At 50.0% G+C, this 285,324-nt stretch overlaps 4 protein-coding genes across 9 annotated transcripts; 3 read left to right on the top strand and 1 right to left on the bottom strand.

The window, feature by feature from the left end:
* The first annotated feature begins 14,705 nt into the window (after positions 1–14,705).
* On the top strand, positions 14,706–59,555 carry PRAG1 (PEAK1 related, kinase-activating pseudokinase 1). Of its 3 annotated transcripts, none has more exons than XM_073340337.2 (6): positions 14,706–14,793; positions 18,766–19,183; positions 21,934–23,792; positions 44,115–44,272; positions 51,600–52,255; positions 58,080–59,555. In XM_073340337.2, exons 2-6 carry the CDS (start codon positions 18,818–18,820, stop codon positions 59,118–59,120), a joined length of 4,080 nt encoding a protein of 1,359 aa, XP_073196438.1. In that variant the 5' UTR covers positions 14,706–14,793; positions 18,766–18,817; the 3' UTR covers positions 59,121–59,555. The 3 variants fall into 3 exon arrangements, with proteins under 3 accessions (XP_073196438.1, XP_073196437.1, XP_078708548.1); XM_073340336.2 differs by having other exon boundaries at positions 14,706–15,155; XM_078852422.1 differs by lacking the exon at positions 14,706–14,793 and adding an exon at positions 15,611–16,281.
* Positions 59,556–73,640: 14,085 nt separating this feature from the next.
* MBOAT4 (membrane bound ghrelin O-acyltransferase MBOAT4) lies at positions 73,641–78,203 on the bottom strand. The gene is made up of 3 exons (XM_078852405.1): positions 78,085–78,203; positions 75,833–76,057; positions 73,641–74,598 (listed from the first exon to the last, which is right to left on the bottom strand). Exons 1-3 carry the CDS (start codon positions 78,201–78,203, stop codon positions 73,641–73,643), a joined length of 1,302 nt encoding a protein of 433 aa, XP_078708531.1.
* Positions 78,204–82,130: 3,927 nt separating this feature from the next.
* On the top strand, positions 82,131–93,084 carry DCTN6 (dynactin subunit 6). Of its 2 annotated transcripts, none has more exons than XM_073340332.2 (7): positions 82,131–82,239; positions 84,041–84,105; positions 86,577–86,682; positions 89,214–89,302; positions 90,104–90,151; positions 91,636–91,778; positions 92,627–93,084. In XM_073340332.2, the coding sequence occupies exons 1-7, from the start codon at positions 82,217–82,219 to the stop codon at positions 92,723–92,725; spliced, it is 573 nt and encodes a 190-aa protein (XP_073196433.2). In that variant the 5' UTR covers positions 82,131–82,216; the 3' UTR covers positions 92,726–93,084. The 2 variants fall into 2 exon arrangements, with proteins under 2 accessions (XP_073196433.2, XP_073196435.2); XM_073340334.2 differs by lacking the exon at positions 82,131–82,239 and adding an exon at positions 82,574–82,791.
* A 40,906-nt stretch (positions 93,085–133,990) lies between these two features.
* Positions 133,991–273,623, top strand: RBPMS (RNA binding protein, mRNA processing factor). Of its 3 annotated transcripts, none has more exons than XR_012158424.2 (9): positions 133,991–134,467; positions 167,251–167,359; positions 168,193–168,270; positions 178,413–178,451; positions 180,067–180,129; positions 210,088–210,238; positions 254,615–254,684; positions 268,025–268,130; positions 271,888–273,623. XR_012158424.2 is itself a non-coding variant. In XM_073340330.2 (9 exons), the coding sequence occupies exons 2-8, from the start codon at positions 167,285–167,287 to the stop codon at positions 254,675–254,677; spliced, it is 600 nt and encodes a 199-aa protein (XP_073196431.1). In that variant the 5' UTR covers positions 134,148–134,467; positions 167,251–167,284; the 3' UTR covers positions 254,678–254,684; positions 268,025–268,118. The 3 variants fall into 3 exon arrangements, 2 of the variants coding, with proteins under 2 accessions (XP_073196431.1, XP_073196432.1); XM_073340330.2 differs by lacking the exon at positions 271,888–273,623 and adding an exon at positions 237,241–237,371 and having other exon boundaries at positions 134,148–134,467; positions 268,025–268,118; XM_073340331.2 differs by lacking the exons at positions 167,251–167,359; positions 168,193–168,270; positions 271,888–273,623 and adding an exon at positions 237,241–237,371 and having other exon boundaries at positions 134,151–134,467; positions 268,025–268,118.
* The last annotated feature ends 11,701 nt before the right edge of the window (positions 273,624–285,324 follow it).

Below are 285,324 nucleotides of genomic sequence, written 5' to 3'. Positions count from 1 at the left end.
ATGAAGGAGGGCAGCTCCACACCTATTCATAATACATTGATTGTGGTGCATAAGGCAGAACCCAAATAGGTCTGAAAATCAATGAGCTGACTTGAACCTTCACCAGAATCAGATTTGACAGGAGTAGAAGATGCCAAGACACCAAAAGAAAGCCTGTTCTTTGGTGTTTGTAGCCAGCCAGAGCCAGAAAGTGCTGTGACAAAATCCCAGTTCAGGAGATTCCTAGGCTGGGGTCCAGGTTAAATAGAGAGCATTTGAGTTCTGACCCAACGCTCTTCCCATCATTAGAGCTGGACAAACTCACCCATTCCCGTCAGTGTGGGACTAGGCTCACCTTGACTTTCCTTCTGGTTCTCATGAGTTTCAGTATTTTTAAATGAAAGCTGAGAGTCTTACGTAATCACATGGCTTCAGGAGAAAACCCCCAAAACTGTGAGTCTTGCAATACAATTATTAGTGTTGGCGACATTGTAGAATATGTGTGCTTGGGGTTCCAGTTCTTGTCGTTTTAAAAAACAGTCACCTTCATCCTCCCCAGAGAAACTCTGCCTTTGCTATGCGCCCTGGAACTCAGCCCATACTCTCATTTGCAAGAGAAAGTCTTTTGCATGTTTTAAAATGCAACAGTAAATCTCTTCAGTGTAAGGCTGGATTGCCTGGAGAACCGCCATTAACCCCAAGCTTGTAGCTGTGCAGGGAAGAGACTCATCATTGGTATGTCAAAATAGTATCAAGTTTACATGGAAACGCCCAAGAGGTACCAGAGATTTAACTTGTAAATCAGCTGCACGTATGCAAGGGAATTGAAACGTTGACATCAGGAGGTGGGGCACTTTTTCTTTAATCTTTCTTTTTTTCAATCCCTTTATACATGACTGGGACCTTCTGAAACACTCTGAGAATACATGATCTTCTACTGGTGCATGTAACACCGAACATTAACTGAGAGATTGGAGAGCAACAATATTTCACACTATTTTGTTAGTTTGTTTTGTGCATTCATGTACCCTACAGTCACTCTGACTGTTCCCTCTCACTAGTTCCCCTGTTCTTCGTGTGGTCTTTCACATAGCAACGGAGAAGGAATGTGTGACTGTCAATAACAAAGATTGGCAAGTGGGACGCAGCGGGAGGCGGGGCCTGGAGCTACTTGTATCCTATTTTGGAATGAGTTTGATTTCGGCTGGGTGGGGCCGCAGAACTTTGGCATTTCCTGCCTTTTGAGTGCTTCTCTTTGAGACATCAACTTGGGTCACTGTGTTAATGACAGGGCCCAAGTCATCCTCTCTGCTGGAACAATCCATGCTGGGGACTCTGAATTTCCCCTCCTCCCCACCGCAGCTAGCAGAGGCCTGGCCTCAGGAAGCTGTTGGAGAGATGGAGGAAGTGCTGTTTGCTTTCTGAGCACTCATCACAAACCAGTGGAGCTGGGCAACAGGGAATCAGAGGAAGGATTCACACACACCCCAGACTTTCCGTTAGGAGCTGGGCTATCAGGAACTCTGCCTTCAGGTATGTCCATACCCACCTGGGGGCTTCCATTGCATCAGTGCCATTCCTATCTTACAGGACATGTGAACTATTGGACTGGAGTGGAGTTCCTCAAGGGTCGGTCTTGGGACCAATCCTATTTGATGTTTTCATTCATTGACCTTGATGCAAAAAGTAGGAGTGTGTTAAAGAAATTTGCTGATATAAAGTACCATCAATACAGACGAGGATCAGAACATTATACAGGAAGATCTGGATGGCCTTGAAGACTGGAGTGATAGAAATAGGATGAAATTCAATAGTACAGAGTATAAGGTTATGCACATAGGGTCCAATAACAAGAATTTCTGCTACAAGCTGGGGGCTTATCAGTCGGAAGTGACAGAGGAGGAGAGAGATCTGGGCGTGTGGGTCAGTCACAGGACAACTATGAGCCACCTTTGTGATGCAGCTGTGAAAAAGGCGAATATGTTCCTAAGATGTATCAGGTGAGGTATGTCCAGTAGAGAGAGCAAAGTATTGATGAAATTGTACAAGGCCCTGGTAAGACCTCATTTGGAATACTGAGTACAAGGCTGATCTCCCATGTTTAAGAAAGATGAATTCAAACTGGAACAGGTACAGAGGAGAGCTACTAGGATGACTGGGGGAAGGGAGGCCTGTCTTACAGAGGAGACTCAAAGAGGTTGGCCTAGCAAAACAAAGGCTGAGGGCGGGTAGGATTTCTCTCTATAAATGCATTAGGGTAAACACTAGGGAGGTGAAGAGCTATTTAAAAAGAAGGACAGTGTTGGCACAAGAACAAATGGATATCAACTGGCCATGAACAAACCCAGGCTGGTAATTAGAAGAAAGTTTCTAACCATCAGAGGGGTGAGGCTCCCAGCAGAAGTTGTAGAGGGAAAACAACTTGATTAGTTTTCAGAATCAGTTGGACAAATTTCTGAGGGCGTTGTCTTATGGGATTGCTTGTAATGGTGGGGGATGGGGCTCGGCAGCCCTGAGGATCCTCTCCAGTTTGTCTTATCTTCCTAAATCTCATGCGTCAGTACTTCAGCCAGTCACCTGCAGGGGTCAGGGAGGGATTTCCTCTCTCCCCTCCCCAAATGTATTCTGGTGTCTTTTTGGATTTTTGGCCTCCTTTCTCTGAAGCATCAGGGATGGCCACGTCTGGAAACAGGACACTGGAGGGGTGTATGGGGCGGGAAGCTCTGAGGTGGCACCAAGCATCCTCTCTCTCTCAAGTGCTTGGCTGGCACTTCTAGTTCACATGCTCATGATCGCCATGTATGGGGTGGGGAAGGAATTTCCCCCTAGGTCAGATTGGCAGTGACCTTGGCGGTTTTCACTTTCCTCTGTAGCGTGTGGGTGACTGGCCAGGATTATCCCCGTATCTCTCACTTGAATCCTTTCTCTGCCCTTGCGGGGGCCTCAGGCACTGTTCTCTGCCTGTGGCACGCCACAGTCTAATGTCTGTGGGCTGTAATGTTTTGGTCTCATTTCCGTTGTTGGGTTTGGTGTGCAGGTTGCTGGTGGTGTTCATGGCCTGTGGTGTACAGGAGCTGGATGGCTGGTGATTCCGTCTGGTGTTAAACTGTATGACTCTGGCAAATGTCCTTTGTGGACGGTGCCATGGAGGACGGCCATTCCCCTGCCCAACAAACCTCCCTGAGTCGGCAGAGCCACAACCCCCCAGAAGAGACTGAGTCAGGCTGCGGGATGCTGCTGTCTCTGTGCCTCTCCCCCGCAAAGCTGCACACAGCAGCCAATTCCGTCAGATATTTGTGTGTTTCCTGGCTCCCATGTCTGGACAGGGAGCCGGTCGTTCCCCAAGGGATGTCACCACAGGAGGGAAGCGGTCTGGAGTCTGTTCCCTGGGCATGTGGTGAGGGGGGAAAGTGCCTCAAGCAAATTCCAATTAGCTTTGTCTGTTGCCAGCAGGAAGGTCAGCAATTCTCATTACAAGACTTTTCCAACTAAATCTGTGGGGGGGGGAGGGGTGTCACATGAGGGGGTAGTTGTGTGTTGCTAGTTGAAAATCAAAAGGTAGCTGTAAAATCATACTGCGTTAGAGCTTGTCTCCCCACACACTTAGGAAAAGAAAACCACCATTGTGCTGAGGTGAGGAAGTGCCAGAACTTGTCCCAAATATCTCGGGCATCCTGTTACTCAGCCATTTCTCCTGATCGTTACTGTTTTATCCCACTTAATATGAATGCAATTTGTATTTCTGTACACAAGAGGGCATTATGTAAAGAGGGGAAAGGGCACCATCAAATCTCCATGCTGACACATGGTCACTATAAGTCGAGGGACTGAAAGGCCTTTTTTATTATTCCTTTTGAACTCTGGGAAATAGAGTCGCCGCTGTTCTGTGCGGGAGATTTCCCCCCCCCCCCCCCCCAATTCCTGTAAATCGCAGTTATACTGGTGGGGGGGGTGCGTTGTTCGCCTCCACAACGTCCCTGTTATTCATTGACTGGGTAAGTAATTCAGGGTAATGAACGCTTTTCACATTAGAATTTTATAAGTGCGACCGTTCAAATGGTTGTACCATTACCATATAGAAACACAACCATGGTGTCTAGTAATATGGAAAGATAGGTAGATAAGGAAACTGCTGACCACAGAGAGGTTTTCTTCTTCTTTTTTTTTTAATGGAGAAGGACTGCTGACAGAGTAGTTCTAATCTGGCTCAGATAAAGGGGTCATTGTTGCTTGCAGTCAGCACCACCCAGGTAATCAGACGTACTGTGCGAAAAATCCTTCAACAAGACCATTTCGTGTGCAAGGTTTCTTCAGCATGGCTCCACATTTATTCTTTGTTCCTAACAAACAATATGATTGTCTAACATTCATACAATATCTTCCCTAGAGGATTGCAAAGCACTTTCCAAACTATAACTCATACACAACTGTGGGACCGGTTCTGCCCTCGCCTCGTGGCATAAATCTGCAGTAACTCCATGGAGCTACCCTTCGAGATCACAGTCAGGGCCTGTCACTTCACTTCCTCCATCGCTGAAATGCAACCACCTTTCATGTGTAAAGCAGCAATGCTCTGCATCACTGCACAGAGCTTTAAGCAGGAAGTAAAGGAGTATTTTTGCCCAGGGGGATTTTAGAACCAGCCAGGATGCCCAGGTTCAGAGCCATCTCTTGCAGAAAGTACCACAGGTGGTCAGGATGATAGTTGAAAGACGATTACCCCAGCAATACGGTGTCCCTTAATGCCAAACTGGGGCACTGGTTCCATACACTTCTGCGTCACCAGTATGATGAAGCTGTCCTACGTCAGGGGTGACCAAAAAGAGATTGCCATATGATGGTTTTTTGTGGGCATTAGATGGGTGGGCTCCATCCAGTTCCTGCTGGTGACCACCCATCCTATGCCCATGAAAAGCTATCATATGAGGGCTCACAAACTATTTAAATCAGTGGTTTTCAAGCTGTGGGTCAAGGCCCCCTGGGGGTCCGCTGACCACACCTAAAATTTCCAAAGGGGTCTGCACCACCTTTCAAAATTTTTTTAGGAGTCCACAAATGAAAAAAAGGTTGAAAACAATGCGCTTTCAATAGTTTGTGAGCCCTTTGGTGGTGCTCCCTGTGTTGCATTGGTATGCAATCACTGCTTCTGGAAGTGTGATTGCAGCATGTGTTGACATACCCAAGGTAGCTTTAATCTCGCTAGCTCAGGTATCAATAGCAGTGAGGCTGCAGCAGCATGGACGGCAGCATGGGCTAGCTGCTCAAGTATGTACTAGGGTCCCAGGGAAAGCTTGCGTTGACGTCCGTGCTGGAGTGGCTTCACTGCTTTTCGTGCTGGTTACATTAAAGCTACTGCTGCAATCACACACGGTGATAGTCTGTCCCCCTATGTTCATCCCTTTTTCTAAGTCTGTGATAAATTTCGTGCAAAGTATTCCTTGTGGGGTATTATTTGAAAATTCATAATTCGCTGATCATTATTGTCCTGGTAAAATATATTTGGCAACGTTGTCTGTAAAGTTATAAGATTCTACTGCATAACATTATTGAGACATGTTCCAAGTTTAGAACAGCAGCCACAAACCGATTCCTCAGAGACAAAAGGCAAACTGACGCCTCAGCCAGGTGTCAGTAAAATCAAATGGTCTATCACCTGGTTAAGTGGCCATTCTTTGACAGGAAAAAGGGTGTGAGTGAGAAATCTACATTTTGGCAAAGAAACAGCTGGAGGTTCCCATCCCCACAGACTTGCTGTCTCCTGAACCTCAGTTGGAGATGATTTTCAAAGAAAAAGAGAACTATAAGAACGGGCAACAGATGCCCCAAAATATTTCTCCCTTCATCTCTACTTAGGACACTTGAAGGACAAAGGAAACGTCTTTGGACTGGGGAGGCAGAAGGAATTCAGCCAGTAAGACTGCTAGAACATGTAGTGAGAGAGACTTTTGCTTTGAAATCACTTAGCTTGTTAAGGTAGGCATTAGTTGCGTTTTACCTTTTTATTTCTTTGTAACCAATTCCAACTTTTATGCCTCATTACTTGTAATCACTTAAAATCTATCTTTCTGTAGTTAATAAACTTGTTTTATTGTTTTATTTAAACCAGTTTGCTTGGATTGAAATATTTGGGGAACTCCATTTGAGATAACAAGATTTGTGCATATCATTTTCTATTAATAAAATGACAGACTTTCTATGAGCTTGCATTGTCCCAGAGGGTGCTGGGCAGTACAAGATGCACATTTCTGAGGGGAAGTCTGGGACTGGGAGTTTTCTGGTGTTGCTCTGCAGTGTAATTCATGGCTGGCTGGTTCTCATGCTCATACAGTATAGCTGGGGGTGATTTACATGCTGGAGGCTGTGTGTGGGCAGACCAGGAGTGGTAGTTCTCACAACAAAGCAGTGTAAAGGGCACCTCAGGTTGGAGGATTGAGGGGACACAGCCGTCCATCTGCCTAGATCGTATCCTGGGGAATGTCACACACCCTAATTGCATTGTGGACATACCCTCTGTTTTAGAAGCCAGGCAGAGCAGCAGTGGGTGTATGTAACTAGGCCTTCACGTTGTGTATATTTAGTAAACATGGTTATTCCCCCCCCCCCCACTGTGCCCATGTGGTTCTTCATGTTATGTTGGTATTATACAGAGCAAAAGACACAACAATGGGCTGGTCAGCTCTCAGAAGGTGCTAGGTATCTGTGGCTGACCATACCCTGGGGCAGGCTGATGAAGGTGATTTGGTGGCTTGCCTAGCTGAATCTAATCTGTCTGTCTCCAGTGTGCGGCTCACCAAAGTACAGTATATCTAGATGCCGATAACCATAACACTATGTCTACAGAACGTGGCCAACATTTCCCAAAGCAGGTGCCTCACAGTGGCATACAAATAATCATTTACTGATAAATCTAAATATGGATCAGAAGTGCTGAGCACACAACACCTCCCTTTGATTTTCAGCGGGAGCCGTGGGTGCCTCACACCTCTGAACATCTGTCCATGCAAGTGATGACATTTTGAGTACAGTGTCTGTAAAGCCTTGTGTGTGTCACTTGGCTGAGTGCATGGTCATTCAGTACACTGCTGAGTGACTCAGTCTCCAGTGCCATCCTCCTGGTGGTTTTCAAGGGCATTATAACCACTTTAAATCCACATGGCAACAAGAGAACAATAAATGCTGAGCTGATGCTTCTGAGGACAGTGGCTGGCTGTTTCTGTGTTACAATAGCATGGTCACTTTTGTCATCGACCAGCAGACAAGAGCAGCGTTGTACAGTGATTTAAAAAGCCAAGTTTCATTCTGGGCACCTGTTCCTTGGTAGCATTCAGTCAAGGGTGGCTGCCTGTCATGGCGAGTAACTATTTGCCAGTTATGTGCTAGAAGAGAATGCCGGTTAAAAATAAACAAAAATGATCAGGGTTTAAAAACAGCAAATTCCTTTCCAAGAGGATATCTACCCGTGACAGCTGATCTAGGATGACCTGGCTGGCCTCTCAGGAGTTTTAGGAGTTACCACATGGCCCGAGGGAGCATATTAGACGGCACAGCTTTATTTTAAGGAGATCCAGTCACTTAATAAGTAAAAGCTTTTCTTTTATGCTCAATTTGCTCGATCTTTTGTAGACTATTCTCCAACAAAACCACCCCTACTGGGAGAGGCATGTCGAAACAGCTGCAGGTGTCCCACAGCTGACAAAGACCCCTTGTTAGTCCACGCTGTCGTATGTCATTTAGTGCCCTCCCCCGCAGCCACCACCTCAAGCAAAAACTGGACACCCAGTCAAAAGAGCTATTATCCTAGACTTTCTTAAGCAAGCAGAGCAGAGGTCCCCCTTGGATACTGTCCCTCCCGAGCCAAGAAATTGCTGCATTGGTCACTGATCGACTTGTTGATTCTCAACACTCTGTGCAGAGATGGGAATTCATAGGATTGTCATCTGGACAAAGGATTAAGCAGTGGCTTTGTTACTGGTAAGGTGTCCCACTATGCCATCAGCGCTGTTACTTCTTCTCTTCAGTTAATCTCAACTAACAGCATTCCTAGTGTTGCTGCATCAGGCCAGCTCCCCATTTTAACTGAAGTCTCACAACTCTTTGAACAATTGCACTCAAGGTGAAGCCAAAAGTTGGACATCACTTCGGTAATGCTGCCCAGATCCTGTGAAGGACAGGTTGCAGCAGTGCATGAAGCAAACTAAAGCAATGCCAGAGATAGAGAGGAATTTGGATTTTCAGGGACAAATTTGTTAACACTGTTTGAGAAGCAGCATGGTCTGATGGACTGGATGTGGGTCTGGCAGTCAGGAGCTTTGGTTTCTAATCCCAGCTCTCCTGATGACTTGCTACATACATACGAAGCATCGATAACAACAGTGCGGATGCTTTGACCCAGCAGATGTTAATAGGGAGTTAACTTTGTTGGGGGATGATTCAGAGACCCGTTGAAGATTTCCCTTTTTTATGTCTTATGTTAGTAATCTCAGCCCAGAAATGTGGAGTTTGTTAGCAGGGTTCTAATCCAGGGAAGGGCAAACTTTTTGGCCTGAGGGCCGCATCGGGTGTCTGAAATTATATGGAGGGCTCGTTAGGAGAGACTGTACCGCCGCAAACAGCCAGGCATGGCCTGGCCCCCGCCCCCTATCTGACCCCCCACACTTCTCGCCCCCTAACGGCCCCCCCAGGACTCCTGTCCCATCCAACCTCCCCTGTTCCTTGACGGCCCCCCAGGGACCCCTGCCCATACACACACCTGACCACCCATGGACCCTCCCGCCCCTAACTGACCCTCTCCGCCCCATCCAACCCCCCCTCTCCTTCTTGACTGCCCCCCCGGGACCCTTGCCCCATCCAACCACCCCTTCTCCCTGACTGCCCCCGGACCCCTCGCTCCTAACTCCAACCCCCCTCCCCTTCCTGACTGCCTCCCCTGGGACCCCTGCCCCATCCACCCCCCCCGCTCCCTGTCCCCTGACCACCCCCCGCAGCCCTATCCAACCCCTCCTCTCCTTCCTGACTGCCCCCCAGAACCCCTGCCCCCATTCAACCCCCGTTCCCTGCCCTCTGACCGCCCCGACCCCTATACACGCCCCTGCCCCCTGCCCCACCCCCGAAACTCCCCTGCCCTCTATCCAACCCCCCGCTCCCTGCCTCCTTACCGTGTTGCCTGGAGCACTGGTGGCTGGTAGCGTGGCTGCACCAGGACAGGCAGCCATGCCACGCAGCACAGAGCCCCCGGTCAGGCTGGGCTCTGCAGCCCCCCCGCCCAGAGTATGGCACCACGTGGTGGCATGGCTGCGGGGGAGGGGGGACAGCCTCCTGGGCCAGGAGCTCAGGGGCTGGGCAGGATGGTCCCGCGGGCCAGATGTGGCCCGCGGGCTGTAGTTTGCCAACCTATGTTCTAATCCCTTGGGAATCAGGAAGAAGGGAAGTATGTGAGATTTGGGCGGGTCTGGCCTGTCTGCTTTGGAGAGAAGTCATGAGGGCTGCTTATTGGTTCTTGGCCATGAAGGGGTGCAGCTCCTGCAGCCAGGGGAGGGGGAAGGAGATAGCATGGTTAGGATCCTCTTGCATGTAATAGGAATGAACTGAGAACTGGGGTGACTGCCCACATGATGATCTTAGGTGAAAGGGGCCTTAATTGTCACTCAGCGTACAGCACTCCAGGGATCTGATCCAAAGCCCATTGATGTCAAAGGAACTTGTCCCATATGATAAAGTGCCTGAAATGTTTTTAGATTCTTAATTATTCTGCTACTGTTATTACTCACTTATTATAATAAGGCTGGTGGGTGGAGGTTTTTCCACTGCTTTGTTACCTCTGACTTAATCGCAATAACATTTTTATGACTGGGATGTGGCTCAGGCAAGCTGCCTCTTAGACAAGCCCCACCAGTGAGCTTTCACCCCAAAGCTCTCAGCTGACCCGGGGAGACACCGCACAGATGCATGGACCAGTGCCACGGCGTAGGGTCAGTCAGAGCTTTTCTCCCCTGACGAGCTGTACTGGTGTGCAGCACCCTCCACTGACCATTGACAGGTAAATAAATCCTGGATTTGCTAAATAAGAATGTACAGAGAGCATTTAAATATCTGCCACGCTCCCTGTATCTCCATTCAGAGGCTGAGACTCTCGGGATGGAGACAGCCATTTTAATGCTAATTTCTGTCAGGGGCTCAGTTTTGTAATGCAAAAGATGGACTGTAAAAGCACTGGAAATCAAGGAGTTCCAGCCTGCACATTCGGGGGCTAATAGGACAGTTGGTTTAACTAGTAATAAATTTATACTTCTGAGAGCGGGAGGGGAGTTCGAATACCCGATAACAAACATCCATGAAACTGATCTTCAGTGCTTTCTAATTCTCCACCCTGGCCAGCTGGGAACTCCTTGGTTTGCTCATACATTTTTCAGCGTTGTTATATCTGACACTCTAAAAAGAGTTTGTGATCGACTCTCCTTTTGTAACAAGGTGAAATGCTCGGCATATTGGAGTTTTCATACACAAATGTGCCTCTGGGATTGCTTTAGGTCCTATGATACACAGTTCATTCAGCACTCAGGGAAACTAGGCAACAGATGAGCACCTGTTGGAGGTTATCGGAGGTGCTATAATCTCATTTTATCATTATTATATGTTTATATTTTACGGGGTGTGTGTGTGTGGGGGGGGTGTGTTTAGAAGCAGCTTTCATAGAATCACAGAACAGAGCTCATAGGGACCTTGAGAACTCATTTAGTCCAGCCTCCTGCACCGAGGCAGGGCCAAGTAAATCTAGATCATCCCTGACAGGTCTTTGTCCAACCTGTTCTTAAAAACTTCCAGTGATGGGATTCCACAAACTCCCTTTGAAGCCTGTTCCAGAGCATAACTACCCTGATCATTATATGTTTTTCCTAAAATCTCATCTAAATCTCTCTGGCTACAGATTAAAGCCCATAGTTTCTTGTCCTGCCTTCATTGGACATGCAGAATAATTGATAACAGTCCTCTGTATAATAGCCCCTAACATATTGGAAGATTATTATCAGGTCCCCCTTCAGTCTTATGTTCTCAAGACAAAACATGCCCGTTTGTTTAACCTTTCCTCAGAGGTCAGGTTTTCTAAACCTTTGTTCATTTTTGCTGCTCTCCTCTGCAGTCTCCCCGATTTGTCCACATCTGGCCCAAAAGGTGGTAGCTAAAATGGGACACTGTTCTCCAGTGGAGGCCTCACCAGTTTAGACAATTACTGCCCGGATCTTATGTACAACACTCCTATCGATACACCCCAGAATGACATTAGCCCTTTTTTCCCCACATTGTTGACTCATATTCAATCTGTGATCCACTATAACCCAGGGATCCTTTTCGGCATACGGTACTACTGCCTTGCTAATTATTCCCCAGTTTGGAGTTGTGGGGTTGATTTTTAACTTCCTAAGTGTAGTACTTTGCACTTGCCTTTTACATTTTATTTTTATTTAATTATGTATTTAATAAATAATGTACTCAATTGCTGTGAGAGGCTCTAGGGGAGGGCTGTGGGGGTGCTGAGGGAGGCAGTTGCGGGGTGCTGCTAGGGAAGGGCCATGGAGGGGCTGGGGGAAGATTGGGGGGGCTGCTGGGGAGGGGTTGGGGGGGGAGTGCTAAGGGAGGCTGTTGGGGATGGGGGTGCTGCTGGGGGAGGCTCTGAGTGAGGGCTGTGGGGGTGCTGCTGTGAGAGGATTTGGGTATGGAGCTGTGGGGGGTGCTGCTAAGGGAGGCCCCTGGGGGAGGGTTATGGGGGGCTGGGGAGGCTCTAGGGCAGGGCCATGGGGCGGGTCGCTGGGGGAGGATTTGGGGATGGGGCTGCGGGGGGGCTGCTGGGGGAGGATTTGGGGATGGGGGTGCAGGGGGAGGCTCCAGGGCAGGGCCGGTAGGGGGCTGCTGGGGGAGGATTTGGGGAGGGTTATGGGGGGCTGCAGGGGGAGGCTCTAGGGCAGGGCCATGGGGCAGGCTGCTGGGGTAGGATTTCGGGATGGGGCTGCAGGGGGGGCTGCTGGTGGAGGCTCTAGGGCAGGGCCATGGGGGGGTCACTGGGGGAAGATTTGGGGATGGGGCTGCAGGGGGATGCTCCAGGGCAGGGCCATGGGGGTGCTCCTGGGGGGGATTTGGGGATGGGGCTGCAGGGGGAGGCCCCAGGGCAGGGCCATGGGGGTGCTCCTGGGGGGGATTTGGGGATGGGGCTGCAGGGGGAGGCCCCAGGGCAGGGCCATGGGGGTGCTCCTGGGGGGGATTTGGGGATGGGGCTGCAGGGGGAGGCCCCAGGGCAGGGCCGAGGGGGGGCTGCTGGGGGGGAGTTGGGGAGGGGGCTGCAGGGGGAGGCCCCAGGGCAGGGCCGAGGGGGGGCTGCTGGGGGGGAGTTGGGGAGGGGGCTGCAGGGGGAGGCCCCAGGGCAGGGCCGAGGGGGGGCTGCTGGGGGGGATTTGGGGAGGGAGCTGCAGGGGGAGGCCCCAGGGCAGGGCCGAGGGGGGGCTGCTGGGGGGGAGTTGGGGAGGGGGCTGCAGGGGGAGGCCCCAGGGCAGGGCCGAGAGGGGGCTGCTGGGGGGGAGTTGGGGAGGGGGCTGCAGGGGGAGGCCCCAGGGCAGGGCCGAGGGGGGGCTGCTGGGGGGGAGTTGGGGAGGGGGCTGCAGGGGGAGGCCCCAGGGCAGGGCCGAGAGGGGGCTGCTGGGGGGGAGTTGGGGAGGGGGCTGCAGGGGGAGGCCCCAGGGCAGGGCCGAGGGGGGGCTGCTGGGGGGGAGTTGGGGAGGGGGCTGCAGGGGGAGGCCCCAGGGCAGGGCCGAGAGGGGGCTGCTGGGGGGGAGTTGGGGAGGGGGCTGCAGGGGGAGGCCCCAGGGCAGGGCCGGGGGGGGGCTGCTGGGGGGGAGTTGGGGAGGGGGCTGCAGGGGGAGGCCCCAGGGCAGGGCCGGGGGGGGGCTGCTGGGGGGGAGTTGGGGAGGGGGCTGCAGGGGGAGGCCCCAGGGCAGGGCCGGGGGGGGGCGGCTGGGGGGGAGTTGGGGAGGGGGCTGCAGGGGGAGGCCCCAGGGCAGGGCCGGGGGGGGGCGGCTGGGGGGGAGTTGGGGAGGGGGCTGCAGGGGGAGGCCCCAGGGCAGGGCCGGGGGGGGGCGGCTGGGGGGGAGTTGGGGAGGGGGCTGCAGGGGGAGGCCCCAGGGCAGGGCCGGGGGGGGGCGGCTGGGGGGGAGTTGGGGAGGGGGCTGCAGGGGGAGGCCCCAGGGCAGGGCCGGGGGGGGGCGGCTGGGGGGGAGTTGGGGAGGGGGCTGCAGGGGGAGGCCCCAGGGCAGGGCCGGGGGGGGGCTGCTGGGGGGGAGTTGGGGAGGGGGCTGCAGGGGGAGGCCCCAGGGCAGGGCCGGGGGGGGGCTGCTGGGGGGGAGTTGGGGAGGGGGCTGCAGGGGGAGGCCCCAGGGCAGGGCCGGGGGGGGGCTGCTGGGGGGGAGTTGGGGAGGGGGCTGCAGGGGGAGGCCCCAGGGCAGGGCCGGGGGGGGGCTGCTGGGGGGGAGTTGGGGAGGGGGCTGCAGGGGGAGGCCCCAGGGCAGGGCCGGGGGGGGGCTGCTGGGGGGGAGTTGGGGAGGGGGCTGCAGGGGGAGGCCCCAGGGCAGGGCCGGGGGGGGGCTGCTGGGGGGGAGTTGGGGAGGGGGCTGCAGGGGGAGGCCCCAGGGCAGGGCCGGGGGGGGGCTGCTGGGGGGGAGTTGGGGAGGGGGCTGCAGGGGGAGGCCCCAGGGCAGGGCCGGGGGGGGGCTGCTGGGGGGGAGTTGGGGAGGGGGCTGCAGGGGGAGGCCCCAGGGCAGGGCCGGGGGGGGGCTGCTGGGGGGGAGTTGGGGAGGGGGCTGCAGGGGGAGGCCCCAGGGCAGGGCCGGGGGGGGGCTGCTGGGGGGGAGTTGGGGAGGGGGCTGCAGGGGGAGGCCCCAGGGCAGGGCCGGGGGGGGGCTGCTGGGGGGGAGTTGGGGAGGGGGCTGCAGGGGGAGGCCCCAGGGCAGGGCCGGGGGGGGGCTGCTGGGGGGGAGTTGGGGAGGGGGCTGCAGGGGGAGGCCCCAGGGCAGGGCCGGGGGGGGGCTGCTGGGGGGGAGTTGGGGAGGGGGCTGCAGGGGGAGGCCCCAGGGCAGGGCCGAGGGGGGGCTGCTGGGGGGGAGTTGGGGAGGGGGCTGCAGGGGGAGGCCCCAGGGCAGGGCCGAGGGGGGGCTGCTGGGGGGGAGTTGGGGAGGGGGCTGCAGGGGGAGGCCCCAGGGCAGGGCCGAGGGGGGGCTGCTGGGGGGGAGTTGGGGAGGGGGCTGCAGGGGGAGGCCCCAGGGCAGGGCCGGGGGGGGGCTGCAGGGGGGGAGTTGGGGAGGGGGCTGCAGGGGGAGGCCCCAGGGCAGGGCGGGGCTCAGCGCCCGGCCGCCGGCAGCGCTGCCCCAGGAGGAGGAGCCGGCAGCCCGGCCCCCGCCCCGCCGCTGTCCCGGGCGGGCGGGCTCGCAGGGCGGCGCGGCGCGGAGCCGGCGGGCGAGGTCGGTGCGTCCCCGGGGGTAGGGGCCGGCGGGCCGGGCACGTCTCTCGCCCCGCGCCGGGGCGCTGGGTGGGGCGGTGCCTGAGCCCCCCGCGGCCGGGCTCTCCCGCGGGCGGGCACCGCAGGGGCCGTGCGGCTGGCGCGGGGGGGACCGGGGAGGCGGCCGGGCCGGGCCGGGCTGGGCTTCCACGGGGGTTTCGCTCGCTCCAGCCCGCGCTCCTGGTCTCTCCCCCCAGCTTCCTGGGGACCCGATCGCTTCGCGCCCGGCAAGCCAGCGGCCTGAGCTCTCCTCGCCGCGACTGCCTGGCTGGCAGCAGGTAAGTCCCGTGGAGCACATGGCTCCCACAAAGCCACCGGGAAGCGCCGCCCGGGGCTCTGGCCGGGATGAGCTGGCCAGCCCCGGCGTCCACAGCCAGCTCGGGAGGAAGAGCGAAGCGTTGGCAGAAGCTTTGCCAAGGGGGACCGGGAGTTTTGCATAAAGTTGTCGAAGGCCAGAGCGTTTGCCCGTGGACGGAAATTGGAAGCCGTGGGACAGATGTGCTCTGCCTTTGCGTTTGTTTGACTTGAGCTTGGTTTCACGCTGCATTCCTGCCGTCGATTGGGCTACAGTGCACCTAAAAAAAAAGAAGGTCTTAACATCGTGTTTCGACTCTTAACTCCCTGACTTTATTTAGCCAGTGTAAGGCTGCCATTTCTTCTTTGCCTGCCTGTGCTTCTTTCCTCAGGAATATCTAAACCTGGCTAGGTTGAGTTAAAATTGCCTTGGTTATGCCTGCAAGTCAGACCCTTATCACCTTGGCATTAGTTTAACAGACTTTACAACCAGCTAGCCTCTATTTTTCCATCACCCAAAAGCATGTGATATCTTTTAGTGGCTTTTTATTTCATTGAAAATTTGGATTCTTTGAACTTAGTGATTCCAGGAACATTTGGTTTAGCAAGTTTCTACCTGTTGCTTGTATTTAATTTCTTGTATTTTGCAGTATTGGGAATTTTTGTGCATTTTGCAGTAGACGTATACATTTAAAATTACATTGCAAATCTATATTTATGGAAATCCTCTAGCATTGTATTGACTTCACAGCTCCAAGTGACTTGATTTATCATTAGTGGAAGTGTTATGGACAAATTTTTATATATAGATTCCTGCTGAATAAGATTTTGCATGGGGAAAAAAAGGAGTACAGCTAAGTCTGTGACTGATGTCACCCTTTTGCAGAATTTGCATGACTGGGATACTTCTATTACTCCCATCATTGCTCTTCTGGACCTGTGATAGTATCAAAACTTACTGTGTAAATTTCCTTTGATTTAAAAATAGTCATTCTATACTACATAAGGTAGATACAGGGTAAAGTTTTGCTAACAATTTAATTACTGCAATGTGGCTGTATGTGGTGGTAGTTGTTCTCAATGTTGATGTTACAAACCTGCAGCGATTCAGGAAGCCTTTTTCAAACAAACAAAATCAGAATGTGATCTTCCGTTCTTGTCCTTTTGGCTCCACAGATAACTTTAGGGATGCAAATAGGTTTACCTTTTGAGCATTTAATGCTGCAGAATGTGTAGTTAATTAAATGTCTGAGAAGAATGTACACTTGTATTTTCAAATGTGAAATTATAAAAGGTGCATGCAGTGACTTAAATGACATCTTTGGCCATATGTGGCACAATGAGCTAAAAAATTAATGAATTATCATCATCTATTGCAGAATTTCTTTTTGCCTAATCCACTGCAAAGGATTTGGGGATATAGAGTCACAAGAACAAAGGTGAATGGGTTTGTGGGTCACAGGTGCAAAAAGGTAGAGATCCCCATCTTAGTATATTCTTTAGAGTGGTTATTAATGAATTTTAATTAAATAACATTAAAAATGAAAATTAGAAAAGAAGCAATTTCTAGCTTCTTTGATATGGATTTAAATGAACTTGGCTGTTACTGCCCTCCTCTCCAATTATTTTTATTTGTCTTTAAGTTGTGTCACATGACACAGTAGCTCTTCTTTCAGAGTAGCAGCCGTGTTAATCTGTATTCGCAAAAAGAAAAAGAGGACTTGTGGCACCTTAGAGACTAACCAATTTATTTGAGCATGAGCTTTCGTGAGCTACAGCTCACTTCATCGGATGCATTCTTGTGTGGCTAATTTAGCAATTTTTGTCATGGTATTAAACATGTTTCCCATTATAATCCTTTTGCCTACTTTTTGATCCCACTACTGGTATAAAAGGGAAATTCTGCTCTCCGTCTGTCCAGACATTCAGAGTTCTAAAACCGTTAACTACTGCGTTATAAATCAAAAGCAATTTGAAAAATCTGGAGGGAAAATAAAGCAGGAATATATTATTTTTAAAAATTTGTAGGCTACGGTAATGTGTTAATTATACTGAATTGTGGAGCTCTAGCATTCACCCCATAGTTAATGTTGCAATTGAGTTTCCATTAGTACCATATTTTCCTCCTTCTGGAATCTGCCAAAAAGTAACTTTTGACTCGCTTTCTCTCTCTCTCTCTCTCTCTCTCTCTCTCTCTGTCTCTCTCTGAGAACTAGTGCAGAGCACCAAAGTTTAGTTGATCAAAGTCTAATTTCAAAATGAACTTTTAAATTTGGACCATGGCTAAAAATTGTTGACTCTTGTGAGCTTAGTATAATGCATCAAATGACTGAGTTTTTTTTTAAATAAAAGCGCAGCAATCTTTAGCCCCTTTTCCTTGCAGAGAGAGACTTCAGAATGTAAACTAATTATTAGGGAGTCTTGTCAGCGTAAAAAGGATTGGTTTTCAACCAAACAACCCAGGAGCTGCCAAGTCTCCTAAGGCTTGCACGGGACTGATGATTCCTTCAGCACTCAGGAGGACCATGGTGATATGTGCCTACAACGTTAATTTCATTTTAATAATGTTTTTGTGCGGCTGAGACTTAGCATATGATGTCTTTGTAGTGTCACCAAAGGATACTGGAGCCTCAGTCTGCAGCCTCAGTCTGGTAAAGTTAGTGCTCTTTGCTTTAGGGGATTTTGTTGATAACACTCAGCTGTTGCGATGGGTTAATACACTATAACACAGAGGACCGTGTATACAAAAGCTCTTATTCAGAGTTCAGTACTGAGGCCTAGGGGTACTGCTATCCAAAGGATTTGGGAATGACTTTGCTTCAAACCCCAGAATTTGTCTCTCACTCCCTAAAGCCCTGATTCTTGGAGTGCCCCAAACTAGTGAGAGTTCCTAGGAAAGAGAGTTGCTTCACCTTCCTTTACATTAGCATCTGTTGACCAAAGGAAAGTTTTAGGAATAAAAGGCTAAGGGAGAACTCAGTATGGAAGGATTTTCATTGAGAGACATGTTTTATCTGCACATCTTCCCTTCTCAGCAACCCCATGGTTTTCCTGGGGACAGCTAAATTGTCCCTGATTTCTGGGACTCCAGTCCCTAAAGATTTCTCTTAGGGGTTAGTTTCAGGTAGCTGTTGCGAGAATTTGGTTAAACTTGGCAGTAAAGAAAGGAGAATGACCCAAAACAGAAAAACTGTTCCTGGGGAATTTTCTCTTTCCATTACTAGAGAGGAAAGAGGGACAGGATTCCTCGTCTGTAACTAATCCAGGAGCAGAGAGTGGTTAATCTGTGAGTGTTCAATTTCAACCTTGCAGACAGTTAACTGAAACTATTATTTGTAACTACAGGTAACACAGATAAAAGCTTTCTTTCTCTCAAATCAGATCCAACAGCAGATTAACAGCTTTTGTTTCTGTGTCACCCTTTTCTTGGAAATGGTTTCTATTACTTTCCCATATAATCCTGATTTAGGGTGTAACTACTGTTAAATTTCAGGGGGATATGGTGGCTGCCAGGGCACTGGGTTACAGGACTCTGAACTCTACCCTTTGCTTCACTAGTCCTGTTTCTTCCAGAAGTAATTTTATGTTTAAAGGGAATTCCTCCCCCACATCCCACTTTCACAACCATGAATGGATATTTACAAGACACACCCTCTGTATCAGTTGCCCTTACCCTTGGTCTAGACCCGGTACGAGTCTGGTTATATGTGCTTGTTAAACAATGAATTACTTCTTGAAGGAATGCTGCTTGTTTGTTGTACGCTCCGTCCTTGTAGAGTTATGCATAGAGGCTTTTTAGGTGATTGTATAGGCTTTACCTAGGCAATGAAAGAAGCCTTATAAACAGCGAGCCTTTGTAGTGAAAGTAGAGTAAGTGTAATTATAACCTCCCCCACACCCCCCTATTTAAATGAAAATCTTCCAATTGTCATGTATAAAACGTTCTGCCTTTCCAGGTAGCTCAGCTACAGGACAGTCTAAACCTTTAAGACCATCTTCAAAGGGTGAATGCAAAATGAACAGCAGAGCTCAGTACACAAGATGCAGAGGGCCATCTGTCTGAACCAGGAGGACTTGAAAATGTCTGTGTGCAGTAACTTTGTGGAGCACATTTGGAAGCCTGGCTCCTGCAAAAACTGTTTCTACTCCAAACGTTCTCACAGGCTGCAGGCATCCCTGGAGCTGGAAGCTAGTAGCTTGCCCTCACGCACCCTGAATGGAATTAGAGCAAAGGCTGAGGATACAGCTCTGGAGGATGTGTGTGTAACTGCCGCACCTTACTCGAAGCCAACGATTGCAGTGAAGCCAACAATGATCAACCCAGATGTTTCTGACATCTGGGCGGATGTGAATATGAATGCAGATATCTCGCAGGTAATGATTAATAAGGGGTGTGGTATCGTACAGTGCTGCGCCCGTTATAATATTTGCTTTTGGTGGGGAGCAATAAGGGTATTTGCTATGACAAGACTATTGCGTGTCGACCTCCATTACTTTTTATTTCTGGGTGCATGTAAGCCAAGATCTTTCTTTTCTGCCTCATCTGCTTTCCACTGGGTTTTAAACCCCTCGACACCAGAGGTTTGTGTTTCCGCTGCAAAATGCTTGGCTTCCTGCAACACCACTCGTTAAATCTAGTGGGACCTTTTGTAAATTAGATAATACTGACCAAGATCACAAACAATTCTTGAAGAATCATGTATAAATCAGATACTTTAAAATAATGTTAGTCGCTCAGTATCTTGTTACATTTTTAATTTTTAATTTTTTTTTTTCCTGGTGAAAATTTTCTGCTTGACAACCTAAGGACTGAAGTCCTCTGTTTATATGCTGTCTGGGGCAAACAGGGCCTGCTTCCCCTCACAGCCCCGCCATGTGTCCCTCCATCCTGACTGGCAGGGACCACCCGTAGGAGTGAGAGGATCTTCATGCCCAGGTAGTCCTTGGCCTCTCTGCTGAGACTGAGAGCAAGTTTGCCAAATGTAGCCGTTGCTGTGGTGTAGATACCTGCTCACTAATAACTGAACAATTTATTTCACACAGACCATCAAACCACCATCAGCTGTTAATGGTTCGCTGTCAGGGTGGGCTGATAACCTGGCAGCCTAGTGAGTGTTTCTCTGTTCCACTGTGAATCTCCTGAACCATTCAGTCCCCCTTAATATCTTCCTAAATCTGATGGCTGAGGGGAGAACTGCGTATTGAGCAATGGTTACATCCAGAGATGGGACTAAGCAGCAGAATTCAGCTCGGTGTTTCTCCCGAAGTCTGGGGGCATTCAGCTCTGGAGTTTTGATTCCCAGCCTTTCTCGCTATGCCAGATAAATGCTTGGTTAGGAGCTTGAATACTATGTGTTTTATCTTTGCCCGATCCTACTCGCTTCTCTCATATCCTTGAAATCTCTGCCTAAGCAAACTGATGACTAACTGTGCTAACCCCGCCCCCCCATACACCCCCCCACGACTAACCAGTGAGCAGAGGGGATATGTCAGTGATACAGCTGCAGGGCAAGGTCTTCCTCTGGTGGCTGATCATTATAGCTATGTTGAATTCATCCTGCACCAGCCAGCCCTTTCTTTGAAACAAAGACTGCTCCCACCCAGCCACAAAGCTGGAGGATTTCCTAATGTGTGCCCTTCTCCCCACCTACAGTGGGGGCTGCTGATAATATACTCTGCTATAGTGGACCATTTTATAGTGAAGTGGAATAAAAGTGCTCCAATGCATTTTATTAGAGTTTCAGTACTCTGCTTTGCTTCTTTTTAGGGCCAAATTCTCATTCAGGTAAACACAGCTTAACTTCATTGAAGCCAGTGGAGTTACACTGGTTTTCCTCCTGTTAGTGAGAGCAGAATTTGGACGATGGTGAAGCTTTAGTTCCTTATAAGTGGATTCTACCATGTCAAATCCCTAGGAATGCAACAATTTAGCATTTAACAGGCATGGGTTGCACTCTGCATTCCATGGGATTCTCACTTCTCTTCCCTTATTGAACAGAGGACAAGAAGATTTATCACAATCTCATGGGGGAGGGAGGTGGCAAAGAAGATTCCTTGATTCCTGGTCTTGCTACAGCTCCTCTCCAATGGGAGTAAAGATAAGGTCTTCCTGAATTCGATGGGCATGCCCCCAGATACAAACAGTAGAACCTCAGAGTTACGAACTCTGTTTGGGAATGGAGGTTGTTCGGAACTCTGAACAAAACGTTATGGTGGGTCTTTTAAAAGTTTACAACTGACCACTGACTTAATACAGCTTTGAAACTATTATACAGAAGAAAAATGCAGTTTTTAACCATCTTAAATTAAACAAACCCAGAAACAATTTCCTTACCTTGTAACATTTTTTTTAAACTTTCCCTTTATTTTTCTAGTAGTTTACATTTAACACAGCACTCTACTGTATTTGCTTTTGTTTGTTTGGTTCTGCTCTGCCTGATTGCGTTCTTCTGGTTCCAAATGAGATGTGTGGTTGACCGGTCGGTTTTTAACTGGTGTTCATAACTCTGAGGTACTACTGTAGGTACGAGTGCCTCTGGCAAGGGCAGGAAGGAAGAGGTACACTGCTACCACTTCCAGATGGAAGAAGAAGGGATCTTTTGCCAAGTAGGCCCTCTCCTGTTACAGTGGAAATTCCACATATAATGAAGTGTTTTTCATGAGGGGAATCCTTAGTTATAAGAGGGTTCCATTCTGTAAGATGTACAGCTACAAAGCTGGTTTATAAAATGGAAAGGAGACCTAATGACCCATGGAAGATATACTCTTTGTAATCTATGCCTCTTTAATTCTATGTCGATGGCTCTAAATAGAAAACACACATACCATGCGACAGGTTGAAAACGTTATTGCCTGTCCTGGATAAGAACCTGACTAGGAAGGAAAGGTGATGCCTTATTCACTGTATTGACATAATTAATAATGCAAGGACTGCAAAGGGTGCAGAAGGTAGGACAAGTGTAGCTTCAGCAGACAAGGCTGCAGTAATCACCTGTGTGGTGAGTACGCAGGTGAAGAGCAGAACTAACCACACACCTGAGGGGAGTCGGCAACAAAACACCATTTGCCATTTTTCTTTTTTAATGCCCATCCTGAATGTGTGTTTTTATCTTTGGCCCATGTAGGTCAGCTGGAGAATGGCGTCTGAAACCCACCTCATTGTGAAGCCAGGAGAAGCTCAGAGGACATGCGTCGACCACTTCAGCACCAGTGCTGTGAGAAAGCCCTTCGTTCATGATACACCGAATGACTGTCCTCCTCAGTTTCTCCCAGGCTGCTCCAGGGCGGGCCTGAAAAACAGAGGGGAAAGAAATATCCCCTTCAACAGTTTGGTGTTGGAGGGCGAGAAGGGTGGATGGGAGGGCAGAGCTATGCTTTGTAACAAGGAGAAGCTCGCCTGTCCACAGAAAGGGTTCTGCCACCAACCATCCATCTTTGCCGACCGAAGCACTGATTCCACCCTGGACTCTACTGGATGTCCAGCCTTTCGGCAAAGGGAAGGCACACCGCTGTCCTCAGAGAGCAGTGACAGCTGCTGCTCTCCTGGCTCTGAGAGCGAAAGTGGGGAGTACTGTTCGATCGCAGACTATTGTAGAGAGAGTCCTGTCCTACTGGACGCTCCCTGTCCACAGAGCAAGGTGGCGTGGCATGACAGTGAAAAGCCAGCCCCGAGGTTCTGGGGGCAGCAGGAGGCTGCGGGGAATCCACTGGCAAAGACAAGGGCAGTCAAGTTTTGTGAAGATGAATGCAGGCCATTGAACTTAGACTCGAGTTTGCAAAGGGGACACTGTTTACAGGACTCTCTACAAAATAATACATGTTCGGAGCGAAAAACATTAGCACTTCTCTCTGGCACTACAGTCCTGTCAGACAGTGTGGTGAGCAGCAACAGTAGCAGCAGTCCCCTGACTTTGCCCCAGGAGAACGATTGCTGTTCTCTCCTTGAGCAATCGAGTCTCGTGCGAGACAACCCCGGGGAAAGCTCGAGCGACCCTCTGAGCACCGTCCCAGCACCACAACATGCCCCTCACGCACAGCCTGCCCACAGCGAGCCCATTTATGCCGAGAGCACCAAGAGAAAGAAGGCGCAGGTAAATAATTCTGGCGTGCAAACAAAGAGAGAAGGGCCGGCACGCAGCCCTCTCAAAGAGCAGGCCCATGGCCCGTGGCGAGATGGGGTGCGGTACCTGAGCAGCGAAAGGGAGTACCAGGATTCAGCCACACAGGTAGCAGCAAAGATTACCATTATGGCAGCGCACACAGACGAGGATAACAGGACAATATTTCTGAGCAGCCCAGACTCCGCTGTTGGGGTCCAGTGGCCCTGCACTAGCCCCACCTCTCATCCAGACTTTGCGATCCCTTCGCCTTCCTTTGGGCACAGAGAAGGCTCTCAAGCCGGCAGTGAGATGGGTTCGGGTGAAAGCAGCCCGAGGTTTCACCAGCAAACGCAGAGCAAGGGCGTAGTTAATGAGAGTCCTGCTGTTCCCCCAAAGATGTCCACGAGCAGCCCGCCTGGCAGCGAGGGGACTACCATGCCTTCAGTCAAGTCTCCTGGGGCACAGCTCTGTGACAGTAATGGCCACGGTGACACCAGCACCCAGTTCTCATCAAGGAACTGTACAGATCCTAGTGCCTTGGGGACTCTGCCTTCTCTCTGCTCTCATAGTAACAGGGTCTCTGCAGAGGAGCTCAATCCTCCAGGCTCGTCCCATGAGAGGAGGCATAAATACTGCAGTGCAGGGTGGAGCAGGCAGTGCCGGATAGAGGAAGAAGAGGAGGAAGAACAGGGCTTTTTAACCTGCACGCAGGCCAGGGAAGTGGAGAATGGAACAGCTTGTCCCCATCACGGGGAAGACTGCTCTGGGCAGGACAAAAAGACTGGGATGAGCAAATCAGCATCTTTTGCTTTTGAGTTCCCTGAAGGCAGCCGTGAAACTGAGGAGTTTGCACCCCCTCCTCCACCTCCAAAGAAACAGCCCAGGTATAGACCGATGTGCGCGAGTGTACATGTGCTAATTTACATACTGTGGGTAGTCACAAATGATCTGTTCTAAGTCAGTGGTTCTCTACCTAGTTACCATTGTGGGCCGTGTATGAGGCCAACAATGTGTTGCGTGGGCCGCACCCAGCGCTACCTGTGTGGCCCCGTGGATGCCACACATGGGCCGGGACTTTGTTCTGATTGGGCCACAGGTTGAGAACCACTGTTCTAAATTCCCCCAGCCAAAATGTCTGCTGCAGGGAGAGATTAGAAGGAAGCTTCCTCCTTTTGTCCTTAGTTAAAATCTAAACAGCCCGATAAAAACTGACTCCCTGGAACATAGGGAACTGCTGTGTAGCTATATAATTGCTTTCTCAGCATACCAGATTGCCTGTAAGCCCCTCTGCAAATGCTTTGATTAGTTATGGCAAGGGGTCGGGGCTGATACGAAGAAATAACCTGTTTTGTTTCTCCTTTGATCATTGTATTCATATGCCAATCACATAAAGATCCAGGAAATTCAGCATTTCCCTGACATGGGCAGAGAAGCCCTCGCATGTGCAGGTATATTCTGGTACAAACTGATGAACGTGATACAAGATCCTACATTATTTATCAGCCTCTGTTATGAGGGAGCTTATAGCATTGCCTGTCGATAAGGTTGCTCAACACTTTCCATAGTAAGACCCTGTGTTCAGTTGCTTGTAACTTTGCCACACTTTAACCATCTGCGCTGACATTTTCCATGCTGGGCATCTGCCTCGGTTGAATTTGTTTGGAAATTTTCAGCTAAAATGGTTCAAGAACAAAGTCGGGGAAAATACCTTGTTTAGTGTGTGTTTAAAAAATAGGGCATTGCAGACATCTGGTTGAGAAGCTCTAGCACCTCCCTGCTGTGAAACAGGGACTTGAAATTTGGTGGTACAGGATGTGATCATGTAACTAAAGACTGTATCATGATGTGTATACACAAGAAGGGAGAATTAAGGTTGCACAAGCCACCTTAATTTTGGCGTATTCTAACTTTGTATATATATGAGTGAAAGCTGTCCATCTGGGAAGGACATTGTTGTGCTAGGTATTAAATCACACTAGGCTTCCGCTATATAATTGGCACTCTCAAAATGCGTTCAATTCTTTATCTGTAGCTGAGTGTCCCTCAAAATTGAAATCCAGTCAGGAGCTCGAGTAATGAGGGGTAGTGACTTTCCTCTTCCAGTCACTGGTTTGAATTCAGCCTAGGTCAGTAGTGACTGAAGTACTAACACCTGATTGCTGCCTGGTGAACCGGGAAAGGCATGTGGTGGGCTCTGTCCCATCTCAGTACCCCGGTGACCCCGTCACAAAACCCAGATCCATACCTGGACGTCCCCAGTGAGTGTTAATGGAGAAGCTAAGTATTTCAAGTGCATGGAGGCTGAGCTGCCCTCTCCCCCCTAGCTAGGGCCCTCTCAGGCCATGGTTAAGGTATATTTATTGGCCGAGGAGAGTGGGGAATTTTGCAGGCCTGCTGCCCGTGCCCTCCCTGTATTTGTTCTGGGCATAAATGTCAATGGAGGAGCTCAGCCTGCAGGGCTGTCAGCAGTTTCTGTCAGAGCAACTTGAAACAACTCAGCCCAATGCCAGATCTCTCAGTACGATTGCACAGACTGAAAGCTCTGCCAGCCAGGTGCACAGCCACTGCAGTGACGCGGGCCACGCAAGCCCTTAGATCAGTGGATGTGAGTGAGGGTCACCGCCACACCTGAGAACTGGGTTGGGGGTGGTAACGTTTGAGCTGCCTGGCTGCGTGTGAGATGATAGATTCACAGTGTAGCCGGAGTCAGGGGGTGACTTGCGGCACCACCCCGGGAGAGTGCTCGGAGAACAGACCCCGGTTCCCTCGCTCATGTGGGATATGAAGGTTTCTTACAGCGTAACTAAGAGAAGAAATGAGCTTTTTGAAATGGTTTAACAGTGAACAAATGACATTGGGGGGAGGGAAATGAAGCAAAGAACAAAAAGCTTTAAAACTCATCCCAGGCCGAGGGACAAGAGTGCGTTCCTAGCATGGCATCTTTTCTGAACAGACCTACCTTACGTGGCCCCTAAGCAAAGCCAACTTCAAACGCTCTTCCTGCTGAACTGGGGCACCTCCAGGTTGCAGGCACAGGCAAGAAAGGGGCTACAGAGAGAATGAGCTTTCATGCTTTATTTTGAGCCTTTAAAGATATCTGCCGAGACATTTTTAGCTGTGAACCCAGGAATTTCCTTTCAGGGCTGTTCCCCGCTCTGTATCTCGCATTAAACTGTGGTTTATGATTGAGATTTGGTCTAGTTCAGACCTAAGAAGCAGAGAAGGTTGTGGTGGCTGGTTGCTATTGGGAAAGGATAGTTTTAGGACCTCCCTGAGTCTCACTTGAGCATGCTGGAATTCATACAGGAAATGATTCATAGGAGAGAGAAACAGAAGTCCCAGGCAGGGCCGGATGAAGGCAATCTGCGTCCCTTGACACCATCAGTCCCCCTGGCCCTGCCCCTCCATTATGGTCTCAATTACCATTTAGCGTGGCAAGGAGCTCCCTCCCTCGCCCAGAGAGGCAGGAGCAGAAGTAGGGAGCCCCTTTTTCCCGGCAGAAGCAGCAGCAAGGATCGTTGTCCTCCTCCTGTGAGCAGCTGGGGTCTTCTTTCCATCTAGAATGGCAGCAGGACCCCTCAGTTCTAACACCCCAGTAGCTGGGGTATCTGCTTGAATGGGGGAGTCAAGCCTGCTGCATTCTTCCCCTTCTGCTGGGCTGGGGTTGGAGTTAGCACCCCTCTGGAGGCAGGGGGCAGCTCCCTGCTCTCAGAGGTATTGTCTCAGGCTCTCTGAACACTCAGGGTGAGGTTACTGCAGTTGTTCCTCTTGAGTCACCTTTAAAGCTTTTCTTCACATCTTTGACGGCCAGAAAGTACTTAAAAATACTGCGATTCTGACATCCCTGTTGCATGGCTCCCGTAGCTTGGGTCCTAGTTACGGGGGTGGTTCTATCCACTTGTACCTGGATGACAGACATTGGTCATTATGTCTCACTAGCAAATGCCTTGATCCAAGCTGCCAAATCTACCTGCTGTCACCCAAAGAGCACAGACTTGCCCAGCTGTCAAATCTCCTGCAGCCACCACAAGAAGCTACCTGATCAGGGGCACAGCTGCTCCAGTTGGATAAATTCACAAAGATTGGGGTCCTTTTGAGTGCCCTCATTTTCCTTTTAACCTCTACTTCTTTGAGCATGTTTCATGCACAGGATGCTGTGCTCTTATTTGTGTGTATGCGTGTTTGTGTGTGTGTACGGGGTGTGTGTATATATTATTACTCCTCTTGATCTTTGACAAATGCTGCAAGCAACAGTTATATAAACTATTTATTTGCTTAATATATGAAAGCTTAATAAATATTATTGATTGAAGTGGTCAGAACGCAGTCAAAACTTGGTCATGGAAGATGGGAAAATCCATTTCTTTGGCTTCCATGACATTGAGACTCACGTGGACGTGTGAGGCTAGATCCTTACCTGTGGCTGAGGAACACTCAGTGCAACTTGGAAGGGGAGAGGTGTGCGCAAAAGTGACTTTCCGCCAACTTTGCACTCCTCATCCGGGGCAGTCTGTGTGCAGGCCTGGCCCTAGGCATACGTTGGAATTGTCTAAAGGCTGCTCTCAATTATGCTAGCTGTCCGTGGCCTTATAGCAGCCATGCATTGCCCGTGTGCAGGGAGGCACAGAGCATGCCCGCTGTCCACCAGCCCGGCCCCCTATGCCAGCCTGAGGGAGGAAGGGTGGCATAGGAGTCACTGTGCCAGCTTTATGGCACTGAAGGATCTTTCCACATTGGCATGATCCTCCCATGGCCTGCTAAAATGGGTTAGGGCCATTTTGTGCTAGCAGAGCTATGTAAAGCAGACTCAGTATAGGCGAGAATCTGGGCCTTAATATTTCTTGCTCATTTAAATGTCTAGTTATAATAGTAAACAGATCTTTGCTATGCACTAGAAACCAAACAGAAGGTGGCATTAGTTTTCGGGAGACTGGTGAGCTTTCCCACTTGGTAGTCAGGCTAATATTGGACACTGGTGAGGCCTCATCTGGAGTACTGTGTCCAGTTTTGGGCCCCACACTAAAAGAAGGATGTGGAAAAATTGGAGAGAGTCCAGCGAAGGGCAATAAAAATGATTAGGGGTCTGGAACACATGACTTATGAGGAGAGGCTGAGGGAACTGGGATTGTTTAGTCTGCAGAAGAGAAGAATGAGGGGGGATTTGGTAGCTGCTTTCAACTACCTGAGAGGTGGTTCCAAAGAGGATGGTTCTAGACTGTTCTCAGTGGTAGAAGAGGACAGGACAAGGAGTAATGGTCTCAAGTTGCAGTGGGGAAGGTTTAGGTTGGATATTAGGAAAAACTTTTTCACTAGGAGGGTGGTGAAACGCTGGAATGCGTTACCTAGGGAGGTGGTGGAATCTCCTTCCTTAGAAGTGTTTAAGGTCAGGCTTGACAAAGCCCTGGCTGAGATGATTTAATCGGGGATTGGTCCTGCTTTGAGCAGGGGGTTGGACTAGATGACCTCCTGAGGTCCCTTCCAACCCTGATATTCTATGATTCTAATGGAAGACCGAGCATGTCATAGAACCAAGCGGGGAAATGGCTTTTCTTTGGGGCGTAGATAGGGAATGCTTGAAAATAGTTACCTTAAACTGTACCTTGGTGAAAGGAGCTTTCCGCATCTATCAATGTATGGGGAAAGTAATGGGGAGGGAAGAGAGAGAAATATGAAGGCAAGAATGGTCCTTTGAAGGTGTCTGACTTTTCAAGGTAAAAGGCATTTCCCATTAACTTCTGTGGTGCCTTCAAGCAGGAGTCGCCTTGAGACTCGACAAGTATAAACCATGTGTCCTGACAGTTCGACAGTGCAGGAAAAGAGAGTCACAGTAACACATTGTATATTGAAGTTAAGCCTCACGCACTCTTCCCAGCGTTAAATTTATTCGTTTTTCCTTTTACATCTTGTGCTTTACTGCATGCGTGTGGTTTTGTGCGGGGAAAATGAAACCTATTTGATTAGTTTTTTCTAATGACAGTTACTTATTTTAAAGCAATCTAGAATATATTTTCAAAGTTGAGAAACAAAGACCAAACATGTAATGTGTTAAGGTTGTTCGCCCTCAGCTATAACCGTTTTAAAAAAAACAAACCAACAAAAGCCACCTTTGCAGTATTTTCATGGTGCAAATAAGGCTGTGGTCTGGAATGAGAGTTCTCTCCAAGGTAGCTGCAAGCACATTTACAGACAGGTTTTAAATAATGGGGTTGTGCCCCTTTTTTTGTATTTTTGGATATATACAAAAAGTTCTGGACCTCTTCTGTATGTTTAAGGGGGAGGGGTACTGCGTGTTTTAAAATTAGACTGTTAGAGCTGGTCTCTCCTGGAACTCTGTGGAAAACCAAAGAACTAGTTGAATTATGACATCACAAGAAAAGAGATTAAAAGCTGATTAATTGAAAGGGGAAGGGATGTTTAGTCGGTTTCAAATTAATTAGCCATTGTAACAGTTTACAATGCGATGTGGTAGATTCTCCGTCACTTGGAGTCTTTAAATCAGGGGTGGGCAAACTATGGCCCAGGGGCTCCCACCGGGGAGCAGAGTCCGGGGCTTGCCACGCTCTGCGTGTACAGTGGCTCTGCGCGATTCCTGGAAGCAGCGGCATGTCCCTCCTCTGGCTCCTACACGTAGGGGCAGCCAAGGGGCTCTGCATGCTGCCCCCGCCCCAAGTGCCACCCCTGCAGCTTCCATTGGCCAGGAACATGCTAATGGGAGCTGCAGGGGTTGCGCCTACGGGTGGGATAGCATGCAGAGCTGCCTGGCTGCGCTTCCGTGTAGGAGCTGGAGGGGGGGGACATGCCATTGCTTCTGGGAGTTGCTTGAGGTAAGTGCCGCCCCAGCCAGAGCCGCCCCCCCGCACCTCAACCCCCTGCCCCAGCCCGGAAACCCTTCCTGCACACTAAACTCATTTCTGGACCCACCACAGAGCCCGCACCCCCAGCTGGAGCCCTCATCCCTTAACCCCCTCCCGCACCCCAACCCCCAATTTTGTGAGCATTCATGGCCCGCCATACAATTTCCATACCCAGATGTGGCCCTCGGGCCAAAAAGTTTGCCCACTCCTGCTTTTAAATCATCATTGGATGGCTCTTTCTAAAAGATAGGCTCTGTTTCATTCACAAGTTATTGGGACTGATGCAGGAATCCCTGGGTGAAATTCTCTGGCCTGTGTTACGCACCAGGGTCGGACTAGATGATCATAATGGTCCCTTCTGGCCTTAAGATGTATGACTCTAATCTTTTTTATAAGCCATTAAAAAATCTCTAGGTTAAAGTTATTTTTGGCATTAGTCTCTAATTGTTCCAACAAAATTAATACATCTTCATAATATATTCTAATAAATACATGACTCGTATTTTGAAAGCGAATAGACAAGTATGGCTTGACAAATTCTGTTGTTAGTCTGTGCTGTAAACCAGACGATAAATGAGATCAGGGCACACAAAGGCTGCCTGTTTGAGGCTTGTAGCTTTTGACAGAGGCTTTAGTGTCTTACCACGAAAAAAGGAAAGAGAGATACAAAGTGGTGATGGTAGAAACAGAATCACAAGGAAAAAGCTTAAAATGCAGAGAGATCAGATTCATTTCTAACTGGAAATGATTGCCAAATGGATGATCACGCTAGATCTGGCTTTGTGAATTAGTGTATGATTTTACATGATTGTAATGCTAGCTTTCAGAATTTTATCATCTATTTAAAACCCCCCACAGGGCCAGCTTCTGCTATTTGGATTTGTGAGAGTGGATCAAGTGGCTGAAATAAAGTAGTATTCTGGCCGCAATACACTTTTCTTTATAATTTCCTTTTTGTTGAATTTTTTTAGGCATACAAAGTCTATTCAAGTGAAAAGAAAGAATGATGGAAATCAACTTTATTTTTAACTTCCTATTTCTAGGACACTGTAAATGTATGAACAGTAACCAGGATCATTAAAGCAGTCTTAAGATAGCCCACTTTAGTTGCCATTAGGACAGCCTTAACTAAAGTACTGTAAATATTTAATAGTGAGGAAAGTAGAGAACAAAATACATCTCCAGGACATGCAGATGTTGACCTGGAAGCACTTCTCGTGCACTAGAGAGTGTTTCATGGGGCAAGGTGGCTTCAGAGGCCAGCTCAGCAAAGCATTTAGGACTGTGTCCAGCTCTGCTGAAGTCACTGGAAGATTTGCCACAGATGCAGAATCCGGCAGTTAGACGTGCATTTCAGCATGAGGTTAAGTGCTTTGCAGAATGAGCGACAAAACCAGGAACGCTTCTGGCACTGTGGATGCGTCATCCGATTCTCTTGTTGGGACGCTTTCTGACATGAAGGGACAAAGGGAGAATCCGTGTTCTAGTACAGAGAAATAACTGATTTGCAGTAGTCTCTGTGGATGTGGTGTCACTAGATAGATGGAGACACTACAAAAATACAGATAAGAATCCATATGTAATGATCATAAAGGTGAACATTAACACTCAGTCCCTTGATGGGGATTTGGGACACTGGAGAATTTTAGTTCCATAAAAAGAAGCTCTTGACTGCTTGGCATAGTCTGCCCCCGTGAGCGTGTTTATGGGTCGAGTTAGAGTGCAAACCAGTGTGTAGGGGTAGGGGATTGGATTGCGGGTAGGGGATTGGATGGGGGGAGAAATCCAACTAGTATCTTGGTTTTTGTTTAAAGGGAAACGATGATTGTTGGCAGGGGCTGGGATGGTGTCAAATGTAGATCAGAATAAATGGAAACAGGAAACGTGCTTACTTTTAAAAATAGTCCCATATTGAAATAGCGATTGAATGACTTTATGTCCGTTCATGTCTATGGTGGCCGGGCATGTGCAAGAAAAGAAAGCAAAACTCAGACAGACACAGGACAGAGCTGGCTTCTCAGGCTTAGCATCCCACCAAGTTTTGTGTGTGATAGAAAATCGTATGTTGCTATCTCTGTGTATGATTCTTCACATGATTATTGCTTGGTGTGCTGGACAAAGATGCATCCTTTATTGACTCGGGCGACTAGTCAGCAAAGAAGGGTTACGTGGGGCCACCCTGTTCTTGTCTCTTGTACCTAGTGTGAATAGTTGCTCTACTTCCGTGCCCTGGGGAGGAGCTGGGTAGTGAGGCATATCCTTTGCTAACAACTAGGGTGAGCGCTGGGTACTGCTGAATTGGGGCTCAGCATGGTAGTACTACGAAGGAAGCCGCGTTCAGAAAGGGGTTTCTGCAGACTTGTAATTCTCTGTTTTTAAAGCTTGTTTTCAGATGTTCATTCCAGTGCAAGTGGAGGGAGCTTGTTCACATACCCTTGTCCTGGCTGCTCCAGGACAATGATAACCTCATGCTTTTCCACCGTACGCCCCATAACGTATGATCCCTGGAGAGTGAACGGGAGGAGAGCAGGTCCCATCGGCAAAGATGGTGCCCACACAAGTGTGCCCTCTATCCCCCTCCACAAACACAGCCCGAAAATCATTATAGCTGTTCCAAGCCATTGAGATTTATAATGATTTTACCAGGTGTTGACTAAGGCTTCTGGAACATGCTGAACATGATTGGTCCCTGTATACCAGGAGTGGGCAAACTTTTTGGCCCGAGGGCCACATCTGGGTATGGAAATTGTATGGTGGGCCATGAATTCTCATGAAATTGGGGGTTGGGGTGCGGAAGGGGGTGAGGGCTTCTGCTGGGGGTGTGGGCTCTGTGGTGAGTCCAGAAATGAGTTCAGTGTGCGGGAAGGGGCTGGGGCAGAGGGTTGGTGGGGGGGGGAGGGGAGGGGGAGAGGAGGGCTCTGGCTGGGGGTGCAGGCTCTGGGGTGGGGATGGGGATGAGGGTTTGGGGTGCAGGAGGGTGCTCTGGGCTGGGACCAAGGGGTTAGGAGGGCAGGATGGGAAACAGGGCTGGGGCAGGTGGTTGGGGCATGGGAGGAGGTCAGGGGTGCAGGCTCCGAGCGGTGCTTTCCTCAAACAACTCCCAGAAGCAGCAGCATTTCCCTCCTCCGGCTCCTACGTGGAGGTGCAGACAGGCTGTTCGGCATGCTGCCCCATCCGTAGGCGCCGCCCCTGCAGCTCCCATTGGCCATGGTTCCCGGCTAATGGGAGCTGCGGGGACAGCACTTGGAGCGGGGGCAGCATGCAGAGCCCCTTGGCTGCCCCTTCGTGTAGGAGCTGGAGGGGGGACATGCCGCTGCTTCCAGGAGTCTCGCAGAGCAAGCCCCCGACCCTGCTCCCTGACCGGAACGCTGGAGCAGGGCAAACCCCGGACCCTGCTCCCCGGCGGGAGCTTGAGGGCTGGATTAAAATGGCTGAAGGGCCAGATGGGCCCCTGGGCTGTAGTTTGTCCACCCCTGCTGTATACGCTTGTAGCTAGGATCATTGTAGTTTGTGGTATGGACTAAGCGTCAGCAGTGCCTAAGATATAATTAATAATAGAACTCAGTAAAAAATGAACTGTTAAAGTTGATGGTGTTCCTTTGAAATCAAACCCCAGATACGAGACAACTTGTTTGTCTTTGAATGCTGGCCGTCTGTTTTAACAGTAGAGTTCCATTATTGTTATTCCTAGTTACAATAGGCTAGGTTAAGTATACATAACCAATGAGACCTCTGGATTTTATGGCGTTTTCTTGCCAGTTTAACCCAGTTTTAATGTGGTTGTCAGGTTTGTGCTTCAGTTTTATTTTGTAGTCGTCAAATTGGAGATGTTTCCTAAAATGTTGAGGCATCTTATAGTGACTCTCAGATTAAGTAACTGTCATAAAAAGTGTATTGACCAGTAGCAGTGTCTGCATGTAACTTGAATTCAGTTGTTTGCAAATGGAAAAATAAAATGATTCCCTGGCTTTATAGATTACACATGTATAGCTCTTGCGATTCTGAACTGTCAAGCAGTTAAGTGTATGAAACAGCACTATACAATGTAACCATCCAGCCCCTTCTTCCCAGCTTGGAGGCTTTGTATTATGCTGAACAGATGGGCCTTTGCAGTTCATTTCTGCTTTACACAGTAGAGCGCTGCAGACAGCACTAAAATATAGCCTTTCGGGGATGGTAGACGGTGTTTCTCATGTACAGCACCTAAAGCTATGACCCTTTTAAAAATTGAGCCCCAGGATCACAATGCAGTCTGTCAGAAGAAAAGAACGGCAGCAGAATGGTATGGCCCTATTTAGGCAAAATGAACAAACCAGAAGAGAGCATTGCACTCCATTATGGAGAGCTAACGGTCTTTCCAGAGTAGAGGCAGCGATTAGGTTTCTGTTTTAAACCACTGTTTGGATTCCTCTTTTGATTTCAGTCTGGGATTTCATGTGCTTGTTTCTGCCAGAGGATTATTTTTTAAATCTGTGATTTATCAGACAGGTCGTTTGGGGAAGATGACTTCTTTGGAAATGAAGGCTATACGCTTCTTTTTTTCCCTTCAAGTTTCCCGTCTTTTTTGCCACTTCAAAAAGTAGCGTGGCTTGAAATTGCTAATTGTTGGCCTTATTGGGGACTGGTGGTTTTTGCATCTTTTGGAAAGCATACTGGTTTAATTTGTGCAATATTTCTAGGTTTTGCAAGTGTCTTAGATCTTCATGCTCCGTATGCTTGGTGTGCCCCCTATCTTCTTCCACGCTACAGTAAATCCCTTCCAAACGGAAGGAAAGTGCAGTGCAAGTTGTTGTACCTTTTTTGCTGTGTGTGTGTGTGTATTTATGCAGAAGGAGAGCATTTAGGACGAAACTATAAATACTTTAGAACTCGCACCTCCCATTCCTGAGAGTTGCGATGGGCTCCCTTTGGTCTCCAAGGGTATGTCTGCACACCAGCCGGGGGGGGGCGTGCTTCCCGGCGCGGGTAGACCAAGGGGCAGTTGCTCTGCGCACGCTAGTGGCCTCAAGTAGCAGTGTTGCTGTGGCAGGACAAGCAACGACTCATAGAATCTCAGGGTGGGGAGGGACCTCAGGAGGCCATCTAGTCCCACCCCCTGCTCAAAGCAGGACCAATCCCCGATCTTTGCCCCAGGTCCCTAAATGGCCCCCTCAAGGATTGAACTCGCAACCCTGGGTTTAGCAAGCCAATGCTCAAACCACTGAGCTATCCCTCCCCACAACTCGATCTAGCTGTCTGACTACATGCTCACCCAACCCCCTTGGTATGTACGCAGGTGGTAGCCTGAGCCATCACCCATGCCGCAGTGGCCACGCTGCCATTTTCAGCGTGCTAACTCCCATAGAGCAGTGCATGTCTGTCTGCCTGCTCCGGGAAGCAGGCCCCCAGCTGCTGTGCAGGCATATCGCATAACTGCAGACAGCCCCGTGTTCAGGTGTGCTCACGTCTCTTGACGTTTGCACAGTGCTTGCATTCTGGGCTACATTTGCGACACTGCAATATTAGAAGAAAAGAGATTGCGAAATTCTTTGCCTTATCTCTTGTGGGTTGATGGATTTTTCGTGGGTTGCGCACCTTGACAGAAACGGAAGGCAGCTGCTGCAGCAGCGAAGGGGGTGGAGGTTAATAAGTATGAATGTTTCAAGGTGGACAAACGTGCACCAACACAATGCTCCCTTTCATGTAGTAATTGCACCACGGCTGCGCTGGAGGAATAGTGCTGGCTAATTTATTCGGGCTGTTTCTTCTCTTTTGTTGTGTACAGCTCATTTCCCCCTCTCCCCCCCTCCCCCTTTCAAGAGAATGCCTTGCAAAAATATCAACCAATTTTGTCCTGGGATTTTGTTTGTTTGTTTTTCTTACTTTCTCTTTCTTCCTGTGTTATTTATCAACATTGTCTTGATCACTCTAGGTCCAATCTTTAAAGCAGCTATTTAAGAAAAAGTCCTGCAAAATCCCCTTTGGGGTAAAGTAAATGTCCACAAGTTGAAGAAATAGAAACCAAAAAGGATTTCTCTCTTAGTATTATGAAATGTGTCCGTCTCTCATGTTAACATTGGAGGCCACTAACTGAGGCCTTCTCTATATTCAAAGCTGTACCTGTTTCAGTAAAGGTGGGCTCTGAAACCAAATTAATTAAACCAGTGAAAAACCCCTAGGGAATACCTATGTTGCAGCTGGGAAGTGTGATTCCCAGCGCTGGTAGACAGACTTGTGCTAGCTCAGCTCATGTGCTAAAAACAGCAGGGTGGACATGGCAGCTTAGGCAAAGCCCCAAGCTCAGACCAGGGGTTTGGAATTAGGCAGCTCATCTTACCCACCATTGGAGCCGCAATGTCCACACATGCTTCCAAAATACACAAAGCAAGGAACCCAGGCAGGCCCATTGTATCTGGCTGCGACACTCTTACGGAAGGACTATTGGGACTCAGAGAAACCATCCTCAAACCACTGACCACCCAAAGGGCCAGCTTCCTCCAGGGCACAACCGACTTCCTCCTCAAACTCCACAACATTAACAGCCAAGAACACCATCCTTGCCATCATGGATGTCACTTCTCTGTACATCCCTCACAGCGACAGCATTGTTGCCTGACTCTAGTATTTACAGGACAATGGACAATTATCTTTGAAAACTCATGGCGATCGGGGGAAGTCCCGGACGACTGGAAAAAGGCTAATGTAGTGCCCATCTTTAAAAAAGGGAAGAAGGAGGGTCTGGGGAACTACAGGCCAGTCAGCCTCACCTCAGTCCCTGGAAAAATCATGGAGCAGGTCCTCAAGGAATCAATTCTGAAGCACTTAGAGGAGAGGAAAGTGATCAGGAACAGTCAGCACGGATTCACCAAGGGCAAGTCATGCCTGACTAATCTAATTGCCTTCTATGACGAGATAACTGGCTCTGTGGATGAGGGGAAAGCGGTGGACGTGTTGTTCCTTGACTTTAGCAAAGCTTTTGACACGGTCTCCCACCGTATTCTTGCCAGCAAGTTAAAGAAGTATGGGCTGGATGAATGAACTATAAGGTGGATAGAAAGTTGGCTAGATTGTTGGGCTCAACGGGTAGTGATCAATGGCTCCATGTTTAGTTGGCAGCCGGTATCAAGTGGAGTGCCCCAAGGGTCGGTCCTCTGGCCGGTTTTGTTCAATATCTTCATAAATGATCTGGAGGATGGCATGGATTGCACCCTCAGCAAGTTTGCAGATGACACTAAACTGGGAGGAGAGGTAGATACGCTGGAGGGTAGGGATAAGATACAGAGGGCCCTAGACAAATTAGAGGATTGGGCCAAAAGAAATCTGATGAGGTTCAACAAGGACAAGTGCAGAGTCCTGCACTTAGGATGGAAGAATCCCATGTACTGCTACAGACTAGGGACTGAATAGCTCGGCAGCAGTTCTGCAGAAAAGGACCTAGGGGTTACAGTGGACGAGGAGCTGGATATGAGTCAACAGTGTGCCCTTGTTGCCAAGAAGGCCAATGGCATTTGGGGATGTATATGTAGGAGCATTGCCAGCAGATCGAGGGATGTGATCGTTCCCCTCTACTCGACATTGTAGTATAGGGCCCAAAACTGGACATCTGGAGTACTGTGTCCAGTTTTGGGCCCTACACTACAAGAAGGATGTGGAAAAATTTGGAAAGAGTCCAGCAGAGGGCAACAAAAATGATTAGGGGTCTGGAACACATGACTTATGAGGAGAGGCTGAGGGAACTGGGATTGTTTAGTCTGCGGAAGAGAAGAATGAGGGGGGATTTGGTAGCTGCTTTCAACTACCTGAAAGGGGGTTCCAAAGAGGATGGATCTAGACTGTTCTCAGTTGTAGCTGATGACAGAACAAGGAGTAATGGTCTCAAGTTGCAGTGCGGGAGGTTTAGGTTGGATATTAGGAAAAAGTTTTCACTAGGAGGGTGGTGAAACACTGGAATGCGTTACCTAGGGAGGTTGTGGAATCTCTTTCCTTAGATATTTTTAAGGTCAGGCTTGAGAAAGCCCTGGCTGGGATGATTTAGTTGGGGATTGGTCCTGCTTTGAGCAGGGGATTGGACTAGATGACCTCCTGAAGTCCCTTCCAACCCTGATATTCTATGATTATATTGAAACCCTCTGAGATGCACCCCAAACACACCAAGAAATCTGTTACCTACGGCCAGGCACGCAGATACCACAGAACATGCTCCAAGAAGAGAGTCCGGGATATACACCTTAACACACAGAAAACCACCTTCACCAAACAAGGACATTCCACCGGGGAAGTAATTCACATCATGGAATGGGCCTCTCAAATACCCCGAAAGAATCTGGTTCAATACGGAAATAAAACCTCATCGACCACACACCCCTAGTTGTCACCTACCACTCCACCCTGGAACGCATACAGGGTATCATCAAACAGCTACAGCCCATTTTCAGTGGGGGACCCCATCCTGAAAGAAATCTTTCCTGAACCCCCTTATCTGGCCTTCAAACAACCCTCCAGCCTTTCCAAGCTCATCATCAGAAGCAAGCTCCGCATCTAGGGGTGCTGGAAAAATGTGTACAGTGGGGGTGCTGAGAGCCACTGACCCAAACTGTAAACCCTGTACATTATGGAAACCCCTTCAAGCCGGGGGGGGGGGGTGCCACAGCTCCCAAGCACCCCTAGTTCCAGCAACTAAACCACAGACCAGTTTCCAATGCAAACTGGAAATGAGGTGGAAATTTTCAAGTGAAGGTAATTAGCCGTTGGAGCAGTTTGCCCAGGGAAATGGTGTTCTCCCTCCTTGGGAGTCTAAAATGAAGATGGGTATCTTTGTCCAAGTTCTGCTCATTGAGGGATAGACCCACAAAGGGAGCTGAGGTCTGTGTTGCAGAACATAGCATTTAGGCACCCTGCCATGGAATGGAATCCAGAAGCCCAAGTTGGGGGGCGGTCATGCTCCCGGCACAATGCACAGGGAGAGTTTGGCACCTGATAATGGGATCCCCAAAAGCCAGCAAGCTGAGCGGGGTGCCTAAGCCAGGCAATGGGAGATGCCCAGGAGAGGGGTGTGGCCTCAGCCCCGCCCCTCGAAAGGAGTTTGAGCCTCGGTTGGAGGCGGCGGCTTGGGGTTAGCTGCAGGGGTTTGATCCCTCGTTTCCCAGCTCCCAGGAGAGCGCCCTGACCCTGGGCTATGGCTCTCTTCGTCTGTCCCGTCGGAACTCTTCTACTGCAGGTAATGAAATAGCCCTTGGAGCGGGTCCTTGAACATGGGTCTCTCGCCTCCCCGGTGAGTGCCACAACCAATGGGCGACAGCCATGCTGTCCCTTCCCCCGGCTCGGTGAGTTGCCCTTTCTGCACTGTGGAACGATTTCGGTGAGAGAGACTGAAAGGCACCCGCCCTGGAATGCCTCGGGGCACACTCCTGAGAGGTGGGCGATTGGGGAGGGGGAGGGGGAATTGCTCAAGCGGGGGGCGAAAAGTTGTAAACGGGGGGGCGGGGGGGAGACAGCACCACTTCCTCCTCCATTTTGTACGAGGCCTGAACTGCTGGCTGCTGTCGGAGCACTCCTTCCAGAGCAGCCCCACCAGTAGGATAGATGGGGGGACACCTCGTTTGAGGATCCCGCTGGGGCTTAGGGTGAGAGAGGTGCGCGGGTATCAGGACCAAGACAGTTGTGCACGTGCCCAGTGGCAGATTTTTGGTACTGCAGGGATTTTATTGGCAGAAGCTTAGGCACCTGCAGGATTAGGGAGCAGCTGAGCTGGGGTTTTGAAGACCTGAGTTTTGGATTTAGGTGCTGAACGTTCAGTTACGTGCCTAAATCACTTTTTGTAAATCCGATCTAGCCCTGAGTGACGTTCTGTGGGCTGTGCTATGGTGAGACTCACTAGATGGTCGTAACTGTTCCTTCTGTGGAGACTAACCATTGTCGGCATCTTTTTCCTTCGATGGGAATAGCATCCAGGGAACAGCAACAGGCAGGTGATGAACATATCCTAAAAGAGCAGGGAGCGTTCAGACCAGTTCAATTAGGCAAAGCTTCATTAACTTCAATGGAAATTGTATCTGAGTGAAGGGATTTGGCCCTATGTTTTTCTGCAAATAGTCTGTATAATCCTTCATTATTTGGCTCTGACCCTATTGGCCTGGTGAGCTGTTCTTTGGACCCTGGTTACGGAAGAGGGGGATGTGGAGCAGAGACATCTAGATCATATTGGAGATCATTCACTGCCCTAGCAGTCACATCTGAGACTGAGAGCTGCATGCCATGTGGGAAGCAGCAATTTCTATTTCAGTTTTCTGCCTATTCAGGAAGTGCATTTTACATAAGTCACTGAGGTACTGGGAGGAAATAGAAAGCTCTCTGTACATCTGACTTCACCGCAATGCTGGGTTGTGCGAATGCAACTGCCTTTGCAACAGGATCACTCCGTTCCAAAATGGTGGCTCAGAACACTCTGTTGTGTCACTGTAGTGTGTTGAAGGAATAGGTGTGGCTGTCTGCAAGGACATTGGACCCTGCTGAACAAAGTTTGATCTCATAATCTCAGATTCTGTACCAGGATGGTAAGACACCTATGCATATTTTGGTTTTGTTGACTGAAAAAAAAAAAAAATCAAAGGAAGGATTTTAAATAGCTTTGTTTTCGAATTTATTTTTAAAAGCATGATTGTGTTACAATAAGACATTTATTTATTTTCTATACAAATTAAGAAATTAAGTCTAATTTTAAGTCTAATTTTAAGTCTAATCTTACACTTTAAACATTTTTTCCTTTGGATCTTTTCCAAAATATCACTTAGACTTCTGGTGCTTTTATTGATTAAAATAATGTCTTGATTCACGGGTGTGCGTGCCTGTGTGCATGAGTGTCTGAGTATCATGTTGTTGACAGAAATGCCCAGCTAAGTTTTAGTAGTTTTGGGGAGGGGGTATTTTACAATGAATGTAAAAATACACATATTGTGTGTGTGGATATTTTTACGTGTTTTATTGTAAATTAATTTAAATTCGTAAGTGTAATTTTTAATTGTGAATTATAAGGTACCCCTGAAGTTTCATTAATTGCCTAGAAGAAGCCTGCTGCAATGACAAACTGTATGTGCCACATTCATCCTGGACATGTGGCCATTGTCTTTAGAGGAATTATGCCCAGGGTGAACTCAGCCCTTAACTTCCCCTTAATATTTTTAGATCAGGCATGCTCCTACAAAACGAGAAGTCTGACAACGGTTTCTTCCTGTGCTTTTCTTCAATTTTCCTGTCAGCATAGCTAGAAGAAGACTGTATTAAGCATTCCCTCTCCTTCTCTAAAAAGCATGAAAAAATTAGACAGCTTACACCATTTGTTGTGCTCAGAGTTTTTCTAAAGAAAAAGTAACCATATAGAAAACAGTCCCTGCATTCCCTCCAAGTGCCTCATTGGTGCAATGCAGAAGAGAAATTCTGTGTGACTGGTCTGTTTCAGGATGGTAGGAAAACATCTGTTTGTTTTTTGTTGTGGGTTTCTTAATAGCTATTCAGCTTTCCCAGTAGGAAAGGTAAAGACTATTTAGGGGTTTTTAACTCGTCAGGCAGCAGGCACCATGGAAATCAATTCTCCTTTTGTAAATGACGTGTTATCCTATTTTGATTTTAAGAAATATTCTATTTTATCAAACAATTACATTTTAATTTCATTTGACAATTACTTCCAAATAATCTAACCTTCACCAGTCTGTCGGGATACAGTCAGAAATTATGAACGGTAACAGAGCCGGATGCATTTGCAGCATTGTAAAATGAGCAACTTCCAAGTCTGTTCTATTATTTGCCAGGGGAAAAAATGTAGAAAAGGCATGGGTGTTGCTTGCATTAAACGAAAGTTAATAGGTAAAAGTTTGTGCCTTACTACAAATTATTCATCTAAACTATAACGTTGGTATACTGTAAACAACGCTTCTATGTTTCTAGATAAAAATGTGCCTAGAAAATAATGGAACTCACTTGAAAATACTTTTTTTTAAGTCTTCATCTTTTTCATGCTTTTATTTTCTGTGCAGTATTTCCTTTGTCTCAAAATAGGTGAGAAGACTCTGCTTCCTGCTAAGCAGTATCAGTACAAAGGCGGCTTTCAGTGCCAGACCCAAGAGCCAGTCACAGTTATGGAGATATGGAATCAGTAACAGATAGTGTGTTAGGTCAGTGCCTCAGTTTCCCCGTTTGTAGAATGGGGTTAGTGATACTCGCCTTCTTTGTAAAGTACTTTGAGATCTGCCAGGTTTAAGATCCACACTCGTGCCATCTGCTCTGTCCATACAGGACTTGAACTCTGAGTGTGGACTGACACTGACCTTAGAGACACTGCCAGGGCTTAGTCAGCCGTGACGCAATGTGGTCGAGGAGCCCAGACTCAGTTTTAGCGGGTGAAAGGGGCAGCAGACTAGAGTGAGGGAGTTGTTTGTTGTTCAGCGCGTTGGTTTCTGAGTGCTGGAGCACAGCGTGTGTAGGCGTTGGTTCATGCCCGCGTTGACTCCCTGCACTGACCTGCTGGCACAGGGAGGTTCTTGTGCCAGAGCTGGGAAGCTGGAAGCTTTCCCTGTAGCGCTGTGTTGACAATGAAAGGTTTGCCATGTCAGAGTGTCGGCACTGAAAGGCTTTTTGACACCAGCTTCCAGGACTGGGGTGGAGATTTTACTGACAGTGAGTGGGTTTCGATACAACTCTTTTTTTTTTTTTTTTCATTTACAAAGTCCACTATGCCTTGATGTGTGTACCGCTACCCGTGGACTGTGAGTCTGTAAATCTTTCCATTTTGCCGCGCAAAGCTACAAGTTATTCATCTAAACTATAACGTTGGTATACTGTAAACAACGCTTCTATGACATTCCAGGGTGCAGACCAGTGAGGTGTTGTCAGCCCTGTCCTACAACTTGGGGTGCCCCACAATGCTTTGCTGCTGTAACTCCCACCTGGTTCATTCACAGACAGCCTGCAGGTCACACCCTGACCCCAGCAGCTTGTTAACAAACACCAACCACACTCCGGCTTCCAGCAGCCTTTGGTGACTACTTACAGGGAGACCCCGACACATTCCCAGTCCTGGGTTTTCTGCCCAAAACATATGTTCTGCACTGTCCAGCCCTCTCCTGGACAATCCAGATATATTGGGTCCCTTGCCCCTCTGTAGGGATCAATATAGGACAGCCTGCTACCTTAAATGGAATTACCCAAATAATTCCTGACACTAGGTTGGTTTTAATTAAAGAATAAAACAAGTTTACTTAACTAAAAGGAGACAGGTTTTAAGTGAGTACAAGTATAAGGTACAAGTATGGCAATCAGAAATGGTTACAAGAGAAGCAGCTTTCTAATCTTAAACTAGACTTGGTTCAAAGTGAAATTCTTGCAAATTCGCAGTAACACTGCTGACCAAGTTTGAGGTCACGATCCCCTCCCAAAGTCCAGCAGCTGTTTCTTTCCTTTTCTTAGGTGAAAAGGAGAGAGATGGATAGGGAGAGAGAACTGGGGGTGGTTTTGCCCCTCACTTTTGTAGTCCAATCACCCTTTGAGATGCTTTTTCCTGAGGGTTACCCCTAGATAAAGTTCATTCCCGCTGTGAGGTTGGAGTAAAGGAGTTTGATGGTGAAAGAGGTTTCATGCTGTTGTTTGCTAAAATGTAGATTTGCCTTGTCTCCCCCTTGCTGGCTCAAGGACCTTGTTTATTACATATATGTAAATGGAGGTAAACACACATTCCTTTTGTTTGAGACCTGCTTGACCAGTTCTGCCTAAACAGGGCTGCGTGGATTTGAACATGGGCTACCAACAACCATTCAGGGGAATTCATAACTTTACATATAATGTTGCTGCGTACATTTCATCATATTATTGACCAGTGAATTATTAGTTTTCAAATGATCCCTCACAAGACCAATTCTGCACAAAGATTATTACAATAGTGTGTAGGGTGTGAATACAGGGGTTGCATTTCGTCACACAAGGGCAATAACAAAATGAGGTTTTTTTCCAGTATGCACGAGGGCCCATGTTAGCCAGGTGTACCCCCTGGATCCAGGGCCTTCCACACCTGGGCCTTGTGCCTGCAGGCCAGGTCTGACCTCCTCCGCGACAGCGTGGTCGTGCTGGAGAGACCCTACCCGAAGAGAGATCCCGACTGCAGGAGAAGCGTGTCCGTTCTGTATTGGGCAGGTAATACATGTGGAGTGTGTGTGTGTAGGTGCCCAAGTATGGCTTCTACAGTAATGAACAGGCCAACCCTGCCTCCCTGGTTTTATTGCAGGAACAAGAGGTCAGACCAAATCGGGCTGATGTTTGTCTGCGAACGGTGCAGCGATGCGTCTTCCCCAGACAAGCAATGATTCCGTTTGTTGTTTAACTTTCTAGGCACGCTTTGAAAATGAACAAGAGTAGCTCTGAGCTGGAGAAGGTTAGCAATGGCTCTGAAGAGAGCCTCGGCCCACCTTTCCAAGGGATCCACGTCAGCTTCGTGGCTGGCTCCACAGAAAGCCTCAACTCTGACACAAGGACTGCCAGTGATGGAGGTAATTAAACTGTTTTTCTGTGTGTGTGTGTGTGTGTGTGTAAGGCTCATGGAAGGGGCTACCCACAGCCCAAAAGCTGAGATCCCTTGTTTGTGTAGTATATGGACCATAGAACAAGTACAACATCGGCAACACAAGCTTCCCCTGCACCGGTCTCTGACTGTATAGCTCAGCCCTGGCCTGGAGGAAACAGCTCTAGAGAGGAGTTGAGCTTCCATACCTATGTGGGACTCAATGCTGCTCCTACTGTAGTCAGCGGCAACGCTTCAGTTGATGTCAGTGTAAGCAGGCTCTGGCCTGTGCCCCCTCTGCTGAGCCTGCCGGCAAGGATGACCGAGCTGCTTGTGATGGTCGGAGAGGAAGGCCACCTGCTGTCTTCACAGTCCCGGACCACCAGGCAGCCATTACACTCTGTCACAAAAGACTAGTGCTGGGTTTGAAGCTGGTGATCTCAGGTGAAAGAGGATGTGTCCTGTTACCAGCCTCTGAGCTGTCCAATTCTCCTAACTCTTACTGATTCTCTCTGGACAACTTGGGCTGAGTCAGAGCAGCAGACTTTCTGTAATCTATTTGGCCAAGGCCAAAATCGTTCTTCCTGCTGTTTTTCTTAGACTCAAGACCAGCCAATCCCACACCTCCTCCCAGGACAATCTATAGACGTGCTGGACATGCTGCAGGATCAAAGATACAGAGGGTCGTTCATCTTTGACGTGATTTCCTCAGTGGGTTGCAGGGGTGACAGAGTTATAGCTCTACTAAAGGACACCAAATGTACCGAGAGGGAAAGGGGTTAGCACAACATGGCGCGCACAAGTATTTCTTGAAGGAGGGGGGAAGTGCCCTCTTTCATTAGTTTGGATTTTCTTTGAAAAGCAGATATTCTACCAAGTCGTTTTTCCCCTAAGTCTATTTAACTTCGACATGTACTGACACATTACACAGTCCAGCAACTATTTCCTTTGCAAATCGCCATCTTCATATAATGGAAGTTCTGCCTCTCCAGAAGCAACAATTCATAGCAATAAAATTCAGACCTAGTTGTCTGGAAATGACATTTTTCCAGTCCTAGCTCAGAATTTAAGAGGGAGAGTGTGCCAGGAAATTATAAAAGAGAAAAATCATGTTACATGTCAGACTTATGCTCTCTCAACCTATAGCTGTCAGATGTGAACAGAAGGGGAAAGTGGTTTCCTTGTTCTCTCCAGTGACACAAGGAATTTTAATTTTCTTAAGAAATTTAAAATAAATGTTTGAGATTTTTTTTTTTTTTTTTTTGGCTAATGTAAATGAGGAGCAGAACTCATTGGCCAGAGCAGGAATAATCAAGATCCAGTTGATTTCCAGGCACGCTTCACCAAAAATTCAGTGGCAAGATCCATGCATTCTGCAGTGGTCTGGTGCAATCTGTTGGAGGCTCTGCCCTAGCTTCAGATAAATTAAAAGAATGAGGCACTGATTAAAGAACATTTTGAAGTGGACAGTCCAGTCAGTGCAGTATACTCTGTGCCAGGCACTGGATAGTAAATTTGATTTATTTTACTCTGCCTATGCACGTTGAATTTTCAGTGCGTGGTTCAATTTTGCACTAGAGACTATTAGGGAAGTAGTCACGGGAAAGCTGGAGATGGTGGTGGTTAGGCAGTGCCCAGATGGACCCTTACAGCATGTGGGAAAGGTCTAAGGCAGTCTACGGTTTTGGACTCAGCATGTTGTTTGGATGTTAAAATACTTTACAGTGAAATAGAAAACCATGTGGACATTGAAATGTGCATCATTAGCTTTCAAAGTTGACAGCTGCCTTTATGGTGAATGGGGCAGGTCACATCTCTCAGAACTCTGATTTTCGGCTGTCTGCAGACTCAGGCAGACCTAACTGCACTGGTTTACTCTATTTGAAGGATTTCTTCACAATCAGAAGGGCAAGAAACCTAGGGCCAGATTCCTGGGTGCGGCCGAGCTTTGTCCAACACAGGACCCAACAGGGTGAGGCAAAGGTGGTTTTAAGCAGGTTCTGGCTCCCCGGATTATTGGGCTAGTTGGGTTCCCAGCCAGCCCCTGGCTCAGTTTAGAACAGCCTCAGGCCTGATCTACCTTACTTATATTGTAAGCTCTCCAGGGCAGGGACTATCTTTTCATTACTTGTTTGTCCAGAACCTAGCACTGGTCAAGGCTTCTAGGCAATACTGCCATATAACTAATAAGTGATTATAGTAATCTAAACTACATTCAGCTGCAACAGCACCCATGAGACCATCTAGCAGCCAAGATTAGCTGGAGGGTAGCATAGATACCAGGGCCAGAAAGGCCTGTTGTGATCATCTTGTCTGACATCCTGTATAACACAGGCCAGAGAACTTCCCCAGAATAATGCCTCCTACACTGGCCATGCCTCCATGCTGCGGGCTGCAAGAAAGGCTGTGTAGTCATTCTTGCAGCATACACCAGCTGGGGGTATTCCCCGGTGGCCAGGCGGAGCAATGAATCAGACCCTCTCTTCTGTTTTTTTTAATGCACGCTTGAATTCTGGAGCACAAATGTATTGGAAGGCGTGGGCTCCGCAGTGAATTCTTTAGCAATAGGACAGCCAAGTGTGCATAATGCAGGTAGGCCCTGTGCTTACCTTCCTAGATCTCCGCCAATAGTCCTTCAGCCTGATTCACAACGCCCAGACCACCAGTGAGAGGAGGATGCCAGCAGGGTGGTGATTCCTGCCCTAAAGAAGTGATCTGGGTGGCTGGTGACACAAACGCTCCCTGGTAGGGAAACCTTTTCCTGCATTTCACAAAGGAAGTGAATGGGAAGCCTTCTCTTTCTGAAGTTTGCTTTCCCATACACATATGAGCATGTAAGTCAACATGCCCCATGTTGGTTAGCCATTTTAAAATCATCAGTACAGAAATCGGAGTAGCAGCTGTCTTACAAATAAATTTTAGTCTCGAAGGTGCCACAAGTACTCCTTTTCTTTTTGACAATACAGAAATGGATTTTCCTCCAGAAAAGTGGTGGCCTATTTGTACTCCATCCGGAGAATCCAGAAAGCTGCTGGATTTACAGCCCTGGTGAATGAATGTTCACATTGCCCCATCAATGTGCCTTCATTGGGATCTAGCTGCACGATCTCTAGGGTTGCAATGATGGTTCACGCTCTGTGGCCATTCAACCTTCGGCTTCTTGGCTAAATTGGCCAATGGGATTACCAGTGAGTACTTATGGTGGGGGATGCACCTGTGAAGTAGACAACCGGGACTGCTAAATTTACTTCAAACAGGACACGGAAAGGCTATCAAAGATAACAGCACTGTTGCTAGCTGCACTTGAATCAGCAACTTACAGGTGAAAGGTGCTCTCTCTCATTACCAGTCTCCTGTGTCATCCAGTTGTATGAATTTCTGTTTCTAGAAAAAGGCCTTCATGAATATGTGGCCAGTGTTTCACTTTGATAATCTGCACATGATCTGTTAATGTCAGCATTGGAACCCAGGAACCAAGTTCAGAGAGGAAACAGGTTTTACTGCTGCCTTGCTCACAATGAGCAAAACTCTGCCATGAGGTTTCACAGATCTGGCTCTGTGTACACACATGGTAGAGGGCTATGCAGTTTAGGAAGTTTTTAACCTAGTATTAAATTATTTCAAAATATTTATATTGTCAGTACAGATATTTATTCTCCTAATTTCCCATGACACTTTAATATTCAGATATCCTGTGCCGTAATTTTTCATCTTTTCTAAACGATAATTATTACTCTTACATTTTTTGGCTGTGATCAAACACTTTTCCCTTTTTCCCCCATGACAAACGACCAGCCTTACTCCTGGCCAGTTTTAACGAGATAGGAAAACTTTCATAAAGTACAGCTGACTGAAACGAGCCATGTGCCAAGAGCCACAATCTGGTGCGCGCCCATGGCTCAGCTGAGGCATGTGGACAGAACTCCATTCGTAAAGCAAATAGGTTTGAGACTTTGCAGAGTGAATCAGTGGAGGACTTTGCAGCAGGGTGGAGTCAGCTGAATCCCTGTGCCTCCCCTCCAGGCTTGTCCTGTGTGGGGCAAGCTGTGGAGTTCAGTGTGTCACTTCTTTCGCGCCACTCTGACAATGCTTAATCTACAGTGCAGTGGGGAACATGAGTCAGGCTCTCCTTTCTTCTGCCTTGCCTAGCCTGTTTAATTGCTGAGTTACTGTGGCATAAAAACTAAACCGGCTTTGTTTGTATAGTTGTTGCCGAACAAGTATCCTTCAGTATTTCATTCTGAACTCCTCTCAAGTGACTTCACAGTTTAGCTATTTCCCATAGACCAGCTTTACTACTGTTTGGCAGCTTGCACAGTGTTTCTTCAAACTACCATCGAATGTCAGCCTCTTCCTTCCAAACACCCCTGACTAAATCCGATTCAGTCACTTACACTGTAGATATTCCATTATGCATGATTTGCAATAATTAATTAATTGGCAACGTGCATTGGATTTGGGTGTAATCATATTGTTCACATCTGCATTTCAAAGCCAGCTATCGTGTAGAACTTCCTGAGGTTTTAAAAACATCACGAGTCATTGTAACCACAGCGAGTTAAGAAATGCCTTAAGATACAGCTACAGTGCAAAAAAAAAAAAAAAAAAAAACCCCACGGCAGCGAGTCTCAGAGTGTGGGTCAGCTAACTCGGGCTCATGGGGCTTCTGCTATGGGAATAAACACAGGAGTGCAGACATTCCTGCTCAGGCTGGAGCCCGGGCTTTGAGTCTCACTGCTGTGAGGTTGTGTGGTTTGGGGTTTTTTTTTTTGCAGTGTCGATGTCCCATTAGTGCCCCAGGGAGAGTTCCAAGAGCACCTTTTCCCACCACAACAAAGTCCATGGGAGGGGTCTCAGGCGGAGATAATCACTACACTGTTCCCTACCTGCACCCCGCATGGTCCCACTGAAAGGGGCTATGTACACCTCCCACAGAAAGGCCCTAGGGTCCTGTGGGAAGCCAGGCTTGGAGGTTCTGTGTCTCTGCACCAGGCCCCCTGCCCACCCCAGGTTCCCGTAGCAGTGCAGCTCATGTGGTGCCAGGCTACCAGGGCCTCCCTGTGGTGCGGGGGAAGAGCCCTGTGGGAAAGATGATAAAGCTTCAGGCTGTATTATCCTCTGAGTAACTTCCCAGGGGCACGGCCGGGCTTGCATGGCTTCCAGCGAGCCCACTCCTCCTCCAACCCATCCTGTCTCCACCCTCTTCCCCCAGCTTAGACCCCTGACTAAGGGGCAAGAAATGCTGCTGCATAGACAGCCGAGCCCCTTTTGCAGACAAAGGGAAGGAGAGCTGCACATGGAAGGTTTCCTCCATGCAGAGGCAACGGGGTATAAGCTGGGGATCTCTTTGGGACGTCAGAGGGGACCAGATGCCTGTAACGCAAACACAGAGAGAAAATACTGTTTCAAATCAATTAAATTAACCCTTCCTGACAGCAATCTTTGGTTCCCATTTCTCAGGAGGGGGCAAAAGGCATGCAGATAAGGGAAAAAATACATCAACGGAGCCTGCTGTGCTTTGCACCCCTGTGCTTTTCTCTGGGGTTTCTAATGACAATATATAGTGACCCCTGCAAATGATGCTTAAGTGTTGTTGGGGCTGTTTTAACCTGACGTTCAAGAAACCTGAGAAACAGTCTCCACAAGGTACGTAATTACGATTTAACTCGCTGGCTTGCAACAAAGACTGGCACGTTTTTATTCCGTTCAATTAGAAGTCTAGATGTGAAGAGGAGTAGCCAGTCTAGGTACTTGAGAGGGCATTTTGCTCCAGCGATTGAGATTTCATGTGTAAAACTGGAGTTTTGAGCTGTGGCTCCTGGACTGCAGTGTATTAAATGTTTCTATAGGAACAGTATATTGCTGATGGGTACCATACACTATCCCCCCTGTAAAACGCAAATACTGCTGTAAAAGTCTGCTCTCTTTGGCGCTGCATCACACAGTAGATAGAGAAACACCGGCTAAATTATCTCTGCTACATCTCTGTACTCTCCATTACAATACCCTGTGCGCGATCAAGGTCTTTTGACAGTAATTGTCCAAACTTTGCCTCTTGTTTGTTCACAGCTGAGAGGCATGTGAGCCCCTGATGCTGGCATGAGCCAGCTCTGTTCTAGGCTGACCAGCCCTGAGTATGCTGGTTGGGGACAGAACACCATGGGGAATTGCTCCTTGCCTGGTGCCGGAGGAGGTGACCGCATGCTCTTGCGGATTGGCGGGAGGAACAGGTGGTTACAGCAGTACATTGCCTTTGGGAAGGCTGTGGGGAGATGGGGATGGCGTGTTTCCTTTCGGCTCTCTGTAAGCCACGTGGCCCGTGCGTATTTCCCAGCTGCCCATACAGTTATTCCCTCCTGCAAGGAAGGTATAATCAGTCCCAGAGCTTCCCACCACGGTCTGAGCTGGCTCCATGGACCATGCAAGATGGGTGAGAGCTGTGGACCCACCTCTGATCCCCTACTTGCCCCAGGCATGCATCAGCGTGCATATGTAGACCACAGCCCTGCTGTGTGCGGAAAGCCCCACCCCCCCCAATGTCTGTTCAGAGCTCCATTGAAGTGAGTGGTGCTGGGCGTGGGAGCCCGGGACTGCCGGTACCAACCGGAGCGAGGGCTGAGGCCGAAGCTTGTAACCCTGGTGACGTGCCGTGAGGAGCTGGCCACATCAGGCCTCGCGCAGGCTAGCCCTGCCACTGCCATTCATGGGAACAGTCTGAGTCCATGTGCTCCGCACTGAACTGATTATCACTCCATGAGGGTAGCCTGCACCTCCTGGCGATGGCTGTTGGCTGTGGTACAAAGCTCCCTGTACAGCCACCTTTCCTGTTCTCTTAGGAACCTCCCTATTTGGAGCTGCTAATGTGCTGAGCCTCCGCTCTGGCTACTTACTGTACAGCAGATCTCCTGCAGCAAACACAGACGAGCTTTCCACCTGCTGTGTTCCAAATGAGGGGGACACAACAACTCATAGGAGCTGGAGGAGGCTTATAATGGCGTGGATTGAGGACGTGATGATGCGTATCATAACGTCTATCGCTTTGGTTTCATTACTCGGCATTTGGGTGGCAAATTATATACTAAGACCCCTAACTCCCATTGATTGATTTGTAAGGGTGCCTGACTGTGACTTGTGCCTTTGAAGAGCTCATCTTGTGTTTTACAGCAGGAGCATCCAGGCTAATAAGGGACAAGCGGGGGGCACGGCTTCATAAAGCCAGTTATTGTCGTCGTGTCTTCTAGGACAATCATCTGACCAGAGCCACTCACCCTTTTGCACTGAAAAGCCGATCTTTTCTTCTGTTCCTTTCCCTGCAGGCTCCAATCAGGACAGGTCTCTGGGCACACCTCTACAGCCACCCCCTCTGCCACAGAAGAAAACCGTAAGCCGAGCGGTTTCATCACCTGATGGCTTTTTCTGGGGCCAAGCCCCTCTGGGTAGAACAGCGAATCCCACCAGCCCCAGACTGAACATCAGTCACTCCGAAAGCAACGTCTGCGTCCGAAGGGAATCCCCGTTCTGCTATGTGGGAAGCACCCACCACTCATTCTCCTCCTCTGAATCTCTAGAAAACGCCTGCAAAGGAAACGGCCATTGGGGTCCGACTTCAAACAAAAGCAGTAGCACCTGCGTCCAGAACAGAAACCTGCAGCCATTTTCCTCCTCTCCGCTCAGTGCGTCCAGCCAGGTTTCCTCAGTCTCCAGCCTTCAGCTCCGTAATCTGCTCCTCAACATTGACAGCAAGGAGGGGGTGTATGCCAAATTAGGGGGGCTTTATGCAGAATCCTTGCGCCGCCTCGTTGCAAAATGCGAAGACTGTTTTATGCGTGATCAGAAAAATGAACTGCATTTCAATGAGAACAACTGGTCTCTCTTTAAGCTGGCATGCAACAAGCCCTGCTGTGTTTCTGGGGATGCCATCTATTACTGTGCTACTTGCTTGAAGGACCCTTCCAGCACCTATGCGGTGAAGGTACGTTTACTTTATTTGTGTTGGCTTTTTTGCTGTCTCTCTGAGCACTTACCTGGTAGTGAACAGGAATATACCCTCTGGACTAAATTGGGTGTTGGTCCACTGAAGTCCATTCCTGGGAAATTATTCCAGGCCTTGATAGCATGTGAAGCACAGCTGTATAAGCCAATAGCTTTACCTTCCAGACAGTAATCCTTCAAATATGCAATTCCACGAGGGTTCACTGCTGTATTCGTTTCTGGACAGCTGTTGCATAACTGAGTGTTCCTCAGAGAGTGCCATTGGTGTTCACTAATAATACTTAGCACTTACAAGTTCTTTACAACCGTAGCACTCTTGTGAGGTAGGTGATAATATACCTGTTTTATATGTTGGGGAAACTGAGGCAATCCACAGCCACAGAGGAAGTCAGCAGCTGAGCTAGATTGGAAAGCAGGAGTGCCTGAATTCTCCTCTCTAGAGCATGCGGTCTGTTTAGAATGCTGCGACTATTTCTGGGTGTAAGCTAAGATTGGACATTAGAATATATGGTAAAACCTTGGTAAATTGCCATCAGAATATGGTGTCATCTTTTATGAATGGTTGGCTTTGTCTGTATCAAAGTTAACCAAGGTGATACTGCAGAAATGGGTGTCGTGTTTAAGTAATCCCTTCATAAGTCATCAACATTCTTTCCCTTGCTAAATTCATATCGGCGAAAGCATTCTTCGTGTGGTTGTAACGAAGGCCAGTCACACATTCGTTGGTAGGGACTTACAATGAAATAGTAGCCGTAGTTTGGTCTTCAGTTAGCACAATATTTTCTCTTTATTGCATAGTGATGAGGATCGCTTTTCACTCTGTGCTAGGCCTGTCTGCCTCCAACATACACAAGCTGATTGAAAGTCGCAAAAAAGGCTGTTTCCTTTCTGGCTGACAGCGTCTGTCCGAGACACCTTTGAGTCTACAGGTTATCTTGGCACCATGTGTATTAAGACCTTATGAACCACAGGAATTGACAGAGAGATCTTTACTTACCATCTAAATAAAAAGTTTACACGCTTAACATAAAAACTGGCCTGTCTCTTTTCACGTATCCTAGTGTGCCTGTTTGAAAGACAGATTTTAGACTAGAAAGTTCAGCTTTCTTAATCTGAGACAGATGCAGCCCCTCTTCCACACACATCCCAAAGCACTCAAGTGTTGGGGAGGAGGGCTGAATTTTCTCCTTGTATAGTTGTGATGTTTGTCCCCTTCTGTACAGTCCCTAAGGCCTGCAGAAAGGGAGCCCAGATCCTGAGGGCCTCTGCCTGTCGCAAGCCTGCAAGCTTGCTTAGCTCTGTGTAATAGAGTCCTTCTGCTAGGCTGGGATTTTCAAAGGAGCATAAGGTGTCTAACTCCCTTAGGCTTCTTTGGTACTCCCAGCCTACAGCCCTGCAGAGTTCAAGGCACAGTTAAGGTAACATAATATAAGGACTGGTCCAAAGCTTGTAGCAGCCAACGGGTGGCTTTCCAGTGGCTTCAGTGAGCTGTGGCTCAGATTCTCAGGAAGTATATAAAGTAATCCCCAGCTCGCGATGTGTGTAAAATCACTCCAGCGGCCTTAAAATTTGACCTGACAGGGTTACAGCATAACCATAGAGCCCTTAACGCCAGCCACATACTGTTCTGCTACCATTATTTTTTAAAGAGAAAATAATGCTCAGACCAAAAAAGAGTGTTACCCTAGAGAGTTGCACAGACTGAGAACAACTCCAAGGATGTTTTAGTTGAAAAGGGGCAAAGATACATTTGCAATTAACATTCCAAACAAATCAACCTTTCGTCATCCCATTTAACCGGAGGATTTTAAGTAGGCAGAATATAGTTATAGACTGAATGCTGGTCATAACACCCCTAGATCAATGCTTACAGTGGAAAGGTTTAAAGAGAACCTTTACTGTACCGTGCATAAGGTTTTACTGTACCGTGCATAAGTGCAAGTTCATTTGTACCTTTTCCGCCTCCAAAGAAAAGTCTGTACAGTGGACTGGAATAGCCCTTTTCGTTGCATAGCACAGAATGGGTTCACCCTGGGCTGATTTGCTAAGAAGAATTTAGACCTTTCCGTTGTTTGTACAACCTGACTTGATTCTTAGTCCCAGTGTGTGCTTACCATGGGGGGGAGTTGTTGTAAAAGAAGGAAACAACTCTGTTTTACATAGCAGGACTGTACTTGTGTCCCCATCTCGAATGTGCATTCATTCTGTGATCCTCGCAGACCGTACGGATCCAGAGTAGACAGAGGTAGCCTTGCTGTGCACTAGTGCAAAGTGTGCGTCAGCAATTTTCCCGAGTCCTTTCATTTTCATTATTAGAATGTGACTGATAGATGGTAATTGAGAGGCTTAGCAGCTGTCTGGTTCCTTTCCATGCCTGTTGTAGTATTGCACAGGGTTTCAAACAGGAAAGAGGCAACAGACCTGCAGTTAAAATTAGACGTGGACAAGCCAGACAGTTTGAAAGGTTTAGCTGAGCCAAGTGTCTTCCGAGCAGTCAGAGCCAAAACTTTGCGCTGAGGTCTTGGCATTGATTATGGCATTGATTATAGCACACACAGGCATGTGCGAGCACTTGTGTGCACACACTCGTCTGGGCTCACACTGACTGCTGGGAAATCAAGCCAAAATATGCTTACTGCCTTGGCTTATACCTTTGTTCAGGCACACAGTGCTCATCCAGAGACAGGATCTTATCTTGATCTTTCATTGTCATGCCCACCGTGTATTAAAACATACCAGGCGCGCACACAGTTCTGTGATCTGTCTACACACAACTGGCATGATTTACACAGGAGAAACCCGAACACATTCTCCAAATTGACACTTGATTTCGATGCCTCTGTTCACTCCAGGAATTCATACTCCAGTGAGCAGACCTATAACCCCTTCTACTGGGAGTGAAGGTAACGGGATTGGAGCCTAATCTTGGTGGTCTGTGCAAAATGTCCCTGGGATTGCAGTGCCATGTAGGGAAAGTTGTAGTAGAATTACTGAGCAGATGAGCAGGTGCTTGCAATAAAAAAAGAAATGCCCATATCGTTTTTCTGTATGCTGCTTATAACAGAATTATTAGACTGTACAGAATACATAACAAAGGAATAGCAAAAGGCATACATACACCTACAGTAGCAAACTGATTGAATATAAAAACTGAAAGCCCTGTCCTTCCTTTTATAGATCTTTGATGCTAAGGCTCTGTAGGGTCATGTGTTAATTTGTAATATATCCATGGGCTAGTTTCCTTGAAACCATCCTTTAACAGCATAAATGTGCAGGCACGTCAGACCCTTTTTACTTAGAAAAGAGAAATAAAACAATCGATTTTAAATAGCTCTTTCCCACAGTACTCTGTCACTAGAATTAATGCCCTGCAGAATCTTAGTTTTAAAGTATTTTGTCAGGAGCACAAAAGAATCTCCGCTCTCTAAGTCTTTCTTAGTTATTTTTGCCCTCGTTTTAACTTAGATGGCAAAACTGATGTCGTGTCCAGGTTTGCACACATTTTACAAGAGAGAAAAATTTGCTCCAGGGTTTGAAACCTCCTGTGCTAAGTTCCAGCCCAGAGCAAATTCACATGGCTGAAGTCTAAATAAATCCCTAAATAAAAGGGCTTACAATGGAAATGCTGAGAGGCCTGTAATTGTTGCAGAGCTAATGGATGTTGCTACGATAAACCTATTTTCCTGCAGTTATTCATGCTGTCACAATGGGAAAGTTTAAAATGTAAAAAAAAAAGTTTTTAGTGTAGGTTTATGTGAACTTTGACTGGGGTGGTGGGCCAGGAACCTACATAATGCTCTCCCTTTTCGTTTTGTGTCGGTGTTTTTGTTCTTCTCTCTGCCAGTCATTCCTAGTCCTCCATTGACGTTTGTTTTCTCTTTGTGGGCCTCATTTTTCTTTTTGTCACGAGTATTGTCGTGAGGCTGGGCCGTTGACTTGAGCTGCCTTTGTACTGCTAGCTGCTTAGATTGTCCATCGTGCCAAAACCAGAGCCTTTCGCCGGCTTTTCTGGCCACCATTCAGTGCTTCACTAGTACGTGCAAGGCAGACGTGAAACAAAGTGGTGGGAGAAGGAACAGTGAAAATAGTTTTAGGGCTTATGGGAGTGAGATGTATTCTGACTGTAACCCCGGAAGGCAGGAACTCCTGAGGTTAATCCCAGTTTGCACACCAATGGCCGGATAGTGGCACCTGTCTATATCTTTGGGACATAAGTACCTTTGAAAAAGTGGCCTCAAGTCCTCTGTGGTCTATAGGCAGGTCACTCTGATCCTGTCTTCACTACAAAATCAGTCATGTCTGAGGACCTGGGTTCAATATAGCTAAAATCGTGCCTCTGTTGCAAGACAGAATGGGGTTTTAACCATGTCCAAGGAGAAGAGTGCGTGTACCCAGGTCCCATGACATCACTGTATCATCAACTTTTTAGCCTTTGTTTCCCTGTCTGTGAAATGGGGATAATGCTACATATTTCCATACCTCTGGAGTGTTCTGAGGATTAGCTGCTGTCTGTAAAGCACTAGGTATTATGATCAGTTTAGTGGCCAATAGAACAAACAGTTCATAGACCTACATTTTAAGCTGGGTATTTTGTCTCTGACTTTCCTTACGATTACCCGGTGAAGCCATTGTGTTCCATCAGCTATGGAAACTCAGCGTGCTTTTCCCATCTCCTGTTTCTGCCCCTCTGGCCAGCGGGAGCCAACTGGAGGTGGATCAAGCTGCTGGCCAGAAGGATGGTGAGCACAAAAGGTGAGGCGGGGCAGGGAAAGATGGGTGAATCCTCTGAGCTGAAAACACGTTCTGAGCAGGGACAACAGGCTGTTGCCCATCTTCTTCTACATACAGCCCTGGACTCCTCAGCCCTAAATTAGCTGGCACCGCTCAAGAGAGAGCTCTTGGAGTCATCACGGCTAGTTCTCGGCAAAACATCTGCTCCACGTGCAGCAGCGGTCAAAAAAGGGAACAGCGTGTGAGGAACCATTCGGAAAGGAGGGGATGATAAGACAGTAAATATCCGAATGCCACTACACCCACACCTTGAGTACCGAGCGTAGTTCTGGGCACCATCTCCAAAAAGATATGTTAGAATTGGAAAAAGTACAGAGAAGGGGAACACAGATGATGAGGTGGGTGGAACAGCTTCCCTCTGAGGAGAGATTAGAAAGCTTGGAAAAGAGACGACTAAGGGGGGACATGATAGAGGTCTAGAAAATCATGACTGGTGTGGAGAAAGTGAATAGGAAAGTGTTGTTTACCCCTTCACATAACACAAGAACCAGGGGCCTCCTGATTTAAATTAATAGGCAGCAGGTTTAAAACAAAAGGAAGGACTGCTTCACATAATGGACGATCAATCTGTGGAACTCATTGCCAAGGGAAGTTGTGAAGGCCAGAAGTATAACCGAGTTCAAAAAAGAATTAGATGAGTTCATGGAGGATAGGTCCATCAATGGCTATTAGCCAAGAAGGTCAAGGATGCAACCACTCTGGGTGTCCGTAAACCTCTGACTGCCAGATGCTGGGACTTGGCCACAGGGGAAGGATCATGTGATGATTGCCCTGTTCTGGTCATCCCCTCTGGGACTCTGGCATTGGCCACTGTCGGAAGACGGGATGCTGGGCTGGATGGACCATGGGTCTGCCCCAGTATGGCCGTCCTAATGTCCATATGTTATGCCCTAAAGGAACAGTTTCCTGCTAAGCTGGAGGCACCGCTGTTGGAGCACATTTTGCCAAGCAGTTGGCGACTGGGTGAGCGACCATCCTAACCCACCCTGTTATCTCTTGTTTTCTCTTCACAGATTTGTAAAACTCAAGAATGCAAAGTGTCTGCTTCGTACCACAGCCCCTCGGTGCCAGTTCACTTCAACATCCAGCAGGACTGTGGACACTTCGTAGCCTCTGTGCCCTTCAGCATGTTGCTCTCCTCTGACGTCGCAAAAAGCACTTCTCCTCCAGATGGCCCCGGCCTCTCCCACTCTGCCAGCGAACGGGATTGTGTGGTCGTCATCACCCGCGAAGTGCCGCACCAAACCACAGCCGACTTCATGAGGGATGCGGCAACTTGCCATCAAACCAAGCCAGAGGCGTACGAACGGCGGGTGTGCTTCCTGCTCCTCCAGCTCTGCCATGGCCTGGAGCATCTAAAGGAGCATGGCATCGTACACAGAGATCTTTGTCTGGAAAACTTGCTACTAGTTCACTGCAAGCCTCTGACTGGCTGCAGTAAAACCAAAGACGAAAAGCACTTGCCCAGGCTCATTGTGAGCAACTTTTTGAAGGCCAAGCAAAAGCCGGGGGCCGGGGACTCCAAACTGAAAAAGAACCAGGCCCGGCTGGCCCCGGAGATTGTGTCGGCCTCTCAGTACAAAAAGTTCGATGAATTTCAAACGGGCATCCTCATCTATGAACTTCTCCACCAGCCCAACCCTTTTGAGGTGAGGGCCCATCTCAGGGAACAGGAGTACAGCCAAGATGACCTCCCCCAACTCCCCAACCTTTCCATTTACTCCCGTGGGCTCCAGCAGCTTGCTCACTTGTTGCTGGAAGCAGACCCGATCAAACGCGTCTGCATCACAGAGGCAAAATGGATCCTGCAGTGTTTGCTCTGGGGTCCCAGGAAAGATTTAACAGACCAGCCTCTTAACCACGAAGAAGCCCTCTTCGGTGCTCTCCAGAACTGGATCGACATGAAACGGGCTCTGCTGATGATGAAATTTGCAGAGAGGGCAGTGGACACTGAGCGGAGCATTGAACTGGAGGACTGGCTCTGCTGTCAATATTTAGCTTCTGCAGACCCAGTTTTCCTCTTTAACACATTGAAACTCCTTCAGCTTCTCTGATCTCAAAAAGCATTTCAAACCGAGCAGCAGCAGCAAGGAAAATGAAAGATGTTTCTAAGGTTGACATTCACTCACGGATAATGGTACAAATCACTTTCACACTGATGGCAGATCACTTACTAAGAACGGGATCCAATCTTTTTCTCCCCATTGAAAAAAAAAATCAATCTATGTACATTTCAGGTTAATTACATTGTTTTGAACAGTTTTCAGAGTAGCAGCCCTGTTAGTCTGTATTCGCAAAAAGAAAAGGAGTAGGTGTGGCACCTTAGAGACTAACCAATTTATTTGTTAGTCTCTAAGGTGCCACAAGTACTCCTTTTCTTATTGTTTTGAATACTGTAAACTACAAACAAACAAAAAACCGGATGCCTGCTATTTTGGTATGGTAACTCTTTGGGCAAATAAAAACTTGTGCGTGTGTATGTTTCCTAATGAGCAGAACGAGTTTGTGTTGAATTTCATGGCAGACATAGATCCCTGTTGGAACCAAACTTTATTCCCCATAAAAGAGGGAATATTTGAGGCAATTTGCTTATTAAATGATCTCCAGATTTGCAACACGGTTCTCTTGTCCATGCGACCAAAATTGCAGCAATGCAAAATGCCAACAGAAAAGAGCCAGACTCACTCTGTGGGTTTTCAGGCTTTGCTCAGGAACAGGTAGGATTAATGTAACAGGATGGGGACACCCCTCATCCCCAGCAGAGGCTGGGACTAGAGAAGCTGCAAAGTTTAAAAGGATTGTTTCCAGAGCAGCACCAGGTGTATGTACGCATAGGAACAGTTCTTTTTGCTAACCTTTTCAGGACCCCATTTCTGTAACCAGCTTACAGCAAGCACAGATTTGTCATACATAGGCTAATCTCTGCATACCCCAGGGAAGGAGGGGCGTACCCAGAATTTCCCAGTGTTACCACCACCAGGTCAGGTTCGTTGGGGGCCTTCGGCAAGTCACTGCTCTCTCTGCCTCCAGCTCTGCCTTGTACAGTGGGGAGAATGATACCTGCTTGCGGAGACCCTGTGGCTGAGATGCCCTTGGAAAGAGCTGAGTATTATTTCTGTTTTTGTTTTGTGGTTGCAACTAGAGGCCCCGATCTGGGAGCGGGGTCGCGTTGTGCTAGGCACCATACACCCGCATTGGACGCACACACGATTGAATGTATCAGAGGGAACAAGGGACAATTGACGTGTGCGTTGCAAAGGGAGGCGCCAGCAAACTCCTACAGAGCATTAACAGCAAAGCTCTGTCTGAGCTCCGTTTCCATGTGTAGACGTGGATAGGAACAAAGAGCTTCTCCTGTCTGTCAGCCGCTCCCTCTACCTTTTTCGCTTTGTCCTTTGGGTAGTGTCTTGCGCCCCCGTCTGCTCGTTCCCACACGCTTACACTCCGGACCAGCGCAGGGACCTTGGGGTTGGGCTGCGTGCGGTGCATTCAGACAGGATGGGCTGCAACTTAACCCTGCTGCACATGCCATGGGCTTGCTCTCCAGGAGGCTCGACACGTGGTATTTTGTTTTAATGAAGAATCGAGGCGGCTTGAAATCAGTGTGTTTCCATGCCAGGACTTGGGTGACTGATTTTCATAAAACCAGGGGGCTGTCCCCTAACCTCCTTTACGGCCTCCGTGGGATAGCAAAGTTGTAGGGCAGGGCAGGATTTGGCCTCCTTAGTCATTACTCCTTCAGCACAAGATTCTGCCATCTGTAAAATGGGTGACTAATGCGTGAGCAGCCTCACTGATTGCAGTGGGACTCTGCAGTGGGCAGCAGAATCCAGCACACAGAGATGCCGCAGTCCAGTGTCCGACTTTTTACTTCGGAGAGAGGGCTTGGATAGAAACCAGTTCAGCTTTTCACCCTTCCCCTGCTGCATGTGGGTGCAGCTTTCTTGCCAGATTGTCTGGAGCCCCTCACTGAATTACTCATTTCCCTGCCTTTGCATGGGCCTCCAGCACTGGGCGCCTCAGTCCTTCCTGTTCTCTGCCTGTCACCCATCCGAGTCCAGGCAGCTGTGGGCTGTGATACCTCGCTCTCCGTTGTTGGGTTTAGCGTGCGGGCGCTGGTTGGCATTGGTGTCCTATGCTATGCGGGAGGTCAGACAGGATGGCCAGATCATCTGTTCTGGCCTGGAACTCTTTGGCCACGTTGTGTCACTGGAAACAATTCTAAGGAAATTCCCATATGCTTCCCGCCTGCCCTCATTTGTATCCAAACCCAGCAACTTTTCGTCAGGGCTTTTAAACAGCAAGGGTTAGTGTGGGGATATTTGACACTTCTTTATAGCTGGGCAGCACCTCTTTACCCGCTCTGCATCAACTGCTAACATTTCTTTCTTTCTTTCTTTCTTTCTTTCTTTCTTTCTTTCTTTCTTTCTTTCTTTCTTTCTTTCTTTCTTTCTTTCTTTCTTTCTTTCTTTCTTTCTTTCTTTCTTTCTTTTTAAAGAGTTGCTTTTTCATCTGTGCATCAGGTTGCTCCCATCTTTCCCCACCGATCTGTAGCACCTCCTGTGTGATGAAAGAACAATGCAAAATAATCTTTTGGTTTCCTCCAAAATTTCTGCTGCTGTTGCGAAATCCCTTCCAATGAGCCTTGTGAAACCGCCCTGTTAAATCGGCGACGCTTTGAATGCAAACATAGCAGTTATTAAAGTTCTGTTTAACTGGGAGTCTGTCTGAAATGGTGAGCAGCAAGGAAATTCGGCAGGAAAGCTTCCGCTCTGTGTTGTGCTCTGCCTGAGTGCTGCAGGCGTTTCAGAGCCGAGGGCGATCTCGCATATGCTCCCCGATGAGCTGCAAGGTCAAGGCACAAGGTGGCAGTTAAGGATAACGGTTAATGGCCAGGCTTGCTGCACTCAAGCCTCGTGTGACAATGAAATATGCCCAGATTTCAGTGCTGAAAGCTCCGGGCAATCAAGCCGTGGGGATCACTGGGCACAAATGTGAATTTTAACAAAACTCTGAACTTTCCCGCCCACCTCTGGTACTTTCTGGTTCACTGCAGATGTTTATTACCATTGCCTAGGGAGCCAGCCGTGGGTCAGGGACACGTGATGCTAGGTGCTGTACAGACATGTAGCAAGCGAGATGGCGCTTTCCCCGGAGAACTCTCAATTGACATGCCGGGCTTCAGCAGGGGAAGGAAATTAGATGAACAGAGCTGGGGAGGTGTTGGGTAAGGGAATGCTAAAACGAACTCTCTTTAACACAAACGCAGCCAGGCCAGCTCCCTACCTCCCTTCTAAGGCTGTATGTAAAGGAGGAGAAGTGGCAGCTTTGTTCGGTTTGACGATTTATACCACATGATGCCTCGGTTTGTGACCGTGCACATGGCTACATGGCTCCATCCCTGGAGCATCGTCACCCAGGCAGCCCCCGGGGTCTCCTTGTGAGCCCTGGACGTAATGATTGATGTCCCAGAGCGGCGTGTTGTGGAGATCACTTGTTCTCTAGGAAGCAGCAGGGGAATTTCATTGAGAGGGAAGAATTGCTTTATAGTATAAATACAACAGCTAAAACCCGCAGCTGCGGCTGAGTGCGCTTTTGATCTTGCTGACGGTGCTTTAGATCAGGAGGAACTCCGGGCCAGGCAGAGGAACTGAACCACTGCCAGACTGCTGAGAGTGAGACCAGGATCAGGCCCTCGGGCCTCCCTGCAGCCCAGTGCCAGCTGGGGAAATGCCTGTGCAAAATGCCATCCCTGCTGCCCCAGGGCAATGGGTAGGCTTGTGGCTGCCGTCCTCGCTGGCAAAAGCTGCTTCCACTCCCAGGAAATCACACACATTCGCCCCCTCTCCAAAGCCAAACATCGTCTGGTTGCCCCTACTTGGCTTTCTCTGGCTGTGTGCTAAGGGGTCTGAATAAGAGCTTTCCACTCCATATGAGCATCTAACTCCCTGGGTGCTATGGAAGGGGAAGAGACGCTATTGTTCACTCAGCTCCCCCAAAGGCCCCCTCCAGGCCCTTCAGAGGAAGGTGAACAAAGCTATAAGGGGCCTGCCATTGGGGTCTAGGGGCTGGCCCTTCCTCCCTGGCTCCATGGAGTAATGGGCTTGTGCCCTGCAGCAGGAGCAGCCCAAGCGGGAGTGCCCAGAGTCTGAAGCCTGTTGTGCCAGCTGATTTCCTCGGAGGCTAGGCAGGGGTGTCTGTGATACTTAGAGAAATGGGGGTGCTTGGAGGAACGTTGCATTCAGTGCTTGCTTGGAGGAGACGGGAGAATCTAACCCCCGTGATTCCTGCATCAAGCCAATAACCTCTAGTGGAGCTAGAAAAGGTATTGATTTGAAAAGCATTTTATCTTTCAAATATCTTAACTCTACGCATAGACAAAGGGTGACCCCAAGCGAACAGAAATCCGCCCTCGCTGGCTGTGCTGGCTGCCTTTCAGCACGTGGTTCCCTGGCGGGCTCGTTCGGCACAGCAGTGAGTGGACTCCCAAGAGCCGTTCGCAGCAGCAAAAATAAACTTGCTGGGCCCGGCCAAGAGCATTACTCAGCAATGAGCGCACATCCCGTCAATTCAGAGAGGCCTTCGTAAACTAGCCGTGACCAGAAAGAAGGAAATGCTCCAACACCTATCAGTCCAATCTGCTCCAAGAGGAAGGTGTGGAACAATGGAATCCCTGCACAGCCGGCTCCTTGCTACGCGCGGGGCTGCAGCATCTGCTCCGTTCAGCGGGGCAGGCTTGGACGTCCTCCCTCTCTTCCATGCAGCTCGGGGAGGGGAGGCCGACGGGTGCTGATGGGTGCGCAGCACTATTGAAAATCAGGTCTTTTAGGCTCCTTTTTTAAAAAAAATCTTGGCCTTTATTTTTAGGAGTAGGCGTGTGGCTGGAGCCAAATTTACAATTCAAAAGAGCATTTGACTCCTTGTTACGAGACCCTAATGCATGAAAAGGGACAGTAATGCCAATGTTCCTGTTGTCATTTCTGGTCCTGTCCTAACTCAGGACGAATATTCCTGTAACTGAGCGAGGTCCCTGGGGCTCTGTGTGCTGGTAGCTCGGGGAGGTGACGCTGTCCCTGGTAAGGAGGCGAAGCCAAAGGCAGACTCTGCTCAGCGGCCAATAGGGAGTGAGATGCCCTTCCCTGGGTGCTCAGGATGAGGGGGAAAGTGATTCTGGAGCAGTCTGGAGCCAGGCCTGCATGCAGGGTCCTCCTGAGAACTGGCCTCTGGGGACATGAGAGCAAAATTCCTGAGCCTTTCCCGCTGGGAAAACTTTCCCCTGGCAGGCTGAATTAGCCCCCTGCCCCGCTCTCCAAGTGAGAGGAGTCCCCACATGGCCAGCTCCCCTCTCAGGGTTAGTCCAGGGCTGCTGAGAGTGTCTGGGCCCTGGGGGTGGAGACTAAAGTTGGGATTTTAGTCGAGTTCTGTAACCTGCACCTTGAGCCCTGAACCCCTTGGTGGTGATGGGAAATCCTGGCCCAGAAGCAGCCTGACTCCTGAATGAAGAGGACGCCTGCCAGCAGCAATAATCAGCCCTCTGCAGTGACTGAGGAGTTCAGAGCCATCTCTAAACCAGTGGATCCGTCACGGAGTTGTAAATGCGCCGTCTTTTAGTTAGCCAGTCAGGGAATTGTTTAGGAGACCCCTTACTCCCTGAACTGTGACTTCAAGCTAGGGGGTAAGGGTTTGGGGATTGTATTACCTGCTGCCTACTAAACCTGCAGAGGGACTGACCCCCTTATCCCACTTGTGAGTTTTTTGGGCTGTACTGAAAGAACCCAGTCAGCCAAGTTGCTAACTACTGCACAGAAGATATCGTGGTCACAGATCATCAAGGGCCCCTATAAACATACCAATGGGACGCTAATTCTAAGTTTGCTGTATCAGGTCGCGTGTATTATCTGCGTGGGCACCGGTCACCCTGAGAATAGTGTTTTACCCTATTATGTTATAGTTATCATAATTACTGTTTGTTTGGGTTATTTCTTGGGAGTCTCGCACTATCTGAAAAGTAAGTGGGGGTTATCCTGTGGTTAGAATTTTCCAAGCTGCCCTGGTGACCTTGCCAGGACGGAGCAAGGGGTGGAGGCACTGCCAAATAAACTCCTGTAGAAAGAATATAAAGAAGTTACACCCTGCTTAGTGGGTGGCAGGGTCCAGAAGAACCCAGGCCTGTCCATCAAACCCATAAGCAGATTGGCATTAAAGGAGGTAACCTAGTGGAGAGGGGGTGCTACATTCCAGAAGAGAGATTAAATCTTCTGCTTCGGGACCTAAGATGATCTTTGACTCTCAGTGATGCACTTTAGGGCTCTTACACCTTCCGCTGAAGCATCTGGGGCCAGTTGTCAGACTGACCCTATCATGTAATGTCCTGAACAAACCTTATGGAATTCAGATTAACTTTACTGAATTAAGTTAAACCTTATCGAATTAGGGTTAGCACCCTTGGCATTCATTATTTTACAAATGCAAATGTTTGAGTACATTGAGGGATTGTATGGAACTTCTTTAGCAGGAAAACAAGATTAAGGCAATATCTGGAAGGCATGAGGAAGTTCAAAGGTCTTTTTGGAACAATAGGTGTGAGATGGATTTCCTTAGGAAATACCTCGAGGTGAGGGGAATGCAAATTCTCTCTCTCTGAAGCCAATTCTTTGAAGATACACTCTGGAGGGAGAGAAAAAGAGACCCTCTGCCTACTAACTGCATGCACCTGGAAACTCCAGTTCAAAGACCCCTGAACTGTATAAAAAGGAATCTGAACACATTATGAATGGGCTTGTTCTGCGCTACATGTAGGGCTGTCTGACTGCACTCTTGGGCCCCATAGGGAAATGGGGGTGCTTGGGAGGAGTGCTTGCTTCTGGGGGGCTGAAAAAACCTCACCCCCAGTCAAAAAAGCTAACAATGTGAGGAGCCATTAGGAAAGGGATAGATAATAAGACAGAAAATATCATAATGCCACTATATAAATCCATGGCACTCCTGCTCCTGGAATATTGCATGCAGTTCTGGTTGCCCTATCTCACAAAAAACATATTAGGGTTGGAAAAGGTGCAGAGAAGGGTAATAAAATAATCTGGGGGATGGAACAGCTTCCATGTGAGGAGAGATTAATAAGACTGGGACTGTTCAGGTTGGAAAAGAGAGGCCTAAGGGGGGATCTGAGAGAGGTCTAGAAAATCATGACTGGGGTGGAGAACGTGAATAAGGACGTGTAATTTACCCCTTCACATAACACAAGAACCAGGGGTCAGCCAATGAAATGAATAGGCCGCAGGTTTAAAACAAACGTAAGGAAGTATAACGATGCATGGTCCACCTGTGGAACTCGTTGCCAGGGGATGTTGTGAAGGCCAAAACTATAACTGGGTTCAAAATAGACTTAGATAAGTTCATGGAGGACAGGTCAATCAATGGCTATTAGTCAAGATGGTCAGGGATGCAAACCCATGCTCTGGGTGTCCCTAAATCTCTGACTGCCAGAAGCAGGGACTGGACGATGGGATGGATCACCCAACAGTTGCCTTGTTCTGTCCATTCCCTCTGGAGCATCTGGTACTGACCACAGTCAAAGACTGGCTACTAGGCTAGACGGATCATTGGTCTGCCTCACTACGGCTGTTCTGATGAGTTGAAGCTCTGATGAACTTGTAACCAGATGGGTGCCCTAAGGCAGGGGATTAAAACTGCACTTGCCAGAGCCAATGTGAGAGATGGGATGAACTCTAGTGAGCTTTTTAGCATGTGGGTAGGCTCTTTTATTGTTTAATATGTTTTCTTTGTAATGCTTTGTACTTCGACTAAAGTAGGGTCGCTTAGAAAGAGCTGTGTTGTAACTTTATCTCTGTAGCAATTACATTGTGACCCATCTCTGAAGAGAAGCAGAGCAACCTGTCTGTGCTGGGAATGACACAGTGAAGGCGAGGGAAGTGTCCAGCCTGGAAATAGCCCGATCAGAAGGGAGACAGAGACGCACGTCTCCACTGAAGGGAGGCACCAGCTGGGGAGTGGAAAGCCAAGAGTGGGTGCCCTTACTGAACCGCTGCCAGGGAACACCAGGAGCAGTTGCCCTGAACTGACACGAGTCATTGCCAGAGGCAGGACGGTGGATTAGGTGGTCGGAGCGTCTGCTCCAGTCTGGCAAGTCCTATGTTCTTATGACACATGACTGCAGCTAAAAGGGCGGCTTTAAAGAGGCACTCGCCCTTCATCTGCTGGGCCTCAAAGGGTGTCCTGTCTCGTGGCCGGACTGAGTAACAGAAATGGGCAGGGTCTCTTCTTCCCACCACATCGTTCACGCTTGGCAGCCCAGGCCTTGCACTTTGTTTGTCGGATCGATGGAGTGAGCTGCCTGGCCAGAAGTGAGTCCGGGGAAGTGCCAAGGGGAAGGAAGTCACTGAACAATGCCCTCTGTCAGACCGCTGATGTGTGGCATAAATAGCACAGACAGCAAAGCTTCAAGTGCTTCTATACCATTACTATGGGCAACTTATTAGTGATGCGGCCCAGCAATAGGCAGGTTCTGTTGTGCCGTCTTGGTTTGGTCCTTTTGGTCACGTGGCACGTATACCTTTGTCTAGAAAGCCTTTCTGCTCGGGGGTCCCTCGGGGTTCACAGTTCCCTCCTCATTGCCATCTCTTTCTGCCCCGAGGCCTTGTCTGCGCTCGGAAAGGGGGCAGGGCGGGCAGGGGTTACCATGCGTTAGCTGGCACGTGGTCACTCACATGGTAAATAAGCACTTTTTGCCTAGGGCAGATGGACCCCTACGCTACCCCCTGTTTGAGCCCTGCCTTGGGATCTAACAAACACCTTCAGAAAGTCTGCTCAGACAAGCTTTGCTGCAGCACGTGCTAGGCCTTGTCTGGACTAGAATAAAGGGTGTGATGTTCGCTCAGACTGTAACCCGACCACTTACCACACGCTAAATTGTACGCAGAAATACAGTCTGCCTCAGCTGCCTAGACTTTAATCAGCAGGATCCCAAGGCCTCCCACCCCCCTCTCACTTGGTCGTGCCCCCCCCCCCCGCCCCGCTTTGCTCTCGCTTTGCAGTGGCCTGAGTGCCTAGTACCCAAGGGCACACTTTTGGGTGTGCACTGAAAGGCAAGTCCATCAGTCCCCATGCTCTGGCTGTGTGGGCGCTCGTCCCCCGGGCAAACATTGTGCAAGATTCCGTGTCTGGGGGGTGGGGGGGGGGTTATGATGCTCGCTGGGTGCTGAGAACTGGTCAGGTGGGGTAGGGTGAGAACTACATAGGTGTTTGCTCACCGAGCCAGACCACAAGGTAATGAAACATGGGTGGGTGATTGTTGGGAAAGGAGCTCTGTGGGGAATATTTGGCTGAGATACAAAAGCTAGAAATGTGATTCGTACGCTCCTGGCCAAAGTCCAAGCTGTTGCTGAGCACGGAGCAGAGGGAGCCTGGCTGGGCACGCCCTCCTGCCATGGCTAGGGGGAAGGCAGTCAGTGCTGTTCACACCAGTGCTTGGCAGAGTTCTGCCCAGGCCTGCGGACCACATGGCACCTTCCCAGGACCACTCCCAGGAAGCCAGGACATGCCCTGAGGCTCCCCTCGCACGTCTTCTGACAGATCATCACATTAGGCAGGGAGCTTTGCAGCTGTCCCCCTGGGGTGCCAGCCTCCACCAGAGACCCTCCCCATATGAAGTTTCTGATTCCCCAGGACAGCCAGTGCCCCGCAGCTCTCTGTGAGCTCTTGGGGGCAGGAACTGTCTCTGGCATAATACAGCACCTAGCACAATGGGGCCCAGGATTAATAAATAGTAACACTGCCCCTCCGGCAGAGCTGCCTGCCGACAGGAGGGTCCTGCTCTGAATCACTAACAGCATCAGCATCTTTCATGGGCACTTCAGTCAAATCAGGGCAGGAGTCTTAAAGTGCCTCCTGATGGGGCACAGGCTGTGTGCCAATTAGGACTGAGGTGGGAGAAAACTCCTTTCTGCCCAGGTCCGCCCCCCTTAGCCTGTATGGGCTGCCTCTTTCCAGAGCCCTTGGGATTCGCTTGGGACTGACAGAAATAGAGGGGACCGACACTCTAAAATTGGAGCACAATGGGACATAGCTACCTGCATCGGTTTGGGGGACGTGCACGTGTTGAGGGAGCAACATGCGCAGAGGGGGGGTTGCAGGGAGCCCCCTTTTAATTCTCTTCTTCCACACAGCCGGTTCTCTGCACAAACCGTGAGATCCACAAAGGCATTTAATCCTACGTGGGCCGGCTCATCTTTTATTTCTGCCCACGGACTCCACCAAAACTGATCCAGCTGCTCCGCCTCATTGAGTTCGGTGTCTGCTGTGAGATGGTGGAAGTGCACCACATAGGTGGTCGCCATATCCTGCCTCTGTTGGAGTTTCCTCAGAGCAGCCTCAGCCGTTTGAACCAGGCCAGGTTGGAGCGCCAGGAGATCAGAATCGAGACCCAGTCCGGAGGGCAGGAACCAGGTGGCAGTCACCCAGAGTCAGGAGGGAGGATCAGAAGGCAGGAACAGGTAAACACCAGACTGGCAGCCCGTGGCAGAATGGAGTGGTCCTGCCCAGCCCCACACAGGGATACTGCTCGCTCCTTGAACTGGTCCTGCCCAGCCCCATACAGGCTGGTGCAGGAAACCACTCTCGGCACTGGGCAGTCATGTTTATGTGGCCCCAGAGAGCCAGGGCAGAGGGGCTTTGGTCAACAATCCAGCCCCTAGACTGGCAGCCATTTGCGGGAGGAGCGGAGAGGTGTGCATTAGCCCTGACCCCTGGCCATGCGTTGAGGGGTGGCTTTCCTCTCTCCCTGGCTGCCCCACATGTCACATGCAATGGTCCTGACTGCTTGGGCTCTAACTTCCCCTGCACAGCGCCTGTGGCTTTCCGCAGCGCTGGGACGAGTCTGCACACAGGTACATGCTGCCATCTGCTGGGCTATCCGGGGCCAAAGCCCATCTGTGCCTTTAGCTAGCTGGCCCCTTTCCTAAGGGGCACACACAGCGCAGCATCTGGGCTGCCCAGAGGTAGGGGGGTTTGCCCCAGGGCCCGAACCAAGCGACGGTGATGTCACGTGCTTCTGTAGCAGCTATGGCCTGGTAACAGAGCTCGCTTATACACACCAGGTGTCTTCATCAGCAGACCCTTTTGTGCTCTGAGGGCTGAGGTTAGCTTTAAATAAGGTTGGCTACACACGGCGCCACCTCGTGGCTAAGCGGTGTGACACAGATTCACACCGGTACCGTTGAGGCCCGGCGTGTAGGGTCACTCCGGCCCGGCCACCCCTCCGTCGCAGAGTGGTAGACAAGCCAAACCAGAGGGGTGCCGTAGCCACTTGAATGTTGGGAGGGGCGCGGTGTGGGGAGAGCTGTCAGGAGCAGCAGTTGGGGTGGGGGGTGCGGGGCTTGCAGGTACTAGAGGGGGCCAGCAGCGGCCCCTGATGGGAGAAGCCAGGGAAACCTGCCAAAGGGCAGTAGGTTGCTGAGGCAGCTCGCTGTGGCTCCCTCTGGAGACGGAGCCAGGGCGGGCTCCTTGGGCGACTGCTGGGGAGAAGGCCCAAACACCACCCATGTGGTCCTGTGAGGCCGGGCAGTTGTGGGGTTAGAGTAGATTGCTCCCCGTTGGCTTAGGGTCCCAAGATCAGCAACCCCATAGCAGAGGGGTACCACCTAGGCACATGGGGCTAAAACCTTGTGAGGAAGGAGTGACAGTAGAACTGGCATGAGACTATTAGGCCAACAGCAGGACCAGCATGGGATGACTTGGCTGACGGCAGGACCAGCACGAGGCGATGGGGCTGATGGCAGGACCCATGCCTGGCAAACAGGCCAATGACAGGACCAGCACCAGGGATGAATGGGCTGCTGGCAGGACCAGCATGGGGAGACTGGGTTGACGTCAGGACCAACACTGGGCAAACAGGGCAACATCAGGACCAGCATGGGTCAACCGGGCCAACAGCAGGACTAGCCCCAGGCAAACAGGCCAAAGGCAGGACCAGCGTGAGGTAACCAGACAAACAGCAGGACTGTCACCAGGCAAACAGGCCAATGGCAGGACCAGCACTATGTGTTTTCTATGTCTAAGTGACCAAGTGACTGATGATTTGGGTACCTCAAGTTTTGGGGGTCTGGTTTTCAGAGGGTGGGGCTCAGCACTTCCTGAAACGCAGGCCCTTTAAATTGACTCAAGTTGGGGCCCCAAAATTGCTGCTTACGCTTGTTAATTTAGGCCTTAACTCTAGCATGACAAGCAGGGACTTGGAGCCATCTGTGCCAGACAGCTAAGGAGTCCTCTAGCTCCTGTCAAAAACACACATGCAGGTGGAGGGCTGGGGCTGGAATGCATACGAGCATATGTGTAATGGGGACTGAGGTGGGGTGAGTGAGTGTCAGGAATGGGGAGTTACTGAGGAACAGAAGGGCGGTGGCGGGGGGACAGATCTAGCTCGTCCCTGGCATCATGGCCAGAGGCGTCTGAAGATGGGATCTGATGGTTCATGAGTTTCTTATCAACAGCCTTCACTTGCCCCAGAGGGGCTTTATTGTACATCATGCAGTATATGTAACACCAGATACGTGGCAGTAGAAAGCTTTGGTTTATCTAAATGTAAGCGGGGGCTGAATGAGCTCTCCCCGGACATCTAGTAGTGAGCTGAGGGACAAGACTTCAGGAACAGCCTGTGCTTGCATAGATCAGTGGTTCTCAAACGTTTTTACTGGTGACCCCTTTCACATAGCAAGCCCCTTATAAATTAAAAGCACTTGTTTATATATTTAACACCATTATAAATGCTGGAGGCAAAGTGGGGTTTGGGGTGCAGGCTGACAACTCGCGACTCCCTGAGGGGTCCCGACCCCCAGTTTGAGAACCCCTGGCATAGTCACACACTACCTGGGTGCGCAGCATGATGGAGCTGCTTTGCCAAAGTGATCACTTTTGGCTGGGGTTGGGTTACGAGTCACTTGAGTGCAGGGGGAATGAAATGTTGTTGTCCTTATTGTATGAGTAAAGGGGGACAGAAGTGTACTTAGCCTGCCTTGATTGAAGGGATCACCCTGACTTGAATCTCACGCACTAAGCAGGATGCCAAATGCCAGTAAAGGAAAGAGAAGGTAGGAACAACAGATGTTCCTGCCTGGTGATGTGGGCTTTGCTTGAGGAATGCTGGACACCATTTGATTCTCTCCTCTCTGCTGTTTAAAGACAGCTGAGATTCCTTGTTTTGTTCAGTGATCACTAGCGCTGAAATCACTGATAACCAGGCACTGAGCCTTAGACCTGCTGTTGGATGGTGTTGCAGTGAAAGAGATGGTGCAGCCCTCAGCAGCAGGGCGGTTCCCCGCTGCCCTCTGAAATCTCTGAATGGGGTTAAGTGGTGGAACCTCAGACTCTAACCTTGCAGCAGACAGACCGGGGTGGCAGAGGGAGGGTGGCAGCAGAGAGGCCAGGGTGGCGGAGGGAGGGCGGCAGCAGACAGGCCAGGGTGGCGGCAGAGGGAGGGCGGCAGCAGACAGGCCGGGGGGGCGGAGGGAGGGCGGCAACAGAGAGGCCGGGGCGGCGGCAACGGGAGGGCAGCAGCAGAGAGGCCGGGGCGGCGGCGGCGGGAGGGCAGCAGCAGAGAGGCCGGGGCGGCGGCGGCGGGAGGGCGGCAGCAGAGAGGCCGGGGCGGCGGCGGCGGGAGGGCGGCAGCAGAGAGGCCGGGGCGGCGGCGGCGGGAGGGCGGCAGCAGAGAGGCCGGGGCGGCGGCGGCGGGAGGGCGGCAGCAGAGAGGCCGGGGCGGCGGCGGCGGGAGGGCGGCAGCAGAGAGGCCGGGGCGGCGGCGGCGGGAGGGCGGCAGCAGAGAGGCCGGGGCGGCGGCGGCGGGAGGGCGGCAGGAGATAGACCCATAGTGCCGTGGCTGACGGCGGCAGACTTTAGCAGTGGCAGCTCAGTGAACAGTGGCAGCTGTGAGCCACTTGCAGTGGTGACTCAACGCCTACCCGGCTGGGGGTGGGCAGTGAATCCATGTGAACGCACCTCTGAACTCTGGGTCTTCGCTGACCAAGGACAGCAACTGTGAGTGGGGTGCCTTGTGGGGGAGGGGAATGGCAGGTTAAAGGAGCGTTTGTACATCTGACTTTCACACTGCAAGGGGAGACCCTGCGGCAAAGGACACTGCCCAATCTACTCTGGGGTGGGTGTTAGTTCCTGGGCACATACTTTCGAATCATGGTTGTGGTGTTTTTCCAAATGAATGCTGGGTTCCTTTTCCCTTTTTATTAAAAGTTTTCTTTGCAGTCACAGATTCACTGCTTGTGAGAGGGAAAATATTGCCTCTTAGAGTCTCCCTGGGGTGGTGCTTAATTTTCCCAGATTATTGGGTTGGGGCTCGAGCAGGTTCTGTTTTGTATTAAGAGGAACCCCTAAAAGGGGTGCAGTTAGACACTCAGCCATCCTGCACCCTCAGTTACGTTGTGCAGCCCCAGTGAACTCATGGCTAGTGCCCAGGACAGAATATGGACTTCTCCACACTGGAATCTCTTGCTGAAAAGGGCGGGGTGAATAGCATGGAGGGGCAGGGGGGAGAAGAGTGTGGGTCAGACTCATTTTTCTCTGGATCTCACGACCAGCCACAGCAGTGAAACACCGTACAGGAGAGGGAAGAAGCTGTTGTAGGAGGCACCCAGCAGCCAGAGTGCAGAGAAGTTCCTCATCTCCACCGCAGCCGTGATGTACGCAATAATTAGCTGGGTCTGGACCCAAGTCAGGACCTTATACAGCAGTTTGGTGTGCCAGGACTTCGCAAGTGAACAGAGAAAAGGGTGAATCCGGTAATCAGCCTCCACCATCGCTGCCCAGCACAAGAAGCCAAACACTTGCCCTGGGTGGAGCCCGTGCCACCAGGCTGAGAAGGCAAAGGTGGCCAACAGGGGCTGGGCGGGGCTGCGCTGGAAGACGAGCCTCCTCAGCCACCGGGAAGTGCTCTTGTTCCAGGTCCTGGTGAAGAGGGCTATTCTGTTGGTGGTCTCCAAGGTCCATATGTCTGCATCAGAGAGGTCGCCGCAGGCAGCCTCTGCACCGGGGGCATGGCCAAGCTCCAGCCCAAAGCCCGCTGCGCTGAGGAGAGCCTCGTCGAGCACCCACTGGGAGTAATACGCCAGTTTGAAGAGTAGGGCAGAATGCCACACGACGTACACACAGCCAAAGCCGGTGCAGTCCATCAGGCAGGCCAGTGGGGCTCCGCAGCTCCTCACAGCCATTCTCAGCAGGTGCAGAGCCAGGGCACAAAGGCATTTCTGGCCTGCAGCCCTCAAGGGACGCGTGGGCTGTGACATGCATGAGCCCTGGATCTGGACCTGAAATCTCCTAAAGGAGCATAGCGGGCCTCCCAGCAGGGCAGGGAAAAAGAGCAGGTAACTGCACAGAGGCAGTGCCTGCAGCAATGGCTCCCTCCCATCCCCCCATTCAGATCCCATCGTCACCTTCCCTTCGTGGATATCCAGAGCCAGCGATGTGACCTTCTGGGTCTGCAGCATGAGAGACGAGAGGGCGATTGTCAACCTGCAAGGGGGGGAGAGAGCAAGCAGAGTGGCTGTGATAGGAGTCCCGCTGTGCTCGCCAGGGCTGGTGTTGCCCTGAATGGACACACAGCGCTGCTCCTGGAACACGCCCACGGTGCTGTGTGCAAGGTCGCGCTGTGTGGAGGGTGCCATTTTGAGAGCAACATGGCTTCCTCCACGTGGCATGGCCTTGTGAAAGTGCCGGAACACGGTTCTGGCGTGTCCCGGCTCTGCCACTGCAAGGGGGCAGCTTGCAGCATCGGCCCCTTCTGTGCTGGCTTGGATTGAGGAGCATTCTGGCTGCATGGGGCTGGACCCCTGCCTGTATAAACATCAGGTCATAGCGGGCGGAGCTCTGCCTTGGCCTCCCTCTCTGTGCTGCAAACACGACTTAATAAGCAGCCACTAACCACTGGCCTGCCTCTCCCATTTGCCTGCCTTAGGCAGCTGTACAGGTGCCTGAGCCAACCCTGCTGCATGTCTGCAAAAACCTGTGGACGCTGCGAGCTACAGTGGCACCAACCTCAATACCCACGCCACACACCCGGACCTTTAAGCCTCAACATGCTTAGCGACTGCCTGGTTATTTGCAGTGGGCCTGCTCTGCTTCCGTATGTTCCCCTGAACGTGCATGGCACCGTCCCTGCATCTTGCCAGGAGGAGCCGGCCGGACCCAGGGCGTAGTCAGAGCGTGGGGTGCCCAAGTGGGACAGCTGAGTCAGGACAGGGATGGGAGCAGACTGACATCCTGATGAACGAGAAGTGAGTCCATCACCGTCAGTGCTGCCCTGGGGGGATGCTGAGCGCCCGGCCTGGCAAGCAAATACTGGAAGGGTCATGAACATTTCACATCTGGAAAGGTATATGGAGAAGGGGCCACCTGATTTGAGCCCTTAATGACTTTGGGAGTTGCTGAGCATGAGACAGAAAAGGCAAAAACCAGGCCGTTAAACGGTGGGGGGAATCATCTCCTTTGAATGCTGAAGCATGCATAGGAACGACAAGCTTTGTGAAATACCGGGACAGCTTGCTGCAGCATTTCATGTGAGAAGAGAGTGCATGGTGTTAAGGCACATGGACTGTCCTCGGGAGTATGACTGCCCCTAGGGACCACACCAATTCTCCTCTGTTACACCCATACAGCCCAGAAAAATCTGGACAAGTCTTCATGCAAAATCTGGCCCAGGCTGTGTCATTTGAGGAAACAGGTGGGCTTGTGCATTGCTGTTTGGTACCTGACGCATGGGGCTCCTTGTAAATAATGTCCCCTGTAGTGCAGGCCCAGGTGGCAGAGAGTCTGCCAGGACATCTGGAGCACAAATGCCCACGTGTGGACCTGCAGTGGGCCGACTGAATGGAAAATGGCCACGGAGCAGAAGGTGGGGATGAAGAGCATCAGGGCATACCATCCCATGGCAGCACACGCTAGAAGGCAGCCTCCCACCAGGAGCAAGACGTACCTAGAAGAAATCAGAAATGTTTGCAAAGGCTTTCTGAAGCCGTGGCGGTTCAATGGGTTTGGCACTGCCCAGCACCAAGGGCCGACAGTCTGCAGGTGAGGTGGGTGAGATTCTCTCCTGGGCTGGCTTTGCCCTCTCCTGTAGCTTCTTGCCTTTGTATGGATTACCCCTCCCGCTGTCCTCCCCCCTTCCTCGTCAGTGCTCCTTCAGTGGTCTAACAGAGGGTGCCTGAGGACCAGACAGCTCGTGGCACTGCCTTCCTCTTGCTTCATTTCCAGACTCATTCCCCCACACCAACCCCAAAGCAGACCTGGCCAAGTGCTGCATTTTCTCCAGGCACTCTCCCCTGCCTCCAACCAAGCCCTGCTGGGTTCCCTCCTGGGAGGCTCTTCCATGCCAGCAATCGCCGGTGATTCTCAGGGTTAAGTACATTTTGTTTCTAAATCTTTACAAACTCACCAGCATAGCCCTGCTCTTTAGCCAGCCCTGCCACCACGTCGTCTCTGGGTCGACAGAGGCTAAGTTCCCCACGCCAGTGCGGCTGTGTTTGACACCACCCCCCTGGGCCTCACACTCTTCTCTAAACCCCTGCCAGTGTCTCCTGGGCAGCAGGCGGGACATTCCCCACACTGCTGTGCTCAGTTCTTCCTGGCAGAGCTTGGCACTCCCCCAGGGGCAGAGGGAAACCATGAGGGTCCATGAGGCTGTGCCCTCCCGGGGCCCCAAGGGGCATGGGAATTTGGTACAATATTTCCTGCTCCAGATTCGTTGCCTAACTCTAATGCAGCACCATGCTGCTGATCTTCACAAGCATGAAGGCGCTGAGCATTGCCAGCTCTCTGATCTCCAGGGACTCACCACCCACGAGCATCGTCTTATGCTTTTCTCTGCTTTAGTTGCCCGTTTTTTCCTGTCCCTCCACCCTTTAGAGGCCGGGTATCTCTGCAGCCTAGATATGCATCTAACCTGATTGCTGCTGTGACTGACAGGGTGGAGGATGCCATCATTCTGTGAGCTAACCTGTTGGGCCTGTGGGAACTCTCTCAACCTCCCAAACAGACAGGTGCCACTTGTGAGTTTGCCCTGCTAGTCAGCCAGGCAGCTTTCCAGAGGACTGTAGTCCATGGTGGATTCACAGTAAGGGCTCCAGTGAAGTCTTTTGATTTGAACTTTGTATGTGTTCTCCAGGCTGGCCTTTGGCCCAAACTGTCCAACCTGGGCATCCAACCCAAAGTGACTTGATTTCTAAAGGTGCTGATGACCTGCAGTGCCATCACATGCTGGTGGGAGAGGGGGCAGTTGGCATCTCTGAAAATGTAGGCCTTGTATCGTCATATAGTTGCATACAAATGCTGTTGTATCCAGCTGCTGGCTTTCCGTTTGGTTCATTGTATCACTTGACTGACCTGCAGGTCCCATTAACTCCAGAAGACCTGAGTGAACTTGGTACATTGAGCTCCTCTCCCCATTCTTTCCTCAGATTATAACCCGTGACTGCTGCCTACATGCCCAACTGTGGAGGTGGGGTTTTATAAATCACCTAACAGGAACACTAGACCCTCTGCCAGTCGGGGAGACTTGTGCTTCTGAGTCACTTAGGTGCCTTTGAAAATCCCACCTGAGGGTCACAAGTTCATCACTGATTCCTTGGAACATGACCTGTGATTTGGATTCATGTAATTGCTGCATCTTCAAGCCAGATCTACTGTAGCTTGCAGGTCTTTATGCAAATAATGATACGTAGATGACCAGCCCTAGAGAATCACGAAGTATCTCAACATACTTTACAAACATTAATTACATGGGGTGAAACCAAGGCACAGAGAAGTTTTGATAAGGTCACAATGTGAATCAGTGGCAGTCATGAGTAGATACAGAGAGTTTTGATTCCCAGACCCTTGCTGTACCCATCCTCCTTCCCTAGGAAAGAGGTTAGCAAAATTGCCTCACCTGTGAAACCTGCACTTCGACTAGAATTCACCACCAAAGCTCACAAGCATGGAATTAAAGCAAACATGAAAGCATACCTGGCATTTAACGAGAGAGACCCAGAGGTGCAGAGATAGTGAAAGGAAACGGCAAATGGAAACGCAACCAGCTGGTAGAAAGCTAGAGGGTGAAGAGCAAGTGGATTTGCCCAATCCATTGAGAGCCTGCTTTTCAAGAGAGTTAATTCTGCAATAGTCTTCAGTTCCTGGGGCACCTAGATGAAGAACTGAAATTTGTATCTTTTCCCCTTCTCTTTATATGGGGCAGGAAGGTGGGGTTAAAGCCAAACCCCAGATAAGCAGTGTAAATGTGTCTGTCAGAGAGCAAAGCCAGCGTGCTAAGGAAACGAGATTATCTGAACTGGGGGGCCTGGCACACCATGATACATACAAGGAGAAGAAAAGGAAAATATTCTCTTTGTTTTTGTAAACGCTATTTCTGCTAAGTGCCGACACCCCAGGACTTGTGTTCAGATGGAAAACATGCTGCTTCATATTTGGGCTGCTAAGCTCCTGAGCAACCTCCTGCTTTTCGATCACAGGAAGCGTTACACGCAGAGATAAGAGAGCGTTCTTTTCCAACATGTAGCTTAAATACCAGGCTATTGGAACACCTTGACGAGGGGCGAAATGACTTCAGCAATTATCCAACGACTAAAGCAGGGCAGTTGCATTTGCTTGGTCTCTGTGTTCTGCTACCCCCGCCCCTGCAGCTGGACGGTGTCACATTCAAGCTGTTGGAAGGGCATGGAGGAGCCAGTGGAAAGACAGCAAATGAGCTAGGCCTGCTGCCATGGCTGCAGGAGGAGTTCAGGAGCACTACAGAGACAGAACAGCTCCTTGCACACACCCTGAGATGTTTCACGCTCAGGTTTTCCCTTCTCATGATCTCAGGGTCATTGACAGCAGCCTTGGCTGTGTCCCTGGCCAGTTTACCTTCAATATGTAGGTGTGTAACATTAGGCTTTAAAATACTGGCCTAAATGTATAGCAGAGAGCTCCAAAATGTGCAGGCAAGAGCCACACACCCAGCAGCCATGGTGCAGACAGTTCTGCTCCCAATGAGTGCTGTCCTGAGAGTCCCTCGCTCCAGGGAACATCTGAGGCCTGGACACGCATTTAGCCAGCTGGCTTTGTTGCGTGTAACAGAAGGGTATTGGATGTCCTGCTTCATCAGAATCCCTCAGCTCCAAGTGGCAGCAATGACTATGCCTTCGAAGGGAGTGAGGGAACATGCCAGTGGAGCTGGCTGTTCCCAGCTTCCCTCGGTCAGGCCAGGCCTTTATTTCTATGGGGGATTCACAGCATGCGGGGATGGCAGGAAGCTGTTGGCAGCCACAGGTGAGAAATGAGAATATGGAGCAGGAGCCTTCCCATCTGCGTGGTCCCCAAGGGCCATTCCAGTGCAATAAATGTGCCGGTGCTCTCATCCCTGTCATGGTAACACAACTGCGGGACTGAGAATTTCGGGGCAACCGTCAGGCATTTCTGAAAGCTGGACCCTGCACCAACACTAACCCCAGGTGCACACACATATATGGGGGACCAGACGTCCCAGTATTAGGGGCTTTGTCTTATATAGGCAACTGTACCCCCTACCCTGAAAACAATGTCCCGCTTTTTCACACTTGCTCTCTGGTCCCCCCACGTATGCAGTAAGTTAAGGGTCAGTTTACCAGTGGTTACGCATTCACCTACAGATCACTTTGCCCCCATGAAGGGAAGATAACCATCACTCAGCACTGTCCTGTGCTCCTCCCACAGCAGGACAGTTTATTACCCCACTCAAAGGCTGGCAAACCAGGGCATGCAGAGGAAAGACCCCCCCCACACACACACAGATAGACGTGAGCGTACCAGGAGCAAACAAAACAGACCTCAGCAAACCAGGCAACGTAGAGTTAAGGTGTCATCGCCGTGTGCCCCTTTGAGCCCTACGCAGTTCCTCGGGCTGATCACAGTGCCTTTCCCCGGCTGCCAAGCCACAGCAACACGCACTCCCTGGATCCGCGGTGCTGCACAGGGCCCGGCAGTGGTCCATTGGAGGAGAGGAAGCAGAAGGGTGATTGGGAGTCATGCCGGGCATAGACAATGGCAGGTGGTGTCAGGGAAGGGTGATGTCACATTCCCAGGGTTAGCTCCACAACAGGATTTAGGCACCTAACGGCCTGATCTCTATTGGTTATGCCCAGTGGTGCGGGGATTAAGGCATTTGCTTGGGATGTGGTCAGGCATCTGATGTGCATAGGTTGGGAAGACACCTGAGGAACAGATTGTGGAAGTGGGACACCTGCAGACAGTGATCCAGGATGGTGGGATAGATCCATAAGCCTGGACCAAGAAAATAGACTTGGAAATGCCTTCAGCATCTGTGGAGAAGTAGTACAGTTGATTAAGAAACATGAAAAAGCTTTCTCACAACATCCTTTGGATTTCGGGTGTGCCACCCAGATACTGCACACCGTACCCACCGCAGTACATCCTCCAGTTAGGGAATGATTGTGAGCAATTGCGCTCGCTTTGGATCAGCTGCTGTAGGAAAGGATAAAAAGAGGTGTTGGAAGCTAATGTGACAAAAGAGGGTCACAGTCTATGGGCTGTGTCCACTGTGCTGGTTAAGACAAAAGACATGAAACTGCGCTTTTGTGTAGGTTCCTGAAAAGTGAACCAAGTCACCCATAAAATACCTATCCCTTACCTAAAACTGAAGATTCCTTAATGGTATTAATGTCACAAGTTTCTTTCCTACTGTCGATATAGCAAGTGAGTAGTGGCAAATTCCCGTGGCGCCAGAAGACCAAGAAAAAACTGCCTTTGTAACACCCATGGTACTTTATGAATTTACAAGAATGTTATTTGGGTTATGTAATGCTCTAGGGACATTTCAGAGATTGGTAAAGCATTGCCTGGACTCTGAGAACTTTGATACCGTTTTATTGTATCTAGACATTGTTGTATATTCAAAATCTCTTGAAGAACATTTGCAATACTTGCATGTGGTATTTGACCTATTTGGGACGTGTAGTGTCTTCTGCAGGGTGGCTACTGATCCAGAGAAACTGAAAGTGGTAGAGGAGTGGCCAGTACCTGCTACAGTAGAAGACGTTCTTGGGCTTTGTCAGTTATTGTTGATTTCTTAAGCACTTTGCTAAAGTTGCTCTGCCATTGAATGAATTGCTAAGAAACACTGGAGGTAGGAACATTTCTAAAGCTGCCCAGGTAAAATGGAGCGCGTAGTGTTAAGCAACATTTGAAGAACTGGTTTCAGAGTAGCAGCCGTGTTAGTCTGTATCCGCAAAAAGAAAAGGAGGACTTGTGGCACCTTAGAGACTAACCCATTTATTTGAGCATAAGCTTTCGTGAGCTACAGCTCACTTCATCGGCTGCAACGCTTATGCTCAAATAAATGGGTTAGTCTCTAAGGTGCCCCACGTCCTCCTTTTCTATTCGAAGAACTGAAATTTTTCCTAGTACAACCGCCTATCCAGATTCTGAACTACCTTTGAGAGCGTACATTGATGCCAGCAACAAAGGCCTGGGAGCTATTCTTGCTCAGGAGCAAGATGGCAGGGAGTGAGTTCCCTGTTTGTTTGTTTGTTTTTTTCCCCGTCCCTTAGCCTTGATTTTATTTAGGGTCATTTGTACTGTTTCAACCACATCTGAAAAATCTCCTTTAGGCGACAGGACAGACAGCTTCCCAGCCATCAGTCAAACCCTGCTTTGGAGTGTTTGCTCCACATAACTGACATATTAAAACACGGTATGCTTGTAGAGTTGTGGCACCGGCGGCCACCTCCACAGGAGGGGAACCCCAGCCCCGGGTCCTGTGGCCAGCCCCCCCAGGGACGGTTAGCCCGTGGCACCAGCGAGCTCGCGGGGAATTGCCCGGGCCTGAGAGAAAGTCAGTGGGGCCCCGTGGCAGGCAGGGCCTGGGAAGGATGGGGGGAGGGGCTGCAGCGCAGCACTCTGGGGCGGGGCCCGGCCCGGCCCGGCCGCGCGCTAGCTTGGCCCCGCCCCCGTGGCCCCGCCGCCGAGGGGCGGGACCGCGCCCACGAGGGGGGCGGGGCGAGTGCGCAACGCGACCACCGGCCCCGCCCCTCTCCCGGCCAGGGCGGCCGGTCGAGCGCTGACGCGGAGCGCAGGCCGAGCCGTCGCTGGCCGATCGGGGAAGATGGCGGAGAGGGCGCAGAGCGGGTGAGGCGGGGGCCGCTGACAGGCGCCTGAGCGGCTCGGTCGGGGGGGCGCTGCCGGCCCGGGCTTGGCCGCTGCCCGTGTAACGCACCCGCCCCTGCGCTTCCCCCTTCCCCCCGCCCCCCCCGCCGGCTGCAGCCCTGGGTCTCCCCCGGGCCCGCGCGGGTCTCCCGGGGGGGGCGGCCGCTGCTCCGCGGATTCGCCGCCTCCGTCAGCCGCGCCACCCCCCGGGGCGTCACGGGACGGACGGGTGGGGGAGGGGTCACGCGAGCAGGGCCGGCGTTAGCGCGGGGGGGGGGCGCGACGCCATTCCCCCCCCCCCGCGGCCCCCACGCTGCGACGTTCCCGGCCGGGCCGCTGGGCTCGGGCTCCGGGGAGTGTCCGTGCCGCGCCTATGTTGCCGCCGGCGTGTGTTATAACGATAGGAGGGACCGCAGCGTGTGAGCAGCTGCGTGCTGGTTTTGCGAGCGAGCCGTGGCTAAGTGAGGGGCAACTCGGGGTACGCCGGGCCAGTCAGGCTCCTGAAAGGGAGGTGCAGTCGCCTGTCTGGGAAGGGTGAGAGGACTGCCTGGCGCCCGGTCCTGGCGTCCCTCGTTCAGGGAAGATGGTCCTCCGCTCAGGAGGGCTCAGAGGAGACCCGTGAGGATGATTAAAGGACTGGGAAACATGCCTTGCCGAGAAAGAGGTTTCCAGTGTTCTTTGGAAAATTGCTCAGCCAAGGGGAGTGCAGGCCCTGTGAGCTGGGGTGTCTGAAATGCAAGCTGGTCAAAGAGAGGTGGTGTTTGAGTGAAGAAACTCTGGGGCTTCAAGGCCTTCCTACTGGTGGAGGAAGATGCGCCCTAGCCGGGGAGCACCCAATTTGCTTCTCTTTCTGTAAAGAAAGATCTGTCCCACCCCACAGTACCTTTCCCCTGCCAAGAAAAGGGGGAGGAAATAGACTCCTGCACCCCACTGTCTCTCCCATGAATAACCCAGCTATTGCATAAAAGCTCTCTATAAGTGTCCTTAGACATCCATCCTGTAGGAAATTCCATGGGGTTTTCTAAAATGTCACAGGTTAGACAGCACCTGAACCCCCCTGCATCCCCAACTGTATATACAGATTCTCCATCTTGGTAGAAATTGGGATGGGGAGCACCAGAGATATGCACTGCATGGCCTGACACACTGTGTACGTATAGTTTTGTTTGGCTGGCCACAGTCCTGCCAGCAGATGTGAACTTATTTCAGGTCCATTTCTTGTCTTGTTCACTTCCTTTCCAGTCCTAACCGATCTGTGTGTGCTGCAGTGCTGCATTATCACATAACCTCAAGACCTGACTCTGATCAATATTAAATACTTCTGCTGTCTCCCATGCCATCTCAATGCAGTCCAGTGTCTCCTTTCTTCGTGTGTGAACAAAATGTTCCCTGTAATCACGTGACTCAGATTTTTTGGCTCATCTCTGTTTAGTTAGCGCTGCAGAGATAAAAGGAAATGCAAAACAGAATGTTTATGAATTTAGAAAGAGTGGCTATTTTTTATCTTTCAGTTTCTTGGCAAAGTGGAAGATTTTAAAAATTCACATTTAGAGCCCAGAGGATTTTTCTCATTGGTTTATACAGTTGTAAATTGGGACGCTCATGTGTCCCTTTAAATGTGTGTATGGTCTTCTGAACTGTGGAACTCAGTGAAAATGTTGAGAGTAGAGGTGCAAGTTAGATGGAATCCGTTAGAACAAATCTACCCACTTTTCTTAGGTTTCTTTCTTGGCCTTAAAAAGCATTATGTTTATTTCTTCTAATATTGATTTTTTGGTTGCAGTGTGAAGATTGCTCCTGGAGCTGTCGTCTGCGTGGAAAGTGAAATCAGGGGAGATGTAACTATCGGTAAGAGAGAATACGGTGCTGCTGCTTTTGTCTTGTTCTTCCCCAGAAGCACTGTCCTATTGAATTTGAATCCGTGCTTCTGAAAACAGAAGGTAGTGAATGAAGCCCCCCATCTCTGGTAGTCAGTAACTACCCAGGATTTAGTGATAGAAGACCATGTGTTTTCCCAGTAAGTTGTCTCTGGAATGTTTGGGCTTCTGTGGTGGAAATCTAGCCAGAAGTGAAGACTAGTGCAGTAAATTCTGTCTTGGCGTCACTGCTATCAATATTTCCTTTGACACAGTGAAGACCTCGGGAGTGGCACATGCAATCTGACTCACTGTGAAATGCATTAGACATTCTGCCACAGAGCACCCCTTTGCAGTGCCCTCCCAGCCTGAGCTGCTCAGACCTTTACAAAAGTCATGAATATATATGTCAGTTTAGACCAGTGGTTCCCAAACTGGGATTCGTGAACCGTTACAGGGGGTTCTCGGGGAAAAAATTCCCTAATGGCGGACAGAGCTGTCCATAGCGACCCGAGGCAGCACGGGGCCAGCAGCACAGAGCCCCTGGCCTTCCAAGAGCTAAGCAGATCAAAGGAAGCATATCTATCCCAGTGAAGAGATTTAAACTTCAAGACTCCTTATAAGAAATGGAAAGGGAGGTGGATATTTTCTGATGTTTTTAAAATTAAATAGGCTGCTAGTATTGTTTTAAAAATTATTACGAAGAACAAGATTAAGCTTTGTTAAACGTGCATTGTTTGCCTGGACTGCTCAAGACCTGAGTGCTTGTGTAGGAGGAACTCTCTGAGTTGGCTTCTTAAATCCCTTCATGCTGTTTCACATCTGATACTCCTTGATGAAACCTAGGAGCCTTGTCTTCTTATAACACGCTTATTCAAAGTGATACAAGCTACGAAAGTGAGATCTTGGAAGAGTGTTGCCATTTTCATAATGTAATAAAAATACTGTAATGATAAATAATTAATAAATAGTGTGTAATAAGCATGTTATAAAAACAAATTTTATATTTCTAAGATCACTGTTTTTATAATTTATATTCAGGTAAAGGAGAAAATCCCTGGAAATACTCATTTTTAGGAGGGGGTTTGCGAGACTTGACATTTTAGTGAAATGGGTTTCACAGATTGTTAAAGTTTGGGAATCACTGATTTAGACTAGAGGGCAATTTAGAAGAAAAATGGTAGGTTTCAAACTGTGGCTCCACTTCCATACACACGTGCATAATTTACACTCAGCCCTATTGAAATCCATGGGACTATTCACATGAATAAAGTTACTCATGTAAGCATTTGCAGGAGTGAGAGTTAAATTTTCTTTTTTGTTCTTTGTGTTATGGTACCACAGTTTGCATAGTATAATTCCCCACAGAAAACCTTTGTTTACTGAAAGTTCAGGATGCATGCACGTATCTGCATGAAGTCTGCCTTTCAAGAATTAGTGGGGTTCTGTTGTGTTTTAAATTGGAAACCCAAGAAATGCTGAATTAAACTTGCACTGTCAAACAAGAACTCGAACCCTGAACTCTGGCACTGTCAAGATGTCAACCTAACACCTCTTCTTGCAGGGTATCAAAAATGTGCATCGCAGAACATTGCTTTTCTCATTTGATTCAGGTATATACATCTCTCGTCCTAAACCCCCAATCCACTCAGCTTTTCTGCAGGCAGGTTCCTGTGTGTGTGCAGAACAGCGAGCAGGATCAGGGCCTGGCCTTTGCTTTTCTCACATTCTCTAATTTCTGAACTGGGCACATGACTCCTGTATATGGAGACATGCCATCTCTGTGTGTAATGGGCACTGGAATTGTAGGGTTCAGTTCTTTATGTATGTTGCTTGGCGGGATTAGGCCTCTAATACAGAGTGAGCAGTTATTGCCTTCAGTATGCTTTTTGCCAATCAGAAACCTGGGCCGAGGGAGGAATCTGGTATTTGTCTGTCCATAAAGAGTTTCACGGAGCCCACCCAATACCCAGTTCAGGTTGTAGTAGTCTAGCTTTCCTGGGGTCACTGATAAAGTGAAACTGTTGTGGATGGAGATAGTGCTGTGAGCATATTTATTCAGGCCATAGGTATAGGAGCAGGGCTAAGATTGCGTGGCATTCTTATTTGAGAAGAACTGCCTGAACTGTTTCTAACATTGAGATTTTGTTTTGAATTCTGACATTCTTTAACGGTGATACTCATTCACTAAGTCCAAAGACATACAGGGAGATTGGCAGATCTGGTCCCAGGCTAGTGCCTTAGCCACAAGCCCATCCTGCCTCTCAGTTGAGTTAAAATGTATTTTTCCTGTGTTTCGGGTAGTCATTTCCATGTCCCTTTCCTTTGTTTCTGGAATTTTTGTGATGTTAAAGCACATATGACACCTCTTCAAATGATTTCCCCGCTTGGGGCCTTCTCTCTGATTTTAGTAATATCAGTTGTTTAGATTCTGCTAGTAATGAGCTTATCTTGTTTCTGCAGGACCTAGGACAGTGATTCACCCTAAAGCGCGAATCATTGCAGAAGCAGGACCAATCGTGATTGGTGAAGGCAATCTCATAGAAGAGCAGACATTGATCATAAATGGGTTAGTACAGGGCCATCCCTACCCATACGCAAAGTACACAGCTGTGCAGGGCACCAGGAAATTTGGGCTGGTGCCCTACGCAGCTGCGTGCTGCTCCAGCCCCTGCCCCGCCTCTTCCCACCCCTGCTCCGCCCCAAAGCCTCCGCCCCCACTCCGGCCCTTCCCCTGAAGACTGCAGCAGGGGTCAGGCGCCCCGCACTCACCAGGTGGCGGTAAGTGGAGGAGCGACCCGGCCCCAGCCTCTCCGCACCGCCAGCTCTCAGCTGTGCCTCTGGTGAGTGCGGGGGGGCGGCTTTCTCCCCTGCCCCCCCCAAGCCTGGGAGCCAGGGGAGCAGAATGGAGTGGGCTGGGGCCGGGTCACTCCACTACCTGCCGCCCCGTGAGTGCGGGGTTGGGCTGGGCCTGCCCTGCACTCACCAGGCGGCAGGGAGTGGAGCGACCCAGCCCCAACCCGCTCCACTCCACCAGCTTGTGCTGGGGGGTGGTTTCTCCCCTGCCCCCCAAGCCTGCTCTTGCCCCCCACCTGTGGAGGCCTGGAGCCAGGCCCCACATACACAGCCCCCCCATGGGGGCGCCGAGTAGAGCACCAAAATGGCTAGGGATGGCCCTGGGTTAGTAAGAATCTTTACAATGCTGTTGAAGGCACAAAAATCTATGTTTAATACCATCACTGGCAGTCTCAGCATGGGGCTTGGGACTGAAAGAACATAGATTATCTCTTAGTCCTAGAATTCGTCTCTCCAGATTGGGGCAGTGAGTGGGAAGCCTCAGCTGTGGCTCCCTGTATTGTACCTGTTCTGGGCTAAGCAGAGGACTGGAGTTTCCTGAGGTGTCACTCTAATTCATTTACCAAAAGCGGGGACGCTTGCCACAGCTGCACGGTATTAGCTGTCTGGAACCGGTTATAATCTTTCGGGACAGGAGAGAGCTGGCCCAGGTTTCAATGCAACATTTGGCCCTAAAACTCTCTCAACCCAGTACTGCTATCATTGCACACCCTGGTCTGCCCCCCTCCTCAGCCACAAGGTCATGTTTACACAGCCTGAGAGGGAGAGAGACCTTCATCACCATGTTAGAAACCCAAATTATTCCCATTTGTGCTTGTAAAACACATTTGTCGCTTTGTCTAGAAAAAAAAATCTGCCTGCAAAATTCTTCCCTCAGCTTCATGATAAAAATGGGAGAGATGCCGCAGAAACCAGACTGGCAACCCTTTTGAAATAGCTAGCTTAAAATGTTGCAGCATGTTCCTTGAGATTTGTCTAGAGCAGGGGTGGGCAAACTTTTTGACCTGAAGGACACATCGGGGTTCCAAAACTGTATGGAGGGCTGGGTAGGGAAGGCTGTGCCTCCCAAAACAGCCTGGCCCCCGCCCCCATCTTCCCCCTCCCACTTCCTGCCCCCTGATTGTCCCCCTGAGAACCTCCAACCCATCCAGCCCCCCCCCCGCTCCCTGTCCCCTGGCTGCCCCGACTCCTGTCCACACCTCTACCCCCTGACAGGCCCCCCAGGACTCCCATGCCTATCCAACCCCCCCGTCCCCCACAAACTCTGCCCCATCCAACCACTCCCTCTCCCCTAACTGTCCCCCGGGATCCCGTGGCCCTTATCCAACCTCCCCACCCCCTTACCATGCCACTCAGAGCAGCAGGTCTGGCAGCTGCACCACCCAGCCGGAGCCAGCCACACTGCCGTGCTGCTCGGCAGGAGCTTGCAGCCCCGCCACCCAGAGCGCTGGCCGCAGTGAGCTGACGCTCGGGGTGGAGATGGGATGTGGGGGGACCAGCAGGGGAGAGGCTGGGGGCTAGCCTCCCCAGCTGGGAGCTCAAGGGCCAGGCAGGAGGGTCCCGCGGGCTGGAGTTTGCCCACCTCTGGTCTAGAGTGTAGGTGGGGCCAGGGCATGAGCAGCTTTTGCCTTCATAGCAGTATGGTGGAGATGCAGTCACAAAGCAAAGCTGGGCTCAATGAGTTACTATTGTCTGCTTTCTGTTTCCCTCTGAAATGGCCTCTCTGAGAGGCAGTATGAGGATGTTATGAATTAGGAAACAGTGCTCTTCATCCTTCTCTGTTCTCAATATTTCATCATTACTGAGATTCAAAAACTGACTTTGAACTTGCTGTGTTGAATTTGAGGTTCATCTCAACCCTCACAGCAGGCTTGAGGTCAAGACAACATTTTACAAAACTTTGGAAGCTCGTTAGAAATGTTTCCATGGTTATTTAAAGTTCCAGTTTTTCCAACTCTCCTTCCTCTGCTCTGTTTGTATCTTAAGCACTGCAGGATTCAGTGACTGCATGAGAATCTAGAAACTGACTAGTCTCTCTTCATTGTCCAGGCTGGGAAAAATGCCCCCAGTAAACCAGCAACCTTATGTTTAAAATTAAATGAGATTATTAAATCCTACACATTTAAACAATCTAAAATGCTGTAGAGATTTTAGGGAAGGACACTTTTTCCTTTCACTTGATCTCTAAGGAGACACTACCCTTTGAAGGTCAAGTTCTAAATGTAATCTTCAATCCTCTTGCAGATATCCTGAAAATATTTCACCAGACACGGAAGAGGTGGAAGCAAAACCAATGGTCATTGGCACCTATAATGTTTTTGAAGTTGGCTGTTGTATCCTTGCTAAGCAGTGACGTAAAACGCAAACTTGAACATGTTAGTATTCTATATTTTCAAAGCACTGTACAAACGTTAACTAGCTGTCATTCCAGTCTTGTGAGGTAGTGAACTTTTATTCCCCTTTAACAGAGGGGGAGGGAAAAAGACACGGAAAAGTTAAGTGACTTGCCCAAGGTAACACAACAAGTCAATGGGAGAACAAGGATTAGAATTTGGGGCTTTGAAGTTCCTTCCTCAGTCCATTAGCTCACGTAGCATCTCATGATGATCTGCCTATTTTGGACTTGTGTCCGAGGGTTTTGTTTGTATTCCTTATCAGTCCTTACATATCTATTTTTACAGCAGTGTTGAAGGATCTGGAGACAATTTGTGTTCAGTCAGAAGAGGGCGACTCTTGTGGTCTGAATTTGAAACTCAAGTTAGTCATTTGAAAATACCCATCTTTATATGAAATAGCATGGGGGCTTTCTAGCTTTCAGGACACAGGAAGCACAAAATCTTTCTGGATTCAATGTGACTAAAAAGAAAAAGGTGAAATATTAAGCAGTAGTAATTTCCCACACGTTGTCAAACTATAGGCCTTTCTGCATGTCTTGTTGGAATACAATAGCCATAGCTTCAGTGTCCTGCCTAAGCAATGATAATCAGTGCAGGACACACACGCATAGGTCCATGAGCACCTTCCTTACTGGGTTGTGGGTTTGTTTTTTGAAGGAGGGGTTATGTGGGTATTTGTTGCTGGGAATATGAGACACGGCCTTAGAATTATATATTTTCTTTAACTATAACTTGTAGGTTCACAAGCAATGAAAATGGGAGATAACAACGTAATTGAATCAAAAGGTGAGTGTTATTAGTTGTGTCTTCATGCTGAAATCATCAGACACTTCTCTGGCAGGGTTGATGCCTGTTACATTATGTTGTGTTCTGTTAAAGCCAGGGGGTTTATGTACTTGCTTGTTGCGTAAGATCTAGTGCAGCATTGCTTCAGCAACTGTTCTGTCTTCTCTCAGGCCATGTGTACAGTAGGAGGGAAAGGGGAAAAGGGGTGGTTTTTAACATGGTAGCTGGTCAAGGTAAACCCTGGTGAGGAAGCTAACCAAGCAGCATGTGTTAAAACTACAACTGCCTTTGTCTGCACTAGAATTGTAACATCTTGGTGTTAACACCACACCTTTTTTCCCAGTGGACTATCCCCTACCCTTGGGGGGGGGGGGGTGGATTACATTATTGAATGGCTTATGCCATCTCTAACCCTTGTGATTCCAGTCAATTCACAGCATTCCCATTTGAAAGCACAGAGCCCAGCAATTTGAAAGCAACCTTTAATTGGCCTTAGAAGTGGTGAAGAGGGACTGAATGCAGGCAGTGGCTTCCGTTCCTGCTGCAGAGCTACTGAATTGGGATCAAAAGAGTTTCAAGTGCATTTTCTAATGACTTTTGACTTTTGGATGTTAGTCTATAAAAGCTAAACTTCTGTTGAATCATAGAATATCAGAGTTGGAAGGGCCCTCAGGAGGTCATCTAGTCCAACCCCCTGCTCAAAGCAGGACCAGTCCCCAATGTTTGCCCCAGATCCCTAAAAGGCCCCCTCAAGGATTGAACTCACAACCTTGGGTTTAGCAGGCCAATGCTCAAACCACTGAGCTATCCCTCCCCCCAGGTTGTTGCTTGAACAGCCTGCACGCACATCTGATAATTGCACCGCTATGAAACGGAGATTGGTAACTGAGGGAGAAGTGGGAGTGATATTAAGACTTAAGTTGTGCTGGGAGCCAGAACACACCCTGGCTGTGCCCAGGATTGGGGAGGGGCTCACAGGTAGCATGAAGCCAGCTGTGCGGCACTCCCCCTCTTGGGTGCTGCAGTGAGCGCACCTCACAGGATTATTGGCTCACTCCAGAGCAGCTGTGTGCACACTCAGTAACTGAATGCAGCTTCCTCCCTGTGAGACTGAAGTGATATACAATAGATTTGCTTTGCATGTTGTGTAGAGAATCTGTGACAGGGTCACAGCTCAGGGAAAGTTTTACTGCACAATCGGAAGAGGAAGTGGCTGAGTTGCCTCGAGAGACAGGGGCATGGAAGTGAGAGCAGTGTGCAGTTACGTGAAGGGAACGGAATGGGAGGCAGGTCTGTTGGAGCAGGCATGAAGGCTGGTAGAAGTCAGGATAGAGAGGCCTGGGCAAGCGAAAGGAGTGTTTGAGAGCAGGATGACAGTTTGAATGAGTGTGAATATTGCCCGTCCTGGATCGCAGCACTCTGGGTGCTTTGATTGTCTCTCTCCCCTTTCCAGCCACGGCAAGGTTTTTTTCTCTGTTTTGCAGCCGTTGTTGGTCGGAATGTGATTCTGACCAGTGGCTGTGTCATCGGGGCCTGCTGCAACATCAACACACATGAAGTGATCCCGGAGAACACTGTGATCTATGACGCAAAGTGCCTTCGCCGAGTGCAGACCGAGCGGCCACAGGTGAGTATGCTGTACTGCCAGGCCATGCAGTCTGCCGCTCCTCAGTGAGCTGTGCTCCAGAGCGATTCATTTCCATTCATCTGAAGCAGGCACACTACTCCAGGGGAGAGAAGAGCTGCAAAACATGTGATCCAGGAGGGGGAAGCAAAGGCTGGGAGCCAGATTTGCAGAGCTTTCTTCCAGCAGGAAAACAGTGCGTCACTCCAAAGAATGGCCATCCTTAGCAACCTTGCATAGTCCCTCTGGGGCAGCAGGCAGGGCAGCCAGTGGCCCCCTTTGAGGTTCACCATTCTGCTCTTCCGGAAGCACATTTAGTCTTGACGGCTTTTTAACCAACTATACTCTGGTCCTTCCCTGGGAGCTTCAATTTAATTTCCTTCCATACAGTTAGTTTGCAGTATGTCAGACTTTGAAGGCCTGTCACCTAGGAAATATCTGGAGTGTGTCTCCCCCTAGCTGCCCAATACAGCGTAAACATGTGCCCTCTGCACTCAGGTTAGGCTTCTGTGCATATGCCCCGTTACATGCCTGTGTTTAACCGTCCATCTTTTTGTCTCCATAACTTGCAGTGCGGTTACACTAATCCAAGTGCCTTGGCCCAGGACCGCTCTAAAGCATGAGTGTGTCCAGGTGCCTTGGCTTTACGCAGATTGGTGCCAGTCCTACAGTTGGCTCTGCACTGCGTCGGGGTGGAGTGCTGTGCCATCAGTAGAGTCTGCCCATACCGATCTTGGGGCAGGATTGGGGTCTAAATTAGGTGACTTACAGAGCCAACTCCACTGTGTTTAACATGCCGTTGTTTCTTACCCCTTGCCAGTGCTTGTCTAATTATATGTTGTTCCTTGTAGCCACAAACACTGCAGCTGGATTTCCTGATGAAAATCCTGCCAAATTATCACCATCTAAAGAAGACCATGAAGATGACATCTACTCCTGCAAAGAGCTGAGAGTTTCCCCCAAGGTACCATGCCCTCATCTGCAAAAGGAGTTGATCTGGGAATTTCCCCTCCATTTCTAGCACTCCATACACACATGTAGCTGATCTTTCCTCATGCATTCCATTTGGAGAAAACGGTTTGTTTGTTGTTTTTTACTATTTATATTTAGTAAAATATCTGGATCTGAAGTCTGATTGGTGGTTGCCTTGGTTATAATATTATACACAGTTCCTTCTGGATAATGATGTCACCAGTTACTCTTGTGATGTAGGACAGAAATTTCTTTCAAAGGGGCACAAAAGTGGCGGATGATTAGAACATATTTCACAGCTTATTTTATGCTATTAATAAAGATGTTACCTTCCCAACTTTGTGATTTTAATGGTCCTATTTCATCTTGAAGACTTTCAGCCAATATTAATGTCAAAATGACTAGAGGCATCCTGGCCTAGCAGGGAGAGCCAATAATGCCGGTTCTTATTTACTGGTGTTATGTTAGCACCTCCAGGGGCCCACGGTTCATAATCTAAGTAAAGTTTATAGTCTAAATAGATTAACTCCTGTGCTCTTATCTCAGCTCTTACATTGTCCCGTGGGGGTGGAAAAGGCACTTAGTTTGCCTAGTGTTTGTGGATGCATAGCACTATGTATGAGCGTTCGTGTTCTCTTCAGATAATGCAGTTAAGAGAAGTCAGTGGAGGCAGCTCCTCCATTTATTTACTGTGATGCTGCCCTGACTCTTATGGCCTGGCAGAGCCTCGAGACCTCTTTTATTCTAGAGGGGGAGCGGGGCAATGGTTGGCAAAGGGTAATTTTTGAAAGGTTTCTGCTGTCTGTTTTAGATTTCAGAACTTTCAGAAACATTGCTCATTCAGTTTTCAGTCTTTCTGAACCAAAACCCCATCACAGGTCCTTTCTGATAAACTGTGTGTTATCACCCTGGAAAGCAGTTAGTTCAGGAAATGGTGTATTCGATAATCAATGAGTTGTTCTGACCATGTTTCTAAAACGAAGAGAGTCCTGTCCTGTGTGTATACTGAACTGCGTCAGTACTCACAGGGGGTTGTAGAACAATGAAAGCAAAGAGTCTTCAGAGGAGGGACTTCAGGAGTGAATACTGAAAAGTATCCAAAGCCTGGAACAGAACCTTAGCCGAGACCTGCAGACATTTAACAATCCTTCAACCCAGAATTCATTTCCCTGGTGAAAAGTCCTCTTTATTAAAAATGTTAGAGAGCTGCCCAGGTGAGCTGGGCATTCATTCTAATGGGATTTGTGGGTCTGAGACCCTAAATCAGTTCTGAAATGATCAACCTGAATGCTTTAGGGAGTACCACCTTAATAATGACATTTTGGGGGTGGGTTAAGCAACCTCCCCTTCCTGCAAAATCCCAAGTTCCTTTTACAGGTTTACAGCAGGAGGTGGTGGTTTTGGCAAAAGGTCCTGGAGAAGAATGTGGTTAGGAAAATTGCCTGTTTTTTCTTATATGTGAGGGCAGCAGGTTTGCCAGTGTGTTCATGTCAGTAGAGTCAGGGGCTTCCTGGTGCTTGCCCCTGGGGCTTCCTGGAAACCCCCTTATAGAGAATGGGCCGAAGCTTCAATCTAATGCTGGGCTGCTGCTGCAATAGAGAGAAAATGTATTGTTTTTTATTGTTCCACCTCCCGGTTCCATTGTGGTCATTGGCTTTTTGTGCTAATAGAACAGTCCTCCCCCAAGCCCAGTGCTCAATCTCTTGGTATCAAGGTGCACCCTCAGCGCCCATCCCCTATCTGGGCCAGCCATTAGGGGAGACATGCTCACAGACATTTCAGTACTCTCTTCCCCCTAAGCTGCTGCTCCTGGAGCTGAAGGTGGGCCTAGCGCTGCAATGTAAAGCTGAAAGCTCTTGGGAGAGCTGTCCCCATCCTTCTGTTGTCTTTCTAGCTTATCAAGCGTCTGCAAGTGGCTGGTGGGAAGAGTGGGTGGGCTCCGAGCAGTTCTCGGTGGGTGGCTGATCTCTCAGCAATATTTCAGGATAAATGTTCTTTGCATTTAGTTACCGTGGCCCTGCAGGGTTCCAAGTGCAGATTTAGGGATGGACTTTTAGCAAAAGGAGGGGAGCCCTCAAGCTGCCTGCGGCAAATCCACAGGGTCAGCCCTAGGCCCCTCGGGACCTTGTTGGCCAGGATGAGCAGCTGATCGCTTTCATAACTCAAACAGAATTGTGAATGTACTGTGAGATTGTGTCAGATTAGGATATCTGAGTTAAGGGTAGACAAAGTGACTTAGGGGTGGGGGGCTCTGCTTGTTTCCAGGCTGGAAGAGTTTCCTGTGTGTGGAGCAGTGACAGACAGATTAGCTGCCCTTTCCCATTGTAACGTGGCACGCTTTGCTAAAACTCCATAGATTTATCAATGCTTCTGAGTGAGGGCTGTGTGCCAGCGAGTAGGAAGCACTTGGGTTGCCTCTGCTCTTTCTGAAAGTTACCTTTAGAGAACCTGGATGGGAAGGTTCCCTGGCCCAAGGAAGGGCGTGGCCTGGGCTGTATTTCCATCACTGCAGTGATTCAGGAATACATGCAGTAGAGTTCACTGACATGACTGGGTTTGGACAGCAGGCAAGGTGTGCTTTCCCGTGCTATTGACAGATGACTTCTCAGGCCCCAGAACTGGGACTATTCTGTTTCCTTCACTTTTTGTCTCTTTGCCCCATGTTACAGAGGTGGCCTCACCTGTCTCTTTCCCTTAGCTTGGAAGGCTGCTTTCTATCTACTCTAAAAAGTTTTGCTGCTTTAATTACACCTATAATTATACTGTAGTTAAGGTGGCAAAACTCTCCTGACCCAGACAATCATACTAGGATAAAGATGCTTATACCAGTGTAGCTATTCTCAGACAGGAAGGGGGATAACCTACGCTGAGAGAAGGCTCTTTTATATCAGTATAGGAGCATCCATACTAGGAGCTGTACTCCTATAACTCCATAGGTAAATAATCACACCCCTAACTGCCCTGTTATAACAGTACAGCATTCCAGTGTGGACCCCTCTCGGCAAACCCGCTCAGGATTCAGTGGGTCTTGCTAAGCTTCCCACGTGCCATTAAAGCACAGGGGGAGGAAGGCAGATGGTGGGCAGAGACCCAAAGTCAGTGTCAGGACACTTCAAATGGGCCAACTCATCAGCAGTTTGCCCCTCTGCTAATCAGCAGCAGAACAGCATTCACTCTTGGCCGCCATGGGGCGGAGGGCTGGGCTGACCTGGGGCCTTTGAGAAACCCCTTTCTCATATCCCAGCTGTGCCAGGCAAGTGGATCCCGGGGCAGTTCTTGAGGCTGACCCAGCAGCCAAGGGTTTTGTGGAATTGGCCTAACACAGAGACGGTCCCAGTGCCGCAGCCCTTCATGTTCCCTCAGCAGGACACCGCCTCCCCCCTCTGCTCCTCGCTAGTGCATCCCATTGTCATAGCATGAGGGTGCTGTTGGCTCCAGATGCGGGAGGTAGCAATGCCTTGTGCCCCTGACTTTCTTGCCCTGAGCTCACTTTATTACACAGACATATAGGATCTGTATTGTTCTCCCACGAGCTATTGCTCACATCTCACCTGCAGACTGTCTCAAGATCAATGAATCCAGGTCTCGTTACCCCAGTCAGTGGTCTCTTGAAGACAGTCATTGATTAGCCCTTTCATAGACAACATCCAGCCCAAAGTGCTTCCCCTTGCACAAGGCATGAGAATGAATGATCCCGGGAGCTGTGCTGAGGAGAGCAACAACAGGGGAGAGAGTCTGGAGTCCATGATGCATTACCCCTCACCAGGGCCTCGTTGGCTAACTGGGGCTCCTAAAAGGAGGCATTTCTCTTGAACTCTAGACCTGTGGCGGGTGGTTAAAAATCCCAGTCAGTAAAAAAAAACAGCCTCCTCCCCCCCTTCCCCCCCCCCCCCACAAGTGCTAGGCTCCCCACGGAACCTGCAGCATACATCACACACCCCGCCCTTTCCTGGGCATGGCTCCTCAGAGGGCAGTGGCTTTGTCCTTAAACGTCACAATCCGGGAGCCTGTCGAGCTGGTACAGAGCAGGGTGAGGGAATGACTGAGGTGTGGTACCTTCCTGGTGAGCACCTTCTCCTTTACGAAGTGGGGCCTAGCCATGACAGCCAGGCACGGGGAGAGGAGAGCCAGGTCCGAAGCCAGTTAGAGCTTCCAAGATCAGTACCTGCTCCAACTCCCACAGCCTCCCAAAAGGCACAGAGTGCTGGGCAACCCGCCCCAACGTGGCCTTTTGCTCACTGACCCACCACTGAATTCTGCAAAGGCTCTCAGGTCCTGAAGGGGCACCCACGTCCTACAGGCATCTCCTGCCTCCATGGTTCCTATGGAGAGCTCCGGCCTGGCCTTTCCTGTGCCTCTTGCAGCCAGTGTGCCTTCGTCCTGTCAGCTCCCAGCACCTGCCTGGCTGGCTCTTGTGGTACCAACTTCCTGCATTCTCCCAGAGAACTCATTCCCTGCAGAACACCCCACCCACTCTGACAGGGCTGGGCGCTTCTCAGTGCCCCCAAGCCACATACCCACCAGCTAGCTCTGGCCTTTGCTGAGTCCCATCCCTCCCCTCGCACTCTGGCCTTGGGTTCTGGGCAGAGTGGGATATACAGCTGGGCACCCCACTATGCTGCTGTCTCTGGGATGCCCCACCCCACATCTACAGGCCTCTGCAGGGGGCATCACTGCACTTCCTATGTTCCAAACAACAAAGCTGAGCTGCAAAAACCACTGAGTGAGCTGCTTGGTGGGGAGGTGCAGCAGAACCATGAGGGAGGGAGGAGAGCCACGATAGGACAGGGGATGGGCCACACACCAACCACTCTGTCACCCTAACAGCATCTCAGTGCATGGGTGTCTGGTAGTGAGTCCTAGCTGTTCACAAGGTCAGTGTACCCCAACTCACTAATGTCATAACCTGTACCTAGAAAGTGTTGTGCAAGCTATACATGGAAAGCTATTAACATACAGATCATTAGTATTATTGCACGGAGTGGGGACAGAGGACAAATTCAAAATTACAAACCTATTGGGAATTACATTCTTAAAGTGTGTCTGACAGGCAGGGCAGACGTTACCCCATCCTAGACAAAGGAGTATGGTTCTGCCACCTTGAAAGTACTTCCAAGATACATTCAGAGGCCATGGAAATGCAATTTACATAAAAGGTGAACAAAACCATCAAGCTAAGGTGAGGAGATAACGAATCAACATCACAGCAGGGGGAGGAAACTGCAGGAACAGATCAATTTGCATTTTAGCAAACACCAGTGGAAGAAGAAAACAGCAGGGAGCCTCCTTCACCACTAGACTCCACGGCTCCTTCCTCGCAGTTTGAATAAACTTTATGTTGGAGGGGGTATCCTTCAGCGGAATTCATTTCAAAGGGTCACTGGACTCTAAAGGAGAGGGGCAGAGAAACCCAGCGGGTCTAAGAAAACAAAGGAACCAAGCACTGTTGGACTTCATGGGGGATCCTGACCAAGGGAGTGGTCAGCCATCTCACTGGAAGGTAAGTGTGATAAAAGTCTTACCTTGAACCAAGACTGGTGTGGTGTTCAGTCTTAACCTTTAGAAAGCGTTTTTCGCTTTGAGTTGCTTGCAACCACTTCTAACTCTGTACTTGAGCTCACTTAAAATCCTATCTCCTCTTGTTAATAAACTTCTTTTACTTTTAATGTGAACCAGCCCACTGCTGTGCTGGAATGGAAGTGATCGTTAACGCCAGTTACAGTGATCAGTTGGGCAGTTTATCTTGGTAGAGGAGCAAACAAACATTATTGCTCTGAATGGCCCAGGAGAGGGCTGGACATTGCAGAGCACATGGCTTGGGGAAAATTCAGGACTGGGGGTGTTGGGGTGATCTTGCCAGGTATAACCAAGGATGGTGGAAGCCAGAGTGTGGCTGGAGTGTAACCAGCAAGCTGCTGGAGTCAGAGCCTATGGGGCAGGGCAGCTGATCTCACACACTCAGTGTAAGCTTGTCAGCATTTTAAGGCACACAGGGTTACAGGGCAGTTGATGACAGTGACAGAACACACCCCTGTGCTCACACCCTACACACTATTGTAATAAACTTTGTACAAGGTACGCCTTGTAAGGGTATCATTTGAAAACTCATCATTTGCTGATCAATATTGTCCTCATAAAATGTGTGTGACCACATATGTGAAGGTATAAGATTCCTCTGTATGATGTTGGGGGTGCACGTTCAAAACTCTCAGAGCTTCCAACTGGTCAAATAGGCCTGTCTTGAACAAAGGAGTGTATGTTTGCTTTAATGTGCATTTAAGCAGTAAACAGACAGCTTCCGGGAGCTCCCTCCTCCTTTAAATAGTGCTCCTGGGCTAATCAGAGGTTATAGGGATGCTGCCATTTAGGTCTTCTGTGGGCAGCACTTCCTGTGGTGTTTAGTCTCCCAGGGTTTATAGTGCATTGCTCACAGCTCTGCTATGGCGGCTGGATGGTGGTGTGGAAGTGGTGGTTGCTCGGACTCTACAGACCTGGGTTCTAGCCCCCATGATCCTCACTTCACCCCCCACTCCTCATGAGCATCACTGGGCCAGTCTTGGCTGGATGGTTCCTGTGAAAACTCTACCGGTTTGGGGCATGGACATTATTTGGGGTTCCAAGGCCTGCTCTTTGGGGTGTTAGCCTTCCCAATTCACGAGGTACCACAACCTCTCTCTTTCAATTTGGAATCCAATATCCACGGACTACATATTTTCTGTGGGGGTGGTACCTACATCCAGTCAGGGAACAGGTTTTCTGTGTAGGGCCTTAAGAGGGAAATGTGAAAGACAGGAAGCGTTCTGAGAGATCTACACAAGTGAGCTTGAAAGGAATGGGATTGATTTTCTTGCAGTTTCGGTAAGGTGCAAGGAACTGATGATCTAGGTTGTGAGATGGCCTGTTTGTGTGGAGATTTTGGCAGATATCCAAACCTTTTGGTCTACTGGGAAGGTCAGCCCCTTCTGTCTCCAGTGGTGTGCGTACCATTTATAGGCCGCCTTAGCATCCTTGGGGTGACCCCTCAACTCTTCCTGAATGTAAGGATCTGCTGAACCCACTCGGCTGCTGCTGGGTTTTGGGAAGCCATTGGTAGCATGGGGTGAAACTGAGGCTGGAACCTGTAGTTGACAAAAAAGGGGCTCTGCCCAATCGAGGCATGGTTGGTATTATTGTACACAAATTCAAAAGAGGGTGGGAGGGTGGACCAGTCCTCTTGGTGTTAGTTAATGAAACATCATAGATCATAGATAGTGCTCTGATACTTGATTCACCTTCTCTGGCCATCCATCTAGGGGTGATATGCCGAGGAGGCATAGGCATGGACATCTAGTAACCGGTGGGTCTTGCGCCAGAAGTGCAGGATGGTCCTCAATCTGAAGTGATGCTGCCAGGAAGTCCATGAAGGTAAATGACGTGCACCATTAGGAGCTGAGCAGTTATCTGAGCTGAAGGCGAGTGGTCACAAGGGAGGAAGTGTGGCAGCTCAGTCAATTAATACCCAACCTGGCACCCCTGGGGTGTGCTAGGCAGTATGAGGCCTGCCCCCTCCATTCTACTATTGGGCCATTGTCCAGAGAGGGGTTTGAGGTAGTCTGTGCAACAGGTCGCTCCTGGGATGTGGGTGGCCTGGCCTCGTGGATAGGACCAGGAGTTAGCTCTAGTTTTTGGAGCAGGAAGCCAGGAATCAGGCCCAGGGTCAGAGCCAGAGTCTGGAGTTGGGGGTTGAGCAAGGGGTCAGAGCCAGAGAAGGGTGCCAGAGTGGGGTGTGGTGTGGTGTAGCAGCAGGCCAGGTACTGCTGGGTTGCACAGACAGTGTCCTGGGACTGCTTCCGTGGCTAGCTAGTGCTCCTGGGCCAATTAGAAGTCATGGGGGGGATGCTGCCAATCTGGTCTTCAGTGGACAGCGCTTCTTGTGGGGTGTCATCTCCCAGGCTTGATCACAACTCTGCCGGGGCTGCCGGGTGGAGGCACCAGTCTCCCTGCAAACCTGGCCTCTAGTCTCCCAAACCCTCCCCGCTGGAGTGGTACCGGTGCCATGCCCGTGCAGCTGTCGCCCAGCACACTGTGCTGGAGAGTTAGAGCCGCCCGTGCCCGTGTTGGCCTGGTCAGACGGTCAGCTCTGGGCTGCCTCTCTGGGCTTGTCCAGGGCCCTGCTCTCTCTGAGTTCTACCCACAAAACCACCTCAGGAACATTCCCCCTTGAGAGAGGTGTCCAAATCTGTCCCCTCAAAACCGCCAACGCTCAGCCCCCCCGGGCGTGGGGTTAGTTTCTCTCTCCAACGCGGCACGTGTCGCCCGTCAGCCGCTGCTGAGACCTGCCCAGGTCCGCAGTGAAGATGGTCAGTGAATGGTCAGGGTGACCTCTGGCCCCGCATCCCAACAGCAAGGAGTACGCGGACGAATGGGGAGTAAGCAGAGACCACTCTGCTGTGGGAGCTGGCGTGCTCCGACATCAGACAGGCCCAGCGGGTTAACCCGACACTGTAAACCATGCCAGCTAGACTGCACTAGCCCCTTCACTGGCCAGGAGATGGGCTCGAGGGGGGAACCCAAGGCCTTTTCCATCGCCATGGCTCTGCGGAGGGGCACGCGCACGTGACGTTCTTGGAATGCACCCATATTCCTTGTACCCTTTTTGTAGAACCCGTGGGCCAGGTTCTCTGCTGACCTCGCAGGAGCCATGGCCAGAAGGCTCAGCCCAGGACAGGTGAGCTAAGGTGGCTTTAGGCCAGCTTTGCACTTCCCAAAGTCATGGCTGCTTCAGGGGTCGGCATGGAGCGTGCACCGTCCAGCTCTCCTTTACCGCAGCCCTCCATCGCTGCCTATCGGCTTCTGTGCAGCCGGAGCACAGAGTGCCGTGGCCGCACTCCCGGAACCCCAGATCCATCTGTCCTTATATCCCGGCACACACCCAGAGAGACCCCAAAACCGTGGTAACCGTGTAGGGTGCTGTGTGCTGATCCAACACTGCCCCAGTGCTGGGGAAATTCCCCAAGGAGTTGTTCTGGCCCCTTTACATTGCAGGAGAAGGATAGGGAAGCAGAATCTGGCCTCATGTTCTAGGGGATTAACTACCTCCCAGAAGGGGCAAATAACACTGGCCTGGGAATCATTTGGTTTTGCCTTTGTATCTCCGGTCAGCGCACAGCCCCTGGGCACGGTGAAGACGGGACCCTGGCCTGTTTCAGATTCACGCTGAAGCAGCGGGGCTTACACAGGACCATGGAAGCTCTTTTATCCCCGTCACCGGGGGGAGTTATGCTGTATTTGTGGTGTGGGTGAGCACCTCCTGCAAGACAGCAGGACCCATGTTCGCCGCCATGCACTTGTCCTAACCGTCCTGGACCTGCCCAATGGCTAGTGTGTAACCAGGAACTAACCACTAGCACAGCTGGAGGCAAAGTATTGTGGAGGTTTAACTGCCGATCCGCCCCAGCCCTTTGAAGAGCAAGTCAGTGTCTCCTTGGTCCTGCAATCCTTAGGCCCGGCAGCTGCAACGTAGCCCTGCGATTCCTCCTGAAAGGAGAGCTTCAGGCTCTTTCCAAGAAACGTCCTGGTTTTTCCCCCCTGAGGAGAAGCGAGAGGGCTGCGAAAACCTTGGGCTGTCTCCTCTCCCTGTAGCAGCACTGAGGCACAGGACACAGCCTGACTTATTTGGCCATAACTAATCAGAGTGCAGACGTAGATTACATTTTTTGGTTCCCCTCCGCTGGAATGTATCTAGAGTGTTCTCATGAGCCCGTCTTTCCTGCCAGCCAGCTATTTTTTGCTATTACTTTCTGTCCTACCATTAGTAATCTTGACTTTCCCCAGCCCCCTGCCAGAGCCCTGGTGTGTTTCAGATCACCCTGACAGTTGTCTGCAAGCCAGGCAGAGAAGATTTCCCCCCCCACCCCCGCCACCACCCATCCACCCCCGCCCAAATGTCTGAGGTGCTTTTTGTCTAAATTGGGTCTCTCTGGGACAAGTAGAAGTGTCATGGATCTGATGTGTTTTCCTCACCGGTTCCCCAAACCCCAGCTAGCGTAACCCTATACAAACATACACCCAAAGGGGCATTTCACCTCCCCTCTCCCTCCAGACACTGCTGGAGGGATAACGGGGAAGGGACAGGTCACTGTGGGGCTGGGGTTTGCTTGGACATCCCAGCGCGTGTCTTGCTGCTGGTGGGGTCTTCAAAGTTTGTGTGTCGCAACGGGGCTGTGAGATGAGTGGGGGGAACAAAGGGGTGGGGGGAGTGGGGCTGACACCGAAGAAGGAAAAAAGACAAGCGGGGGGTGCAGCTGGGAAATGGAGGAGGGAGGAAGTATGGTGGGCCAGGAAGGTGAAGCCTAACACCCCATCCTGGCAGTGAGCAGCCTCTGCCTGTTGGAAATAAATACCAGCTGGGGAGAGCAGGGACAGGCAGTGAGCAGTGAGGGTGGGGTCAGGAGGGGCTGGGGCGAGCCCGCTGGCTGCCGGGGGGCTGTGGGGTCAGGCGGTGGGGGAGGGGAGCAGCTGTGTAGCCAGGCTGCCCACGTGGTGCTATGGGGTCAGGCTGGGGAGAAGAGGAGGAGCTGCAGGCTCAGGCTGGCTTCAGGGATCTATGGGGTCAGGCTCTGGGGCGGAAGGGCTGTGGGGTCAATCTGACTGGGTGGGGGAAGGAGCTGTGAGCATCCAGAGCTCCCACTGGCCCGAGTTACAGCTGTGAGTGCTCAGCGGTTCTGTAAATCGTAGCCCTGGCACGTCTCACAATGAGGAACCGAAAATGAGGAACGCCCAGTGAGCAACCTCCTGTGACGTGTTTGGCGCAAGTGACTTGCCCAGCCTCACGCAGGCACTCTGTGGCAGAGGTAGGGACGGAAACCAGTTCTCCAGGGCAGCAGCCTTAGCCACGAGACTGTCTTTTCTCTTCCTGCAACCCCCTGCCTCCTTCACTACACACCTTCCAACCCTCCAGACCTTATTGTCAGGCCCCTGCCCCATGAGCATCGCCGGCCACCCTGTGAGCCATCTGTATGATATCCAGCCAGTTTGCCTATGGCTTGTGCCCAGGAAATGTGTTTACATGCTTGAGATTCACATCATCCACTTCCTCGCCCTTCTGTCCTGCCCCAATACCAGGGGGCGGGACCTGCTGCCATCTGAGGAGGGCAAAGAATCCAGTGGGCCAGTCTGTACCCCGCTCTGGTCCCACAGCCCACGGGGGATATTCATTGGCAGCTTCTTCCCAGAGCCCTGAGAATGGACACATAGCTGGCGTGGTTCACGAACTCCCAACACCTGCCTCTTTTGCAGCGAGAGGATGACCCCGGCGCCCAGGCTGCAGCCCCTCTTCCGGCTCCTCGAGAACCTCTTATGAGGTTCTGGCTGCACTTTCCCCCACTTTCCTCATGCACCCCATCCATAGCCCCACAAAGCTGCAGGACCGCCTTGTCAACTTCCTTCTGGCGTAGGGTGACCAGGTCGCAAGAGTAAAATATCAGGACACATGGTGGGGCAGCCACAGGCTCACAGCTCCCACCGGAGCCATGCGGGAGGGAGGCACACGGCCTGGGTTCCAGCCCCGGCCACCCATGCAAGCCGCAGGTCAGGGCCTCCAGCTCCTGCTGCAGGTCGGGCATGCATGGCCCTGGCTCCAGCCCCCTGCCACAGGTCAAGGGCACACAGCCCTGGCTCCCACTGCAAGGGGGGGGTCTCAGGGCTGGGGCAGGGGTTTGGGGCATGGGAGGGGGTTTAGGGTGCTGACTCCAGGAAAGAGTTTGAGTGCAGGAGGGGACTCAGGCTGGGGTGCAGGGTGTGGGCGGGAAGATTACCTCAGGCGGCTCCCCAGAAGTGATGACATCTCCCTCTGGGTCCTAGGCAGAGGCATGGCTAGGCAGCTGTACGTGCTGCCTCACCTGCAGGCACCACCCCCGCAGGTCCCATTGGCCACGGTTGCTGGCCAGTGGGAGCTGCGGAGCTGGCGCTCAAGGCAGGGGCAGCACGCAGAGCCACCTGGCCATCCCTGCGCCTAGGAGCCAGAGGGAGATGTCATCACTTCCGGGGAGCTGTGCGGAGCTGGGTAGGGAGCCTGCCAGCCCCACACCAACTGGCCGCCTGGCAACCCTAAAATATCAGGACAAATGGTGTCCCAATCATACATCGGTTGGGATGCGGGACAAAGAGTTAAATATCGGGACAGTCCTGATTTTATTGGGACATCTGGTCACCCTATCCTGGTGCTGGCCAAGACGGCCCTCCATCACTGCCGAAGGAGGAAGCTGGACCAGGGGGTGCTCTGCCACTGGGGGGGGCAGGGGCCTATTTCCAGTCCCTTGTACAGTCACTCTAGACAGCCTGCAGGGATGCCCTAGATGCCTTTGAGCAGCGGGCGCTGTCTGGGGCTCGCTGCTTGGTGCCACCTCTCCAGCTTCCTTGTTATTCAACTTTGACCCCACTCCTGAGCCTCTCTTTTGTTGCCCCCAGAAATCAGTGGTAGCCCCGGGCTCAGTGGTTCCGCCCCTTTAGCTGAGGGGACAGGCCTTCATTTTGAAGCCGGCCTCCACCCGCCCAATCTCAGTGCTAATAGTACACACGAGTACACACCAAGTTCTGCAACAAACAAGGCAGGTGCCCCCAGCCAACAGCCGCCTTCAGGACATAACACGATGCATCCCTAGCGCCAGGGCCATCCCGTGACTGACCGAGGCAGGGGTGTGTGCTCGTGATTAAAGACAGATTCCTAATGCGTATGCACCAGGGAGCTGAATTCAGGTTGCACAGGCAATTGTAAAGCTGGCGTTGCCTAACTTTGGAGTGCTTGACTTTGCAGCCTTACTAATGTCCTTCTAACATTGCTTAAGGAAAAAAAACAAATTCTGTTCCGTGCAACTGTGACGCCCCCCTTTTCTGTCAGCGGCAGGGTAACATTCCTGAACTTTCAGCCTCGCAGCACTGACCTCTACCACGTACACAAACCCGGTCACGTTACTGAGCCCCAGAGTAGGCGGTTATCGTCTGTGGATTAGCGATTGGAGGGGGGGATGATTAACACACTGCAACAGCAGGGTACAGAGCTTAGAAACATCTTACAGGCAGCATAGCCCAGCTCAGACATTTGACTGCTGCTTCTTTTTTTGAGGCAGTGTTGCTGAGTGGTTACACCAGTGTCAAGCACTGGGTTCTAGTCCCAGTTTGCGTAACCTCGATGTCTGCTATGGGACTTCGTTCAGCAATAAGGTTTATGGCAGGCCCAGAGAGTTTAACGTCAGTTAGCGGAAGATATGTGTTTAGAACTCATGGCGTCTTTGCTCCTAGCCCAGCGTGCCTTCCTCGAGGCCAAAGAGCGTTAAGAAGAAGCTGCACTGTTGGTTCTCTGTGTGTCATGCTGAAGCTAGAAGCTCGGGCACAGGTACAGTCCAGATAGAATGGTCAGGGATTTAACAGCCTGCCTCCAGCAAACTCTGCTGAGCAAAACACAGGTGGGAAATGGTCATTTTTGACATCTGAAAAGATTTTCCTGGACCAGCAAAAGGCACCTCCCTGACTCCAGGACCAGTCCCCTGCCAAATTTCAAAGTCCTGCTGCAAACCTGGGAGGTTCTTGAATTCTTTTAAAAAACTGCCAAGGAAATTTTTATAAAGGGTTCAGTGCCGCTCCCCTTCTTACTGTATTATTGTACAATACTATAGGAAAGGCTTATTTATAAGTGGAGTTACTTAATTAAAGTATAAATCATTTTCTGAGGACAGACGAGTTACCAGCTGTCACTGCCCTGCTTGTTACACAACAATGGTTTATAGCAGTTAGATAGTAACATGTCCCAGAGGGCTCTACAAGTTTAATAAATTACAGAAGTAAATAGAAATAAATAGTTAAAGAATGGTATGTTCTAGAAAATACATAACAGAGTTACAGAGGCTGCCAAGCAGAAGGGAGTAAGAAGCAGAGGTAAACCAGGCTTCTAGGTGAGATTTGCAAGGAGGCAGAGGGGGACAGGTAGACTGTTCCAGATCCTGGGGGTGGGGAGCACAGAGGGAAAAGTTCTCTGCAGGAAGTGATGCAGCTTCCGAGCATATTGGAGTTGAAATTCACTGAGGGACAATGAGCCTGGAACCACCATTTTAGTCCCTTTTTAGGCACAGCTGCCCTTTGTGACTATGACAGTGAAACTATCTGGGGCTAATAGGCCTCCTGTCAAAGCTGTCTCTTTGCTTGGGGAGCAGCTGCTTTCCTGCTTCCGCAGGGGACCCAGATTTTTAGAGTCAATCTTGCCCTTCCTGTGCTGTCTGCTTTGTCTTTGTTGGCTGAGTAACAAAGCAAGTACATGTACCTGGGGGCATTGCTCATCCTTTCATCCTGTGCAAGTGGGTACCCATCCCTGAGAGCACTGATGATGGGCACAGTCAATGGAGGAGTGCTTGGCTCTGACAGCTGCTATTGATGTAACTGGTATCTACAGCACTTCTGTGTCCATCTTTTCAACCACAGTGTGTTACAAAGGAATTGCTGTCTGACATGCTAAATGCAGTGAGTAACCAGATAGGATTGCGTGGGGGCGTACTGCACAAGGAAGCTGCACTGGGTCAGTTTCCTGCAAGCACTAAGGCTGGTCTAGGAACTGTACCAGGGTCCCATGGCAAATGTACTGCAGGGAGATTGCTTCTTCTGGGTGACCTCCAGTAAATGGAGCTATTTTGAACCTGTAAATAAAATGACCAGGTGAGGACTGATTAGCATGCACTTCTCGGAGTTGCATTTCTTTCCTTGCTCATTGGTTTATGTTCCTGCAGAGCTTCAAAAGAAGGCTAAATTGTAAGCATCAAACTCCAAAACCAAGGTCTCTGTGTCTATGCCTCAGAATAGCTTTGGTGAAGTGTTTAATTTCTCAGCTATTTATCTTACAAACATACACCCCGGCAGTGGCCCAGTTCACACTGGATTCATGGCTGATTACAACAATCTGCAACCCCCTCCTTTTGTCCGATAACTGCAGAGGTGTTAACGGGCCACTCTACCTTGAATGGTCCATTACAATATGCGCTAGCTGTTTATGCTGAACAATCTGTTCCACCTTGCATTTTGCTGTGACGCTGGGAGGATCTTTCCCAGACCTTAAGGAGAGCTCTGTGCAGCTTGTCTCTCTCACCAACAGAAGTTGGTCCAGAGTTTCCTCAATCTTTTTCTTTCTGAAGCTCCCCCCGCAACATGCTATAAAAACTCCACGGCCCACCAGTGCCATAACAACTGTTTATCTCCATATAAAAGCCAGGGCCAGGTTTAAGGGGTAGCAAGCATGGCAATTGCCTGGGGCCACAGGGGCCCCATGAAGCTAAGTTGTTTAAGCTTCTGTTTCAGCCCTGCATGGCAGGGCTTAGGCTTTCTGCCCTGGGCCCCGGCGAGTCTAACACTGGCCCTGCTTGGCGGACCCCCTGAAACCTGCTTGCAGCCCCCCCAGGGGGCCCCAGACCTCTGGTCGAGAGCCCCTGCAAGATGATATCTCCCCCACCTTGTCCCTCTACAGCTACAACTACAATGCATACATAGTCACGGTTCTCTCCGATCCAGGGCTGATGGTAGCAGCACTAGGCATGACCTAGTATAACTGGCATTCTGGGAGCAGCGTTCAAATGTCAGTATGGTAAGGGATTCCCCCCCCTAAACAATCATGCTAGCAAAACCCATGCTAGCCAGAGAGTGAGGGTGACGTAGTGTTTTAAGCAGAAGAGAAACCAGCACTACTGGATATGAATCTCACTCTGTGGTTTGGGGCAAGTCCCTTTTTAGGTTTGCCTCAGTTTCCCCAGGTGTACCATGACATTTGGCCATTGTTGGTTAGTGCTTTGATATACAGCTCTGGGTACAGGCTAGGCCTCCCTACTGAGCCTGTCACTCCCTAACTGAGCACCTGTGTAAGGGTGTTGTGGGGGTGTGAGCCCCAGTGTACTCAGGGCCATGGCATGAGTGACAAATAGAGGTGATGTCTAGAGACCCAGGAGGCCTGGCAATTTGCTGGGATTTCTAATGGCATCTAAGGACACCAGCTGGGCTTTGGGGACCCGCTTTCCAGATTTTTGTCTTCAGGGGGTTGGTTAATAACCAGGAGGAAGAATGAGAGAGACTGGGGTTTCTAGGCGGAGAAGCTTCTTTGAATCATGCTGCTACAGCAACTCGGGCATCTTCCCACCTTGTTTATTTAGTGGCAGATTCTGAGGCCCAGGGTAACCATAACAGTGTCACTTCGGAGCCACTGCTTTTTAAAAGCAGCCCTGCCTGGTTTCTGTCTGCGAGGCCTGTCATGGGGCGAGGGGAGGGGGGCAGAAACCAGCCTGCTGACCTGTGGCTGGTTACATGCCGGAGGGTGCACATGCACTGTCATGGCAAATGGGGTCAGTGACTTGGGAGCCAGGATGTGTGGATCTGGCTTCATGCTTGGTTTTAATCACTCACCTGGGGCCTGATCCTGAGAAGAGGAATCAGTGGAGGGTGCTCAGCTCCCCACATGATCAGGCATTTATTAGCATTAAATATACCAGGGGCCCAGCCCTGCCCAGGAACAAGGCCAAGTAAAGGTTTGCCCTGGCAGCATGGCTGTATCAGGCTGGGGCAGAGTCAATCCATCTCCCAGGGGCAGAGTGGGAACCCCGTTGCTGGGACTTTCGAAGGAGAAGCACTAGCAGATGTCTTGTAAGGGCAGATCCTGCCTGGACTGCATAAACCCTGGAATACAAGACCCGCAGGGTGGCCACAGCTGGCCTGGCTCAGCTGACTTTGGCTCATGGGACTCGTGCTGCAGGGCTGAAAATGCTGTGTAGACATTGGGACTGGAGCCTGGGCTAGACCCCTCTGGGCCCAGGCTGGAGCCCAAGCTCTGGGACCCCACAAGGGCAAACGGCTACACAGCTGAATTTCACAGCCCTGCAGCCCCAGCCCCAGCCAACCAGCCTGGGCCAGGCACGAGTGTTTAATCAAATGCCCTCCACCTCTACCTCCTGATTCTGCAGTTCTATTCCTATGTGATGGAAGCAGGGCTGAGAATGGGGAGTCACTCCAAAAGATCAGAGCAAGCACTTGCCTTGTGGCTATTCTATAGTATAGCCCCCTTTAGACCCTTGCTAGTCAATGAGTGGGGCCCTGAGGATGTTCCAGTTGGGAGTAGATATTGGTGACAGCCAGGTATTTCTTTGAAGCGGTTTGTTGACTTAAAGAATGCACAAATCCCTGTGTCTCTGAATGCAGAAGGAATGAAATAAAAGTAGCAGGAAACAGCTTCATTTGCTTCAGAGCACCAAGCGTGCTCTTTGCAGCCTGCACTCCTGGCCCAAGAACCTCTCCCCAGGGTCGGCCACCATGCTGTCAGCTGCTGTTGAGTCCTGCTGGCTGGCTGTGTCACGCTGAGTGATGATGTTCTTGCTCTCACTCACCCCCCGTACTCAGCAAAAGCCCAAATTCCTGGGCTGACTCTATTAGGCCTTCTCTTGGGTATGGCCCCTTAGCTGCCTCACAGTTCTCTTAAGTGAAGGGATCCCACATCAGTTTCAAGGAGCTTTTGACTCCACCCCTAACAAGGCTTAACACAGCTCCTGAGCACTCCCAATGCATCAGTGCTTCTAACTGCAGCCACCTCAGAGCCAGCAGCCTCCCTGCAAGCAACTGCTGGGGACCCTCCCATAGGAGGACCCACCTGCTCTGCCCCTCAGGGGCCTTACCCATCATAGGGGCTCTGGGTTGAAGACCTGAGCTGTGGGCATCCTAGCCTGAGCAGCTGAGGAGTAGAGTCAGGCTAACAGCTGCACAATTACAGGATTGCAGCCCAGAAAAGGGGACTTTAGCATGAGGGATAAAGGCCCCGTGCCAAGTAGGGCCAGCTCTTCCAATTTTCCATCCTTCCTATTGTTTTCTCTAAAGAATTGCCCCTAGATCTCTTAACTTGAGTGCACTTTCCTGTTACTCTTGGCAATCCCCCTGCCCGAGGAGCTAGGGCTTGCCATGTCAAGACATGCGGCAGAGACCTTGTTAGGGAATTGTTAAAGCAATGAAAGGCCCCTGATCACAGTGTGCAGATTAATATTGAACTGACCCGAAACAAGATTTCAACATTTCCAAATCAACTTTTTTCGGAACTTTTCATTCCCCCAAAAGATTTGATATTTTGACATTTCATCCCAATTTAGAATGACACATTGAGCTATCACAATTTCCTGTGGGACAGAAAGACAGACTATGGTAACACAAACCCAAGATTATGGCTGTCAAGGTTCCTTCCCCACTCTGAACTCTAGGGTACAGATGTGGGGACCTGCATGAAAGACCCCCTAAGCTTATTCTTACCAGCTTAGGTTAAAAACTTCCTCAAGGTACAAACTTTGCCTTGTCCTTGAACCCTATGCTGCCACCACCAAGCGTGTTAAACAAAGAACACGGAAAGAGCCCACTTGGAGAGGTCTTCCCCCCCCCAAAATTATCCTCCAAGCCCTACACCCTTTCCTGGGGAAGGCTTGATAAAAATCCTCACCAACTTGCATAGGTGAACACAGACCCAAACCCTTGGATCTTAAGAACAGTGAAAAAGCAATCAGGTTCTTAAAAGAAGAATTTTAATTAAGGAAAAAGTAAAAGAATCACCTCTGTAAAATCAGGATGGTAAATACGTTACAGGGTAATCAGATTCAAAACAGAGAATCCCTCCAGACAAAACCTTAAGTTACAAAAAGACACAAACAGGAATATACAGTCCATTCAGCACAGTTATTTTACCAGCCATTAAGCAAAAGGAAATCTAACGCATTTCTAGCTAGCTTACTTACTAACTTAATGACAGGTTTCAGAGTAGCAGCCGTGTTAGTCTGTATTTGCAAAAAGAAAAGGAGTACTTGTGGCACCTTAGAGACTAACCAATTTATTTGAGCATAAGCTTTTGTGATGAAGTGAGCTGTAGCTCACAAAAGCTTATGCTCAAATAAATTGGTTAGTCTCTAAAGGGCCACAAGTACTCCTTTTCTTTTTACTAACTTAAAAAGTTATGAAGAATTCCTGATCTGTTCCCAGCAAAACCATCACAGACAGACAGACCCTTTGTTTCCCTCCCAACCCCCGGCTTTGAAAGTATCTTGTCTCCTCATTGGTCATTTTAGTCAGGTGCCAGCAAGGTTACCTTACCTTCTTAACCCTTTACAGGTGAAAGGGTTTTGCCTCTGGCCAGGAGGGATTTTATAGTTCTGTATACAGAAAGATGGTTACCCTTCCCTTTATATTTATGGCAACGGCTATACAGAGTTTAGATGCAGATAAGGAATTTGTTTTGGTGTTGTCTATTTGGAGTATTAAATTAGAGGCATTATGGAACCAAAATGTTTAAAGTAGAACATATTGTTACACCCCAAAGCAGTGGCAGATGCAGTAAAAATAATCAGGCTGTTTCATCTCAAATGCAATTGCCTAGAAATCAGAAGTTGAACTTTGGCAGCAAAATTGCTAACCACAGCCCCTCTAGGTCAGCCTGAAGGCCCCCAAACCATATAGGTATTTCACTGAATAAAGTCAGTACATAGAACAAAAACACTGGATAGTGTTAAAGATACACTAGAACCATCATCTAACTGGACTATACCCAAACATGCCTTACGTTTAGACAGTCAGAAAGGCATTACAGTTGAAAATAAGGTAAAAACTATGAAAAGCTGAGTGAACAATGCAAATCCTCATAGATTCCACTCTCCTCAAATAATATCTCCTATATACTTAGCAGAGTGATTTCAAAAATGAAACTGATTAATAAATTACCTACATCAGGGGCCCCAGTCAGAAGTGATTTACACCTTCTGGCTGTGAGCTCATATTTCATATGAGTTACATGGAAAAACCTCCGCAACAAGCTTCTCTGCAGCAATTTGCTCAAATTAGTAATTCAACAGCTGAGGTTTCTCAGCACACAATGCTAGACTCATCTAGGGTAGAGAGTGTGGAGTGGAGGGCCAGCTCTAGGTTTTTTGCACCCCAAGCAAAACAAAAAACCCTCTGAGAGCGCAACTGCCGAAAAACAAAAACAAAACAAAAAAACCAAAACAAAAACCCAACAACCCAGAATGCTGCCCCTGGAATTGTGTCACCCCAAGCACGTGCTTGGTTTGCTGGTGCCTAGAGCCAGTCCTGGTGGAGGTCAATAGAGACGGACGCACCCCCTCCTTCACTAGAAGTATTATCCTTCAAAACTAGTTGTTCCAAGGCACCTTACAAAAATTGTTCACTGCTAATAACAACCTGGTGGTCTAAAGAGGGGCTCTCCAGTTCTAAGGGTAGGAAGAGCAACCCTCTTCAGAGCCTGAATGAAGGGAAGAGGAGAACTGCACTAGTAGCCACAAGGATATTGATAGTTAATTAGGAGAAAGAGATTCATGGCTCTCTGCCTTTCTAGGCATGACCACATGCAAGCATTCCTCATGACTGTAATCAGAGGACCATCTTTGATGTGGCCAGACACCATAGAATTGCTAGAAGACCTTACAGTCTCACTGTACATCCAAACCCCAGGAAAGAACAATGTTGTGGATTGTAATGACTACAGAAAGGAAAGACTGATAAATAAATAACACTATGGCTTCAAAGGTGGAAAGGACACAATGAACACCATTATGAATTTGAAGCTCATATTAGAAAGATCAATTGAAATGGGGAAAACAATGTACTTCGGTTTCATTGATTTCTAGAAAAGCATTTGACAGAATCAACCACTGCAATTTGCTCAGCGTATTGAGATCTGTAGGGACTGAAACACAAGTGCTGAGTAAGAAAATAATTATACTGGAATCACAAGGCACAGATTCACCCAGCAGCACCTCCTGCTGGTCATCTCAGGGAATTAGCATCCAGCCTCCAGAGCACCTCCTTCAGGCCAGTGTCTCACCACCCCTGGCCCCCCCCATGTCCCTCCCAGACCGCAGTGCTCTTGTCTTGCATTCTGCCCCCTGGCAGTACCCCCACCATTCTGGGTTTCCCCCTCCCAGGGGAACCCCCACCCACTATCTCCACCTCAGTCTTAGGCTACTGCCAGTCACTAACTAGCCCCCACTCCCTGGGGCAGACTGCAGTATAAACCACTCATCACAGGGGAGGGGTTTGGACCTGTTGCCTCTGCCTACCCGTGGCTGCCCCTGGAACCCCCATACCTAATAGGCCTTTCCAGACCAGAGCTCCCATCTCCTCTGGCCCTTCCCCAGCCCTGCTCCAATCTAGGTGTCCTGCTTAGCACCTGGCAGCCAAGCCTTTCTCCCTCTCTAGGCAGAGGGAGACTATCCTGGAACTTCTGGCTCAAAGCCTTTATAGAGCCAGCTGAGCCCTGATTGGGGCGTGGCCCCCAGCTGCCACCACTTCCCCCAGTCAGCCAGGGTTTCACTCCCTTCCCCAGCCCCAGCCCCCTGCAGGGCTTTTCCAACCCCTTCAGGACTGGAGCAGGTGCTCACCCCGCTACACAAGGTGATTATAACGGCAGATAAGAAAATGAAAATCTAAACAATATTTATAGTGAATGTTTGATGAAATGAGTTGAAGAAACAAAAGAAGATATGAAGATGAATGGAATATGGGTGAATAACATTCGCAATGCAGATGACACAGTGCTGGTCTGATGAAGGTCTGATGAAGTTAGTGGAGATTATATATGAATATAGCAAAGAATATGGGCTAGCGTGGAATTTGGACAAGAAAAAAATACGGTGGTATGCAAGAATTCTGGGAAAATATGGGAGATTCCAGTGAATGACACAGCTATACAGCGAGTGAGAAATTATCGCTACTTGGGAAGCATCATTACAGAAGATTGAAGACCGGATACTGAAGTCATCACCAGGATAGCATAAGTGAAAGAGACATTCCGGAAGAATAAACATCTGATGAGAAGGAACATAAATCTGAAGACTAAATTCTAACTCTTAGAAACTTACATTTGGTCTGTGTCAAATTACAGCTGTGACACATGGACATTCAAACAATCGATAATAAAGAAATTACAGTCCTTTGAATTATAGTGTTCTAGAAGAATTCTTCTATATCATGGATAGATTTGCTAACAACCAAAAAAGTGCTGGAGATGATTGGACTCGGCAAGCACTAGTCATCTCTCATAAAAAGTAAGATTCAATTCATAGGGCACATTTTAAGAGGATCAGCGGGCAATGCATATTTATGGGCACTGGAAGGGAAAGCTGATGACAGAAGAACACGAGGCAGAAAAAAAAAAGATCTTAGAGGGATGATGTGGTATTCTGGCTGGATCAAAAGGGCTATTCACGCACAAAGAGAGCAGGGAATCATGCAGAACGGGCTACCATGGTTGCAAACCTCCAGTGACGGAGATGCCACATAAGAAGAAGAAGAAGGGGATGTGGCCCATTGACTCCAGTGGACAGGGGGTGATTTACCACATTTGGAGACTTGGCCCCTTCCTGTTGCTATAATTTCTGTGAAGCACTGAGTCTCCTGTTGTTGTTTGCCTCTGTTCTGTTCAGGGAAAAAAGACTGCATGGACATTCTCCATAAATAAACAAGATTGCATCAGAGAAACCACTGACTTGTATCATCCATTTCTTCCCCAGTGAAAGCAACTCAGCAAGGCCCTGGATATTGGCTAACTGCTCGGACTTAAGAGAGACGACCGTACGACTACATGGGAACCTCTCCCACTGAGGAGTTTGGGTTTCAAATGTGGCACCCAGTCCAAGTTTGTCTGTGGGGTCTCTGGAATCATAAGGCTTGCGAGTTGATTTAGGACTTTTTTCATCTATGGGAAGCGCAGCAGTTTGGGTTTATTCTGGACCTAGGAGAGAGGTGCAGTTTGAGCTGAGTTGTGGACAGCACTTATTTCTAATAGGAGGCTTCTGGCATGGCCTTTCTGGCTCCTTGTTGTCCGGCATGTGCAGATAGTTGGACTGGGAGTTGGAGGCAACACTATGGTGGTGGTGGGGTGGGGGGTCTCTCTTTTCCTTGTCACGTTTTCACTGTTTCTTGGTTCTTTGCCTCTACCATCCGTGCCGTGTCAATCTGTGAGCATTTTCATTCTCTTTGGATTCAGCTCTCCTCTTCCCTATTAATTTTCATTTGTGTGTGTCCCCCCAGCCGCCTTCAAGCTCTAACCCTCTGGAAAGGGAGTGGCCAGCACTGAATACAGGATCCAGGTGAAGGTACACCATTGCATTATACAGGGGCATTATAGTTTTTACCCATCTCATTCCTGCATCTTACTGTTTTCTGTGGGTTTTTAGCTTTTACTGCATGCTGAGCAGAAACTCCTTTTTAACCTCGTTTCCAAGCTGATGCATAGGCGCCGACTCCGTGGGTGCTCCAGTGCTGGAGCACCCATGGGGGAAAATTAGTGGGTGCTCTGCACCCACTGGCAGCCAAGCTCCCCCCGCCCCACCTCCTCCTCCGCCCCCAAGCGCTCCATGTCCCCGCTCCTCCGCCTACCTCCCAGCGCTTCCCACCCAGCGATTTGGCGGAGTGCTGGGAGCGAGAGGGAGGAGCGGGAATGTGGCGCGCCCAGGGGAGGAGGCAAGGCCGGGGCGGGGATTTGGGGAAGGAGTTGGAATAGGGGCAGGGAGGGGGTTGAGTTGGGGTTGGGCAGAGGTGGGAGGGGGTGGGGCCTTGTGGAAGGGGTGGAGTGGGGGCAAGGCCAGGGGCAGAGGGGGGTCAAGCACCCACCAGTGGGAGCAGAAGTCAGAGCCTATGAGTTGATGGAGTCCCTTTGATTCCTATAAGAGATCTGTGCCACACTGCAGCAGTTACTTCAGGAGTTTGAGTATAAACAAAGCTCTTCTTTCCCTAACCGCTAGGTACCCCGGTTATGGGTCCATCATTAATTAATACCTAGACAGACAGTGAAAATCTAGGGAAGTACAATGTCAGGTCTATGTATTCAGGATATGTGATTTCAGCTCTTGGGGACTCTCTCGTGGCATTTCATCCCACACAAGATTCCTGTCACAGTTCAGGGCAATTGCACCTGTATTCCCCCTCTGTGGCCCACTCTGGGCTCCAGGCTCTCAGCTCTCGCCTCTTGGGGCAGATCATGTCTTTCTCCCTCCTGACTGGCACGGGGGGGGCAGGTGAACTGGCCATTGGGGGAGGCTAGTCCCAGGCCCCTCCCCTGCTGCCTGAAACCCTGCCCCTCCCTCTCCCCTTTCACCCCCTCCCCCTGCCAGAGCACCCCCACCGCAGCCCTGGCACCCCCAGCGTGGGTGGGGCCATGCCGGGCCGTTTGGGGAGGCACAGCCTCCCCTGGCCTGTGATACCCGCCGCCCAGGCTGACCGGGGTATCTCCAGGCTGCACAGCTCCCTGGCCATACCCGTGAACTCCACAGCCAAAGACAGACTGCCTAAGCCGGCCTGCTTGGCCGCTCTCCTCAGCGATGGCCCACAGCTAAGTCACCACACAGCTTTTTCGAAGCAAGCACATCCATTGTTAACATGACAGCATTACAGAGAAAACGTATGAACGCAACCCTGGAACGCAGACGCATGCTACTAAGCTCACCAGAGGCTACCCCAGCTCCAGCAAGGACTCTGGCCCGCGAACAGTCCTTCCAACACTTCCCTAAGGATGGGGCCCCCTCAGGGATCAGGGGTCCTGCCTGATGACAGGTTTCAGAGTAGCAGCCGTGTTAGTCTGTATTCGCAGAAAGAAAAGGAGTTCTTGTGGCACCTTAGAGACTAACCAATTTATTTGAGCATAAGCTTTCGTGAGCTACAGTTACATGCATCCGATGAAGTGAGCTGTAGCTCACGAAAGCTCATGCTCAAATAAATTGGTTAGTCTCTAAGGTGCCACAAGAACTCCTTTTCTTTTTGGGGTCCTGCCTGTTTGCTGGATCCGGAAGAAGGCCCAGAGTCAGTTTAAACCCAGGGGTGGCAGGTGTAATCGGCCACAGCTGCTGCGGACCCGCCGCCGGATACCTGGGCCATGGTGACCCCGCCTCTTCCCCTCCCTGCTCCGCTCCTTCCCCGAGGCCCCCACCGCCTGCTGCTGCTGCTTGGTGAATCTTTCTCCTCCCCTCCCCTCCACCACCCCCCGCCCCCCGAGGTCCCCACCTCTCCCCACGACCCTCCTCCTCACCCCGCCCAACCCACCGGAGGGGTAAAGGGGTGGGGAGGGATGTGGCGAGCAGTGGGTGCGGAGGCAAGCGGTGGGCAAGCGGGGGTGTGAGGAGGGGCGCAGTGAGCCGCGGGGGGGTGGGGTGGCGCAGCAGGTGGGGAGGGACACATTGAGTAGCTGCGGGAGGGGCCAAGAAGGGAGGGGGCAGGGCAGGTGCGGGGCCTGGGTGGAACAGGGGTGGAGTGTGGACAGGGCACGGGCCAGAAGAGGCAGGACAGGGAACTTGCCTCCCTCTGGGGAAGCTTCCGCTGCCGCCCATGAAACCAGGCTGTAGATCCGAAAATCCTTTCTTTGTCTGTCGGTCCCTGAAAAATCCAGTCTGAACCAGTCCAGGCCAACCTCTCCAGGGGGTGGGGCTTGTCTGCAGGTGTCCCAGCCTGGGTGAATTTACCTGAACACCATTCTCAGTTCCTGGAGGAAATGCAGTTGCCCTCCCCCTTGGAAATGCATACAATTCCTGGCCCATCAGAGTACATAGGCCAGTCACTGAATGCAATGGACTCCAAAGATATGCAATTTAATTCAATAGCGTTTTTTCAGGAGATTGCAGGGCATTGTCTTGTCCATCATTGTGCCATCCCAGCTTGTTGAGCCAAGGTGAGAATTAGAACTATTGCAGAAAAGTGTGCAAAAAGTTGCGAATCTGGGAGCGTTTTGCACTCGCTCTGCAAAGCAGGAGAAAAGTGTGGCCAATAGGATGGATGGAGGCGTGAAGTCATTTGGGCTCAGCTGCCCTAGCTCTACAAAGAATGTCTGTGCACTGCTTTAAACAAGAACTGGTCTGCGATGGTGCATCACTGCACCCCACACAGCCCCTGAAGGGGTTAATGTGGTTCTGGGAGGCCAATTAACATACCTGGCAGCACCTGTGAAGAAGACAGAGGTAGAGACAGCCAGGCTTAATTGAGGAGGAAGCCTGGCTGGGTGGTGATTATGCAGCGAGCCAGCAAGTTTGCAGTAGACAGGGGTTGAAAGGCAGGAATGGGGTCTGCGGCCTCTCTCTGGGGAATAGAGGAGGTAGGAAATGGTCTATGGCGGCAGTAAGGAGTCTGAGGGAGTGGACCTTTATTGCCAGCTACAGGGTGCCTGGACTGGAACCCAGAGTAGAGGGTGGCCCTGGGTTCCCCTACCCTCCACAGAGGGAGGGCTGAGGTGAGGGGTGTATGGACCACGGATCCCAGAGACAGATGGAAGACTTGCTATAAAGTCATTGGACTATTGCTGGGTTAGACTTTCTGTTACCACGAAAGAGGTGGTCTAAACTGTGACCTGGCCAGAGGGCCAGGTTGTGGGAAAAGAGACCACCGCAGTGAGGGAACGACCGCCACAGCGGGAGACAGCCCCTGTGCTGCACCTGGCCATGAGGAGGCGTTGCTGTGGTGAGTGAATGCTTTATGTGGTCAAAACAATTTTTTTGTTCATCATAAAGTTTTGATTTTTCAGCAGACATGTGAATATCCAAAAAGTGACTGGAAACTAAAATATTTCAGTCAAAACTGGAAAAATTTCAATTGTGAAATGCTTCTCTAGTGCCTCATGGGCATTGTAGTTCTGGCTTGTCATGCTTTCAGTCTCCTCCATAGGCCAGGAAACTACATCTCCCATAATGCACTACAGCCTCACCTCTTGGAGTTGGGATATGGTGCATTATGGGAGATGTCTGGCTGGGGAGCCTAGACTATAGGGGAATGGAGACATAACACACAAGAATTACTCACCTATGAGGCATTACAGCAGCATTTCCCAATTCATATTTTTAGGCCAGAAGGGACTTCTGAAACCCTCAAAATCAGGACCCTATAAATGAGGCCCTTAGGGCCAGATTTTGAAAAGTGTTTAGGTATCTAAAGATGCAGATAGGCACCTGGTGGGGTTTTCAAAAGCTCCCAAGGCACCTGGGCACTTTTAACTCCCACTTCCAGGTGCCTATCTGCATCTTTAGTTGCCTAAATCTTGTTAAAAATCTGGCCCTTCAATCTTTGTGAAGGAGTCCGTAATGGCTTAACTTTAACAGGCTGCCGACTCTCACAATCTTAAAGCAAGTCTCACAATGTTTGGTGCTTCATTTAAAGCCCCAGCTCCTGGAGTCCGTGTTTGAGGGAATCTTAGCTTTCATTGTTTGTTTGTTTGTTAAAAAAAAGTGCATGTTTCTAGCCCCTCTCCTGGTTGCAGAGAAAAGCTTGAAAACATTGTGACCTGAGTGCAATCTTCAGGCTCAGGAGCTAGATGGGGAAGTATAGGATCCCCAAATGTATTATTTTAAAAAACAAAACAACAAAAAAAACATGATTGATTTTTTTTTTTTAAGCCCATCTCCTGAGGTTTTGAGGGTCTGACTCCTGGCTTTACCACTCTGGTTGGCAATAGTGCTGAAAGCTCCTAGTTTTGATAATGTTGGTGCTAATGCCTATCCTGTCAGGCAGGGGCCGGAGTGCTGGAACAGGCTGTTAGAGCATTTGGTTTCTTAGGCTGTTGTTTCCAATGATATCAGCAGTGCAGTGGTCTCAGTGAGGCCTTTAGGTTATTGCCTCGTTTTGCTCAGAGGCTGGGGGGGGGGGGGGGGGCGGAGGGGAAGATCTCAGGTCACAGTTCCAGCTGCAGTGGTTGGCTTTGCTTGTAGGGGTCAGTTTATCAAGGGTGGGGGGAGGGCGGACTGGGAGTGGGCTCATTTCAGAGGCTGGATTTTTCCCTGCAGAAGGATGGCAAAGCCTGATGTTTGCTCCTCTTCTTTCCCGCCACCCTGGATCTGATCCACCCAAAACTGCTCCAAGTGAGGGCGGTGAAAGGCCAGGCCAGGGGTCCTGCCCAAAGCTACGCGCGGAGCCGCTTCTGCAGACAGTGGCCTCTGCGGAATGTGCCTATTCTGACCCTAACACATGCCCACAGTGCGCACACTGGGGAAAGCCCCTCCAGGGTGACAGCAACAGCTGCCTTTCATCTCCCTTATCTCCATCTGCCTGACACAATCAGCATTTCTCTGGCTCTGGGGCTGTCTTGAGGCTTGCGTCTTGGTGTGAGCAGCTCCCTGCCCCACTTCTGATCCTGCTGAGGATGGGCAACCACCTCTGAACTCCCCCCCGCCCCTCCGTTAAGGGAATTAGAGAGCCAGGATCCTCCCAGGGCTGGTGGTGGGGGGCGGGATGTGCTCACAGGACAGTCGCATTCATCTCCACCAGATCTGACCCGCCATTGCTGGGCTGCTGGTCTCCTAAGGCCCAGAATCCAGTGAGGGAGTTGATGTTTGGGGGTAGCGTAGCCAAGGTGTTGTCTCTCACCCCTCCACCCCCTTCCCCACATCTCTTGCCCCTTTTGCTGCTTGCGCTCTCCCATTAACCCACTCTGCTGTCTGCACAACCCCTGCATAGCTGTCTGCCATCCTCAAACCCAGTGGGATCTGGGCCAGAGACATCCTGGAACTCCCCACGTGGCTCTAAACCCAGTGAAGGCCCAGGCCATGCGAGTCCTAATGAGAGCCACCAGCCAAGCAAAGGCTTCTGGGAGAAGCCCAAGGCTGTGGAGGGCAGTGAGCAGAGAGAGGTCAAGGGCTGAACTCAGGCCAGCCCTTACCTGGACTAGCAGCAGCCTACCAAGGGGTTGGAGCAAGCTCTGTGACCAGGCTGAGGCTCCAGCCCCTGACTGGCGTGCACATGTCAGGACAACGGACATATGGCAGAAAAGATGTCATTTTTCTGAGCAGAGAAGAATGTTCTGCTTTGTTTACATGAGGTCACAAAGTCCCTGCTCTAGGGCAGATACATGCTGTTAATTCCATTATGAGCACTTGACTCCCCTGAACCGGTCTACAGGGTTCTGATCAGTTATATTTAAAGGACTTGGTTTTTACTCACTCTTTCAGGGAACCTGTTCATGGATCAGGCAGGGGACAGGCCAGAGTGCAGGGACTGAGCTGGCTGCTCAGCAGACTTGGAGCTCAGCACAGAGGCAGAGAGCCAGCTGCTCGCTGGGGTGCATTGAGGACTGTTGGAATTGGAAGCTATCACTGTAGGGAGAATAGGGGGTGTTTCCTGGGCCTGCTTGCAGGGTGGGATAGCAGCAATCAATCTGGAAAGAGCCCTTAAAACCAGGTGGGGTGAGTTGTGCCTTGCTGTCTTAGGAAGCAGCCTGTTTTCTCTGTGTGTGGGTTTTTTGGGTGCTAATGTTGTTCTGACTTGTAATTCAACCTTTCAGCAGGGTATTTATGTTTTTATCTAATTTCTCTGTGTTTGCCATGACCGTACCAGAGAAAAGCTGGCAACAAGGATGTGATTATAAAAATAAAGGAGAGAGTGAAGATAAAATGGCTGCCCCTGGCAATAAGGGCAGTTTCCAATTTAATGAAAAGAGGATTTTTTGCAACATATACACAGACTAGAGCAGTGTTTTTATGCGAATATTGATAGGAAAACAGCCCTTTGTTTAACGCTGGTGAGAAAAACCACATTTACCATGCTTAACCTTATGTCTTCCACAATAATCTGGTGAGCTGGAGTATCAAGACTGAACAGAGATTCTAAAGAAACATTAAATTTGTTAGTCTCTAAGGTGCCACAACTACTCCTGTTCTTTTTAAAGAAACATTATGTGCCCACCACCACTTTTTTCAACCAAATGTTCCATCTAAGAAACCAAATCGAAGCAGAGAAGTATCTCTGCATTTTTGGAAAGCCAGAAAAAAAACACAATTTGCTACTTGTTGTTTTGGGAACTTTCTGAAATAGGCTCTCGGAGATCACTTTCTTTTTGGACACTTCGAGTGCTGTGTATAAAAAGGGACTTCCACTGTGGAGACTGCTCCGTTTGGATCCATAAAGAAACCTGTGTTAACATTTACCAAGTGGAAATTTTCAGTAATATTTTTGTGATTCTTATGTGTGCCTCAATTTCTTCCTACGCTTTGCATTGTTATCCAGTGGGTGAAGAAGGGGTAAATCTGCTCCTGAGGCAGAGCAGGAGACATGAAGAGTTGTCCTGTAACTGTCTGGGGTGGTATGAATGGGTCATTAAAGGACTGGTTGAAACCAGACCATCTCAATGGAGGATCAAGACAACAGGAGCCCCAAGGACTGAACAATTAACATTGGATAGTGGGAACCTCCAGCAAGTGGAGCATGTGAACTCCGCATGACTCTGCAGACAATGGCCTGAGAAGTGTCAGGGGGCTTAGGGTAAGAACTGGCCTTTGGAGAGAGAGAGCTCTCACTTGGGCCTGAAAGAGAGAGACTGGGAGAGAGCCAAAAATGGAGACCACGGCAGCTTGGCTGGGGGGAGCGCTGGCTTAACCAGAATGGACTATGACTAACCCTTTATGTCTCTGTGCTAGCCTAAGGACTTCTGATGCTGTGTTCCTACTGGCTAATACACCCTGCTCTGTTTTGGAAAGGCTGCCTGGGGTCACTGAAATATGTGCTGAGGTCCCTGAAGAGTGTGAAAGTCTCAGATCAGGAGCCTGCCTCAGCTGGGGCCTTGCTGGGCAGATCTCTCGGTGTCAGGCAGGAGAGCTGGAGCCCAGAGGCTCAGACTTGAAGGCTGAGGCTGCATGGCCGACCCTTAAGGAAGAGATGGGACCCCTTGGGGCCCCGGCACAATGAAGGGTTCCTCCAAGGGCCTGTTTAAAAGCTGGGGTGTAGCACAGATCCTGTGGATCCCTGACACTTGGTCCCATTGTGCCAGGCCTGGGAAGAACCCCCACAGTGGGGGGAGGGAGGGGTGAAGAAGCTGATGGTCAGCCAAACAAAACGGAGGGACCCCTATTTATGCAGTTCAGGGACATCGCGGACATCACCCTGGCAGGAGCAGCATGTCGTTAATAAGCTGCAACGCATCAAGTGCGGTAAGAGGGGACACTCTGCCTGGGCTTGTCACAGGGACCCACAGCATAGCAAAGGAGTCACTAAGAGGAAGCCCTCAATGCCTATGAGCAGGAGCCACTGACCTAGTTCTGTGACTGGAGGAATCAGTCTCAGAGGCCGGTTGTCCCTGGATGAAAAGATGCTGGAGATGGCCCAGACCTGCAACGGGCCTCTCACCCCCCACCCCCCTTGTTATGTTAAGGTAACGGGCAATGCTGTGATCGTTACAATGGGAATGGACGGAGGAGTGGCCAGGTGATTTCTGAGAGGGTTACAAGAGAACTTTGCCTGCGGTGAGATTGAGACACTCATGTGCTTTTACAGAATTACCCTAGGGGCAGATAGGAGGGGTAGGCAGGCTCCCTGCCACTGTAACTTGCAAAGGTATTGGTTAGAGTTAATTGGAAGGGAAGGAAATGGACGCCCACTGATTGGCAGAAAATGGCTATACAAGCTGAACCTGGACTGGAGTGGGATGCACCATATGCCAGACAGAGTGGGGGAACTGAAATTAAAATACAAAGCTAGGTCTACTCCACAGTCTACAATGCAGACAAGTCCAACGAAGCTGTTTTCAAGATGTCCATTACGTACTAGAGCTGATTTACGTAGACCAGATTTATTTTGAGCACTCAATGAGAGCCAGCAGACAGGGGAAAATCCCCACACCATAAACCTCCCAGATTTTTCTTCCCAGGGCAGCTAGTGTTGCTATGAAATCACAGGGGAGGGATGAAGTGGTGAAAAGGTGTGGCAAAGCAGATACTGGAACTAGTGGCATATTTGGTAGAGGTAGAAGGAGAGTTAATGAAGAGGCCCCTTGATCAACTCTTACCAGATAAAAGCTCAGGGAACATAAGAATGGTCTGACCCAGTATGGCCAGTGGTCCATCTAGCCCAGTATCCTGTCTTCCTACAGTGGCCAATGCCAGGTGCTTCAGAAGGAATGAACAAAACAGAGCAATTATCACATGATCCATCCCCTGTTGTCCACTCCCAGCTTCTGGCAGTCTGAGGCTAGGGCCACCCAGAGAATGGGGGTTGCATCCCTGCCCATCCTGGCTAATAGACATTGAGGGACCTACCCTCCATGAACTTATCTAATTCTTTTTTGAAGCCTGTTATAGTCTTGGCTTTCACAACATCCCCTGGCAATGAGTTCCACAGGATGACTGCATTGTGTGAAGAAATACTTCCTTTTGTTTGTTTTAAACTTGCTGCCTTTTAATTTCACTGGATGATCCCTGGTTCTTGTGTTATGTGACAGGGTAAATAACACTTCCTTATTCACTTTCTCCACACCATTCATGATTTCATAGACCTCTATCATATCCCCCCTGTAGTCTCTTTGCTGAGCTGAGCAGTCCCAGTCTTGTTAAACGCTCCTCCTAGGAAAGCTGTTCTGTACTCTTAATCTTTTTTGTTGCCCTTCTCTGTATCTTTTCCAATTCTAATATATCTTTTTTGAGATGGGGTGTCCGGAACTGCACTCAGTATTCTAGGTGTGGGCGTACCTTCGATTTATAGAGTGGCATTAGTATATTTTTTTCTTATCTATCCCTTTCCTAATGGTTGCTAACATTCTGTTACTTTTTACAGTAAAGCTGGAAACTGGTAAAGCTGGGTGTAGGCTTTTTTGGTGACTGGAGGAGGTGGCAGAGAGAGGGAAAGCGAAAGCACTCCTGCAGGGGGTAAGCCAACCAGCCTCATGAAGGACAACACAGGCTAGGTGTCACTTTCTCTTCCTAGCTAGCCCTACCAGCTGTAGCAAACTCGCAGACTTGTGATCTTGTTTTTGTTGTCATTATTGTTAGGGCTGTCAAGCGATTAAAAAAAATTAATCGCATGACATTGTAAATAAGCAGGCAGCAGTATTTCCCATAAATGTAATCCAATTTGTTTGTCTTAGCGATTGGCTAAACAAGAAGTAGGACTAAGTGGACTTGTAGGCTCTAAAGTTTTTTACATTGTTTTGGTTTTGAGTGCAGTTATGTAACAAAAAAAAATCTACATGTGAAAGTGTAACTTACACAAAGATTGCACTACAGTACTTGTATGAGATGAATTGAAAAACACTATTTCTTTATATTTTTATTACAAATATTTGCACTGTAAAAATGAGAAGTGAGCACTGTACACTTTGTATTCTGTGTAGTAATAGAAATATATTTGAAAATGTAGAAAAAAATCCAAAAATATGTAATGTTTAACAGTGTGATTAATCACAATGAATTTTAGTTAATCATGTGAGTTAACGGTGATTAATCGACAGCCCCCCATTTTCCCACCAATTCTCCTCACGATCCCTCCAGTGTGGCCACCCACTGAAGGGAGCTGTTCTCTCATGCCATGCCACGGCTGCTAGGAAGCCACGTGGCATTTGATAAGAGTAAAGGAGCCTTTCCTCCCTCCCTCTCCTAACAGCAAGAAAGCCTTCAAGTAAGGGCAGCTCAGGGGATTTCTACTTTGCCCCCTTTGAGCACTGCCCTGCTGAGCCCCAGGGAGAGATCATGAGGTGGGTGGAGAGCTGGCAGGAAGTGCATGGGGTGTTGCGAGGGGACTCTTCGGCCTGGTATGGACTGCACAAGAAGCTGGGGTTTGGTTGGGCTCAGTGGACAGGAGCAAGCTGGGCAGGTGCTGCCTTCAGCCATGTTTCCTAGTTAAGGCAAACTGCCCAGGTATTTACACCTGTTCCTCCTTATCCTAGGATTCCTGGGAGTTGGGCATCTAACCTGCTCAGCAGCTCCTGGAAGTCCGCCCTCCCTGCCCCCCCCTACCTAGCTGCAGCTTTAGGCACCAAAACACCTTTGAAAATCCAGCCCTGGGTGACTCACCCAGCAGCCCTGAGCCTGGGGCAGAGATGGGAGCAGAACCCATGCCCCCTGCCTGTGTTAGTTCTTGAGCCATAAGCCCGTCCTGCACTGCCATGGGTGAGCCATTCGCCTCCCTGTTCACTCTGCATCGCTGCAGGGGGCGCCGAGGTGGCTTCAAGGTGGGCATGGTCTGTGCAGCCCCTTTCCCATCTGCATCACCCCTCAGCACTTTCCCCATAGATCTTCTACCACTCAGCGCCCCAGGGCACAGCAGGCAGGTTTCAGCCTTACAAACCAGGACAGGCCTCGATTTCTCACACATAGTCCAAAGTCAATGCAGAGAGAGTTCTCCCTTCCCCTTCCCCCTCCCTTGTCTGGCCAGCCCAGATTCCAGGCATTCTGGCCTTGATTGCTCATACAAAGCACCTATCATCACCTGCTCCCAGGGCTCAGAGACAGCAGCCGCCCACAGTTTATTGCGAGCATTGGACTGCTAGCTGCATTTAAACCAAGCCCATCTCAGCCGTCTGCTACAGGCCATGGTCTGGGTCACTGCAAATGGCAGAGGAGGAGGAGGTGGGGTGGGGTGGGGGAAGGGGGAGATTATCGGCCCATCTCGAGAAAACAGCATTAGCTGAACACACTGTTAAAACGCAGGATTGGCTAAAGCTGCTCCCACGTGCATGACACCCATATAAGGAGCCATCCACTCTCTCAGGGTATGTCTACACTGCAATTAAAAACCCACAGCTGGCCCCTGCCAGTGGCACAAAGGGCTGTTTAATTGCAGGGGTAGATGCTCGGCCTGGAGGCCGGGTTCTAGGACCTTGTAAGGTGGGAGAGTCCCAGAGCTTGGGTTGCAGCCTGAGCCAGTTAAACAGCCCCTTAGCTGGTACGCTTGAGTCAGCTGGCACAACAGGCTAGCTAAGGGGTTCTGATTGGGGGTGTAGACACGGCCCCATCACCACAGCATGGGTGCACCTCTGTGCTGGGGGGAGGTGATCTTAGCCCCATTCAGGCCACACACGTCTGCCCATGGCTGGGCGGGAAGCCTGTGACACAGCAGAGACTTGAACCCACATCTTGGAAGTCACAGGCCAGTGCCCTGCTCACCAGCTTGTCCTGGCTGTCTGCTGAGCGCTCGCCTGGGCCCCCTGCCAGGGGATGGACGCTATGCACCGGAAAGGGCTCAGCTGAGCTGTCAATGTGCTGTTTCCACACACTCAGAGATGGCACTAGACTGGAGGCTGAGTTCAAAGTGCAATTCAGGTCATCTCTGGGGGCTAGGACATCCAGCAGAACCTAGGGATGGGGGTGGGAAAGAGCAAGAGGGCTGCAGTGGAGAGTGACTGGGTTAGTATAGGCATGAGGCTGGAGAGATTTTAACAGGCAGGGAGGGATTCCATTAGGCACGGGGGGGGGGGAGAGGGGGGCTGTTCTAAGGGGTCCTGGGCAGCCCGAGTACAGGATTGGTTCCCTGCCAGGGAGAGGGCAGCCAGGGGAGGGCTGCACCATAGGAAGCTAAGGCTGGAAAGTTTGTGAAAGAGCCTGGAGACAGGGAGCGGTGTCTGACAAACAAGAGGCCCGGCCCTTTCACTGAATGTATACTGTTGATGCAGACAATGGTATAGATCACTGCCCCTGCTGGCTCTGGACCTTCACCTTTGTGATGCATACAGGGAGAGGCCTGGCTGACTGTAGTAGCCCCAGCCCAAGAGAAGGTGGTCCCTGCTGCTCCAGGAACACTGTACAGCCCTGCACTCGGTGTCTGTCACTGGGGCTGGCCCAGGTGGCTCTCGGGGAGTTGTCACTCACGGCCAGTCTGCAGACAAAGTTCCCGGGGAGAGGAGTTCTGCTCAGCCAGCGAACGATGCGGGAGACGCTTTCTAAATTCACTAGGAAGCCGTGTGGGACTGATCCAGCTGTGGGTTGTGTTAAGCCGTGTGAAGGCAGGACATGTTTAACATACAGAGCAGCTCACTGCAAAACAACCGCGGATATAGAATAGAATCATAGAATAGAATATCAGGGTTGGAAGGGACCCCTGAAGGTCATCTAGTCCAACCCCCTGCTCGAAGCAGGACCAATTCCCAGTTAAATCATCCCAGCCAGGGCTTTGTCAAGCCTGACCTTAAAAACCTCTAAGGAAGGAGATTCTACCACCTCCCTAGGTAACGCATTCCAGTGTTTCACCACCCTCTTAGTGAAAAAGTTTTTCCTAATATCCAATCTAAACCTCCCCCACTGCAACTTGAGACCATTACTCCTCGTTCTGTCATCTGCTACCATTGAGAACAGTCTAGAGCCATCCTTTTTGGAACCCCCTTTCAGGTAGTTGAAAGCAGCTATCAAATCCCCCCTCATTCTTCTCTTCTGCAGGCTAAACAATCCCAGCTCCCTCAGCCTCTCCTCATAACTCATGTGTTCTAGACCCCTAATCATTTTTGTTGCCCTTCGCTGGACTCTCTCCAATTTATCCACATCCTTCTTGTAGTGTGGGGCCCAAAACTGGACACAGTACTCCAGATGAGGCCTCACCAATGTCAAATAGAGGGGAACGATCACGTCCCTCGATTTGCTGGCTATGCCCCTACTTATACATCCCAAAATGCCATTGGCCTTCTTGGCAACAAGGGTACACTGCTGACTCATATCCAGCTTCTCGTCAACTGTCACCCCTAGGTCCTTTTCCGCAGAACTGCTGCCTAGCCATTCGGTCCCTAATCTGTAGCGGTGCATTGGATTCTTCCATCCTAAGTGCAGGACCCTGCACTTATCCTTATTGAACCTCATCAGATTTCTTTTGGCCCAATCCTCCAATTTGTCTAGGTCCTTCTGTATCCTATCCCTCCCCTCCAGCGTATCTACCACTCCTCCCAGTTTAGTATCATCCGCAAATTTGCTGAGCGTGCAATCCACACCATCCTCCAGATCTTTTATGAAGATATTGAACAAAACCGGCCCCAGGACCGACCCTTGGGGCACTCCACTTGATACTGGCTGCCAACTAGACATGGAGCCATTGATCACTACCCGTTGAGCCCGACAATCTAGCCAGCTTTCTACCCACCTTATAGTGCATTCATCCAGCCCATACTTCCTTAACTTGCTGACAAGAATACTGTGGGAGACTGTGTCAAAAGCTTTGCTAAAGTCAAGAAACAATACATCCACTGCTTTCCCTTCATCCACAGAACCAGTAATCTCATCATAAAAGGCGATTAGATTAGTCAGGCATGACCTTCCCTTGGTGAATCCATGCTGGCTGTTCCTGATCACTTTCCTCTCATGCAAGTGCATCAGGATTGATTCATTGAGGACCTGCTCCATGATTTTTCCAGGGACTGAGGTGAGGCTGACTGGCCTGTAGTTCCCAGGATCCTCCTTCTTCCCTTTTTTAAAGATTGGCACTACATTAGCCTTTTTCCGGTCATCCGGGACTTCCCCGGTTCGCCACGAGTTTTCAAAGATAATGGGCCAATGGCTCTGCAATCACAGCCGCCAATTCCTTCAGCACTCTCGGATGCAACTCGTCTGGCCCCATGGACTTGTGCACGTCCAGCTTTTCTAAATAGTCCCTAACCACCTCTATCTCCACAGAGGGCTGGCCATCTCTTCCCCATTTTGTGATGCCCAGCGCAGCCTTCCCTGTATCCTTAATGATGGCCCCACAGTGAGATTGTGCGTTAAGAGCATGAAGCATCCTACATCTTGCCATTGCCAGTACATGCGTTGTTTCATCAACCTGCATGTACCACACAATGCTGGGATCTTCACCGCAGCGTCACAAAGTTCCTCTGGAACATCTCGAGGTGAAAACAGCTGCTCTCACTCAGTGACCTGCTCCCAAGGGGTCCCTCGTGCTCACTTCAGTGCAGAAAATGAGTTTTTCTTGGTTTGAGCTCCTGTCCATATTGCAGAGCCAGCCCAGGGAGGGGAGCTGGATGCTGCCCTGACTCAGGCATCACCAGCTGCAAGGTCAACTGCTCTTGCTTTTTTCCTCTTGTGATGTGCAGAGAGCTACAAACGTGTGTGGTTTCGAGCAGGGTAAGGCATGGCCCAGGGCACCTATTTTGCAAGTGACTTGTGAGTTATCTTCTGTAACCAAGCCACCGTGCTATCAAGCTCACTCCTCTCTGCTTTTATTAGGTCACATCTGCTTCACCCGCTGCTTCTTGAAGGTGCTTTTCCCCATGTAAATTCCCAAATGTGGAATGTCAGAGAATGATGCAGGGCCACAGGACACTGCATTGGTTCTGACGAGCAAAATCCCCGACAAGCATGTTTGCAGCTGGTAGGTCCATAAAGTGGCAGGTTGCTTGTGTTGTGTTAAAGTTAAAATGGAAACATCCAAGTGGCTTAATTTGGGAACTGACCACTAGCTATTATCAAAAATGGCAAAAACCAAAAATCAAGCAGCAGCCTTCCTGGCCATGCACAGAGCGAGCAGATTATGACTGCTTCCTGGGGGCTGGCCTGTCAGTGACCCATACTTTAAGATAGGGAGATCCTTGGAGAGGAAGACCCTGATGACATCATTCATGGGCTTGTGTCTCACTCATGCAGCTGTCACAGAGCTACACTCCAGCTTTTAAACAGACAACAGCCCCTGGTTGTGCCAGACCCCCTAGCGGTCCAACACTTCCTTTAGGTTAGGCCACGTGGCCTCAGAACTTCTTAGACAGCTTCTGGGCTCCATCTTTCCTGTTGCTCACCATGAGATCTGCTCAGTGAGTCCAACTGAGAGAGACTCCTTTCGCCACTTCAGGGATCATTGCATCTCAGCAAGTACGGAAGGTCTCTGGCCTGATGTAGACAGGAGGTCAGACTAGATCAGTGGTTTTCAAACCGTGGGTCAAGACTCAGAACTGGGTCACGGAATAGAAGGGACTAGGTCGCGCTGGCTCTGGTCAGCACCACTAACTGGGCCATTAAAAGTCCTGTCGGGGTGCTGCCCGGCTAAGGCAGGCTAGTCCCTACCTGTTCCGACACCGCGTGCTGCCCCCACCCCAAGCACCGGCTCCACACTCCCATTGCTGGCTCCACCCCTCATCCCCAGCTCCGCTGGGTCGTGGTCATCAACAATTCTTCTTCAATTGGGTCACCAGAAAAAACGGTTGAAAATCTCTGGACTAAATGATCACAATGATCCCTTCTGGCCTTGGAATCTACGAAGCATTTGCAATAACCCCAGGCAGCCTTTTCAAAACAGAGCTGGGTGTATTAGCCACAGCATCGGGTTGTCCTTAGGTTAGCACAGGGAAGCAAAGGTACAGCATAGTCTGGACTGGCCAAGCCAGCACTCTTGAGCCATGCTGCTCCAGGAACCGTCTCGGTCCCTTTGTCTCTCGGTCCCAGGTGAGAGCTGCTGTGTCTGTCCAAAGGCCAGCTCTTAACCCAGCCAGTTGCCCCCTTTGTTCTCCAGCTCAGGGCCTTTGCTCTGCTTCCCTGCAGAGAGGTGGGGGGAAAACCTCCTTCATCTTGGCTGGTTGCTAGGTGCAAATGTCCCGGCCATGGTATTCCCATTGTCTTTGCAGACCCTTCATTGATAGGGGTCCTTTCAGCCAGTGCTCTAACAATCCACTCATTCATCCCATCTCTGACCATACAGTTAGGTGAGACGCACACCTCCTGTCTCCTGCTCTGCCCCACCGCAGCTGCTTAACCCTTCTGTACCCACTGGGTAGCAACTCCTGGTCAAGTAAATTATGGCCAAGAGTATCATTCATAACAATGTTACAAAAACTTCCCACTTCAGTACAGCAGCACCCTGCCCGGTGCTTTGGCCTGAAATTCAACTAGGCCTGGGAAAATATTTTGGATGGGATGCAAATTCTTCATTCATCCGTTTGTTCAGGGTAGCAAGAATAGAGGTGGTCCTAGAAGTGTGTACACACAATCCGAGGGATAACATGGAGCAGCGTGTTATTGGGGGCCCAGTGCAGGCCACACCCAACGGTTACCTCCAAGGGAATGAAGCAACTCCCACAGGTCAGGGAAGATGCTTCATTTTGGACCCTCCTCCAAGCATGTCCTGCAAGGGGCTCTGGCCCGTGGACATCGACAGCGTGCTTCCCTGTGTATGCTCTGTTCAGCACAATGGGGCTGTGGGGGCCTGGGGAGCTTTGCCAGTGTGCCAGGGAATCTGGGCCCTCGGGAAGGGGAGGGTCTGTCAGAGTGGGTAGGAACCCTCCAGGGAAGGGGGCACATGCTGCATGTAGGGGCGGAGCCTGTGGGTCTCTTTGTTATTCCTGTCCTTTCCCGCCCCAGTGACAGGGGATTGCGCAGTGTGAGATCTCTCTGTCTCACAGGGGCAGGCTGCGTTTCAATAAGGCGCCTCTTCTGGCCCCTGACCATTGAGGGGATCTCTCGCTTGCACTCGGTGTTGGGGATTTGGTGTGTGGAGGGACAGTCCAGTCTCTCCTCTGCCCTGCCCGCAGCATAGTCACTCTTCTCTGGGCTCAGACTGCGCTCAGTGGGGCGAGAGGGGGGCAGGGGGGCCTGCAGTAGGCAATGTGCAAGGTCCGGGGGGCGGGAGAAGAGTATGACTGCAGCTAGATCTTGCAACGGGTCCTGTGCAGGTGAAGCCAGTTGCCAGGGGAGTGCCCTGCTTCAGTGGGGCTCGGTGCGGATCTATCCGAGCCCAAGCCGGCACCATGAAATGCGAAAAGATATCAGTTTGAAAGCGCCCTTGGTGAGGGAGGCTGATTCCAGAGTATGCTCTCTTACTCCTCTTCCGCTCTCGGTGTATTTGGAGAAACCCAGAGCAAACACAAAGTTCGCTCAATGTAATGTTCCTCCTTCATGTAATCCACAAATCCCCCCAAGTTCTCTGGCTACCTGCTACTGAAGGGAGCGCTCCTGGGCTGTTGCCTTTTCCAGCTCTGATTTCAGAGATTCCCAGGGGGTAAGGCCAAAAGGAACCATTGTGATCATCAAGTCTGACCTGCATTTTGCAGGCCCCAGAATCTCACTCAGGGATTCCCGCATCCTGCCCAGCGACTGGTGCTCGACTAGACTGCGTCTGTTAGAGGGAGACCCCTTAAAAAATAAGTGGGTGGTGCCAGCCCCAGGGGTTTGCATTGCCAGTGCCCCAGGGGGGTGATGCCAGTTTGGCTGTTGATGCCAAAAGCGGAGCAGGATTAGGGTCTGAATTAGTGGCAAAAACAACAAAAACTTCCAGCCCCAGTGCTCTGTGCGCCCCCCAGTCCCATGTGAGGGGGAGCGGGAGAAGCAGGTGCTAACAAAAAGGAGGTACAAAGTGTCCCAGCAGAAGTACAACTGGTTGGCATGGCTGGTCTGTGACCCCCGCAAGCCCACAGCCAGGAGAACCCCTCCCTGCCAGAACCCAGTTTCAGGTAAAGGACAAGCTCAGCGTTCATGGTAAAAGCCAAGTCTCTAGCCCTTGGCTTTCTGGGAAGCCTGAAAACGGCGAACCCACAGCTAGGGCTGAGCCAGGGTCACTGATGGCTCCGGAACATCACAGGGTGCTCGTGGGAGGGAGCTAGGGCTGGGACCCTGTATTGGGGACAGGGAGTTTAGGGGGTTTCCCCTCTGTGCCCCACACACAGCCCAGCTCCCCCTCCCTCTCTGACCCTCCTGCCGCCCAACTTCCCCTGTCTGCTCTGCTCCCGCCCCGATCCCCCCACCCCCGGGGTGCCCGGGAGGGAGCTGCCCTCGCTGCCCGGAGCGCGTAGGGCGCACGGACCGGGCACCCCTGGGCCAGTGGCAGCAGTCCAGGCTCCCCCGCCCCCCGTCCCTCCCCCCGCGCCGCAGTTCCCTGCCGGGCCGGGCTGCTGGGGGCTCAGTGCAGCGCCGCCAGCTCCTGATGCTGCTGCCAGCGGCAGGGACCAGCCTCTCCGCAGCCGGCTCCGTGCGCCCCGGGACGGCACCATGAACAGCCTCCCCGCCGACAAGGAGAGCAGCCCGGCCGAGCCCAGCCTGCCCGAGGAGGAGGTACCTGTCTGGGTCCGAGTGCGGGGCGGGGAGCGGGACAGCGCGGTGCCGGGGACCCGGAGGGAAAGCGGGGCAAAGGGGGAAGTGGGACCTGGGGGCAGCAGGACAGGGCGGTTGGGGGGCGGAGGGGAAGCGGGGTAGGAGGAGCCGAAGGGGAGCGGGCAGGAGGGGTCAGGGGGAGCGGGGCAGAGGGGGTAGGGGAACCCGAAGAGGAGCCGGGTAGAGGGGCGCGGAGCAGGGGAGCGGAGCCCGGAATGGACCGGGGCGGCCTGGAGGGCAGCGGGGGAGCGGGGCGGGCCTGACTGAGCGGAGTGGAGCTTGGAGGGGAGCGGGGCGGAGGGGAGCGGGGCAGGTCAGCGGAGCCCGGAGGGGGAAGGGGAAACGGGGCGACCCGGAGGGGAGCGGCGTAGAGGGGCCGGGGGGAAGCAGGGCAAGGGGGAGCGGAGCCCGGAGGGGAGCGGGATCGAGGGGCGCGGGGAGGAGCGGGGCAGGGGGGAGCGGGCCGGCCCGGAGGGGAGCGGGGTAGAGGGGCCGGGAGGAGCCGGGCACGGGAGAGGGGCGGCCCAGAGAGGAAAGGGGCAGGGGGGAGCGGAGCCCGGAGGGGAGCGGAGCAGGGGCGCGGGGCCGGGGTTAGCGGGGCAGCCCGGAGGGGAGCGGGGCAGGGGCGCGGGGCCGGGGTGAGCGGGGCGGCCCGGAGGGGAGCGGGGCCGGGGTTAGCGGGGCGGCCCGGAGGGGAGCGGGGCAGGGGCGCGGGGCCGGGGTGAGCGGGGCGGCCCGGAGGGGAGCGGGGCAGGGGCGCGGGGCCGGGGTGAGCGGGGCGGCCCGGAGGGGAGCGGGGCAGGGGCGCGGGGCCGGGGTGAGCGGGGCGGCCCGGAGGGGAGCGGGGCAGGGGCGCGGGGCCGGGGTGAGCGGGGCGGCCCGGAGGGGAGCGGGGCAGGGGAGCGGGGCCGGGGTGAGCGGGGCGGCCCGGAGGGGAGCGGGGCCGGGGTGAGCGGGGCGGCCCGGAGGGGAGCGGGGCAGGGGGTTCCAGAAGGGAGCGGCCGCGTCCGAGGACCCCAGTGCCCGATCTCGCTCTCCCCCCGACCGGTCTGGCCCGGGCCCCATAGCCGCCCAGCCCGGGCACTGCAGCGGGCCGGCCGGGGTCGCTCAGGTGTTCGCTCCGCGCCGGCCGGGCACCGCCCCTCGCTCCTGCGGGGACAGAGCCCGGGCCCCAGAGTCTCCCCCGGAGGCCGCGCCGTGCTTTCACCGCACCCCCCGCCGCCCGGCCCGGGGCAGCTGCCGGGACTCGCCGGGCCATGGAGCGCTGCGCTGGGCTCCAGCCAGAGCCCCCGGCTCCAGGCCGGCCCGGCACCCGCGGAAGGCACCGCCAGGGGTTCGCCCTCCTGCCGCGTCACTGCGCCCTAGGCACGGCTGGGGGCTGCCTGCCCGGCTGGCGCTCCCCTGTCCCCGCAGGGCTGGGCGATCCCAGGGCAGCACACGGATAGCAGCGGGGGCGGGAGGAGAGTTAATATGCACATGCCGTAAAGTGCCATGTGGCAGGGCTGAGCCAGGGCAGTCCCTGGGCTGTTGAGCGTTGCCAGGACAGTGCGGTGGCACAGGGCTGCAGGCAAGGCTGGAGGACTGAGGCACCAGGCCAGGGTGGTTGGCTTGCACGCCCCAGAGGGGAGGCGTCTCACCAAGAACACCTGGCACCTAGTGCTTGGACACTTTTCCTGCCTTTTAGTAACACTCTGCTTCACTTGGTTTAGTCTGTATTCGAAGGGCCAGCCAGGTCAGACTCATGGGCCCTACCTCATTTTTAAGCCCAGCAAACCATCCCATCTGCTGGTACTGCTCAATTGTAATGCTTTCCTCCTGCTCTTTAAAAACTGTCCTTCTTGGCAGAAGGACTGCAAAAAAGATAACTGTCCCCCTGGGGATGCTACTGTTCTGCTGGTGTGAAAGACGCTTCTCCAGGGCAGGCTCTTGTGGCATCTACCTACCTTTCTGTCCAGTTAAGAAAGAAATGTTCATCTTTGCGGCTTGCCTACTGCAGACCCACAGAGGGAGTTGTGAGCCGGCCATCGGTAGCTCCCAGTCAACAGAACAAACTTCTGTGACTTCTTACCTTGGGGATGGTGTCGTGCAGTGACCGAGAGAGATCTGTGTCAGATGGGATTCCTGTTGGCCAGTCAAATCTCTCCGAGCTCTTTTCTCGCCACCATTTGGTACATATTCTGTCTACGTACAGTTCGTATACAGACACAGTAAAAGGAGTGGAATGGTGTGTTTATAGGAGTGTCAGATAATAAAAAAGAAAAGGAGTACTTGTGGCACCTTAGAGACTAACCAGTTTATTTGAGCATAAGCTTTCGTGAGCTACAGCTCACTTCATCGGATGCTCACGAAAGCTTATGCTCAAATAAATTGGTTAGTCTCTAAGGTGCCACAAGTCCTCCTTTTCTTTTTGGGAACACAGACTAACACGGCTGTTACTCTGAAACCTCAGATAATGAAGTAACTCTCCTGTCCCGTAAACTGCTAGGTTTTCCTGAACAAGTGCCCATCAATGTATTCCACACCTCCACCCACATGGCGAGTGATATTTTATAGCACATAGGAGTTAGGGTGACCAGATATCCTGATTTTATAGGGACAGGCCTGATTTTGGGGGCTTTGTCTTGTACAGGTGCCTATTACCCCTCCTCTGTCCCGATTTTTCACACTTGCTATCTGGTCACCTAATAGGAGTATAAATATTTGGAGTGGTTTAAATCTCAGCTCTGGGCTGCCTGCACTGAGTGGTACTTCCCCCAGCTCTGCAGGAGGGGGATCATAGAGAAGGTTTGCTAGTCTGGAGGGCTGCAGCTTTCTGCAAGGTATTGAAGTAGGTACTTTTTCATCATGCTTGGGAGGGGGCCTCCCGTCCCTGGGTTGGGCTCACCCACTTAAAGGAAAATACCTGGGTTTATTTTGGGACTGGCTCACTGAGTTAATGGCATAGATGTCTGTAAGCATGCGTGTGCAACCCTCCTCTTCCCCCCTCTGTTGCCCCCACATGCTATTTGTGTGTGTCTGGTTCAGATATAATTTTTGCTAAATACTTAAATATTAAACTTAATCATATAATGTGGAGAGTCACAAACTGCTCCTACACTGGTGGAAGGTGAAATTCAGACCATTTGCATGTCACTGGAAAGAATATTTTCTAGATGTCTAATAAGCTTGTGGGTTCTACCTGTGAGTGGAAGTTAGGATAATCTAGGTCAGGGGTTCTCAAACTTCATTGCACCGTGCCCCTCTTGTGACAACAAATATTACTACACAGGTCCAAAGCCTGAGCCTGCTTGAGCCTGGCTGCCCTAGAAGCCAGGGGGAGGGGGGAGAAAAATCAAGCCCAAGGGCTCAGTCCCAGGTGTGGAGGCCTGTAACTTGAGTCCTGCCACCCAGGGCTGAAGCCTGAGGGCTTGGGCTTTGGGCTTGGGCTTTGGCCCCGGGCCCCAGCAAGTCTAATGCCAGCCCTGGCGACCCCATTAAAATGGGATCACGACCCACAGTTTGAGAACCGCTGATCTAGGTATTCTGAGTGTGATAACAGCCAAACATGAGCTCCTCCAAGCCTGTTAGCAGAGGAATATCTTACTGGACAGATTCGTAGATTCCAAGTCCAGAAGGGACCACTGTGATCATCTAGTGTGACCTTCTGCATAGCAAAGGCCAGAGAACTGCCCCAAAATAATTCCTAGAGCAGATCTTTTAGAAAAACATCCCATCTTGATTTGAAAATTGTCCATGATGGAGAATCCACCATGGTAAATTGTTCCAAAGGCTAAAACCCTTACCCTTAAAAATGCATGCTTAGTTTTCAGTCTGAATTTGTCTAGGTTCAGCTTCCAGCCATTGGCTCATGTTGTACCTTTCTTTGCTAGACAGAGGAACCCATTATCAAACATATATCAGATACGTCCCCAGATTGGCATCAAGGGATCAGGTCGATCTCACACGATAATGGCAACATTCTTAAATGATTTGTTTTTCAATGGGTACCTGACTATCATAATTTATATTCAAATTCAATATATGCATCAAACTTGCCAAACCTTGGGAGGGTAATTTCAGACCTAACCCTTTTCTGTTTTCAGTTGGAACTCGCCACAGAATACAAACATCCGTTAAATGGGCAAATGCATTATTTCTGACATGGATTATAAAACTGGCTTGAAAACGTACCAGGTACTAAAACTACTGGCCCGCCCTTTGCATGGATAATAACGATAACAAATAATTATTTATTTTTGTCCATAAAACCAGTGCTCTTCCCAGCTCAGCAGGCAAGTGGAACTTGGTAAGGCGGTGACAAAGTACTTTTCTCTTGATTGCATCACTCCATTGTGTATCTTCTCGGCATAGACGGTCACTCGGCAGGTTGTCACTATACCTGGCTTTCATTGTATTCAAGTGGGATATAGATTGTTTTTTACTCACTGAGAGCTTAACCCTGCTTCCAGTAAAGTCAACAAACAAAACACTGAGTAGGAGGCAGAGCAGGCCCAAGACTTGGCTGGATAGAAAATGAAATGGAGTCATGTCCAGCAGAAGACTGAGGGGGAAGTCGTTGTGTTTGGAATGGTGCCAGTGTGCTATGGAGAGTGCAGACCATGTTGTATAAAAAGCCCATGACCGGGAGCGTTCGGTGCACAATACCAAGAGTGGAATGCTCCAGATAAATCTCTATAACTCTGATATTAACGTGGCTTGGGGCAGGGGGCGTTAATAGCGCTGGATTCTTTTCTGATATGGAGGCTCGAGGTTTTGCCGCTGACAATGAGAACAGCTAGCTGGCCCTTGCCATGGTTAGTACCGTAGGCTTCCTTCCTTTGGCCACGAAGCAGTTCTGTCAGGGAAATTCAGTTGTAGCTCCAGTATCACCAACTCCAAGCCTCCAACCTCAGGGTTCAACCCCCCCGGACTCACTGGATTGTCAAACATAATAAATGTTGGGGTCTTTTCCTTTGCTCTCTGGTCTGTGAGCCTTCAGGTTGCAGCCAAGTCACGTTTTCAAGCTGCTCTCTCTAACCAGGAGGGCGAGAAATGTCCTTTTACAATGAAAGGGAATCACCTGACTCCAGGAGCTGGGGCTTTAAAGAAAACACTAAATATCATGAGACACAATAAAATGGTGAAAGCCAGCAGCAGTGTCCCTCACAGATAAGATTTCAGTGAACATCCCCCCAGATCTTTCTCCATCTGCGGGATAGGTGTGACTGGAGCAGTGTTGGTGAGATGGTCACTCACTCCATCTGTGGGGCTGGCACATCAGATCTTGGCATAATGAAGGGGGAGACGTGGCAAATTTCCATAAAATCAAAGCTTTGTTTTACAGCATGGGTCACCCATGTTGTCTCCCTCCTGCCATCACCCTGCTTTGTGACACTCCCTCTATTCTGTGACTCTTCCTTCCCCTCCCCCCCAGTCTGTGACATCCCCTCTAATGTTAGCATGATCTGCAGGGACACAGCCTCCGTCCCATGGCATCTCTTCCCGGCACACCCAATGGGCTGCCGTGGGGATGATAAGCCATGTGACTTGGTTACCCAGCACCCTCCTAAAAGCCAGGCTCTGCCATGGGAGATGTGGCTGTGAGAGGCACTGGCTGGTAAGCGCTGGGGCTGGCTGGAAGGGGCATGCGGGGTCGGCCGCATCAGTTTAGCCATCAGTCAAGCAATCACAAGTTGGAAACGTGCTTCTGCCCATGGCCTTTGCCTGTCTCTTGACTTGTCTACACAGTGTTTTAATAAGCCCAGGATAGCTAATGTCATTCCACCGTCCTAGTGTGGATGTGGTTATACCACAATAAAAGTGCTTACACCAATACAGCTAGCCCCGTTTGGGAAGAGGAACGGGCTATAGTGGCATAGACACCTTTATACAATGACCTGTACAAACTCACCTCCTCCCCAGCACAGCTATCCTGGGATGAACACTGTGTCGAACAGCTTCGTATCTGCATGGGAGAGCCAGCCGGGGCTGGCTGCATGGAGGAGGGCGTCTTTCAGCTCACCCTTGCCTTGCCACTGTTTGTTTTTAAACACACAATTTGTGGCAGAATCTGCCTGCTGATATACATGTGTGGCCTTTGTAGGGTCAATGTGGGGAGACAGAGATGGGTCCCTCTGACACGCCAGGGCCCATTTTGGGACAATCAGCAGAAGGGCGGTTGTTCTGCTGGGTGTGTGGAGGATGGTGGTGAGCAGGCTGGGTTTCTCTAGTGTACTCTAGGCTCCAGGCTTGGAAATTGGTTGTCTGTCTTCCTTTGAGGGCCAGGGAGTGGCCTTTGCACCGTATTTCAGCTATGCTGGTATCACCCTGCAACATACACATCTCCCCTTTTGGGAGCCATCTGCATCTGTGTGCTGGCTTCCAGCACAGGCCTTGTCCTGCCCAGCATGGGGCTGGTTTGGCCAAACCCTTCCCTCAGCTGTTTTCATACCCTGCAAACCAGGCAGATGATGAGTGGGGGCCACCACAGCTAGACGAAGGAGTGCTTTTGGGTTTGTAGAAGCAAACCCCTTCACCTCGCTATACCCCCAAAGGCAGGGGTCTGAGCACCACACAGACAGGAACCCGGACCCTTTTCTTTGGCTTTGTATCCCCACGGAGCTAGCCTGTTCATACTGCACCTCGCGCTTGTTCCCGGGCTAGGAGGACTGGATTACTGGGTACGGCAAATTGCCCCCAGCTGTTAGCAAAAGGGCTGTGTTCGTCACTGTTACCCTCTGTGGGGTTCCATCCAGGCAGCGTGTCCCAGACAACACCTAAATCCCCATCTCCAGCGCCATGGGACCTGGCACACCGTCAGCCCTGTCCCTGCAATCGGATCTGCCCAGGCCTCAGCCCTCCCTCCAGTGCTCAGCTGCCTGGCCTCTGGCGTGAGTGAGGGCCAGGGTCGGCCCAAGTGATCAGCTGCAGGACTGGAACATGCAATCCTGTGCAATCCTCCAGGAGCCTTCCTGGGACGGTGGGGTCATTAGGGGCTCAGCAAGCCTCTCCCGGCACGTGCTGTAACACGGTAGATGAGTGGGGAGCGCTGCGAGAGGCCTTGCCTGACGAGTCTGTGCTAATAGCAAGGGGCTGCGTTCGCTGATGGGAGGAGCTAGCTCTGTTTCCTGCGCCTCAATAGCACTTAGTGCCACTGGCTCTTCGGGAGGTCCGGGTGTCCGAGGCTGAGACCGCCAGGCGGTTGGTAGGGAATGTGGCGCTCAGAAGATCTTTTGTAAATGAGACTGTCGAACTGTAGCCTGAGAATGGCATGTAACTTGGCAGATGCCTTATTTGGTAGTGGAGTGGAAACCCCAGCAACTGCCTCCCCCCAGCCAGATGCTCAGACCCAAATCCCTGATCCTTCGTGGGCAGGAGCTGGGCGGACTCCCGCTGGAATCTCTGCATTCTACGTTCAGGGTGCAGCGTGCAGAGCAGGCGGCCGAGAGCTCCACGGGACCCAGGGACCACACGGACAGAGGTTCTTGCTCTCCAGCCCCTGCTGCCCCACTAACTGGCTGGACTTGCTGGCTGCTTCCAGGGTACAGCACATTGACAGGACAGGTAGGAACTAGCCTGCCTTAGTCCCGCAGCACCACCGACCGGGGCCGCCAGGGTCCCTTTTCGACTGGGCCGTCTGGTCGAAAACCAGACACCTGCCAACTCTAAGGTGGCTGAGCTCTAGCTGGCTGTAGCTCACTTTCCCCAAGTCTGGCCGAGGGGGTTGTCAGGCCTGGCTGCTCCCCCGACAGCCACAGGCCTGCAGGGTTCCGGACAGGAGTGGGGGACCCCCACACTCACCCCAGGAGTAGAGAGCGTGTGTTGGCCCTTGAATGCACGTGGAGGTGTCATGTGCGAGGCCAGTGATCGCTGCTCAGGAATCCTAAGTCGGGAGGCAGCTGAAAATATTCCAGGATTTTAATAATGTACATCCACAGAGCCCATCCCTGTGCCAGCTGAGCCCCTCCCCAGCTCTCATGTATTTACCCTCACACCCTGGAAGGTAGGACAGGGCTGTTCCTGCCATTGTACACCTGGGAACTGAGGCTGAGTGACTTGGCCAAGGGCATGCAGGGCGTCTGTGGCAGAGCTGGAACTGAATGCAGGTCTATGAGTCCCCGGCTAGCACCCCATCCCCTGAGCCATCCTTCCCCTCTTAGAAACTGTCTGGCTTTTAGGCTGTTTCCCAGATACCCAGCGTCCTTTACTGCGTAAGTGCCCTAGAGAATACTCAGAGACATGAAATAACCTGGTAGTAAAGCTGCCTCCATTGTCTGCCTTTGTCCTTGCCCTGAGCTCCCACTTCACCTCCATAGTCATCTCCTGCCTGAGTGCTTGGCCTCTTGCTTTCTTGTGCCCATTTCCGCATTCCCGCTCTGGCATAGCTCCCCAGCCTTCGTCCTTGTCCCTCACTTTACCCGCCACTTCTCTCCCGTCTGCCTCTCCCCTGCTGCTGTTTGCCGGGGTCTCTGGGATTTCATGACAGGTCTTCTGTTGGCGTTATTCTGCAGTGCTGATAGGCTTCAAGCTGAGCTCTTGTAGGCAGGGCTGGATGAAGGCCCAGACAGTATAGACCCAAGCCGAGGGCTCAACCCCCTGGAGTCACAGGACTGCATGCGAATCTCAGCTTGCATTATAAAAGAAAAGTGGGTCTAGCTCTCAGCTGTGAAGAAAAGCTTTAAAATGTGCCTGACTCCTTAGAGAGCCTGAGCCCATCACTCTGGGGAGGAGTGGGGAGCTGCTCCATGTGTCCTGCTGGGGTGCTAATTCCAAGCCCCTCTGCTCTGGGGGACCTGCCAGCCAAGCAGGGGGCTCTGTGCTGTACATTATTAAATTAAATTAAACAGCGCAGTGGGCCCAAATGCCCCTCCCAAGCAGAGACACCCTGGTGGGGTAAGTGCTGGGGGCACACCAGCTGTCACCCCTGCATCTCTGAAGGGGAGGGGAAGCCCCTACTGTCCCTCCTGGCAGGGCCTGCGCTGCAGGGCCTGCCTCTCTTGGGGGGGGGGGGGGGGCCGTCACGCTCTCCCCAGCTGGGCCTGTATCATGGTGTGCCCTGAGTGGATGGCATCAGCAGAGCACTCAGCCCAGCCCAGGACAAAATGTCTCTTGCCCTCTGCTTGCCTTTTGCAGGACTCGGGTGGCTGCTGTTCACTGTGGCCATGTCCCTTCCCCCTGGCAGTGCCGCTAGAACAGTCAGCCCCTCCCGTCGCGGCAGTCAGCAAATGTCTCTCTCAAATGGCTGAATGACCGCCAGGGAGCTGGCAGGCAGGGGCCCTTGGGAGCAGGGCTGCATCCTGCGGCGGGTCACGCCGCTGTGCTTGGTGGGAACAGGGGGAGCAACGTGGCAAAGCCCCAAGCTGCCTACAGAAGCACTGCTCCCGCTCTCCTGCACTGCCTCATGCCGGGGCAGAAACGTTCCTCCCCCCTTTTTGCTGCCCCCCAGGGCCATGTGGCTTTGAACTTGGTTCTAAACACAGGTGAGCATCAGGCCCTGCGTGGCAGGGATGAGTCTTGAGGCCAGCAACAAGGCATGCTGCAAATCCCAGTTGGGCCCCAGCGAAGACGGTCTTGTTTATGTCAGTGAATCTGTGGGTTTGCAACATGCTTAAACAGACCCTGGTAATCTAAACCAAAAGGAGAGCAAGTCCGTTAATGGAGAGAGTATTTATGTAAGGACTAATCCCCGGGGATGGAATGTCCCCGGCCGGCGGAGAGCGCTGGGCGTACCTTCGTCCCACGCTGGGGATGTTAGACGCGTGTTGTGCAGTGTTTTGCTGTTGTGGTGAAATTCCACTTTCCTAAAGGACAGGCGTGTTTTACAAGTCAATTTCAGGAACACAGTTCTGTGCCAACAGGAGAGAAGCCTGCCAGCACATTTTGGATCCAGCAGCTTTTGAGGTCTTAAATGATGGTTTTCTGTCTCTTCTGTCACAGCTCCTCTCCCACTTTCCTTCCCGTCTCTGCCGCCACACACATTCACCCCTTTAAAATCCTTTCCTTGAGGAATACCATTCTTCTGCTAGCACCGTGGCTGGTAACGGCAACCAGCACTAAACAGTCTGATGCTTAGAGACACTTCAGACTTATCCAGTGCTCATTGAGACCGGCTGTCAGTTTCAGTTGCGTTGCGGGGCTACTAGCAAAGACAGAGAATCCCACAGGCAGGTGAACTGTGGGGGCAGGACGTAGGTCCCAGATCCCACTATCAGGAACTGCTTCTTGATTTTTACTTACATTTTCCTTTTCTTATATTTATCCCAGCCTCTTGTGAGCTATAGAAATCCACTGAGTGCAATGTGCCTGCCTCCCTATCGGACATGCAGGCCAGATTTTCCCTACCTTATGCTGCATCCATTTCCAAGGGACTACTCACTCATTGTGAGGAAGGGTGGCCAGTCAGGGCTAATAAATTAACCTGAGACGGGGCAGCTTCGGATCATCAGTCACTCAGAAATGGCCTTTCCATAGGGAGCTAGATGATGCAGGTGGGAGGCGACATAGAATCATAGAATGTCAGAGTTGGAAGGGACCTCAGGAGATCATCTAGTCCAACCCCCTGCTCAAAGCAGGACCAATCCCCAATTTTTGCCCCAGATCCCTAAATGGCCCCCTCAAGGATTGAACTCACAACCCTGGGTTTAGCAGGCCAATGCTCAAACCACTGACCTATCCCTCCCCATACATGCATTGTAAGTGTGATTATGCAGCCCTTAGAATTGCAGAAACTTTTAATGACGTGACCTCTGTTGTCACCCTTTGACTATATTCCCAAATCATTTCTCCAAGGAAGCTTCGGTTTAGTTCACCGTCAGCAGGAGCTGTAGAGTAACTGGAAGCAAAGTAATCCCGTTGCAAAATCGGTTTGGTGTTGACAAATACGAATGTCAGGCCATATGACTACAGAGCAATTCTGGTAAAATATTCCATTACCATCATTTTATTCTGTAACCAGGATTCCAGTCTTCTGACTTGTAAGTGATTATTCTTGGGCAGTGGGCAGTCAACCTGTTAAACCACTAGTAGAAAATTAAAGTTAGCTCTGCTGAAGTGTGGTAACTGGAAGGTTTGGTTTAAGTATTAGTTAGGAGTAGCTAATTAAGTGCCTTGCAAGTGACTCATATTCACTGTCTTGCCACTCACCTTTCACCTTTTTGAAGTTAAAGTTTGCTTGGGAGCGTGTTGTACCCAGCCAGGCAGCCTTGACTGTATTTTATCTGTAAATCCCTTGTGTTTGGAGTCCTCTTGAGGTGGCAGGCTTGCATAATGTGACCTGAGCCGGGCTAGGCAAACAAGTTTATTGCATCCCAATGTCTCTGGAGCTGTTTGCAGGTGACAGATTGTTCCCAGTGTCAGGAAATGCAGTGGAGATGGGAGGAGAGGCTTTCCAAGTGATGGGGTCAATCAGGTGTCAACGGCTATGGAAACCACTGATCACAAGGGCCTTCTGGCTGCATTTGCCATGGTCTGTTGTCACCACCATCTAGCTACATAGCATGTGCTGTGGGAACCCTGATGAGGGTGTGCATAGGGGGGCCTGATTTCCCCACTGTCTGTGTCTCTTGTGTCCCACAGGTGTCTGTGCACAGGGCTGGCAAATGCGTCCGTTCTGATGTGGTAGCATTTTTCACGGCCTTTGCACTCACATAAGGGTGTAAGTGACCAAACAAGGTGCAGAGCAGGAGAGAACCAGCCTCAGCATGTGAAAGAAATAGGGAGGAATCTCATGTCTGAGGTCTATGTGTGCAAACTGGTCTCTGGGGTCACCTGGGAGCAGCCAGCCTTCCCCACCGGGCTGAGATAAATACAGAGAAATGAGGCAAAGCTGGGGACAGAGATAGAAACAAAGACACGAACACGTCGAATGTCAGTAATGTCAGGTCCTGCAGTGTCAAACACCTGGAAACATACAGTGCAGCGTAATGACGGGAGTTAGCGACACGCAGAAACTCTGTTCCACGGGAAATTCCAACATTCGGAAATTGGCATTTTTTCCAAATTGGAATGAAAACAAAACATTGTGAAATTTCCCATGGAATGAAAATTCTGGGGGGGGGGGGGGGGGAATTGTTTTTGGTCAATGGAAACATGAAAAAATCAAAATGTTTTGAGTGTTTTTCTTATTTTATATTGCATTATAATTCATTACAATAAAACAAACTTCAAAACAGCAAGGCATTTCCAAACAGAACATTGACGATTCCCCCACTTTGCAGCCAAGGAATCTGTCCTGGAATCCATCCCTCGATACAGACTGAACTCCCTAGTTGAGCTTTCACTGTTAAATCGCTATCCCCCACGACTGTGACTCTGACCCAAGTGGAACCTTGGGCGAGTTGTTTCATGAGGACTCGCCTGTACTGAAGTTGCTCCAGTTTACCTGAAATTCATTAAAAACTTGAGTTGTATTTGTGCCAAACCCTGTGTGGTCAGTTATATGGGTTTGAACCTGTGTCAGTAAATGTCCAGCCCCTGGGTCTGAGCCAGTGCCTCTGCTCCCATCCTTCACTCCCGGCTGTCTCTCGTTCAGTTACTCCAGAGCCCACGTCAGGGCTGGAGAAGGGGTGCCCACGAAATCACTGAGAACAGCGATGAAGATGATATAAAGCTCCTAGAGGAGTATAATGTGACAGATAAACAGGAGAGTAAATCCGGCCCCTTGACCTCATTGAGAGCTGGTTGAAGGGGTTAATGGTCTGGTGGCTGCAACGGGTGACTTTCCGAAGGTGTTTAGCTGAGGTGTCCCTCTCAAGTGGCCCCCAACGTGCCGTTCTGTAAAGTGGCACTGTGGAATTTCAGCCTGTAGACTCTCAGTGACACTAGATCAAACACGCTCAGTTTACAAGGCAAAAGGTGCGTGTTCTACCTCCCAGTGAGGCAGTAACTGTGCTCGGCAAGCAGGCTGGGCTCTTTCTGGCTCTCACATCACCCCCAGCAGTCATGATCCTTTGGGTGCATTGCGTCCGCCCTCGGTTATTTCCCTGCACGCGCATAGGTGCAAACAGGGCAGGGTCTAGCCCAGCAGTGACATAGTCAGCAATCCTGGGGCGGTGTGAGAACATGAATCCGTCTCCCTCTCTCTGAGCTGTATTGACTCTGCAGGGGTTGCAGGAGTAAAAGAGCAATAAAACAGTGGCGCTGGTAACCAAGGTCAGGAGCCCTGTGTCCGAGCGCACAGAGAGCACGTCCGAGTGGGACGGTGGCATTTTTCATAGGTTCTCAGGTACGACGGGTAGAAGAGACGATCGAATGGACAGGAGAGTGGAGACGGCTGGCAGGGGTGATCCACTCGGTTATGGCCGCTGAAGTTAAGTGAGGCATAGGTGCTGGCACTAGGGGTCTGTGGGGTGCTGCGGCACCCCCTGGCTTGAAGGGGTTTCCATTATATACAGAGTTTACAGTTTGGTTCAATGACTCTCAGCACCCCCACTATACAAATGGTTCCAGCCCCCCTGCAGCGAGGCATCTGGGAGGAGACGTCAGAGAGACAGCTGAGGTCAGGGAATGGGTAGAGGGAGATGGGCCAGGTCTGGAAAGGCATCAGTGTTCAGAGAGTATTGGAAGGCCAAGAACACACAGAGAAATGGTGCGAAGGGGGAGACGTGTGGGACTTTCCCAGAGCAGTCAGAGCTAGGAGAAGAAGTAGTGGGATGGGTATGGTGGAGAGGGCCAGGAGGACCTAGCTGAATTCAGGAACTGGGTGACGCATCATAGATGAAATTCTGTGCAGAATACAAGGTCCATCCCGCGTATGGGAAGGAAACATTTTACACTGACAACTGCTGAATGAGCAGCAAAAGATCTCGGCCTCATGGAGAAGGGACCATGCACACAAGAGGCTTTCTGAAGAGCTAATAAGGTGCTAAGCTGTGCTAAGGAGGAAGTAGAGAATACGAATGCAAATATTTTGTTGCTGCTGTTTAACAGCCAGAACATCCCAGGTGTACTGTAGTCTGCAGTCGGGTCCAGGATCACTTTGTCTCAGCCAGAGATGCAGTGTGATGACCTGTCGGCACAACAGACTGGGGTAGCCAGGGTCGGAGTGAGGTGTAGGGAGAAGTCTGGAGGATCTGGGTCCGGGCTCCAGTCCTGCGCTGCAATCTACTGGCATGGGGGTGGCACTAGCCGATTGCATGGCACAACTGGGGCCTAATAGGTTAGCTCCTGCTTCCACGGTGCAAGCATAGCATGGGAGTGACCCAGCCAGGCATAGGCAGCGTTTGAAAGCAATATTCTATTGGAGAGACTATAGTTTGCAAACTCAGTTTAAAACATTTTGCCCTCCACCGTTCCGGCTGGCCAAGCTCGGGTTACAATGCGTTAGCCTGACCTGCTTTAAAGCATGGCTGGAGCCTCCTTGTGGGTTGGACGAGGACAGGGCAGCGCAGGAGTTGAGTTTGCCGTTCTCTTCTAGGCCCCATTTCAACCCACTGTCCCAAGTTTGCCCCCAGGCTCCATAAAATTTGACCTAAGGCCAGAGAAGAGGCTCTGGCTGATTCTGAATTGAATCAGTAAAATCAATTTTTAGGAAGTGTAAGAATTTTCCATATTTCAAAATCTCAAATTGCCTTTTTATGTCCCTAGAAGTGGGGCTGAAAGAAAAGTGTCACCTCTTAGCCACTGCACCAACTCCTGCTACTCGTCTGTAGCTCGAGGTGGATGCAGAGGCAGCTGTGCGTGTGTGTGAGGGCCTCACAGCGAGGCCTGGGATTCACAAATGGAAACCACACCGTGGGCCATACTTTGCTGGGGTGAATAATCCAAAGTCTTTGCTCACCACCTCCTCTCTCTGCCAGTTACAGTTCTAGCCAGACACACTCAGAGGTTGTTTCATTTTCAGTCATACAAGGAGTGAAGAATTTTTATTCAAGTTGGCAACTAGGCCTCCAGTATTAACTGCACCTTGACGCAAACCCCACTGCATGTAGTCTACATGCAAATGCTCACTGACCATGCAACCACAACACACACGGCTGCGGGATGCTTTCCCAGGGGCTCCAAGTCGTACATTTTACACACGGCAGATATAACAGCGGTCTGCTGATGCCTGCGGTGCAAGGCCGCCAGCTGCCATGGTATGTATAGTCAGCTACACGGCATCATCATAACCAAGCACACAAGCTCAGAGGCATCATCAGGCAGTTGGGTTTCTGTACTTTTCCTCCACCCTGTGATAAGCTTGAGACACCAGCGCCCTGTGCTTATACATTTGCAATGGGAGCTGATATGTATGGTCATCACTCCAACCCTGCTAAAGCGCTTATCTTGCCAAGGGGTCCATGCAGGTGACTCAAGCACAAGTTAGGAGCCGTGTGATACAGGAGGGCCAGGGAGCAGTGGGAGAGTGCTAGAGGGGAAATAGATAAGCTCAAGGCTAATTAAGGCGTGGGTCCCTGTAGAGGAGGAAAGGTGGCTGCAGGTTAATTAGAGCACCTGCAGTCAATTAAGGCCCTGTGAGGAACCTAATAACGCCCCCCCTGCGTCAAGCAGACAGAGGAGGAGGAAGGACTGGAGTGTGTTGAGAGATTTAGAAGACCTGAGAATTGAAGTAAGGGAGACCCTGCCCCAGCAGGACAGGGAGACTCCCTTCCCCCCAGCATCTAAGGACTGAGGGTAACCCCACCTAAGGGGGACGAGGGTAAGAAACCCACAGGGGTTGAGAGGGGCTGGGACTTAAACCCAGACCCCTCCCCTGCTTCCCTCCTCTGCCACCTTCCCGGGCTAGTAACGGGGCCCTCGGCACCCAAGAGCAGGGGCAAAGGGGGGCATCTTAGCTCCCCGCCAAGAAAAGCGCAGGACCCACCAGACTAACATCGGCCATCTTGCCACAGCTGGGTGCAGGAATCCCTGGGGAAGGTTGTTATGCAGGAGTCAGCCCAGATGGGCATAAAGGTCCCTTCTTGGAATCGATGAGTCTGTGAAAACCCAGCTTGGAGCAGATCTAGTGTTGCCCAGGTTTTGATTCTTACAGTTTTCGCTCCTCCGCTGTCACAGTAACAGCGCAACGTCGGCTGTCGGTTTGAAACGCTGCGACAGGACGATCCATCCCTCTGCTCTTCTTGCATTAGGCCCCCTCGCAATCCCTTCCTCACGGTCCGGAAAAGTACCATGAATTGCAGAATTTCCCCCCCCAGTTGATGCCATTACAAGCCTGTGCTCTGTCAGCTGTGGTTTCTGTGGTCCTGCTTTATTTCTGGGGCTCAGCCGCTGTCTGGGGAGGGAGCCATGATTGGTCACTCTCTTCTCTGGCCTGCGAGACGTTCCCAGGGTAAATTAACACCGCTCTGAGGACAGGGGCTGTCAGACTTGAGCCATTTATTTTATTAGGCTTTTAAAAAAGATTTATCTCTGGAGCTTTTTTCACTCCTTTCCTATGGACTGTGAGGCCCCTGGATGCTCTCTGCAGATAAGGCAAAACCATCCTAATTTCCATGTAAAATCTTTGTCTTTTTCAATGTTTAACAAAACCATTTGCACAGTGTGTCAAGAATTATTGCGGAGAAACTACTATTTGTGTATCGTCTCCACTTCATTTTTATAGGTGCCAACTCCCCACTCCTATTGGAACCTTAACATAGCAGGTTTACAGAGTATTTTTTATGTAGGACCTACACTAATTGCTGGTTTAATCCATGCAGGAGGGTGCTTTGTAATTTAACAATGGAATAAAGAACAAATTTCCTGTGGTCTGTATGTAAATCTTCCATACAATTTGTGGGCTAGATGATCTGAGTGTTTCCCTTTTAGATCAGAAGGGATGTTCTCCTGACTTCTCCACCAACGTCATGTATTGCTATGCTGCATTACACTGCTGATACACGTCCGGGCATCTACTGCCTTGACCATGTGTCTTTTTATTACTGAAATCAAAACCAGTCTACTCTCCACATTTCACTGTCACCACATAGGTCTGATTTCAGCTGAAGACACTTCAAACCAAATGCACAGACCCCCATTTGCCACGCCAGGCCCCAAGTGCTGTTGCTCACCCCCCGCAGTACAAAGCGGGGATAGGGCACTGCCATGCCAATCTGGTCACATTTCACAGCCACGCCATACAGCTTAAGCCTCTACTCCGGGGGAAGGAAGTGGAGAAGCAGGCCCATAAAGTTGCAGCCGTTTCTGAGAAAACGTTTGCACCCCGTCGAGATGTTGTTACTAAGCGTGACATTTCTTTAAGACTTTGTGGAAAGGTAGCTCATTTTAGTAGCAGAACAGGTGATTCCCTGCACATGGTCATGTACTTTACAGTTACCTCCTGCTGGATCTAGGGAGCACGAGCAAATTCCACAAGAGTTTCTCCGGCTTGCCCCAGAGTTTGAACGCCCCAGACGCATGCAGCGGGAACTGAGCGTGAGTGAAATACAGTGCACTGACAGCTGTTGTCTCACTTCCAGGGCTGCTCCTCTGGGGCTCTTGGGGTGACCAAATATCAAGTGTGAAAAATCGGGACGGGGGTGAGTGGTAATAGAAGCCCATATTAAAAAAAAAAAAAAACTCCAAATATCAGGACTGTCCCTATAAAATCGGGACATCTGGTCACCCTAGGGGCTCTTCCTCTTGTAGCTTCTTGATGGAGAGGATTAGATGTGAGTGGCCGTGTCTGCAGGGTCTGTTAAGATCTCCTAATCTTCTGCACCGTAGAAGCCTGAGCAAAACCAGACAAGCCCAAAATCTAACTTTCATGTCTGTGTGTGCAGGCTGTGGGGGCGTCTGCAGAAGGGAAATGTGGAGCTTTGATTAAATTAGGCCATAGAAATACCTGTCCCCTCCTGCCCCAAATGCTGATGATCTGATGGGCTCAGAAGAGAAGTTCTTTTTGGTATAGACACCAGATAAGAGATCCTTTAAAGATCACTCCTAACCGGCACTCCCCCATCTTCCCTCCTTGACTAACACTGCAGTATAATTTTGTAGTTTAAAACTTGGCTGACCTGAATTTGAACTCTCAAAGAAAACAAGGCATTATTAAAGAGATGCCATGGCTTTCTGAGGCCTAATTTTAGAGGACTTCTCAGAACTTTTCTCTCGAACAAGTTGTAGGTCAAAATTATAAAATCTATGTTGAGCTGCAGAGGATCTGAATTTCAGGATTTCTTTGGGTCTCTGGGATTCTTTCTTAGGATGATAGAGTCTTAATATTTGATCGTTTTTTGGGTGAAAACCCATTCTGTTTTTTCCAGTGCCACAACTGCAGGAGAGAACCAAGCGTCAGTTGGATTTTCTGGGGGAATTTTGGTTATTTTTGTGTGCCACTCCCTCGGATATGGGTCTGATTCTGCTACAGGTACTCCATGAATAACTGAGCGAGGTTCTACTCGCATGAGTAAGCCTGGTAGAGTCTGACCCTATAGCGCTACCCGTCCCTTGTGCTTTTAACTAGCAGGAGCACTGAGCTGAAGCGTGGACTGGAGAGGAGAAAGAGTGACCAGAATGTCTCTTTGGGGTGTCCGGTTCCAGCTGTATTTTTTCATACTGTTTTCAGCATTGCCCATTGGTACGTCTCATAATACGTGGTGATTTCCCTGAAGTCCTGGCTCCCGGAGTCCTGGGATTATGTGAAAATCTTGGCTTCCATTTAAAAAATATATGTTTCTAGCCCTTGTGGATACAGAGAAAAGCTTGAAAATCTGACCCGAGCCTGACCTAAACATCCAAGCACCAGAGAGAAAAGAAAAAAGAATCCAAATGAATTATTTTTTTTTAAAAACATCTTGCGATATTTTAGCCCATCCCTTAATTTTCTGAGGGCAGGCTCGTGATTTTTGAATGTCTGGGGCTGGCAATCCTCGCTTTACAGCAAGGGGCTCACTGGTAAATGTGATTTTAAAAGAAAACTCTGGTGTGATAGAAGACATTTTAGCCACTTTACATCATTGCAAAGGAGACAAAATCACTAAAACAAAGCACCCAGGATGAGTGAATAAGTGCTGGTTTGTATTATTAATTGATTTAAAAAAAGAGAGAGAGAAATAGTGATCTATCAAACAGGAAGCAGCTGGCCTATCTCCTGGGTAGATGAGGAATGAAAGAATTCAGGGCCAATTAGAAAGCCGGGGGGGGGAGGGCAGGGAGTCAAAGTTCTTGTACACGATACACTGTTTTTTCAATATTTTGGGTGAAAAAAATTTCTTCTGTAAATTTACCTTTTAACAACTTTCCAACTCCAATTTCTAATAGCAGCCAAAAGGAGCTGAATGTTCTCCACCCCCATCCACTTCCTGACACCAGGGCTCCTAGGATGGGCCGTGACTGGGGCACCAGTAATTCTAACAAGGGCAGCTCCCAGGCAGTCCGGCCTTGCCCAGGTCACTGGAATGCTACATGGCATTTGAAATGCCTGCTGGATTGTTTTATTCCATTCAGCTGGGGGGGGGGGGGTCCAAATGTTGCCCAGGTGCTGTGCCCCTTCACCCAGCGTGGGGAGCGGACCTGGAGAAAGAGGGCTGGGGTTCATGAGGTTGGGGCACTAGGGTCCAGACATGCAAAGTCCAGTCTGCTGGCTCGCTTGCCGTGCGGCCCTTGCATGTATCCCTGGCCTCGCAGCACACGAGATAAAGCTCTTTCTCCTCCAGCCCCTGACAACACACAGTGGGCAGGGCATGGAGCCAGATGTATATGCTCAGACACGGAAACAGCCCTCCCCTATGCCCCTTTGTGCAGATTATCCTTCCCCCTTCAGGAGTCACCGCAGGAGAGGGCTGCTGCCCTGTAGTCCTGTGTGAGCCGCCTCCAGGGGCAGCGTCTTTGGAGGGGGCATGGGCGCAGTGAGTCCGAAGTCCCTCCGCGACAGATACCAGTCTGCTATGGCTGGGACAGCTTTGCCCTGAACCAGGCCGTCCGCTTTTCAGCCCGAGAGCCTGCGTGCATCGTGCTCGTTCCGATGTATGTGCAGGTCATTACAGCTGCTGCTTTGGACACACGCATGAACCCCCGTTTAGCGCTGGGGATCGGACGTGTGTAAATGCAGATAAAGCTATGGCTCTCATGGCAAGTGAACGAGAATGACGTTAAACTGCGCTACAGGCATGTATATGACCCTTGCAGACTAACATCCCACGTAAATGCTGACAGAGACCCATTGGGATTGGCTCTTTCTCCTTTTATGGTGATTTTGACATCTCCCACAACATTTCTGGCCCCGGGCCAGGGAGATTATAGAGGAGATTACAGCACGCCAGCTTCTCCGCGAGCTAGCCATCTTTCCCGGGGCTTTGTCCAGATGTCCCCTGATGAACTTCTGTAAAGATCTCAGCAGCCACCGATGTCTTGCTTGTCTGGATTTGCTGCAGGCCGGCCAGGCCAGAGAGTTGACAGACCTTAGCAGCAACTAGGGCACTCAGTGCTATGGGAGGGGGGAATCCCCCTTTGTTCTCAACAAGAGACCCCGGGTGCCCACACTTCTGACAACCAGCCGCTCTAGGTAGGTGCCAGCTGAGCTTTTGGGGAAGTTGGTGGGAGAATGTGGGGGCCGGGCCCTTCTGAAAACCTGTTTAGCAGGCAGAAGCCAGGGCCACATTACCGTACCGACATCCTTCTGCGATAACAGAGGCAGTACTGTGCTACCCGAGGGCCTGCCGGCTTTGGCGTTGCCCTTTGCGTGTGTCAGAGAGCAGGATGTCGGCAGCCGTGCCTAGTGGTCGGAGCAGGAGTCCATGGCCAGGAATCGGGGCAGAGGCCAGCTGCCAGAGCCAAAGGTCAGAGCCGAAGTCAGAGGTGAGGAATCGGAGCTGAGGGTCAGAGTGAGGCAGGCTGGGTCCAAGGCCGGGGCAGGGTTGGGAACAAGCGGGGGCACAGGAGCAATCGCAGCCATGGGCAAATGCTTTGAGCAGCCACCGAGCTGCTGCTGGGCTTAAGAGCCAGTTTGCTGACTCTTCCCACCCGTCGGGCGGTGCCGCTAATCGGGGGAGGGGATCCTTTAGCAGCGGGCAGGCTTCCGTCCACCCACTTCCTGGATCCCAACAGGATCCCTCTGCTGACACAGTTGCCCTCTCTTCCCTTCTGCCACTCAGCTCCCAGGCAGGGCCCAGCAGCAGGGGAAAAAAAGCTCACATTGGCTCCTGGAGGGGGTGGGACAATTTGTTTAATTGGAGATGGCAACAGTTGCTTGAGAATTTTGTATCTATTTGCTTCCTTGGCGTGAATAGACTGGTGATGACAAGAAGGCTAATAGCCTTGCTGTGTGATTTTATTGCAAGTCTTGTGATTTTGGGTGCATCTCTCAAACCCCAGCTTCTGGAGCCTTGGGATTTGGTGAGAATCTCAACTTTCATTTCAGAGAAAAATTTCTGCCAGGCCTTGTGAGAAAAGCTTGAAAACATGACTCAAATGCTACTCCCTAAACACTCAGAACCCAGAAAGCAGCTACAAAGAATCAACATTTGTTATTTTTAAAAATCTCGTGACTGGGTTAACAACCCCATGATTCTGGGGCCTGACGCCTGATTTAAAATGTTTGGGGCTTGCTGTGCTGCATTCGGTGTTTTTACCTAGCCTCTGTGTGCACTTTATTTATGGCTACAGCCACATCAAGTTTCAAGTGTTAAAACCATTTGCAGATTAGCAGGGTAGAAAGGGGCATCTGACACAAGGTGTAACATTCCCCAAAGGAGTCATTTCAACTCCTTCAGACTCCTAAATACAGACTGCACTTGCTTGCAACTTCAAAGGGAGCAAAATCTGTACCCTGAGCCTAAGTGGTGCAAATTCACTTAATAAACATGTGAATAACAATAAAGGGTTTTAAACTCTGCTTTAACTGAAAATCTCAACTGCCCAATAATGATGGAGCTGTTTAATGAGGCCTCCCTAATTATTCTGGAACGACTGAACGGTTGTGTAAGTGATGGCAGGCTAGAGGGCCAGAAATGTTTTCTGTACCGGTTAGTTTTGTTTTTCTTGATTTCCTGGAACAAACTGAAAGTCTTGTTGCATTTTATTGAAGCCATTAATCTTCTGTCCCAATACGCTGGGTAGTTATCCAGAAAGGAAGGAATAAGAAATGAAAATAAGCTTGGAACAAAGATAAAATTCAAATTAATTTCATTGTCGACTCTCAACCCACACACTCTACTTTGGAACTCTTCCTTCTTCAAGGGGCTGCCAACACTCACTCGAACATTTCCCGTACTGCCGCCCAAAGCTGCTGCATTCCTTGCCCAAATCCTTTCTGTGTGGGAATGGGCCAGCCCAGCCCTGCCCCAGGAGGGCATCCCCGCTCTCCGGTTCCCACTGCAAAGAGGACACACAGCAGGGGTCTCTTTGGAAGGGAAGTAGCAGAGTGAGGTGATGAGGTTACTGGATGCTTGTATCAATAGCCAGCAGAGTTGGTAGCTGCAGTGAAAAAGCCAGCGGCGTGGTGTCTAGAACCACGCGTCTCCCCTCTTGGGCAGCGCTGCCAGTTATCAGACTAACATCCGCCTCTCAGGCTGCACCTGCCGCTGTCCTCCAGCCCTGGGCATGCTGGTTGGGCTGCTCTCAACCCCAGGGCGAGCACCCACAGAGTTGGGGCGGGGATCCAGAAGAGAGGCCCAGGAAGGGCCCAGTTCTGCCCCCTGTCTGAGAAAGGTGCTGCTCAGAGTGAGGGAGGGTGGCAGAATCTGGCCCTAACATCCGAGGCAGGAGCATAGCCCACATCCTCGATTCTCCAAGCCAGGATTCCATCGCCTTTGCTCCAGCACTGAGAATGGCCCAGCTCATGCTCACCATAAGGCCCCTTCATACTCGCAGAAAGGGGCCCTAAACCAGCTGAATCTGTCTGCCAAGGAATTTCCTCAGTATTAGGGACTTCCCTGGCAAAGGCTGCCCTAGCCTGCTTCAGGTGCGAAAGGCAAGAGATCGGGGAGGTGCCAAGTGGCTATACACCTCTGTGCTCGGCTCAACTCCAGCACTGGGGGCTGTCTGGCCCAGTGACGATTCCCTAAGGGGCTGGGTCTCCTGTGTTTGTGGCATCTATGAGGAAGATTAATAAGACTGGGACTGTTCCGCTTGGAAAAGAGACGACTAAGGGGGGACATCATAGAGGTCAATAAAATCATGACTGGTGTGGAGAAAGTAGATAAGGAAGTGTTATTTACTCCTTCTCATAACACAAGAACCAGGGGTCACCAAATGAAATTAATAGGCAGCAGGTTTAAAACAAAGAAAAGGAAGTATTTCTTCACACAACACACAGACAACCTGTGGAACTCTTTGGCAGAGGATGTTGTGAAGGCCAAGACTATAACAGGGTTCAAAAAGGAACTAGATACATTCTTGGAGGATAGGTCCATCAATGGCTATTAGCCAGGATGGGCAGGGATGGTGTCCCTAGCCTCTGTTTGCCAGAAGCTGGGAATGGGCGACAGGGGATGGATCACTTGATGATGACCTGTTCTGTTCATTCCCTCTGGGGCACCTGGCATTGGCCACTGTTGGAAGAGAGGAAACTGGGCTAGATGGACCTTTGGTCTGACCTAATACAGCTGTTCTTATCCTGTTGCTCGGCTCTGTATCAGTTATTCTGTAACCCGTGTAATGCACAGTGTGAGATAAATTGTAGCACCAGTACCTTGGGCTGGGGGGCGGTTAGGCCTAAATGACCTTGTTACAAAGCATCAGAACAAATCTCTGAGCGGAGCCTCCGAGTTAGGTTATTAATGACAGAGCTAGCTTACATATTACAGAGCTGGAGGACGGGGTGAAGTGCTGTGGGCTCTGGCTGGCAGTACAATTGTAATTACAAGGGGAAGGGATTGTCAGGGGTCAGTAACTCTGGCTGCTGATTGCGGGGAAGATCTGGGTCTAATATTAACTGGAGTCTCTCTTGTTTGTGCGCTGCAAGTTGAAACCATTCGACATCAAAGGACGGAGGAGCAGGCCGGGTCCAGCCGAGCCAATGAGGACTAATAGGGCGTGAGGTGAAGCCCAGCATTCCTGAGCAGCAGTAATGTCAGGGGACAAAGGACTCAGTCTTGCTCCTTTGACTTAGTTCCTGATGACTTCATTTGGTGGTCACTGAGGTAGGAGTGATTAAAAAAGGAATCCTGCGAGGCCTGTCTGTGGAAGGAATGAGTTTCCCTCAGCGATAGGTCCCAGGGTATGGATGGTTCCCCGCCGCACTGGAGATAATTTCACAAGACAACAAATATGCTCAAGGCCCTGCAGGAAGTGCTGCAGTGGGCAAGTGGGGACTGACTGGGTTTGGATCCTGGGTGTTCACCCTGGACCTGGTTGAGATCATAGGTGAAGTGCGGTAAGCGGCTCCACCTTGTCACCTGAAGACATCCCTCCAAAGTCCAACGTTGGCCCTGGGCATCCTGGATGGGATCTGGACCCCGGTGATAAAACTGGCAAAGTTCCCATCAGCTTCCGAGGGGGCAGGATTCCCCCAGTGGCTTGTCCACACTAGATGTGATGTTTCCATTCTGCACACAGCCAAGGCTTGAGAGCCTGTGGTTGCTCCGAGGGGCAGTTCAGGGTGATGGCTTGGACTCATAAACCTCTCAGTGCTTTGCTCTCTTTGTACATTAGTTGGCTACCGTAAAAGCCAAAATCAGCTTAACTCTGCCCTTCCCCCCCTTGCTTCTCCTCGCCCAGCTCATTTCCCATGCACTTTAATGCTCACTCCGTCATGCCCGCTAGTTTCTGTCATGAATGAGGTAGGGCATCCCCCTTCCTCGTGACTGCTGCTGGTCACCCGTGGCCATGCCCTGCTCTTTCCAGCTACTGGTGCCCTGTCTGGGAGAGTCTGCATGGAGACTTCGGGTGTGGAAAGCTGGGGTGTAACTCTGCAGCGCACTAAGCGTCTATGTGGACCCTGCTAGTGCGTGCCAACAGTGCGGTGGTGCACATGGCTGTACTTGCATTTCAAGCAGCTGTAGGTCCGTGCACGCCAGGGAACTGTGAGTACGTGGCAGCAGGCTCCATGCGGACAGGGAGTGTGTGGCAGGCTGGAGGTGCCGAAGATGCACACCTGGGCTTGCCATGTACCATGTCTCCCTGTGGACAAGCCCAAAGTCAGTGTCTCGGGCGTGAAGACGCATGGGCAACCTTAACTTGGGCATTTCCTGGCTCAAACTGCAACCGGAGGCCGAGAGGTTCCGAAATAAGAGCCCAACTCTGAAGTCAGTGGCCCGATTGTGAAAAGAACTGAGAAACCAGCAGTTCCCATTGGCTTCAGTTGGAGCTTGGCACATCTGGAAGGGAGATGACTGACGTAAAAGCAGAGGAAATGAGGTGGCATTACCATAGCATACAGCGGTTGGTTAGACCATTACTGGAGTCTGGGTCCAGTTCTGGTGTCTGCCCTCTGATGCAGACAGTGAAAACTTGGAGAGGGTTCTGACGAGAGCCTCAAAAACAATTTGTGGGCTAGAAACCTGCATTTTACCCCATTCGAGCCATTGGGAGCTCAGCGCTTTGAAAAGTGAGGCCGCATGATTTAGGTACCTAAACAGAAACCGAGGCACCTGGTTTTGAGAATCATCCCCCTGGTGTACAAAAGCAAAGACCTCAGTTTGCATCAGCCTGGTCTTGCTGTGGTGCCTTCTGTGTGCGCTTGTATGAAGCTTCCTGATTAAAGGCAGTTTTATGACTCTGATAAAAGCCTGTTAACGGACTAAAAAGTGGAGAATGCCGTAAAGCACAGGCAGAAAGATTCCCTGTGTCTGTCTGTCATGCTGGCACAGACGGCAGCAGCCCTGCGTGTCTGTCCTGTGCCTGGCTTGTCTCTTCCAGGTTTCACCACAGCCCATGGACTTGCTCTGGGTCTCTCAGGTCTTTCCTCGATGGGACAGATATCAAATGAGCTACCCCAAGCATTATCCCCACCGTTAACACAAGAGCTGTATGCACCAGGCCAGTGTTGTATAGCCAGACCAGGATACCCGTCACCGTTTAATAGCTGTCTGCCTGTAGGTCAGCCAAGGGTTATTTGTCATACAAACCAGGTCTGCTCACACTCCAGAACTAGCCAGAGATTTTGATAGATATCGGTTATCTGCATGGGAAGAAGCAAATGTAAAGAAGAGAAATTGTCCTGACTTGGCAATTTTATGGGCATGTGAGCACACGAGCTTGGATGGGGGCTGGGTTGGCTGAGCGTTTTGCTAAAAGCAGACATTCCTCTCCTCCACCCTAGGCAGCCTTCACGCCAGTGCAGCCCTCTGCTGACTCCCTGTGTCACCTTGGCCCGCTTCCGCTAAGGTCTGTAGGCTCCTGACTTCCACTGTAATCAGTGACAGTTAGGAGCCTTTGTGGATCTGGGCCTTCATCCCCCTGTGCCTCAGATCCCATCTATGCCATGGGGATAACAGGTCAGCCCTGCCTGACGGGTGTGTGAGGATAAACCAGGGGTGGGCAAACTTTTTGGCCCGAGGGCCACATCGGGGTTCTGAAACTGTATGGAGGGCCGGGTAGGGAAGGCTGTGCCTCCCCAAACAGTCTAGCCCCTGCCCCCTATCCGCCCCCTCCCACTTCCTGCCCCGTGACTGCCCCCCTCAGAACCCCCGACCCATCCAACTCCCCCTACTCCTTGTCCCCTGACCGCCCCCGCCCGGGACCCTCCATTCCTAACTGCCCCCCTGGGACCCCACCCCATATCCAACCCCCAGCTGCTCCTTGTCCCCTGACTGCCCCACCCCCTATCCACACCTCCAACCCCTGACAGACCCCCTGGGACTCCCACGCCTATCCAATCCCCCCTGTTCCCCATCCCCCGACCGCGCCCCCGCAGAACCTCTGCCCCATCCTACCGCCCCCTGTCCCCTGACTGCCCCCCGGAACCCCCTGCCCCTTATCCAACCCCCCCGCTCCCCACCCACTTACCATGCCGCTCAGAGCACCAGGACTGGCAGCCACGCGGCCCAGCCGGGGCCAGCCACGCCCCCGCACTGCCTGGCAGGAGCTCGCAGCCCCACTGCTCGGAGTTCTGGCAGCACGGTAAGCTGAGTCTGCAGGACAAGGGAGGGGCTGGGGGCTCGCCTTCCCGGTCGGGAGCTCAAGGGCCGGGCAGGACGGTCCCAGGTCCCAGATGTGGCCCGCGGGCTGTAGTTTGCCTATCTCTGGGATAAACACATTAAATATGGCAAGGTGCTCAGAGAGAAAAAGATCCCTCCCTAGCCTCTTTGCCTGTCCAGCTTTCCTGTTGTCTGTCAGGACACACTGATGTTTGTGCGCAGTCAGACAGACACACAGGCTTGACAGGTTGGGATGGTTTCAGTTCCTTACCCCTAAGTTTCAGTCGTCAAGGAAATACTAACTGGGATTTGGTGTTTACTGGGTGGACAGGCATGGGAGAGGCCAATCAATTCCACAGTGGTGTGGAGCTAAATTGCTGGAGAAGCCGATGAGGGGCGGGCATCACTGTGACCTTTCATATCTGGCAGTAGCAGAGAACAGAACATGCTCACCTATTCCCCTGGCTGGAAGTTGATTAAAAAGCCACATCTTTGTTAGATAACTTGTATGTTCCTTCATCATTCCCTGTTCCCTCCTCAATTTATAGATACCCTGCTACTGCTCAGATAGTCCACCTCAGATTCACAGGTGGGGTGGAGTAAGATTTTTACTGGGGGCTGAGTTTGCTGATATTTGGCTTGCACATGAATGGAGAAGCCTGAATCTTGTTTCCACACAGAATACATTTGCAGAGAGAGCAACGGTTTCCTTGTGTTGAGGTCAGCTTACCTCAGTGCTGACCCTCCCCTTCATCGAGCAATAACACAGGGATCTAAAAACTTTTGCGGTACTTTTCAGGCTGGATAGAACTTTCTTTGGCAAGCTGCCATGGGTCAAACAGCTGAGATGAACTCCGATCCTCCTGTTGTGCACAGCAGTCATGTGTCCCTGGAAACTGGAAATGTCCCTGTTCCAGGGCATGTCTGGGGGTCCTTGTTGGTTACGCGCATTTGGTCCCCTGTCTCTGTGACCCATGCAGAGTTGCTGCACCAAGGAGCCTCTGTCCAGGGGAGCCGGTGAAACTGACAACAGACTGGTGGGGTGCGTGTGCATTTCAAGGCCGGTCACCCTCTGACACTCTTTCCCAGTCCCAGCGGCAAGGCCTCTGAGTCAGTCTCCCCACCCAGTCTCACCGTCTCTCCCTTCAAGGTATTCTCGGTAAGGCTACCAGCCTCCCAGTGGAAATGTAAACATGGGGCTATTTTAAGTGCTGGCAAACAGCTGGGTGAGTTTGTCACATTCCTGTTCCAGCTTCCACCGCGACATGCCAGCGGCTGAGTGGTAAGGCAGATGTGTTTCTACAGGCAGACTCGTGGGCCGTGTCCTATGGGCAAGGAGGAGTAAGGGCTGAAAGATCTCTTGGGAGCAACATTGTAACAGCCCGCAGATCGGTATATGGACTTGTGACTCGTGGGCCATACCCTCGGGTGGAGTAAATCGGCCCAGGCGTCAGTGGAACTCCAGCTGATTGACATCATTTGTGGATTTGACCTATTGACTCCAGTGGACTGACTGGCGGGGAAGTGTGTTGTAGAATAGCCCTGTCCTGTTTGACCAGGAGAATGTAAAGACCAAAGGTTCCCCTTTAAGAGGTGGGCATCTCAAGTGCAATTCCCCCTCTTCTGACTGTCCCTATTGGCCTTTCCATCCTCTGAGTGTGTATTCGAGTGTGTCCCTGGCCTGAAGGAAAGGCACTGATAGCAAATCTCTTTGGAGTGCTGCAGAGGGAGTGAGCGAATTCAGGGTTGGGGAAGAGTGGGTGTTCTGAACAAGCGTTCATGTCTTTCAAACTAGCCTCAGAGAGGAGTGTTTCACACAGATTTGAGATATGACTTCAAGGAAGATGCAAGTTACTCCTCAGTAAGGAAGCAGATTATGAGGAGATTCCCCACCTAGAGAAGAAAGAAACGTATAGCTGAAAATGCATCTTTCCATGATTAAATGTCAGGATGTACCTTGAATTAAAGACAAGGACCTTACCACATTTGCCAAGGGCTGGTCTACACTGGGAACTTACACCTGCATAGTAATTACACCCCTGAGAGATGTAGCGATGCCAACCCAACTCCTGGTGTAGACAGCGCTAGGTCGATGGAGGAATTCTTCCATCCACCTACGTGCTACCTTTCGGCGAGGTGCATTACCTCCCACCTCTCATCAGTGTAGGCACTGTCTATACTGAAGTGCTTATAACATGCAGCTGCAGTGGTTTAAGTGTAGACATAGCCTGACTAACAGTCAGGCTAAGGAGAGGATCTGGCGACTATCACATCCCATTGTGAGAACAAAAAGTGGGCTTTCAGGGTTTATTTACCCAATTGCACTGCCAGGGAGACCACATGCACCTAATCTCTCCAGGATGGTAATGAGGTTATATATAACATGGTGTGATCCTGTCCACAGAAGTGATGATTTAGGCAGATCACTGTCAGGGCATTATTTTAGAGAAATATGATCTACTAACAGTCTGATTTGCTGTATTGATGGGAGCTGAAGACTTCCGAAGGGTTCATTGGTAGGTTCTAATTTCCTAATTAGCCGTGTATTCTGGAAGCAACATTCATTCGAACTGTCCTCATCTTTACGAGGGGGCACCCTGGCTAAGGCTGTGTCCCTGCTCTCAGGCCTTTCTAAGCATAAACAGAGGTGCAGAAAAACCCTGGGAACATTTTTAAAAGGGAATTGTAGTAAATCAGGATGTGCGATTTAAAGGGTGCTGCTCTATCAGAGAAGTGAGGTTTTTAAACCAATCGCATTCAAAACATTGAAACTGTCCGTGATCCCTTCCACATTCTTGGAGCACGAAGTGCTTTTGGTTTGCCTTTCGCAGGGCATGTCTACACTGCCCTGCAGTTCAGACTATGGAGATGTGAATAGCAGTGTGCACCAAAGTGCTGCTATGTGTCTCCCCTGTGTGGACACTGTGGACGTGAACTAAAATTAACTTGTTCCGGGGCTAAGTTTCAAAGAGCCAGCAGGCATTGTTTTCAGAACAGTGGTTCTCCTTGTAGATTCTCCGGCACATCTTGTTTTGCAGGCAGCGTGGGAAGAAGCTATCCTGAAATGGAAGGCTGCACTCTGTAGAGTAGCACCTCTTCAGAAGAGGATTTTTAGCAGTACGGCGTTTTCAATGAATGACTCACACGAATCACAGTAGCTACGCTGCAGCTAGCTTATGAATAGGACCCTACCAAATTCACGGCCATGAAAAACGCATCACAGACAGTGAAATCTAGTCTCCCCCTGTGCAATCTGGTCTTTTGAGTGCTTTTACCCTATACTATACAGATTTCACGGGGGAAACCAGTGTTTCTCAAATTGGGGGTCCTGACCCAAAAGGGAGTTGCAGGGGGGTCGCCGTATTGCCACTCTCACTTCTATGCTGCCTTCAGAGCTGGGCGGCCAGAGAGCGGCGGCTGCGGACTGAGGGCCTGGCTCTGCAGGCAGCCATGCGGAAGGAAGGGTGGCAATACTGTACCATGCAAACCTTACTCGGAGGCTCTGCCTTCAGAGCTGGGCTCCCGGCCAGCAGCCGCCTCTCTCCAGCTGCCCAGCTCTGAAGGCAGGGCCGCAGCCAGAAACAGCACAGAAGTAAGGGCAGCCATACCGCAACCCCCCCTACAATAACCTTGCAACCCCCCAACCCCGCACAACTGCTTTTTGGGTCAGGACCCTACAGTTACAACACCATGACATTTCAGATTTAAATAGCTGAAATCATGAAATCATAGAATCATAGAATCATAGAATATCAGGGTGTCAATGGTCAGAAATCAACCATTTTTAAAATCCTATAACCGTGAAATTGACCGAAATTGACCAAAATGGACCATGAATTTGGTAGGGCCCTACTTATGAATGACAGTGCTTCAGAAGGGGTATCTTGCTGTTGTCCGTGCGCTCCAGTTCATGTTCAGGAATTATTCTATAGCCCTCTTCTATGCCAAGAGTTGCTTGGTGCAGGATCCTGGGTCCGGGCATGAGTGATAGCAGCCTAAAGGCTGTTTTCACTTGTGACGGCCAGCTGTGGCCCCCAAGGGACTGTACTGGGTTACAAATTGGTGCAACACAGGAGCACGCCATTCCTATGCTGGGTGCCGGGAGGGGAAGTTGGCACAGGAACCAGCTATGCCAGCATTGCATCCACTGAGAATTCCCAGCTACTGGGGCATTCTTAGCTGGCCAGGTGGAGCCAGATCCCAGCCAGGGTGTACCCCTATTTTATGGATAAATTGGAGAGAGTCCAGCGAAGGGCAACAAAAATGATTAGGGGACTGGAACACATGAGTTATGAGGAGAGGCTGAGGAAGCTGGGATTGTTTAGTCTGCAGAAGAGAAGAATGAGGGGGGATTTGATAGCTGCTTTCAACTACCTGAAAGGGGGTTCCAAAGAGGATGGCTCTAGACTGTTCTCAATGGTAGCAGATGACAGAACGAGGAGTAATGGTCTCAAGTTGCAGTGGGGGAGGTTTAGATTGGATATTAGGAAAATCTTTTTCACTAAGAGGGTGGTGAAACACTGGAATGCGTTACCTAGGGAGGTGGTAGAATCTCCTTCCTTAGAGGTTTTTAAGGTCAGGCTTGACAAAGCCCTGGCTGGGATGATTTAACTGGGAATTGGTCCTGCTTTGAGCAGGGGGTTGGACTAGATGACCTTCTGGGGTCCCTTCCAACCCTGATATTCTATTCTATGATTCTATTCCATTCCATAGAGATTCTTATACCGCCCTCACCCCTGTAGTGGCTGAGCACCTTAGGGGAAAGCTGCTGGAGCAGAGGAAGAGAACCAAGCCCTTTGGAGACATCCTATGTGTAGCCTTAGGGCTTGGCAAGCACCCTTCCGTGTTCTCTGCGAGAGCACTTCCCACTCTTGCCGAGTGCAGTGTGGTTAACAGGCTGAGACTTGGATCTGCCATATGAGCGAGTGGGTTTCTAGTCCCAGCTTGGGGAGCCCAGGAGGCCTTGCCCAGCACTGCGGGTTGTGCAGGGAACAGGATCATCATCAGCAGCAGTAGGGTTTCCAAAAGCACGTGAGTTAGGTGCCTTAGTCTGCTTAGGTGCCATTGAAAGTCCTACTCTGCAGCTGTCTGCATTCTGAGGTGCCCGACTTCCTTTGGGAATACGGCCGTTGTCCCCAGCACAGTGCACTTCCCCATGGCCAGTGAGCGCTGTGATGGGGAAAGCAGCTGCTGTGGAAGAGGAGGATCCGGGTTTGTGTGCTGGCTGACCATTGCCCGCTGTGTGTGGAACACTGAACGGGGCAACGCATGGACTGAATACACAGGAAATGCCATCGTGAGCCGGTTAGAGAGATCACACACCCAGCAAACCTGCCTGAAATACACAAAAGTGAGGAAACGGAAATTTAAGCCATCCAACAGTACAGACTCTCTGCTGTAATTTGGATTATAAACATAATAGTACAAGCACGCATCTTACCATTCCCACAAATACCCTCCACCACAGACGCCCTGTCGCCATGATTCTGCCTCCCGTTGTCCATTCGTCATGCACACCCCGTTCCCAGATTTCGTTCCAGGGTTGTGGGTGGGTGGTGCAGTAGCTGATTCTGCTGGGAGATGGTAGCCTGGCAAAGGGGTGTTACAGAATGGCAGTGAAGAGGTCTGATCGAAAGCTGGTATCTCTACGGGCAGAGTTAAGGGTGCAGATTTTTTGTGTATTAACTTCCTAGGTTTTTTTAATGCTTGAATTGGAGAGGGGTTGGACAGGAGGGGGCTACACCTCTAGGGGAGTGGGAGAGAAGTGCCGCTGCTGGCGGAGAAGATTTTATCCCTCAGCAGCTGCAGGTGAAAACTTCTCCATTGTAGGATAAAGTCTGAAAGAAAAAGTCTCCAGCTCCTGATGGAGAAGGTTCTGCATGCACCTGGCTCCAGTCAGTCAATCAAGTTTCTGTGCGCCCAGCTGTGCTCAATCAAGGTTAGGTGCACAGTACATACATTTTCAGTTCTTGCATGAATCATAGTTAAAAGTGACCATCAGTCCAAATTCTGGTTTGTAAATAGCTGTTGCACAAGATCTGGGAATTGGTCCTGCTTCGAGCAGGGGGTTGGACTAGATGACCTTCTGGGGTCCCTTCCAACCCTGATATTCTATGATTCTATGATCTACTCAGGACCCACTTCTCGTCCACGTGCTGTGTGGCGAAACAATGTGTTTAAAGCAGTATCTGTGCTGCTATATAGAGGAACCAAACAAACTGTAGAGAAAATGAAAGGACCATAAAAATCTCATCCGGTCAGGCATTTAACACCAATTGGCCACCTACTTTTAGGGGAAACCAGGAATTCATGACCCATTCCAAGCCCAATTTAAAACTCCGCCTTAACTATGGAGTCACCAGCCAGGAGTCTTCATAATGCTGAGGGATTTTCATGTGCCGCCAAAAACAAGCTAGACCGTGTGAACCTCAGACAGGCAATGGCGATTGTCAACCACTCATAACAGCCGTATCTGGACAGAATTTCCCGAGGCCAGCAAAAGGCACCTTCATGACCCAAGGAACAGTCCCCTGCCAAATTTCAAAGAGCTCCTGCAAACCATGTGAGTGTTAAAACTCTTCAGAAAAAGGTCAAAAGAACCTTTAATAGTGCATTTCTGTCCTTTCCCACCAGGCTATAGGAGGCATCTGTGTTTACACCTGAAGTGAGCTTTAATTAGGTTCTTCGTACAGATTGTCTGGATTATGTCAAAGCCTGCAGTAGATTTTGGATGCATATCTCAATTGCATGTTTGTCTTTGTTGATTTCTAGGTCCGGACTCTCTTTGTGAGCGGGCTTCCCCTCGACATCAAGCCGCGGGAACTCTACCTGCTTTTCAGACCCTTCCAGGTACTGTTTGCCTGCCCTTCAGGGATCTGAAAACACATGTACTCCTCAGAGGAGCATATTGCTGTATCTGACACACTTCTCCACTCACGTGGCCACGTCATTATATAGCTAGTGTCAAAAGCGGGTGCAAGAGATGTGAGTAACACCAGCGAGTGGCTGAGTATAGAGTGGCGAGAGGTGTCTCAAGGTGTGAGCCAGGGGTCAGGAATAGATTTGGTCTTAGTTAACGTATTCATTAGACAACTACCAATTGGCCAAAGGTGGGCTTGTGGGATGGGGCTCAGGAAGTCTGGGTTCAGTTCCAGGTCTTGCCATGGAGACGCTGTGTGCCATTGGACCAGTGGTTGGGGCCTGATGTTCTGTGGAGCTGCAAATCCCATTGACTTGAGTTGGGGATGCTCAGCACATCTGACAATCAGCCCTTCATTAATGTGTGCCTCATTTCCCCACCTGTAAAATGGGGGTATCGTTCCCTCCTTATGTCACAGGGATGTTGAGAGCCTAAACCCATGAATGTCGATGATGCGCTCAGATACCGAGCTCTTTGGAGCCACAGAAATGCCTATTATGGGATAGTTAGTGGCAGTGATGCCTCGTTCAAACCAGACTCTACTTTACACTGAAAACAAGAGTTCATCCTCTGCTTTTCAGATGAAACAGAGCCTGGCCAAGAGTTTTCAAAGGCCGGGCTCCTAAATCGATGTTCAGACATCTAACCAAGGAACTTGATTTTCAGATGTGCTGAGCGTCCAGCACCCACTATTGACATCACTGGACACCGCTTAGAACTTTAGAAAGTCTGGCTACCTTTAGATTTCTGGGGTTTTTAAATCTCGGCCCGAGATCGAAGTGGGCAACATGTATTTGAACTTGTAATGCACGTGGTGTAGCACGATTGAGAGGTGTTCGGAGCTCATTGTACTGTACTAACATAAAGGCAAGCTATGGGTGTAAGATTTCTCTACTATATTTGGTGCTAGGTATCATGATACTAAATATGCCAGGAAGCAGGAATAATTCAGGCAGTAAATAAATGACTACAGGTCTAGAGAGACTGATTAAAATAAAAGATAAAAGCGAACTCTGTATAGTTTGTACTCATTCTTGTAAGGTGTAAACACCAGTGGGAGAGGAATTATTTAAGATGGTCCAGGGAGGTCAAACTCAAAATAGTTAGATAATATTAAGGAGACAAGGTGGGTGAGTGTGATGGGGTGCAGTAGGCCCAGAGGCTCCCTGCTGAAAGCCTCAGGATCCTGCCACACCAATCCCAGGAAAGAAGAAGTAGAGGAGTCCTCCAAGCAGCCTAGAGTGGCTGCAGAGGGCAGCCAATCAGAGCCCAGAAGGGCAATATAAAAAGGAGCTGCCATGCAGCACATACTCAGTTCCTTGCTGGAGCCAGAGGAAGGCAGATGGTGCTCCTGGCTGGCCAAAGGGAACTGCAGCACCACGGACAGCTCAGTGCTGGCACACAATGGTGCGTGACTGCTATACATAGGGTCCCTGGGCTGGGACCCAGAGTAGAGGGCAGGCCTGGGTCTCCCCATAGGTCACTGGGGAAGTGGCTCACAATTAGACAATGATATACCTCCCAGAAGGGGATCTGAGCTACTCAGTGGCCCAGCTGGGGTCCGAAGGTTCCAGAGAGGAAAAAAAACATTGCCTCCAGGGGGGAAGCCCTGGAGGTATGACCCGACCTAATTGCCAGAGCTGGGACTGTTTAAAGACTGCAAATACACCTGACCAGAAGGGGTGCTTGTGAGAGGTGGACGCCACGTTGTTACAGTTCATCTTTTATTGGATCAGCCTCTGTTGATGAAAGAGACAAGCTTTTGAGATAATATGGAGCACAGAAACATGTGGGCTACAAGTATCTAGGGCAGGAGTATCTAGTACCTGTGGCCCATCACCATGCCATCTGAGCACCTTCCCTGTAAAATCCATGATGATTTCTTTGTATTGTGGTAGCCCCTGTGGTCCCAGCCAAGGTGGTGGCTCCATTGTGCTGAGCTCTGGACAGAACAGAACAATCCCTGCCCCAAAAACCCTACAGTTTAAAAGACAAGACAGACAGAGAGCTATCAAGCAATTTGTCAAAGCCCCAGTATAATGTTGGATGTAATAACCAGAACTGGCCAGGAATTTTTTTGTCAGAACGTTTTTTAGTCAGAGATGCCGATTTGTTGAAACTAAAACTTTTAGCAGGAACGTACCGGGTTTACAAAACTTTGCTCATGAAGTTTCTCAGGTCCAGGATGGAATTTCTGGCCAGAGTGTGAAAGAGCCCCCAGAACAGCCAGTAACCCAGTGGGCATTCATCTGAGATGTAAGAGATACAGGGTAAGTCCCCGCTCTGCCATTCTCCCTTGTGCCAGGTGAGTGAGCTGGCCACCAGGCTGTTGGCCATTTTGGGGCAGGTCTCTCAATCTCTCCTGCTGGAGGCATAATTAAATTGTCATTGGGCCAGAGAAAGCAAGACCGTGATTGGCTCCATAGGCTGATGATTAGGGTGCTCATGTGGTAGATGGAGAGTCAATTCCCTGTGTTTCTCACATTCCAGGTGAGCAGCCTGACCATCAGCCTGTAGAGTCAGTGTGTGTCTCTCTCTCTGCCCAATGAATATGAAATATCCATACCATGCTGTATAACAGCTCCAGTAGGAGAGGTCAAGAAGCCCACCCTTGAATAGCCCGGTGGTCAGGCTACTCAGCTAGTATATGGGCGGCCCAGATTCAAGTCCCTGCTTCCAATCGGGCAGAGCAGGGAATTGAACCAGGGTTTGCCACATTTCAGGGTAGCACCCTGACCAGGGGCTATTGGCCACTCTGGGTTCAGGCTCTCTCTGTTTCATCCCCAGGCAAAAGGGGGGAATGTTTTGAAATCTTGCCAAGTTTCATGCAATGAGAAATCTATTTCCACACCAGGTCTATAACAACTCCTTTCCCCACCTACCCTCTGTCCAGCTGCCAGTCAACGTCCTTCACTACCCTTATTCACCCCAAGTCCCCTCCGTCTACCCACCCCGGCCCCATAGGGAAACACTCCATCTCACTCTAGTTGGAGGAGTTTAGAAACTAACCTGCCAAATTGTGAGAAGGTCCCATCCGCTGCCCATCCTTGCCTTCTATGCGTGGTTTGTATAAGAAGGAGCAGCTACTGACTACATCTGAGCTGTACCACAGGCCTGCACTGACCCCTGTGAAGGGGTATCAAACCCTGCACCAGCATGGGAGGGGTTAAGGAGCTGCTTTGGGCTGGAAAGTCCCAGCCCTCCACACCTGCCGCCAAGCCAGGGCTGGAGGAGGAGTTAAAAGGAGGGAACTCCACTGGGATGGGGGCAACTGGCTGTTGAGCGCCCCAGCACCCAGACAGAGGGCTGGCAGCCAGCAGCGCCTCTGCCCTTGTCAAAGTAGGACAAGAATCCCCTGGGCTAAGAAGGGGAAAGGGACTGACTTGCATTGGGGACACAGTGGACTCTGGGGTGGACTGCGATGGTACCAAGGCCCTCGGGATTAAGAGAAGCTAGTATCCTGATGGAAGCTGCCTTTAGGTTTTCTTTCTCTTCCTTTCCACCTTTATTAAACCTTCATCCAGTGTTGAGATAAAAGTAACATCAATGGTGTCATGGGGGAAATTTGTACCCCAAAGGCATTCAGAAACCAAGAACAATCCTTCAGTGTTTTAGGTGAAAACACTTTATTTAACGAGCAAATTGAAAGAACTAGCAGGAGTCCCCTTCAGCATAAGCCTATATGCAGTTTTCACACATCAGCATTGATGTGGAGTGGTCAGTGCATGCAAAGTCACTGTGTTCTCCACACTGTTCGCACTTCTTCTGGTCAGCAGTCCTTGGGCAAGTAAGGCAGCATCCACTGTCGAGTTTGCCAGATGCTCCAGTGGTGGCTGGTTTTCAATGGTAGCCAGAGGACAAGAGTGCTGCTTTGATGGGCATGGTGAGATGATGGGTATAGAAGATTCTTCTCTTTATACGTGCACCTACAAGTTATTCTCCTAGACTGGTAAGGAACAAGGCGTTTTCTTTGTCTTGGTCAAGTGTGGTGCCAAATAAGATTGTCACTGATCCAAACAATGAAATTTGCAATGCCAACAACATCAAGCATGTTGAAGAAAAGAACCATTGACCACTTATTTATCTTGCGCCTGTAGGAGTGCATTCTTGCAAGATGGTCCATGTTAGCAGCACCACTTTTAGTGTCCGTGTAGTGGAAGAACTATTTCTTTTTTGGTCTCCTTCTACAACCTAGTCATGATGCATCGTCGACAGCATTATTATCAACTTGCCCTTCTTTGGAACCTTCTTTGGAACCAGGCTGAGTGGCTCAGCAAACCCAAATCCTAATGACCGTTATTCTCTGCTGCCATGTGGATGCATCTTATTGGGTATAGTCTGGCTTGTTCCATCAGATTGTTCTAACGCAGATCACATTTTTGTTGAGTAGAGCTCCATCAGTATTCAGCTAGCTGAAGAAATTATCCCCATCTATATTTCTTCCAGGCTTATACCAGGGCTGACCCACAAGCTCCTCGTTGTCTGTTCATCAAATTTGTCTTCAATCAATGGAAACAAGGTCTTCCTTTTTTTAGAGCAATTCTCAACGTGATCTGGCACAAAGTCACTATCATATAATATGTTGTCATCACACGGTAACTTTCAGGGTTGCAAATCATTTTGATAAGGTCAGAAGCAGAATACTGTGCTGATGTGTTTGCAATCTTGAATCGTGCAACTCAAGAGTCTCCTGAGTCTGGATTGTTTGGAGCACAATACCTAGACAGAAAATCCCCTGAAGAGTATTATGAAAAGAGAGCCAGCATCAGTCTGCTCTGTGTGGAGGATACCTGACAAGCCTGGATCTGAAGGGACCAACCTCCCTGGTGTACCTTCTATATTAGGATACCTGTATACAGCAACCATTGTCACTGCCATTACAATATAAGATACTCTCACTAGAAGCAAATGTGAACTACTAAAAAGAGAGAATAACAGTGCAACACATTTCGGGGTACTTTTGTACCCCACATACCTTTTTTTTTTTTTGATATAGAAAAAAATCTTTTTCATGTTAATTTTCATTTTTCTGAATTGTGGGTCACTAGTTCATGAGTTATCGCAAAATGTATGTTTGCGGGGTACAACATAGCCCTCCTCCACATTCGTGGGGGTAACAACTCAGCTCCTAAAGGGGGCACTCTGCAAAGGACAGATTTGTGACAGACCCTCTATCTTTTTATGCACACTAATTGTGTGTGTGTGTGTTGTTTACAGCATTTCCTGTACTGATGGTATAACCAGTGAATCCCTGTTTAAATTAAAAAGAAAAGGAGTACTTGTGGCACCTTAGAGACTAACCAATTTATTTGAGCATAAGCTTTCGTGAGCATCCGATGAAGTGAGCTGTAGCTCATGAAAGCTCATGCTCAAATAAACTGGTTAGTCTCTAAGGTGCCACAAGTACTCCTTTTCTTTTTGCGAATACAGACTAACACGGCTGTTACTCTGAAACCTGTTTAAATTGCCCTTCATCCACTTTCCACTGCCTGAGGAAATTTTGTTAAGTGGGAGTAGGGTGACCAGACTGCAAGTGTGAAAAATCAGGACAGGGGGTGAGGGGTAATAAGTGCCTATGTAAGAAAAAGCTCCAAAAATTGGGACTGTCCCTATAAAATCAGGACATCTGGTCACCCTAAGTGGGAGACTCCTGGAGTCTTAAATTCCTCCAAGTAATGCGGAGGACACACATTGTATATTTCAGAGTAACAGCTGTGTTAGTCTGTATTCGCAAAAAGAAAAGGAGGACTTGTGGCACCTTAGAGACTAACCAAGTTATTTGAGCATGAGCTTTCGTGAGCTACAGCTCACTTCATCGGATGCATCCGATGAAGTGAGCTGTAGCTCACGAAAGCTTATGCTCAAATAAATTGGTTAGTCTCTAAGGTGCCACAAGTCCTCCTTTTCACATTGTATATTGGAGCCCATGGACACAGAGAGAGTTTCTCTTGAATACCAAATTCTGAGTTAGTGTTTCCTGTTTGTGATTTATTAAACTAGGAAATAGCCCATACAGTGTTAAAAACACCCCTCTCTCGTTGTTTACTGACATTTTAAACTCAATATTCAGATTTGCGTATGGTTTTAGACAAACCGGCTGAAGCTTCACTGTGAAGCTGAGGAAAGTCCATTCACATGTTTGTGCAGCACCTAGCACAATGGGGTCCTGGCCCAGGAATAGGGTTCCTAGGTGCTACTTTAATGTCCCCAATTAATAACAATGTTAATAATATTAAAATACTTTGCCAGACTTTGGAACCCAGTAGCCCCATCCGAACCCATATGCTTCGCTGAGCGGGGGGAATACCGCAAAACAATGTCTGCAAACACTGGACTGAATTTTTAAACAAACGAGCTTCAGCTGTGTTTGCCCTTCCTCTGTGCTCCCCTCTCACAGCTATGCCAGCAAACACGTTGATTGGCAGGAACGTGCACAGAAATAGCAAACTGTCCGTGAATATCGCACGCTATTTGCAGAAAGCCTCTTTTGGCTTTATAATCCTGAGTACTTTCACTGGGTCCCTGATTCTAACAGCTGCACTCCTCTGCTCAGGGACCAGACATACACTGTAGGGGAGGTGACAGGCGAAAACTTATTCACACAGAGTTGGATTTTCAAAAGCACCTCAGGGTGCTGGACCGTGCAAGACCCATTGACTTGCAGTGGAACTTGTGCTCCTAACTCATTCAGGGGCTCTTGAGAATCTCACCAGAATCTATTTGATGAACCATTGCATATAATGAGTGCGTACAATCAAATCCCTTGGGAATGTGGGAAAAGAAAGTGGTGAAATGTAAATAAATGAGGAAGTATGAGTCAGTCTTTAGCAGAGCTGGGGCGTATCCGAATGCTCCCCGAAGAGCTGAGCTCTGTTAGGAGGCACAATGAGAGCTGCTCTGTCGCTCCGCAGTGCTATGGAATTTATCAGGTCATGTTTTGCCTGTTGCATCATCCATTTCCCCAAGAAAGGCTGCTTCATTGATCATTTCATTCATTGCCCATAGACATGATGACAGACGATGTTGCAGTATTTTTTTCCTGGCAGAAGATTGAGAAGCTGTTTCAGTCTGCCTGATTACTTGGGCAGTTCAAATGCTGCACTGATTTACATTTAACTGCATGACCATGTCACCTTTAACCCTCTCCAGACCCACAGAGTCTCCTAACCCCTCAAGAACTGAATCTGGGATATTGTCTCTTTTAAAATACAGGGCCCTATTATCCACATGAGGATCACACTTCAAATATCCACTTAGCAATACTGTGGAATACTGTGGAATTCCAGACGCTGGGATAATCCTAACGCGCTTTCTGTCGTTTCTTATTTAACTTCGGTCTTAAATTAGAACCACACAAAATGCGTATTTCCAGGTATAAGGAATAATTGCGCACAGGAAGTTGGCTCCAGCTTTTGCAACTAGAAGAGTTGTAAGCACTTCTGTCTCATAGCGTAGGCTCTTTGGGCTTGGCGAAGCTGTGTTTGACACAGGTCCTGAGGTGGCGGACAAAGGTGGCTATACACCAATTCAGCCCCTGCGATAATTTAAAGCAACACCCCTGTGACGTATAAGGGGACAATCCAGACTAATGAGTAGCTGTGTCCAGAGGTGGATTTGATTCTGTGGGGCCCTGGGCCAGATCAAGCGGGGGGCCCCTCCCCTCTCATCTGCAGTCATCCATCCCCCCCTCCACCTCCTCCCTCCCACGCTCCTGAGGGGGAAATGGGGCCAGAGCGCGGGGGCTTTCCCTGTTCTGCCTGCCCAGTGTTCGTGCCGGGGAGCGGGGTTGGGACGTGGGGTCTTGCCCAGCTCCGCCCGCCTGGTGCTCCTGCCAAGGGAGGAGCTGGGCAAGCACCCGCACCCCGCCCCTGTTCCCCGGCAGGAGCACCAGGTGGAGCGGGGCAAGGCCCTGCGCCCCAACCCCGCTCCCTGGCAGGAGCACCAGGCAGAGTGGGGCAAGCCCCTGTGCCCCGACCCACTCCCCAGCAGGAGCACCAGGCGGGCAGAGTAGGACAAGCCCCTGTGCCCTGAACCCATACCCCGACAGGAAGGCCGGGTGGACGGAGCGGGTCAGGGCACTGAGGCGCCCATTTTTCTCGGGGCTCCCAATTGGCCTGGGATCCTGGGCACAGGCCCCATTGGCCCAGTGGCTAATCCGCCACTGTCTGTGTCACCTCTGCTCTGTGATCTGGGGTGTCCTTTACAATGCTTTGCTGCTGTAGCCTCCGGCCTGGCCTGCTCACAAACAGCCCCCAGTGTGTAAATCACTCCCAGCTCTGTCTGTGTGTGTGCTGGGGCCAGCCAGCCATGCCTTGGCTCTTACCAGCCTGGGTTATATTGCAGGGTGACCCCAACACACTCCCAGTCTTAGATTTCCCCCAGAAGTGTATGTCTTGTACTGCCCAGCCCTCTCCTGGACAATATAAGTTTATATCAAATCCGTTATCTCTTTGGTAGAAATAATTTGGATACAATTTGTCACCCTAAATGGAGTTTCCCAAACGCTTTAATTTAAACACACTGGATTAGATAAAACAGTAAAAGAAGTTTATTAATTACAAAGAGATTTTAACTGAGTGCAAGTAATGAGGCATAAAAGCCAGAAATGTTTATAAGAAAAATAAAGATACGCCCTTAGGCATTGTCTTCACGTACAGTGCTATAGCTGCACTGGTCCAGCTCGCCACTGTAGCACTTTAGTGAAGATGCTACTGCCTGGATGGGAGAACTTCTATTGTCTGCATAGTTAATCCCCCTCTCCGAGAGGTCTGTGGTGTAGACCTGGCCTAACTTAACAAACTGTGTTCAATTCAAAGCAACGTTTTCTCACTACATGCTTTCAGCAGTCTTGCTGACCAAACTTCTTAGGTCAGGATCCCCCTCTCCCCAGAATCCAGTGAATGCTTGCTTTGTCTTATTGCTTCAGGTGCCTTGAATACGATGGGCTGGGAGAGAGAAGGGATGTCGTGCGGGGCTTTGCCCCTCCTTTTTATAGTTTCAGTCCCCCTTTTTGAAAACATTTCCAGCTGGGTACCAGGAGACAAAAAGTCTATATGGAAGGATGTTCCCTGCTACTTTTTTCTCACCTGTTTAAGCTTCCTTTATCTTCCTTCCCTGCTTGATGACCCTGCTTAAATGCAAATTAAGAAGATCACTCATCCCTTTGTTTGAGACAGACCCTATTTGCCAGCCTCAGTTGGAACATGTGTTAACACAATACAGTGGAATCTTATAACTTCACATATAATGTTGCTACACATTTTACCAAGACAATATTGGCGACCAAATTATGAGTTCTCAGATGATATTTCACAAGGTGTACTTTGTACAAAGATGATTACAATCACGTGTAGGGTGTGAACACAGGGGTACATTCTGCCACAACCCCCTCCTCCGGGCAGCCCCCAACACACCCCCTAGGCCAGGGGAAGTGAAGCAGAGCCAGAGGAATCCTTGCTTTGGGGAGCTGTACAGCCCCTTTGCACTGCTTTGGAACACCAAGGGCTGTAGCATGGGCTAGTGCCTGACCCCTGCTGTATGCCCAGCAAAGAGGTGTTCTCTGTGCCATGTCCTATACAGCTGTTGGGGAGCTCACACCCTCCCCACCGTGGGAGCTCCAACAGGATTATTAGCTGTCTGATCCGTCCCCAAAGTATGCCCACTTCTCCGCCCCACTCCAAGGACCTTTCTTCAGGGTTCTGCAGGAACTGCACCGGAACTGGCCTCCTAGGCCTTATGGTGAGATCCAGAGCGCCTCTCCCAGCCTCTGGCCTTCTCTGCCCATTCCCCTGGCCTCTCTCTGGCTGAGGGTACAGAAAGCTGCCTCTGTATAACTTCCCTTCCCAGCAGGCCTTGCTGTGGCCTATGGTTCCATATGGCTCTGTTCTAGGCTGGCATCGCTAGTGGCGCTCTGCTAGGCCAGTAGCCTGCCTTAAAGGGCCAGCATGCCCTGTAAAATGGTGAAAAACAACTCAGAACCCTACACTTTTTCCCATTTTAGCTCCAAGTGCTGACTGTTTGCCATGACCCGGTGAGTGCCATGACTAAACAATGCTTTTCTCTTTTCTTGCAGGGTTATGAAGGCTCTCTTATAAAACTCACCTCTAAACAGGTAAAAGCCTGACCAGTGCTCAGAACCTCCAGTATCACAGTCATTAGCTGTAAACGGATTAGAAACACATCTAGTGGCCTCACCGCACACCCAGGTGCAGGATGTTCCCTTGCCCCCACCCTCCCTGCAGGCTAGCCGCTGGCTCTGCTCAATGCAAGGAGCAGAAGACTGTATTTCGTGGGGTGGGGGGGGGAGGTAATTTAGGAATGAGCAGCAAGGTAATGAAGTGCCCCCAATGGGGTGTGTACCACAAAGGTAGCACAGTGTTAGGGCCCCAGACCTGTGAGCTCTCTGTGAAGATGCGGCTGAGTCTGCGCTTTCTGTGGACAAGCGGAACTGTGAATCAAATCGAAAACACTCGGGAGTGGCATGACAAGCAGCCCCGTCCTGTTTCATTGCAGCATCTTTACCCTGTAATGGAAGGTGTGCAGGCCAGCTGGGGCGAGCAGCTCAGGGCAGTCAGAACCTGTACTTTTATTAGCATTCCTAGGTGGAATCAAGCCTTCTAGAAAAGAGCTCAAGTTGAGCCTCACGGTTAAGGGATTTTTTTCCTTGCATGCGGGGAAAACTGCCTGGCGTGGGGAGAGTTTTGCTCAGCCCAGCACCTAGCCCGGTGCAGGGAGAGCCACTTGGCGCTCAGCCTGGTATCTGGCCCAGCGTGGGGAGAGCTGCTCAGCCCGGCCTGGCACAGGGAAAGCCGCTTGGCGCGCAGCCTGGCATCCGGCCCGGCGTGGGGAGAGCCGCACGGCCCGGCCCGGCGTGGGGAGAGCCGCCCGGCCCGGCCCGGCGTGGGGAGAGCCGCCCGGTCCAGCCCGGCACAGGGAGAGCCGCTGGGCGCTCAGCCTGGCGTCTGGCCCGGTGTGGAGAGCCGCCTTGTGGCTCAGCCCGTTCTTCAGCTCTTTCCCGCTACATGTAGCACCAGCCCCAGCAGCAGCATCCTCTGGGCAGAGAACATAGTTCTGAGCCACAGCTCCTCTGGGATTACCCAGAGGGAAAACGGAGGGGAGAAAGGATGCAGGGGTAACCCGGAGACTCCAGACACATCTTCTCCCCCAAGCACCTGGAAGAGAGCAGGAGTCCTGTGGTCGCCCCCGAACACAGGTTTCCTGCTCAGTCACAGCACAGCCCTTCTAGGCCTTGCCTAAGGGCTCGGAGTCCCCATCCAGCGTGTGTCTGCCCACACTAGAGCTAGATGAAGGATGGAGGGAGGGTCCCTGAAGGCTCCACTTTAAGAACATAGTTGCAGCCAACTGGGGAAGCCAATGCGGTTTCAGGTACGCTGTACTAGGCCTATGGGTACCCAGTGCACCGCATGTCTCCCAACACTCATCCCAGCCCTTGCACACTTAGACCTTCCACTGGAAGGAGGGGAGGGCAGCAGAGCCAGTGAGTTTATAGCAGAGGTGGCCAAAGTGAAGCCCATTGAGCAGACATGGACCTTGGAGATCTGCAGGATGGCTCTCAGCTCTGAAACAGGGAGATGGCTGTTGGGGACTGCAGGTCCCAAGTACCCTTGGTGGGTAGTAGTGAGCAGGGTCCCTGTATCTGTGAGGCGACGGTGCTGCTCCTTCCATGAGTCATCCCCTGACCCTCTCCTCTTCTCTTTTCTCCTCAGCCTGTAGGGTTTGTCAGCTTTGACAGTCGCTCAGAAGCAGAAGCTGCTAAGAATGCGCTGAATGTAAGTACCTGATGCTATAAGCCACAGTTCCCTTTGGCTGTGTGTGGAGGAGGGCTGGGGGGAAGCATGAGCAAGGGAATGAACGGCAGCTGTGCATACCTTCTATACATACATGGGGTGAGATATCACCTTGACAGCAGACTAGTGGCTAAGCCCTCTGAAAGCTGCTCCTGAGTTGTGCATACAAAACATGGAATTCCTCCTGTACGATGCACAGAGATGCTGTAGCCAACATTTAGCAGAGTGCAGATATTAATTGCATTCTCTTCTTCCATTTTATATCTGTATCCAAAATAGCAAAGAGATTGACTGTACACAGGTTTGTTCTTCATAAACATACTGCTTATTGCCCATGTTTTCATTTTCCTCTGGTGTGAAGTGTTACAGATTTATATTCTTTTCCCAGGGATGTTAGTTAGATTTACTGATTCACATGGGTTTTGGGTGCTGGAGAAGATCAACGTTTTTTCTCCTGTCCTTTTCTACTTCCCCCAGTTCTCCAGGACTTTCCCCAAATGATTGCCAGTAGTTCTCTAAATGCCTTCCACGTGGGATGTATATCTTCTGCACCTGCTGGTTTGTAAATATCCTGTTTTCCCAAGTGTTTCCTGCTCTGCTGTTCATCAGCTGCTAAATGGACATTCCTCATGACTTCTTGAGTGTCCATCTCTCTTTCCCATTTTTATACTAGCCTCCCTTTGCTGGCCACATTCCTCACTTTATAGGCATACGCTCGAATCAGTCTCTTTTCAGAAAGACAAGGGCTTCTGCAATCTTCTCAGTTTTCTGCAAATCAGGGGGCAACTTGCAAGGAGACCCTTGAAAACAGAAGCTCAAAGTCTGAGCACCCTACTTCAGAGAGATGAATCAGATTTACTCCAGGAATGTCGCAGTTTGATCAAGGTCCAGCTCTTTCAAACAATGGCTACAATCAGCACTAAGCCCAGTGAGTTGAATTTGTACTCGACAGAGTTCTCAGGAGTACACTTTGTCTGCTGACTCAAGGAGCTCACCTGAGAGACGTAGCTACGACAGAGACCTACCAAATCGGATCCTCGGCTGCTATAAATCAGAGCAGCTCCATTGAAGCCAATTTCCACCAGCTGAGGATTTGACCCCACATACGGTTTCTTACGGGTGGGGCTAGTTGATGTCTGAACTTAATGTTGCCTAACATTTTCCATCATAATACTTTATTTTTAGTTCGGTTTGAAATTATTTTCGTTTGCTCTCTGACCCTGATGAATTCTTTTTCGTTAAGTCCCTGCGAAAATGATTCAGCCAGTTCTGAGAATGTGGGTGTTTCTGAAAACAACATGCTTCGTAGTAGGAACTTGACATTTGTCATGGGATAGTCCTGGGGTCAGGAACGTGCCTTTTGCACTCTTGCTCCTGTGTAACTCTCTCCAGACCTGGTCGGATGATAAGACTCTGAAAACAGCCATTTGCACATGTTTAGCTGAGCTTTTTGAAGGCTTGATGCAAAGAGCTCCAAGCATGCCAACTGCACTGAGCCCCACACAGCCTTCTGGGTGCTAGGCTCTGAACTAAAGGGCCACACAGCCATAGCAGCAGCACCCACTCCCCATGCCCAGCAGACCTCCTCCTGATTGATGTTAATAATTTGTGCACTTCATAGCCCTCATGATAGCGCAAGACCTCGCTCCCTGTATTCCGAGCTGGGTAAATATTCCCCCTCATTTTATGGAGGGGGTAACTGAGTGTTTGCACAAGGTCACTACTAGCACAGCTAGGAATGCCTATAATAGAGCAGACTCAAGTCTCATCCATGGAGACGTACTGCCTTTCAGAATGAATGAGCCAGATCTATGTGCTTGGCTATGCTGTCTTTGTGACCTCCTGTACCACACATGCCTCCAGAACTAGGAACAAAACTGAGGCATCCTGGTGCCAAAGTTTTATGTATTCTATGCTGTATAGAAAATAGTTGTACAAGGTACTGACTGCCTTGTTTCCCCTTTTAGTGGTTGGTCTATGTAGAAGAAAACAGCTCACAGTTCCCACAAGTTCGTCCTTTATCTCAAGTGGTAGCGGTTTGTGCTATGGATCTAAAGGTCCTGGCTTCCAGTCCTGCTGGTAATTCATGGGGGTGGGGAGCCTATGGGTCGATATGGTTCCAAAAAACCTAAATAATCACATACCCAAAGACTACATTAAAACTGCAAGATCAAGCACTCAAATGTTAGGAAATTCAGATTGCCTTTATCAGTACCGTAGTGCATATGCATGGTAATACTATCTGTAATTACACAAGCGTGTAGAATTTTTACTGTAAGATCCCTGCTTCATTTAGTGCCTAGGATGGGGAGTGAATGAGGCAAAACATAAGAAGAGGGACAATATTTTCTTCTACTTAAGGCATGGACTGGGGCCTAAGGGAGTTGGGTTCTATTTCTGGCTCTGAGTGTCACAGACTTCCTCTCTGGCGTTAGACAAGACTGCACCAAAATGCACATGCACAAGGGGACCAGATTAAGGTTACCCTGGAATACTTGTGTAGACAGCTGCACATTTGTGTTACAAGTGCTCCTTTCTCCCCCCTACGTGAAGGGTGTTGTGGAGGAGGGAAATTCAAAGCCAAATGCTGTATTAGGCTTTGTTAGTTTGTTAGACCTGGCTGACACAGTCCCAGCTGTGGGTTTTGGCTGGCAGGGAAGAGAGAGGCACAGTGCTGTCATATGAGATCGTGTTTGTAATCTGGAGTTAATCTGTTAAATCTCTTTGTCTGATTTAGGGTGGCCAGGCGTTCTGATCGTAAAGGGACCCTGGAGGCTCTGGTCTGCACCACCGACTGGGCTGTTAAAAGTCCGGTCAGCGGCACACTCGGGGCCCAGGGCTAAGGCAGGCTCCCTGCCTGCCCTAGCTCTGTGTGGCTCCCAGAAGCAGCCACCAGGTCCCTACAGCCCCTAGATGCATGGGTGGCCAGGGAGGCTCCACGCACTGCCCCCACCCCAAGGGCCGGCTCCGCAGCTCCCATTGTCCAGGAACCGCGACCAATGGGAGCTGCAGGGGCGGCATTTGTGGGCGTGGGGGCAGAGTGAAGAGCCTCCCTGGTGCCCATGCATCTAGGGGCTGCAGGGACCTGGTGGCTGCTTCCTGGGAGCCGCAGTAAGCACCACTGGGACCCCTCCCGCACCCCAATCCCCCCCCCAGCCCGGAGTTCCCTCCCGCACCCAAACTCCCTCCCAGAGCCCACATCATCAGCCTATTTTCAAAACATTAATAGAAAACAGTGGATCTAAACAGTGATTACAGCAGAGCAGAGGAGCTGTTTTCATTCCACCCCGGTGTCACTTGCTCTAACTTTCTGAAGCTTTCATTTTGGGAGCTGAAATTTTCCATGCTTGGAAATCTTCTATGCATTTTTGGCCAAAAAAATGAAGATTCAGGTCAACCAAAACATTTACTGAATTGAGGTTATATTTGCCAAACTGTTTCAGACCACCTTCCCTTCTAGGGTGACCAGATGTCCCGATTTTATAGGGACAGTCCCGATTTTTGGGTCTTTTTCTTATATAGGCTCCTATTACCCCCCACCCCCATCCCGATTTTTCACATTTGCTGTCTGGTCACCCTATTCCCTTCCCTCTCCTTCCCCCCCTCCCCCAAAACTGTTTCTACATTTTCTAAAGAAACATTTAGGTTTTTTGATTCAAGATGCCCCATTTCTTCTGAATTTTACTACAATTTTTTTTTTTTAAAAAAAAGGTTAAAAATTCCTCCCAAAACAAGATGTTTCGTTTTGGTTCGAACAAATGTAATAAAAAAGATTTCAAGTTGGGTTCTCTGGAAACTTTTTTGTTTTTCTTTTCAGTTTGGCCCCTGACCTGAAAAGTCGGTTATTCACGTAGTCGGTTATTCACATTGCTCTGTTCGACTGAGTCCCTGGGGAGCTCCCTCAGTGCTCACCTCAGGCCCAGCATGCTGTGTATGCTTGGCTAAGCCGGCTTTGCCATGAGCTGACTCGTGCTAGGGTCAGGGCTGAGCTAATGGCTCCTGTAGTCTGGAGGTGTGTAGGTGACAGCCTGGCCTAAGCAGTGTGCAGCTTGTGAGGGTGTCACTGTGCCATTGGTTCAGCACACACACCTTGTGAGGTTTGCGGGGGGGCTGAATGAAGGGGTCTGGGCTCTGTGTGTGGGAGAGGGGAGAACCCAGTGATGAACTGCCAAAATCTTAACAACCGGTTCCCTCCTCACCCCATGAGGGGGTCGTGGCCCACTCCTGCCCAATCCAAGCCCCCATGTTCCTTGATGCTCCCCCCGGGACCTCTGCCCCGTCTCTCCCCCTCCCCTCTCCCCTGACTGCCCCCAGAACCGGGCAGGAGGGTCTCGTGGGCCACTGTAGTGGGTGCCCACCCCACCCCTAAGAGCCAGAGGACCCTGCTGGGGCGAGGTGGGGAGTCCCGGCAGGGCTTACCTGGGGCAGCTCCCAGGAAGCATCTGGCAGGTCCCTCTGGCTCCTAGGGGCGGGGGAGCGTAGCTAGGGGGGAGCAGCAGGAGCAGCCGCTCCCCCCACTGATCACATCAAAAGTGGCGCCTTAGGTACCGACTCCGTGGGTGCTCTGGGGCTGGAGCCCCCACAGGGAAAATTTGGTGGGTGCAGAGCACCCACCGGCAGCTCCCCACCCCATGCCTGGCCCCAGCTCCCCTCCGCTCCGCCTCCACCTCCCTGGGCCTGAGCGCGAAGCCGCTGCCTGCTTCTCAGCCCTCCCCGGCTTCCCACATGAACAGCTGTTTGCGTGGGAAGCCGGGGGTGGGGGGGAGAAGCAGAGCAAGGCGGCACGTTCAGGGGAGGAGGCAGAGGTGGAGCGGAGGGGAGCTGGAGCCGGGTGCAGGGTAGGGAGCTGCCGGTGGGTGCTCTGCACCCACCAAATTTTCCCCGTGGGTGCTCCAGCCCTGGAGCACCCACAGAGTAGGTGCCTAAGGTGCCACTTTTGGCTGATTAAATTTAGAAACCCTTTTAGAACCAGTTGTCCCTCGCGGAACAACCAGTTCTAAAAGGGCTTCTAAATTTAACAACCAGTTCTAGCAAACCGGTGCGAACCGGCTTCAGCTCACCACTGGGAGAACCCTTCAGCACCTGGTGTGCTCAGCAGAAGGGTTCAGGATACTTGTGCAGGTAGTTTAAATGTGCACTGAGCTCCATCATCCTGAGTAAACAAACTGAAGTTTGTGAGGTGCCCAGAGAAGGACAGAGCTGCTGCAAGCCTTCAGATTTATTCCATACACAGTCCAAGGCAATAGAGACACATGCTGGACACGGACAGGGAAGTTAGGGTAAGGAGAAAAGAGTGGGGGTTGGGGGAACTTACACTACTGGGTATCTAAGATTATAGAAGACACAGCATTGTGATGTATATATTTTTCTGCATGCAAGAGAGCAGGGATTTCCAAAGCACTTGGTATCGGCCTCACTCTGCTCCAATGGAGGGGTTTATCATTGGGGAAAAGATGTCTTTTCAGCAGCAACGAACAGATGTATCAAATAGACCATGGCAAGCAAGTCTGCTGCCTTTGCTATTAATACTGAACAAGCATCCCTGAACCACCTGTAGTCTGAAGGGGAGGGCCAGGGCCCTGCACCATGCAGCACCTCTCTGACCTCAGTGAGGCTTCATTCAGCTCTATGGTTTGCTCCCCGCAATCAGATTGCAGGATCTGCCATAGAGAACAGGAAGACCGTGGATAGAGCAAGGCTCACCAAAGCCAATCTCCTTCAATGCCAGGCCACATGATAAACAGATTGAAGATTGCGCCACTTGAACAAGCAATCATTTGGAGACCGGGGTCCTAAACTGCTCCTAGTGGCATACCAGGGGGTCATGGCATTTAATATTTCCATGAACTGCCTAAAGGAGGGTATAGCTTTCACCGTAATCTGTTCCCGGGTGAACCCGAAACTGGGAAAGTAACCAACGTGAGAGAAAAGTCTGAAGTGCCTTGGAGGGATTAGAACAGTGCAACATGTGCAACAAGATGAGCTTCAGTATAAATACCTGTCAAGTCACACGCAGACGGACAGGGAACGAACACAAGAGATATTAGCTGGGGAAAGGCTACTGTACCTGGGAAGAAAGTCCAAGAAAGATTGCTGTAGGCTTGTGGCAGGCAGTACGTGCCGAATGAATTTCCAGGTCAGGAGCAGAGTTAGGCCAATGCTGAGCACTTCCGGAAAATCCACCTGAAATAAACAGAGACATTCACGCTATTCAGAACTGGGGTGATGTTTCAGGGCGGTGGATAACAGATCAGTACAGCTGATGAGAGCAGCATACAGTAGTCTTATCGCATCAACGCTATACTTTGCTGCCTTTTATATATCTGATCTGCACGTAACTCCTCTCTGAAATGCTTTTGGACTCTGCATATACCTGTCTTTATTCACAAGCAACCTGTGTTAACATTAACATTGTTCAGCCTTGTCCCCTGACTTGTTCCAGCCGGTATGGTCTATTGAAAGCTAACCGTGAGCTCTGACGTCGATGCACGTGACTGATACGGGTACTCACATAAAACAGCCAGTGCGTGAATCTGAATGAGAACATTCTGCATAGTTAATATAGCTGCAAACACAGTATAAGGGACAGATCCTGAACGTAGGCCATACTTACAGGATAGGGGACTGTACCCTGAGAAGCAGTGACTTTGAGAAAGATTGGAGGTGGGGCTGGATAATCAGCTGAACATGAGCTCCCAATGTGATGCTGTGGCCAAAAGAGCTAATGCAATTCTGGGATGTATAAACATGGGAATCTCGAGTAGGAGTAGAGAGGTTATTTTACCACTACATTTGGAAATGGTGTGACCACTTCTGGAATACTGTGTCCAGTTCTGGTGCCCACAACTGAAGAAGGATGTTGATAAATTGAAGAGGGGCCAGAGAAGAGCCATGAGACCGATTAAAGGATTAGAAAATATGCCTTATAGCGATAGACTCTAGGAGTTCAATCTATTGAGCTTCATAAAGAAAAGGTTAAGAAGTATCTAGACTCATAGACTTTAAGGTCAGAAGGGACCATCATGATCATCTAGTCTGACCTCCTGCACATTGCAGGCCACAGAACCTCACCCACCCACTCCTGTGATAGACCCCTAGCCTCTGGCTGAGTTACTGAAGTCCTCAAATCATGGTTTAAAGACTTCAAGTTACAGAGAATCCACTGGTTGCACTAATTTAAGCCTGCAAGTGACCCGTGCCCCATGCTGCAGAGGAAGGCGAAAAATCCCCAGGGGTCTCTGCCAATCTGACCCAGGGGAAAATTCCTTCCAAATATGGTGATCAGTTAGACCCTGAGCATGTGGGCAAAACCCAGCTGCCAGACACCTTGGAAAGAATTCTCTGTAGTAGCTCAGAGCCTTCCCCATCTAGTGTCCCACCACTGGCCATTGGAGTATTTGCTGCTAGAAGTCATAGATGGGCCACATGCCATTTTAGGCAGTGTCATCATATCATCCCCTCCATAAACGTATCAAGCTCATTCTTGAAGCCAGCTCCCCTTGGAAGGCTGTTCTGGAAACTTCACCCTGATAGTTAGAAACCTTCACCTAATTTCAAGCCTAAACTTGTTGATGGCCAGTTTATATCCCTTTGTTCTTGTGTCCACATTGGCCCTTAACTTAAATAACTCCTCTCCCTCCCTGGCATTTATTCCTCTGATGTATTTATAGAGAGCAGTCATATCTCCCCTCAGCCTTCTTTGGTTAGGCTAAACAAGCCAAGCTCATTGAGTCTCCTCTCATTGGGTAGGTTTTCCATTTCTTTCCTAGTAGCCCTTCTGTGCACCTGTTCCAGTTTGAATTCATCTTTCTTAAACATGGGAGACCAGAACTGCACACAGATGAGGTCTCACCAGTGCCTTGTATACTGGTTTTAACACTTCCCTTCTCCACTGGAAATACCTCACCTGATGCATCCTAGGATCACATTAGCCTTTTTCATGGCTGCTTCACATTGGCAGCTCACAGTCATCCTGTGAACAACCAATACACCCAGGTCTTTCTCCTGCTCTGTGCCTTCCAGCTCATACAGCCCCAGCTTATGGCAAAAATTCTTCTTGTTAGTCCCCAAGTGCATTACTTTGCACTTAAATTTCAGCCCATTTCTATTACTCCTGTTTGCAAGGTTGTCCAGATCTTCTTGTATGCTATTCTGGTCCTCCTCCATATTGGCAATACCTCCCAACTTTGTGTCATCTGCAGATTTTATTAGCTCACTCCCACTTTTTGTGCTAAGGTCAGTAATAAAAGTGTTAAATAAGATTGGTCCCAAGACTGAACCCTGACAAACTCAGTTAGACAGTTCACCTTTCAGTTTGACAGGTTGTAGTCTCCCCTTTAACCAGTTCCTTATCTACCATTCTCTCATTAATCCCCATCTTCTCCAATTTAACGAATAATTTCCCATATGGAACTATATCAAATGCCTTACTGACATCCAAGTAAATTATATCTACTGCATTTCCTTTGTCTGAAAAATCAGTTATCTCCTCAAAGAAGATCAGGTTGGTCTGGCATGATCTACCTTTTGTAAACCCATGTTGTATTTTATCCCAATTACCGTTCACCTCTGTTCTTAACTACTTTCTTTTTCAGAATTTGTTCCAAGATCTTGCATATGATTGAGGTCAAATGAACAGGCCTGTAGTTTCCCAAATCACGTTTTTTCCTTTCTTAAAAATAGGAACTATATCAGCAATTCTCCAGTCATAGGGTAAGACACCCAAGTTTAGATTTATTAAAAATCCTTGCTATTGGTCTTGCAATTTCATGTGCCAGTTCCTTTAATATTCTTGGATGGAGCTTATCTGGGCCCCCTGATTTAGTCCCATTAAGACAGTGGTCCCCAAACTTTTTACCTCTTACCCCTGTCTGCGCTCCCCCCGGAGCCAGGGCCAGGAGCAGGGCCATGGTTCTGGGAGGGAGGGATGCGGACAGAAGTAAGGGGGCTGAGGCTGAGGCCATAGCTGGGGCTGGGAGGGGACCCCTGGGAGTGGGGCTGGCAGCTGGATCCTCAGGCACAGGGCTGCAACCGGAGCCAGGAGTGGAGGTGGGTGGCTCTCCACAGATTGGGGACCTCTGCATTAAGCTGTTTGAGTTTGACTTCCACCATGGACATGGTAATTTCTACCTCCACATCCTCATTTCCATTAGCCACCCTGCCACTACCCCATAGCACCTCATTACCCTTATTTAAAACTGAAGCAAAGTATTTGTTTAGGTGTTGGGCCATGCCTAGATAATCTTTAATATCCACCCCATCCTCAGTGCTCAGAGGTCCCATTTATTCTTCCCTTGTTTTCTTCTTCTTTAGACGGCTCTGGAGCTGTTTATTATTGGTTTTCATTCCCTTGCACGGTCCAACTCTGCTTGGGGAACAAATAGTTACTAATGGGCTTTTCAGTCTAGCAGAGAAAGGGATAACACGATTCAAAGGCTGGAAGTTGAAGCTAGACCAATTCAGAGTGGAAACAAGGTGTACATTTTTGACAGTGAGGATAATTAACTATTAGAACAATTTACCAAGGGTCATGGTGGATTCTCCATCACTAGCAAGTTTTAAATCAAGATGGGTTGTTTTTCTAAAAGATCTGCTCTAGGAGTTATTTTTGGAAGTTCTCTGGCCTGTGCTATACAGGTGGTCAGACTAGATGATCACAATGGTCCCTTCTGGCCTTGGAATCTATGAAGCTATGAAAGCTGTAATTAGATAATCCGTTAAAAATGAATTTTAAATGACTCCGTTAAGAAAAGTCTGTCAAACCTATTTTTGTCCTTAATGATCTTAGTAACAGAATAACACAGACTATTCAAACTCAGTGAAATCTGGTGCATGGACTATATTTATAGGATTATTTTTAGGATTCTTGGTCTTTTTTGCTACTATTCTTCGAAGTTGAAAGTTTCTTCTTCAACAGAGGCTGACGGATAAGGTGAGAATTCCACAAAGATCTTCCCTCTTTCAAAATGGCTAGCATCGAAGTGGGGCTGAGGGCACAGGCTGCCTTAGCAAAGATGGCTACTGCTTGCATTTGCCTCTTAGCGCAACTCTCTATCTCCAACAGTACAGTGGCAAAAAATGATTATAAACCACCACAGGGCAAAGTAAACATTGTTTGGATGCATTTTAAGTTTAACTTTCTCTGCAAATTTCTGGGGTTCAGAACACTTAGTTTTGGGATAATTACAACATCCCTGTAATGTAATTTACTTTCATTAGACTCGTAGTAATGTCGGGCTGGAAGGGACCTCGAGTCATCTAGTTCAGCCCCCTGCGCTGAGGTGGGACCGAGTAAACCCAGAACATCCCTGACAGGTGTTTGTCCATGATTTAAAGACTCCAATGATGGGCTTCCACAATCTCCCTTGGAAGCCTGTTCCAGAGCTTAACTAGCCTTGTAGTTAGAAAGAGTTCCCTAGTATCAAACCTAACTCACCCTTTCTGCAGAATAACCCCATTACTACTTGTCCTACCGTGCACTCCATGTCAACCTGATTTTGTCAGGGATTTTTAATAGCTAGGCCAGACACGCAGTCCCGTCCAGGTGTTTGTGCTGGAAGGCAGCTCTGGGGCAGCGAGGAGCACCCTGATAGAGGGAAATCCCCAGCCAGTTTAAAGCTAGCTTGAAGCACCTGCTCCTCCCCTGCCTATGAAGGGCATGGCCGAGGGGAGCTGCACCCGGTGCTTTTTTGGCTCCCACTAGCCCAGGGTCAGACGAGCAGGAAGGCTGACATTGCCCCCAGCTCTCCTCAGCTTCACTGACTGTAAACTCGTGTGGGTGCAGATCTGGCCCATACTGTGAGCACGTGGTCGATAGACAGCGTACCTACGAGTGCATCCCAAACAGGAGGCTGACACCAGAGGGAGGTGCAAAGTCAAGAACTCCCAAGTTATAAAATCCCTATGCAACCCCCCCTTCTTCAGCACCTGACCCCTCCAACCTCCCGCTCCTATCCCCTACCCTCTCTGCTCCTATCCGACCAGCACCAGCTCCTACCTCCCACTCCCTCCTACCCCCTCCCACCGCCAGCTCCTGCCTCCCGCCCCCTGCTGACCCCTACAACCTCCCGCTCCTATCCCCTACCCTCTCTGCTCCTATCCGACCAGCGCCAGCTCCTACCTCCCACCCCCTCCTGCCCCCTCCCACTGCCAGCTCCCGCCCCGTCCTTCCTCTCCAATTGCCAGCTCCCGCCTCCAGCCCCCTCCTGCCACCTCCAACCGCCAGCTCCCGCTTCCCACCCCCTGCTCCAACTGCCAGCTCTAACACCCTGTCTCCTCCTCTTCCCACATTGCTCCTATCCAATACCCTGTCTCGGAGATACACACACCCCAGCTCCTATCCAACTCCCTGACTGTGTTGTGGGAAATTGTAAAAGCTTCAAAAAGGCAGTTATAATGGGAAGTGTTGGGTAATCTTAGCTATGGGCATCACTCCTAGCTCTGCCTAGACCAGTGGTTCTCAACCAGAGGTACGCATACCCCTGCGGGTACACAGAGGTTTTCTGGCGGTATGTCAATTCACTAGATATTTGCCTAGTTTTACTACTGGCTACGTACAAAGCACCATCGAAATCAGTACAAACTAAAATTTCATCCAGACAACGACTTGTTTACACTGCCCTCTGTACGACATACTGACATGTCAATACAATATTTACATTGCAATTGTTGTATTTGATAATTCTGTGATAACAATGAGAAAGTCAGCAATGGGTCAGTACCACACTTTTGTATTTTTATGTCTGATTTTGTAAGCAAGTAGTTTTGATGTGAGGGGAAACTTGGGGGATGCAAGACAAATCAGACTCCTGAAAGGGGTACAGTAGTCTGGAAAAGTTAAGAGCCACTGACCTGGGATACTGTGTGTGCACGTATATCAGTCTACATAAACAATAATTGTGCACCTGCTTTGCTGAAAAGATAAATCTAATTTTGTCAAACCCACAAAGTGCTAGGCAGGCAGCTATAAATGCAGTCTTCTTCAGTTAAATTTCATCTTCTTTTGCTCTGTGAGATCTTGTGTGCGCTCCCCATCACTTGTGAGCTGGATCCGGCTCTCCCTGGCTAGGGAAGAGAGCAGAGTGAAGAGTATTTGGGGGGAACATTATTTAGGGGGTGGTGAAAGTTTCCCTTCAGGAATGTCTGCCACCCACAGACAACAGGGGCCCCTGTCTCAGGCCCCTCGCTTGACATTAGCCAGCTCTCCAGCCTCTGACCTCCCGTCTGGGGGTGGGGGTTATTGAGTAGGTGCTGCTGGAGGAACTGCCGTTTCATCTTGACCCCAGATAGCCACCCCCTTTGCCAGGCAGCTTTTAGACCTAATTTTGGACCAGTGATGTATTACCCATGGCTGACAATCTCTCCCTAGCAACACGCCCCGATGAACCGGTTATCTCTAGGAGCAGCCTTTGATACCACTGGCCAGGAAGTGTTGTTTCACATCTTCAGGACCCTGCAAGAGTGGATGGATTTATTCTTCCCTCTCTGAGAAATGGGAAAGTGTGGTACCAAGCACTTTATTTTCTTCCCTGAAGGCTGTCACCGGAAGGGTTGCAGTCCGCCCAGTGATTTTGGTATGGCTGCCAGGGAGGCCGAGGGGTACTTTGACCCGCCATTGAGGGGTTGGGTCAGTGTAGACTCAGAGGAAGGAGTGCCACCTGCCTAGGAGTTCCTTGAGGTCTCTTCCCCTGTTGCTAGCTCAGCCTAGCCCTTTTTAGCCTGGGAGCATGGTGAGGATCGCTGCACGGGGTGGTGACCAGAGGCACCCCTGGGACCTTGCCCTCAGGCCCTTGCCCTGTCCCAGGGTCTGTTTGGACAAGCCAGCTTGTTGTGCATTGTGGCATTCCTGCTGCATTGTATGGGGTTGTTATTTACTTCTGGAAGTTGCTAGTCATCCAGTGCGGCGCGGCAGTAGGCTGTGACACTGGAAAGGGAGACAGACGTCAGTGGAGACTGAGGAGAGGTGGTGCGGATGCGGGTGGGAACTGTAACCACCTTAAGCTGGGCTGGATCTGGCCCGCAGCGGGTCATGTCAGGAGGATTAGGAGGGAGGATGTTTGTTTGTTTGTTTGTTTGTGTCAGGGTTCCCTCCCCACTCTGAACTCTAGGGTACAGATGTGGGGACCCGCATAAAAGACCCCCTAAGATTATTTCTACCAGCTTAGGTTAAAACTTCCCCAAGGCACAAATTCTTTGCCCTTGGAGGGTACGTCGCCACCACCAAGTGATTTAACAAAGAATCAGGGAAAGGACCACTTGGAGTTCCTATTCCCCCAAAATATCCCCCCAAGCTCTTACACCCCCTTTCCTGGGGAGGCTTGAGAATAATATCCTAACCAATTGGTTACAAAGTGATCACAGACCCAAGCCCCTGGGTCTTAGGACAATAGAGAAATCAGTCAGGTTCTTAAAAGAAGGATTTTATTTAAAAAAAAAAAAAAGGTAAAAATCACCTCTGTAAAATCAGGATGGAAAATAACTTTACAGGGTAACAAAAGATTCAAAAACACAGCAGAACTTCCTCTAGGCTTAGTTTCAAAGTTACAAAAAACAGGAATAAACCTCTCTCCAGCAAAAGAAAAATTCACAAGCAGAACAAAAGATAATCTAACACGCCTTGCCTGGCTTTTACTTCCAATTTTTGTAATATGAGAGACTTTTAGGATGGTTTATAGGAGAAGGAGTTTTCTGACCTGATGCTTCTCTGCTTCCCAAGAGAACATACACAACAAAGCCTTTCTTCTCCCCCCCCCCCCCAAAGATTTGAAAGTATCTTCTTTCCCCATTGGTCCTTTTGGTCAGGTGCCAACCAGTTTATTTGAGCTTCTTAACCCCTTGCAGGTAAGGAGGAATTCTAGGCTACCCTTAGCTGTATGGTTATGACAGTTTGTTTTGCCATATCCTGATCCTCCATCTCCCTCAGGATGAAGAGGAACATGGAGAGGGCATGGGCCTGTGATTTTCCCAGGAGGCCGTGGAAAGGTGTGAATGGCTGCACGTGCAGCATATGCTGTGCTGGCATGAGTGGAAGGAGCTGGCTCGAGGGGCAGAGCACTCTCCAGGTGTGGGTGAGCGTCCCCCAAACACTGAATACCAGGCAATTCCTGCTGCTTAGCTGAGGAGCATGTAGCTGGCTGACACATCTGGGCAGCTGTGTCACGTGTCCGGCAGCAATGCTGAGCTCTGCCCACTGAGTCTCCGCACACAGTGCGGTGGAGGAGCACTGCGGTAGCATAGAACTGACGCTGGCTTGGGCTGGGATGTCTCCATTCTTGCCTAGATGGGGAGAGCCAGGTCACAGCCTCGGGTAGGAGATGGGGCCAAAGCTCAAGGATCAAGCCTTGTACTTTCTGAATCTTCTCTCTGGATCGGCGCAGGGCTAAACGCTGCAATCTCGGCAGTTTTCCAGGCGCCTTGTATTTGGGTGACGATGCGGTGGACGTTTGACAGGAAGCCTGCCAGAGCGTGTGGTGATACCATGACTGGGTGTGTGCCGTTCTGAGGGCACAGGGCGAGCGAGCCCCAGAATGTGGCGGGTGGGAGAGGGGGGGAGAAGGCAGAGGACCGTAAGCACATTTCAGGTTACACAAAGGTGACACTGATCTAGTTTAGACATTATCTGGATCTCCACCCATAGGGAGAGCCTAGAGGGACAGTGGGCATTTTATTGCCAGGCCCCTTTGAGATGAGCAGCTGAACTGCCTATGGGTTATAGAATCATAGAAGATCAGCATTGGAAGGGACCTCAGGAGTTCATCTAGTCCAACCCCCTGCTCAAAGCAGGACCAATCCCCAACTAAATCATCCCAGCCAGGGCTTTGTCAAGCCTGACCTTAAAAACCTCTAAGGAAGGAGATTCCATCACCTCCCTAGGGAACCCATTCCAGTGCTTCACCACTCTCTTAGTGAAATAGTTTTTCCTAATATCCAACCTAAACCTCCCCCACTGCAACTTGAGACCATTGCTCCTTGTTCTGTCATCTGCCACCGCTGAGAACAGCCGAGCTCCATCCTCTGTGGAACCCCCCTTTAGGTAGTTGAAGGCTGCTATCAAATCCTCCCTCACTTTTCTCTCCTGCAGACTAAATAAGCCCAGTTCCCTCAGCCTCTCCTCATAAGTCATGTGCCCCAGCCTCCTAACCATTTTTGTTGCCCTCTGCTGGACTCTGTCCAATTTGTCCACATCCCTTCTGTAGTGGGGGGACCAAAACTGGACGCAATACTCCAGATGTGGCCTCACCAGTGCCGAATAGAGGGAAATGATCACGTCCCTCGATCTGCTGGCAATGCTCCTACTAATGCAGCCCAAAATGCTGTTAGCCTTCTTGGCAACAAGGGCACACTGTTAGCTCATATCCAGCTTCTCGTCCACTGTAATCCCCAGGTCCTTTTCTACAGAACTGCTGCTTAGCCAGTTGGTCCCTAGTCTGTAGTGGTGCATGGGATTCTTCCATCCTAAGTGCAGTACTCTGCACTTGTCCTTGTTGAGCCTCATCAGATTTCTTTTGGCCCAATCCTCTAATTTGTCTAGGTCATTCTGGACCCTCTCCCTACCCTCCAGCATATCTACCTCTGCCCCCAGCTTTGTGTCATCCACGAGCTTGCTGAGGGTGCAACCCATCCCATCATCCAGATCATTAATGAAGATGTTGAACAAAAGCGGTCCCAGGACTGACCCCTGGAGCACTCCGCTTGATACCCGGCTGCGAACTAGACATTGAGCTGTTGATCGCTACCTGTCGAGCCCGACGATCTAGCCAGCTTTCTATCCACCTTATAGTCCAATCATCTAATCCATATTTCTTTAACTTGCTGGCAAGAATACTGTGGGAGACCCTATCAAAAGCTTTGCTAAAGTCAAGGTATATCACGTCTACCGCTTTCCCCATATCCACAGAGCCAGTTATCTCATCATAGAAGGCAATCAGGTTGGTCAGGCATGACTTGCCCTTAGTGAATCCGTGTTGACTGTTCCTGATCACCTTCCTGTTCTCCAAGTGCTTCAAAATGGGTCCTTTCTCCTCTGCAGAGAGTGTGCTGCCTTGCAGTGCTAACAGGAGGTACGCGGGCATCTCTCCAGGAGAGGAAACTCAGCACCAGGGGTATAAACAAACACTTGAACTTTCTAAAAGGCTCATAAACTTTCCACACCCCAAAAACCCACAGACCAAACAAAGAAGCTTCCCCCCACCCTTCTCTAGCTAAGGTTACCATTTCTAAAGGGATTTCCATCCCAGGTGCAGAACACAGAAGCTTTAGCTTTAAAGGTTTACAAAAACCTCTTGTCCATGAATCGTGGTTCACAGTCACAGCCCTTCATGCCCTATCACCCTCAGTTGTTGTGGTTAGTTGAGTCCAGAGAGGAGTGTGGGGAACTCGAGAGGGATTGAATCATGCTAAGGGAGTGACGGCATCATGATGGGAGATGCAGCTCACTGCTGATACATGCAAAGTAAAGCACAGTGCGGGGAGGGGTGCTGTGTTGCTCAGAGACCTTACAGGGGTCTCAATTAACTGTATCAACTCAGGGAAGGGGAGACCGCTCAATGGAGACCTCTGCTCAATGGGCAGCTGCAGTCAAAAGAGCAAACAAGATGTTTGTATGGGAAGAATACTACTACGGATAATATTATAATGCCATGATAGAAATCAGTGGTATGGACTCATCTGGATACTGTGTGTGGTTCCAAAAGCATGAGTCAGACCCACCCCAAAATTATGAGATTGACTTTAAAAAATGAGATTTTTAAAAAGAATCGATATGAAGTTCTTTTTATTGACCTTCTGGCATTTGAGCCTTTAGGTGGTCAGATTTTCTAGTTTTTCTCTGCATCTATGAGGGCTGGAAACGTACCTTTTTAAAAATAGAAACTGAGATTCTCACTGAATCACCTGACTTCAGGAGCAGGAGCTTTAAAAATAATACCAAATATGGCATAATTTTGTTACCCAAACTCCCTTTATCCCCAAATCCTAGTTATCCGTATCTACAGTGCATCCCCCATGTTGCCTTTTGTAAGTTAATCACCACGAATAACTTCCCAGTTAGTCTCTTGGCATGCCAATCAATGGGTTTCTAGTTGTATAGAGCAGGGGTTCTCAACCTTTTGCTTGCTGAGGCCCCCCCAATATGCTATAAAAATCTCCATGGCCCACCTGTACCACAACAACTGGTTTTCTGCATATAAAAGCCAGGGCTGACGTTAAGGGGTAGCAAGCAGGGCAATTACCTGGGGCCCTGTCATGAATCTAAAGGGAAGGGTAAACACCTTTAAAATCCCTCCTGGCCAGAGGAAAAACCCTTTCACCTGTAAAGGGTTAAGAAGCTAGGATAACCTCGCTGGCACCTGACCAAAATGACCAATGAGGAGACAAGATACTTTCAAAGCTGGAGAGGGGAGAAACAAAGGCTCTGTCTGTCTGTGTGATGCTTTTGCCAGGAACAGAACAGGAATGGAGTCTTAGAACTTAGTAATTTATCTAGCTAGATATGCGTTAGATTCTGATTTGTTTCAATGGCTAATAAAATAAGTTGTGCTGAATGGAATATATATTCCTGTTTTTGTGTCTTTTTGTAACTTAAGGTTTTGCCTAGAGGGATTCTCTATATTTTGAATCTGATTACCCTGTAGAGTATTTACCATCCTGATTTTACAGAGGTGATTCTTTTACTTTTTCTTCAATTAAAATTCTTCTTTTAAGAACCTGATTGCTTTTTCCTTGTTCTTAAGATCCAAGGGTTTGGGTCTGTGTTCACCTATGCAAATTGGTGAGGATTTTTATCAAGCCTTCCCCAGAAAAGGGGGTGTAGGGTTTGGGGTGGATTTTGCGGGGAAAGACATTTCCAAGCGGTCTTTTTCCCTGTTATATATTTGTTAGACGCTTGGTGGTGGCAGCAATAAAGTCCAAGGGCAAAAGGTAAAATAGTTTATACCTTGGGGAAGTTTTAACCTAAGCTGGTAAGAATAAGCTTAGGGGGTTTTCATGCAGGTCCCCACATCTGTACCCTAGAGTTCAGAGTGGGGAAGGAACCTTGACAGGCCCCATGCTACAGGGGCCCCCATGAAGCTAAGTTGCTCAGGCTTACAACATTTGTGTTTTAATAAACTCAGTAATTTGGTTCTTTTACTTTGTACTTTATTAAAGAGTATTTCACAAACATAAGAATTATTCCCTGTATTTCTATCCCAGTAAAACTACAGCTCAAACTAGCGTTTCCGGTTACCTGAGTGCTCAGTTAGCCAAAGGGTTTAGATGTCCCTGGGCTGTCCTGCATCGTGAGATTTACAGCAGGAGGAGGATATTTGGCAGTGCTGGTCCCGCGTCCTGCTCGGAGAGGAAATTGGTGGCAGGTTAGCCAGAGCCCCAGAGCCCTACAGGCTCAACTCAGCCAGTGCCTTGAAACAAGCCCCGAGGCCAGTGCGGTTGGTGGAGCACAGGTAACACGCACCCTGTGAGCCACACACTAAGCATGCCCTGCTCTGCATTAGCTGAGTGCAGGAAAGGCCAGGAGAGCTCAGGCAAGATCCACAACATCCAGGAGCAGCTGGGGAGCCAGGAGGATGCCCTCCCTGTTGCACGCTTGAATAACAAAAGGCAAGGAAGCCCTCTTGGTGGAGGCTGGTGTCTACTGCCTCAACCTATTATTCCCCCAAGGCTTCCACCATCACCTTTGTTCTCTCCGAGCATCACACAGCAAGCCCACCATCATCCCAGCTCCCGCCTCAGCTAGACACTGGGGCGTTTCCTTTTTAACCCTCTTCCGCCCACCTCCCCAGCTCTTTTTCTCACAGTGGCTTCACTGCTTTGTTTCACCAGCTGCTGAAAGATTAACTTCTACCCAGCAGAGTGTAAGACCCATTCTCTCCTGGGGGCAGATATCTGGGGCTATGGAGAAAAGGTCTTGAGTTTCTACAGAAAGATTCAGAATGGTTGCAAGGGCTCATGGGAAGCCGGAAGCCTGTTTGCATACCTCTCGGTGGAGGCTGAGCTGCGCCCAGCCCCTGGAACACAGCAGTGGCTGTGGCTAGCGGTCTCAGGAAATGGGAGCCGGGTTCTGGACCCCAGGAGAGCATGCAATGCTGCTGTTAGTCAGACTGTGTATTTCCGTGGCTTGTCTCTGAAAGTGGTGGCTTGCCTTTTTAAAAATGCAATAGGATCCATAAACCACCTCTGTCAGGCTGGCGCAGGCTGAGGGAGGCTGATCTCCCTGAAGCGAACATCAAGTCCTTCTTCGGGAGAGAGAGAGAAGCTTTTAGAACTGCCCTAAAAGTCCTGGAGATGAATGAGACTTGGCAGCTCTGCATCCATTCTCCAGGAGGAACCTCACTCCAGCCTAAGCTGTTAGCTCGACAGCTCACCCGTGGGGCTTTTTTTAAATCTCTGTTTTCTTTTCTCTCAAAGTGTTTCTGGTGACCGTGGTCCCTTTCTATATGTAGAGAAGATATTCAGAAAACAGTCTTCTCTCTCACGCTGAAAGGGTTCTAGCCTCCGAAAGCCATATTTGCCCATACTTACAGTGCTGGATAAAGGGAGTTGGGGGTAGAGTTTCCTTCCTGACCCTTATAGTGATCAGCCGATGCCCTGATGTATAGTATGAAATGGTGCCCTGAAGCATGAGACTCATGCATGAGCCCTGAAGCATGAGATTAGATGGCTCCCATCTTAGCATGTTTAAGTACAAATATTATTGGTCATAAAATTATCCAACCATCTCATAGACCTTTCTCCTCTTAAATCACTTAAAGCTTCGTCTCAATTAGGATTAGTCTTGTGCATTAGTGAGCGAGGGGCTCATTTCACACACTTCTTCTATTGGCAGAACAGGGGTTAAAGCTGTGGGAGAGCTTTAGAGGTATGAAAAAATGTGTGAAAAATGTCAGCGGAGCTCTGAACTTCCTGCCGGCGGCACTGACTTCCACGGGCATTGTGCCATATGAGATGAGGTAAAAGTAGACAATGCCAAGGCTTGTCCATGTAGGTAAGAAAAACCCCCTTGGAATGCAGGGTTAGCCGTTCCGTGCTTTGTTGTGTTTGTAACTGGGCAACTTTTGTAACATTGCAGCAGAAAGTGGGGACGGGAGATTATTCTCTGGTAAGTGTCCCATCCCATCCAGCGCTCCGGGGTTCTTTCACTGAAAGAGAACATAGGGCCGTGGAAACTGCCACTTGGGATCACACTTGAGGTCCCATTTAGCCCAGTATCCTCAGACAGTGGTAGCACCAGATACTTCTGAGGAAGGTGCAAAAAAACCCTGCAGTGGGCAGGTGGTGGGTGGGGTGGTGAGCGGTCTGCTCTTTCATGAGGGTCTTATCCAAACTCTGACATATGAGAGATTGGCTTCAACCCTGAAACGTGAAGTTTGGTCTCCTTCCACCATTTGCTTTGGTACCATGCATTACAGCCTGACAGGGAGAGGGTGAGATGCCATGTCTGCCAGAATCTAGGGTGACCAGACGTCTCGATATCGAACTCTCTGTCCTGCGTCCAGACCAATGTACAATTTGGTGCCATTGCTCCCAATATTGTAGGGTTGTTGCCAGGCCTCCAGTTGGTACGGGGCTGGCAGGCTCCCTACCTGGCCTTCTCCGCACAGCTCCCCAGAAGTGGCGACATCTCCTTCTGGGTCCTAGGCACAGGGACGGCCAGGGGGGCTCTGCATGCTACCCCTGCCTTGAGCGCCGGCTCTGCAGCTTCTGGCCAATGGGAGCTGTGGAGGTGGCACCTGCCAATGAGGCAGTGCGCAGGGCCGCCTAGCCGCACCTCTGCCTAGGACCCAGAGGGAAATGCTGCTACATCCAGGGAGCCACCTGAAGTAGGCGCCACCCAGAATCCCCTCCCCACACTCCAAGCCTCTGCCCCAGCCCTGAACCTCCTCCTGCACCCAAACTCCCTCCCAGAGTTAGCACCTTGAACCCCCACTCCTGTGCCCCAACTCACTGCCCCAGCTCTGAGACCCCCCTTGCAGTGGGGGCCAGGGCCATGCGCCCCTGACCTGTGGCTGGGGCTGGAGCTGGGGCCGTGGGCTACCCGACCCACAGCATACAGCGGGGGCTGCAGCCAGGGCCATGCAGCCCCGACCCATGGCATGTGGTGGGGACTGGGGCCATGCACCCCCAACTTGCAGCTGGGACTGGAGCCAGGGCTGTGCGCCCCCCTTGCAGCTTCTTCAGGCTGTGCACCTCCCTCCCCCATGGTTGCGGTGGGGGCTCCCCTCTCCCCCGCCCCCACATTGTGTACTGATATTTTACTCTTGTGATCTGGTCACCCTACCAGAGTCTCAACTCCTCTGTCCTAGCAAATGGAACTGTTGATCTGTCCTGTCCTGGACATCCCTGTCACTGTTACTCAGCAGCCTCTGCCACCTGGCAGAGTCTCCAGCCAGCTGGGTCACTGGAGTGGGTAGCTGATTGGCCAAGTGTATGTGTTATAACCTCCCTCACCACCACTGCTCATGCCCGGTAAGAACTGTCACATGGTTCCACCCTGTCCCATCTCCTGCAAAGCATCCAGTAACTCATGAGGTGCCTCTCCCACCCCGTCTCTCTAGTCTAGCCACACCCATCCCTGTGGGATCTGAGCCAGCCGGTTCCCAGCACACAGAACCAGATCCCTGGGGAGCCAGGGACACTGACCCCAGGCAGTGCTGGGGGTGCTGGGCAGCTAACAAAACAATCCCCTACATGCACCCCTTCCCCCACATCACCAAAATTCCCCTTTACATTCCCCTTCCCAGAGATCCTGGCCTTTCACTTTAAAAGGCTGGCTGTGCACCCTAATCTTGTCTATCAGTGGCCTATGCCCGATGCTTCAGAGGAAGGAGCAAACACCTCGGTAACCCATAATGCATTGGGTCAGTTGTACAACAGATGCGGTACGGGCAAGGCTCAGCAGAGACCCAAACCAGCAGGGTTTGCCTGCCTCAGCCTTTAGCATAAATATAAATGTTATAAGTGGGGAAGGATTTATCTAGCCCCTTTTAAAATCCAACACCAGGATTGGCTGCTGGATCCTATAGCAGTGCATTCTACGCAGCCATCACTATCCCTTTTATTTGCTCTAAACATGCGGAGGCCAGAAGGAACCATTGCGATCATCTAGTCTGACCCTGGGTATAACACAGACCAGAGAACTTCAGCAAAATAATTCCTAGAGCAGATCTGTTAGAAACACATCCCATCTCGATTTATAAATGGTCAGTGCTGGAGAATCCACCACGACCTTTGGTAAGTTGTTCCAAAGGTTAATTACTCTCACCATAAACATTTATGCTGGATTTCCAGTCTGAATTTGTCTAGCTTCTACTTCCCGCCTTTGGATCATGTTAGACCTTTCTCTGCTAGACTGAAGAAGAGCCCATTAGTAAATATTTTCCCCATGTAGATACTTATAGACTGTAACCAAGTCTCCCCCTTAACCTTCTCTTTGTGAAGCTAAGTAGATGGAACTCCGTGAACCTCTCGCTGTTTTCTAATCCTTCAATCATTCTTGTGGCTTCTCTCTGACCTCTCCAATTTATCAACAGCCTTCTTGAATTGTGGGTGCCAGAGCTGGACACAGGTGTAACTAAAGCAGACTTGTGGCCAAGATGAGTCCGCTCTGCGGGTGGCTCTGGCCAAGAAAAGATGTGCAGGAATGAAGCAGGGAAACTCCCCCTCTCCCCCACCAGGGGCACCAGTTCCAACCCCCCTGGAGTAAACACTCCCCCACACCCCCACCAGAACAGTACAGTGAAAATAGAAAGGGAAATATGTGTTTACAGAGGGATGGAGCAAAGTACCAGGGGGGAAGATGAGGGAGCAGTAAAACAGGCTTACATGCAACTTGAGGACCTTTGGGTCCAGTGGTTCCAAGATGCCCAGTACTGAGTCTAGCCATGCTCACTAACCCCCAAGGGGGTCACATAGTATCCAGCAGCAGCCGCATCAATGCCAAATACAGAGGTAGAATAACCCCTTTGCTCCGACTCAAGAATCCCCTGTTGATGCATCCCAGGATCGCATTCGCCCTTTTGGTCACAGCATCACATCAGGAGTTAGTGTTCAGCTGATTATCCGCTACCACTCCCAAATCTTTTTCAGAGTCACTGATTCCCAGGATAGAGTCCCCCATCACGTAAGGATGGCCTCCATTCTTTGTTCCTAGATGTATACATTGACGTTTAGCTATATTAAATCACATATCGTTTGCATGTGCCCAGTTTACCAAGCAAACCAGTGACCTGTCCTCTTCATTATTTACCACTCCCCCAATTTTTGTGTCATCTGCAAACTTGATCAGTGATGATTTTATGTTTTCTTCCAGGTCACTGATAAAAATGTTGAATAGTGTAGGGCCAAGAACCAATCCCTGCAGGACCTCACTGGAAACACACCCGCTTGGTAACGATTCTCTGTTTACAATCACATTTTGAGACCTATCCGTTAAGACAGTTTTTAATCCCTTTAATGTGGGCCATGTTAATTTGATATCTTTCCAGTCAGTCATGAGGCCCCTTGTTCTTGAATCGAATGGGATGGGCCATAAATTGATACGCTGGGTACACTCTGAATGATGTGAAAAACCCCTGCATAAACCCATTGAAATGCCATCCCAAATGGAAAACCCAACCTCAACACCACTGTGTGCCATGAAGTGAGCTGTAGCTCATGAAAGCTTATGCTCAAATAAATTGGTTAGTCTCTAAGGTGCCACAAGTACTCCTTTAGGTTTCAGAGTAACAGCCGTGTTAGTCTGTATCCGCAAAAAAGAAAAGGAGGACTTGTGGCACCTTAGAGACTAACACATTTATTAGAGCATAAGCTTTCGTGGGCTACAATAAAAGATTTAAGGGTGGCAATTTTGCAACAGAAAAACTTCAAAAACAGACTCCAAGGAGAAACTGCTGAGCTTGAATAAATATGCAAACTAGACACCATTAACTTGGGTTTGAATAGAGACTGGGAGTGGCTGGGTCATTCCCCATGTTACATATCCTCACACCTTCTTGTCAACTGTCTAAATGGGCCATCTTGATTATCACTACAAAAGTTTTTTTCTCCTGCTGATAATAGCTCATCTTAATTAGCCTCTTACAGTTTGTATGGCAACTTCCACCTTCTCTGTATGTATATATGTATCTTCTTACTATATGTTCCATTTTATGCATCCGATGAAGTGGGCTGTAGCCCATGGAAACTTATGAAAGCTTATGCTCAAATAAATTTGTTAGTCTCTAAGGTGCCACAAGTACTCCTGTTCTTTAAACTGTACTGGCCATTCTCCCTGGCAGGGAGAAGGGCAAAGGCATGCGGACAGAGTCCCTCTAGAACTGGGCTGTGATTCAGCCCTGGGGCAAGTAAGTGCAATTCCACTGGCCTCAGCACAGCTCTGCCCTTTTACAGCCAGGCTCAGTGTGGTCTCCGGTCCCATGCGATCAGTTGTCTGCTTTTCCCTCACACGCCAGTGGCCTGGGCTGTATGACACCAATTGTTGGGAACCCCACCCCCTTGATTTCATTGATTTTCACTTCACTTCATTCATTTTTCACTTTCATTGATTTTCACTTGATTTTGTTGGGAACCCCACCCCCTCGATTTGAACTTGATCGAAAACCCAGCAGCTCCCCTTTGCAGAGTTAGCTTTTGCCTCTGCTTTGATTCATTTGGGTTTGCACCCAGAGTCTAACCCTTTAAATTCCAGGTTTGACAACAAGGCCCAAAAACTCAAACTCAAACCAGACGAAGCAGCTGAGTTTCATGTGGATTTGCATCAGAACCAAACCAAAATGGGTCCAGGTTTGTGCACTTACGTGACTCTTTCCTTAAACCTTGTAGTGAAACTTTAGAACAGGGGAGTTTTGCTTCGTTTTGTGCTTTGCGACAAAAGTTTTGCACAGATCTCGTTCTGGCAATCTGGACCTAATGATTGCAGTCCCTAGTCCCTTCGGGACTCAGGAAGCAGTGGACTTGCCTAGAAGGAAGCCATTTTCTGATCTCACAGTTAGCAAATTACTCATTTACAGCCTGCTTTTTCCCATGAAAAAAAGTTGATTTCAACAAGCCCAGCTCCCCTCTGTCTGTACAGAATTAATCTCATTACGATGCCATTCTGGGTGAAATCATTGAGCCCCCTGAGTAATCTCATCAGGCAGGGATAACAGCAAACAGTCCATTCTCTAATTTCTTTCCCTATTTTTCCTTGTCGTCTTTTTAAATTTAAAATATTTTTGGCTCTGCTAATCCCTGAGGATAAGGGCTCAGTGCAGCGGGATACTGACTGCCAAATATGGTGCTGATGCTAAAGATGTTAGAGGAATGTGACTTGCTCTAAGCCTATGGTCTCAGAATTTGCTGCCAAACAAATTAGGTCATTTAAACTTTGCAGGCTTTAAAGGATGTTGGAACTTTAATTTGGAATGAAAAATCTGGTGGTGTTTTTGCTAAACGGCTCAGTGTCCTGGGGAATTTAGTTTGGCACTTTCTCTGTGTGACGGTCAGTCCCAGCTTTAGTAAGATCTGGATTGACTGCTGCCGTAATTTAGATGCACCATTGTGCACACAAAGATTTTACGTGTAATCTGTGTGGATGCTCACCATTATGGCGCGTTTGTTCGTGTGTGGATGTCGCCAACCAGCTGCATAGCTGACTATTCACACAAACAAAAAGGCGATTTGTATGCACAATTTCATTTCTAACTTTTTGAAGGTGAGACCCATTATATCCTGTTGTGTAGCGTTCAGATGAAAACGATGGTAGCAGGAGGTGACCCAGCAGCAGCCTAGAGGCAATGTGACCCATAGATTCTGCAATGTGAGCCCTAGCCACCTTCCCCTTTAATAAAGAAGTGGTCCACAGAAACACAAGCCCCGCATGCAGTGTTCTGTCTTGCTCGGAGAAGCCCAGCCAGTAGCAGCAAGATGGAGTTTTGCAGGAGTTGTCTCAGCAGCTGCTCTTTCATACATGCAAATGGTTTCATTTATGCAAACTTGGGTAGGGCCTCGAGCTTCTGGCAACTTAGTGTGCCCCCAGTTTTACCAGGTGTGTCCCTCCCCCCACTCCTAATGTCGTGGATGTACTGACTCCCCAGCAGTTTATGTGCAAGAGGAGCCTGGGGCTGCCATTCTACTTCAGAGACAGATGTTCAAGAGTTCCATAGTAGGAAGCATTGGGTTGGTTTGGAAGATAACAGGGACGCAGAGTGCATATACCTTCTCTGGGTGAGGGCCCCCAATGTCAGCATCGCCCTAGGACCGCCAAATCCTAGAGGTTACTCCTGTGAGTTTTGCTAAAGCAAAGCAGCTGTCATCTGCACTGCACCGTCACCGCATCAGTATTGTGTCTTCTGCTCTCTCCGTGCCCTTCCTGGGGCTGGCATGCAGTACTGGCCCAGTTGGCTAGTTGTCGTGACAGTTCTGTACCCCTAGGAGCATCTTTCCATCCAGCTGTAGCAGAATTAGCCACTCACCCAGCTGACTGTTCCCCTGCCCCCCCGCCCACCCATTTGTTCTTTTCTCCTCTAAAGAGAGAGCCTTGCTTTGCTGTGGGGCTGCGACTTGGCATTTTACTGAAAGTTTCTCACTCTGCCAAAGCCGCATGGACTTGCAGGGGCGGCAGATTCCTTAGGAAGGCGATTAAAAAAAGTGTGGGTTTGTGTGGGAAAGCCCCTTCTTCCTCAGTCTGTCAGACAATCTGAGAAGAGAAGGGGCTTTGAGATGTCCCCGCTGATCCTGCAAGTTACGGGTTTGAGAGGCCGCAGCACTCTGGTGAGGCCGTGCCCCCACCCCAGCCGGGTGGAGTCGGGTCATCAAAACAAGGGCCTGTTTCTATCCCACATAAGCACAGGTCTGCTACTAGAGACCGCATAGGAATGGAGACCATACACACCCCCAGGCAGATCCTTCTTCAATGGAGTCCTGATCATTTACACCAGCGGAGGATCTGCTGCCATGTTTCGAAACCAGATTTGGCCTTTATCAGCTAGCTCCTACTCTGCAATATTGCCAACCCCGAGTGTTCAAAACTCACGAGCAAGGTGCCAAACGATCCTGAGACTGGCTTAAAAACTAAGCGATTTTACAAAGTACTAAAAGTGAAGTTCTCTTTGTTTGTTTTCTCATGTGGGAGCATTGGGGGAGGGGGCGTCACACTCTCCAGCTTGCCCCAGAAAGTCCCTTTTCTTCGTGAAAGGTGTGAGTCTCGACTAACAACCTGACCCCGGTGGCTGGGGCTGTAAGAAAAACATCAAGCGTTGTGAGAGTCATGAGCATCCCAGTGCCTGTGTCACAGTGTCTAAGGAGCGGCTTGCCTGCCCTCTCTCCTGCTGGACATAGTGGTCATTACCCTCTAATAGCAGTAAAAGTAAGAATAAACACACAATCAACTGAAATGTCCCCCAGCCGCACGCCGTCCTCTTGCTGAAGAATTGCAGTGCTTGTAGACGATGCCAGAATCGTAGCTCTGGAGACTACAGGGTTTTATTTATCCAGGGCAGGCCAGCAGTGGAAGCTTTTCTCCGCCTCCATCTCCCTCTCAGGGCAGTTCCACCTCCATGTCTGCTCTGTCCTCAGTTTCTCTGCAGTGATGACATGAGAGCCAGTTAATGCCAGTTGTCTGGGAGGCCTGGGCTGTGGACACGTCTGTTGAGCAGTGGAGAGAGGATTGGCTCTCCTGACACCGGACATCAAAGAGCTGTCGGAGGTCACGGCTTTTGGTCACTGCTAGCAATGGACATGACAGCCTGGGCAGGGCCAGAACCCCTTATCCCTCCCCCACACGCAAGCCGGCAATTAAACAAAGCTACCGTTGTGGTTGGTTGGTTCCACATACTTCTACACCTCATCCTGATTATCACTACAAAAGGTTTTTTTCTCCTGCTGATACTAGCTCACCTTAATTGATCACTCTCATTATAGTGTGTATGGCAACCCCCATTGTTTCATGTTCTCTGTGTATATATATATATCTTCTGACTGTATTTTCCACTGTATGCATCCGATGAAGTCGTTTTAGCCCACGAAAGCTCATGCTCAAATAAATTTGTTAGTCTCTAAGGTGCCACAGGTACTCCTCGTTCTTTCTACACCTCAGTTATTCATTGTAATATTTAGTGCTCTCTACCACCATATTTAGTGCTCTCTACCAAGGGTATGGCCCCATTGTGCAAGGGGCTGTATCATGTCCCTGAGCAAAGAACTTACCGTCTAGACAGACAAATGAGATGGGTGAGAAAGGGAGGCTCATTCTCCCCATTTTACAGATGGGAACTGAGGTGTGGAGACACTATACACAAAAGGTCCCAAAGCACCTCAGTGACTTTTAAGAGTGACTCCAAGTCTCATCACAAGTCTCCACTCTGTACGTTCCTTCTGAAAAGGTTACAGGAAGTGACTTGCCCGGGATCACACCGCCTCTGTGGCAGAGCTGGGAACTGCGAACTGAACACACATCTCCTGAGCCCCACTCCCATGCCTTGACTACAAGCCCCTCCTTCAACTCCTGGGTGGACCTAGAAGTGAAAGTGCCAAAATTCCAGGGGAAAGGCTGTTGTGGTGGGTATTTTTGGCCCATGCATAAAAACAGGAAGTTCTGGAGATCTCACAAGCAAGCCTGTTCTAATAAGATGTTCAGTTCCGTTTAGCTGGAGATTCAGAGAAGCTTCTCATCAGGTGGGTCCTATATAACAGAGCCATTTTGTAGCTGTGCATCATCACTGTCTCTAAAGAACATTTCAGCTAGATGTGCCCTGAGCCCCCAAGTCCAGACCTGGTTCTTAGCTAGTTCGGCGTGCTTCTAATTCCAGTTTGGGGCTGTGCTCTTCGCTGCCTTCAGGGGAAAGTCATTTCCAGCTCCCCAGGCCATCTGCCCTGACTCTAAGAAGTGTAACAGTTGAAAGCTAGGACATTATTGAGACTGGCCGGTCCTGCGGGGCAAGTGTTTCTCTTTTCCTTTATTTGTCCCCTCCTCCTTGCCTTTTTGGACCCTGATTGGGTTTAATTCTGGAGCTTGGGAGCCCAGCCTGAGTTAAACATGAACATTTCTCCCTATTTTTAACTTTAAAAATATTCCTGTAAGGTTCCTCATCCCCTGCCCCAGCCTTCTCAAAATACAAATCCCAAACAATCCCTTCCTCCATGTAGACTCTGAGCCTTTCAGCTGCTCTCCCTTCCCCTGATTTTAGGATTGCTGCCCTGTAGCTCATGTGTGGCCATCCAGCCCTTTCTTCCCCAAGCCTCTGGGAGGCTCCATTATCACTTTGCAGTGGAGTTAAAGATAACTGGAGTCCAGAGATCAACTCACAACCATGTGTCATGAACACTGCCATGTAACTGCATAATGCTCTCTGAGTTTGGCCATCCGCGGCCTGAGGGCGCCAGCCTTCGAAGGCTGGTGCGTGTGAGATGTTGTCTGCCTTGTGAACTACATTATGATCACAGCGATTGCAATTCCAATTCCATAGTGATCTATGAGCCAGATGAAGGCAAGTTCTGTTATTTGTGAACAAATTAAGGAAAACAAAGCCCTTATTGGTGCATGTTTTATCGGCCGATTCAATAAAAATAAGAATTTGCTTTAAAAGCAAGTCATCGGATTCAGCTTTAAAACTGGAATTTTGGTATGTTTTTTCTGTGTACAAAGTGGTGGAGGCCCTTATCCTGCAATCAGATCCATGCACCAAGACCCTAGTGGCCCCTGGAGCCCTACGCAAGTGCTGGGGCCTGCCAGCAAGGATCTCACTGTGGGATCACAGAGTCAAAAGTGTGGAGAACTGTGTCCATCACAGTGTGATCTGAGTTCGCTTTGTTTGGCTTGTCGAGCAATGCGCTTGAGGTGCTGGTGACCCAAGCCACAGCGGGCTCTCCGCCTGGTGTTCGGGGCTTGCACATAGTGCTGATTTCATTCAGTAGTTTTCAATGTTGGCTGTACAGATAATTGACACGCTCTGTTCTCTTGCTTTGACAAAGGGAATTCGCTTTGACCCCGAAATTCCACAAACGCTACGACTAGAATTCGCCAAGGCAAACACCAAGATGGCCAAGAGCAAGCTAGTGGGAACCCCGAACCCGAGCACTCCTCTCCCCAGCACTGTACCTCAGTTCATTACCAGGGAGCAATGTAAGTGTTTGGTTTTATGGTCTTCTTAATTGAACAGCGGGTAGAGATGGCCAAGGAGCTGGATCCTGTGGTGTTCTGCGACTTAGACAACCCGAAAGAGGAGAAACGACTGCGTTAGTTTGGTGTCTCTGCAAAGCAATGTTAGACGTGAATGAAATGCGCCTCCCTCGTGCTTGCTGGAAGATGAGGTGGTTTTGTCTATGACCAAGTCCTTTGTTTGTAGACCAGAATCTGGAGGTGACCTTCTGCCTCTGGCAGGCTGTTTAGGCAGCAGATACAACAGAGTGGCCTCTTTTGTTGGTGGTGCTTTTGTTTTCTGGAAATATAGCTGATACTGGTACTCTCTGGATCTTCCATGCACAGCAGTGGCGTAGCTAGCATGGGACATTTGGGTGGGTGGGCAATGATGGGGGCGGGGCACGGGGGGAACAGGAGGCATTGGGGGGCCTGCCTCCGCCCACTCCCTCCAACGCAGCCGGCCTTGTGGGGGGCGATGGATGCTCTGGCCAGGAGTCCCACGGGGCCCTGCGTGCGCACCCAGCTCTGGGAGGAGATGCCGCTCTCCAGCATGCATGGCTCCCATCCCCATCACACTGACCAACGCCGGGCCCGGCTCCCAGAGGTGGCAGGCCTACGTTTTTTAATGATCGCCACCACTGGGCGGGCCGGCTGCCCACCTCCTGCTGCGGCATGCATGCATGCGTGGCAGGCTTGTCAGGTGCGCCGCTGCTGTCCCAACCCCCTCCGGTACGGCCGGGGGGGGTGCACCCAGCGTGTGGTGTCCTCCACGGCTGGGCAGGGCTGGGGCTGGAGCAGGAGCAGAGCTGGGGTTGGGGGGTGGGCTTGGATGCCAAGTGGGTGGGCCGTGGCCCACCTAGGGCCACCCATAGCTACACCCCGATGCACAGTCACACCTGGAAGCAGAGACTGAATGTTTACACATGACAGTGAACACTGGATGATGTAAATGTTGATGTATACATCTAAGAACAAAGAGAGCAGGCCGTATTCACAGGATTGGGGACTCTATAACCTGGGGACAGTGACTCTGGCAAAGATTTTGGGGACATGGTGGATAATCAGCTGAACCATGAGCTCCCAGTGTGACGCTGTGGTCAAAAGGACTATGGAAGTCCTTGGATGCAGAAACAGCAGAATCTCAAGTAAGAGTAGAGAGGTTATTTTACCTCTGTATTTGGCACCGGTGCGACCGTTGCTGGCATACTGTGTCCAGCTCTGGTGTCCACAATTCAAGAAGGATATTGATAAACTGGCGAAAAGAAAGAAAGGCCACGCAAATGATTAAAGGATCAGAAAACCTGCCTTATAGCAATAGATTCAGGGAGTTCAATCTGTTTACAAAGTGAAAGTTAAGGGGTGACTTGATCATAGTCTATAAGTACCTATATGGAGAACAAGTATTTAATAATAGGCTCAGAGAAAGGCATAGCATGATCCAATGGCTCGAAGTTGGAGCCAAACAAATTCAGACTGGAAATACGATAATTTTTTAACAGTGAGAGTAATTAGCCATTGGAACAATTTACCAAGGTTCATGGTGGATTCTCCATCACTGACAAGTTTAAAATCAAGATGGGATATTTTTCTAAAAGATATGATCTGGGAATTATTTTGGGGCAGTTCTCTGGCCTGTGCTATACAGGAGGTCAGACTAGATGATCACAGTGGTTCCTTCTGGCCTTGGAATCTATGAATCTGTGTTGAAAACCACGTCTGCTCTGATTCTGGTAGCAGGGCACTGGAACAGACCATCCAGTTCGGTACCATGTCTCCAAGAGTAGCCAACGGTGGATGTTTCAGAGGGGATTGTAACTCCATCCGTACCCCTTCTTGGGGGCAGTCCCTTCCTCACTCCTGCTGGCTTTTCACGTGTAAGTGTGGCTTCCCCCAGCATCTTGTGCAGTCACGTAGCCCTGTGCAAATTGAGTGTCACATGGTCTGATGTGGTGATAGCATGTGCCCTCTGTGCCACCTGGACTGGGCACACCAGGGAGTCACACTGACGCAGACGAGCATGCCCATGAGCTCAGCTGGGCTCCTTGTGTTTGGGTGCCCTGTCCCAATTTGCCCTGGTGCCTTGCAGTTAGAGTGGGACCGAGCTGGTTTTTTTTTTTAATTTGGAGGGTTGGGAGTTCAAAACAGCTCCCAGAACGTGCTCAAATTCTCAACCCTGAAACAGGCGTGTGAACTACCCTGCAGTCACTCTGCAGCGAGGCTCCTGTGTGATAGAGGCCCGGATCACACACCAGTTTATTCTACAGTTACAGTCTGAATGAAAGATAACTTGGGTTTAATGGCATTATTTGGTGGCCCTCCACATTCTTATCACACCATTTTGTTAGTGGAAGGATAGTGCCATTAGGGAGCTAGAGATGTCCATAAACGTATTTCTTAATCACCGCGCTGCACTGAGACTAACTCTATAGTGTAAATAGCATCGTTTCTAGATGATGGATGTCTTTTTACAATTGTACACATTACCATCATAAATATAGATTGTCTGAATTTCTGTAAATAGGCTAGAGTTCACATTGTATTAAGTTCTGCATCTCAACAAACCATTTCTGCTCTGCAAATACAGCTGTGAAAGAACAGCAAAGCTAAAAACACCCTGTTTGGATATTCTCAGTCAAGTGAATATTAGTTCTCTTTAATTTGTAAATCTCATCCTTAATAGCGAAATTAAATCCTAACTCAGCCAATACAAGTCACTACAGACAAATACCTACCACATCATGGTAGGGGGTCTACTTCAGACCACCCAGTCAGAAGGAGGAGGTGGATAAGGCATTTCTAGAACAAATAACAGAAATAACAAAAACACAAAACGTGGTAGTGATGGGGGACTTTAACTTCCCAGACGTCTGTTGCAAAAGGAATACAGCAAAACACAAAATGTCCAATAAGTTCTTGGAACATCTTAGGGACAGCTTCTTGTTGAAGAAAATGGAGGACGTAACCGGGGGACCCTTTTAGAATTTATTCTGACTAATGGAGGAATTGGTATCAAAGCTGAAGGTAGAAGGCAATTTGGGTGAAAATGATCAGGCAATGAAAGATTTTATGATTCTAAGGAAAGGAAGGAGTGAGAGCAGCAGAATGAGGACAATGGATTTCAGAAAAGCAGACTTTGACAAACTCAGAGAACCGGTAGGTAAGGTCCCATGGGAAAAAAATCCAAGGGAAAAAGAAATTCAGGAGAGCTCGCAGTTTCTCAAAGAGACAACATTAAAGGCACAACAGCAAACACGCCCGATGCAAAGGAAAGATAGAAAGAATGGTAAAAGGCCAATATGGCTCCATCAGGAGCTCTTTTATGGAGTGAAAATTGAAAAGGAATCCTACAAAAAGTGGAAACATGGCCAAATTATAAGGATGTGTACATGGCATCCTTAAGTATGTAGGGGCAAAATCAGAAAGACGAAAGTGCAAAATGAGTAATAGCTAGCAAAGGACAAAAAAGGCAATGAGAAGAGGTTCTTTCAATAGCTTAGGGGCAAAACAAAGGAAAGCCTAGGTCCTCTACTTAGTGGGGAAGGAGAGCTAATAACAGACAACACCAAAAAGGCCGAGGCGTTTAATGTCAATTTTGCTTCAGTCTTCACTAAAAGAAGGTTAATTGTGACCAGATACTTAACACACTTCATATTAACAACAAGGGGGAAGGAACAGAAGGTAGAATAAAGAAAGAATAGGTTAAAGAATATTTAGATAAGTTAGATGTATTCAAGTCTGCAGGGCCTGATGAAATTCACTCCAAGTTACTGACTGAAGTGACCTCAGAACCATTAGAGATTATGTTCAAGAACTCATGGAAGACGGGTAAGGTCCAAGAGGACTGGAGAAGGGCAAACACAGTACAGTAAAAGTTGTTTTATCTGGCACTTCACCAACTGGAAAGCTCTATAAATGGGTATTTCTGATCTTCATTGAAATTCTGGTTTATAGTCTGGTTGGCGCGGGGCCAGCAGGGGTTTGGGGTGGGGGTGCAGGCTCTGGGAGGGAGTTTGGGTGCGGGAGGGGGCTCGGGGCAGTGGGTTGGGGCATGGCATGGGGGTGCCGGAGCTGGGGGGCGCTCACCTTGGGCGGCTCCCCGCAAGTGGCCACATGTCCTGACTGCTCCCCCTCCCACACTCCAATCCCCAACCCCGCACTCCCTCCTGCACCCAAATTCTCTCCCAGAGCCTGTGCCCTGCACTCCCTCCCGCACCCAAACTCCTTCCCTCTTAGTTAACTGGAATTTTTTACTTACCAGCACCCCCCATTCCCCCAACATGCCAGATAAAACAGCTTTTACTGTAGCTGTCTTTAAAAAGGGGGCCAAAGAAGACCCAGTGATTTATAAACCAGTCAGCCTAACTTTGATACCTGTGTAAGCGGGAGAATGGTCCCGTTATAGTGGGGAACTTTCCTGGCTTCTGCATGACCCCGGTGAGATGGGCTAGTGAAAGGATCTGAGCCCTCGCTCCCACTTCCTTTACCCAGAGGCCTCCCTGCCCTTAAGGACTCCCCTTCCACTCTCCTGTCTGGCAGTGTCCTCGTAACCCCGACGAGGCTGGGTCCAGGATTCCTGGGGGGCTCGACCCCCAACCCTGCTGTGGTCACCTAGGACAGGGGCTAGGGTGTCCCCACTCCAGGGTGCTCTCTCTGCACTGGACACTTCCCTGACCCACTGATCGTTACATACAATTTAAATGCAACTTATTTAATCAACAATTAATTTAAAAAACAATAAGGAAAAACGGGAAAGGTGAAAGGAAACACATCACCCCACTCTGTGGCAGGGAACATCACAGACAGTGTCTCTGGAATGCCTGGGCAATTCACAGTCTGTTCCTTGTAGGTCCCAGGCCTCCTGCTCCGGCCCTGGCTGTGCTGCAGGGATGCTGCGGGTTGGACACTCGCTCTGGTGGTGGCCACACACTTCCGGGCTTTGGGCGGTGGGACCCTTCTTCCCAGCGTCAGCCCCCCGTCGGGTTAAGATCCCCTTCCCAGTCTGGCCTGCAAGGACCCTCAGCTGGGGTGTCTCTCTGCGCTGGGCCCTTTGCCCAGGGTCCCCCCTTAGCTCGCCCCACTTGCTCACCACACCCGGCTCCAGACTGCTCCAGCTCCGGCTCCACTCCGCCTCAGCACTGATGCTGCTGCTCTGCCTCCAGCCCCCTGGGCTGCTTCTCTGGCCCCTCTGGCTCTGTGGCTGCAGCCCTGCACCCAGCACAGGATCTGCTCTCCCTGGGCTGTGTCTCTGGCTCTGAGGCTGCAGCCCTGCTCCCAGCACAGGGTCTGCTCTGCAGGCTGCTTCTCTGACTCTGCTCCCAGCTCTGACCAGCTTCCTGGGCTGCTTTTCTGGCCCCTCTGGCTGGCACAGCTCTGCTCCCGAGCTCAGCCCCACTCTGTCTGACCCTGGCAATTCCAGCTCACACACAGGACAGGACCCATCCTGGCCTCCTGACTCCCTGATTAGCTGCCCACACTGTCAATCAGGCTGACCTGGAGCACTGGCCTCTCCCCATTACCCCTGGGGACTGCCAGTCTCAGGGTCCTGATTTCCCACCGACCCTTCCCCTTTCTTTTGGTACTGGGAACTAGCCAACCAAAACACCCCCACTGAGTTTTAGTAAGGGGCAATAGTCCCCTTGCACCTGGAAAGATACTGGAACAAATTATTAAACGATCCATTTCAAGCACCTAAAGGATAATAGGGTTATAAGGAATAGCCAGCATGGATTTGTCAAGAGGAAATCATGTCAGACCAACCTAATTTCCTTCTTTGACAGGGTTTACTGGTTTATGGATGGGTGGAAGCCGTAGATGTGCTATATCTTTATTTTAGTAAGTCTTTTGAGATAGTCCCACATGACACTCTCCTAATAGAGAAATGTGGTGCAGATGAAATTATTATAAGGTGGATGAACAACTGGTTGAAAAACCATACTCAGCAAGTAGTTATCAATGGCTCGCTCTCAAATTGGAGGGTGCATATCTAGTAGGGCCTGGCCGGGGTCTGGTTCAACATTTTCATTAATGACTTGAGTAATGGAATGGAGAGTCTTTGCAGATGACCCCAAGCTGGGTTGCTCGCACTTTGGAGGCCAGGAGAATTGGTCTGAATTCAACAAGATGAAATTCAATAAAGACAAGTGCAAAGTGTTAAACTTAGGAAGGAAGAATCAAATGTACAACTCCAAAACGGGGAATAGTTAGCGAGGCAGTAGTACTGCTGAAAAGGATCTGGGGTTTATAGTGGATCACAGATTGAATATGAGCCAACAATGTGATGCAGTTGTGAAAAAGGCTGATATCATTCTGGAGCATATTAACAGGAATGTTGTATGTAAAGCACAGGAGGTAATTGTCCCCCTCTACTTGGTACTGGTGAGGCCTCAGCTGGAGTGCTGTGTCCAATTCAGGGTGCCACACCTAAGGAAAGATGTGGACAAACTGGAGAAAGTCCAGAGGAGAGCAACAAAAATGATAAAAGGTTTAGAAAACCTGACTTGTGAGGAAAGGTTAAAAAACTGGGCATGTTTAATCTTGAGAAAAGGAGACTGAAATGGGAACCTGATAACAGTCTTAAAATATGCTAAGGGCTGCTATAAAGAGGATGGTGATCAATTGGTCGCCATGTCCACTGAAGGCAGGAGAAGTAATGAGCATAATCTGCAGCAAGGGAGATTGAGGTTAGATATTAGGAAAAACTTTCTGACTATAAGGCTAATTAAATGCTGGAACAGGCTTCCAAGGGAGGTTGTGGAATTCCCCTCATTAGAGGTTTTTAAGAACAGGTTGGATAAACACCTGTCAGGGACTATTTAGATGTACTTGATTCTGCCTTGGTGCAGGGGGCTGGACTAGATCACCTCTCAAGGTTCTGTCTAGCCCTACAATTCTATGATTCTGCACTGACTGTTATTCACATATACTCCCTCAGCAAAATACAAATATTGCAAACTGAATGTAGACACCATGACATTATTTTTCATGCACTTTGCAAGTGGTTAATGGTGATGTGCAAAGCACAAACCAAACACCCACAGCTGACACCTTCGTTGCCCCTTTACCATGGAAAGATCTGGCCTCTGGGTTTTTTTCACAAACAACATCTGAAGTCAGATGGGTTTGTGTTTTTTGCTTCTTTCTTTATATTAGATGAATCCAGGGGTCAAACTGGGGGAAGCAGGAAATGGAACTCTTCCAAGTCCACCCACAAACCAAGTTCCACCCTCTCTAGATGCCAGCATGAGACGCTGCTGTCAATAGATAGATTGTGCAGATGTTCAAATTACAATCATGTGTACTCTCTGATGTCCACTGTTCTCCTCGGGTCAGGCCACCCCTCCTGGGGCTCAGATGTCCTGTGACATCCTTGGGCCTGGCCACTCCACTGTAGGGACACAGGTGGCCCTTGGGCCTGGCTTCTTCTTGATTGATGAAACAAAAAAATGAGGGTTTCTTCCAGGCCAACCTGTTCTGGCCCCAGAATGAGCGCTCGCTCCAAATAGATTGTGCACAGCTGCATAACATGACTGTCTCCTTTCTCACATGCTGCAATGATCAGGGAAATTGTTAACCCTATTAGCATTTGTAGTGGCATCTGAATTAACACTCATCAAGTTGAATGGGGCAGTTCACAGCTCAGAGCTACTGTTCCAGGCTCTCTGCAGACTCAGAAATCTCTGACACAAGAGAATGAAGAGTGCTGTCTCTTGGCTTCTTCACTGACAGCTGAACTCAGTTACAGACAAAGGAGAAGGTGGAAAACAGCTAAGGAAGATCAAGGGGCAGACACAGTCAGGCTAAGAAAGTGTGTCCCTCAGACTGCCCGGACAGAATCGTAGAAGTGACATAGCCTCTGGGCTGAGAGCCACCACTCTTTGGGGGACAGAGGTCCTGTTATTAGTGCAGAGCAAATAATAAACAATCTAACAGTGCCCACTATGCCAAGGCCTTGTGCTTGCCTTCTGCAGTAATTTTACCCTCACTGCATGTGCATGAGACTTTTGGGGGCATTTTCCCCAGAGTTCCATGCAGCTGGTACTCGGAGTGGGAAAAGGGGTTTAACAAACTTACTTTTTCTGCAAAAACAGCAACTTGTTTACTAGAGACAACTGCCAGCTCTGCAGTATTTTTGCAATCAAGCAAGCAATAGTTTAAAACCTACTATGACTGCAAATTCCTACTGTCTGGAAGTACTTTGGTTACTTTTCACAAGTGCAGTGAAGCAAAATCTTTTAAAAGGGAATTAAAATTCACTAAAAGGAATATTAAATTATGTAAAAAGAAATCCAAGGCATAAGCTTCATCCTCTCCTCTCAAGTAGATCATATTTTAAGGAGCAGCTTATGTGGAAAACAAATGGAATTTGCTTGAAACAACGAAGAAGTTCCCAGAGTTGGGGCTACATTAGGAAGAGACCAAGTGAATGAAAAACAAAAGATGACCCCCCCAGGAATGATTTTTATGTAACACTTTAGGTTTTTCCCAAAGGATCTGTCAGCTGATTGGACTTTGTTGGTGCAACAAAAATACCTACAAATTACTTTAGGGACGGGGATGGAAAATGAGTTATGCTGCTAGATTAATGAATAAATTTTCAAAAGGCATTACAAATCCCTGGTGAATACAGTGTGCTGAGCAAATGGAACCAAAGCGTTCAGATTTCCCCATTCTCCTCTCCCAAACAACCCTCTTGTAAAGAGCAAACATTCAGGAGGGGTGAGGTTTGGAATCCAGAGCTCAGGCTCTGCCCAGCCAGGGGTTGGATTCAGTTCCTGTCTCCCTCACTCTCTATCCCTAAAGTTGAAGGGCATGTGAACCCCAGGTTTTAGTTTGGGCCTGAAGAGTGCAACTCAGCGAGGCCTAAAGAACGATGGCAGGGGGTGTTTCGTCTGTGATGCTCTAAAAGCCAGCGTTTTGTGGGGGGAGAAGAGTTAGATAAATGTTGGGGTTAACACGGAAGTCAGTGTTGTGAACAGCACGCCGTGGTGCAGTGATCCTGGAATAGCCGTAGATGTAAAGGCCAGGAGGGATCATTACGCCCATCGAACGAGAGCACCTGTACAGCACAGTCTGGAGAACCTCACCTGCATCCGGGAATTAGTTGGAGCAGATTCTTTTCCCTTTTCTGCCCTCTGCCCCCCAGCACGTAACCATGAAAGGGCCCCATTTCACCATGTAAAATCCACAGTTGGGACACTAACTGTGTCCAAGTGTAACCAAACAACAGCAGCAGTGAGTGGTGCTGTCCGGAGAGCTGGCTGGTAAAAGGAAATGCAGGTCGGCAAGGAATTTCCGTGTTCCAAACCTGGTTTCAGTAAGATTTCAGAATAGAACCATCTGTCCTTTTTCACAAAAGCTTCAGTGACATTTTGATGCATGTTTTTAATCTGCATTTTATCAAGAGCATGTGCAGAATTGTGATCACTCATTTTCATTTCCTCAAATCGTGTGAACAAGTCCCAACAGTGATGCAATTCGTCATAATCGACTCAGTCACATGTGAGCTAGCAAGAGATTACAACAGAGCATCTTGTAGGCCCCATATCCTGGCTCCAGTCAAAAATCAATTGGTCCAAACTGTGTGGACGTTAGACACAGCCCAGTGCCTCTCATGGAGCCCCGATGTAGGAAATGACCTGCTGCTGTGCTGGATCCCTCTGAATCAGTGTGAAGAACAGTGTAACTGCCAGCACAGATGCAAGGAAGGCATTTTCACCTGGACAGACAGGTTCGTTTGTAGCTCATTTATAGTGAACCTCCCTCTGTGCAGAGAGCAGCACAAGCCCTGCAGGGAGGACATAAGTGGGGCCTAGATGGCACCTGGGCACTGCACAGGGCACAGTTTCACCCGAAACGTTTTCATCCTATGGTGGAAACACCCAACCCTTTGTTTTCTCCCCATACTATGATTTTGATGGAAAGGGAAGAAAGCACCAGAAGAGACAACGCTTTCCAAGTATTTTCAGCTCCCACTGTGCTGTGTGGCCCATTCTGTATTCCTTCCACCCCACTGTATAGCTGGAGTCCCTCGGCTCTGAGTCAAGCTAAAGCCCCTTTGGGAAAGGTTAGAGTGCCCTATTTGGCATGTGCTTTCCCCTAGCAATGAGCTCTGGCCTTAGGAATGAGTGGCGGGAGAGGGAGTTGTTTATGTTAACCCTTGCCAAGTTTTCACTGTTTATCTTACTTTAAAGTCAACAGTGTAAACTCTTAATCTCCTGTGTCATTCAAAGGCTTCCCCGGCAGGCTTTGCTTCTCCTTGGTTTCAGGGGGGGGGGGGGGGTATTGCTGTTGACTGGTTCTGCTGTTTTGGCTTGGAGTGGGAGCGGGAAAATAGTCTGGAACAAGACAAGGGACAAAGGTACAGTGAAAATTTCAGGGCCATTGCCAAAGATGGGAGGGGGATGGGCAACAGGCAGCCCCCACCAGGCTGGGGGAGCTGCTGAAGGATTCTGGCAGGAAGTGGGAAGCAAGGGACGCTAATAAAATCTACATCCAGTTGTTCCAATTCCTGGGTAGTTAAGACAAATGGCTCATATTTTGCAGGCTGCTGCAGTACTCAGAGATCTGCAGCCAGGGGCAGCGCTGGGGGGAAAGAGGGCTTGTGTGGGCTATCGTCACCCCAAAATTTGCCTTAGCCACACACACCCCATAGCAGCTGCTGCTCTCCAGCTGCCCAGCTCTGAAGGCAGAGCGGAGAAAGTGGCGGCTCCTGGCTGGGTGCCCAGCTCCAGCAGCATCAAAGAAGTAAGCTTGTGGCAGGAGGCCGGGGGGCCCGAGAGCAGCCCCTGGCCCATGTCCCCACTTGCCGGAGTGCATGGCCCAGGGCAAGTGGATGGTCTGGGGCTCTCCACAGCAGCCTGGACTGATCCGCCCTGCCCTCTGCAGTCGCTGCTCCCTGAGGGCTCTGCCGGCGCCGGGTCCCCCCACCCAGGCAACTCTTACCAGCTGTGAGCAACCAGTGCCCGTCACTGGCCAGCTCCGGCATCTGGCCTCCAACCTGGCCAGGGGGGGGGCCTCAAGGGGGGGAGAGGAGAAGGTGGGGCCAGTACTTACCACAGGAGCAGGTCACTGAGAGGGGCAGGACCTTGGGGGGCACAGCATAACTATCTGTCCACGGTATTTATCCACTCCATCACCAGAGTGCCTGAGCCCCCTCTCAATCTTTAATGTCTGTATCCTCCTGTGAGGCAGGGCGGAGCTGCGATCCCCACTGGGCAGATGGGGAACTGAGGCACAAAGAGAGACAGGGATTGGCCTACCGTCGCACAGAGATCTGGGACAGGACAGAGAACTGAACCGAAGTCTCTCAAGCTGCAGGCCAGCACTGGGACCTGTAGGCCAGCCTTCCGCTCCTCACTGTGCACGAGAGGGGCTGAGCCTCTCGGTCCTGACTGAAACTCAAAGTGTCAACTGAGAAGAAAGTTTGTTTTCCCCCAACCCCCCAGCCTGGAGTGAGGAAGAGGAGCAGGAGGAGGAAATTGGGTGAACGGCGGGGAGTGGCTAATGCTACCTAGCCTCAGGCTGCTAGTTTGGAACTCCGGTGGGGGAGAAGTATCTTAGAGCTTGTCTACCCGAGAAAGTTTTGCAACATTAATTGTAGGGGTATAGCTGAAGTGACCAAAAATCCCTAGCATGGGTGCACTGCTGCTGCGTTAAAGGCACTCACACCAGTACAGTTTATTCCAGTTTGGGAAGGGAATGAGGTGTACCAGGATAGTGCACAAGGGGTTGCACTGGTATAACAAAATAGATAACGAATCACACTCCTATTCATAATTTTGCTAGACCCTAAAAATCATGGACTGAACAGAGATACCGAATTTATGGCTTATTACAACAACCTATAACCCACTAACCGCCTTCTCTCCAGCTGCTTCCTCCCCCTCCTACCTTCCTTTCCTCCCTATGACTGGAGGGGTGTTAGCAGGCCATTTCACCTTGAATGGTCCCTTGAAATGTGTGTTAACCACTAGTGCCAACTTTCCAAAGGGCCGGGGGCTGCTCGACCCCAGGCTCTGCCCCAGGCCCTGCCCCCACTCTACCCCTTCCCCCAAGGCCCCACCCCTGCCCTGCCTCTTCCTGCCCCTACTCCACCCCCACCCCGCCTCTTCCCACCCAGTTCTTTGTCATCTCTTTCTCCCCCCCCCCCCAAGCCTCCTGAATGCTGCGAAGGTGCGGGAAGCACGGGGGCGTTGGGGGAGAGCTGATGGGGGCTGCCGGTGGGTGCTCAGCACCAGCCAACATGTGAACTAACCAAGATTAATTATGTCCAAAATATAGAATTTTATTCTGTAACATGAACTCAGGCAATTAAAACAACCATTTAAAATGTAATAAATTAACGGAACAGAGCTTATGAAGAGGAAAGAACACTCCACTTCACGTACACTTACACCAACCATGGCTTTCACAAGTCAGTGTACGTCAAGCCTTTGTTTTCTTTAATGGCCCCCCAGGTGGAGTGGTAAGGGTAGTGCACCGACCCCTGATGCCATGTGGAATGCTGAGCGGGGTACAGGGAGGTCCGGATATAGCGTTCTCTATGGGCTGCAGCTCCACCAGACTTTGCAGCATCTCTGTTTGCTCTCTGAGAAGCACAAGCACCCCTTGCTGCATGCCACTCTCTTTTTCTTGCACCTTTCTCCTCTCCACTCTATCCTTGTCTAAGCTGTCTGCAAGGGTGATCCTCCAGGCCCTGGGCTCAATCTCTGATGCAGCATTGGCTTGAAGGCTCTCACTGAACATGTCATGACAAGTCCTCTTCTTTCTCCTCCCTATCTGGCTCAAGCATTCTGTGGGTGTGGAAGGGGAAACCCTGTAGGCTACAATGGCAGCAGCTGCAGCTACAACACACAGCGGTTCCATTGTCAGTGTATTCACGATGGAAATCGAAACTTACCCTGCTGAACTCACTCCCCTTATTCCCCCAAAGCACTAGGCTCTCACTTCGGCTTGGGAGTGATAAAGCATGGCACCAGACATGGAGAGTATAGTGAGGAGGGACTCGCTCACTGGCATGATTATAGGAGTGTAGGGCAAAGGCACTGAATGCTGGCACATCCTCAGCCCTCACCTCTTCTCTCTATGCCTTTCTGTGGGTGATCTCAGCCTCAGCCATGGCTCTCATGACCGGCGCGATGCCGACGACTCACAGATCTGCCTCTCCGTGTGGGACCTTCCATTCCAACCAAACCCTGGGCCTGTCTCTCTGACATCTCCTCTGGGGTGTCCAGTCATCACCGAAACTTAACATGGTCAAACCAGTCTCCGGATCCTTCCCTTGAAGCCTCCCGTCACACTTCCTGTCTGATCTTGATGTCATCAACCGCACCCAGAGATAACCCACAACCTTCGCGTTATCTCTGACTCAGACCTCTCCTTTGACCAGCACAGCCAGGCCATGCTTGGTCCTGCTGCTTCTCCCGGCATAGCCTCTCTGAGATTGGACCTTCCCCCCTGCCCTCCTGGCCAACTCTCTGGTCCAAGCTCTGATCATCTTGCTGCTGGACTCCTCTCTGGCCGTCTCACCGTCGCCTAACCTGCTTTCTGACTACATCATACCTTTTGAGTCCCTCTATTGGCTTCCCTCCTCCACCACATCAAACCTCACTTCCTGCCCTGCCTGACAAAGCCCTCCACAGCTGGCCCCCATTCTACCCAACCTGCTCCCAAGGTGGGACTCTGCCCTTTACACCACCACCAGCAGCAGCAGCAGCTCGATGGCCCAGTCAGCACTTCTCCTCATGCTCTCTTCCAGGCCTTGTGCGAATCAAAGGCACCAATGGGACCCAACGCCCAGTGACATCCAAAGGCAGCTGGGCACCCAGCCACCCTGCGTGCCTGGGAAACTCTTCTCAACAATAACGACAGCCCTGCAGCCACATCCTAGCACAGGGCTGGTGCCCAGAACTCACTCAGGTCATGCTGGTGGGGCGCTTTTCCGTGATCTCCCTCCCTGGCATGGCTCGAGGAGGGAGATGTTTGTGGGTACCCGGAAGCCGCCCCTAAAACATTGGGCAGCATCAATTTTCATCACTTCTTTATGAGCCAAGACCTATGTTCTTAAAGGGCTGGACTGAGCTTTCAGTGTAGCTGCACTGCCCCAGGGGGGCTCCAAGCAGCCGCTGGGCCATAGAGCAATTCTATCCCTGAGCCCCTCTGGTCAGAGGGCAGGGAGAAAGATTCCTCATTCTTTCATGGGGTACACTCTATTTCCCCGGCAATCCCAGCAAGTTCTGCCAGCTAGCACGTGGTGACGGGGGATGCAGAGCTATGTATCCCCCACTCATGCATTTCCCTGCCCACTTGCTTGCAGGCAGTGGAGTTATGGAGCCCACAGCAGACTATGCTCTCCTGAGCTGCAGTGTGGCCAGGCAGGGCTGGTTCGTGTGGCTTCCTTAGGGCGTGGGAAAATCCAGCCCTAATTAAATACATGAAAACCGCGACTCCTGAAAACTCGAGGCCGAGGCTGCTACGCTGGGGAGCTGTTCATAGAACTGGAGCGTTCTTATAAGTGGGGTGTGCATGAAAAATGCAAGAGATGTTTTATAAATGCCCGTGCAATGGCCGTGAGTGCACACACCAGCCTTGTAAGTGGTAGGGGAAATGAAATCAGGTCACCCTGCCAGTGGGGAGCATGGAGGAGATAAAAACATGCATTAAAGCAGGCACTCTCTGGTACACCAGCCGAGGAGGGCTGTTCCTCCATACATGAACCAGCTACACTCTGTCTACGGAGGACCTAGTCACCTGGGGGTGAGACATAAATTGTCAGCTCCTTCCTTTTTAGCAGTGCGAGATATTTATGCAGGTGAGCAGCTGCGCCTAAGAGCCCCCAGGAGGGAAAGGGCAGCAGAAGTGGAGAGGTGAAGAGAGAAGGCGGCGGTCACTCTGATTGAAATGACACGGCTTTCCTGCCAATCCCAAAGAGCAGCTCACACGCTGCAGCCCTAAAGGATCCAGGGAACATTTGTTCTGGTAGTAGTGCAGAGTTTCCCGATGGCGGATCCTGATCCTCATCCCCCAGAGGTGCTCCCTTCCCTGTATGCTCTCGCTTCCCCTAGGCAGCTGGCTGCTGACTCTCTGCTCACTGGCCCACCTGCTTCCTCCACGCTGCAGCTGCTTCCTGGATCCTGCTTTAGCGTGACCTCACCCATGTCTCTTTTCCAACTACCAGTCAGGCCTTGGCCCCGTCAATCCACCCCACACACACACACACACACATGCTTTTTACTCGTTAGAGGAGTGGCTGAAGGTTGCAGTCAGGCACTCTTTGATTATCACAGTGCATCTGTATGGAAGGGTAACCACAGGCCAAGTGCACAGGCATTGTGGCTCAGCACCGTTCATGTGGATCCGAAGCAGAAACGAGACTGTTCATTGCAGAAAGTTGTACATGGAGGTTCGGATTCCCGATAGACAGGGCTGCTATTATGGCATAATGATACTTGCAGTAATCACAGTATTCACTGTCTGCTAGAAATCCTGGTGCGTTTTCATATTACCTGGCGTAAGGGAAACTGCTCTCACACGTTCACTTCCCTGAATCAAGGCAATTAAAACACAGGCTTCTCTTCAAACTGTACACATGATGCAGCCCTGCGAAGTGTGAACATCTCTGCTGTGGAGCCTACAGATCTACAGCGTGAAAGAGACACTACCGTACAACATTATAGTGGTGCAACAGCCCCTCCATAATTAAGGTGGCATCAAAACATCTGTTTAAAGCGCAGTCTTTCTATACCATCTAAAATCGACCTGCTTAGTTGGATTCCTTTGAAATGTGGTGTGAACTCAGGTGGGTATGGGATTGGGCGACTGACCCAAATTTGGAGTTATTTGAGCCAGGGATTCCAGAGACATAAGCCCAGAAATAATACCCCTTTTTAAAAACACATTTCTAGGTGGGGATTTTTCTTGTCCAGAGCTTGCGGTCAAACTATTGCTGTGATGCAGGTAAAAATGGGCTCAGTCTGTTGAGTTTTACCCACAGTTAGTGCCTGGCATCCACTACATTTTTGTGCGACCGAAATGGTGAACACTATGTCAGACAATGGACATTTTTACACTATGCACGCTCCACTACCGAAAAATGGCGAGAGTGTTCCATTCCGGCCATTTTACAAGGCTTTAAAACTCAACTCTTGTAAGTGCTCTAAAATGCAAATGGTTACTCATATTGCTTTGAAATTTAGTATGCCTTGTGGGGGCAGATTGCAGTGTTAGTCATCCAAATTTGGGGTCATTTGACGTAGGGGTTCCTGAGTTATAGGGCCCCCCCCAAAAAAGGTTTCCTTCTGCTGCCTGGCACTGTTAAACTGGGCGGTGCTCATGACTGGATGGCTCACAGCCTGTATTGCATTTGATGACTGCGAACGCACCCTTCAGTTAACATAACTAAGGACACATTCATCATAAACCTATACCTTAGACAAAAGGAGTTTTGGATTAAGTGGCTGGAGATTGCCACAATTTGTAGCCCGGTTTACACTAGAACATTAGGTCAGTTTAACTGCGTTGGTCAGGTGTATGAAAACGTCCCCGTGTAGACAGCACTAGGTGGCCGGAAGAATCCTTCCATTGACCTAGCGAACGCCTTGCGGGGAGGTAGATTCCCTATGCCGACGGGAGAACTCCTCGTTTACCCTGCAGTGCTACAGGGGAGCTGCTGCAGCCTTTTAAGTGTGCAGACCTGTGAGGGCAGGTCTACACTTACAACGCCGCATTCGCACGGCCGTAGCACTTCCATGGCGATGCCCTCCACTGACAGGAGCCCGCTCTCCCGTCGGCGTAATGAATCCGCTTCCCCTCTCACATAGCGCGGTCTACATGGGGGGTTAGGTCAGTATAACTCCGTTGCGCAGGGGGGTGAAAAATCCACCCCCCGGGGCGACGTAGTTCTACCGATGTAGGTCTGTAGTGTGGACCTGCGTCATGAATGGCAATTTTGTTCTGAAGGAATATATTCAGAGTCTTTCGGGGGCAGGGGGGATTAGATGTCTGAATGGTTCCTGGGAGAGGAGGTATAATTAGGTGGCAGATGAGTGGGGGGGAATAGAGGGAGAGGGGTTCAGGGCTGCGGCGAGAGGAGGAGGCTTGGGAGGGGGATACATGGGGATGGGGGGAGGGGAGATAGGGGTTGGGGCTCAGGTGAGGAAGGCTTAGGGTTAAGGAAAGTGCAGCAAGCGGGGCAGTGGGAAGAGAAATGTGAGGGTGAGTGGTCTGGGGAAGCTATGGGGCAGGGGCAACTGTTAGCCCCTCAAGCACCTCTCCCATGTGGGTGCCCAGATCTGGAGGGGGGGCTCTTGCTCTTCTTGGGGTGTCCATGCCCCCTCGTATGAGCTGGGATATGCCCCATGTGGGTGTCTGACCCCTCTCACTGTCCCCATGCTACACCAGGAGTCGGACTCTCCACATGAGCCAGGATCTGGGGAAATCCTGCCCCTTTGGGTGCGGAGCTGAGAAATGGCATGTCCTATGCATAGCAGAGGCTCTAAAACACTCAGAAGGGGGTGGGACCACCCACTGAGCTGAATGGAGCAGTTCACATGTCTCGTGCTTTTGTTTCAGGGTGTATTTGCCTCCATGGGGTGTTCTCATTCCTGCTGCAATGGGTGTGGAGAGAAGCCCTTTCCCTCCTTCCTGTTTAAAGGACAATGCTCTAAAATGTGCACTGATTTTCTTGGAATCTGGGGTAGCTTGTGGGAGTGCAGGGTAGGGTTAGCAAGCCACATCTGATATCATTTGAGCCAGGGCTCCAGATAGCTAAGCCCTGAAAACACAGAAACTTTTCTGAAAAGCAGCGAAGTGTTTTTTTGCTGAGATCTAGCGCGCAAACTGTAGCTGTGAGATAAGTCAAAATGGTGCCAGTTGTGGATCTGTGCAGTAAACATGTAATAATTCATGTTTGCTTGTTACACTATAGTGTATTGACCGTGGGCACAGCAGAATAGTCAGCAGCCCGTCCAGCCAACGTTCTTGGAGACAGAGGACTTTGTGGGGGGCAGACACGGACGGAGCAGATAGGGAGAGGTGCTGTGGCTGTGAAGGGGTGGGCAATGTGGATGGGTCGTAGGCAAGCGTTGGATTGGTTGTTTGGGACCTTTTATATTTTACTATCCCCTGGGGAAGTTGGGGTGGGGAGAGTGGCTACTCCCTGATCTTCGGGCAGATGTGGTGTTTCCAAAGATACATAGGGTGCGGGTTGGGAACTCACAGCACAGGTACGTTGACTGCTGAGGGGAAAGTGATACGTGCACTACCAGAGTTGCTAACTGGCCATTGAGCTGTGCGGCTGGCAGAGTAAAGACGTCTGTGTTAACGGGGCGTAGTGGGGCAGTGCGGAAAGAGGGCAGAGTTAGGGTAGGATGGGCAACCTTACCTTTGCATTTCCTGGTGTCCAGAAGTTTGTGTTTTGCTCAGCTCAGGGCAAGGCTGCCCTTAAAACAGTGCAGCTGCACTGCTGTAGGGCTTTAATGAAGACGCTCTAAGCCGACGGGAGAGAACTCTCCTGACGCCGTAGGACCGTTGACACAGCGCTGTCTGCACTCAGGGTTAGGTCGCGCACCGGTGTGGAATTTTTACAGAACACTAAGTATAAGTTCTGCAAGGGAGCGACCTACCACCAAGCAACCTGAACTCTGCATTAATATCGTTTTTTGCCATTGAATTAACTAAGGCCAGGTCTACACTACAGACTTATATTGATATAACTACATTACTCAGAGGTGTGAAAAATTCACAGCCCTGAGCGACACATTATACCGACCTAACCCTGTATGTAGACAGCGCTATGTCATTGGAAGAGTTTCTCCCACCAACATAGCTCCCATCTCTTGGGAAAGTGGATTTCTTGACTGTTAGACCACATTGTGCCTTCCTCCAGAGGCAGTCCACATACAGAAGATAACAGCCTCCAAGCCGGGTTTGGGTAGGGTTGAGGTTATGAGCAGATTCCATCCATGTCTGTTGTGAACCACCATTGCACCTCTTGGGGACTTGCCTGGATGGTTTTAGATACTGTTATCCCACTGTCTCTGTGGGTACCTGCAGCCTCTCTCTCCATGCATTCTTCCATAGAGAACAGTTTAGACAGTTGGTAGGGGGTCATTCTAGCAACATCGGCAAACAATTGTAGTTGGTATCTTTTGGTGACTGTAGTCACACGCTGCACTTTCAGTCTTCTAGGGGTGTTGTCCTCTCTTAGTCTATCGAGACTTGTCACAACTAGGACATGGTGCAGTTCAAATGTCTGCAGCTTTTGCTCCAGATGCTTTGTCAGTATCAATGTTTCACAGCCGTAAGGTAATGAGGGTACAATGAATATTGGGTATAACCTGGGTTTAGCTGTCATGTCCTCTGAGGTACGGTTCAAACCATTTTTATTCAGGCATGTGAACATTTTGCTGGCAGTAGCTATCCACTTGTCAATGGCATTTTCATAGCAGTTATCATGTGGTATGATGGAACCCAAGCAGCAGGAGCTGTCTGCTTGTTCAGTGTCTATATGTTGCATCCAAAAAAAGACCATTAAGGTTGCAAAGTTGACACTCCAGAGTTAGGAAATGCCAGAATCAAGGCAGCCCAGGTAACCTCAGCCCAGCTCCTGGGTACTTATGCATTATGATACTGTCTGTAATGACATTAGCACATGCTGGTTTTTCCCCACGTCATTCGGTGCACAGGATGGATGGCACTCACTTTTTATCTGCACCATTCAGTCAGTGGTCCCTTACCTTATTTCCTGCTCACCCGTCATACTGAATTACTCAAATAATAAACTGGTTTCAGAGTAACAGCCGTGTTAGTCTGTATTCGCAAAAAGAAAAGGAGGACTTGTGGCACCTTAGAGACTAACCAATTTATTTGAGCATGAGCTTTCGTGAGCTACAGCTCAAGCTTATGCTCAAATAAATTGGTTAGTCTCTAAGGTGCCACAAGTCCTCCTTCAAATAATAAACCCTTTCACCTGTGGCTCCACGTATGAAACCAGCCCAGCTCAGCAGTGATTAAAAGTCATTCCTATCTGATGGATGGCTGGTGGCCCCTAGATGAGCTGAGTGTGGTGGGCCCCAATTCCAGCTCTCACGTCACAAACTCAGTGCTCAGCATAGGAAGGCTCATGAGCGAGGCCAAGAACTGTCTGGGCCGTGGAGGATGAACGGCCCCTTTCACCCCAACAGCTCAGAGCTGGGCAGGTTGGCAGGGGCAGCAGATGAGGGAACAGCCCTCTAGTTAAACAGCCCCGAGCTGTTGAAGCAGTACCTTTAACCAACCATAAATCCACATCACTTCCAAAAACCATTAAGCTGACGTTTATTGTAATATGCAAAGTATTTGCAAATTAGCTCATCAACTAATTTGCATACAGTGTCAGACAGGGAGCTGCGCAAGGCTTGGCAGTTGCGATGATGAAGGATCACAGGGTATCGACGATTTCTAGTGGAGGAATGAGGCTGGAACAGCTCTGAACCGCAGCTTGCTCGCACCACTGTTCAGCTAGCACAAGCTGGTGGGAGGGGTGGCTTGGAAAGCAGGGGGGCGGCGTGGGGAAAGCTAGAAGGCTTTGAACGAAGGGGCTCTCTCCACAGCATTTTCAAACCTTGTTGGTTGCTAAAAGGCCATTGTCGAGCCAATCAGTCGGACAACGACCCGACCAGTCAGGATTTTCTTCAGCTCGTCTTTCAAAGGGACGTTCGGCTCACCCAGAAATAAAGCCCAACCAAAGCCATTACCAGCCACAGGGTGCTCCTGCAGCTTACCCTGCAGCACCCACCTTGGGAGGGCTGCACTGACCTCACTGCCAGGCTGTAAACGCACATCCAACGCACAGTGCTGATACCCTAGGAAGCGGGCCGCTCGCTGTGTATGTTCTCTTCTGCGAGCTGAGTGCGGGGGCTGCTTTGGGTGTGCGAGCGGAAGGTGCAACCAAGGGGAGTATTGTCACCCGGAAAATCAGCATTGCCTGAATGGGAGAGCTTCCAAAAGTAATCATCCCGTTCCGGCTGTGCTGGTGGTAAATGCTGGGAAGCAGGCGGCTCGCTGCAAAGCATCTGTGCATCTCCCTGAACTCAGACACTTGTTTGTTTGTCCTTTTTAGTGGTTCATTTTTGTTTTGTTTTTTTAATTTAAAGAAACGAGACTGGAATTTCTCATCACCTTCTGCCTTTGATGGTTCAGATTTGTTGTTTCTGATTCAGCCCAGGTACACGAGATGTTCTTCTCCCTCTTTCTCGGAATACGCTCCATCGGTATCCTTCTAATTAGATGGACTTCAGTCCATGTGTGCGTGTAGGAAATGTTCGGTAGAGCAGCCTACACAAGGCCAGGGTGACCAGACAGCAAACGTGAAAAATTGGGACAGGGGTGGGGGGTAATAGGAGCCTCTATAAGAAAAAGATCCAAAAATTGGGACTGTCCCTATAAAATGTAAACTGTAAACAAAACTGTTTCTTTTGCTAGCCTTGTGTAGGGTGGCCAGATGTCCCCTATAAAATGGGGACATCTGGCCACCCTACATAAGGCTAGCAAAAGAAACACGTGAGAATCTGGAAATGCCGACATTCAGGTTGCCTGCACAATGTCCACTCTGCCTCCTTGTATGTAGGCACTGTGATACAGTCGTGTCACTTATTTAGTGGCCTTGTGGTAGCACCTAGAAGCTTCAGGCGCAGATCAGGCTAGGTGCTGTACAACCACAGAACAAAAATGAGTTTACAATCAAAGTATAAGACCAGAGGAGCAGGTGGATACAGACAGATGGGGAGCACAAGCAATCAAGTCTTTATTTGCACTTAGGACCAGACTTTCAGAAGTATTCAGCATCCACAGTCAGGGCCAGATTCTCCAGAGAGCTTGGCTCCCGAGATGCAGAGCTCTTCTGCGAATTTGTCCCTGCCTACCACCGTGGGAGCTTCTGGGTGCTGAGCTCTTTGCAAAACCTGGTCCCAGTGTGGGTGCTAAGCCCGTGAAACTCTGCCTTTGGTATCCATGAAAAGGAAAGTGCTCCGTCCATCCAGGAACCGGGCAAAGTGTGGGCAGCATCACATGTTACTCCTGGGCCTATAGGCATCAGTTCCTGCAGCTTACACTGCACTGGTACCACAAAAAAGCAGCTAACAGTGAAGTCATTTTTTCAAGCTTTTTTTTTTTTTCTCCCCATGTTGAAAGATTATTGTAGTTTCTGACCAGGGAACACTCACTAGTAAGTGAACAGCACCACGTTCTGAGTGGGACCACACTTCCTTGCTGTTTCTGATCGGCTGCCACTGGCAGAAAAATAGAGTGGGCTTCTTTTTATGGAAAAAACCTCATGAATGAATCAGGTCCTACGCATTAGCTGTAAATAAACCTCCAATAAAGTTCACAATAAAGTTCACTATGCGTAAGTAATGCAAGCCCTGGGAGTAATAAATCCCACAATTTAATCAGAATCTTAAACTTGGTATCAACTTCCCTACTGTTATTTATCTTTTTGGGGTAAGCAGCTTTTTCCATGGTTGTTACCCCACAAATAATTTATGATGCTGTTAAATCATTCACAGCTGTGTAGTTCCTGTGGCATCTACACAGATCAGTAAAGTGAAGGCTCACAACTAACCCTAGGAAAACAGTAAATTAAAAGAGGCAGCTTCTGCAACAAGGGAATTATCTAGCAATTGCAGCAGGTTTGCAAGTCTGGTGTTCCTGTGAGATATGCAATAGGGCAGAACAGCCTTAAAGGGCTTGTACTGAGCCTTCCTGGCATGCTCCTACACTGTCCCCCAGAACCTCAGCGGGCGTAAATCAGCATAGCTCCACTGATGTCAATTATTTGTCTGATTTCCACCAGCTGAGGATCTGGCTCTCTCATCCCTGACAGTACCTGCTATGTCTGAATACTGTGTGCCAGCAGTTCCCTAGGGCTTCTCTCCCAAGAGAGCCTGTGTTGGAAATGGTCTGGGATGGCACCAGGAGGAGGACAGCTCCTGTGACTCCTTGGAGAGATCCAGCTTTCTGCAGAGCATAAAATGTGATGGAAGCTGCCAGGCCAGCACACACTGGACAATGAGGGCTTGGGACCCAGGCTCTCCCCATGCCACATCTCAGCTGAAATACCCTGTGAGTGCTGAGAAAAACCCTTAGCTGTCACCTCCGTGGGGCTAGTGAGGCCCATGCAGCTGAGGAGGGGCTAGGGCTGGCAAGGTTCTTGCCACTGGGGAGAGTCTTGAGTTGGCGAGACCCACATGGCTGGGGAAGGTCGGGGCGGGGGGGCAGGCCCCCGTGGCTGGGGAGGGTTTAGGGCTGGCGAGGCTCAAGCATCTGGGGAAGGTCTGAGGCTGGCCAGGCCCCTGTGACTGGGGAAGGCCTAGGGTTGGTGAGACCCTTGTGACTGGGGAGGTTCTTAGGCTGGCAAGGTCCCTGTGGCTGGGGAAAGTCAAGACCCCCATGTTCGGAAGCGTCTAGGGCTGGTGAGAATCATGCAGCTGAGGAGGATCAAATGTGAGTTAAAATTAATTAAAAACTGGGCCCTTAAAAAAAATTTAGCATCTGTCAGACTTTTCTTTCTCCCAAATGATCTTAACAACAGACTAGCACATATAGTCTTCAGACTCTTGGTATAGGTAAAGTTAATGATGATCTTGCACATAGGCTATATTGGAAGAAATTGAGCTAAGTCATTAATGGTAGTTGTCTCTAATTGTATTATTCTACAGGCTACAGATAGGCCTGTAATGTCATTAATGCCTGTAATGTCATTGTCTGTAATGACTCAGGGATAGGATGGAGACTGGACGTACGTCCAGAAGCTTCATTGGGAGATTATTTGGCCCAACTGCTTTTCTGTGGCTACCTGCTGGCCCAGATATCAGTTCCTGAAAGGTTTCTCATAGCACTGCTGCCTTGGCTCCCCTGTGCGCTGAGACACAAGCAAAGCGGGACCCTTTAAAGCACAGACAATGGGACTCAGGCACTGGGCTGCCCCTGCCCCCTTCACATGGTGCCATCTCACTAACACAGCCCTCGAAACAATAGGTCAGTTGCAAATTAGGGCTGGATTCTCCCCTGTGCCTTGGCTGCTCCAGTGATGCAAAGCAGCTATAAACTCACCCTACGTGACTGGCCCACTCCAGCTTCTTTGTGCTGGTCTGGTGTACTGGTGAATCTGTCCTTTGAAGTTAACATTTAAACTATGGTTTAAGGGCGTCTATCTATCTATCTTCAGATAATTAGAAATATCACATGGCAGCATGCTCTTTGGGTCTCTCATGTAGTATTCACATATGACATTTTAAATAATTTTTACCAAACGAAGGAAACTCACAAAAAAACAACCTTAAAATGGAGTTATGTTGAGATTATGTGTCAGTAATTTAAGGGTAAAAAAATTACAGGGATTCTATAATTACCCCAATGCAAGTGTTATAAAGCCAGGTAATTCACATTAAGAGTACACTTAAAAGAAATCCGAATTTGTTAAGATAAGAAACGCACAATGAGGGCACCTGAAGAACCTTAACTCTGCCCTGCCACAAGGAAAAATATGGAAAAAAAAGAATGCATTTTTACAAAGAAATGCAATCCAATCTGGGACCACAAACACTGAAATGCCCTACCCAGACCCGTAGGGTTCTCACAGGCACATAAAAGCGGCCATACTGGGTCAGACCACTGGGCCATCTAGCCCAGTGTCCTGTCTTCTGACTGGCCAGTGCCAGGTGCTTCACAGGGAATGGAACTGACCAGGGCACTTATCAAGTGATCCATCCCCTGTTGTCTAGTCCAGCTTCTGGCAGTCAGAGGTTTAGAGCCATCCAGAGAATGGGGCTGCGTCTCTGCCCATCCTGGCTAATAGACTTTTCCTCCTATCCTCCATGAATTTATCTAGTTCTTTTTTGAACCTCATTCTAGTTTTGGCCTTCACAACATCCCCTGGCAACAAGTGCCACCGGTTGAGTGTGCCTTATGTGACTGTGCATTCCTTATGTTTGTTTTAAACCTGCTGCCTGTTAAGTTCATCGGGTGACTCCTGGTTTTTCTGTTGTGAGCAGGAGTAAATAGCACTTCCTTATCACGTTCTCTACACCAGTCATGCTTGTATAGACCTCTGTCGTATCTCCCCTTAGCTGCCTCTCTTCTAAACTGAAGAGTCCCAGTTTTATTAATCTCTCATGTGGAAGCTGTTCCATCCCCCCAGTCATTTCTGTGGCCCTTCGCTGTACCTCTTCCTATTCTAATATATCTTTTTGGAGACAGGATGACCAGAACTGCACACAGTATTCGAGGTGTGGGCGTACCATGGGTTTATGCAGCTGCATTATTATTATTTTCTGTTTCATTATCTATCCTTTTGCTAATGGCGCCTAACATTTGACTGTCACTGCACATGGAACAGATGTTCTCAGAGAACTAGCCATGATAACGCCAAGATCTCTTTCTTGAGCGGTAACAGCTCATTTTGAGTCCATCATTTTGCACGTTCAGTGGGATTATGTTTTCCAATGCACATTCCTTTGCCTTTATCAACACTGAATTTCATCTGCCATTCTGTTGCCCAGTCACCCAGTTTAGTGAGATCCCTTTGTAACCCTGCCACAGCAGCACTGCCAACCATCTGGGTCTGCTCTGCTGCCCTTTGTTCCCTGGCTGCACTAACGTGTGCCCCGTAGACACTTCCCACTGAGAGTGTTGCATGCAGAGACCCCATTGATGGATGAGATAGAGAGATGGCCAGATGGCCACTAGCTGCCATTTCCCCCCAGCCATCCTCCTCCTTGTCCCCCATCTGCCTTCTTCTGCACCTCTCCTTTTTCCCCATATGGCATAACGGGGAGAGGATTTCTCTTGGTGATCAGGCCCCAGCTGTGCATCTTTGGCAGCTGGTAAATGGCTCTGACCAGACCATCAGGACATAGTTTGGGTACTCAGTGTCCACAGCCAGGCTGATGTTTCTAACTCCCAAAGCGACGACACTATCAGCTTCCCTTTCCCTCTAGCCAGCAGAACTCATGCGTGGCCTCTCTGCAAATGCCAGTGGTTGTAATGCTTTGAGTTCTTCTAGACCAGTGGGGCTCAATCCATCATTGCTCTGTGGCCCCTTTTCCCCTGTCAGGCTGGCACAAAGGGCCCAGCGGGCGGGAGTGCCCCTGGCTCAAGGGGCCTGCACACCATGCACAGAACCAGTTCCATGCCACCTCTGCAGTAGCCTCAAGGTGGAGTGGGGGGGGTGCCCTGGAGCAGGAAGGGGCAAGGCTGGATGCACCCTAGGGCAGGCTGTGGCAGAGGGTGCAGTGGCCCCAGACTCTGAGCAGGGAGGCATGACCCAGGCCCTCTCTCCCTGCACCGGCACAGGAACGATCCGGCCTGTGGTGCACCCCAATCACTGTACTGCCGTTGTCACACACGCCCCGGGCAGCGTCAGCACTCAGTCTGTTTGGTTACAATGCTTACGTGTCTCTTTTACTGCTTGCTGCCTTGCATCACCGAACGGTGCAGTGTCCTGGCCCAGCAAACCCGGTCTGGGGCTCAGCCTGTAACTGTGGCTAACAGTCTCCACCCAGGGGAAATATTCCCCCTTGATTCGTACTCGGAGCTTCTCCCCCTTGCGACACAGTGGCAGCGAAACACCTCCCGTCAGTTTTGAAAGGGCTAAGTGTTCTGGTAGGTAAATGGTCTCCCTTGCGGGAACCCTGGTCCCCGTGCAGTAGCCCGTTCCGAGACAAGTCCGTCCGATGGGGAGTCTCTTCGGCCAGCTGTCATCCTGTCATCCCAGTCGCCTACTCTCCCGCCGCTACCCTGTCACGTTAGCACACAGTCCTGCGCGGATCACAGTGGCTCTGAGACCCTCCTCCAGAGCAGTGTTTTTCCCCCCGGTCTTTTGGCTTTTCCCTCTGAGCTTAGGTAGCAGTTGCCGGAGGAGTTGCCGGAGGTGAAGCGAGCTCTCTTGTGCGGTTGTTTTGAACATTGCTGTTTTGTAACCATGAACTCTCCTTATTCTTTTCTTGCAGATGAGCTCACAGTGCCTGCACTTTACCCCAGTAGCCCTGAAGTGTGGGCGCCGTACCCTCTGTACCCAGCGGAGTTAGCACCTGCTCTGCCTCCTCCTGCTTTCACCTATCCCGCTTCACTGCATGCCCAGGTAATTTATACCAACCAGCCACAACTTCGCTCACTCTACCACCGGTCCTTTCGAAGCTGGGCCCCCCAGCGCACCCCTGTACAACTAACCCCTGTCCGGCTAACAGACCCTCCTCCAGAAGATTAATGAGCTCACCTCAATCAAGCTGACCCATCCTCCGGGGACGGGTGGGGACAGGCTTACCGAGATGATTGCGCACACTGCCTGATGTATCCCAGAACCTCTCTCTTCCTTAATCCTTTCACTTTCATTCACACAAAGGACACGGGAGGCAGTTCTAGAATCTACCGGGTATTGAAGAACCCCGTACATATGTACCTCTGGATATATGTACTGTGCAGCCCAGACTGGCACGTGCGGCTAATTATCTGGAAGGCAATCAGTGTGGCGTGTGTTTGTGTGGCTGGGTGTGTTTGGAGTTGGCCACCCGTAAGGTCAGGAGTTTGGTGCTGTAGCCTAGATGTCAGGGCTCCCGATCCCAAGGTAGGTGCTCCAGTGCTGGGCTACACGAGCAGCTGTCGCTGCGTGTCGGTCGCACGGACGTGGACAGATCAACGTGCTGCAGCTGCAGTTGGTCACTGGGTTGGTGTTCGCTGGTGATTAATAATGCTCCTTCCACCTCACGCACCGGTGTTTTCAAGCCAGAAGCCACCACCACTGTTGAGAGAGGAGTTCAGGCTCCTTAGCTGGTCATCCCTGGCAGGTCTGCTAGGCTGCGGACAAAAGTGTCGGGGGATGGGTCATTCGCCCCCAGCTTAGGTCTGGGGTGCCCAGGGTCTGCTTGGGGTACATTTTTGCAGCTGCTGCCCAGCTCTGCTCCAAGGAGCGGGGATTAGTGTGAGCAAGGAGATGAGGATTTGCAACAGCCCCAGAAACCTTCTGGGTTCAGGTGATCCCAGCCGAATGAAAGGTGGGACTCCAGGCATGGTGCAGGCAAGGGCCTAGTCTGGCTCCTGGGCACTATGGGTTGAATAAGCTGGGTTCCAGCTTCTTAAATGATATGATGGAAGAGAGAACAGAAGAACTCACTTTTGATCAGGCCCTGAAAAATTATTTGTCAGAAACCTTAGAGACGGAAGTCTTAGTCCTTGAGACCTTCCAACACTGACTCCTGCAGGCAAGGGGGCAGGGGCCAGGTGAATCCCTGCTGCGAGCTGGCCACATATGACGACAGCTACATGTAAATGGCAACCACCACCAAGCAAATCACGTTTCTACCCCCCTGAGGGGCCGAGTCTGCAGCGCAATGTTACCAAAGCTGGGGAGCTCCTTCCATCAGAGACTCGTTTTATCACTCCTTGATAGCAACTGCACTTGTCTCCGTACACCTGGCTTGTCTGGAGCGACTTTTCCTGCATTAACAATCCAGACACTTTGATGCTCTTCTGATCTGACATACAAATGCATGTAGTCATGCATGGAGTATCTGAGTAGCTAAGCTGGAGGAGATGCCAGTGATTTCCGCGACATTACACCAGGAGCAATCCATAGCCCAAGCGACAGCCAAAGCAGCGTGCCTTCCATAGAGGGACAGTCAGAAACCCTAGTCCAACATGTTATGGAGCAGTGTATGTTCCTAGGGCAGAATGCACAGCAGCCCAGGAGCATTCACACTCAGCTAAGCAGCAGGAGAGAGGCAAGTCTTACTGCTGTTTGTGATTCCCTTCTCCTCCATGTCCCAACACAACACAGAGAGCAGAACTCTTGAGGCAGCACCAGGCAGCCAAAGAAGAGCTGTGATCCCATGAACTGTTCATCCATATGATCCCATGAACAGCACCTCCCAAGATGAGCGTCAGAGATAGGTAGCAGCATCAGGAAATGCCTACACAAACCAAAGGGCTGGGTGTTACATGCCTGCAAGCTGTGGCCTCTGAGGTGCCCTACCACCAAGCCAACCTGCAAGTGGATCCGCTGAGCTAGGCCAGGGTTCGCTTTGCTGCCGCTCAGTTTGGGCCCGCAGGGAGTTCAATTTTGAGATTTCTTCACTAGCTCTGGTCACTGCAGATTCTTTTCTGCAACTGAGCACATCGTTCCTCCGTCTCCATCGGCAGGTGATGCCGGAGTTAGACAGACTCGGCCACCTTTGGAAAGTGCACAAGCAAGCACTGCCTGCCGAGAGAGGCCATTTTAGAGCCAGCCACTCGCCTTTAGAGCTGTCACACTCCACTGTGGTAGCATAGCCCCATTGAGCTGTTCCCTTTACACTGTCAGCCGCTCGCATGAGGGAAGAGCGGGTCTCAAACTACTTTCTACAATACCTAGTAAATCCACCCCGGCTGTATCTGCTCCCCAGGCTGTGGGTAATTGTCCTCCTTCCACTATTAATGCTGAATGCATTTCCACTGGAGCTGAGCCCAAGGGTTACCGACTAGCGAGGGAGGCTGAAAATGTAGAAAGGCTGACCTTGTTCAAGGGTAAACGTGGGAGAATTCCCGTTCATGCTGCTGCTGCGGATCTGTCTGCGACTGAAAGTGTTGAGTGGGGTGTACGTGTCTGTCCAGGATGAAAAGCCACCAGACAGTGAGAACAAAACTCACCGCTAGATTCAGAGATTTTAGGGCCTGAAGGGACCAACAGGATGGTGCGTTTCTATTCTGGGCTGTAAAAGTTCTTTTCCCACACTCTGCGTTAAAGGGCCAGACTGGTGGACAAATAGCCATGCCAGGCTATCATGTACGGCTGCAATGCTACAGGCTCGGTATAAAACCCAAGGCCTTTCCTTGTTTCCTCTGCCCAGGAAGGGCTGGGGTCAGTGCTTAAAGCACGGCAGTTGGGGAGAATGGCTCTAAATACATGAGTTGATTAGTTATGGGCCAGTTTTTCAAAAGACCCCGACACCCAGCAGCTCCCCGTGTTTGCCATCGTGGGTAGGGACTGCTTTTGGAAAGGCTAGCCTAAACTTAGCCCACAGATTCTCAAGAGAGGGACCTGGACTGGACCAACAGCCCAGGATCCAGGGGCATAAGCCAGGGCTGAGCATAAGCACAAGCTGCCACTTGGGGCTGCCCAACCGCTTGTTGACTCAGTAACTTAGCAGACCCTGGCCCTGGAGGGGCAGAAACACTTGACTCTGGGTTTCCTCCCCCTTGGCAATGTACATCCATGCAGCTGGCTTGCCCGCGCCAGGCCTACCCTTAGAGAGACCCGCTGGTAATGCAGGGACGTTCCCTACAGCAATTCAGATAGTTCATGGAAATGCAGGAACTCGAGTGAGCTCATGAACTTCAGCTTGAAGCAAAGTGCCTGTGACGGGGAGGAAAAGGAAAATGAACTCCAAATGTTTTATTCACAAGCAGTGGTGGAGCAGCCTGCTGGCTAATGCAATCCAGCCAGCCCAGCAAAGTGGAAGGCAGAAACACCAAGTAATGTCACAAGCACTTTTCTGCTCGTTGAACCCTGAAGTTGGGACCCCTAATGGCCCTTGATAGCAGGAGTGCTGTAGTTAAAAATTAACGAGCAAGAGGAATAATTAAATATGGATGACGAGCACTCACTGTGGACTTGGCCTGCCAGCAGGCTGAGCATGCCTGGCTGCTCCTGAACGGCTCGGCGCGGCAGGCAACGCTCGAACATCTCGGTCCGCTCGAGGGCGTTCCTGAAAGCAATGCCCCGTTAGCGCCTCGGTCACAGGCAGCCCCGTTGCTAGGAGAAATGGGCCCAAGGAAGGCTGTCCATGCCAGGGCGGGGGGCAGAGAGAAGGGCGGCAGGCCACACCTGCTTGTCAACCTCCTCGCCCAAGCAACGACCTTCCCTGTCCGCCCTCCCCTGTTGTCCCCAGTGTGCAGCATGGTGCCAGGCCCTGGCCCAAGACATGGAAGGTGTCACCCTGTGGCTCCCCGAGCCCCAACCCCTTCACTGTAGCATCTACCCACAGCTGCAGGCCCAGCTCCTCTCAGATTCTGTAAAGCCCCTTGCTCAGAATCCTGCCTTATTTCTTCCTCATCCCCTTCTTCTCTGCACTTGCTCCTCCTCCTGGCCTTTCTAGTCTCAGACATTCCTTTCTTTGGGGTTTTATACTTCCCCTCCCCATCCTTCGTTCCATGCTCTCCCCCTTCCTCCCAGCAGGGGCTGCTGGCTCAGGGGGGCTGAGCGGCCCATAGCCTTGCCATCTGCGGCATGGCATGGGGTGAGACGAGTGAGTCTGATTTAGCCGGGGTGATGAGCCAATTTATCCATTGTGGATAAATTGGAGAGAGTCCAGCGAAGGGCAACAAAAATGATTAGGGGACTGGAACACATGAGTTATGAGGAGAGGCTGAGGGAGCTGGGATTGTTTAGCCTGCAGAAGAGAAGAATGAGGGGGGATTTGATAGCTGCTTTCAACTACCTGAAAGGGGGTTCCAAAGAGGATGGCTCTAGACTGTTCTCAATGGTAGCAGATGACAGAACGAGGAGTAATGGTCTCAAGTTGCAGTGGGGGAGGTTTAGATTGGATATTAGGAAAAACTTTTTCACTAAGAGGGTGGTGAAACACTGGAATGCGTTACCTAGGGAGGTGGTAGAATCTCCTTCCTTAGAGGTTTTTAAGGTCAGGCTTGACAAAGCCCTGGCTGGGATGATTTAACTGGGAATTGGTCCTGCTTTGAGCAGGGGGTTGGACTAGATGACCTTCTGGGGTCCCTTCCAACCCTGATATTCTATGATTCTATGACTAGTGCAGGGGAAGGGCCATGGTGGCAACATGTGATTTGGTTGGTGGGGAGTGTCCCTTGGATGTATGTGCTCATCTGGCCAGTAGATGGTCTAGCTGGCCAGTGGCTCCTGGGGGTGATCAGTCTGCTGGGGTTCACCAAAACCAGAGCAAACCAGCAGGGATGCAGACAAAGGCCTTGCAGCTGGGCCACCAGAACCCGGATCAGAGCTTCCCTGAAACATGGGAGCGAAATTTCAGCTGCACGGCTCTCGTTACCCAGTTCTGCCACCTGTACTCACATGGAGCAATACCGTCTCTGGGCCCAGCCCCACTGATTTCTATGGACATGCTGGCAGAATAATGCCCTGCTCATTGGGAGTACATATGGCAGAATTGCACCCAGTGGTTACACTGTGGGTATAAAAGGCATGTGGCTGGCCAGGTCTCAGACCTGGCCTCATGCTTCCCCTCTCTGAGCGCGGCTGGGGCAGGGAGCCACATGGAGATGGCATGTCGTGTTTTCCAACCCTGGTGAGAGCCCAGGCTTGTTATGGGAGGGAGCATTGGATGGTTCAGGTAGAAATGGGAGTATACATCCTTTGGTGAATGTAGGAAAATTAACCATTGGCATGTGGTGGATTCTCCATTCATTGGAATGAACATTGGGTGTATCTTATGCTCAAATAAATTGGTTAGTCTCTAAGGTGCCACAAGTCCTCCTGTTCTTTTTGCTTTCTAACAGAGCCACTCTAGTTTAACCATACACTAACCGGGCTGGATGCAGGAATCCCTGGATGAGGTCATAGGGCTTGTGCTATGCTGGGGATCAGATGATCACAATGGTCCCTGCTAGCCTTATTTGGTTGGTGGGGAGTGTAAGCTATGAATCTATGCAATGCAGTCTACCTCCTATAGCCCTCCATCCTCCTGTTCCGTTCCTGGGGCCAAACTATTGCTTCGGGCTTCTCTCGTGTTCGGTATGTCTACTTGTCTAGCCCTAGCTGGGCTTGCCCCAAGCACCAGATGTGAACACCCCCAAGCTAGCCAGCATTTCCACTGTACAGCTGCTTGCAGAGGGTGATTACTCAGCTGTGACAGTAGCATTCAAGGGCTCAGCCCCAGAGGTGGCTGCATTTACGAAACCGTAAATGAAACCAGGCCATGTAAGTTATGAGACTGAAGCAGCGCAGAGGCTGGTAGGTGCAGAGGCTTTTTTGTGCTTCTGCAGCTCGTGCTAAGCTCGCAGGCTTTGGTCCCTATTCTGCTCTAGCAGCATTGGGATCTAGTGATGGGCAAACAAACTGAAAATTAAATTGTTAGGGTGCCAGTTAAGTGCTCAGAGTATTTGCTGTGAGAAATACGTAGAGGACTATTAGTAATATGTGCCAATGACTTTTCAAGGGCAGTGGATTATAACTTATTTTTAATGCACATAAAAGATGAGCATGAACTTTGTAATGATGAAAATGAAGGGCTAACAGCACTGGCATTTGCCACATGCCGGCTGGGGATTCCCTGAGGCCAGCTATGCTAATGCATTTCTGCCCTGAAACACCTTCACGACTCCAGGGTGGGGGAGCCTCTCCTAGTGGAGGCTGCCAGTCAGCCCAAGTCGGCTGGTGGTTTGTTAACATGGGGAAATGGCAATCCATGGCTCATGTAATCCAACAGCTTGTCACTAGTGACCAGATCAGGGTTTAAAGGCAGCACGCCAGAGAGGAGCTGAGAATCCGGAGAGCTCTGCACAAAGTACTTACATAGCTGGCCCTACTTTGGGGGGAAAGGAGTTAGCAAGAAGGTGAAAGGTTTCCAGATTTGCCACAGAGAGGAATTTTCCTGCATGAATGGCCACCTCTGACCTACTGAGAACCCATTTGTCTCAGGCACCAGGTCACATCTGACCCATACTGAGAACATATTTGCCCGGGGCACCTGGCTGCTTCTGGACCCACATTCAGAATGTGTTTGCCTAGAGCACCAGGCGACACCGGGGCTACACTCAGAATGGTTGCCAACGGCCCCCAGCCACGTCTGACCCGCACTGCAAACGTTGGTCCATGGCACCCACTGGCTGGAGCTTTGGGTTATTTTATAATATCATTGTGTTTCCACAATGAAAGTGGACTTACAAAAACCACTGGTGAGAAGTTTTCTTCTCTTTCAGCTTGGGCAACTAGAGAAGCGGGGGTTTGCTCATCGCCTTTTGTTCAGAAGTGCACTGAAGGTGGCTGCAAATAGACAAGGGTTTTCCAGATAAGTTCCACAGTACCTTTAAAGACTTCTGGCCCAATCCCATCAGTTTCACTGAGGCAAAACCCCCCTGGAGGTCAATGAGAGCAGGCGCCGTCCATTTATTTACAAGTAATAGTTCACAGTGCAATCCGCAGCGTCTGAATGATCAGAATCCGGCCCTAAAGCAGAGCTCGCCAGTGGAATCTAGCCAATGGGTAAAGCTGTCTCAGGAATATTCAGCCAGCTTTTAATTACCTTATTTAACTTTCTAATTAAAGCTAATTGGGAGAGCAGTTGAGAGCTTTGTAGTATGTTACCTGGGGATCTGAAAGCACTTTCTAAACATTAATTAACCCCCATGAGACGTGTCTCAGTGAGTGAGCGGCTTGGCCAATGACTCACAGCCCAGCATTGCTGTAGCACACAGTAAAACACTGGTTTGCAGTCCCCTGCTCTGGCCAGGAGACAACACAAACAGTTAAGCTCTGGAGGCCATATAATAGAGATGGAAACGAACCTTTTGTGGAGGAGAGCTGAACCCACCAATACTTGCCATTAGGGTTGAGCAAACTGCTTTGCTTCAAAAACCAACTTCAGACTTGGGCGAAAGGCCAGATTTTCAGATACTGCTATTTACGGGAAGAAAGCTGATGAATATTACTGCAGATATATACTTGTCTTATCAAATAGCATTTGACAGGCAAAACCTGCAATGTACCGGAGATGCAGAAAGCTCACTGTGTTGGTGAATTACAAGGAAATGTACTTAGCAGTATGATCCTCCCTTCTCTAACAAGTTTGCAAACGCAAGATACAGAATCATTTAATGTGCATCTTAGTCACGTCTAACTTGAGTAATAAAGCGTGTGTCCGACAGATCTTTATTTCTACTTTATCAGCCACACTAAATCTGATGATTTTGCTCACCGCTTTTATTATTGCAGGGATCTGGGAAATGGAGCAAACAGAAGCAGGATTAGATCTTGCACAGATGAATGTACAGAATTTAAGTCAGCATGCTCTCCACACAACTGTTCTGGGCTGTAATTGAGTGAGCTCTTCCCAGATAAGCGTGGCTAAGCCAAGTCATTGCTGGAATAGGAGCCTGACTACGCTCACCTACGTGCTGCAGGTCATGGCACTGGTGACTGAATGCAGACGCTGCCTCTGTCTGTTGTGAGCCAGCCTGGTGCTAGAGGGCATGCTTTGGCTGGAGGCATTGTCTTTCCAACAAGATGTGAGCCTGAGACTCTGGGGCATTTCTTCCCATTTGATCTCATGGCCCTTGTCCCACTATCAGTTGTCTCTGGGCACATTTTAATTTGCGTAATTAGGCATTCCCCCTACTTAAAATTCTCTGCAGTGGGTAATTTAGGTGTGAAGTCCTTTGCCTCTGTCTATCTTTAACTGTTGTATAGAGTTGCCACGTGCTGTTAAAAATCTTCCATGTTCCAGCCCCACTGCGGTTGCATTTCAATTTGTGCAAATGCTTGGAATTCTTAGAGATGAAAGGCACTTATATTAATATCAGCGATCATTATTATATACCGGCCAGTGCCAGAACTTTAGCTGGTATATGAAGAGATACCAGAGATAAGTTCCTATTCGGCATAATGAAAACACAACTGCAGACTTATAGGTGTGCAGTGATAATGGTCAAGAGATTTTTAAAAACACAGGTAGCCACATAATTTCCTAGTAGCTACCAGCTGAGGAATTTCAAAGGTATGGGTTAGTACCATAAAAGCCAGCTGTGAGCCCTCCAGAGAGAGATGCTAATAGCAGAAGAATGGGACCATTTTCACTAAATTCACACATGTGGGGTAAAAATGTTCCTGTTTCTGAAGAGTCACTGAGAAGGTAGCTCAGATAATGAGTGTGGCTTGGCCCGTGGCAAAGTTCAGGCAAACAGGAATAGAAGTGAAGTGACAGATTTCAGTCCCTAGTGAGGTCAGGAGATGCGCGGTACACATCTGAGGGCCGAACGCGGCCCATGCTCCCAGACAGTAATTCCCTCATTTGTATTGTACCAAGCAAGAGATTGTCATGATACTAGAGCTGTGGATGAGTTATTTCCTATACCACAGGTCCTGGCCACACTCTCAGGGTGAGTGCCTCACACTCACCCGTATGCTGGTTGAAAGGGCCAGAGTGGCATAAAGGGTCCCTAACAGCCCCACTTCTGGGGGCAGGGAGAAGAGGATTCCCCCACTGCAGGGAACCCCATACAAGCCCTGGTGTAGTGGGCAGACTGAGGGCAGAAGAGGTATGCCAGGAGCAGGGCCCGCGGCATGCAGCACTGTGTGGTGTCCCGGCAGTGCTGCAGCCCACAGCACAGCCTGGGGAGACGGCTACAATTAGCCAGGCCCCCCCAGGGCTGTCTGAGTGATGCCAGGGGCCTCTCCAGTCCCCAGAGCAACCCATGCTCAGGACGTGCAGAGGTTGCTTAACCCCCCTCTCCGGGGGCTAGGAATTCTGTGATGCATCTCTCAGAACATCTCGCCCACCAAGGTGAGAGAGAAACAATGGCCTAGCCAGTGCAATGACACTGCAGTGCGTTTAAAGGCAATATAGCACCAGTAGGTACCTCTGCAAGAACAGCTGGGTTCTAGCTGTATTAGGAACTACAGAGCTACTCACCCAGGTCTGGCATCAGCCTTTAACACATGAGCTTAGGGCAAGAGACCATTCTCTGGAGCCGCTGTACCCAGGGATTATTTCAGAGCCCCCAGCACTCTCCCAGCTAACCAAGTTCTTCTTTAGCTCATGCACCAGAGGCCCCTGGCTGTGGTCCTGAAGGTCCCTGGCTTTCAGGGATGACAGGATGTGTTGTAGGTAGCCACAGATGGGGAGAATGGCATTATCTTCTGTTTCCATGGTGGCTCATCTGCCCCTCTGTGGCCATGCGATGTAGCTCCTGGTTGCCCAGAGCTGGGCTAGCCCAGTCTTAAGCAGAGCCGGCTGACCTGTTCTAGCTTCCTGTATTAGTATGAAGCGTGACAGCAGACAGGTAACATAGTGAGTGTGGTGAGTGCATGGAAGTGAGTGTGCAGAGGGGTAGCCGGGAGCCATGCTACAGCACCGCTCCAGGAGCAGGGCGAGCTGCCAGTCCTGGGCACAGCCGTGGGAATTAGACTGTCTTCTGCCTACCTTCTTCCCCTCTTCGTTCTTTCCTTTCTTCCTCTCTGGAAAACACCAGCTCTCAATCATTTTGGATCCCCCTGGGCACCTTTATCCAACCCACAGGATGCACCAATCTCCACCTGCTGCACCCTGACACTGACAGTAGTTACACACATTTACCCTCCCCCCCCCCATTCTATCATATGCTGTCCTAAGCTCTGCCCCAACACACTGTGGTAGCAATGCCCCCCCCGCCCCGACACACACCCACCCCCGGCCCTTACCACCTATCCCAGGAAGGCAACACCAACGCTGCCATTTGACTAGTGAATTCATGGACTCAGAGGCAGCAAACCATAAGTAAGGGGTACGTGTTTCCTTTTATTTCCTCCCCACACACACATTTTTATTACAAATCGGGGCTATTTCAGCATGGCGGGGGAAGACATTCAGAGCCTGTTAAGCCGAGTGGGAGTTAAACAACTACATCTCCTTTTATCCTGCTGGAAATTCAGCCCAGAATTTTCTACCATGAAAAACAAATGCCCATTTCCTCTGCTGATCCGAAGACAGCCATTACCTCCCCCCTCTGGGGAGGTGAGTAGCAGGGGCTTTTGGTGGTGTGCTGCCCGATGGCAATTCTGCGCAGCGTGCAGCCAGGCAGATAAGAGAAGCGATGACATTACCCCCAAACAGTAGATACAGAAACAGCTGATACGGCTTACCAGGTGCCAGTTCTATCTGTTGCCGGCTCCTGGGTCCTTGGGCTGGGTACCCAAGTAATGCCTTGGGAGGGTGCCCACCATTCCACCATGTTCCGATGTGCTGTGGTAACGCCATGGCCAGAGGGAAGCGGGAACGCGTGGAACTGGAGGGGGGAAAACACAGGAATGTTTGTCATGTTCAGAGGAATAAATGACTGAAAAAGGGATCTGTCTGCCTGTCATGGGCTGTGGCCCTAGGACAGTTCCAGTGCTGTTTAATAGGGTTCGGGAAAATTTACCTCCCTTCCCTGTGCTCATGTCGCACCCAGTGAGTTCCGGAGCCATCTCTTTGTTTTGAATGAACCCAAGGATGAAGTACACCCAGCTCCCATGTCCTGGGGGCCAGGGCAATTGTAGCCTAGGTATGGCTGGCCAAGGCGTATGGGACTTTCACTCTCATCTCGAAATCTGCGTAGAGCTGGGAGTCTCCAAGCAGGTAACACACCCCTGCTTTATGGATGGGGCGGGAGAAGGATGCACAGAACCATGGAGTATCGGCACCGTATGGGCGCCTGTATGAACAGCAACCCCAAAGGCTCAGTATGAGCAGATGCAGCTCCACTCAGTCCAGTAACATTGTGGCTGCATTTGGCCCTGGGAGCGTGCCTGCACTGAAGGCTAATTCAGCAAGAGAGCTACCTACGTAACTAGCTCTGTACTCGCAAAAAGAAAAGGAGTACGTGTGGCATCTTAGAGACCAACCAATTTATTATGGTCCTGCTTGTGCCAGAGGCAGGCCACACAGAGGTGGGGCTTCATGGTCCCTACCAGAGTCAGAGCCCACCTGGATTAACAATGAGCTGTAGTTAAAAGGATACTGTCAGCTCCTTTCAGCCTACATTTAACCTACCTTCCAAACAACACAGCCCACCTGGCAAGGCCAGGCTGATAGCACGTTCATAGGGAAAGGGGGTCCCTGCAGAGCCCCAGAAACTGAAGCTGCTGATGCCCAGAGCACACGGAGAGCAGCAGCACAAATGCCCCTGCTGTGCCCCTCGGCCGAGTCATCCAACCAGGGTGCGTTACCTAGCCCACAGCATCCAGACATCCGAATAGCTACCAAGTGTTCCTGGATTACCCTCACAATGCTCCTGGCAGCTAGGGACCCTTATTACCCCATTTACAGACCTGGTTGGGTGAATGGCACCAGGATTTCTACAGGGGTACAAAAATCACGGTGTGAGGAAACTGGGGAGGTAGAGACTGGAGCCAGGGGAAGTGCTGTGCAGCACAGAGTAAGTGTATTCCTGGACCCGGTGGCTGGCCCTCGCTCCAGTGAAAGATGGGAAATGGCAATAAGACCAGAAGTGAAAGAAGAGTAGGCAGGCGCCCACAGGTCGGTAGGGAAGGTCCTGGAGCCAGGAACGCGCGTGGCTAGGAGGAACTTCCTTTGCTTACTAGGCCTTCTTGTTCCATCTGCCTCGAAATGGGGCCTGTGAGCGTTCCAGACGGCTCGGCCCCTAGTTCCACTCAGTGGTTGTATGGCTGCTGTTCAAGAGCTGGGTATTATTAGCTGCTGGTTTGGTCCCCCCCCGTAGGGCCGGCGCTCACAGGTTTATCACGGCTCTCGTGCTTCTGGGTTGTTTGCACCCGTCGATGAATACAGGATGGAAGGTGCCCACACGGGAAGTGTCCCTGATTCCAAATGGCCGCCAACTGCCATGCCAGCGAATGGGGCTAACGCTGACATGATGGGCACCATGTCCCTACAGTCTGCGTGGGTAAGGGAGGCTGCCCTTGAGAAAGATATCTGCCACCTCCCATGGTTTCCAATGAGATTGAAGCCGGGCCCACAGGTAATGTGGCTGTCACTGCATGTTTCAGGGGGCTGGACCGGGCACAGGGACTGTGAGGAGCAGCAGAGACCCTGTGATGGGGAGCGCGGGGGGGGGATCAGGAGTGTGATTTAGAGGTTGCAGGGGCATGCGGGTGCAGGGAGAGGCAGAGGACAGTGATGGAGTGGGAGATGGAGGGGATCCAGTGGCAGTGCCCACAGCCCAGGGCGAGTGTTGGGTACGGGTAGCAGCCAGGGGAAGGACTGCCAACTGGCAAAGGGGTCGTAGGATTCTCTCACAGGATTTCAGCACCTGCCGGAGGAGCTGTTGCTGTGACACGAGAAGCGCCTCTGATCCTGTGTTTTTCGAGGCTGGCAGAGCTCTGTGCGAGAGCCTCGGGCCTGAGGACACAGACCGGCCCTGCCACTAAGCCCTGCCTACATTTATGATGCTAGAGCAGAGAGAGGGTGCTGGGGTAGTGGGAGGGAGGGAGTCAGGGAGGTGGTGCTGCTGGGTTGGAGGGAGGGGAGTGAAGGCAGTAATAGGAAATGGCTGGCAGTTCCCCTATGTTAGGGGTGAGGAGAGGGTGAGGGGAGTTAAAAAGTCAAAAGATGGACTAAGAAGTCTGGCTTGCTGATTTTAAAAACATCTCCTGCTGTGTGGGGGCCAATCATGATTTATAGGAATTTGACTCACGATTTTGGCAATACTGTGTCTGTAGGCAGGAGTGAGCCTGCTGTGCGAGGCACGGCACATACACAGACCTAAGCGTTGGCAACTGTCTCTGTTCACATGATTTTACTTAAGCAAGTAGAACTAACTCTTCAGTGCTTGTATTCAGGGCTGATCTCCTCCACCGAGCCCTGTGGCCTGGGGGCTGGCTGCGAGGGCTGCCAGGCACATTCATGGCACGGAAGCAGCCATTGGTAGAATTCTTGGTGCCCTCCAGGCTCCACGCATACAGGCATGGGCCCGGGCACTGTGTCTGCCACAGCAAGCAGCTTCTCTCAGCCGCTCTGCTCTCAGTGGGGTTGATTTAGGCTGCAGGCTCTTGAGTATGGCACCAGTTCTGCTCCTCTCTTTCTCCACACCAGCAGTCTGGATCCAGACCTGGACTGTGGCCAAGGGGCTAAGGTGTGGCTGATCCCAGTGCCTTGGGTCCAGACTGGGTCACACTTCAAATAGCCAAGGGTATTGCTGATGAGGCTCTTACAGCCTGCAGTGATGCTCATTGCCTGCTTTGAGCACGAGGGCTTTCACAGTTCCTGCTACCTGGACATCCTGCTCATTTGGTTCCCATGTCAACACAACGGCATCCGGGCCCGCTACATGATAAGCCCAGCCTGGCAGAACTGTCGGCAAAAGAGCTCTTGCTCCTTCTCACATCTCTAGCACCAGGGACAGACTCTGCACTAGTCTGCGCAGCGGGCCACACCCGGCTAGTCCCTTAAATCAAGGGCTTCAGAACCTCTCTGATCCACAGTTAGCAGCCTACCATCTGGAGAGCAATCCGCCTGCTACACAGACACCTCTGTCCGCTGGCTACACGCAGACGCCGCCCCACCGGCCTTTGTCCACCTGCTACACGCAGATGCTGCCCTGTGAGCCTCACCCCCTGCTACACACAGACACTGCAAAAGCAACTACAAACAGTAACCGCGAGCGTTAACTATTTTGACGTCCGTGGGACCAGGTAGCTTGCATCCAACAGATTAGTTTAGAAAGTATTGGCAGGCGTGATCTCCGAAACGTTGCTATTCCTGTTTAACAAACCTCAGAACCCTGGGAAAGTTCCAGAGGGCTGGAAAATAGCTAATTTCAGAAAGGTCACTACAGGCCAGTTACCCGGACATCGATCAGTAAATAATTAAAGGCTTGCAGCATAATTAATAACCAGCATGGTTTTATGGAAAACAGGTATTGTCAGGCAAACTTGATATTGGACGAGATAACAAGGTCAGCTGAGAAAAGTAACTGTATTGAGATAACATGCTTAAAACAGGATGAGTTTCAATACAGTCAAATGTGCTCGGGGTGGGCGCAGCGCCCCGGGGCCCCTCGCCTCGAAGCCGGACCCACGGCTGGCCACAGCGCGGTGTCGGAACCGGTAGGCACTAGCCCGCCTCAGCAGGGCAGCACCGCCGAGGGGACTTTTCACATCCCAGTCGGCAGTGCTGCCCAGAGTGACCCAGTGCCTGAAATGCCGTCGCGACCCGAATTTTGAAAACCGGGGCCGCTCTCGTCTGTGCCATGCAGGAGGTCAGACCAGATGGTCTGTCCCATCTGGCCTTATAACCTATGACTCTGATACATTCCTCTCTATCAAAGCTGCCAGCCACAGGGATTAGGAATAAAATACTTTGTCTGGCAGAGAAAGTTTCCCTCCTTAATTTTCAGACCAGTGGTTATTAGGATACTCCAGAGTTCTTACCCAAAGTAGTTTTTCCAGGCCATCTTCATCAGGAGAACAAGCTCAGAGCTTCCTCAGCAAGATCCATGGCTTTCACCTATACAGAAATAGTCAATGCATCCCATGAGGCGAGCAGTCTCCTGACATCTCTACATCCCTCCACCAAACACTGCAGAGCAGAGGTAGTGCCAGATGCTGCACTTGGCCACCAGCTTCTGTCCCATTCTCCCTCAGTGTCTCCTTCCCTTCTGGCTCCACTGATATGCTGTGGATACAAACCAAAATCTGATAACAGCCCCTCCACCCCGAGAGCGCCAAGGGGCCAGCAGCAGTACCTGAACAATGAAATATCAAAAGGTATATTTAAAAATGAGTGTGCAAAAGCGTGGCACATAATTTGTCCATGTAATTACTGCGATTGCATATCCCAATGATCAGTTAGACATTTAACTGCCTATTTGCACATACAAATTATTTGTGCACAATTGTGCTTTCAGGTCCGACATTTCAGGACTCATTAACAGCATCCTCACTGGTTATTAATGAAATAAGCTGATGACATCATAATGGATGCATCGAACAATGATCTCCACGTGCAAGGATCCATGAAACTCCCACTTGTTTCAATTCACATGAGTTTGAGCCCCTGCATTGCGCAATGAATTTCTGGCTTCAAATGAACCCAAAACTTAGTCAAAATCATCAGGTTTCGCCCAACTTCAAATGGCTACAATGAGAATCTTCCAAGTTTTGCATGTCAAAGGGCCCAACTACCCTGGAATGAAACTCAGAGCCAGGAGAGCTGGGGTTGGTTTCAAGCTTCATACTCTCCCCCCACCAGTCCTGCCCAACTCTTCCCTCCCTGAGCCCCTGTCCCCACTGGCGGTCGGAGTGGGCTCTTTTCTTGCCTTTCCGTTCTGCCTTGCTCACATTCAGGCACAAAAGGCATCAGTGGGAAATAGTATGTTTCCATATAGCTGGACAAGGCCGCTCAGCGGCCAAGTGAAAATGGTCCCATTTCACTCTGATGGTTGCGGTTGGACATGTTCCATGCATCCTGGCCTGGGACAGAGAGAGCTGGTACGCAATGAAGCACCTGCAGGACAGAGAGAAAGGGTTTCAAGGCCTGCTTCTGCCACCCCCACGCTGATTAGCACCTTATACAACAGCAGGCCGAGTGACATCGGAGCAGCTCCTCCCCCATGTCAAGGGGAGTCACTCGGCAGAGTCAGGCCCTAATGCAGACCTTGCATTTCACACCCTATTTGTGGGAGCAAAAGCAACTTTTCAGGCCGACCCTGACAGAGTGCCTTCTCCAGAGCCGCGTTCTCAGGGTGCGGTCCCTCCTTCTGCAGCTGTCCCTTTAATAGTGTTGGGTGCTGCACGTGCCGCTGGAAAGAAGCTGTGTCCCCTCAGCACGCAGGCAGTACTGCTTTCCTACACCCACCTACTGGTGCAGCAAAGGAGGGAGAAGCCATCCTTTCAGCAGCGGAGGATACGCTACGATCTTAGCGACGTCTCTGTTGCGTAACAACAGCCCCGCAAGCTCGCCGTCACGTGTGCGTGCTAGAACGCGGTCCTGCGCTGAGTCGAAACGGCACCTCCTCCTTTCCCAGCAGCGCTGCCCACTCTGCAGAGCCAGGGTCCCAGCTGCTAGCGCTCGCCGCTGGAAGAAGCGTTCCCTGCTTTCAGTCCCCCTTGCCCTGCAGAAGGAACAGCCAGGCGCGAATGAGCGCCTCTTTGTGCAGCAGGAAAGGCGCTGTCCATGGAGCGCCAGCGAGTTACTGCTCGGCAAACCTGGCCAACGCCAGGCCCTGGCTTTTATAGGCAGAAAAAACAGTTGTTGTGGCACAGATGGGCCATGGAGCGGTTACAGCATGTTGGGGGGGGAGGGGGCGCGAGAACCGAGAACCCCAGCTCTAAGCCACAGCTCCAACTTCGGGTGCGCAGCTCCGGCACAGATCTGCCCCACATCCAGCCCCACAGGTGTGCTCTGGCAGGGGGCCACGAACACTGGCCTCGGCCCTCCCGTTGAATCCGTTGTGCACCGCCACAGGGTTGCAAGGGGAAATGCACGGGTGACAAAATGTTGGGTCTGCAGCTCTAAACTGCCCAGAACTAGAAGGGGGTGGTGTTTGAAGCAGGGGTTTGGGCCAGGCCTGTTTGGCACTTAGGGTGAGCCCAGAACAGGGCCCAGCTCTCGTCCCCTCTTCGCAGAGACCCAGGATGTGGTTTGTGCAGGAGTTGAAGGCGTGTGATGCACCCTAGCTCATGTTTCACTTCCGCCGCTCTTGTCTTTTCAGATGCGCTGGCTCCCTCCCTCAGAGGCTGCTTCTCAGGGCTGGAAGTCCCGTCAGTTCTGCTGAATACTGTGTAAGTGGATGGCTCGGCGTGGGCTTCGCTTCCCTAGCACCAGCTGGAGGCAATGGCTCCTTCCAACCGTCACTGCGGGCAGGCGAGGAAGGGGATGTCCTGCCATAGCAGAATTCACGTCGCGGCCCCCGGCTCTGGTCGGAGTCTGTAGGTCTGGGAGGAACGGCGGTATCTCCTAACGCATCCCCAGTCCCTACAGTCCTCTCCCTTGCTGTCACTGTCTGATAAAGTGATTCAGTGCCCGCAGATGGCATTAGGGGTGGGTGACGGAGTCCAGGGCTCCAAAACTGCAGTTGAAGGAAGTCACTGGACAGTGCTGTTGGAGTGGCTGTGATGCCATTCATTCAGTACGAGGCTCCCCCCCGGAGCAGAGCCAGGAGGGGACACCGCTGGCTGCAAGGGAGGGTGCAGCACATGGAAAGACAAGCTGTGTGTGTGCGTGTGTAGGCAAAAGGGCGGGCATTCTGCTCTGTGGGACACGGGGAGCCCACGAAGCAGAACCACATCAAAGGGCCAGACAGGGAGAAAATGCCCTAGCTCTGTAGCTTGGAAGGCCAGGAGGAGGCTGCAGGTCTTGTCTGACCTGCATAGCCTAAGCTGTATCCTTCACTCAGGGCGCCTCCCTGTGGGTGCCCTAGAGCAGATCGTTCAGAACGCTCACACGTGCTCAACGAACACCTGTGTTTTCTAAACATTGACTGTGAATCTCTCTCCTTCGGGTGCATGTTTAGCCGAACAGAGAGCTAGCGGGCTCTGCTGCTGGAGTGACTGGTTTAGCCTCCGTCAGGCAAAGATGGCGAACATTTTCGTTCACCATTGCTGTGTGTTTCTATCACACACCCTGGAGAACAGGGCCCCAGGTGAACTAACTAAACCCAACAGGCAGGTCTTAGCTCCGTCATTCCCAGCCTGGCTTTGTCAGAGCCCCAGGCTAATAGCTGGGTGGCTGGGTACCCTGACCCCACAGCCCTTGTGCCCCATGCCTAGAGCCCCTCTATCATCCCCTGGCAGACTTACCCTGCCTCTCCCTATGTCTGGCCTGGCCATGCTCTTTCCTGTCCCTTGTTTTCTCTCCACCTTCTCCCTTTGCACCTTGTTTTCTCTTTCTAGTCTTATCCCCCCGTCATTCCTTGCTCTCCCTGCAGCCCATGGGGTCAGGACCCAGGCTATGGTGGCAGAGCAGACACACAGAGCTGGGGCCTGGCACCCTATGGGCACAAGCTGACCCAGGCCCAGCTGTACTGGGCCCCCTGGAGCAGGGAGGGGAGAGGATTGCAGACACTGCCCACAACTCTGGCCACAGCAGCATGTTTGTGCTGGAGAGTCAGCATGGATTCAGGATCATGCCCAGACACCACTGCTCATCTCCTCGGCCCTGTGCCCCACGGTGCCATGCTGGCAAGGCTGTATTGGGAGCACGCTCTCATAGCTGGCCGCAGTGGGCATGCACCTTCAAAGAGATGTGACGTTAACATATGTCTCACACTGGCAGTCAGCTTCGCAGAGCGTGGCCTGGAGGTGACTAGCAAGGGCTGCCAGGGAAGGCTGGAGAACATAACCCAGGGTTTGGGTGGCTCAGTGCCATGGCTCCGGCTTGTGCGCTCATCCCCAAGCGTTCCTCGTTCACAGGCTCATTGTAGGCACCACGTTCCCTATGCGCCACACAAAGCTGGGGTCCCCACCATCACATTCCTTGTTGAGAGCCGTCTACCTCAGCACTGCAGGAGCCCACAGCTGAGGTCAGAGAGAGGCCTGTGTGCTTGCAGGGCAGGGGTCTTGTAGCACTCGGTGCTCCTGGCCTGAGTTGTCTCTCTTGCTGCGGGGACCTTGTGCCCACGGTAGGCCCTGGCACGCTGAGGGGTGCCCCACGTGCTGCTGCCCTTGTCTATTGCTGACATTTGTGGGTGGTCCCTCATGCAGTTGTATGTGGGGGAGATTCTCCCTGCCAGTGGCCCGGCACTGGCCGATGGCAGTGCAAAGCCGAGAGCAGTCTATCTGAAACACCCAGGCTACCAAGCATGCCCCGCTCCAGACGGCAGGTCTGTCAGTGCCCGTGGAGCTTCTAGCTACTCACCAGTGTCCATAGGGAGTAAATGGCACAAGGAAACTGCCTTTTACCAGCTTCATCACGTTGGGGTATCCTGGTGCCCACTGGTGGGACATGCTGTGGTCTGACTGATGCCCTCGCAGTGACTGTGCCAATCCTCAGCGCATCCTCATTGTCCAGCTGATTACCATCTCAGCAATACTGTTTCTTACTAGACTTGAAAGTGCCTGTAATCTGCGCCCCCTCTCAAAACCATCTCTGCTAAGAAACCATGGGATAGACTTCATTTAGAGAGAGACAACCCTAATAAGCGGATATTTTCTCAGCTGAAAGAATGACTCAGTCACCCTGCCACTGAATGTTCTGCAGGGGTACAGTCAAAGCTGTAACCCAGACTCATTCAGAATGGCACTGAACTACTCAGTAAATCTTCCAGCAGCATGGCCTCTAGTCACCCGTAGACAACATTCACCACACGTCTGAAGATCCTTGTGTGCATACACAGAGAGGTGGGATCACCTCTGCTTATGACATTAGTGAGACCATTAATAGTTACTGTGTCCCACGCTGATGTCTCACATGGCAAAAAGGATGCTAATCAACTGGAGAGGGTTCAGAAAAGAGCTATAGGGATGATGTGCAGTCTGGAAAACCTGCCTTCAGAGAAATACTAAAGCAGCTCAGGCTTCAAGAGAAGGTTGAGAAGTGACTATGACAGCCTGCAAGCCACCTGTATAGGGAGGAGCTTTCTGAGAGCAGAGGACTCTAACCTACAGACCAAGGCAGAACGAGATCCAACAGGTGGAAGTCGAAGCTTAACAGTTTGGACTGGAAATAAGGTGCAAATGTTTAACAGGAATGGTGATTAACTGCTGTAACAAACTACCAAGGGACGGGGTGGATTCTCCATCGCTTGACATCTGTCTCTCTGGACTCTCTCTTTCTAAAATATATGCTCTGGCTCAAACTAAGTTATGGGTTGGATGCAGAGATCGCTGTGTGAGGTTCTCTGGCCTGTGTTAGATGGGGAGGTCAGGCTAGATGATCACAATGGTCCCCTTCAGGCTTTAAAATCTGAATCTAAAAGTGCATACAGAATACAGCTTGCAAAGATTCTCCACAAAGACGAAAGCAAGGAGGCTCCATTCTCTCTGAAATGCACAGATCCTTCCTTACTCTTTACAACATGCATGTCCAAATACAACAAAAGTGTCTTATTAAAAGTTAATGAAAACTCCCTTGGCAGCAGATCAGGCCAGGGTCCATAAATGAAAAACACATGTAGTTACTGAGCACAGATTACAACAGCACAGGGGAGAATTTATTTTATTATACAAATATACTCTTTTGATGCAATCAGTGTTGGAAGAGAAGTTAGAGAAGATACAGTCTGTAAATATTGCAGCCATTTGTGGATAAATAAACTGTGGATATTAAAACAAAAAGTAAAACCGCTAGGCCAGTAGCAGCGCTAGGCCCTAATGCATCTACCAGACTGTTCCCAGGCTTTGCCCACTTTCACAGCACATCAGTCTAAGCTCCTTGTGATTCTTGACATGCAGCTCAGATAAAAGGGTTCAGCAGGCTTCCCACCATACACACGCCGAGGTCACCCACCACTGGTAGCTCCTGGAGTCTGGGCGTACTGTCCCTCCCAGTGATACTGTCTACGGCCAGACAGCCTCCCCCTTTCCCTCACACTCCCCACTAGCTGTGCATTTTACATGTAAAGCTCAATAAACGTGACTGTCACAAATAAAACTCAGGGGATACATTTCTTAAGGGAGATCAGCAAATGCTACCACATCTGGCTAGCTCTGATGTTGTATGTAATGTCCCACTGAGCACCTTCATATGCCCTCAGTGAGAGATTAGTGCCTAGCAAAGGGGCCAGGTTGGCAGGGCTAGGCTGTACATCCTCCACTCAGCCACAGCTCTTCACTAGCCGCAAGCACATTCGGCCCCATCACCGGGCTCCAAGCCTCTTCTGAGGCCCTGCTCTCCCACTCCGATCTGTGCAAGCAGGCCAGAGCCTAGCCCCCTGTGCGCTCAAGCTGTGCCACCTGACCTGAACCCAGCAGGAGGACCTGACTACGAGTGTTGGGCCCGCGTTGGGGCAGGTGGGAAAACAACTGGATCCTCCGGGGCTGCGGTCAGGTTGGCTCTCCGCGTCCTGCCTGGGTGTTGGCGTGGCGGTGGCTGCTGGCCCCGCTCCTGCCGGCTGCCACCACCTCACTATGCTGTGCAGTGAGCGTGCCAAGAAGTCACAGCACCGCTCGCTCCACGGCACACAGAGTCAGCATGGGGCAGCGGCTGTCAGGAGCCGGGCACACAGCTGCAGCCACCACCATGCCAGCCGCACGGGCAGGAAGTGGTGCTGATACTCACTCAGGTTCAGGGGGAAGTGTTGGGTCAGAAAATGATTCAAGCCTCTCGGGCTGGGGCTTGGGTCTGGGTTGGGTTCACATCAGGCTTAGAAAGTAGACCTGAGCAGACCTCTGCTCTGAGGCTGAGGGGAGCAGCAGCAACGGGAAGTCATCCTGACACAGATGGGCTCGGGCCAGTTAGGGCAAGATTTTTTGCAAGCAGCTCGTGCCTTTCAGTGCCCAACTTGAGAGCCCTCAGAAGGGCCTGATCTCCAAGGCTGGATCTGGCCGGCAGTGCTGCAGACTTGTGCCCGGGCACCTGAAAAACAAACACCACAAGCTGCCACAAATTGGATCCCAGACTCACGAGTCGCGTTAGAAAATCTTGGCTTTAATTTCTAAACCTAAGGGTATGTTTTCACGGCAGCTGGGAGTAGTCGTCCCAGCACGGGGAGACCAACATGAGCCAGCTCTGCTCAAGCCAGTGCGTTAAAACCGACAGGTCACGGCTCGGGCTAGCCACCCTGACTATGTGCCCACGGGTCAGGTGGGATTGTGCTCGGGCGGCTAACCCAGGCTGCTGCCACACTGCTACTTCTCGTGCACTGCCTCCAGCAGACTTAGCACAAGTCTGTCCATCCGCACTGGGAAACACCCCGCGCAGTGGCTGTGTGGACGTACCCTAAGATAAACAAATACGTAGAAGAGACCCCAGCACCAGCCAGGTGGGCCACCTCAGAGAGACTCCAGTGCCTCAGAGGGACCTGAGTACCAACCAGGTGGGCCACCTCAGAGAGACCCAGGTGCCTAAGAAAGACCTCCATGCCAGCAAGATACACTGCCTCAGAGAGACTCCAGCACCAACTAGGCGTGCCACCCCAGAGAGACCCCAGTGCCTTGGAGAGACCTGAGTGCCAGCTGGGCATGCTGCCTCAGAGAGATCATAGTGCCTTGGAGAGACCCTGGCACCTAAGACAGACCTCAGCACCACCAAGGTGCACTGCCTCAGAGAGACCCGAGCACCAGCCAGGCATTCCACCTTGGAAAGACCCCAGCACCTCCAAGAGAGCCCAGTGCCTCGTACAGACCCCGGTGCCAGCCAGGCACACCGTCTCGGAGAGAGCCCAGCGCCCCGTACAGACCCCGCGGCCAGCCCGGCACACCGTCTCGGAGAGAGCCCAGCGCCCCGTACAGACCCCGCGGCCAGCCCGGCACACCGTCTCGGAGAGAGCCCAGCGCCCCGTACAGACCCCGCGGCCAGCCCAGCACACCGTCTCCCTGACTGGCAGGGAGAAAGCCTGCATCCCCAGGGATTCATAGATCTGAGACCAGAAAGCACCATTCTGATCATCTAGTCTGACCTCCTGTGTAACTCAGGCCAGAGGACTTCCCCACAATATCTCCTAGAGCAGATCTTTCAGAAAAATATCCCATCCGGATTTTAAAATGGTCACCGATGGAGAATCCACCACGATCCCTGGTAAATTGTTCCAGTGGCTAATTACTCACTTACACCTTGTTTCCAGCCTGAATAGGTCTAGCTGCAACTTCCAGTCATTGGATCGGGTTATCCGTTTCTCTGCTAGACTGAAGAGCCTGCTGTTAAATATTTGTTCCCCACGGAGATACTGATCGCTCAGAGGCTGTCGTGCCCCTCCTTAACGTTGCTGCTCTGCTTGCAAATGGCACATGTTCAGGGCCTAGCTGGCCCCCATGTCTCTGTTCTATGTAGGACACCACGTGCTCTTGGTACCCTGGCAACAAGCGCTCAGATCCTGATCACATTGTCTTGTCAAACCTGTTCAGTTGGACTCCCCTTTGCCCAGCCTCCCATACGTAGGGGTGTGCCCTGGTGTTCCTCCCCACCAGCTGGAAAGAGACCAGCATCCAGGCCCAGGTTAGATTTCTTTCCCTTTCTTCAGTGCTCTGCTTATTGTCTTTGCAAACCAGAAAGGAACGTGTGCAAAAAGCAACACAAACAACAGTTTGGCTCGGGGTTCAGGCTAGTCCTCTGGCAGCTACCAGATAGGGCCCTCTCTGGCTCCACACAGGGTCTGCCCGCTAGCCTGCAGCCTCTTACTCTGGTTACCGTCTCCTCTCTCCTGGTTTCCCCCCTTTATATTGTCCAGCTGAGAGCATGAGCTAATCATGCAGTGCTGATCAGATGCATTAGCTGATTCTCTGCACCTGCCTGCTGGGCTTCTCTCTGGGGCAGGGTCAGCTGCTCTCTGTTCCCCCCCCCACTCCCCAGGACTTAAAGGGGCAGGTTGCGCTATTACATGCCCCCCCGCCCCCCCCAACCCCCAAAAGTGGTGCCCGCAGTGCCTCCTTCCCATGAAAATTGTCTGCATTCACGTGTCTGGCTCCGGACCGGTAGTGACCTGTAAATGCATACAGTTGCAGGGCTAGGTGCCGTTGTATCTGTCTTGGGGTTTGTCTTGCACATAGCATGGTCAGTGATAAGGATGAAATTTGCTCCAAGCAAATGGTACCTCAGGTCCTCAATAGTCCACTCTATCACCAGGCGTTCCTTTTCAAATCACTGCATAGTTTTGGTCCCAGGGCAGGAACTTTCTCCTCAGACGTAACATGAGGGTTCCCCATCCTCAAGGATAGCCCCAACCCCCATTCGGAGGTATCAGTCTGCAGGATGAAGTCCCTAGTAAAGTCCGGGCTACGTGGCACTGGTTTGCTGCAAAGGATTCACTTGATATCCCCAAATGCATCTGCACATGCAGGAGCCCAAGGCTCCTTCTGTGGTGCCTTGTTGTGCAGAAGGTTCGTTAAAGGGACGGTGGTATAAATCGACAATAGTATCCAGCTAGCCCCAGAAAAGATTTTACTTGTCACTTAGTGGCAGAGATTGGCGGGTCTACAAGAGCCTTTACCTTGTCTACCAGCAGCTTGATTCTCCCATTCCCCCAGGGTATCTCAGGTATTTTGTATCTGCATATCCGATCCAACATTTCATGGGGTTGGCAGTGAAGCCCACTTCTCTGAAGGACTAGAGCACCACTCTGACCCACTGGAGATGTTCTGCCCAGATACTTATATAAATCACTTCATCATCCAGGTTGGCCACAGCATATACCCAGTGAGGTAGGAGTAGCTTATCCATAAGTCTTGGAAATGTCGCTGGGCCCCCATGGAGACCAAACGGAAGGGTTTGGAATTGATAGAGGTCATAAGGTGTGGCAAGTGCAGTCAGCTAGTAAGGGCCAGAATTGTTATATATTAGGCCTGCCCCAGTTCATCTCGCATCTCATCAATCCTAAGCATACGATACACATCAAATTTAGAACTTCATTTATTTTGTGGAAGTCAATACAAAACTGAATACTGGGGGTCAGTAGGCCTCAGCCACCTGCTCAAAGGTCTCTAGGAAGGACTCCAGGTCACCCTCTGGTCCCATCTTAGTGTGAGGGATCCTCTTCCCACCCTGGCAGCCTGCACCAACCTGTAGAGTGGGAGGGTCCCAAGCCAATGTTCTGAGCACGAATTGCTGATGACCCTCTTGATGCTTCTGCGGGAACTACGGCTGCTGCTGTGGCAGTCAGGCACTCTGGTGGCCACTGCTTTCCTTTCCACGTCACAGAAGCAGTAAGACCCCTACTTTTCCCCGGGCCATGGAAAGCCACGCCCGCATTCTCCATTACGTGTACCCTGGTGGCTCTAGTCACCAGCTGGAAATAGACAATCAGACAGGCCCAGGTTCATTTTCTGTCCCTGTCTTTGGGGCTCTGTTTATTGTCTTCACAAACAAGATAGACAAGTGTGCAAAAAGCAACACAAACAACCATCTGGGGTGGGGGGGGGTTCAGACTGGGGTCTTCTGGCAGCTACCAGGTGGGGCCCTCTCTGACCCCACAGGGCACCTACACAGGTTTGGTTGGTCTGCCTGCAGTGATTACCAGCTCTGCTCTCCTGGTTTTCCCCCTTTATATTGGCCAGCTGAGAGTGGGGACCAATCATGTGGTGCTGGTCAGCAGCTTCCCAGCATCTGTCTGCTGGGCTTCATGCTAGGGCAGGGTCAGCTCTCCCCAGCCCTCTCCCTTTGGGCTATTAAAGGAGCAGATAGCCCTCTTGCAATGGGCAACAAGCCACTTCTTGCCCATCCAGTTCAGTATTTAGAGCCATCAGCACCATTTCAGGTTGGCCTTTTGTTCCTGGGTGCTAATCCCCCAGACCCTGGGGAAAGAGAACATAGGTTTCATTCCCCTCCCAGCAGCGTACAACGCAGGAGCAATCCAAGGCAGTTACAATACAATGGACTCGTGAGTCCCCTCCTGACTCAACCCCAGTGTGACCACAATGCAGCATCGCGCCCCTCCCATTGGGCCGGGCCCTGCACAATACAGACTAAGAAGCAGTCTGTGCCCCGAAGCGCTTACAAGCCAGCCAGCCTAGACAGCCATAGTGGGGACAGACGGACAGACAGCCAAAATCCCAACGGCGCATCTTGCGAGGTGCTTTTTAACCAGATTGCTCCAGACCCGCCTACCCCGCCCCATCGTCCATCTGCCCCTTCCAAAAAACCCTCCCAGCCCACCCCATAGAAACAAGAGCCAAACAGGAGGAGCCTGTTCCTCTGTCCCAGTCTCACCCACTCGCTAACAGTAACCAGGTCAGAGTCCCACTCCCCTGCCTCCCACCCCACTAACAACTTATAAGATGACGACAAGAAAAATTCCCACCAGTGAAAAATCAAAGCTCCCCAGCTGGACAGACTGCAGAACAGCTGGCTGGGGAGGTGCTGCGAAAGGGGGTTGCTTACTGTTTGAGGGAGTGCTCCCCACTCCAAGCCACCAATCCCACGCACGCCCCCACCCATCCACATGGTTAGCTTGACTCTTCCCAGGCCCTCACAGCTAGCTTGAGGCCCCAGAACAGATCAAAACCAGCCTTGCTGGAAATAGCCACACTTGGAAAAGGACCATGTCTCTTAGCTGATACCTTAATTTATGGCTGTTGCCTTTAAGCCTCCACATCTTGGTCCTGTCTTTTTAGGAAAGGACATGATGTCCAGTGGCTATTTCCATGCCTGCGTATTAGAAAGCGATGCATGAAGAATCTGGTTTGAATGTTTGGGGAACAGCTTTTTTTCCAAAATAAGGATTGCTCCAACATCACTAATGGAGACGTACACAACGCCGTATTTGGGCATGGTGTATTATTAGGTCCCTCGCGGCTCTCTGGCTGCTGCAGCCACACGACCTGGCCCAGAAAAGAGCAGCCCCTGCACCTCGCTGTAAGGGCCCCCCCAGCACCTGGGGATCCACGCAGCTTGTCGTCTGAAACGAGACACCCACATTTCTCTCCAGAACAGAGTGGGCGCGGCGCTCGGGCAGGAGAATGGCTCCCCCCGCGAGGTTCTCGGCAGGACGGGGTCCTGTCTCCATCAGAGTTCTGCGGGGAGAGCGGCGTTCTGCTCCCAGCTCTTTTCCAGACTTTCTGTGCCACCCTGTAGGAATCCCTGAAAGTCTGCGAGGCGGGGCAATGTTCCCCCTGCAGCAGAGACAGCCTAATTCATTTACGGGCTCAGTCATGCTGTCATTATTGGGGCTGCTCAGGGCCAGGCACGCCAAACCCTTACGGTGCCCATAGCATGCTGGGTGGACTGCAACTCAGAGGCCAGCCTTGTAGGTGCTTCAGCAGCTGGGCCTTGTAGGCGCTAGCCCTGGTGGATCCCACTAACCACTCGTAGGGCTACAGGAGAGGGTGTTTATTAGGGCTGGCAGAAAAGGAGAAGGCTGCAGATGCCCTAGGTACAGGGGCGACACTTACAGTTCAAAGTGAGCAGTAGCAGTAAATGTTCGGACTGCCCAGTCGAGAGTCAGGCCTAGTGCAGTCTGTCTCGTGCTTCTCGCTGCACTGCCCCAAGAGCAGCCTGCCAGGGAGACAACGACTTGGGCAGCTCCACTTGTCTCTCTCTGGCACTCCTTCCAAGTGGGAACAGGGGAGTGGGATGTGCCTCTGTGTCCCAGGCACACAGGGTCACTGTCGCTCCTCCCTGGCTCAGACTGCGCCGGGTGCCTCCTGATTTGCACCTCAATTGTGTGGTCACTGACTGTTTCTGGGGAGCGGCTGCCTGAGCTTTGCACGTCACTTTGGTAAAGTCCTGGGACCGCGACAGTTCTGGGCAGGGATCTGCGGCAGCTGGGCTTACTGCTCTGTTTGATTTGTTCTGCCCAGTGACTCATTTTAGTTACTGCTCTAGTATGTTGCACATCTAGTATGTGATGATTGGCTCCTGGGGTCAGGGTGTTGGGATTGGTGAACCCGGGACTGGTGATGCTGGGAGCGCTAGCATGCTGGCATCACTCCCCTACACTGCGCAGCGGTAGAGTTAAAACTGCGGGCGTGGCCGGCCGGTGTGTGCACAGACAGGAAGGGAAAGGGGAAATGTGCAGACAAGCCCAAACTACATGCCCAAAAAATCACAATCCCACAGTAGAGGAAGAAAATGATATTGGTTAAAGAACTGACCTGGTTTAGAGGGGAAGTGAAGGCAGCTGTAAAAAATAAAAATACATAACAATGGAAGGAAGGGGAAGCTGATAGTAATGAATATAAAGCAGAAACTAGGAATTGTAAAAAAATGATAAGGGAAGCAAAGGGACCCAAAAAGGAATCATGGCCAGCAGAATTAAGGACAATAAGGCGGAGGTTTTTAAGTATATTAGGAACAAAAAGAATTCTAGTCTATTACTAGATCAAAACAGAATTATCAATAAAAATGCATAAAAAGCAGAAGTTCAATAAATATTTCTGTTTTGTATTGGTGAAAAACAGACAGTCAAATCATGTGATAATTACTATTATCATTAATAACGAATTAAAGGAGGGTAATATAATTAATGCCAATCAATAAGGATGTAAGGAAACTAGATCCTCTCAAACTGATGGATATCTTTTTTTGATGAGATTACAAATTTGTTTGATTAAGATAATAGTGTTGATTGATCTTCTTAGACAGAAGTACGGCTTTTCACTTGATACAGCAGGACATTTTGATTAAAAAGCTAGAATATAAACTTAATGTGGCTCACATTAAAGGGATTAAAACCTGGTTGATAGGCCTCAAAATGTAATTGTAAACAGTGAATCATCATCAAGTGGGTGTGTTTCTTGTGAGGTGCTGCAGGGATCAGTTCTTGGCCCTATACTTTTTAACATTTTTATCAATGACCTGGAAGAAAACATAAAATCATCACTGATAAAGTTTGCAGGCAACACATAAATTGGAGGATTGGTTAAAAACAAAGAGGTCAGGGCACGGAATCAGAACGATCTAGATCGCTTGGTAAACTGGGTGCAAGCAAACAATATGCATTTTATATGGCTAAATCTAAATGTTCACATCTAGGAACAAAGAATGGGGGCCATACTTACAGGATGGGGGACTCTATGCTGGGGAGCAGGGACTTGGACAAAGATGTGAGGAGCATGGGGGACAATCAGCTAAACATCAGCTCTCAGTGTGACACTGTGGCCAAAAAAGCTCGTGTGATCTTGGGATACGTATACAAAGGAATCTCAAGTAGAGGTAGAGAGGTTATTTTACCTCTGTATTTGGCACTAGTCTGACCGCTGCTGGATACTGTGTAAGGTTCTGGTGCCCACAGTTCAAGAAGGATGTTGATAAATCTGAGAAGGGCCAGAGAAGAGTTGCAAGAATAATTAAAGGATCAGAAAACACACCTTGATTCACAGAGCTCAATCTATTTATTTTAACAAAGAGAAGGTGAAGGGGTGACTTGATCACAGTCTATAGGTATTTACATGGGGAACAAATATTTAATAATGGGCTCCTCGAGTCTATCAGAGAAAGATATAACATGATCCAATGGCTGGAAGTTGAAGCTTGGCAAATTTAGACTGGAAATAAGGTGTAAATTTTTAATAGCAAGGGTAATTAACCATTTTAACAGTTTACCAAGGTTGTGGTGGATTCTCCATCACTGGCAATTTTAAACGAAGATGGGATGTTTTTCTAACATATCTGCTCTAGGAATTATTTGGATCTGCTCTAGGACAGTCTGTGGTCCATGTTTTCCAGGAGGTCAGGCTAGATGATCACAATGGCCCTTCTAGCCTTGGAATCTGCAGATCTATGAGCAAGCCTGAGCACATTTGGGGTGTCTGTCAGGCCCACTCACACTCCCTGCTGAAGAGACTCTTAAAAATAGCGGCCGGGGACAGAAAATCATGAGGGTTGTAATACTGGACATTCTCGTTAAAGATGCTCTACTTAAAACTTGATTTTTTTTTTATTACATTAGTCAGTTTTTGTTAAAAAGTCAACATGCCCGTGTTATCTTGAACACCTGTCTCTTGTACTTTGGAATGAGCAGTCTCCAAGTAATCCCAACCAGGCCTGTAGCATCAAAGGCCAGACACGGAGGCCGACACCCCTACCTCCTATCTCCCAACCTTCCCCGATGCAGATGTTTGCTGTGTTTAATCCACCAGCTAAGGAAGTCCAGTGGAGAGTTAGGAACTGAACAGGGAGTTTATGAAGCATAAAAGTAATGCAGCTGTAACTGCACAAACAGCAAAGAGAATTGTAGTTCTAGCTACTTTCACACACAGTCCCCAGTCCCCCACAAACCTCTTCAGCAGGATATGAGGCCAAACGCCTGACATTGCTATCACAGCAACCTCCCAGGTCATCCATGAAGGCATGAGGCCACTTCCAGCAACTTCACCCTTTCCTGGGGCCGTGCACCCAGCCCCTTGCTCCTCTGAAACAGACGTGATCACCTCCATTATTGACAACTTGGAAACAGTCAGTGTTGCATGAATGGCAGCAAGTTCTCTGTTATTTGGTACTCCTCCTCTTGGATTTCCAGACCTCAGTGTCAATTCAGAAACACACATGGTTCCTGTGGAGTTTCTGACTGTACCCTGTCTTTTTTATGTCACAGGTATCAGGTGTGTGATGGTGGCTACAATCAGTCTTGTGGGTATTAATGGAGCCTTTGAAGGTGGCTACTGGTTTCTCATGCCCTCCTGCAAAACTACAGTGTGCTGGTAAGTTAGAGGCAACTGTCAAACCACACACTGCTTTGGGGATGAAACCCTCCTGGCAGCAAATGAGCAGGATCAGCTTCTTCACCCCCTAAGCTGCAGTGGGGCGTACAGTCATAACGTGGGAGAATTATTGTCTCAGACCTGAGTGAGGATGCAGTGTCCAGTGCAGTGAATCATGGGACTGGCACTTCACCCTGCTCCTGCATCTGTGTGGCAAATGGCACAGATGCAGTCGCAGGGGCACGTAGAGAAGAATACATTCATTAGCCCACATGCTGGGCCGTCACCTGTCTGCCATGCAAAGCACTTTGCAGCTGTACAGGAAGGATGGGCGTCACCTAAATCAAAATAGAACCAGACTGCTGGCATGTAAAATTTAAAAGGTGGTACAGGACATTTTAAACTAGGGCCTGGGGGAGAGGAGCACAAAGTTCAGACAGAGAGATCCCTTAGGGGAGGATCTATTAACGGGGATTCTCTATAGCCTAATAAAGCAGAGAGGATAGAAGTTGATAAAGTCTCAGAAGCCACTGAAGAGAAACAGTCATTTGAAAAAGAAATCCTATTCAATTACATCACATGACAACTAAACAGTGACACATTTTATAAGTGCTTGTATATACATGCTAGAAATCTATATACTAAGATGGGTGAACTTGAGTGCCTGGTACTAAATGAGATTATTATTATTATAGGCATCACAGGAACTTGGTGGAATGATGATAATCAGTGGGAACACAGTAATACCAGAGTACAAAATACTCAGCGATGAGAGTAGGTCGTGCAGGTGGGAGAGTTGTACTATATGGGAAAGAAAGAATAGTGTCAAATACAGTAAATATCTTAAATGGATTAAACTGTACCAAGGAATCTCTATGGATAGAAATTCCATGTTTGAATAACAAGAATACAGCAGTAGGAAAATACTACTGACCACCTGACCAGGATGGTGACGGAATCTGAAATGATCAGGGAGATTAGAGAGTCTAAAAAAATAGAAATCTTAGTAACACTGGGGGATTTCAACTATCCCCATATTGACTGGGTATGTGTCACTGCAGAACAGGGTGCAGAAATAAATTTTCTAGACACCAGTAATGACTGTGTCTTGGAGCAGCTAGTCCTGGAACCCAAAAGGGGAGAGGCAGTTCTTGATTTAGTCCTCAGTGGCACACAGGGTCTGGTCCAAGAGGTGAATCATAGACTCATAGAAGATCAGGGTTGGAAGGGACCTCAGGAGGGCATCAACCCCCTGCTCAAAGCAGGAGCAATTCCCCACTAAATCATCCCAGCCAGGGCTTTGTCAAGCCTGACCTTAAAAATATCTAAGGAAGGAGATTCCACCACCTCCCTAGGGAACCCATTCCAGGGCTTCACCACCCTCCTAGTGAAAAAGTTTTTCCTAATATCCAACCTAGACCTCCCCCAGAAGGGTGAATATGCCTGAACCACTTGTTATTAGTAACCATAATGTAATTAAGTTTAACATCCTTGTGGGAGAGAAAATACCAAAGGCGGCCACCGCAGCAGCATTTAACGTCAAAAAGGGGAACTACACAAAAAGGAGGAAGCTAGTTAAATGGAAATTAAAAGGAACGGTCGCAAGAGTGAAATGCCTGCAACCTGCATGGAAACTTTTTAAAAATACCACAATAGTGGCACACACTAAATGTCTGCCCCAAATTAAAAAAAAACAGTGAGCGGACCAAAAAAAATGCCACCCTGGCTAAACAATAGACTAAAAGAGGAAGTTAGAGACAAAAGGGTATCCTTTAAAATAGAAAGACATCTTGAGAAAAATAGCAGTAACATAAACTCTGGTAAGTCAAGTATAGAAGTGTAATTAGGCAGGGCAAAAAAGAATTTGACGAGCAACTAGCAAAAGACACACAAACTACCAGCGATTTTTTTAAAGCACATGAGAAGCAGGAAGCCGGCCAAACAGTTAGTAGGGACCACTGGACAAACAAGGCGCCAAAGAAGCACTCAAGGAAGACAAGTCCATTGCTAAGATGCTAAATGAATACTGCAGAGGATGTGAAGGAGATTCTCACACCTGAGTCATTCTGTTTAGGTGACAAAACTGAGAAACTGTCCCACACTGAGGTGACAGTAGAGGAAGTTTTGAAACAAATCAATACATTAAACAGTAATAAGTCACCAGCACCAGATGGCATTCACCCACGAGTTCTGAAGGAACACAAATGTGAGACGGCAGAACTCCTAAGTGTGGTATGTAACCTATCGCTTAAATCTGCCTCTCTACCAGACAACTGGAGGGTATGTAACATAACGCCAGTTTTTTAAAAAGGCTCCAGGAGAAGATCCTGGCAATAATAGTCTCGTAAGCCTAACTTCAGTACCTGGCAAATTGGTTGAAATTATAGTAAAGAACAGACTTATCAGACACATATATGAACACAATTTGTGGGGGAAGAGTCAATACAGCTTTTGTAAAGAGAAATCATGCCTCACCAATCTATTAGAATTCTTTGAGGGGATCAACAAGCACATGGACAAGGGGGATCCAGTGGATATATTGAACTTGGACTTTCAGAAAGCCTTTGCCAATGTTCCTCACCAAAGGCTCTTAAGCAAAATAAGGAGTCATGGGATAAGAGGGAAAGTCCTCTCATGGATCAGTAACTGGTTAAAAGACAGGAAACAAAGGATAGGAAGAAATGGTTAGTTCTCACTGTGGAGAGGGGGAATGAGTGGGATCCCAAAAGGATCTGTACTGGGAACTGTGCTGTTCAACATACTCATAAATGATCTGGAAAAGGGGGTAAACAATGAGGTGGCAAAATTTGCAGATGATATAAAACTACTCAAGATATTTAAGTCCAAAGCCAGGACTGCGAACAGTTACAAAAGCATCTTACAAAACTGGGTGACTGGGCAACAAAACGCCAGATGAAATGCAATGTGGATAACTGCAACATAATGCACATTGGAAAGTATAATCTAAACTATACATACAGAATGATGGGGTCTAAACTAGCTGTTACCACTCAAGAAAAAGATATTGGAGTCACTGTGACTAGTTCTCTGAAAACATCTGCTCAATTTGCAGAGGCAGTCAAAAAAGCTAACATAATGTGAGGAACCATTAGGAAAGGAACAAGAACCAGGGGCCACACAATGAATTTAATAGACAGCTAGTTTAAAACAAACAAAAGGAAGTACTTCTTCACACAATGCACAGCCAACCTGTGGAACTCATTGCCAAGGGATGTTGTGAAAGCCAAAAGTATAATTGGGTTAAAAAAAGAATTACATAAATTCATGGAGGATCGGTCCATAAGATGGTGTGGGGCACAACCCTATGCTCTGGATGGCAGGGGATGGATCACTCAGTAATTGCCCTGTTCTGTTCATTCCCTCGGAAGCACCTGGCCACTATCAGACGACAGGATACTGGGCTAGGTGGACCATTGGGCTGACCCCTTGTGGCCACTATATTGTTCTGATGGTTCCTTCTGGCCTTAAAATCTATGTGTCTATTATGTGGTAATGATTTCCCTCTCCACCACCCTTCTAGCCCCTGTAGATACACACATACACCCATTTAAAAAAAAACTCTCCCTGTTGCAGGTGCCCAGAGAGCTCATTTATTAGATGTATTTGACAACTCTCCAGACACATACTTCTGCATGTGAATGCATCTAAAGCTTCCTTCAAATCCAGTTACTTTTAATCTCTCCCATTCCAGGATTTCAAATGCCTTTCTAACTCCTGTTCCTCTCCATTGTTGCAGGCTTGAAAAACCTCACACAAGTTTTGATTCCTTCAAGACTTTGCCACAGCCTCTATCACACATCTGCTCTCGTAGAAGAAAAAAAACATACAAACTAATGATGTTTTCCTTTTTTACACTGTATTATTGTAAGGAAGAGTGTTACTTGTGAAAGCACGGTCGGACAGTCATTGCTGTATAGTTTGAAAAGTATTTTCAAACAAAAAACATAAAAAAGCAAACTATAAAAGCAAAAAGAGAGCAAGTATTTTTATACCAGACATTGTGCGTATAATGATCTTACACCGGGTTAGATCACCAGTTTTGTGCTTGACTTTTGAATGCGTGCAATTAAGATTCTCTCTTGTTTTTCTTTTTTGTAAGCTGCATGTTGAAGACGTTTTTAAATCTTGTTCAGAATTAAATAATTGTATTGTTAGGTTTATAGGTATTGTGCTCAGCCTGGGCGGAGTTAAAATGTGCTGAACTACAGATCTGAGTATATTTACAGTATTCGGGTTTTATTCCCCAGTGTACCATATTCTATCAGGCAGGACAATCAGAAAACAACTTAGTATAATTTTTCTACCTTTGGGCTACAGTTACAGCTTGCAGTGTGAGGCTTTAGTCTAGCAGAGAGTTGTGCAGGAAAAAGCCATGCATGGAGCAAGTTGAGACTGTTATTGATGAGAGCTCTCCCTGTGCTTTCTTCATGTACAGATACATTTGCTGGGTCACATCTTTCCTTCCAGGGGCAGGAAGGGCTGGTTCCAGTAACTGCTTGAAATTTTTATTGGCAATGTAAACAGCTGTACTGGGGAAAAATTGACCCCAATTCAGCAACACACTCAAGAACATGCTTAAGTCTAGTTGAAGTGCATGGGACTTAAACACATGCTCACAGTTACACTTAAGAGCTTTGTTGAATTTGGGCCTTAATGAATAGTTGATGCCTGTCTAGCTCCTTGCTCGGTAATATACTGGTATTTTCAATGCAAAAATGAAGCCAAAAAGGGAAGCGTTGGCATTTTCTGCTAAACCCTGTTCTTTACTCCAGTCATTGTCTTGAAGCAATATTTGTAATGTTTACTGAGAATACTGTACCAGCAACAAGAAGCTTATTTTCACAGTACATTCCTTTTCCCCGATTGCTTTTCACTCTGCACAGGAACAGAATATAAAGATGAGTCTTTGTTTTCTTGTAAAAGGGTTGACAACTCCTTCCCCCTACAGACGACTCTCTCTCCACCCACTCGCCCGTAAGGAATGCTGTGCTACAGACTGCACTGATTGGGTCGAGGCCCTGATTGTTGACAAGTGTGGTGAAAGTGTGCTCACAAGTTTCCCCCCTAGTTTTGTTCACACTGTGCTGAACACGTAGTGATGTCAGTGTTTTTATGATGACAACACAATTGTTCTTTGTGGAAATGCAGATGTTGAGAATTCTTCAGTCCGAAGACCACAACGGTAGTTGAAAGTTGAAAGAAAAACATCACTTCTACTTTTGTTTAAACAAAGTGACAAGGAGAACTTGAGAACAAATTAAATTCTAAGGCAAATGTTGAAATAAATCTAAACAGAAATGTATAAGCATTCGAACCAATAGACTAGTTCTTTAGAAAACGGATTTTCTGTATTTGTTTTGGGTAATAGAGGAAAGAAACTTCCACATTGTCTACTCTGCTTTTTTGAAATATGTTTAAAGGTACTTTTCTATTGTAATTTTTAAAAAATAAAACAATGATTATTATAACTTATACCACAGCCTGGGGTGCTGATTTGCTTATGGCAGGGTGACCAATCCACGTGCATCTGGGAACCTCACATGTGACTGAGGCTGGGGTCTCAGTCCTGCAAGAAGCTCTGACAGGCACTACATTGGCCTACCGGCTCTAGAATGAATATCACAAGGCCCTGATATCAGGAAATGAATTACAAGATCTGAGCGCTGTACACGATTGTTAAATGTGGTGCACCATTACTTTCGATAACTCATCATTGTTGTCAGGCAGCCAACCTAAGATCATTACAGGCCAGTTCTAGCCAGCAGCAAGTAGCATTCATGTTTTTCAGTGTTTGGGGGGTGGGGGAGGAACATGGGGGGCAATTTTGGACTGTGTATGCAGAGGCCTCCCAGCCCGGCCCACTCTCTTCTGGCTGGTGCTATGCAGGAGGTCAAACCAGGTGCTCACAATGGTCCCTTTTGCACTTTTAGGGAGGAAACAGAGCACGTCACCAAGGAAGTATACATGGGAATAGCATGAGTGTGCAGGGGCAAAATCAGCAAAGACCAGGCAAAGAATGAGTTACAGCTGGCAAGGAATGTTAATGACAACAAGAAGGGGTTCCTTAAATATGTCAGGCAAAAGAGAAAGGTCAAGGACGGTGTGGGTCCGCTGCTCAATGGAGAAGGTGGGCTGGTCATGGAAGATGATAGGAAGGCAGAGCAGCTCAATGTCTACGTTGCTTCGGTCTTCACACAAAAAATAACATGTGACCAGACGACTAGGAAAGTTACCATAGACTATGAAGAGAAAGGGAGGCAGATCAGGATAAGTAACGAACACAGCAGAGATCTTCTGACTAATTTGAATACATTAAAGTCCGCAGGGCCTGATGCTATTCACTCCAGGGTGCTGAAGGAATTAGTTGAAGAAACCTCAGAGCCACTGGCAATAATATTTTCGAATTCATGGATGACAGGAGAGGTTCCAGAAGACTGGGGAAGGGTTAACATCTTGAAAAGGGAGAAGCCCGAGAACTACAGACCAGTCAGCCTGACCCTGATACCTGGGAAGCTACTACACCAATGTATAAAACATTCAATTTGTGAATACCTGGAGAATGAGGGGGGGGATCACTAGCAGCCAGCATGGATTTACTAAGACCAAATCATGCCAAACGAGCTTGATTTCCTTCTTTGACAGGGTAACTGGTTTGGTGGATGTGGGAATGCAGTGGACATAATATACCTGGACTTTAGCAAGGCTTTGAACACAGTCCCATGTGACATTCTGACAAGTAAGCTGGAGAAATGCGGGTTCGGCAGAACTACCATTAAGTGGAGACATAATTGGTTAAACAACCACAAACAACAGGTAACTATTAATGGGATGATGTCAGCTTGAAAGTAGGTCTAGAGTGGGGTTCCACGGGTATCTTTTCTGGGTCCACTGTGATTTATCATCTTCATTAATGACCTGGACTTAGGAATAGAGAGCATACTGATCAAATCTGCAGATGACACAAAGCTGGGGGTGGGGGGTTCAAATATTTTGGAGGACAGAGCTCAAATTCAAAGGGAGCTTGATAAATTGAAGAACTGCGCTGTAGACAACAAAATGAAATGCAACAAAGACAAAAGTAAGGTGCTACACTTAGGCATGAAAAACCCAGTGCACAAATACAGCATGGGGGACAATGGCTTGGCAGCAGCACTGCTGAGAAGGATCTGGGAGTTGTGGTAGATCACAACTTCAACATGAGTTAACAGTGTGATGCTGGTACAAAAAAAGCAAATGAAATTCTGGGTTGCAATAACAGAGGCAGAGCATGCAAGCCATGGCAGGCGATAGTACCGCTCTACTCGGTGCTGGTTAGGCCTCAGCTGGAGTAGTGTGTCCAATTTTGGTCACCAATGGATAGAAAGGATGTAGAGAAACTGGAAAGGATCCAAAGGCGAGTGACAAAGATGATCAAAGGGATGGAATGCAGCCATATGAGCAAAGGCTGAAGGAACTGAGTATGTTTAGTTTGGAAAAGAGGAGAACAAGGGGGAGACGTGATAGCTGTCTTCAAATATTTGAGAGGCTGCCATAAAAAAGATGGAGAAAAGTTGCTCAATCTTGCCACAAAGGGCAGGACAAGAGGCAATGGGTTCAAACTACAGCACAGCTGATTTGGATTAAATCTCAGGAAAACCTTATAACTATACGGACAGTAGGACAACTGACCAGACCGCCTAGGATGGATGCTCCTTCACTGGAAGTTTTCAAAAGGAGGCTGGATAGTCACCTGTCTTGGATGTTCTGAACTCAACAAATCCTGCATCTTGGCAGGGGCTTAGAATAGATGACCCTTGCGGCCCCCGTCTAACCCTGTGGGTCTATGAAACGCCAGGCCCTCACACTGGTTCCACATTCTGCTCTCGTCCATACAAGGTGTTCAAAGTTAGCAGTCTGGGTAAAGCATTCACCCAGACACGACGATATCCAGGGCAAAACACGGTACACCTGGCTTGCTTGGTCCTTTAAGAAAGCTTAAAAACCCAGCATGGAAGGGATCAGCAGGACCTCAAGCAATGAGTCCGTGTTTTTAAAATTGCTATGGGTTGATTTTGAGGCCCATCCGGCTTGGCAATGATGTGATTTCCCATTGAGTTAGGCATGAAAAACGCGAACACAGCAGACACTAAAGGCCAGACTTTTAAAGGTATTTAGGTGCCTAAACATTCACTGGGCCAGAGAAAGCATGTGAATGACTTTCTAGCCTAGTGGCTAGGGCATCATCTAAGGGGGGGCAGCCTGGGCTCAAGTTCCTACTCCACTGACTATTTCAGTACTTATATAACGTGGCCCATCATCAACAGGAAAGCTTGAGAAAGCTGCACCCTAGAAGACCTGCTAGCCCAGTGGGTAGGGAAGTCATGGGTGATAGAAGAGATCAAGGTTCAAGTCCCTGCACCAGGTCAGGTAGAGGAGGGTCTCCCAAATCCCAGGTGAGTGCCTTCACCAGGGAGCTATTGGCTGAAAAGGAGGGGGCAGCACCACCACATTGTGTGGGGCCTGATCTGGTAGATGCCCTTTGTGGGCACCTCTGAGCACACCTACTGGAGTGGACCCCTGCAGGCAAGACAGGCAGGGGAATTGCCAAATTCATGAATCCTATGGGGCTTAGGTGTGAGATAGGCACCTGGCAGCTTGACTTAGATGGCTTTGCACATGCCCACCAACAGACATTCAGGTGCATACAGGGTTAGGTGGCAGCTGAGGAAAGGTTTTGAGTATCTAAATGTTGGACGTAGTTGCCTAAACCCCTTGTGTAACTAGCCCTAGGTGCCTAACTCTCCTTGATTGCAATGGGAGCTAGGCACCAGGCGAGTTTGAAAAATATCAATAGGTGTCTACCTGCATCTTTAGGCATATAAATATGATTAAAAATCTGACTCTAAGGGCCAGATTTTCAAAAGTGCCCAGCAGCTCCCACTGAGAACAAGGAACGTGGAATGTCCCAGTGGGAGCCAATGGGTGTTGAGCATTTTTAAAACTCTGGCCATAAATCTGCACCAGAATGTTTTCATTATAAAGTGGATGAAAATGCCTGTGTCCTTATATGCCCCATTAGCCTCGACCAAAGAGTAAGATGCTTAAAACAACATACTGATGAAAAGAGCCATCTTGGTGAAACAGTTTTGAGAACCATAGTACGTAAACTCAGCATGCATCAAAAGGATTAAAATGTGGCCTTTTTCTGTGGGAAAAGCACTGTTTGTGCCGCTTTAGTGAAGGCCATGAGAATCGAGATGAACCGGGAAGCTATTCTCAACATTATACACTAAGGATCGGGCAGCGATCGATCCAGCGGGGATCTAGACGTGATAAATTGACCCCCGAGCGCTCTCCCGTCGACTCCTGTACTCCGGCTCCGCGAGAGGCGCAAGCGGAGTCGACGGGGGAGCGGCAGCAGTCGACTCACTGCGGTGAAGACACCGCAGTAAGCAGATCTAAGTACGTAGCTGAAGTTGCGTAACTTAGAGGGATCCCTCCCCCTAGTGTAGACCAGGGCTAAGGAAACCCCAAGGTGAACAGTGCAGTCACCATTTTCTTTCCAAGAGGCATTGGGAAGGGAATTTTTGGCAGACCCAGAGCAGGAGTTAGGCATGTAGTTAGAGCAAAATATAAGTCACATAAGGTAAAATTGCTAACTGAGAGGAAGGTAACCAGTCTAGGGAGCCTAGTGGAACCTGCTGGAACAAGCGTTCATTGGGCCCACATTTACTAAAACAAACCCCAACAATTCCATGTGTCTCCACGAGCAAAGAGGGTAATAAATGACCCAGGGAATCCATCATGGAACTATTGAAATGCTCTACACACCCCTTAGCTCAGCATGGCATGTGTACATGCAGGTGACCACAATGACAGCAGGATATGGCTGAAAGCTGGAATTCCAGGGCCAATACTGGACTCTAACACCGGGTAAAATCCCAGTGGACTAAATGGGATGGGTTGGAACACCTGGAAAGGAGAAAAATATATTCAAATTCATTAAGTGTCCCAAGTCACTGTAACAGCACCTACATATTTGCCTGCATTTGTGCTATGTTACAGCCCCTTGCAATCTCCATCTTTGCACACACAATATATACAGAAGTGAATGTGCCCCAATGTCTAAAAATCACTAACGTCTGTACAAATATTAATTAAACATACAAGTCACATACAGGAAGATTAGTAGTCGTAGGAGTTTGTGATAGCATCCACGGTGTACTAGGCCCTTCTGAGAACCTAAGGACAGCCCATGTGCTGAGCAACTCACAATCAAGCAGCCAGAGCTCAGGGAAGGGCCTCACAATAGGCAAATTATTTAGAAGTCACCTTGATTCACCATAGGCAGTGCAGCGAAGGAAATATTAAGAGGGACTTCAATGTGGACAGGGATGAGCTCAGGTGGTCACGCCCTGCCTAAGGGGCTGCGTAGGCGACTGTATGAGACTCTTACAAAGAGGGGACTGGCGAAGAGGAGAGGACAGGGCAACACGCAAAGCTTGATCTGTAGAAGGGTCAGAGTGACAAAGAGCTTTGAGGGCAGTGACAAGGAGCTGAAATACAAACTGGTATTTGATGGGGCGCCAATGGGAGTATTGTAAATAGGAAGTAACATGATCAGATCGCTGGGCAAGGAAAAAGAGGTTAGTGGCTGCATTTTGCATGGGCTGGAGGGGGGCGTGTGTGTTTGGGAGAGAAAGGAGGGATCGAGATGCTGAGGGGGAAGTGGTGGCAGGATTTGGAATGGGCTGGATGTGTGGGGTAAAAGCGGGAGGGGGTTCAGAAACACCCTCGGGTTGTAGGTCTGACTGGCAGGGGGCAGTGGGATTGCCCACAGATAGAAGAGGGAAGATAAGGAAGTTTGGGTTTAGTCACGTTCATCTTAAGAGGCTGAGACATCCCAGGGGAGATTCCGGGACACAAGCTGAGGCGGGTGTCACATTCCAGGATGCAATCCAGACCGGTGAGGGGCTGTCTCAGCACCTGTCCTGCAGCGCTGGGTGCCTCGCAATGCTTTGCGGCTGTAACGCTCAACCTCGGCCACTCACAAACGGCCTGCTAGCGTGCAGGTCACACCCTGAGTCTCTGTGTACAGCTACAGGCCTGATCTAGCAGCTCGGAGCCCAGCAGCCTGTCAGCAACACAACAGACACACTCTGGCTTCCCGGAGCCTTGGTTACCGCTGACCCCAACACACTCCCAGTCCCAGATTTTCTCCAAAATGTGTGTTCTGCCCTCTCCTCTAAGAATGGCCATCTTGGTCCATCTAGCCCAGTACCCTGTCTTCCGACAGCGGCTAATGCCGGACTCCTCAAAGGCAATGAATAGAACAGGGCAATCATCAAGTGATCCGTCCCCTGTCATCCATTCCCAGCTTATAAGAACAAAAGAAAGTCCAGCCCTCTCCTGGGCAGTTCAGAGATTAGGGTCTGTTGCCCCTGTAAGGGCGCCAATCTACAACAGTTTGGTACGTTAACCAGAGTCACCCAAACAGGTCACTTTACACAACACTGGATTCGTTTTGGTTAAAAAAATAAAAGCTTATTTAACTACAAGGAGATAGATTTTAAGTGAATACAAGTAGAAGGCATTACAGTCAGAAATGGTTACAAAAGAAATGAAGATAAAATGCTTTCTAGTAACTAAACTTAACCAGCTAGACTAGATTCAAGGTAAAATCCTTACCACATGCGCCCACTTGAAGGAATTGTAGTGAATGTAATATTAACAAACAAACAAAGGCAGCCTGCATACCCCACACCCCAGCTCAGCTTGACCAGAGCACAACCACCCCCTTGCAGCCTCACTGTGTTCCTTTTTACTTCTTCAGCAGAGCTCCAAACCCTTAAAGATGCGGGGTGCACGTAACAATAACCCTGACATTCCCTTTTGAATGTTACAGGGACAGGCCCTTTAAGGGCCAGCAGCCTGGGGTCAGCCAGCCCTGCTCACTAATCAGGCACAGCTAAGGAAGGGACAGGTGTGCCCTATAGGGAGCCGGGCTGTCAGTATGGAAGGAACAGCAGGGAAGCCCCTGGGAGAGGCTACCAGAGTCCCCTGGGAGGGGAGGTAGTGGGGACCTGCAGGGAAAAAGAGCCTCCTGGGTGGTGGGGCTCAGCTGAAAGGGGAGAACAGTCCTGCAATAGGCCCTGAAGCAGGAGGGAGAGAGTGACACAGGGAAAAAAATCCCAGGGTGCGCTGAGGAACTGGGTATGTGTTTTTGCCTATTGCGGAAAAACAAAAGGGCTGGGGACAAGTCCGCACCTTCCAGTTTTCTCGTTTCCCACCCCTCGCAATCCCATGCGGTTGTTTCCCTGCATGCCCATGGTTCCGGGGTCTGTGCACGGAACAGGGAGTTTGGAGATTAGTAACACTCACACATAGTATCTAGACAATGGAAACCAGTTCTGCCCACCTTCAAATGCAAAACACTTGGGCAAGTGAAACCTCCCCTGAGCCTTTATTGCCCCATCTGTGTAATGGGGTGGAAAGGCCCCGTTAGCAAACATGGATGAAAAGAGCTACACACATGCTAAGTATAATCATGCACTCAAAAGAAATGCAGTATTTACGGCCGATTTGTACCTGAGTTTTCAGAGCCTTGGAGAAGTCAAGAGGGAAAGTCACACAGATAATGTCTGTCATTAAAGTGACTGAAAGCAATGTTCCAGCATGACCGTTCGGAGACGCTTGCCCAACCACAGTGCTGCTCCTTGCAGGCCCTGCCTGTCCGAGAAAGGTTTCAGGATACAGAAAAATACCTAACACTCCATAACGTCCTGGCAAGGATGTGGGGAAACTGCACATTGGAATCTTCTATGTTAAATGATGCACAAAAAGTCAGAACTATACACTATTGAGTGACAGAGAGCAAAGCACCAGTTGCGCATCAAAGCCTGGCGTGGTGTGACACAACAGTCACAAAATACAGCTGTGTCCATAGCCTTATCTTCTATTGAGGCAGCCACTATGCACTCTGCTATGGGATACGGGATCCATCTGGGGTCTTCGTGTGTTTGCTGGGGAAAGTGGATTTCAAATGCCCAGAAAATTGGATACTGTGCAAGTGTCCTCTAAACTCACTCTCAGGGCTCCATAAAGCCACAGTTAACACATATGGTTACACACTACCAGTTGCTTCCTGGCCATAAGCGGAGTTTTGAAACTTAGTCTAAAGTTTCCGCCATTAGCAGTGCCCTGAGGTATGTTTAAAGTGTGAGGAAATAACCATTAATGCAGACTGGCATTTATCTTTGCACGCTCCCTGATTAACAGTCTAGTGCTGGGGAAAAAACAAGTGGAAAAAGAACATGCACGACGGAGACAGGGAGAGAAAAGACTGGTGCATAATGCCTTGGATAATGTACACCCTGAAGTGCAGTCCTGGTCAGAAAATTAACTTGGTAAAAGTGGAAGCTGCTTACTCAATAGGTCTTCTCCCTCAGTGTGCCCTTGGTTCTGTCTGCTTAATACACTAACTTAGACATGTTCACTGCTAATGCCAGCAGAGTCATCAGAATGTGAGAGGGATGCTATTCTGGCTTGAGCATCAAAAATACATGAACGTTCCAGCTAGAGAAATGTTAGCTGTGGCTGCTAAGAGCAATCAGGCTATTTTCACAAAGAAACTTCTAAGAGTAGAATTCCACTTAAGTAAAAATCCCACCCCAAGTGCTGCCCAGTTTAGTGAGGTCTAGGTTTAGCTGAGCTTCAGCCTCTTCCTTTTCGGTACTGAGTCTGTGACGCTCCTTCCACCTCATCCCAGCAATGAGGGGTGTCCATACAGCACGTCTCTCTCAGAACACACCCATGTGCCAACCATTCTTCTGGACCTGCTTCAAGTATCCCAGTGCATGCTGGGATATCCTGGAGCAGAGTGCCCGTTGGTTATGCACACAGAGCAGCACAGCACACGGATGGCCTGCTACCCAGAGAGCTGAAAGGAAGAAGAACCAACCAAAGTGGTTAGACTGACATGGTTACGGGTCTCATCAAAAATGAAAAAAACCATGGGCCAAACCAGTGAAACAAATGTGGCCAGGGCAGACTATGAGTTTATAGGCTTTAAGGCCACAAAGGACGACTATGGCCATCTAATCTCATCTCCTGCATAGCAAAAGCTAGAGCATCCCAGCCAGTGAGTCCTGCACTGAGACCATCACTTCTGGTTGAGCTGGAGCAGATCATTTAGAAAGAGATGCCCAGTCTGGATGGGCAGGCACCAGGTGATGTAGATTTCAGTGTCATTCATTCCCCTCACTGTGATTAAACACTTTCTGTGTGGACACAAGCCACAACTGGAGCCTACCATGTCACTAACTGGTTGCGGGCAAGTCTGAGTCGTCGTGTAGACAGAGCCTGGTGGGGAGATGTTCAGGGTTGGGCACATAGCTCCCTCCCAGTGCAGGGCCCAGGTGCCCCTGTGCCTGGTCTAGCAGAACAGCCTTGGCAGGACAGCAGACTTGGGTCCTTTGGTGAAGATGGGCAGTGAGCGCAGTCCCTGTTTGCAGGCACTAGTCCGACAAAGTTATCTGGTAAACACTAACCATTTTCATCCCCACCTCCGCTGCCCTTCCCCGGGCCGTGGCTGCTGCTGCTGCTTTTGCTCATAGTCTCCACACAACAGCACATTCCTGAATTCCAGGCTGGAACATTAGCAGCAATCTGAATATGAGCAACAAAGCAGGAAATAATCGGATGTCACTGCTATTACTTCCTCTAATCATCCTTAGCTTCCAAGCCCTCCTGATGAGCAGGTAACAAGAGCCCAGCAGCCCCCTGTGCCTGACTGCCATCTGCCTGCACATATAGGAAGTGACAGGAGCAGGCTGACCACAGCCAAGTGGGTATTCTTGGTCTAGGCTAGCTTGCCTCTCTCTTCTCCTTTCTCTAAGAGCCTGGAATGATTGTGATGAATTAAAGATCAGCTGCACTACAAACTGCCTTATGTCAGTGTTCTTATTCAACCATGCAAAATCCTGCTGTCCCCTGCCCTCCCAACCAGGGAGGAGATGGAAGAATTCTTCAATCGCAGTAACTTTGCGGGAAGTAGCCAATGCATCTGCGGGTCTTTTCTTGCAGTGCAGACATACACAGAGAGCTCAATCTATTTTGCTTAACAAAGAGAAGGTTAAGGGGTGACTGATTACAGTCTATAAGTAATTACAGGGTGGGGGGAATAATTACAGGGTGGCTCTTTAATCTAACAGAGAAAAGTTGTAATGGTGGTATGTAATTTATCGCTTAAATCAGCCTCTGCACCACTTGACTAGTGGGTAGCTAATGTTTTGCCAATTTTAAAAAAGGTCTCAGAGGTGATCCTGGCAATTACAGTCCGGTAAGCCTGACCTCAGTACCAGGCAAAGCGGATAAAACTATAATAAAGAACAGAATTATCAGCCACAGAGATAAACACAATATGCTGGGGAGGAGTCGACCTAACTTTTGTAAAGGGAACTCTTGTCTCACCAATTGATTAGAATTCTTTGAGGGGGGTCAACAAGCATGTGGACACCGGTGATCCGGTGGATATAGCGTACTTAGACTTTCAGAAAGCCTTGACAAGGTCCCTCACCAAAGGCGCTTAAGCAAATCAAGCAGTCATGGGCTAAGAGGGAAGGTCCTCTCATGGATCAGTAACTGGTTAAATGATAGGGAAAAAAGGGTAGGAATGTGGTCAATTTTCACAATGGAGAGGGGTAAATAGTGGGATCCCCAAGGATCTGTACTGGGACCTGTGCTGTTCAACATCTTCATAAGCGGTCTGGAAAAAGGGGTAAACAGTGAGGTGGTAAAATTTGAAGATGATAAAAAAACTAGTCAAGATAGTTCAATCCAAAGCAGACTGCAAAGAGCTACTAAGGGATCTCACAAAACTGGGTGACCAGGCAACAAAATGCCAAATGAAATGCAATGTAGATAACTGCAAAGTAATGCACGTTGGAAAACATAATCCCAGCTATACATATAAAATGATAGGACCTAAGTTAGCTGTTACCACTCAAGAAAGAGATCTTGGAGTCATCTTGGATAGTTCTCTGAAAATATCCGCTCAAAAAAGCTAACAATGTTAGGAGCCATTAGGAAAGGGATTGATAATAAGACAGCAAATATCATAATGCCACTATATCAGCGTTTCTTAAACTGGGGTCCACGAGGGTACTCCAGGGGCTCTGTGAGTCATGTCCAGGGCCGCCAGCCCTGCTGATCAACTCCGCCTCCTCCCTCCCAGTACTTCCTGCACATCATGGAAAAAACGGTTACTCACCTTCTCATAACCGTTGTTCTTCGAGATGTGCTGTTCACATCCATTCCAAATGGTTGTGTGAGCACCCCATGCACAGTCATTGGAAAGTTTTTCCTTACCAGCTCCCGTCGGGTCAGCCGTGGAGCCCCCTGGAGTGGCCCCTTCATGGAGCTGGATATAGGACCCTGCCGGCTACTCTAACAGAAGGGAAGGCGGGTGGGTATTGGAATGGACATGAACAACACACCTCGAAGAACAACAGTTACGAGAAGGTGAGTAACGATTTTTTCTTCTTCCAGTGCTTGTTCATGTCAATTCCAAATCAGGTGACTCCCATGCATCATCTCTGGCATGCTGGGTGACAGCATAATGAGAGGTGAACGTGCCCAGCGAGGACCAAGTCACTGCCCTGCAAATTTCTTGTATCAGGACCTGAGCGAGGAACGCCTGTGCTCTCGTGGAATGTGCCGTAAGTGCTGGGGCTGGTATCTTGGCCAGCTCGTAACATGTGCGGATGCAGGACGGGATCCAGGAAGATATTCTTTGAGATCCAGTCTGCTACCTCCATGAACAGCCGGTTTGACTGCCTGAATGGCGTACTGCACTCGATGTAGAATGCTAGTGCCCACCGAACATCCAATGAGTGTAGCCTCTGCTCTCGACTACTGGCATGAGGCTTAGGATAGAAGACAGGTAGAAAAATGTCTTGGCTAGTAAGGAAGGATGACATTACCTTGGGAAGAAAGGCTGGGTGAGGCCTGAGTTGCACCTTATCCTTGTGGAAGACCGTCTAGGGTGGATAGGCGGTAAGGGCCGTTAACTCCAACAACTTCCTAGCTGATGTGATGGCAACCAGGAAGGCCACCTTCCATGACAGGTAGAGGAGTAAGCAAGTCGCCAACGGTTCAAATGGGAGCCTCATTAGTCTGGAGAGAACCAGGTTAA

This window comes from Lepidochelys kempii, chromosome 4 (assembly GCF_965140285.1).
Source record: "Lepidochelys kempii isolate rLepKem1 chromosome 4, rLepKem1.hap1, whole genome shotgun sequence".
NCBI classification, from domain to species: domain Eukaryota; kingdom Metazoa; phylum Chordata; order Testudines; family Cheloniidae; genus Lepidochelys; species Lepidochelys kempii.
Note: the sequence above shows the minus strand (reverse complement) of the source record. Positions and strands in the feature narration are given on the sequence as shown.

Bases quoted from the DNA above. Each gene is read 5' to 3' on its own strand.
- PRAG1 (XM_073340337.2), top strand. From the start codon at position 18,818: ATGCAAAATGAACAGCAGAGCTCAGTACACAAGATGCAGAGGGCCATC. The intron at 19,184-21,933 runs GTAATGATTAAT...TGGCCCATGTAG, and splicing joins TGAATGCAGATATCTCGCAG to GTCAGCTGGAGAATGGCGTC. The intron at 44,273-51,599 runs GTAATTAAACTG...CTTTCCCTGCAG, and splicing joins AAGGACTGCCAGTGATGGAG to GCTCCAATCAGGACAGGTCT.
- MBOAT4 (XM_078852405.1), bottom strand. From the start codon at position 78,203: ATGGATTGGGCAAATCCACTTGCTCTTCACCCTCTAGCTTTCTACCAG. The intron at 76,058-78,084 runs GTATGCTTTCAT...GATTTCTTCTAG, and splicing joins TCTCTCTCGTTAAATGCCAG to GTACGTCTTGCTCCTGGTGG. The intron at 74,599-75,832 runs GTACCAAACAGC...CCCCCCTTGCAG, and splicing joins CAAGGAGCCCCATGCGTCAG to GTTGACAATCGCCCTCTCGT.
- DCTN6 (XM_073340334.2), top strand. From the start codon at position 82,631: ATGTTGCCGCCGGCGTGTGTTATAACGATAGGAGGGACCGCAGCGTGT. The intron at 82,792-84,040 runs GTGAGAGGACTG...TTTTGGTTGCAG, and splicing joins CAGTCGCCTGTCTGGGAAGG to TGTGAAGATTGCTCCTGGAG. The intron at 86,683-89,213 runs GTTAGTACAGGG...ATCCTCTTGCAG, and splicing joins CAGACATTGATCATAAATGG to ATATCCTGAAAATATTTCAC.
- RBPMS (XM_073340330.2), top strand. From the start codon at position 167,285: ATGGAGAAGGTTCTGCATGCACCTGGCTCCAGTCAGTCAATCAAGTTT. The intron at 168,271-178,412 runs GTACTGTTTGCC...CTTTTCTTGCAG, and splicing joins TGCTTTTCAGACCCTTCCAG to GGTTATGAAGGCTCTCTTAT. The intron at 210,239-237,240 runs GTAAGTGTTTGG...CTTTTCTTGCAG, and splicing joins GTTCATTACCAGGGAGCAAT to ATGAGCTCACAGTGCCTGCA.